The following is a 288,358-nucleotide window of genomic DNA, read 5'->3' on the forward strand; positions in this document are numbered from 1 at the left end:
GGGCTGGAGGTCCTGCTGCAGCGGAGAGGGGGCTGGCTCCATGAGCTTCTCGTGGCCCCGTGGTTCGGACACACGTGACAGTCTCCCCTCCTGGATCAGTCAGGGTTATTGGGATCTAAGCAACAGAAAGTGACTCTGGCTAATATCAGGAAGAATAAAGAAGGATTTGTGGAAGGAAATGGGGCTCCCAGAATCAAAAGCAGCAGTAAACGTCTCACACCCACCAGGACGGCAATGATCAAAAAGCCAGAATACAGCAGGTATGGTGAGGGTGTGGACAGCTACGGACCCTTGTGCGCTGCTGGTGGGAATGTAAAATGGTGCAGCCGCTGTGGAGGGGCCGTCAAAAAATTAAACATAGAATTGCCACTTGATCCAGTCCTTCCATCCTGGGTATATTCTCAAAAGAATCGAAAACAGGGACTTGAACAGATGTTTGTCCACCCGTGTTCACAGCAGCATTATTCACGACAGCCAAGAGGCGGACACGACGTAAATGTCCCTTGACGGATGACAGATAAACAAAACGTGGTCCAGCCACACGACGGAATGTTACTCAGTCTTGAAGAGGAAGGAAATCCCAACACAAGCTGCAGCGTGGAGGAACCTTAAAGACATTATGTAAGTGAAATAAGGCAGACACAAAAGGACAAAGACTGCGTGACTCCACTGATGTGGGGTATCGACAGTGGCCCAGTTCTCAGAGACAGGAAGTAGAACGGTGGGTGCAGGGGCTGGGGGGAGGGGGATGGGAATTAGTGTTTCATGGGGGCAGAGTTTCAGTTTGGGAAGATGGAAAGTTCTGTGGATGTATCGTGGTGACGGTTGCACAGCACCGTGAATGTACTTAATGCCACTGAACTGTGCACTTAAAAATGGTGAAAATTGGGCTTCCCTGGTGGTACAGTGATTAAGAATTCTCCTGCCAATGCAGGGGACACGGGTTCGAGCCCTGGTCCGGGAAGATCCCACATGCCGCAGAGCAACTAAGCCCGTGCGCCATAACTACTGAGCCTGCGCTCTAGAGCCCGTGAGCCACAACTACTGAAGCCCGCGTGCCACAACTACTGAAGCCCACGTGCCACAACTACTGAAGCCCATGTGCCTAGAGCCCGTGCTCTGCAACAAGAGAAGCCACCGCAATGAGAAGCCCACGCGCTGCAATGAATAGTAGCCCCTGCTCACTGCAACCAGAGAAAGCCCACACGCAGCAACGAAGACCCAACACAGCCAAAAATAAATAAATAAAATAAAATAAAAAATTAAAAAAACATTTAAAAAATGGTTAAAATGGTAAATCTCATGTTATGTATATTTTGCTACAATAAGAAAAATTAAACTGAAAACTACAAAGCGAAGGTGAAGAAGTCGGTGGCGGAAAGGGCAGGTGGGAGGCAGCTTGGGGGCGAGGGGAACAGGAGCGAGGCCAGGCTCTTCTTGGCTCTGAGGGAGAAGAGGCTCCAGCCGGCGTCCAGCCCTCGGATCACTCAGCTCAGCTCAGGGCTCAGCATCCCAGGGAGCGGGGGTCAGCTGGCTTGGTGAGGGTCTTGTGTCCATCCCTTGTTCAGGGGAAGGGGGCGCCTCCAATGACAGCCCTTCCAAGACAGCAGACGTGTGTCTGGCCTGGCTTGGGGGCTCCCAAAGTCACCTCGGAGTGCTGCCTCCGAGTAAGGTGGGACAGATGCTGGGCCTGCAGAAACGAGCAGGGCTGTGCCGGGAGAGGACGAGCAGTGCTTGGAAGCCTGCCGACCACCGCAGAGTCTGAGCCCGGGGACACCAGCTGGGGCTCCAGGGACATGTGCAAGGTCAGCTGCACGAGTTGCCTGGGAGCTGGAGCTGGGCGAGCTGCTGGTGGGACCTCCTACTTGGCCTCCTCTGCCCACTGTACGGAAACTGAGACACTTCTCCTCTGCTCACTCCGTGAGTGGGAATCGGGAGTTCCAGTCGGATAGACCCAACCTCATCCAACAATCAACCAGTCGCTTTGGGCAAACGAACTTTCCGAGTACCACACGGCCCTACTCCTTCCCAACCTGGCTGCTTGTGGTGCAGGAAATGGGATGGCGGCTGAGGGCAGGGGTCTGTGGGTGCACAGCAGCTCCATCCTCGCCACTCTCTGCTGGGAGTGGCTGCCCAGGAGCCCTCAGGACTGAGCACTACGGGTGAGGCTTCAGGTCCTGGTGGTCCCTCTTGCCTGGGCCCTGGGGTGCTTGCTCTCTGGCTGGCCCAGTCCCCCTTCCCAGCCCCTCTGTGTCTCCCCCGTGTGCTCCAAGTGACCCCTGGCCTCTTATCAACCACCACAGCCTCGGCTGCAGGATCCTCACCGCTTTGCGAGCTGGTCCCACAGACCGTCAGCTGCTTCCAGGCATGTGGGGTCGCTGCAACCCATCCAGGCCATAGAGGAGCTGCAGGGGCCAGGTTTCCCAGGTTGGCTGCGGGCAGCCTGGGAAGTGATCTTCTCCCAGAGTCTCAAATGTGAACTTGGACAGAAACCTCCCTGCTCCCAGTTTTCCTCTGGACCAATGTAGCATCCCTTTGGGCCAAAGTCTGGAGAGGGGGCATGGGGACACATGTGCTCCCCTCCTACCTCTCCTCTGCATTTCTCCACTTCCTGCCCTTGCCTGTCTACCTGGAACCTCCTCTAGTTTGCATGGGCGGGCAGGGCTGGGCTTCAGGCTTCCCACTTCCTCTCCATCAAGAGAACATGCAGGGATGGATTGGTAATGTCTGCCATGGACAAGGCAGTGAGGAGGCAGGTCTGTGTGCTACTCATTTGCCACCTGGGGCTTATCCACTTCAGGCTCTGAGACACGGCTGGCCATGTCTAGCAAATGTTCGGTGGGACCGAGGACCCCTGAGTGAGAAGCTGTCCACTGGGGAGAGGGCGTTGGGTGACTAGCCTGATGGAGAAACAAACCTCAGTGTCCCCTGGTGGAGATACCATTCTGAATTGGACAGTTACTTGAGTTTACCCTAGGCCTACCTCCTCAAAGGTTCACACCCACGTCCAGAGGACAGGGAGGATACGGTTGAAAACTGGAAGATTCCACTGGGATCTCTAACAGAATGAAACAAAAAGCGAGGAGATCCTGCTGAGCTTGGAGGGTAGAAAACTTGGAAAGTCCCACCCCAAAGCTCACCCTGATGACGCTTCTCCACCAGGTTTCAGGACTGTCTCCCTTCTGCTGGGAAGACGATCATCAATTTCTACATGTTCCTTTTGATGACTCTGCCCTGAGGATGTCCGTTTCAGCATTCTGGCTCCTCCAAGGGAGGACTAAGTGATATTGGTTTCTAGACGTGGCGTTCACTCCTGCCAGCAAAGTCATCCATCACTGTGTGCAAACGGCTTGCCTCCTAAAGGCCACATTATGAGAAGATGCCAATAAGCGTATTTACATTTGCCGTTGCTCCAACGGGGCAGCCACGCAGGAGCATCTGCTGAGTCTGGACTTTTGTCCACATCCCCATCTGCTTCTCCAGCCCTCTTCATCAGTTGTAGATTGAGTCCATCTTGGGTAAACAATTGTTGGTGGGTTGCTGGGCATTTTCTTTTCCTTTTAATTTTCTGTATCAGGTTTCATTAAAGCAAGGTGTGCCTGACCCTGTCAAATCCTATCAAAACAGGTCTCCCTGCTGCAGGAGGAAAACCATCAGCATAAATTATTGATTAATCTTCATTCAGACTAATCTATCAATGACTTTCTCCGGCTCGGTGGACCTGGGGAGCCGTTAGATATTTCAATGCAAACAACATTTGAAAGCTTCATTTCAAAGACGTCTGAGACTCATTCAATAGCAGTCAATTGCTTCAGCAGCAGTGGGGGGCTGCCCCTGAAATGCTGAAGTGCAATCATTCACTTTGGCCCCAGTTCGGCAGTGCCTGTGATGTGTCCTGTCTAGTCAGGGAGTTCCATCTGGTCCCTGCTCTAGGCAGGGGGCAGCTCACGGCTCAGTGGGGGGGAAGAAGGGGACAAAGATAGACACATGCACAGACCATGCAGATATAATTTGTGAGTGCTATGATAGGGGTATTATGGAGTAATATTGATAATCGCACAGAAACCTATTGTGATCACGTGGAGATCTAATGTTGAAACTGATTTGGGGAAGAGATCAGGAAGAGCTTTATGCAGATACATTTGAAAAGTGAATGAAACAGACAAAATATTTTAAAAACACAACTTATCAAAACTATCACAAGAAAAATACCTATCTATTAAAGAAATTAAATCCAAAATTAAAACTCTCTGACAAAGAAATTTCTATATGGCTTCACTGGTGAATTCTACTAAACATTTTTTTTTTTTTTTTTTGCGGTACGTGGGCCTCTCACTGTTGTGGCCTCTCCCGTTGCGGAGCACAGGCTCCGGACGCACAGGCCCAGCAGCCATGGCCCATGGGCCCAGCCACTCCGCGGCATGCGGGATCTTCCCGGACCGGGGCACGAACCCACGTCCCCTGCATCGGCAGGCGGACTCTCAACCACTGCGCCACCAGGGAAGCCCCCTCTACTAAACATTTAAGGAAGAAATAACCCCAGTTTTACACAAAATCTCCCAGAGAGTACAGAAAGAAGGGATACTTCCAAGTCATTTTATGAGGCTTCCATAACCTTAATACTAAATCCTGACAAGGACATTACAATGAAGGAATATTATGGATCAATTATTTTCAAGAAAATAGATGCAAAAATGCTTTACAAAATATTACCGTATCAAATAAAACAATATCAAAACCAAGTAGAATTTATTTTAGGAATGCAAGGTTGGCGTAACGTTCAAGAATCAATCATAATATAATAAAGGAAAAAAATACATGATCATCTTCATTGATGCTAAAAAATGATTTGATGGAATTCGATACCACCCACGAAAAGAAAGCTCTTAGCAAACTAGAAATAGAAGGGGACGTCCTTAACTTGATAAATGATATATATTAAAAATCTACAGCAAACAGCATACTTAATGGTAGATTACAGAAACTTCCACTTCCCCTAACCCCAATCCTGAGACTGGAAGTGAAACGAAGTTTCCCATTACTATCACTTTTATTCTACATTGTACTGGCAATTCTAACAAGGCAGTAAAGCAAGAAAAAAAAAATATATAAGGAGTGAAGGAAAAAAGTGCACACTTGTCATTAGTTATAGATGATATCACCATATACACTGAAATTCCAACAGAATTTACAACAAACTACCAGAATTCATAAGTGAATTTAGCAAGATTCTGGAAACGATGTCAGAATACTCACTTTCCTTATTCCAGAAACAAACAAAAAAGAAATGGAAAATAACATTTACAATAAAATAAAAAATAAAATACTGAGGAATCAATCTATGGAAAGACATACGAGACCTGCCACTATACTGAATAAAGCCTGTAGTTTATTTAACAGCGTTGTACTGAAGCCCATTTCCTGGTTTGGATATTGTAGTGTAATTATGTAAGATGTCACCATTGTGGGAATCTCGGGGGAAGGGTACACAGGACTCTCTCTGCTATTTCTGCAACTTCCCATGAGTCATCATGATTTCAAAATAAAAAGTCTTTAAAAAGTGTACACCCTTTGATTTAGTAATCCTGTCTTTGTGATTCCAGCCTAAGAAAAAATTAAAACGTACTCAAAGGTTTAAAGGATACTATATTTTTGTGCTAGGACTGCCATAACAAAGAACCACAGACTGGGTGGCTTTAATAACACAAATTCATTTTCTCACAGTTCTGGAGGCCGGAAGTCCAAGATCAAGGTGTGGGCAGGATTGGTACCTCCTGAGGCCTCTATCCTCGGCTTGCAGACGGCCACTTCCTTGCTGTGTCCTCCCATGGTCCTCCATCAGCCTGTGTTGTTTGTGTCCCAATCTCCCCTTTATAAGGACAGCACTTACATTGAATTAGAGCCCATCCATGTGACCTCATTTTACCTAATTACCTCTTTAAAGGCCCTGTCTCCAAATAACCACGTACTGAGGTATTGAGGGTTAGGATTTCAACACATGAATGTGGGGAGGGGGGGACATAATTCAGCCCACATTATCTTATCCAAGCATTGTCTCTAGTAATGAAAAACTGAAACAACCTATGTGTCTACTAATGGGGGATTGGTGGAGTGAACTGGGGGGCACGCATGTGATGGAACACTAGGTATTTGAAAAGACAGAAACGTATGCTTATTAATGTTTAAAGATGCTCACAAGACGCTCGTGAGTAAAAGAGCCAGTTACACTATGGCCTATAGTAGTACAACCTGATATGTGTTAAGAAAAAAATCTGTATCTGTATCTGGAAGGGTTTGCATCCCCACAGTAACTGTGCTGCTTTCTGAGTGTCATGCTTATGAGGAATTTTTATTTCTTCTTTGTGATATTTTCTATTTCTTGCCTTTAAAAATAATGAACATGTATTATTTACATAATAACTTTAAAAAAACTTATTAAAAAAGAACTTTATAACACGTTTTATTGCCCTGGGAATTCACTAGAGAAAATCACAAAGAGAAATTCCAACAACTAACAGTGTTCTTATTTGTAAGCAACAGAACTCGTTTCTAGCTGATTTAAGCAGAACAGGGATTCATTAGAAGGGTGCAGGGCTCACAGACTCTCCAGAAGAGGCTGAGGACCCAGCTCAGAGCCCCTGCAGCCAGGAGGGAAGAACCAAAGCCAACAGGATGGGTTAGTGAAGACGCCGCACTGCCGCTGGGCACAAGATGCCGTGGGGGCTCTGACTACCACTGCGCCCGGGGAGCCATCACCCGTCACCAGCACTGATTCTGCAAGGTCCTCACCGCTCGCCTCTGGTCAAGGTCGGGGTGGGTGCCACTGATGGGCTGAGTCTGGGGCACATCCGCCGCGGTCAGCTTTGACAGTGGAAGGGGGAGGCCTCTGCAGACCCGGGAAGGCATTTCAGGTGTTGGTGACCAAACAGAATGGCATCCTCGGCCCTTATGAACCAAGAACAGGGTCAGCAAACTATGGTCCGTGGGCCGAATCCAGCCCAAAGCCTGTTTTTGTATAGCTCGTGGCTAAGAATTGCTTTACATTTTTAAATACAGTAGTAAAAAAACAATTAAAAGAAAAATAGTATTTCTGGACATGTGACAATGTAATGAAGTATAATTTCAGTGTCTATAAAGTTTTATTGGCACACAGCCACATCACATATTGTCCATGGTTGCTTCTGCACGATGATGGCAACTTCAACAGGGACGAGCAAAGCTGTAAATATTTACGATCAGGCTCTTTACAGAAAGTTTGCTGACCCCTGACCCAGAATGATGATTGCCTCCAGCCACAACCATACCCTATTCACTGTTCTCATTAGTAAAGACCAAGGGATCTTTTGGGGCTCCATGTAAGGATGTAAGGCAGGATGTAAGACGGCTTCTCAGAGACGGGAGCCGGGTCCTCACGCTGTGCTGCTTTGAGCATGTCTCAGGTGTGTCTCCTGGTCTCTGCTTCTCATCCTGCATCTCATCAGAGCTCCTGCTACCCACCTGCTTCTTTACTGTCTTCTCTAGAGCTTTTCTCTGTAGCTCTGGGTTTTTGCTTTCTCGCAGTTTCTGATTCCTCATCGTCCCAGCGTGCTCCTGGCCCTTTCCAGGCCCTCGCTCCACCTCATGACCCTCTCTCCCTGCGTCATTCTCAGTTCGGCTCTCTGGTTGGTCCAGCCTATCTAGGCAAAGCTTCTTACACCAGGTCCCGTTGTGGGCCAGTGACCAGTAAGGGCCTAGCCACTCTTGGTCCCCTCAGCATGGCCGGGGCGGGGGAGCCATGAGATACACGGCATGGACACCTACAGCTGCCCACGCACAGGGAGATGTTTCCCTTTGAAGATGCTGGGGGGGTTGGCAGATACCACCATGTCCAAGGAAACCACAGGGTGATGCAAACCAGCGATGCGAATCCTGCACACGTTGTGATGCATTCAGAGGCATGGAGGAGGGCCGTGCAGGGCTGCTGAGAGGGTGCCAGGCACCCTTTCCATGTACTGGGCCATTTACTCCTCATATAACCTTGAGAGGGAGACCAGTGGGCTGGCCAAGCCTGTCTCCCTTTCCTCCCAGGCACATAGCTGGACGACATTTCCCAGCTTCCTTTGCAGTTTGGTGGAACCATGTGCTGAATTCAGGCCATGGAACATGCGTGGAAGTGATAGATGCCACTTCCAGGGCTGCCTCATAAAATCCTCCTGTGTCAACTCCCTGCTTTCTCTTTGCCAGGATCTGCCAGCTGGACATTGACACCAGGGCGACCTTGGAAGCTACATGTAGAAAATGACAGAGTGCCTTTAAGCCTGGGTCCCTGAGTCACTGTATGGAGCAGAGACCCTCCTGGTCTGGGTCCCTGAGTCACTGTTTGGAACAGAGCTCTTCCTGGCTGCTGACTGCACTTTTCACGAATGTAGTAGATTAAAGATGGTCACACATTCTGTGAACTTTTCCCATTGAAAGGAGGGGTCTATGTTCCCTCCCCTGAAATGAGTGGGCCTGCTAACTGCTTCAACCAACAGAACACAGTGGAAATGATACCATGTCTATTTCTGGCCCCAATCCTGTTTCTTGGAGCACAGGCTCTCGGGGCTGAGCTGCTGTGTGAAGAGGGTCTACCCTGCTGGAGAGACCCCAGGGAGAGGGAGAGGACCAGTAGAGGCCAGGCTTCTGGTGTCTATGCCAAGGCACCAGATGGCTGGCAAGTGAAGCCACCTTGAACCCTCCAGACAAGCTCAGCCACCAGTGATCTCAGTCAATGCCACATGGAACACAAACTCCCCCAGCCAAGCTTTGCCTGAATCCCTGGCCCCCGAAGTCATGAGGTTTAATAAAACGGTTGCTGTCGTAAGCCACAGTTTTCAAAGTATTTTTTTTTTTTAAATAAAGTGGTAGATAACTAGAACTATGAACGAGAAATAAATTTCTATTATATCACTGACGTTTTGGGGTTTGTGCGGGTGCTGGTGTTCCCTTAGCTAATCTGGGAGATGCTATTATTAGGCCCACATTCCAGGTGAGGCACAGGATGTCCTGCCCAAGCTGATGGATAGGTAGTAAGGGGCACAGCGAGGAAGCGGCTCCGGACCGGCTGATCTGGGCTGGCTCCGTTGGCCGACTCTGCTCCTGGCTGCTGGGTAGATCCAGGTCTGCTCTGTCCGTATTCATTCTGGGGCAGCTCTTTGCGAGGTGCGCCACCCGAGCACAAGAGGCAAGCCCTGCTGTGCGCGCACAACGCCAGCCACTGCTTGTGGTGAATCTGCTTATCTTCATGGGCCCAAGCCAGTCCCAAGGCCACGCCCAGGGTCAGGGGGTGGAGGAAGTGCACTTCGCCCACTGGGAGGCCACAGCAAGGGGTGAGGACACACTGCTGTAGGGAGGGGAGGAATCGGGACCAATGATTCAATGCATCCCAGGAGGCTGCAGTCCGGCTGGACGGAAGACGAGGAGGAGGCGACTTTAGGCTAAAGGTAAACTGCCTGGAGCTCCTATAGTCTTAATACTTTAGTCCTTGTGTGACAGCCTCAGCCCATCGTGGGTATTTTGTCCTCTGTCCACATTTTGACATTGAGAGCTCTTGTCCCCTGGGGGAGGTGAGCTGTGGGTCCTCTACCCGGTCCCTGGGGGCTCTGGACCACCCTTCTTCCCAAGCCCCTGGGCCGGGCAGCCCTCTTCTCCCCCTCGGCTTGTTCTGTCCCCCTGGCAGGTGTGAGCAGCCTTTGGTCACCGAAGATTTCCAGTCCTGCCAGACTGACCCTCCCCATCGCAGGCCCACTGGCCTGGGGGCAGATGAATGGTGCCCCCCCCCCGCGCCCCCCGCCCTCTCCCTGCACAGAGCAGAATCGATACAAACTAACCACGCGGCTGGCAGACTTGTCAGAGGGAGCCGGGCTCCACTGGGAGAGGCAGGCCTTAAAGATGAAGGTATTTTCAGCCAGAAATTTTATGGGAAGAAAGGCTGTGTCAGGCCTGAGAGGGCCTGTTGTTCATCGCGGCCAAGGCTCCTCTGGAAAGAGGGGAGAAGCCCCACGCAGGCTTGAAGAGCTCCTGCTGCTGGGGGTGGTGTCCCCTCCCAGAGCTTCTGAAGACCATGTGAAAGTGCTTGGTGACTAAGGGATTCGCAATTCCCGACCTCCAGCTTTCCTAAGCGTGAGAGTGAACCTTTCTGCTCAATAGCTGTGTTTTCTCTTTAGTGGGAGATGCTCCGAAGTGTCTGGGGCCCTTCTCTCATCCCAGCGTTGTAGAACCTTCTGGGTCCTGGCCCCCTTTGATGGAGGCTGTAGACCTTCCCCCCCATCTTGTGCAAGTTTGCCAATGAAGTCAACTTGCTTGTCATGGGGCCCTGGAACTGGGAGAGACCCCTGGGGTCCATGGATCCCCGATTCAGATGGCCTCCCTACTCTACGGGGCACTGGACACTGGGCTTCCCTACCTCTCTCCTAGGGTAGGGGGAAGGCAGGGCTTTTTGAATTACAGTTGTGGGACTCGGCCTCTGGTAGGAGGTGCTGGGTGAGCCAGGCTCTCAGTGATGGCAGCTCCTGTCCCAGTTTTCTGGACCAGCCTGCAGGTTTCCCACAGATGTTCACAACCCCAGCACCTCTTGCTCAAAATCCACCTGTCCTTCCAGGCTCATTTCAAACGCCACCACCTCCAGGAAGCCCTCCTTGATACCCAGGACCCTTTTCTCAATTCCCCATAGCCTTTGTCTGTTCTTTCCTGAGGGCCTTGTGACCCCCACTGGACTGCATGCATCTGGAGGGAAGGGCCCGAGCCCCAGAAGTGGCAAAGCTTTGGTGTGCACAGCTCTGGGGTGAAACCGTACCTCCTCTACCTTATAGCTTGTGACCTGGGGCAAGTCCCTTATCTGGGCAGTGAGACTGTGGGCAGGGGGAAGGTCCCCCTAGAGAGGGAAGGGGGAAGCTGGTGGGCAGCCGAGCCTGGGATCCTGCCCTGACCCAGGCTGGAGCTGAGCTTGGGAAGGAAGGACAGGTACAGCTTTGGGGTGCCTGCCCCCCACTTCTAGTTCCCCATGGATGGCGCTTCTGGTGATGACACCTCACTGGAAGTTGTCAGGCCCCGGTGACTCTGTGTCTCATTTCCTTCGCACCCTCGACCTGCGACCTCAGAGGTCGTATCGCTGCTCTCCCCCTCACCATCCCCCTCCCTGTATGAAAAATTCTGGCTTTTATTACAACTAATGATCTGGGGGCCAAAACAGATCTGGAATTTCACTTCCTGTTCCCCCCACTTTCTCTTCTTTAAGAAAACGGCACGTCCACACATCTCAAAAGCCTGGGTCCTCTGGCGTTTGGGATGGAGCCAGTCCCGAACTCACTGGAGCACTGTCCCAGCTCACTGCGTAAAATGAGGCTGATTTTGCCAAGGACAGACCTACCCTTTGCTTTCCCTCTGAAGGATGTTTCATTTTCAGCCTGGAAACCAAACATGGGGCTGGGCTAAGAATCCAAGTGCTTTGCTTTAAACGGATCCCAAATTACTGTCATGGCCACGACCAACAGTAACAACAGAACAACAGCGGCAGCTGACTTTTATCTAACGCGTTTGTTGAATCTGCACAAAATCGAGGTATCATTCGGGTCAAGGAGGCCTCCGACTGTGCTTGTTTGCCTCTCTCAAGAGGGAACTTACTACCGCGAGCCGCTGAGCTTGGAGGATTCCAGGCGCGTGTGCCCAGTGCCTGCCGGGGGTGCTGGCAGACGCGGCAACGCTTTTGCTTTCAGACAGCAGGGCTCCTGGTTGCAAGAGCTAAATGGACTTAGGCATCTCATACAGGAAAGCATGGGAATGGAGGGATGTCGGAAGCTTCCAGAATCAATGAGAACGGCAGGAGCCGAGGCTGGCGGCGCAGCCGGAACCACAGCTGGGCAGGCGGCTGCTGCTGCCGGCACCCGGGCTGGCACCAAGGCCACCGGATGGGCCCTGAACCGTTCCTGAATCTTTGCTCCGTTCTCCCAGAATCCGAAGCCTCCAACTGGTTGAGCCAGGCCCATGCCTGGCCCAGCAGTTAGTGGGGCGGGAGGTGGGGAAGAGGGGGCGGGAGGTGACAGGAAGAGCTGGCGTCCTTCTAGGACTCACATGCTGGGAACCCCGAGCAGGATGGGTGAACTCGGGCTCCCAGGCAACTACTGGGCTCACCACAGCCTAGGCCAGAGGGGCACCTCGGACCAAGTTTTACGTGACACCCTTCTCTCCAGACACAACTTCCTTCCATCACTAGAACAATACACACGCTGAAATAAGCAGCCGGTTATCTGGAGGGGCAGGAAAAGAGCCTGCAATGTGCTGCCTGCCCCGGCTGCCCTGGGGGTTTCGTCTCAGGATAGTTTCTCATGGTTTTGGCCTCATGTTTCCCAGTGGTCGCAGCAAACCCCACATCTTGGTACCAAGGAGGGCCTGAATGACTGCCTTTCGCTCCTTCTCAAGGTCTGGAACCAAGAGAGAAGATAAAGACCCATGTGCCATCTGTCCTAGAAGTCACCCTGGCAGGGAGGAGCCAGGATCCCAGCTTCACTGTCGAATGAAGCCGTGGCACAGGAAGAAAGGTGGAATCACCGGCTGGCCAACCTGTGGAAAGGGAAACCCAGAACACAATAAGCCCTTTCCCAGGAGGGAGCCGGGCGGTCAGACAGAGCACGGTGTCTGCTCCCCTCAATTTCATCTTTAAAATCCTACTACTCAGCCTGAGAGGCAGTGCGATGACGGTTATGAACTTGGGCCCTGCAGCCAGGAAGATGTCCGGCAGCATGCGAGCTGTGTGACCTTGGGCAAGTGACTTAACCTCTCTGAGCCTGCTGCCTCATCTGCAAAAGCACCTCAGGGTTCTGTTCTGATGGCAAAGTTGGATCACGCAGACAAAGGGCCTGTGGCGGACATGGAAAGGCGCTGCCCGTGTCATCTTCAGGAAGGACCTGCTGCCCAGCTGCTGCAGTGTGGTCACCAGAAGGGCCCGGCTCTCAGCTCCTTCAGGGGGGGCCTGGTCTGCAGAGACCTGCCTCTCCACCCCAGGCTGTGTTCTTGGGGACAGTCGGCATCCAGTGCCTGAGAGAGGCAGGCGTATAGGTCTGGCTGTTTGGGACCAGCGTGGGACCCTTGGAAAGACAGTGCTCGTCTGAGCTCCCCCTGGGCTAGCTGAGTCCTCACAGGGCCAGTGTCACCATTCCGCCACTCCCTCCGCCCAATCCTGCTTCTGCTCTCTCCCCTTCGCAGGTGCTGATGCTAATAAACATCTTGCATCCATCTCAGATCCTGCTTCCAGAACCCAAGCCACAGTCGGGCTTTGCACCACGCTAGGCACACGGTGAGCCTCCCTGAGTGTCCTATTGGTCCTGTTACATCATCACCACCACCACCACCACCATCAGCCGCATCATCATGCCTATCCCAACCCAAATATCAGGTTGAAAGACAAGCAGATACGTTCAAAATTGGGTGGAAATGAAAAACCAGTGGCCAGAACAAAGTGAAATGTCCAAAGAGCAGGCAGAAAGTCCTGTCTGGGAGAGGGGCTTGGAGCACCTGCCCTCAAAGTGGCGGAGACTCTCAAAGGCCCAGGAGCCAGCATTTAGAAATGCATGTAAATCGAGGTAAGAAAAAGAAAATCCAAAAAGTGATTTCAACAGGGGGTGCCGTCACTGGTCACATGCGTGGCTTCTGATGTTTTAACTTGGGGTGCTGGCCACGCCTGCAGACCGAGCTGTTCTAAGCCCAAATGCCAGCCGCCTGCCGGCACGCTTGCCTGTGTCACCGCCCATCCAAGTTCACGGGTGGCAGGTGACAATGTCTCATACTCCTCGGCATGTACAACTGCATGAATCAGGGCTTGGGGGAGTCGGAACTCGGACCAGAATATCTTGGTATTTAATAACAGCGAGAAAGGATGTGGATGGGGAAATCAAAGGACTTCGCCGCTAAATGCCTTAAAAAGCTATTTTAAGTGGGGCTGAGGTTTTAAGCAAATTCCACTCAGCCCTCCCATTAACCCCTTGAAATCGGTTGTGAAGGATTTTGCTCGGTGACGGTCAGAGAACCATCCGTGGAGCTGGAGGGCAGCGACGGCTCTGGCTGCACCTGGGGGAGAATTAGCTCAAGGCGGAGATGCTGGTCCCCTTGGGCCTCTCCAGGGAGCTGGGCAGCACCTGCCTGGGTCCACACGGACCACATCACTCAAGGCCACGCTCAGGAACAAACTCTTTGTCCCTGTCTGAATCCCTCCACGCCTGGTACCAGTCACCCGCCAGAGGAGCAAGCGGACAAATGGGGGACTTTACAGGGTGGACGCTCAGGCTAGAGTGAGAGGTGAGCTCAGGGCTCCCTCATTCAGTCAGTAAGTCTCCGGATGAGGCGCTGGGACACACAGGGACTCAGTCCCTGCCTTTCACTCCAGGGGGACACAGGACACTGCTGTGAGGTCCTGCACGAGGTGGGTTGGGGTGTCGCATATACGCGTTTTTGTGAGCCACTCGAAGGTGAGCTGAAGACATTCTAACCTGCTCCCCTCAATACGTCAGACTGTGTCTCCTAAGAACAGGATATATTCCATCATCAGCCCCCAGAAAACGGACGCTGATGCCATGTGATCTGCTGTGCAATCCCCACTCTGATTTCTCCAGCACCTGGGACCACATGTCAGGCCGCCCTGCCCAGCACCTGAGTATTGACTGCTCCCTTCCTTCACTCCACAAACGTTTACTGAGCGTTACTGTTTGCCAGGCCCTGTTCTAGGTGCAGGCGACGCAGAGTGAACAAGAGGATCCAGGTCCCTGCCCCTGGGGTGGGGGCACCCGCCAGTCGGGAGAGAAAGTCAGCAGGAAGCGAGCAGAGAGCAATTCTGGGGATTGACACGGGCAGTGGAGCACGTAAGCTGAGTGACAGGTGTGGAGGTGACTTCTGGGCTGGGATGTGGACGACAGGCAGGGACAGCCATGCCGCTCTGTCTCGGGGCTTCAGACCGCTCATTCATTCATTCACTCATTCACTGTCTAGGGAGTGAAGGCACCCCCGGTGCCCAGCGCTGCCCCAGGAGCTAGGGACGAGGGAGGTGTTTTCTCCCATGCCTGACCCGGGTCTGTGAGGGCAGACCACTTGGCTCTTAGCTCGCAGGTCTCCAGGTGGAAAGGAGGTGAACTCCGGGAGCTGCACTTAAGGAACTATCGTGAGGAGCTCCCTCTGACCTGGATGACGAGACCAGGACTTGGAGCTAATGCTGTGACGGGCTGAGACTTTTTTGCAGGGGGGAGTATGTCTGCATGTCCACTTGTGTCCAGAGGGCACAGTGTGATCATTTGAATATGTCCACAGAGTGTGTGGCATGTCCTCCGATGCTGGAGCCTAATTCCGCTTCCCTTAGTGACTCACTTCTAACAAAGAGAAAACAAGCGGAAGAGATGGCACGGGAGGCTAGGTCATAAGAGGCACTGCGGGTTCCTGCTTGCTCTCTCTCGGTCTCTTGCTCTGCGGTGGTTTGCCGCCATGCAGGCAGCACCCTTAAGAAGCCCTGTGGAGGTGCCCATCTGGCGAGGAACTGGGGCCCGAGTGGCATCTCAATCGCGGACGTGGTTTCTTTTAAGCTCATCTTCTTGATTATCCAAAACACCCGCAAAACAAGGGCAGGGCCAGATAGAGGCCAGTGGTGGGCAGGATGTGGAGAAATCCTCTGCTAGTGGCGAAATGTAAGCGGGGAACACGGTACCAGGTGAGGAAGAGAAGCGAGGACCCGGAGTTGGAAAATCAGTGGTCTGCTGTTACCTGAAGGCTTCATCAGCTGATCGATACCGTTTACAGGGCAGAGGGAGTTGCAGGAGTAGTGAGTCGACATGAAAAATGCACGAGGGGCCGGGGGCCTGGGAGGAGAGAATGAAAGACCCAGCCTGTTCTATGTGTCCAACACTGGCCAAGAGATTAAATCGGAGAGGAGGAGACGGGGCGCCGCGGGGCTGCTGCAACTCAGAACACGTGTGTGCAGCCACTTCATCTTCACGAGGCCAAGACATGCTAATTAAGTGGCTTTTCTTAACTAAAGATGGATTCCATAACCTTTAGCAGTGTTAAACACCAGCAGAAACCGAAATCGTGTGGGTCTCCAAAGAGGCAACAGGGGTGTTAACGATCTTGAGAAAGGCAGCCAACGTGCCACAGGAGAAGGAGAGCTCTCAGCACTGGCAGGGCCTTGGGTGTGGGTGTCGCTGTGACAAACACCACATTCAGGAACAAAAAACGGCAATGGGGGCTTCCCTGGTGGCGCAGTGGTTGGGAGTCTGCCTGCCGATGCTGGGGGCGCGGGCTCGTGCCCCGGTCCGGGAAGATCCCACATGCCGCGGAGCGGCTGGGCCCGTAAGCCATGGCCGCTGAGCCTGCGCGTCCGGAGCCTGTGCTCCGCGGTGGGAGAGGCCACAGCAGTGAGAGGCCCGCGTACCCCCCAAAAAAGAAGGATAACTAATAAGAACCTGCATAAAAAAATAAATGTAATTCTAAAATTAAAAAAAAAGAAAATTGATGACTAATAAGAACCTGCTGTATAAAAAAATAAATAAAATAAAATTCAAAAATTATTTAAAAAAAATGAAATTCTCGGGCTTCCTTGGTGGCACAGTGGTTGACAGTCCGCCTGCCGATGCAGGGGACGCGGGCTCGTGCCCCGGTCCGGGAAGATCCCACGTGCCGCGGAGCGGCTGGGCCCGTGAGCCATGGCCGCTGAGCCTGCGCGCCCGGAGCCTGCGCTCTGCAATGGGAGGGGCCACAACAGTGAGAGGCCCGCATACCCCCCCCAAAACAAAAACGAAAACGGCAATTAATTGGAACTCTCAATTAGCTCCCCAGTAAGGTGAGAGAGAAAGAGGAAAACAGGCTCCTACTGAGGATTGTTTTAAAAACCCAACTTCACCAGTTGTCCTTGTGCCCATAGGATCAAACTCAGCCGTAAGTGAAAGTACATCCAGAACAATGGTGCCTTAAACAAGACATTCTAGTCTCTTCTCCTACATAAAAGAAGAGCAGGGGTGGATGTCAAAGTTACCAGAGAGCCAGGCTTCTTCTATCCTGCTGCTGTGGCATCCTCAGCACGTGGCTTCTACCTCATGGTCCAGCTTGGCTGCCTGAGGCCAGCCATCATGTCCACACTTCCACCATCAGGAAGAAAGAAGGGGCAGAAAAGCCCTCCCTCCTCTCGTCCCCCACTTAAGAACCCCCTCCAGCAGCTGGACATCATCTGAGTCACATCTCAATGGCTATTTAACTGTAAAGGAGCTGGGATATGAAGTCTTTATTCCAGGCTCAAATTGGGAGCCTTATTAGGAAGGGAAGAATGGAAGTGTGGCTACTGGGGAAGGCAAACAGCAGACTCTGGCCATGTCCTGAAGTCAGAATACGTTCAGCCCGAATCAAAATGATGTCTCGCGTCAAAACAAGACATTGACCTTGAGTGCAATGCAAGAGAAGGGGAGATCGACAAAGGCGGAGCATAAGCCGTCCCCCCCCCCAACAGAAGGGGGAAAATGTAATGCGCCAGAATGTTAAAAGGACACGGAATTAGTCATGTAAACACTGACATTTAAGTCATGATGCTATTCATGCTGTATAGTACAGAAAAGGTAAACTTTATCCAGACAGAAAACAAAGCCTACCTGACCATATCCACGTATTCAGCTCTCCACCTGGCCCTCAGCACCCGATATTTTAGTCCCACTTAAGGCATGGCAAGGTCCTCAGTCTGGACCCCGGGCTTCATGGCATGAGAAAGATCTGCAGTTAATCTTCTTGATCCGCACAGTTAACCATGAAACAAGGCCATGAAAAAAGAAAATCCTAGGTTCCTAATATATATCTACTGACGTGCTTACAATCTATCAGGGTAACAGTCACACACTGATCAAAGATGTCCATGAACAAATAGAACGTTTCCCACGCAGTCAAGGCCAAGAAAGCCAGTAAGGGGGCGTGTTAGGACCGGATTAGGCTGTGAGGGATGGAAGACACGTGTAACTGTGGCTGAAACAGACGTTGACTTCTCTCTCTCCTCTAGGGCTGGGGGTGGCAGAGGGCTGGCATGGAGCCCTGCGGTGCATCTGTCCTAACTTGCTCTGCACAGCAGCCTCCTTGGTCCCAGAGGGCGGCTCCCCCTCCCATAGCATGAACGGGAACCAGAAGGGCGGCCCCCATTCTGGTTTTTAAACAAGTTCACACATTCTTGACACACCTCTTATCTAGAGGTGGGGATTAAGGAGGCCACTGGTGAGGGCTGAAAGGGGAGTGAGGAGAGAAGGGGACCCTTGTCAGGCAGTGGCGGGGAGTTGGGCGACGCTGTCCCTGTAGATCAAGTGCGAGCCAGGAAACCTGCCCAATGGACTCAACCATCCTCTTCAGGATACTTCCAGGCTACCTGTAAAAGAAGCTGCCTTGCTTCTGATGCGCTAAAAAGAAACTTCTCAGTTTTTAAACGTAAAGGAAATATAAAGGAGCCATAACTAGCTGGGTTTGAAAATAAAAGTGCTTCTCATTCCTAGCCTCTCCAGATGGCGGGGGCGGGGGTCAAAAAAAAAAAAAGAAAAATCTCAAATTAAAAAATGGCCTCTGGGCAAAGATCAAACCAGGAAGGCTTGTGCAATACCTCAGACACCTAGAGCAGGGCCACACACACAGTGCCAGTCTCCAATTTACTGCCTTTCAGCTGCAAATTCACCCTTCATTGCCTGATCTATACAGTGGATCTGGGCCCTTCGAATACTTCCTCTTTGCCTGCTGGCCCTATGTTAGGCACTGACCGCACACACTGCAGGAAAAGGGATCTTCCCCTTCCCCACCTGGCCCAAGCTATACAGGAGTGAGCTAGGTTCCTGCAGGGGGCCCTCCAGCTCCCGGTTCCAGCAGCTTCTCAACCCTCTCTGTTCAAGTTCCATGGAAACCAGTGGTACTTTTCTCTTAGCACCCCAGCAAGACATAATTGTGTGTCTTTGGCGGGGTTAGAGCACGTGCCCACCCCTGAACCAATCACAGTAGGACTGTGTGTGTATCTGATACTAAGATTGGCCAGGACTTCCTTCCCCTGGAGTGGGGGTGGGGAAGGGCAGACTGATGAGAGACGATCTAATTGAAGCACATGGACTGATGGCAGGCGTCAGGGGTTGGTTCCCCAGAGGCAAGGCGAGCTCCCGTTTTATCCCAAGAAGGGTGACACCACCATGGTGTCTGGATTCTTGTGGTCACGTGCTCCCCACGCACAAATGCGGCTCGTGGTAGGACAGCATCCCTGACAGGCACTTGGCTGCCTGGGGCACTCAGTCATCAGGCTGTGGCTTCTGAGAACCCACAGCCTCTATGCAGTGAGGTGCTGAACTTCGAGATGCTCAGGCCCAGGTACAAGGTTCAGCAATGAAACACCTTCAGTGTGGGCGACCGAACTAGACTCATCTTATCCCACTTGCCTCACATCATGCGTATGTATATCCTGAGAAAGGAGGCAGCTGGAGGGCCGCCCTTGTCCCTTGTCACCTTCAGCCCTTCCCCTGCAGTCCAGGTACGGCACTCCCTGACCTGAGCAGATGGCCTGGCCTGGCGTCCCTCACTGAGGCTGAAGACAGGCTAAACATGTCACAATTCACCCACTTACAGGTTGTCCAGGCCCCTGTGTGTCAGGCCCACGGCTAGGACTGGCTCACACAGTATTCAGTGTCTCTTGCTGGTATGATCTCCCAAACATCCTTCGGCTATGGCCCCTAAGTTCTAAAAAGTTTTATAACTACCTGCCTGCTTCCTAATTAGATCCCTAGTCTTTCATGCTCAGAAGTTTTCTTGAACTTTGCTGGTTTGCAAACTAATGGAAAGGAACAGGTAGGAGAGCAAATTAACTATGGCCTTTTGGCGATCATTAATACGACCAACTACCCTTTGGAAATGAAAGGCCAGTGTGTGTCAGCTTTAGGGGCATCGAGTGCAAAGTCAAATATCAAAAGGCCACGGCAAGAAAGGGACTCGATTCTAATCAAGGCAGGGAGATGCGGGGCCCGTTTCACAGAAATGCAGATAGGATCGGGAAACGGGGCGGTGTCCCGAGACCCTGACATTCTCTTCTGAGCACTTCCGCTTTCCAAATGGCATTTTAAATCTCTTGTGCTTAAAAGATGACCTTGATGCACAGCTGAGGCTGCTTCACAGAGGGGAAGCCCTCCCTTGGGGTTGCCGCCTACCCTCTGAATTCCTTGCTCTGAATATTTTCTTCAGAGCAAGCAAAGAGAGACCAAGGCCATGGCAGAAGATGGAACAGGCCCACCTGGGTGGCCACTGCCCCAGAACAAACTCACTGCGCCTGCAATGGATGTCCCTGACAAAGCTGTCTTCACTGTCGGGCCCTTTCTCGTTTGCCATGTGAACGGCATCCCTGGCGCCTAGCACCTGCACACAGTAGGTGCACAATAAATATTTGGTGTGATCGCTCACAGGACTTCTGCACTGGATGGCCAGAGTCACTGGCCCCATTCACAGATGAAGTACCCACACTCAGAGGGATCAAGGGGCGGCCCGCGGTCACCTACTTAGGAGCAGAGAAGACACCTGAGCCTGGCTTTCTTACTCCTTTCCACTTTCGGCAAATATTTATTAAGCACCTACTGTGTGCAAGGGGACAGGGCAGTGCCCTAGACAGACACGGTTCCTTCTTCATGGAGCGGACCCTCTTGTAGGGGGCGTGGACAAGATAAACAAACAACTAATGTCCAGTGTGGTGGGCACTCTGAACAGCAGAGGAAAGGGGCAGGGAGGCATGGAATGCCCACGCTTTTAGCGAACGGCCAGGAAGGCCTGTCTAATAAGGTTGCTCCTCCTGGGAAAACAAGAGAACAGCCTGAGCCGGCACTCTGTGTGCCCCCTTCTAACTGAAGTGAAAGATGACTCGGACTCAAGCTCAGGTAGGAACAGGAGAAACAGTAACCTCTACCGTCTAAAAAGAACTTACTGTCTGTGGCATTGTTTCCAGTGTATCTGTATGATGTGTGGGGTAAATGACGCTAGCAGCTATTATAAAAAGAACACCCCAAATCTCAGTGATGTAACACAATAAAAGCTTTAGAAGTTTACTTCTCTCACACAAAATCCACCGCAGAAGCTCCTGGCTGGGTGGCTCGCTGGGGCAGCTCGCCTCCAGGCAGTGACTCAGGGATTCAGAGTCCTTCCATCATCTAACCCTACTGTTGTCACGTGTCACTGCTGATGGTGCCTCAGAAAAGGAAGAGAGAGCATGGGGAATGCACATCTTCTTTTAGCTGCCTCTTCTGTTCATGTTCCACGGCCCCACTTAGATGCAAGGGGCCCAGGAAATTGTTTGGCTGGGTGTTTAAGAAGAGGAAATAGGTTGGGTGAGCATATGATTAATAACTGGAAAAATAAAAAAAGAGCAAACCATGGGGCTTTCTGGAGGCAGGATGTCTGGGCAGAGAACAACCCAGAGGCCAGGAGGGGGGAACATGTGGCGCTTCCTGAAAAGGATTCCACGTTGGAGGCTCTTTCCACGCCCCAGCCCGGTGCCCCTCCCCCTGCCATGTTTGAGGATGGTGTCCTCCCAGAGGGAGGTGACAGCAAGCATGAGGCTGGGGTGATGACAACCCCTGTCCTGAGCGTGGGCCCCCAGGAGCCTGTGGGGGAGGGACCCTAACCCTAACTCTGGGCGTCCTCGGGCACGTGGGGTCCTGCCTGGGAGGGAGGGGTGCTGAGTGCATCACGGGAAAGGGGTGGGCGATCTGCTGAGGCAGACAGCTCCTGCACCCGGCACATCTCTGTGCCCCCCCCCCTTCCCACAACAGAGCCATCAGTCTGCGGTCTGGGTGGCTCGGCAGTCTGGAGGGCGGCAGCTGTGATGGGGGTGGGCGTCACCCCCGGGAAGCTCTCCCATATTCACCTAGCAACCTCACACAGGCCTGGGTAAGTGCTAGGGACTCGGCCCCCAGCTGCCCATCTGACCGCAGGATGCTGCCCGACTGCCATCCCATGACAGGGAGGGCGAAAACCCCTGATATGAGATCACTCCTGGCAGAGGGGCTGTATCAGAGCACTGCTCTCCGGGGCCCAGGCTGAGCGGTGAACCAAGTCTGTCACTGCCAACGCTTTCTTTTAAGACGCTGTGCTGTAGCGGGATCTATTTCATTTTGACACTGCAGTTCAAGTGTTTTCCCGAGAAGAGTTTTGGGGAAGCGGAAATCACGTTGACTGGGGGAGTTCCGTTCTGGTCCTCACGCTGTCACTGACCTGCTGGGTGAGTGAGGAACAGGGTTGCAGGCCTTGGACGCCCTGAGTGACTGTCTAATAGGCTGAACGAGAAGGCAGCTAAGGTCCCTGCTGGGAGAGGGGGAGAGACAGAGACAGAGGCAGAGACAGAGAGAGATGGAAGGGTTGGGGGGACCTCCAGAGAGAGAGAGAGAGAGAGAGAGGGAGAGAGGGAGAGAGAAGGGTGGGGGAGGGAGGCAGGGAGGGGGGAGGGGGGAGGGAAGGGCGAGCAACAATGATCACTACAGCAAAACAACCATCTGAAACCCAGCAGGTTAGACTCAACACCAAAAGCACAACCCATGATCAAAAAATCTGATAAATTGGACCTCATCAAAACTGAATATATCTGCTTTGCAAAAGACCCCATTAGGAGGATGAAAAGACAAGTGACAGTTGGGAGAAAATATGTGCAAATCACATGCCTGCCAAGGATTCATACGTAGAATATATAAAGAACTCTCAGAGCTCAGCATTTAAAAACAATCTAATTAGAAAATGTGCAAAAGACATGCACAGACAGTGCACCTAAGACAATACCCAGATGGTACAGAAGCACATGAGAAGTTACTCAACATCATTAGCTACTGGAGGAATGCAAGTGAAAAACACAGTGAGGTGTCACTCCACACCTATCAGAATGGTCAAAATAAGAAACAGTGACACCACCAAAGGCTGGTAAAGACGTGGAGAAACCGGATTACTCATACACTGCCGGTGTCCATGTAATACGATACAGTTCGGCATTTCCTTTTAAAACTAAAGATGGACTTAATATATGACCCAGCAATTGTACTCATGGGCATATATATTCCACAGAAATGAAAACTTATTTTCATGCAGAAATTTGTACACGAGTGTCCACAGCGGCTTTACTGATAATGGCCACAAACTGGAAACAACCAAACGTCCTCCAGTGGATAAATGGTTAAACCAGGTGTGGAAACCACTGGAATATTACTCAGCAGCTAAAAGGAATGGATTACTGATACACACGGCAACTGGGATGAGCCTCAAGGAAATTATGCTGAGTGAAAAAAGCCAACCTCAAAAGGATACATACGGCAGGATTCCATGTATATAACATTCATGAAATAAAATCATTCTGGAGACGGAGAACAGCTTACGGGGTGGCCAGGGGTTAGGCATGGGGAAGGAGGCGTGAAAACGGTAGCATGAGGGAGTCTTGCAGGGAGGCTACGGCTAGATATCTTGATGGTGGTGGTGGTTCCGCGAAGCTACACACACGATAAAACTGCACGGAGCTGCACGCAGACACACAATCACACAGACACAGAAATGAGCGCACGTGTAGCTGGCGAAATCCAAGCAAGCTCTATGCATCATACCAATGTCAACTTCGTGGTTTGAACATTGTATTGATACTACAGTCGTGCAAGACGCTGACATTGGGGGAGGCCGGTGAAGGGTACATAGGACCCCCCTATACATGCCTTGGTAACTTCCTGTGAATCCATAATTATTTCAAAATAAAAACCTAAACATCCAGGAGAGATTCATTGCCTAAATTATGGTCATCAAAGCGTGGAAGGCCACCGCCACACAAAACCCAAGGATGGATGAGACAAGGAACACAAAACCCTCAGGGCAGCATCACTGCTCACGCTTCTGACACAGGAGGGCAGGCTGTTCGGCGGAGGCTGCTCCCTTCTCTTCCAGGACAAGGGTTTCCGCCGGACCCACAGGTGCCCAGTTGGAGACTGCACCCTCCCAGCAGCCCTTGCAGCCAGGTCTGCCATGGGACTAAGTTCTTGTTAATGAAGGTCAAGTGGAACGGATCCATGCCAGTGCTGGGTCTGGTCTTACAACACCTGTGCGTTTTTCCCTTTTTGTAAACTCAGAAGGTGCCTGTGACTCAGCTTCCACCATGCAGACCACGTCCTAGGTCACGTGGGTGAGACGATAGAGGGACAGGCTCCCTGAGTGACCGCGTGGAGGAGAGCAGCCCTGGGGTCTGAAGCACTCCCTTCCTCTGGGGCGCTGAAGTGGAAGACAAGTAAGTGTCTATACTCTTTAAGCCACTGTTTTGGGGCCTCTGTGTTGGAGTAACTTAGCCTTTGCTAAACGGAAAAAAGCAGGTTTCAAAACAGTACGCAGTACGATCTGCTTTTTTCAAAAAATATGCACGCGCCAACACGTCCACAGGAAGGTCTGGAAAGGTACACACCGAAGTGCTCTGGTCATTGTCTCTTGCTAGTGGGAATGACGGGTATTATCTTCTTTGCTTGTCCACATTACCTAATTTTCTATAAAAGGAACACATGTATTCCTTCTGGAATTAAGAAAGCGAGGCTGCGATCGAGATGACGGCCAAGAATTAGACAAGGGTGAGTAACGCGTTAAGTAGCGATCCACCCCACAGGTGGGGGGCTGGTGGAGCTTCCTGGCGGCCCAGGTTGGCTCTCAAGCTCATGGCCTCTTACTGTCCTCCACCCTCCCCTCATCGCCCCCCTCGTCCCCTGCCTTCCCTGTACCTTCTTGGCCAGAGGGACACTTCACTCTTTTGTCTCTATCAAGCTGGGGGACCCATGATGCAGATGAAGTGCACTGGTGGCAGGACCCACCTGTTCAGTTAGCACCGAGCCACCGCTCCCACCGTCCCCGAGGACAGCCAGTGTGCAGCTGGAATTTCAAACTCAATTAGCACAGAGACAGGCTGAAGCTGTTCTTGAGTAACTAATCATCTAAAAGCCGCCAACACGATGCTCTACCTGGGATGTGCCTGTGAACTTGAAGGTTTGTTTATCTCTTGGAGTACTAATGATAGGGAACAGCCAACCAGCAGTTTAAAATGCAACTTGGGAGTGATGTTTTGAGGTTCCTTCCATGAATTCAGGGAGCGGGGGTGGGGATGAGAATGGGGTAAGGATGGCAGAGATGGCGAGAAAAACCTGCCTGTCCTAGAAAGTGAAGCCCAATTATTCCCCGAGCAGACCAACTGGAGGACAGGTTTGTCCACGAACGCCCTGCACAGGCCCGTCTCTGAGGCACATATGGTGTGGCCTTGAATGAGCTCTGTCTGCGGTAGACCAGCCCTGCCGGCTGCACCCCAAGAAGCAGGTGGAGCGGAATTGGCCCACCCTTCCCTGTCGAAGGCAGGACAGTGGAAGCCCCACCGCTCAACTTCGGCACGCCAGTGGGGATGCAGACGCTGCGAGGCACCGACGAGCAAGGTGGGTCGTCAGATTTTGTCCTCTGTCTGCAGACCCGACGGCCCCAAGACACCTCCCGTCGAGTCGGCGGGGGTTCGGGACCTTGTGAGAATCCTGGCGGCTGAAGTCGCCATCCCTTCTCCTCCTCCCAGCTCGGGTGACCTTAAAAGGCTCTCGATATAGCATCAGGCCCACACTCTGACACTCTAAATGCGATGGAGAGCTTGCACATTAACACTGAAAGATCATCATTTTGTGCCTGCAGCTTTCCGTCAGGAGTGTGAAGTGTAAAAACATCACTCGATACCAAAAGGCCAATTCCCGATTTAGTGCGGGAAAAAAATCTGGACAACCTTTTACGGCCCTCCTCATTCCATTCTGTCAGTTCCTAACGGGCGCCCTGCTGATTAACAGGAACCTGGCCGGCAGAAAGTACGGGGTAGGTGCGTCGCTGCTTATCCTGGCAGGGAAGCGTCTGTAAGACAGAGGTTTCCAAGCTCGGGCCGAGTGCTTCTTGGGCAATTCTTGACACAAAACCCTCGGCAGAGCAGGGACTGGTTAGTCCCTTTGCTTCTGGGGAGGAAGCTGTGCTGTTGAGTAGCCATGGAGCTCGACGACGCGGGCAGCGGGATACCCAGGCCCTCCAGGCCTCGAGCACACAACAGAGAGAACAGTACGAACCCACCTGGGAGTAAAGCAGACAACATATGGAAAGCGCCTGGCACAGAGGAGATGCTGAGCTGTCAGGGTGGTAATTAAGTCACTAAAATACCTCGTCGTCCTGGCTGGGGCTCACCCGTGCACAGTCTCAGGAATGGGGGGCTGGCACACCCGTTGATGGCCATGCTCCTTTCTGTAAGGGGTACCAGAGGATGGTTCCAGACCCAGTGGCTATGCCCACAGCAGCATTAGGTCCCAGCTTCCCCCCAATCCACATCGTGGAACTGATCCCAACCCACCTCCAGCCTCTACTTTTGCCCATCTCAGGTCAACATGTTCTCTAGATTTGAACGGTTGACACACAAAGCCAGGCTCTCTCATGGGTGTCTGTTAGGCACCGAGTGTTCGGGGATCTGGTGAACAGGTCTCTCACCCTCTGGCCCCTCTCACCTTTCCAGAGCCCAGCCCCCTCCCTTTCAGCTTCCCCCACTTGGCACTGAAGAAGGAGAAGGTCAAAGGGGGGAACGCCCTAAAGGTTGACTAGCCTGACCCTTATATTTTTTCCCCTTTTAATGAGGGGAAGTTAAAAAAAAAAATAGAAGAGTAGCACACATCACCCACCTATCCAATGTCCAGCCTCAGTCATTGTCTGCTCATGGCCAATCATGTTTCGTCTACAAGCCCTCCGCCCCCTCCTACTCTCCTGCCTTGCCATCACTGGGCCATCAGCCGGGCGTCTTGCGGGAGAGGGGACGAGGTCTCATAGAGGACGAGCGACTTGTCTGAGTGCTACAGCTGAGAGTAGGCGGCCAGAGTTGAGGCCCTGGCCCAGGCACGCCCTTCGCACTTTTTGCTGTTGCTACACCACCTGTGCTCTCCTTTACTTGTTTATTTTTTATTGACGTATAGCTCATTTACGATGCTGCGTTAGCTTCTGGCGTGTGCTATTATTTAGTATTTTTCTCTAATGTCTCACTTTTTCGCCTAGGTGCCTTAGTTTAACATGGAAGCTCCTTATCATGCCTGTAAATGGGGAACAAGCATCAGTGGCCACAGAGAGTAGGTATCACTGAAAATGACGCAGAGAGGATAGGAATAATGTCACTCGGTCTAAGTAGAAACCACTGCCTGCCCACGGCTCTGAACTCAAGGTCTGCTCTCTCTCCATTGGAAACAGAGCTTGGCGGGGGGTGGAGGGATCTTTGGGACCAACGAGGACGCTCTCAGATTTGCTGCAAACACTTAAAAATCCAAATAGCTCTCTTACAATGTGGTGTACCGTTACCACAATCCCATCAATCATCAGAGGGCTGGTTTCCTCATATGTGAACCTCCCTGATGGGCACTGTCAGCCAGCTGGCAGTCAGGATGCACCTGTCATCAGCACATGCCCCAACTCACCTTGTCGTCACTTCACACGAGCTCTGAGTACCCATATGTCCTGCACAGGGTCAGCCTACTTGCCATTTAAATGCCATGCGACAAAATGTTATTATACACCCAATGTCCTCAATTCGGGATTTTCTTGCAACAAACAAGTGTCTTACAAGACCAAAGAAAGAAAGATACCCGCAAGTCAGTGCAGCTGTGTTATGCTCTGTTACCGGGAGCCCTGGGAAGGGATCGCCTGTCACATGTTAAGACAGTAAGACTTGAGGCAGGAGAGACTGCAACCCCCCTTGGAAGACATGAAAGGAATTTCAGGGCGATGAAAGGCTGGTGTGACTGATTCATGTGTCACACAGGATTAGCATTAAAGCGTGTGGCATTGTTTAACTGGCAGCACGCTTTTCTTAGGGGATCATGAAATAGGGGTGCATCTTACAAGTGATGGCATCTTAAATGTGATAAACCCTGGTATTTAATCTAAAATCACCCGCTGTGTGGAAGCGTTCCTGCGCTACACCACGCTGCCGCTCACACTACTGCCCCAAACTGGCCCCTGAAAGCACCGCCGCCTCCTAGAGAGACCAGTGGTTCTCAGACTCGGCCCGTATCAGCCACCTGCGGGGCTTGTTAACAACGAGGTTGCCAGACCCACCCCCAGAGTCACTGATTCAGCCGGCCCATGGTGGGGCCCGAGGATTTGTGTCCCTAATAAGCTCCCATGATGCCACAGCTACTGGACCATACTTGGAGTGGCACTGTTCTATTGCTTCCCCCATCACTAAACCCCCTTTATCCTCTGGGCCTTTTTAGCCTGGCAGGGGTAGGTGTGGAGGGCCTGGGTGGTACCAGAACCCAGGTGGGAGCCACCCATTCTTCTGGACACCTCGGAAGGCAGCATCTCTCCGGTACTGTTCACCACAAACAGGACATTACTTGTCACCTAGGCTGGGCTTGCGGAAAGCTCTGGGGACTCCCCTGTCCTTCTCAAGACCTTCAGCAGGTCAACACTTCTTCATATAAACAGGTTATGGCTTTAAATGTCAGGGGCGAGGCCCTGAATAAACTCAGCAGACTGGGCTGGAATCTGTTCACGGAAATATTTAGGACAAAACGGGACAAACAAGTCAGGCACACCTGTCCCGCCCGCTCACACGTGTTCTGGCTGGTAACACAGGAAGAGTCCTTTCCCGTTGGTATATGTATGTGTGAATGGTTTAGTAAAATGAAACATCTGTGCACTTTTTCCCTCAAAAAGAACAATCCATTTTTCAAGCCGCTGAAATGTCTTTGAAATGGAATATTTGCCAACACTCCCCTCTCTCCCGAAAGCAAGAAACAGGGAAATGTGTCCTCAAAAAGAATTATTTCAGGGCTTCCCTGGTGGCGCAGTGGTTGAGAGTCCGCCTGCCGATGCAGGGGACACGAGTTCGTGCCCCGGTCCGGGAAGATCCCACATGCCGCAGAGTGGCTGGGCCCGTGAGCCATGGCCGCTGAGCCTGGCCACAGTGAGAGGCCCGCGTACCGCAAAAAACAAAAAAAAAGAATTATTTCAAACGCAGACATTACTAAGTTATTTTTCCTTCAAAAGGCCCACCAGATCTGCTCACATGTTCACGGAACTGAACGTAAAAGGTACTTTAAGAAACTGGAGACAAAGCCTTGTCCTGGGTACAAAAGGTTTATTGCTTATAAAAATAAGTTATGGAACAAAACAAAAAACTGAGCATGACACAAAGGCTCATTCCAACTATAAAATGACTTAGAACATGGATCCAGGCGGGTCGATGGACTAGTACTGCGAACATACACGGGAGAACATGCTGCCTAACTTCCTTATAGTGAGTCCTGAGACGGTCCCTTTGCCTTCCACGCGCCAGCGCAGGTGAACAACAGTCCCATTAACAGAGACGGATCTGCTCTTCAGGAAGCTCGGCCTTAGCGCACGACATGCTGTTTTGCGGAAGCGAGCGGGTGGCGGTACTGCGATCCGGGCCGCAAAGACACGTCTGAGCCATCGCTGTGACTGAGGGCTTGTCTGGGAAGGTGCTGGATGGGGATCTACGGGCTGGCCCGGGGCCGGGGCAGGGTTACTGCCGGCAGGTGTCGTGGAAGGCTTCGAGGGTTCGGAAATCCCTCCAGGTCGGGGGAAGGCCGTCCTGCAGGAACTTCCCGCAGCGCTGGCACGGGGCCTGGAACAGCTTCATGTAGCTCCTTAACCAGGTCTAAAAAGAGAAGCGAGGAGAGAAACGACAGAAATGGGATCCGGGTGCTTCGGACGTCATCCTTCCTGTCAAGCCTAACCACCACCAGGACAGAGAGCCTGAGTTGGCTGTGACCCCCCAGAGGTGCCCTGGGATTCTACAGCAAGCTCTGTGCAGAACCCACAAGCTCACAGCACTGCTGATGCTCAGTCCCGGCGCCCTGGGCCCCTCCCAACCAAGGGGACTTTAAAATAGAAATCCCCACTCTCAGGCAGGCAGCACTCCCGGAGGAGCGGCCGTGAACCACGGCGCAGCCTCACGGCCCGGCGGGGGCACGACCACATTTCCTCTGAGTCCCGAACGTCAGCATTGATCCTCTCCTCGTTCACCACCCAGAGGTGGCCACAGACACGTGCGGAGAGAGGGTGAGTGGAGAGTTCCCCACTAAGGTCAACATGCCTTCCTTCTGCTCTGATTTCAGAGGTCACCACTCACTGTCACAGCGTGGCCCGACACACCTGGGGGGAGGGCAGGGACAACCTGGTACCACATAACGTAATCAATGGCAAGTACACACCGGAGGGTGCAGAGTGCAGAGGTCCTTCGGGCATCACACATGAGGATGAGACCCTCATAACTCAATGCTCAAACTCAAGGAGACTCACAACCGTACCAACCCAAGCCCACAGCAACAGGCCAGCGAGTGAGGCGAGCTCCCACTGCGACGGGGGTGTGCGAATCTTGTCATGTAACATCCTCCTGAATCAGGCAAGAGGAAACTGCTCTTCGGGGCGGTCGGCCGAGTGGACGGATACAAACGCTTCTGCTTCAGCACAGCTGCCTTCCTGGTGGCAGACCGTGGCCCACCCACCCTGTCCCCCTTCCAGAGGCTGGGGTTCAAGGTTTTGGCAATAAACATGAGGATGTCAGTGGATCACTCAGTCAAACTATTTATTCTTCCCAAACCCCAAAGTCAGTTACCAAAGGGGAACTGGGCATTACCACACGTCAGGTTAAAGAGCAAGTCTTTCGATCCATCCAGAAAGGAAGTACCCGTTAGAGACAGCCAACTGCAACAGTTCTCTCTACACGAGAGCGCCTGCACGACGGCTCCGCTGAGCCCCAGGTCTGCTTCTTCACCTCCCCAGCGTGTGGGCCCATCGATGAGCCAGGCTGTATTTTCTGAGAAATGAACTACAGGCTCCTAGAAGCGTAACCGCGGCAGCAAACGTGACGAGGTGGATCGGACGAGCAGAACTCCGCCTGGCTGTCGGCACTGAGCAGCGCCTGCTGACGGGCCCATTTGCTGAGTATGTTCTCTAACGGGCAGCCTTACCGGCCAGAGTTGAGATGGGGCAGCCTTACTGGCCGGAGTTGAGATGGGGCAGCCTTACCGGCCGGAGTTGAGATGGGGCAGCCTTACCGGCCAGAGTTGAGATGGGGCAGCCTTACCGGCTGGAGTCGAAATGCGGCAGCCTTACCGGCCGGAGTTGAAATGGGGCAGCCTTACTGGCCGGAGTTGAGATGGGAGCGTTAGCGGCAGGGAGAGACGGAGCCTAGCGACGTGAGAGCACGAAGCCCCGTCAGCGTGGTGCTGAAACAGCTGGCCACGTCTGCCAGGATACGGTGGGGCCAGTTGTTGGCCCTGCTGAGACGGACTGGAGGGCGTGTGATCAATCAATGAATTGGCTCCAGGGGTGGGAGCCGGGGGCAGAGGGGAGTCCTGACGTGCAGGACCGATCTCCAGCACGTGAATATTCTGGTTCAATGTCAAGTCACCGACGGCCGAACAACCAGCTCGAGAAATTCTGAACATTAAACGAGAGCTGGTGGGAGCCGACCCCAGCACACCGGGGGGATGGCTGTTTCTGGGTCACTCCCCATCCTGAGCTCTGACCTGGAAGTCTAAGGAGTAGGGGTCTTGGAGGAACGGTGTCACGGTACCTGCTCAGCGCCAAGCACAGGGCCTAGCACAGATCAGGAGCTCGATAAATACCTACTGACTAAATCAACATTGGAAACTGTGCTGGAAGGTCACTTCTGAAACCACCATGTGTTCGGCAATGATAGGAAACACCAGCTAATTAAGCAGGACATGGTTTCTCCTAGATCTCTTCCCAGTTGAAAGGAAGTATCATTTCCAAACTGGACCGTCTCCCCCCTGCGAGGCCCTTGCGAGCTAAAGACGGTCCAGCTACCTTCCGAGCTGCCTGTTCTCACTTAAGGAGCCAAGGCTCAAGGGGGAGATGTGACTCCTTAAGCCACTTACCATGAAGGATCGGACCACGACGTCGGGCATCTGGGGCAGCTGGTAGTGGAGCAGGGCGGTGGTGGCATGGTCCGTCACCTGGGAACCAAGGACAATGCCTGGGTTAGAGCTACTCGGAACCAGCACAGAGAAAACAAGATGAAGGTGCTCTTTTTATATGACGTCTCGTGGAGGAAAAGACATCTAATGAAATCTGAAGGTTGAAAATTAGTTAGCAAAGTTGGGGGCAGGGAAGGGAGGGGAGGAGCGTTGTAAGCAGACAGGACCCAGGTAGTCAGGCCCGGAAGCAAGCGAAGTGTGGAAACTTCCAGCAACTCCAGACAGGCTGCGGCACCTGAGAGAGGCGTGGCCAGAGGTCAGCGGAGAGGTAAAGAGATGGCAGATCACAGCCACTGCGTGGAACACCGCCTGGACGCAGAGGCTCGTTTCCAACTGTCCATATTCGACTTCCTCTTTACCCGGGAACAGTTTTCCTGCCGGCCTAACTGGGCTTTCTACTTCCTTTAATTCCCATTCTGGCTCATAATTTGTAGCCATACAAATTCTGTGACATACAGATTCTGTGACTGTGACCTTGATCATTTCTGATGATCTTTCCCTGAGGCCTCACAGATCCTGCTGTTACCTTTCTGAAAAGCCGTGTCACTCCCAGTGTGGTCCCGTCTGACCAGCTCCCTGGAAGCTGTGGTCTAGTGGGCCATACCCACTGACCCATAACTCCCCCAGCAGGGCCAAGGGCATGACGGCTTTAAGTTCACTAGAGGCATCTGGGGACCAGATAACAACGTGCACTAGGTTTAAGTCCCAGCTGTCTGCTGACCTGATCCAACTACTTAATCCCTCTGGGTCTCAGTGTCCCTCCTGAAAAGCAAAGGGTTCGTCTAAGATCCCCTGTAGTTCTGAAATATGATGACACCATGGATTGCTAAGGCCTGCCATCCATGACCGAATTAACAGATTATTCCTAATTTGATAGTTGTGCTCAAGCTCATGGTTTATTTCATTGTCTTCATTCGGGGGTCTTGCCATTACAAATGTTGTGGGCAAAGAGCAAAACGAAACAAAAAAACCCCGATAAAATGATTAACTTTGTGAACAAGAGTGAACACGGTGTGCTGACGGGCCTCAGCAGCAGTTAAGAAAACTGACCAGGTGGAAACCAGCAGGGCTGGTCCAGGTCCTGCACGGGGAGCTGCAAATGATCCAGAAATTAGTCCAGCTGTGTGTCCACACCCAAGGCCAGGGAGGCTACACCCTGAAGAGTGAGGATGCAGGCTCCCCAGTTCACCGAACCGCTAAGATGCGATTTCCCCTGGGATAAAATGGTCATGCACGTGAAGTGCCTACCCTCCAGCTGTGCCTCAGGCCCGCCTGCCCCCTCTCTTCTGCTCTCCCCGGCCCCCGGACTAGCCCTCTTTCCTTCTGGACTTTCATGGCCTGCCTGGCGGCTGGTGAACCCCGCTGGACGATCAGCTCTGTGCAGGCAGGGATCACGCTCGTCCAAGTTCATGCTGTGTCCCCAAGGCCTAGAACATCACCTGGCATCTAGCAGGTGCTCAATACATATTTGTTGAATAAAGAAATAAACTTAAAAGTGGCCACTCATCAAAGGCCACATACCGGAAACACCTGTACTGGCTTTCTTGCAAATACAGCAACGGTTCACATATCCAACATTGCTGAGAAATTCTTACCCAAATGACTTTCAAGATAAACGGCACTTATTCCTTCAAGTGCAAAGACTGTTTTTATTTTAAGCGTTTTTGACAGACAGCTTTCTAAAATGAGCAATGCTTAAAAAAAAAAAAAATAACAGTAGAATGATAACTTGGCAAAATGGCGGGTAGTGATTGGTGGGGTGAAATGAACGGCTCCAAAATGCAGCAAAGCAAACTGGGCCCCGATGATACCTGCTTAAAGCTTGGTTCTTACCCATCAAGATGCCTTGCTAAAAAAAAAAAACCCACACAAGTGCCATTTATAGGCTGATAAGACACTCCTTACAATCACATGTGCCGTTACAAAAGAAGCCAAGTTTCCGGAGAATTCCTTCTCCTGCCCCTACTGTTTATTTTACAAGCCTCTTAGAAGCCCCAGCCTGCATACAAGCCCGCAGAGCAGGTGTGCCGTGTGTCCGCTGTCCCGCAGCTGCGGGTGTGCTCCTTTCCCAAGATGCAGAGGCTCCACCTCCAGTCCCTGGATGAGTCTAGATCCGTCCATTCTGGCACCTCGGGCGCCTGGCCTGGGGCCCGAGTTCCCAAACACACGGATCACCCAGAGGCCACGTCCGAGGCCGGGAGGCTTTGTCTGCATGCTTTCTTTGCTTTTCTTTTTACAGTTTTAAGCACGGATGACCAACGTTTAAAATTCAGAAAATGTCCCTAACTTGGATCCTCGGCTTCTCAACACACTGGAAGATCTGGGGGCAGTAACAGTGCGCCTGCCTGATGGGCTGCTAATGAAGATTAAATCAGTCCAACCATATGATGGGCCCTGTGACTGTGACCTGGCCCTGCCCACTGGCCCCCACAGATCCAAGTGGCCACCATCAGCGGGAGATAAGGAGGGGCAGTGCCTCTGGGCAGGGCAGGTACCTGCAGTTCGCTCTGTGTGCCCAGTCTCACACCCAGCCCGCTTCCCTCGTGCTACCTGCCGGGCCCCTGTGGCCTGTGGATTTTAGGGCCTTTACCCAAACAGTGCCAAGCATCTCTGCCCCTCACCCTCCTGTTCGCTGGGTGCCTGGCGGGGCAAACCTGTGCTCATCTACCCCTCCCTTCCTTAGCTGGCCTCTGGACTTGACCTCTCCTGGCTGAGTTTTGATAACTGCACGGTGCTAAGCCAGGCAAGGCATCATGTTAATTACAGGGGCATCTAAGGCGCTCTTTCAGACCTGTTCCTCCTGTGTTTGTTTTCAGCAATGACCGGCCATCCACCCAGCAGCCTAAGCTGGAAAGCTGGGCTTTTCCTCCCACTTGTACTCAAGCAGCCTCTTGCATTATAGCTCATTTATCTGGAATCCCTCTACTTTTTCCCAGTCCACTGTCTAAGCTTCTGCCTCTTCCTGTCGGGATGACCAGAAGAGCCCCAACTGGTTTCCTCTGGCTGTGGCACCCAGAGGGGGTGTTCTGTGGCAAGGGGTCAAGTCTGTGGCTCTGGAGGTGTAAACTCTGGCTCCACCTCTTCCAGCAACGCCACCTTGGGCAAGTCACTTCATCTTTCTTAGCTGCAGTTTTCCCATCTGGAACAGCGGGATAATAACAAACATTACCCATCACCTGGGGTAATTGTGAGGATTAAATAAAATAACGTGTGCACGCTGTTCAGTAAATATTAGCGATTATTACCACTAAGCTATAAATCTAACTACGTCACTGCCCCACTGAAAACCCTTTCAGAGCATGTGAATGCACCCAGCGTAGAATCCAAAAGTGCAGACGTGCAGGACCTGGTCCGGCCTCCTCTCCCTTCCCCCTCCCACTTCTGAGAATGTTTCAGCTCCCTGTGCTCCACCTCCTCCCCTCCCTCCCCTCCCTCCTCCCCTCCCCTCCCTCCTCCCCTCCCCTCCTCCCTCCTCCCCTCCCCTCCCTCCTCCTCTCCCCCCTCTCTCCTCCCCTCACCTCCTTCCTCCCCTCCCCTCCCTCCTCCCCCCTCTCCCCTCCCCTCCCTGTGCTCCACCTCCTCCCCTCCCTCCTCCCCTCCCCTTCCCCTCCTCCCCTCCCTCCTCCTCTCCCCTCCCCCTGCTTGGCTCCTCTTCCTCTTTCTGGGCCTGGCCTAGATCCTTGTGCTTCCTGACCGGGTCATGTCCCTTTACTCAGACCTTGTCTTTCATAGCATTCCTGACAACTGAGCTTGTATAATTATTATTTTTTTTTGCAGTTTGGGTTTAGTGTCAGTTTCCCTAACTTGGCTGTGAACTCTGAGAGGCCGGACACCATGTCTGCCTAGTGCCTGACACAGAGGTTTTCGAGTCGTGTGTTGACTGAACAGATGATCCCTTCTGTCTCTGAGACGTCCAGGGAGACTGGCTCATGTGAGGTTTGGGGACGGAGACAAGGGCCTTAGTGGGGTGGAGAGTGGGAGACAGGAGCTAAGGACGCTGGACCCTGGTCTACCCTTACTCTGCTGGGAATCTTGACCTTCCATCTGCTGGGAGTTGCTGGGGTTCACTGGCCGGTTCTTCCCTCCTTCCTGGCACGGGGGAACTTTCTGGTCTCTCCTGGAGTTGGGCCACGGGGCTAGTTCTGACCGAAGCATCAGGAAGCGGAAGGGGCGTGTGCTACTTCCACAGGAGATGGTGAAGAGCAGATGTGGACCCTCCAAGACTCCCCTCCCCCTGCAGTGCTGGGAGCCACTCCCTCAGACGGTGCATCTGCAGGGCGGCAGAGCCTTCGTGAAGCGGAGCCCAGCCCTCCGACAGCTCGGGATGGGTGTATGGTGGGAGCAAGAAATAAACGTTTATTGTTTGAACAAGAAAAACTATGAGGTCTGTTTGTTACAGCAGCCTTCTCTCTCCTCTTCAGACCGAAATACTGTACCCTCCTTGGATTATTCATTTCCCGTCTAAAAGATGAGCCAAGGCCTTTGCCAGGTCCAAGGGTCCTGTAAGTGGCGGCACACACACATCCAAGCTGCGACCTAGGAAGCCTCCAGAACGGGGCCGCGCGACATGTGGTTCACGGACCAGTAGCAGCAGCAGCACCTAAGAACGTGCTGGAAATGTGAGTTCTTGGGCCCCAGTGTAGACCTGGAATTGGAATCTCTGGGTTGGGGCCCAGAAATCAAGCCGGCCTCCCCAGCTATTCTCAGCGATGCTAAAATGCAGAAAGATGCAACTGTTACTTGGCACCCAGATCCCCTGGGGGTCCTGCTACCGAGCAGCTGTGAATTACGCAGGTAGGTGTGGGGTGGAGCTGAGACGGGGCACTTCCAACAGACCCCAGGCCTGGCCCTGCTGCGGCGGAGGGGCCGCAGGCCGCTCAGGGGGCTGAGGATTCTGGGCCCTACAGGGAAAAGGCACTTCATTCTGGGGCACGACACAAAGGACTACAAACCCAAAGGAGGGCTTGTCTTTCTCAGGAGTCACAATGAACCACACTACCCAAACTTCATAATGAACCACACTACCCAAACTTCATAATGGCGCTGTGGAAGGAGGGGCTGGGCTGGTAGTGGTGAAGTATTTTCAAAATGAAATATTTTCACAGTGGGTGGCAGTGGACTGGGAGGGTTTTCCTTCCTTCTGAAAGGTGCTCTTTCAGGACTGCGGGGTAATTTTATTAACCTGTGGGGAGCCACATTAATGAGAGCTTACTGTAAGGTCCGATGGCCCGGGTGAAAGGAGGCCTGGGGGTAAGAGAAAACATCGACCAGTATGAGGTAGGAGAGGCATTGGGACATAACGACCTCACCTGTTCTGGGAATCAACAAGAGACTCTAACTTCCTTCCTGCCCAGAAAACAATGGGGCTGAGGGAAGGGAAAATGGGCTTACGCCCCACAACAGGCCAACCAACACCTGGCCCTGCTGTATCCTCACCAAATAAGGAATTACCCCCTCCCCTTGCAAGCCGCCTTCTGCTTTTACCCCAATAGAAATCCCCCTCATCCAGGACTGGGCGCGACTTCTCTGGCCCCTTTCTCTCGGACCAGTGCACCTCGCCCGGGAGCGCTCCCTCATAAAGCTCACTTGAAGCTTTCCTCTGTTTCGCGGTGCCGTTTGTTAAGATCCGACCTTACACGTATGACGTCTGTGTCCCGCTCATTCAATCCCCACAATAGCTGAGGCGGGTGCTCCCCTGCGTCCATTTTAGAGACGAGGAAATGGGGACTTACAGAGCTTGGGAAGATGCCCCGGGCCACACAGCTGGCGAGCGGCAATGGGTACGTGGGCCCAGACCCTGCAGGCCCCAGCCGACACCGCCTCCCTCCTAGACACCCTGGCCAGCTCTCCGGTTTGCTGATAAAGACACACGTCCCAGGGGCCCCGGTGTCATCTGCCCACCACCTCCCAGCCCAAAAGTCTAAGGCAAGCCAGAGGCCCACCGCCAGGCGCAGGTTAGACCTGCAAATGTGGCTGGTGGGTAACAGGCTTCTAAGAGCAGAAAAAACTGGATTAACTAGAAAACGTCCTTCTCCAGAAACGGCTGGAGTCGCGCACCAAAGCTCTGTTTTGGCATCTGGCTCCCAGGCAGGGCACGGACTCAGTTTGTACATTACTGGGCAGGCAATCTGGCCAAATTCAGCCTCTTTCTTCAAAAGGCCCAGTATATTCTCTTAATTGCCAAATGGTGGCAGCTTTTTCTAGTGCCGACATGATCGTTTAGTTTCTTCAACTTCCCATCACCAATTTTAATAGAAGGAAACAAAGCTAATTTGCTCTTACGTTTTCCCTCCCTCCCTCCCAAACTTCCCCGACTGGTTTTCAGGTTCCCGACTGGTTTTCAGGTTCCCGTGGCTGAACTCCAAAGCAGCAGGTAAGACATGGTTGTCAGATGTTGGAGAAATTCACCTGCAATGATCTTCCTTTTTGTCAAAGCATTCCACCTTCAATATTTTTTTGTTTCCCGCTTTTCAACAACAAAGTTGTTTTTTTTGCTCAGCATCCCAGATGTGGGGAAAAACAGGCCTGGGGCAACAACAAAAAATTGCTATTAACTAATTTAAATCGACTCTGGACCAGTCTGGCCGCGGTTCGGGTCCCATTGTGATGCCGAGCTAATGAGATTCCCCTGGGAGATGAAAGCCACCCTGTCTGGCGGCTGAGGCCACAGAAGGGCACTAATGCTCCCGAGAAAGGGAGGCCATTCATCCACCAGTGAGTGCTGGTTTGAAAAGAGCTCCGAAAAGATCAAAGCAGATGGCGAACCCAAGGAAAGAGGGAGGAGAAGACATGAAAGTAACAATCAGCCAGGGAGACAGGGGATGCGGCAAAGAGGAGTGGGGTGCGGGGGAGAGGCCGGGGGCAGAGACTGTGCTGAAACCAGCAAGGGCGGGAAGAGGACGCGCACGGAAAAACAGGGCGACTCCAAGGAGTACGCAGACACTGGGGACTTCGCCAAGAAATGTCCCGTTTCATCTCAAGGCAAAGAAAAACTGCAGATGCTCTGGCTTCGTCTGGGGTGGGCACCTCCTCCCCCTCAACCCCGTCCCGAGGCTGGACTGCAGGTGACTTATTTACTTAAAGGAGGGCGGCATTTCTATTGCTGCCAACACACCCACTTTGCTTTATGAACCTTACTTTCAGTTTTCTCCTCCACCAACCAGGGCTTACTGAAATTCCCTCTCCCCCAGGCTCAAAGAGGCAGAGAAAGAAGGTCTTCCAGCACCCAAACTGATGGGCAACCCAGCTCAGAAAGGGAGAAAGGAATCTTTCAAGAGACCTTGGAACAGCTGCCGGTCAACACACTGAAGAAGACGACTCCAGTCAAAACACGTCCCCAAAACTCCTCCACCATACTGTGTGCAAAGAGCTTCTGACGCCTAGAGGGTCCTTCGGAGGTCAGGAGTTATTTTAGCTGAACCCTAATGGAACCGCCTGCACTAACGGCAGGTTTCCAAGTCGACGTCTACTGAGCACCAGCTCTGAGCGAGGGCTGGTCTACACCACGCAGCCCAGTGAGGAGCCTGGGCTTTGGGGCCAGACTGCACAGATCTGCAGTCACTTAAGAGCTGGGTGACCCTGGACAACGATTAAATGGGTCAGTGCAGGGAAAGTGCTTGAACAGTGCTTGACAAATGGCAAACACCCACCAAATGGGAGTCATCCTATCTTTTCCTCACCATCCCCACAACCTTGTGATGGCACTACAAATGGAAGACAACTTCCACTCCAAGCGAGGGAGCAAAGTCACAGGGAGGTTAAGTGACCTGCCCAAGCCAAGCAGCAGAGCAGGGCCCTAGGCCTTCGGGGGACAGAGGCTGTGGGAGTGTGTGGGAAGGTGGCACATGAGGCCATCTCCTCCCTACTAGGGAACGGACCGCAAGACTCTTAGGGTAGAGGTGGGACTCAGTCCCAAGTCCGTTCGCTTACACCTCAGCTCTTACCACGTACACAGCTGTCACTCTGCCTCACTACCAAAAGCTTCTGCCCATCTTACTCAACCACCTACCCTGAACCCAGCACCTACCCTGAACAACTCCCGACACAGGACCCTCAAGAAGATCTCAAGACTGAATGAGTCTCCCTGCCTTGCAGAATGACAGGAGGAAACGGGGCAAATGAAAGCCGGCAGTGTTAAGTCAGGTGGGCAGGCATACTACTCAAGGAAAATCAAAAGTACAGCCTAAGGGGGGGGGGGGCTAAGAAAAGGGGGAAATCCCGCTGTTGTAGTGATGGCTTTGGCATACAGAGCCCACTCTTCTTCCCACCTGGGCCCTCCTTGAGCTGTGAGGGCAAAGAGAACGGCTTCAAGTCCAGCAAGACTATTTTCTGCTGAAGGTCAGCCCCTTAGAGCCTGGGTTTTATGGCGGCCAGACAGACTCTGTTCCTTATCCACAAGGGAAGAACAAAGGACAGAGTGGTGGTACACAGAGAGGATCAGTGAGACGCAGGGATGGGACCAAAACTCTCCTAATATATTATCATCCCCCAGCAGTTTCCTCTTTTAAAAAGCAACAATGTGTTGTATTTCTTGGTGGCCCAGGGACTGTCCTCGGGGATTCCTGAGTCCACTAAAGTTGTAGGCATCGTCCTGACTCTGTGCGGGCTTCCAGGCTGGAGGGGAGAGCTTGCAGTGCAGCAGAGGTGAGGCGTACAGACTCTGGAGGTGGGCTGCCGGGCACCACCCCCCAGCTTCTGGAAGGCTGTCTAGGCTGGGGGCCAGGACCTGTGCTGTTAAAAAGCTCCCCCGGGGGATTCTGATGTCAGCAGTGTTGGGGAACCACAGGTGAACGGGCCGCTGCAGGTCTCTGCCCACTTCCCACCACCAGGGGGCAGGACTGCAGCCACACAGCGCGGGGTGGGAGCTGAGCCTGGACACTGGCTCCAGGAGCTAGGTGGCGCTCTTCCCAATGCAACGGACTAACGGCACTGAGTACGTTATCTTACCTGCCAGCACGCAGCCCACGAAGCCCAAGCCCTCCCTGGCTGAGCTAGGAGAGCTGGGGCCTCTGCCTATTAAAAGTATGTCCCGCAAGGTTAATAAATAGGAAAAGTTAAGTACAAGTGTTTAGAAGTTGCTTATTTAAAAGAGAAGTCTGGTAGGGACCCAGATCTGGCTCTCCTCCAGTCGATACCTGCTTCCACATACTATGAAGAGGAGCTTCTCTCTGGCCTGTATTAATGTGAACAAAAGGGAAAGAAGACCCGGAGCCGTCGGGAGGCCGGGGTACAGTCCTAGGTTCATCACCAATTATCTGGGTGACCCTGGCCGCATCACTCCCCCCGCTGGCCCTTGGTAAAAGAGCACGAGGCTGCGATCACTGGGCGCCTCAAGGTCTAGGTTTTCAGTGGACACCACTGCAGGGCCTGCCTGCACGCCCCCCGCCCCCCCCGAGGGTACCTCAGTGCCGAGCTCCACCCTCAGGCCAACCAGCGTCAAGTGAAAGCCCTCTGTTCTTTTAAAAAGGACACGCTAATCCCAGCAGGGGGCAGGGGCACCAGGTTCCTGCCCCCCTCCACCTGCTGCCCTGACATGATGTCACGGGGTCCTCAATTTCTGGGCCAGTTACCAAGAGCTCAGAACCAGGGAGACGATCAGCACAGCACTATTCTTGGGAACCTCTTCCCATCTCGGTGGGTTTCAAAGAGACTCTGGAGCGCAAACTAACAGGCAGCAAAGCCAAACATTTGTTACTTAGTCGCACACATGCTGGTCCTGCAAGTCCAAGAAATATAAATAAACTTTCATCTGCTGGATATGCTTTAATGCTATACAAGGAGATCAATCCAAGAGTTTGGGGCTCTACTCCGGGGTTTGCCAAAGACAGACCCACCCTTGACGAGAGGGACACTAGGAATCTCTCCAAAGGAGAAAATTCTTTGTGGGTCTGGGAGTCAAAGATGTGAACCGAGTGTGTTAAATGTTTAAAGAGACAGCAACCCTGCCAGCAACGCTGCTCCCAGGATGTGCACTGGTTTTATGAAGAATATTTAAAACAGCCCCAGAAGTGCTCATTTCATAAAAAGAGGAACCATGGTTATTTCAAAATTGAAGGCTATGAAGCCAGTCCTGAAAGTGCTGGGGGCAATGGGGAGCAGTGCAGAGACTGGCTTCTAAAACTGGGAAAAGAGTCCAGGAGAGCGGAAGCATGGGGCTTTAGCTTTTATTATGCAGCTGGAGTCTCTAATCTGTGCCCTGGATTCGTGTGCCCCGGGTTCGGCAGGCTGAGAGGCCCAGGGAGGAAGCACCACGGTCCAGGGGGACCAGGGATTTACTTAAGACAGGATCAATACTTCCTTCTCTGCTGATGAAGGAGTCATTTGCATGGGCTCTGAAGGGCTTAAAACTGTCCACCGGAGCCTGGCAGTGCTGCTCGGGATGAGACGAGGGGCAGGGCTGTCTGGGTTGGAACTGGGGAGGGGGAGACAGACACTGCTGCTCCATCCTGCTTCAAGCCCCCTGTCACAGCTCTGAGATCCAGCTCTGTCTGAGAAGGATGATATCTCGTCTGTAAAGTGCAGAACATGGCCTGTGGCACAGAACAGGGCCTCCATAAAGGAGTTTCTGTTTGGTGTGAGGGGTTCCAACCCGACCCTCTTCAAAGTCCCAGCCAAGATGTCACTGATGCCCCAAAGGGAAGCCCCTCAACTCCCAGGAGCCTTGACAGCAGGCTGGGCGGATCCTCCAGAGGCAGCTGTGCCTCTCCCAGGTGTTAATGTGGGGTGCCAATTCCGTGAGGCAGATACTCTTATGATCTCTGTTTACAGATGAGGGAACTGAGGCAAGTGAGGCCACACCGAGAGCAGTGGTCAGCTGGGGTCTGAACACGGGACAGCCCAGCTCCCAGCCACTGCCAGAGCACTGGGGGGAACGCGACAGGAGGCCGGCCAGGACGGGGGAAGGGAGGGCGCTGGGTCTCACGGGGGGGCAGACAGACATGCTGCCAGGAAGGTGCCCTCAGCAGCGGGCGGCCTGTGGGGTGGTGGGAAGGGGCCCGGGAGGGCAGGAGGCCGGGCTTCCCAGAAGCGACTGCTGGGTTCTGACCCGGGGCACACGAGTCTCAGGCAAACCCCTCAGGAAGAAAGAAGCTGCGAGATGAAGGCAAGTGCTCTGCGCCTCCCTAATGGCAGAGAACCACAGACCGCTTCCCGCGGCGGGCGCGTGGGCGTTCCGGCTCCACTCTCACCGTCAAACTGGGGCATGGGCTCTTGGTCATCACCACCCTCAGCAGCGGTAGAGGGAGCCCTGCAGAGGGAAGGTGCTGGGGTATCATAAGGGGAAAACAAGTGATCAAATCTACCCCGGGTTTCGGAGCTTGTGAATCTTCAAACGCGACCCTTAGGAGACAAGGTGGTGATAAAGGCTCTTGAGCTGCAGCGTGAGTGGAGTGACCCCCCCGCCCTTCTCAGCTCCCAGGGACCTGGGCTAACCCTTCACAACGTCCCCTCCCCTCTTACTTCTGCGGACCCAGCCCGGTCAGTGTGGTCCGGCTCTCAGGTTAGGAAGGGGCTGCCCTCCGGGATAACCCTGGAACTGTCCGTCGCCTCTCCTGTCCCGAAGCTTGTCCACAGCCCAATGCTTGGCTCCTGCAGAGTTGCCACCCGTGCACGCCCCGCCCCGCCCCGCCCCGCCACTGAGACCACGGACGGGAACCTCTTTTCCTTCGTGAAGCTGCCCCCCGGCCCTGCCACCGTTCAAAGTTGCTCCCTCGGCTTTCTGATTGGGGCTGCCAAGACACACGTGTGAGGCAGCGACAGAACACACAGAAACAGGACGCCAAGGCCACCATATACGGTCCATCGTACGCAAGCTCTCCTCTTGGAGGAAGTTGGACAGCGTTTGAGAGAAAAGGGGACCACGAGAGCAACGGGATCCAGAAAAAGCAAAGGGCCCTCCTACGACATGCGACCCCCTTTTGGAGGCTGAGGGGGCCCCTCTAGGCGCGGGGGCCTCTGCCGACGGCCTAACCTGGGCAGGGCAACCGCCAAGGGCGAGGACAGAGATGTGGCCTGCAGCCTGTGGGCTCTCACCACAACCACAGCCTTCTCCGGGGCCTTATCCGTGCTGTTGGAAGAGGGGCTTCTGGAAGGAAATGGAAGTGAGCTGGGAGGAAGAAATCTGAGATGTTCTAGAGCATGAGATTGAGAAGAACTGAACGCCTGTTGACTGAGTCCCTCTGGTGACGTGCGACGCTAGAGCAGGTACAGACACTCAGCCACGTGGGGACAGCCCCCCTTCCCGGGGCTTGGAACGAGTAACAAGTTAGGTCTGCCGCATACTGTTTGGGCAGGCACTCAGTTTAAGCCAGGTACTCGGTGTCTCCAACATTTCAGAGAACTGGTCCTTCTAGGGCTCACGCAATCTTGTCTATTCACAAGCACCGGGTGGCCGCTTGATAAAGTCTGCCCCACAGAGGCCAGTGTTTGTATCGAAGCATGAACGAGGGAGCGAAAAAATGAACGAAGGAGCGAACACAGGGATGAAGAAGCAGTGGCGGCCTGCTCAGAACGTTATCCATCACCTGTCCACGGCTAAGCTCTGCACGGGACTGAAAGGCTTACTTTTGCCTCTGCTGCCTCTGGAATAATGACTGTGGACGAAGAACCGGACATCTGCGGCTATGACTTTTGTGCTTTGCCTCCAAGTGAAAGAGCTGCGACGCAGGTGCCAGTCCCTCCGACACCATCTCTCTCGTCCCCACCTGCCCACCTGGGGCTGCACACACACACTCCAGCTCTTTCTGGCCTCCCTGCCAAGATTTAACGCAGTAAAAGTAGCTGCAGAGTTGCTCTCGCTCTTCCTAAGTTACTGGATGAAAATGCCCACTGTTTTGAAGTTAGGAGGTTAAAGATCAAAACAGTGAGCGCCCCTGCAGAGTTTAAATGTCAGAAAAATACGAACACGCTTGAAACCGTTCCCGGCTCTTTGTGATTCTGCCCTTTCAGACGGTGCCCCCTATTCCGAAGTTCCATTCTCTGAGTCTGCTCTGCGGGAGGCTTGCCGGCTATAAAAAGCTCCTCCGCCCTAGGACCGAGTGCAGAGAGCCTCCGGGACACCGCGGTAAATGACGGGAGCCTGTCGGCAGCCGCGGCTCCACGGCCAGCTGTCCCCAGCCCTCCACCGCCGGGGAAGGGGGCTAATTGCTGACAGTCCCCATCACAGACAAAAGGCAGGTCGCGTTTAGCGTCATGCGGTAGGATCTGCCACGGGACCTCGTGTGCTTGTCTTTAACCTGGGGAGCCAGGCACAGCCCGAGGAGAATCTGACAGGCGCGTGTTTCCATCCTCTCAGCGCCTGGTGCTGTTTTCCAGAAATAAAAAGGCGAGTGTAAGCTTGGCTTGGCTCTGCGAGGCAGTGTCCCCTCCCACCCCCGGCTTTGTCACCTTGAGGGAGAGACCTGGGGGGGCTTCCCGCCTTCCCATCAGGTCTCTCTCTGCGGCGGCCACCGCTGCTAATTGTGGGCAGGAAAACACACACAACACACAGCAACTGAAACCGCATAATGAGCGCCAAGGAAAGGAAGCGCTGGGGCCCTACCTACAGCAGAGCAACGCGGGGAGACAGCTGCCCCCGCGCTGCTCACAGAGCCACGGTGGCTGCTAGTGTCCCCACCTCAGAGCTGGGGCTGGGGCGCAGTTCCGGCGTCTAACCACACGGTTAGGACACTTGGGAACTGTTTCCTGCCTGAGAAATGACCTCTTATCGGTGACCAAGGATCCTCCTTGACCTTGTACTTCCCCAATCACTTTTACTTCTGTTCCAGGTTGAGTCTTTCTGGGTCAGGTTGACAACTGAGCCTCCCCCAGCCGGGTTACTTGGGTGTAAGCAGGCTGATGACGGGCAGAAGGGAACGTTTACCACTGTGCTCTCGAGCAGTGTCTTTCCGGGAAATGCTACGAGCAACATCAATCAGGACACCTCAAATTTAAGTGGGTGGACAGGAAGAAAATAGAATTCTAAGCAAAAGCTGATACTAAAAAGCAGAGTTTGGAAATGTTGCCACCTAATCTTTTCTTTTGGCATTTTGAGTTTGAAATGTTAAACAGCATCCTGTCAACTGGACCAGGCCTTCAGAATCTGCAAGGAACACGGCGGTGCCAGCTTTGCTTTCAGTCTGGCTGTGGAATAGGGAGGGCGGCCCTCTGACCCACAACATGGCCTGAAACTAACACAATGAAATAAGCCCAGTGAGGTCACCCCCCATCGTGATTCCACGTTCCACATTCCTCAGCTTCTTTACCAACATCTTCTGCAAGAACAAGATCCCAAGTCCCTGTGAGGCAACGATGATTAGTTGGAAAGCTTTACTGATAAAGGATTAAACTGAATTCTGTACTACGTTATTTTCCAATATATTCCTTAATTTGACAGCAAATGGACAATGTTTCGGTAGGGACGAGCACGGACTCTGTAATCCACTAATTCTTACCTGCCCCTGAAAAAGGAAAAGAACCTCAACATTATCAGCCTTTTGTTCTCATCAGAAAGCACTACCTCCTGTCTCCAAATTATGGTTCTTTAATCTAGTACAGGTCAGTCTCAGAGGTCAAGTCCATTTAGTTAAAAAATAGGTGAGGGGAGGGATGACAAAGGAACCTCAGAAAGGGCTCTGCATAAATACGGATAACATGCCATTCACCAGTTGAGATAACATTCCCATCTCTACAAATTCATCCATTTTTACTGCTTCAGACATGTTACATAAACTATGAGGAGGGAACTGGCGGGTGCTCCTAAATCTCCCCAACTAACCAATATCAAATTTTAAACGCTGCTGCACTGCGCGTTTAAACACTGCTGCACTGTGAGTTTAAACACTGCTGCGCTGCGCATTTGTAATTTTAAACAAATATAAAGAGTGCTTGGCAGGTTATTTTTAGGGGCGGCAGAATAAAAATACAGCACTTTCTCTCCAAATCTAAGCTTCACCAAATCTGTGTTTCACACATTTTACAACTTCCTAATAAACTTTCTGCTTGCATTCAAAAATACTTAATACTACACAGAACATTAAAAACTATATTTGCCAAGGCAAGCCTGAATGGAAATTGGACATTGTTAAAATCCCAGGTTATGGGTCTGCGATGCCCGGGGCCTCCGAAGTCATTGCCCGCTTGTTGTGGAGCCAGAGAGTAACTCACTGAAATACCACAGAGGACACTAAGATAAACCAGGTTAAAAAAAAAACAAACCAAAACTGTGTTAACGTTCTTCACTGGGAAAGCGAAACAAGATGCAGATACGAGCAGTGCTCTTTCTCCTCAGAATGCTTTTCAGCCACAGCTGCTGGGGGAAAATAAGAGCTGTCAGCAGGGACAAAGTTAGCAACTAAGGCCGAGGCTTTATGCAAGCTGAACAGGTAAAGGCCTTGGCTATGGTCACCTAGATAAGAAGGCCAAGGTTAAAACATCGTTGCCTACACTAAAGCCCACACGTGACTACGCACTTTTTTTTTGGGTGGGGGCTGCGTTGGGTCTTCATTGCTGCGCGTGGGCTTTCTCTAGTTGCGGCGAGTGGGGGCTACTCTCCGTTGTGGTGCGCGGGCTTCTCATCGCGGTGGCTTCTCTTGCTGCGGAGCGCAGGCTTCAGTAGTTGTGGCTCGTGGGCTCAGTAGTTGTGGTGTGCAGGCTCTAGAGCGCAGCCTCAGCAGTTGTGGCGCACGGGCTTAGTTGCTCCGTGGCATGTGGGATCTTCCTGGACTAGGGCTCGAACCCATCTCCCTTGCACTGGCAGGCACACTCCCAACTACTGCACCACCAGTGAAGCCCGTGACCATGTACTTCTTTCCCTTAGGCTCTGGCCCAGGGAGGGAGGCTGTTTTTTCCTTTCTGCATCTAAGTTGCCCAGCTGGGTGAAGGACTGGGGCTGTCAGAAGAGCCAACACTATGATTCTCTTTTTGAAATGAATTTTAAGTTTCGGATTAGTTTCAGATTTACAGAAAAGTTGCAAACATGGTACACATAGCTCCCATATACCCCTCACCCGGTTGCCCCACTGTTAGCATCTTTCATTATTGGGTACGTTCATCACAACTAAGAAACCAGCGTTGATTACTTATTATTGACTCAAGTCCACACTTTATTTGGATTTCACCGGTTTTTCCATTAATATGTTCTTTCTGGTTCAGAATCTAACCCACGGTAGCACACTGCATTTAACTGTGATAAGATCATGACATTTTCATGCTTACGTAGGCTCCCTAAATGTGTGGCGTTACGCCTCAGACCGCTCCCCAACCCTGGACATCTGTCCTTTGCTTCCCCCTTTCACTGTAAAGGGGCCCAGGGAGCAACGCGAGTTGAGGTACATTAGACGCCAATAGAGGGCTGGTCCGTGATGCTCCTTTGATACAGAAGCCCAGTGCTCACTGCTTAATGCGGATGGGCTTTCCTTTTGGGTGATGACAACGTTTTGGAACTGGATAGAGGTGGTGGCTGCACAACAATGTGGAAGTCTAAGAGCTATGGAATTGTTCACTTTAAAATGGTTATGTTATATGAATTTCACCTCAACTGCAAAAAACCCACCACCCTATGCTAAGCTACCCGGCACACCCTGGACACAGTTTTTACTCAAGTGGGGATAACTCGGGCCCAGCTTTCAAAATCGCATCCTTCCTCCACACTAATCCCTCCACTGGCTTCTCACTGAACTGACAGTAAAATCCAAATTCTGCACCGGGACCTAAAGGCACCTGCAGGGCCGGCCCTGCCTCGCGTGCCTTCCCCGCCGCCCTCTGCCAGCTCCCATCGCACGGGTCCCAGCGGTGCTGGACCGTGCAAGTCCCTCCTCCACAGCAGCTTTCAGGGCTGCTGCTTCCACTGTCTGGGACCCTCTTCCCGTGGCCTTTCGCGTGGCTGGCTCCTTCTCCTGCTTCCCGACTCAGTTTAAATTTTGCTGCATAAAGCCCTCCTGAGACCACCCTGATGCGAAGGAGGTCCTCCTGTCCTCGACCACAGCCCCCGGTAATGACCTGGAGTTCTCTTATTGATTCTGCTTCCTTGTTTGTCTTGTTTCCCCTGTATTCCTAGCACCTAGCATAGTGCCTGCCCACGGCAAAGGGGCTCAATAAATAATCGCTGTTGAACGTGAGGAGGCAATGAGTGGATTTACAACCAACTCTTATTATTTGCACTGCTGGATGGAAGCGGACACAGAGGATGGAGAGCACAGAAGAAAGTGGCTGGTGCCCTGCAGGGGACCTGGCCTGAGGGCCATGGGAGAAGCTTTCAGAAGCCTCTTCAGAAGCCTTCAGAAGTATTGAGCTGGGCCAGGGAAGGGGCCCTTCCACCACTGGGAGCTGGGAAATGGACTTTCTCTGGTCACATTTCATTTTTTTCTGACATTTCCCAGAAAGTATTTCTTGGGGAAGCCCAACAGCTGAAAAAGATGCCACTGTAATACAGAGTGGGGGTGGGGTAGGGCCAGCCCTCATTGCTCAGCCCATCCTCACCCTTAAGGCACCTGTGTAGATTACAGGGCTGTGAGAAACTGAATTTAAAAACTGTGGGTTGAGTCTGAAGCAACTCAAAAGCCTCTAATTTTTTTTTAAAGGCATAATTTATATACAGTAAAATTTGCCCTTTGTGGGCATATAGTTCGTTCCATGAGTTTTGAAACATACTGTTGTGTCATCACCGTAATTAAGACACAATATTTTCATCACCCAAACATGTTCCCTTATAGCTCTTTGGGGACAATCTCCTTCCCTCACTCCTAACCCCTGGCAACCACTGATATGATTTCTGTCCCTAATGTTTTCTTTTCCAGAACATGACATAAATGGAATCATACAGTGAGCAGCCTTTTGTGTCTGGCTCTTCTCACTTTTTAAAAAGCCTCTGATTTAAGACCAATGTTTACACCTCGAAGTATTCATATTTCCCTTAGCGCCTCCTGAGGAAGAAGCAAAAAGTACAACTTACCTTCTGGAATACTTGATAGTTGGATTTGGACCATATATCGAGCTGTGGGGGGGAGAGATAAAATATCGGCATCAATTTTAGAATTCTGGACTCCAAGAAATGATATCGTAACTACTGTTATTAAGCTTGAAAAAAACACATGATTATAGAAAAACAGAATCTTGGGGTTGAAAGGATCCTAAATGTCGAGCCTGAACTTCCTCTTTATCAACCTGTGGTGATTTGAGAAGACGATACGAAGAGGTATAAGAAGTCAACCTGAGGCACTTGCTGCGTCCGCAGCCCCGTGAGCTGAGCCCCTCGTTCACTTCTCTAACTTTGACCCCTGCCACGGTTCTCTTGCGTCACCCAACATGCCAAGGTCAGTCCTGCCTCAGGACCTTTGCACCTGCTGTGCTCTTCGCCTGGACTGCTTTTCCCACAAACCCTTCCATGGCTCCTCCTTCACTTCCTTTGGCTCCAACATCACCTTGTCAGAGAGGCATCTCCCAGTTACTCTACAATATTCCCATACCTGTTGTCTTGCTTCTCTTTATTCTTTCAAAAATTAAAAATCTTCACAGCTCTTAAAACTAACTGAAGCTTTTACTTCTTTTGTTTACGTTGTCCTGGCACAGGACCTAGCATGTTACAGGCATGCGTGGAGGAAAACAGTGACATGTTACCTCCAGATAACTCGGAAGAAAACCTCAAAAGAAACATAGGAAGTTAATTCCCTACACTATCAATCTGGCTGAAGAAAACTGTTGGGCAGCGGGTCACATTTGGGAGGATAAGTCAGGTTTCTATCATGATCTTAGTGCCGCGGTTTAGCCCAGGGCTTAACAAATGTAGCATTTAAAGACTATTCAGACATTGTGGAAGGGATAAGAACAACTTTTTGTATCTTTTCGTTTCACCCAATCACTGCCAAGATGACAGCGAGAAGCCAAAGATTCTACATCTAAATTATTGGAAAAGTCACATCAATATCTGAAGCAATAGAGTTCTCTTTCCATTTTCAGCCCACAGCGGCTTCTTCTGCAGTTCTCTGCTGTTTATCCTTCCTGCCTGTTCACATCATACACAGGCTGACATAAACACAGGGCCATGGAAAAAGAGAAAAGGAAGAATCTGCATATAGAGTGAAAAGTTCGCTTTAATTTAAAAGAGAAAATTACATACATATAAAAAAACCTTCAGTATCTGCAAAATGTTTTAAATAAAAAAATCATCCAGAGAGAAATACGTACAGGGTTAGTTAAGAGATGGACTCTCTAGCCTGATTGTGGCTTCTGAAAACACACAGCGCTCACTCCAAGTGAGGGTGTTGCTCTTTTTGAAGGCGTTGAAATACATTATTCAGGACCCTAGGGACCAGTTCTGACCACCTGGGATAGAAGGACGCTAGACGACACGCCCTGCTTCCCAGGCGCACAGGGGTGAGAAAGGGATCCGATGACAGTGGCTTCCCCTTTTGCTGTGAAGGTGCAGCAGGCAGCCTGTACTTGATTTTCTGCTAGATTTAGGCCAAAGAAAGCCATTTAAGCAGGTGTTCTAGAGTTAGTGCCCTGCCTCTCCTCAGGGCCAGCAGGAAGAGTTCAGAGATTCATTTCAGGGAGCCGGGACTGATGCAAGTGAATGTTCACTAGCTGCAGCCTATTTGCTACAAAGGAGGGCGTGGCTACCAATTGTTTGCTGGCTGCAATATTCAAAAAGGAGCATTCTGGAAGCTACAAACTTTCAGTCCCATGAACGAGAAATTATACTGAACTACAGTGTCAGGGAAAAGAAACTAAGCATCCCCCAGTACTCTGGGCAAGCATTAGAAAGATCTTAAAATGGAAAAGCCAACCTTATGGTAACTGGGGCTGAATCTGCAGTCTTAGGAGCAGCCTGTGGGACTCTGGGGATTAGAATGAGTATTTTAGGGGTGGGAATGTGGTCTCTTTTCAGATAAAATGGAAACAAACCCCACAGACGACCAACTGCTTCAGCACAGATTCACCTGCTCTAAGGTTACACGTCAGACATCAAAGGTCCTCTTGATGCACAGGAAGAACTGGTGATAACAGTGACAGCTAAATTCACTCACCGAAATGAAAAATCCGAATGCCCCAAAATCAGCAGGCAAAGGAACGCTGACTACGATGCCCATCAGCATCTCCGGCACAGCCGGAGAGGGCGGATACCATCTGCAGATGACCACGTGTTCAGCCTGCGTCATCTTTCTAAAGTCTCCCAGCGATCGCACGAGAATGATAAAATTATTTCCAATTCACAGATGAGGAAACTGAGGCCCCAAGACGTTAAGCAGCTTGTCCAAAATCACATCGTTAACATGTGGTAGAGAATTCAAAACCAGGTGTGTCCCCAGAGGCCCAGCTCTTAACCTGGGAGGCAGATGGCCCTGTACCTAGAATTCAGAGGGAATGCTGACTCCCAGTGGCCCCTAAGCTGTCACAGCTCAAAGTGGTGGTGGGACAGTCTTGCAAAGCTCAAGGTGACAAACCTTTCAGGCCTGCTGACGTGACAAACATCGCCACTAGAATTCCTTCAGCAGCAGGTGAAAATCACGGCCGCTTATCAGAAAGTTATCAATTCTTCATTTCAAAAAATAGTACAATGAAACTATAAATTATCTAAAGTTAACACTTCCAAATAAAACCCAAGCCTCACAGGCACTTCAACGTCTAAAGCTTTTATTTATTAGTAGCTTCGTCTTGCAAGGTCAACAGGTGATGTGTCAGTAGGGGGAGGGTGCTATAAACCAGCCATGGTGATGGATTTCTCCATGGTCACCCAAGTTTTCAAAACCACAAACTTCTACTTGGTCATCTGCTTACGTCTGCCCACCCTCCCCTGGAGAATAAAAAAGTGAACAAGTTTTACAGGTCTGTTCTTCTTCAACTTTTCACTTTCAATCAGGACATGCACTTGTTACTAAAAAACTGCTGAAAGCACAATTTCAGGGCATCCTCTGCATATGAATTAAACCGGATTCCCCTTCCCCGATAAGTAACAAGAGGCCATTTTTCTGAAGGTTGTCTGAACAATTTCAAAGGCTATAACAAATCAAAATGTTCCCTGCATCTAATATCAAATGGGGCTGATGCCAACACTTATTAGAGGAATCAGATTCAAGCTTCTTCCCCCAACCGCCTCGACCCAAACACACACACACACAACTCTGAAGTGGGAAGAATGCGGGGATCAGAAATTACCCTGGAGGCAGCTCTGGCTGTCTTTGAAGGTTCCCTTTGATACCACCATTTCTTTTCCTCTCTTGTGCTAGGAGGCTAAAAGCGGCCTTTTTAAAATTGATATGGGATAATTAATGAAGCTATAGCATTAACATAACCTAAATCCCCTAATAAGATAAATTCAACCGAGACACTTATATTTTTTCAGCTAAGTCTGACTGGTGTGAAGTCAGGACAATGGCCAGGTATTCAACATGCTGAGTCATGGCTCTTTGCTCCTCCCTGATGACAATGAAGAGTAGGGTGGTAAGTCTTAACAGCATTTTTATATTTTGTTCGAGGAATCAGTCTGCTGGCGCTTGGCATCAAAAATACGCATCACAGGTAGAGACGCAGGATGATCAGGGTAGAGGCCGTGGCTGTTAGTGCAAAGTGAGGGACAGGCTTGCTGGGATTCTAATGGGGGGAAAACCTGCCAGAGCTGGAAATCGGGGTGGCGTGGGGCCACTCTTGTACCAACAGGGCTAAGAACCCTTTCAGAAGCTGGCTGCTTTCGGTTTGGAAGAAGACAGACACCTGCACAGGCAGGAGGAATTCGCAGTTCAGACCCCGAAGCCGAGGCGAGGCTTTCCCAGCCACACCTAGTGCATCAGGGCAGCGATCCACCCCCAGATCCACCCCCAGGCAAGCGCTTAGGCACCAGCTCAGCAAATGCAGGGCTGCACCTCTGCAACAGCAAAGCCGCAGGCAACGTGTTCTTAGACCACACCTCAGGCTCCGGAGGCTCCTTCCAAACCTGCATTTTGTTTGGGATGTGCCAGACGGGCCAACACGTTAATTGCACTAATGCTTGTGTGTATATAAATGTATAAGTTCACATATACCAGTATCAGTACTAAAAAGAGAACACTAATAATGGCTGCACAACTTTATTTTTATCATTTGTAAGGTACTCTGAAAAAAAGGGGTGCATCGAATTGGCTGGGCTTAGATTCTGGGCGAGCTTCTCTGACAAATGCGGTAAATGTGCCTTTAAAACAACAAGTGGGGACTTCCCTGGTGGCACAGTGGTTGGGACTCCGAGCTCCCAGTGCAGGGGGCCGGGGTTCGATCCCTGGTTAGGGAACTAGATCCCACATGCATGCCACAACTAAGGAGCCCAGGTTCCGCAACTAAGACCTAGCGCAACAAAATAAATAAATAAATATTTAAAAAAACAGCAACAACAAGAACAAGTGGACTCAGTCCTCCTAATCGTGCTCTTCCTGCTTTTAGGGTCCCTGCTTATCTCTAGGCCAATGTATGCAGCTGTGAAAGGAAGCAGGAGGTCTCCTGTACCACCTTTGCGATATGACTCAGAATTCAGGCTCCCAGACACACACTCACTTTCCTTCTGGTGAACAGAGAACCCACGCTAATCCCTCCTTAGGGAGCCACGACCCGTGTGCACCTGCGTGCTTCCTTTATTCTTTATTTACGACTTCACTCCCTGGTGCTCCGTCTAGTGCCCGTCTCTCATTTCTTTTTTTCTTCCGGCTCTCATTTCTGATTCTCCATTCTTCCATCCCACCTAAAGCATCGTCACATCCCCAGGAGGCTTCTTCATTACCCCCTCCCACACACTATTATTCTACTGTGTTTTAGGCACTGAGGTATATCCACAGGAGGGAGAGAGTCTCGGGACAGAGCCTGGACCCTCGAGGAGCCCCTGGCATATGGAGGTTTGGGACCTGACTCGGTGAGTGACTGTAGGCAAGTCATTTTACCATGCTGGGTCTCAGTTTCCTTGTCTGGAAGATGAGTCTAACAGTGGTACCTACGGTTCCATAACCACTGGAGGCAAGGTCTGTTTCGCACAATGTCTACCAGACCAAACATGGAGGACGCTAGAATATTCATTAACTGCAAGACAGACATGCAACAAATAATCAGGACGGACTGATCCTAGTGCTAGAGGAAGACTGTTCAAAATGCCACGGAGGTTCGAGTGGATGACGATCACTTGTACTGTGAGTAGAGGCAAACCCAGGCCTGCCATCTCCAGAGCCCGTGCTCACAGAAGAGGCCTCTGGGAAAACGGGGGCCGGATGAGAAGGGACAGAGCGCTCAGCCAGTGTAAAGCCAGTAAGCACGCCAGGTGGACGGGAGGGGGCAAGCGTCCCAGGTCAAGGGCACAGAGCACAGGTGCAAGCGTGGGCAAGAATCTGGCACGTTCTGGGAGCCACAAGTGGCACAAAAGGCTGGACAGTAAAAGACGAAATGTATGTAGAGAGTGACGGCAGATGAGGTCGCAAAGGCGGGCAGAGGCCAGACCACTGGGCATTTCCATGCCTTGCTAAGGGGTCTGGATTCTATTCTACAAGCCAGAGTTTTCGGAAGTGTGTTTTGCCTAACACCGGTGTCACAATATGCTCCAAGAATAAAGGAAGAAAAAAGATGGATGGTCAAATTAGCTGGGAAAAGACTGCATACGATGTGCCCCTCTTGGGCACAGGCACTTAGGCAAACTAAGTGCTTAAGAATTTCCACAGCAAAGAAAGAATCCTACTGAACTTTCTCTAACCCAGGGTTTCTCAAACTTTTTTGATCATGGATTGCTTTGTGCCTAACATCTACTAATATCCCACTTTGCTGCTTTGGGCAACGGGGACATGGCAGAAAGCAAGAAATCATCCCCTTGGCTATGTATTTCAGGAAGACAGCTCTGGAGGCCAGGTGAAGGAGAGACGGCGGAGGGAAGCAGGACTGCAGACTGGAAGTGAGGAGGCTGGTGCAGCGACTCAGCGGAGAGAGGAGAAGCGAGGAGTGAAGATGGATGGGAGGGGCCCAGCGGGAGGGATAAAGAGGGAGACTCGCCAGGACCCACTAACAGACTCCATATGGAGACAGCGGAAGGAAGGCCTGAGCAGTGAGGTTGTACAGTCACCCTGGAGAAGGACCAGCTGAGGGAAGCTGAGGTTGATTTTGGACAGGCTGAACTTGAGGTCCATCTGGGGAGGAGAGGTCTGACCTCGACACAAATCAGGAGTGATCCCTGTGCGGGGGACACATGCAACCACAGGGGTACATGTAAGAATGGCCAAGGGGCATGAGAGGAGGGGGAAGAGAACCCCCAGTAATCTGGGAGTCAAGGGGGTAGATGGGAGGAAAGGAACTACCCATAGCAGCTGAGGAGGAGTAATCAGAGAGAAATTCTAGAAGAATACACGTGAGACTATTTTCTAATTCCCTTGTTTTAAGTGCAGAATAAAAATAATACTAATCATTTATTGACTATTAACTAGGTGGCAAACCGCTTGTGTTATTTCGGACACTTTCGGTATGGGGCAGTTAAATAAATATCATGTTCAAGATTGACACTGATACTTCAAAACAGGTGAAACCTCCACTCCTGAGAATCTCCACGCAGAGTGTGCCTCACTGGCGCCCTGCATCTGGCGTCTCTTACAGCATGGTCATTATTAGTACCTAGCTTTTATGTATTTATTCTTTATATCCCCAAGTCACTTGTAAGTCCTTGGAGAGTAAGGGCGTGTTTCAAAGCAGGGGTGACTATAAAGTTGTAAATCTTGAACAGAGGCAACAAGAACCCTGTCTCTAGATGACCACTGACTCGGGCTCTTGGCGAGGGTCTCCACCGCCCCAGCCTCGCCTCTGCTGCTGCGAAGGAGTTTGGAATTTCTCGTCTAGAATCGCCATCTGAGTTTCTGAGTCACATACACAACAGATCACACTTGCCCCAATTATCTGTTTTATTCTCCACACTTGCTCCAAAGACACTTTGGTTTTTCCAAAAGGAAAAAGGAAAGCTTCCCTGGAGGACTGCTTTTCTCTCAATGGGGAGATGTATGAGAACTCTGCAGGGACCTGGGAGTAAGAGTAGCTTCCCATGGTGACAACACTCAAGTGGAATGTGGACATTCGAAATGCTGGGTTACTTGTTCAAAATACAAACCCACTTTACAATCCCAAAATACAGACCCACTTTATGCGTCACACCTTTTATATAACACACTCTTATGTGCTAAGCTACATTTGTCCCCTGTTTTGGGAGAACAGTCTATCCTCATTATAATGTGGCCGTTGGGTGGTAAGTGCTGGTACAAACAAACTTTTAAATTTTAACGGGATTCATGAAGAGAAGAGAAAGCTCCAGGGAGAGGTGAAGATGCAGGCTTAGTGTCAGGAAGTGACCAGGGTGTATCTGGGTGGGTATCTCTGGCAGAAGGCTCATTACGCTCTGGAAGCAAACACAAATGAAGGCTGTCGACTCCCATTAGCATCTTCTGGTGCTCTCTGCATCTCCATATGGAGAAGAGAAATTAGGGGTTCACGTGGGTGAACTTCGCATGAAACAAATCACTCATGGAAATAACTCATCTTTTTTCAATTACAGTATTCAATATGGACTGCTATGGATAACCAACTTCTGGGGGCTCCTTGCTAGTTTCAAGGAAAATGATCATTATCAGGTTGTGTGTCACATTAACTTGAATTTTCCTCATGGTTCTAGGAAAAGCAAAATGCTGAACCCTGGGCTATTGATGTGCTGTGCGACTAGGCAAAAAAAAAGAAAAAAGAAAAAGAAGGGAAAGAAAAGAAAGGAAGAAAGAAATCCATTTCCTCAGAAGACACATTTAATGAGGCAACTGGGGGTCTAAGGTGATAAATTAGAAATTCAACTAAGGGTAACAGGCTTAAAGGAAAAAGCAGAAGCTTGATGAAAAATGCAAGGGGAGAGAGAGAAATGTTTTTTGTAAAGTGTTCAGCTTCATACTGATACAGCTGTGATTGCTAGTGTTTAATGTCATTCATCTGGGACTCTATTACCTTTGTTCTGGGATACAGAAAATAAAGGAAAAAACCAAAGACTCCAGAATGCTTACCTTGCCATCCTCCGTGTGGACGTTTTCATTATACCCCTTTACTATCGTTCGATCAATGAACAGGCTCCGCATGACAACGATCACTTTCAACACCTTTCCCAAGGTCACCTGTCAAAACACACGTGTACAAGCAGGAATGCTTACATTGGAACATGCAAATCACATGAATTGGGCAAGACAATGAGAAGAAGAGAGGATCACCTCTCCTCCTGTTCCTGAGAGACACACCAGTGGACACTCGGAGGAAAGGCGCGGTGGTCGCGCCTTGTGCCAGCCTCCTAGGGCGTTTAAGGTGGCGCAGGTCCCAATTCATCTAACTACCCTGAATTTATTTATAATATTGGCTTAGAAACTCTCAGGATAATTTCCAAATGTTTACTATCTGCTGGATAAAGTAAGTTTCCCTTTTTTTTTTTTCCTGTCTTAAGATTACCTTCTTCAAAGACTATCCTACAATTCTGGCCTTCTAGGAGTTAGAGCACATTTGTTTTCATATTATGTCATGAGCCTATGTACACCCACAGACTATGTAGAGAGTACAGTAGAGGGATGAAAGGCAGGCACCAGATATCCCCTGGTTGAACTACCCATTTTTTTTTTAATATTTATTTGGCTGTGTGGGATCTTCGTTGCGGCACGAGGGATCTTTTTTAGTTGCGGCATGTGGGATCTAGTTCCCTGACCAGGGATCGAACCCAGGTCCCTTGCACTGGGGGCACGGAGTCTTAGCCACTGTACCACCAGGGAAATCCCTGGACTATCTATTTTTAACAGCTGGTAAAAAGTGGAGCAGTTCTGAAGGTAAACGAAAAGTAGCTGAATTTTATCTCCAAAAAGGAACATGATCCTGTAAATACATTTAAGTGCTTTTACTCTCTCAGAACCTAAGCACATGTTATAGATTAAAAACAAACAAACAAACAAAAAACCTAAAAAGAGTGCAGTTTCACACATGCCAGGGAAGAAGTGACCTGCTGGGCTTGCTGAAGAGGCTCGGCCTTCAGGATAGAAACGGCGCCTTCTTCTCTTTTCAGGGCTCACGAAACCCTTCTGATGCTTTGTCAAGCCTCCTCTTTCATTTCCTAGATGAGATCCTAAAAGCAGACTCAAAGGACCCAACCCAAGGCCCACTGTCTGGGTTGGTCCATGAGGCTCTGACAGCACAGAACTGGCTAAAAGGAGTCCTGCTGGGCTCAGACAAGAGTCTCTGCCCCAAGCAGCAACCCGAATCCTGCAACTCAAGCAGCAGGCCATTCTCGGGACGCCACCTTCAACCATCCTTTCCTTACAGTTCTTAACCTACTGTTCAAAACAACAACGGTCTTCTCTTCTTGATCAGTCCTGGGTGTCAGTGAACATTACTAATACCTAGCTCCTTCAATAACGTCTAGTGCTGAGTTGATCTCTATTTCTATATGCCCCAATTAGTACAGAATATAAACGGGGTAAGAAAAAGATATGACGTGCTTATTTACATTTAAGAGAGTGTTAAAAGCGCCTTATTTCTGGATAGTGCTTTTAAATATTGCTATACCATGTAACATTTAATAGGTCATTTCTTGCATAACTGGAAATCACTATTTAAGGATGCCAGTAAACCAGCAAGGTAGTTAACAGAAACTCTGTCTCTAGTTTACATGCAGTCTTGGAAGGAAGCAAGGGAGGGAGAGGAACCCAGTTACAGTTCCGGCAGTCATAAGCACCGAAATTAACAGCCCCTCGCTGGGTTACAGTGAAGGTCCAACATACCCCGTCCAACAGTGCCACCATTTTCTAACATATTTTAACTCTCTTTGCTAAAAAGCGTAGATAACTAAGCAATTGTTTCCTTAAAAGAAACAAAATCTAGCTGACTTTAACTGATAAATTCCCTTAGTAATTTCTCAAGCTTCTTAAAATGAAATTAAAAAAAAAAAAAAAACAGGGCTTCCCTGGTGGCACAGTGGTTGACAATCTGCCTGCCAATGTAGGGGACACGGGTTCGTTCGAGCTCTGGTCTGGGAAGATCCCACATGCTGTGGAGCAACTGGGCCCGTGAGCCACAACTACTGAGGCTGCGCGTCTGGAGCCTGTGCTCCACAACAAGAGAGGCCGCGATAGTGAGAGGCCCACGCACCGCGATGAAGAGTGGCCCCCGCTCGCCACAACTAGAAAAAGCCCTCACACAGAAACAAAGACCCAACACAGCCAAAAATAAATAAATAAATAGGAAAAAAAAAAAAACCACACTAAAGATACTAGAAATGTTATATTTAATTTTTTTTGTTTTTATAAGTGATTTTTGGTATTTTAAAGTTAACTAATAGTAAAACAGTTAATAAATGTTTATTATGGAACAATCTAAAACTAGAGAAAAAAGGAATAAAATAATTGTTTATAGATTTTCCGTCCAAAGCTAATCACCACGTTAACATTTTGGGGTGCTTCCTTTTAATCTTTTTACTATCAAAGATGCACGGTTTTTGAATTTTTCACGTTTATAACTGAAACTAAACATATAATTTCAAGTCAAAATTTTGTTTAAAATTACGAGGTAACCATCATTCCATATTGCTGTGTAGTCTTCAAAACTGGCATTACACGTGGCCTGGCATTCTATTGAGTGGCTATACTATAATTTCTTTAACCATTCACCTATTGCTGGACATTAGTTGCTTCCAAATTTTCCCTAATATTAATATTAGGCTGCAATGTGCCCTTTTGTTCACCAAATTTTTGCTGCATTTGGTATTACTTCCTGAGGATAGACTGGTAGAATTGTAATTACTGGGGCAAACAGTACAAATATTTTAAGGCTTTTAATACAATCTACCAGAAGGGTTAAGAACAGTATTGTCAGCACCCCACTCTTATCAGCAGTGGGTGTTATTAAATCAAAATAAAATCCACCCCCTCCCAGAAGTACCGACTTAATTACCTTCTTTAAACCTTTCATTATGGAAGACTTAAAAAAACATATACAGAAGTAAATGAAATAGTATAAAGAACCCCCATGGACCCATCCCAATGTCAACAGCTACAAGTCTCGGGCAGATCTTTGTTTTACCTATACCCTCACCTACTTTTCCCTTCCTGAATTATTTTGAAACAAATAACAGCCATGGTCTCGTTTTATCTGTAAATATTTCAGTCTGTATCTCTAAAAGATAAGGGCTCTGAAAACAAAAAAACATAGCCATGCTGCCACTCCACATCTAAAACAACAACAGGAATTCTCCAGTGTTATCAAACCTGCAGTTCGGTCAGTGTTCATTTCCAACAGTCTCATAAATGCCACATTAAAAAAAAAAAATTTGCTTGTATCAGGATCTGAGTATGGTCCACACAGTGGAACTGGCTGACCTATCTCATAAGTCTCTCCTAAACTAAAGGTATCCCTCTCTCTATCCCCTCTCCTCATGCTATTTGCTGAAGAAACTGGGTCATTTTTCTATAGAGTTTTCCACAGTCTGGATTTTGCAGATGGCGTCCCGGTGGTGTACATGTTACTCCTTACTCTGTACTTCCTGTAAATTGGTAACTAGATGAGATTCAGGCTTGATTTTTTTTTTTTTTTTTGGCAAGACTACTTCACAGGGGTGTCACAGACTACCGACAGGAGACATGTGAGGTCAGGGGTCTCAGTTTGTGATGCTGGCAGATGATGACCCATTAAATTCACCAGGGTTACAGACGGTTGTATTCCAATGAGATCAACAGCCTTCATTTATTAGCCGGAACACTTTTATAAAGAAAAACTTCCCCTATCTACTAACTGGTTACCCAGCGGTAGAATTTATTATATGTGTGAGAGAGGATAAATGCTCAATTCTTTCCATTTATTTACCAGCTTTCTTTTTTTAAACCTTTAATTTTATATTGGAGTATAGTTGATTGACAATGTTGTGTTACTTTCAGGTGTACAGCAAAGTGATTCAGTTATACACATACCAGTTTTCAAACAACGCACTGTTTCACTAGTTCACTTCCAATGTAGATGGCTTAGTTTTTTTCCCTTAACATTATTATAAACTCAAAGCGTGAAACATATTTGATATATTTTTGTCTGATGCCATTGTTCTTCTTACGGATGCTCGAATGTTCTGTCTGTGGCTGGTGGGCATCTACTTGAGGCTGAATCCTTTCGTCGTAACCCTAGTCTCTGTGGTGGCTTCCTTGCTGTCTGGTATATGATAGCCCAGGCCTGTCCTGTACGGTTCCCACCTGAGGTCATGAGTCAGCCATCTCCTCAAGCAGCTCTGGCTCTTTCCAGTGGGAAATGGTATTTCAAGACCGCAACCAGAGCAAGGGGCAAATCATTTTTTGATAGGTTAAATTTTTTGTCTTTCATGCTGTGAATCTGGATTAGGATAGTTTTTCCTTTCCCCCTTTTTTTCTTACCCTACATTCATTTATGTATTGAGGTTTAAGCGTTTCAACTTCTTTTCTAATAAAAAAATACGATACTCCGCAGTCATATGGCCCCCCCCTACTCCTGCCCCCCCAGTCATACTTCACACCTCTGCCCTCCACCCTCAGCCCGTCATGCCCCCCCACCCCTCCTGCCCGGTTTGCTCTGGAGTCCTGGGATAGGCTGGTTCTCCGTGCCCCGCCTCGTGCGCTGTGGCTTCACGCTATCAGGGAAGGCGCATGAGCCAGGCAGGCTCACCAAGAACACCCCTCCAGCTTGTGTCTATCCTGGGCTGTGCTAGTTTATGGACACTCAGTGCTATGAAGTCTGGCTCTGGTTTACTTTTGTTATCTCTTGAACCCGTCAAGGTCTGTGAAGTTTGTCAATTCTTATTTTTTATAGAGCCAGAAAGGACCCTGGTACTCAACTAGATTGAACATGCACAGAGTTATGGCTTTCTGAATTTCTAACATGGTCATAATGAAACTGCATACACAATTTTGAAGCTTAACACTTCGAGGCTTTGGAATCAGGTGCATTTGGAATCGGGTCTCGGCTCTGCTACTGGAAAGCTTGGCCCAGTTACTTACCTTCTGTGAACATCACTTTCCTCCAGCTAATGGAGATAATGACCGCGAGGAGTCAAGGAGACAAGGCGCCTGGTGAGGGGTGTGGCGCGGGGCCTGGTTCCCAGGGGCAGCTATTGCTACTCAGCCCAAAACCTTGTCTGGACTTCACAGAGGCGAAATGATTTGAAGCCAGCTAACATCAAAGCTGGAACCGGAAGGGCTGCTGCCTCCGGTCCAGTGAAATTGCCGCCTATGCTAATTTGCCTTTCTGCTGTCACACCTGGGGCTAAAGGGACACTGCAGAGAGTGGGTGACAGTTGTGCAGGCCCTGAAGTATGAACAAAAATGTGTTCCTGTTGAATGACTGCTGAGAGTCTGCGAGCCTGGGGTGCAGGCGGTGTGGGGAGGGCACGAAGCTGCCACGTAGGCTGATCTTGCGGACTCCCAGAAGAGGCCATTTACTGTGAAGGTCAAGCGCACTGGGACTCTGTGCCACACCTGTCCCTTACAGGCAGGGTGACCAAGGGCAAGTCGGGCCACCTCTCGTGCCTGCTCGCACAGCCGCAAGACGCGGAGGCGCCCGCTGAGGAATGAAGTGCGACGACGATCCGTGGGAGACACGCGGCCGCGGGCCATCAGCCTTCGTTCTCCTCAGAGGTGGTGCGGTGGAGAGGGTCCTGTGAGCCCTTCGAGCCCTGCCCTCAAGATGGAGCTTCACGTGTGCTCTTCCCAGCTCGCACGTCACCCTATAGTGATTCAGATCCTTATGTATCTGGACTGTGCCAGTTCCTAACGTATCTGGATGCAGCAGGTTGCAGTGACCTTGGAGTTTAGGTAGACTGATCCGGCGGTGCACCATATACAGACCACCAGCACCGTTCTACAAACTAGCCAATGCTGGCCATGGCCGGAGCAAAACGCCCAGAGACGGGACCACAGGTCGGTGTTTGGCAACTGCTACGGGATCCCACAAATAAAGCTAACGCATCTGGTACCGAAGTGGGCTTGCCGTTGTCAAGGTAACCCTTCTACACTGAGCAGGTCACTCACTACCTCTGTGTCTGTCCCCGTGTGTTCAGATGGCAAGTTGTGAAGAGTCTAGGGGTGCACTGTGCTTCCCCAACGGGGACCAAGGAGCGCTTGGAAAGGAAGCCGCTGGGCTGGACCACCCAGCCGGCCGTCACCCTTTCAGGAAGTGCCCTTAGAGATGCTGTCACAGCCCATCCCCTTGTGGGGGCTGCGTCAGCGGTCTTCTCTATCTGTTCTACGGCAGTCGCCTACCAAGCTGTATGGCATTGGGAGAATTTCTAGTTCACTACGGCGAGGCAAGTCGCAAAGTGGGAGGCAAGTGGAGGAGAATAGCAAACGTATTTCATTCTGCTCTGCTGCTGACTGCTATCCAACGCAAACGTGACAAATCTGGTAGTTGAGACGTTATTTACACTGGCAGACCAGGTGAGCTTGGAAGGTGGGAGAAGCTGACCGCTTGCAACCTCACTCCCCTGGGCTTGTGCAGGGAGAAGGCACCCTGAGCCTGAGCAATAGCTGTGTCTAGGATGCAGCGGAGGCGAGCTGACCAAAGGCTTATCTGCACGAGGAACCTGGACTGGACACAGCACCCCCTGGCCCGGCGTAAAGCACGTGTGTGGGAGGTGAAGTGGGGAGCACACTATCTGTCACTCAGACAAAGGCTGCATGGATGAGCTCTGCTTCTGGGGCAGGGATACAGTTAAAAAAAAAAAAAAAGAAGCCAACCATATATACACGTGTCCACAAATGTTATTTTCCAGGTACAAACAAGGTAAAAGTTTACTGTGTAGGTGTCCTTAAGGGGCCTGCTGTACTTGAAATGATGTTTTTCAAAGTGTAGTTAGAAAGGGGTGGGGAGTGAGGGAGAGAGGGGCAGACAGGCACCTATAGGAGGTTCAGGAACAGTTTCTCTTCAGTACAGAACCAAGAACCTTCCTCTCTGTACTAATGACAAAGAAAGATGAGGATAAAGTGGATGATCCCAGTAAGCACTTATTTATTGAATATATAAGCGTATGTGTTACGTGAAGCACTGGGCAAGGGCACTACTTCAGAGGATCATGTAACTTCAGAGCTGGCAAGTTTTAAAAAGTCATTTTCTCCAACTCCTCCATTTTCTAAGGGGTAAACTGAAGCCTAGAGAGGTTAAGAAGTATCAAATACGGCTCCTACCTTGAAGGAGGTGATACAACTGACATATGCCTGAACTAACTGGAGGGTGGTACACGGCGCTTTACCATATGGGGCTCACCGTGTACCTGAGAAGTTTTGGGGAGAAGAGTGCTGCGTCGCTGAGCTGTCGGAACAGGCTTGGTTGGGCGCCTGTCCGTTTTACCCCACGTTTTGAAAGGTGGAGTTGGCTGTATAGACGCGCACTCCCCAGACGATGTCCCATGAAACATTCCTCCAAGAGATGTTCTTAGATGTGACCTGGAAAACACGTTCCCCCAAGCTTTTCCCTGACGCCTGGGGGGTCTTCCCCCGAATAACGCGGACACCCCCTCGGCTCTATGACAAGGACTGGGGCGTGCCCACAGGGCTGTAGTTTCCTCCTCTACCTAAGAGCCCTGCAGTACAGCCCAGGCAGGTAGGTGTCTCAGTCTCACTCTGAATAGAAGGAAGCTGAGGTTTAGCACAGCTTCGAGGGCAAGGTCACTACTGTTCTGCACAGGGCCAGGCGCCTGCCTCTTGCTGTTTCCCCTTCTCATGCCCGGTCCGTGAGCCCGCAGCAGCGTCTCTAAATCACAAGACACGGCGACCACAGAGCCTTGGACCATCTAATCCTCAAACCGCCGGCCATACTTTCTGGAACTCTGGTAAGTGGCTCAAAACCGTGCTTCACAAGGCTCCTGGCTTCCCTCCCAAATGGCTTTATACTCACACTCTTGACCTCATCTATAAGATGCCACTAACACACTTGCTTTGTCTTTTTAGTGGTTTTTTTTTTTTTTTTAAGTGAGCGCTCTGAATTCTGCACAGCTGTTAGGTATGTGCAGCCCTGACAGAATCGTGCTGGGCGGAATTGTTCTCCTGACAGCAGGCCTCTCAGAGCTGCAGCAGCAAGGACTGGGGCCTAGAGGTTCAGAGGGAACCCGGCTGCTGCTTCTTTCTAGGAAAACTGTAAAACTGGAAATAGCCAAGAGAAAACGGAGACAGACCAACCCTGAAAGGCTGAAACGCTGGCCAAGCTGAGGGAGCGAAGATAAACTCGCTGTCATGGCTGGAAGAGGAGGTCACTGGTGCGAGGAGCTGGGCAGTAACCCAGTCGTAACAAGAAAATGGGCTGCGTGACTTGGAAACCAAGAGGTCAGACGGAGGGAGCATCAAAGATAAAACTGAAATTCCTCTACGCTGAAGGTCACCTGTTTTTTGCTCAATGGGGTGGCTCAGTTACGCCTCTGCTGATAAAATGCAATGCAACGTAGTGTGATACAAGAAAGAGAAAATCAAACTGGAAAGCGACTCCCATGGATGGGCTAGATTTGAGACGTGAAGTTGTTACAGCCTCAAGATGTGAATTATATCTTCCCTTTTGACAAAGACCTAAAGTACGGCAGATAAGCTGACTTCAGGTTCTGCTACCAACAAGTTAGAAAATCAACTTGCCAGCAAGGCAAGCAAGCACGGGAGTTACATGTAAGGACTCTGGGGGAAGCAAAGACCTGAGTTTAGATCTCAGCTCTGCCCCCTCCTGGCTCTGTGACTTGCGGCAAGTTACCTGGCCTATTAAGCCCCGGCTCTCTTGCCTGTAGGACCCAGCATAAGGCTGCTGTGGGGAGGAAATGACACCAGACTCGTGAAGGGCTTAGCACTGTGATTCAAACATGGCCAGTACGCTCTCGCCACCCGTGGTCATGCTGGGTGACTCCCTCCTTGTCCTTGTCATGGGGCACAGGCAGCATGGGGAGGGGGGGAGGGCCAGGGCTCGGGAGCCTGAGAGACCCAAGTTCAAATTCTGCCTCTGCCATGTACAAAGCAGCGTGGCTCTGGGGAAACCAACTCACGTGAGCTCTGGCTTCCTCGTCTCTAAGATGGAACCCTTTATAAGGACTGGGCAACCACTGCTATTAAGTGTCCAGGGGAGTCACTACTGTCACTTGCTACGTGGTAGCAACTGCTGTACCACTGCGGTAATCCTTTCTAACAGTTACGAAGGACGCTGCCTGATAAGATAGGTTCATTTTTCTTTAGGTGGCTTATGCCCTTGATGAGTACCTTTGCATCATTTCCTAAGGAGCCATCAGAGTTAACAATCTGGGCACTTCTGATCTTCCTGAACCCGTTCCTCTCTTCAAAAGTCACAACTGCCCTGGTGGGAGTGGAGTTTCATCAGAGAGGTCTTACTCATTCTCCAAATTCGTTTTCTTTTCTTTTCTTTATTTTTTTTTGCGGTATGTGGGCCTCTCACTGTTGTGGCCTCTCCCGTTGCGGAGCACAGCCTCCGGACGCGCGGGCTCAGCGGCCATGGCTCACGGGCCCAGCCGCTCCGCGGCATGTGGGATCTTCCCGGACCGGGGCACGAACCCGTGTCCCCTGCATCGGCAGGCGGACTCTCAACCACTGTGCCACCAGGGAAGCCCTCCAAGTTCGTTTTCACGACAGGGACGGATTAAGAAATAAGTTTCCATTTCATACGATAAATAACAACTTCCTCACAGCCATCCTCTCTCAGCTGGCTTCATGTTCCCCTCAACAACAACAAAATTCACACACAATGTAAAGAAGCAAAAAGACAACAGAGAAAAACTGTGCTTCCTGACCTTGGTTTCTGGCTACCTTACAGGGTTTCCCTTGCAGTGTCATGAAAAATCCCCCAAACCGTCAAAACAGAATTCAGTTCATTTTCATTTATAAAACATACATTCAAATATATAACATAAACCCCTCTGGGAAAAAGGAGAATACGACGCCTGTACAAAAATAGGGCATCGAGATTCCAAAAAGATGTTGGGAGAATGAAGTGGGATACGGGTTAGCTGACAAAAGGAGAAGCTGACTATTGTTTTCTCCAATATGCTGAAAACGTCAAGTTTCTACTAAGGGATGTGCTGCGGAATCCCCGTCAGCACACACACCCTTTACTTGTCCCCTGCCCTGAACACGGCAGCAAGGAAGCCACCGCACTCAACGTTCCCGTCTTGCAGGACATGCCTCCTGCCCGGAAAGCAGCTATTTTCTCTCCTGGGCAGAACCAGTTGGCCCAGGGGTAGGAACTGGGTCTGGTACAGAAGGTTCTCCCCATACCGGCTAGACCATGTAAACTGCCTCCTTCCAGAATCTGGCCTGGAGAACATGGAGAAGACTGGGAACCGAAAATAGCACTCCTCTGAGAGGGAGGCCATGTAGCGAGAGAGGGCGGAGGAATGAAGTGCTGGGGAAAGGAGGAGGGGAGACAGACGGACAGACGGATGCCCTGGAGCCTGGAGCTGCCTTGCGCTGCAGACGGCTTGCTTTCCGGTCCTCCCCCTCCGTCCACCCAGCAGGTACTTGTCAACGCATGTCATGTGCAGGCTAGGCGTCAGGTACACAGAGGTAAATGAAAGAGAGCTTCAGAGAGCTAACAGTCCCGGTGCAGGAGACAGGCAACAAATAAATATATAAATAAAAATGTATAATTTGCCAAGAGTTTTAAAGGAAATAAACAAAAAGGGAAGAGCTCAAAGAGAGATTATTTAGGCAATACCTATGTGCGAAAAAAATGACATTTAGATCAGATGATTCAATTATTCATTTGTTCATTGAATGCACTCCAGTATTTCTTGGACACTCACTATTGTACCAAGCAGCGGCCTAAGGACTAGAGATGGAGCAGTGAACAAAACATCTCAGAAGGGTGCATTCTTGTGGGGGGGGTGAGCAGACAATAGAGAAACAAAAATATATCATCTGTGTGGGGCTAGGAAGGCAATAAAGCTGGGTGAGGGGGTAGGTTCACATGCGGTAGAAACCTATTATGTAAGGTGAAGCCAGGCCATGCAGGGTGCTGAGGCAGCGGCCGGCCATGGGAGGAGCCTGGCAGAGGCCTGGGCGGGAAAGACCCGAGAAAGGAGGAGGAGGAGGCCGGTGGGGAGGGCAGGAGAGAGGCAGGCGCCGGGCAAGGGCAGGCTGGCGTGCTCGTGAAGGGCAGAGGCTCTGACAAGAGGTTAGCTGCATCCGGGGTGAAGTGGAAGCCGCTGCAGGGTTTTCAGCAGAGAAATGACAGGTTTGATGTGTGCTTTAAAGAAACATGTCCTTGGCTGCTTGGTGGAGAGATAAAGAGAAGAAACAGGGAGACCACGAGAGGACGATGACAGCTTCGACTGGGGCTGTGGCGGCAGAGGAGGTGAGACGCCAGTAGATTTCAGATAGAACGAAGATGGAATTGAAGACAGGATTTGCTGACAGATGGGCTGTGAAGTGAGAGAAAGGGGGGAACTAAGGCAGCTTGTAGGTTTCTGGCTTGAGCACCAATTAGATGGTTTTGCTATTTACTGAGATAAGATGGGGAAGCAAAGGGGTAAAACGGGGGCAGGGAAAATCACTTCTCTTTTATGAAGTCTAAGACACTTCTGAAATGTCTCAGTGGAGAGATGTTAAATGGGCAATTTGGAGACTGGGACTCACGGCTGAGGTCTGGGCTAGATAGTTCAAGTTTATGAATGATCTTCTCAGGCTCTCATTTTCAGGGCAGTCTGGGTGAATTCAGATGACCTGAAAGCTCACCCTAAACCCACACAACTGAGCAGCATCATCTGGGCTCTGAGGAGCTCAGGGGTGTTCTTCCCGGAAGAAGGTGGGTGTGTGGACTTAAACAGGAACCATCCCATCGACGGGCGATTCAAGTCCAGGTGAAGGTGATCCCCACATAGATCTGCCACTTGCCACCTGCATTAGACTGGGACCACGGTGCCCTCTGGCACATGTGACCCCATTACACCTCCACTTCTGTCGATACCCTGTTAGGCAGCGCTTGGCTTTTTAATATTTCGACTGTAGGATATGTGCCAAACTTGACCTTGATGTAGAAAATTTTAATTCAAATCAATACGTGGCCAAGGTCACTTTAAAATCCAATTAATATGAATGGGAAAATATGCCCCACAGTTCTGTGAGCTGAAAATGGAACACTTGCAAGTTAACAGCAACAAAAGACACAACCAAACAAGCCTGTCTGGGTCCTTCTGTGTTTGATAATGCAGCTAGCTGTGTCCTTAAATACAGGCAGGTCTCAGAACACCGAAAAACGTTACATGGTTTGGGCTTCAGTTTAGGGGAGCTTAAAATTAAACTGTAGGTTCTTTTGAAGAAAAACATAAAATGTACTGAAAACTGTGAATTCCTATAACCTGATTTTAAATAAATTAAACCCTGGACTTCAACTCACCCAGGAATCCCTAGAGAGATCTAAGGCTTTGATAGAGTTTGAATAGTGGCAATTTGCATTTATATAGAACACCTTCCCAAAACTGCTTGCAACGATAACCATAACATAAGGGGAAACTGAGGCAGATTTTTCCGAGACCTACTCCTACTAGCAAAGGCAACCAGGGCTACAGGTCGCTTCCTCCTCAGATTTACCACCTTTGCCCCCACACTTACTCCTTAGTGATTTTAGAGAATTGCTTACTCTACACCAAGAATCAGAGACTCATGCAACAAATGATGAGGACATTATGACGACTGGGTTCTTCCAGGTTGTTCTCTCCTCCTTCAGCTTCATCGCTATCCCATCTGGAATCCCGGCTTTCCTACCCCTAAACCAGGTTAGAATAGACTATAAATCAAGCATCCATCTAAAAAGATAAAACTGCTTTGTAACTTTGAGGAACGACTGCAAATTATGTAACATTGGAATGAAATATTAGGGATGCCAGTGAAATATCATGAACCTATTTCTCAAGTGATTTTATATTTGGATATTAAAAAAAAAAAAAAAAGGCTGCTGAAGGGATTGGAGCTGAGCTGTATGAGGAAAGGCCCACTTTGGGTGGCCTTTTCAGCGTCCCAGGGAATGCTCATGGATTTGAGGTGCAGATGTCCTGCAACCCAGGCTGAAAAGAAAGCTTCAACCTGAATGCTGTCGGCTAAGGTCACGAGACAGCCGTGTGAGGGCGTGTGTTCACCTCTCCAGACTGCACTGCGGCAGCAAATGAAAAGCAGCCCAAGTCTCTGCAGCTAAAGGACAAGCTGCTGCCTGGCATGATGTCTGCTCTGTCCTCCCCTCGTGGACTGGTTCAAAGGACCGTCTTGCACTCTCCTTCATTCAAAAATACTACAAACCAGCAGACTTCCCATCCATCCGTCCCTCTCCCCACCAAACGCCAGTTACCTCATCTGTTGCTAGCATGAATGCTCTTCACACACTCATTATTCTTTAATGATGCCTGTTTGTAAATAGCAAGATGGGAAGCAATTAAACCATGAGAGGCTAAATAAACACACATACTAATTAGGATCTTTACAAGAGATTTTTTTTTTCATGTATAGACTGGAATTTACCTTTCATTAATCTAACTTAATTGCAATCGTGCACCAATAAAGAGTCAACACAAATTAAGTGCTCTAAATAATCTCCCCATATTAAGGGTGAGCAAGCGATCCTTCCTTTGGGTACCAAGCCCTGCTCTGCAGAAGGAGAGAAAACAGCACCGCTAAGCATCAGGAGGAGGATTTCGGCAGTAAGACGGGCGTCACAGCACTGTCACGAGGCTGCGCTTCAGGTGCCTGAAGTTAAGGAGGTCAGGGTCATAGGTTCACACTGCAGCCTTCGCCCCTCATGAGTCGACTAGCTTTGCTCAGTTCGGAGGTAGCAGACATCACCCCTCAACATTTATCAGCTTTCTGTCACTGGTTCCAAGACAGAAAGAGTAAAGGTTTGGATCAATCAGTTCAAATCCATTCCCACCCCTAGAATAATAACGCCCAGAAACATTTGCTCTGTGGCAAGGCAGTACCCAGCAGAGATTTCTGCACGAAAGGGACGTCTGTTAAGTGCAGGAAAAGAAAAGTTCTGGTGTTTTGACCTTTGATTCTAGAAGGCGTGAAGGATTACATACATTTGGCAACTAAACTGAACTGAAGCAGAATACGATGGTGTAGCAACATTAGACGTCTTTTTTGCAAAGGCCTCGGAGTACCAACAATTTATTCATTCAACAAATATTGACTGAACCCCTCCAGGTAGCAGGCACTGGCTGGATCAGGCTCAGGAAACTACTTTAGGGAAAATGTCACTCGCTCCAGAACTCTTTTCACCTTTTACATATTGTATTTGTCCTTCCCTGATCACTGCTGCTAAGTCATGTATCATCTTCCTCTTTGTCAAGCACAGACATGCACGGACGCACAGACGCCCCAGCTTCCCTCCTGCTTCCTAACTGGGCCAGTGGTGCCACTAGCCTGGGGACTGCGACTCTGAAGAAAGCCAGGTCCTGAGAGGTCCAGAGGAGCAAGAGGGCTGAGGCAACTGCCCTGAGGACCTGGGACTCTACATTCAGCTACATGACCAAGACAGCCTCAACCAGATTCCCCAGTTCCTGATTTAAAAATAAATACTTGGGATATTCTCCACGACATTTCCCAAACTGTATTCCATGAGAAGGGGTCTGTGGCCAAATATGTCGGGGAAACTGTAGACATCAACCTCCTCTTGCAGATCCACAGTGTACGAGGGCATATTAAAGGCTCTGGAAAGGACTGCAGTGAAGGAACCTGCTTAACTAGCTTTGTTTAACCAGTGAGTGCTCCTGAAACTTACTGTGCACATCACCCTCCTTAAGAATTCGTGTTGCAAGAAGTCCACGTTGGGAAACACTGTTATATTACTACCAGAAAAGAAATACCCTGCCTATTCAGCCAGTCCCCAGCAGCCTGGATCCTGTTCCTCCAGTTTGATACTACACCTCAGCTCACTCCCTGCCTGCCTCCCTCCCTGCAGGTAGAAACAGCAAGGCATCGCAGACCCCAGAGCCTGGAACCCACAGGACCTGGGCTCACTGCGCACCAGACCAACAGAGTGTCCGATGATGGAAAACAGCTCCCTGACAGACTGTGGATAAAAATTTATCAACCCTAAGATGTTTAACTGCTCCCAGTTCAAGCACTTTCAAAGATTCACTCAAATTCATTTTTAGGGTTACATTATAAGTCTCTGAAAATCCTACTCTTGTAACAGCAGTACCGACAGCCCTCACTTAATCACTCTGGTAGATCATATTTAAAAACAAAATAGAGCTAAAAAAATTCATTCCATGTTAGTGAGCAGATGTCTAGCCCATTTGCAATTAATACGACCCACTTCCATACAATCAGACTGCTTAAAATTCCTGGAACAAGATGTAAAACTGAAGATGCAAATGTTCTGATTTTAATGAGAATGAATGGAAGCTATGAAACCCACTCTCCCTTTGAGGGTAGGTACAATCTACATGTAAGTCCCAACTGCACACTCAATTTATCAACAAAACAATCATCTGATAAAGCCTGTGTGAGAGAAGAAAGCAGAACTGGGAAAGTCAGGAGTGTATTTGGAAAGCATTTCCTACCAAGATTAAATGTTATCAAAGCCATCATCCTTTTAAGGAGCTTTCAAGAAAACTTGACTCATTTCAGTACATTTCCCCCAGTTACCTACACGTACTAGGAGATTCTTGTACTCCTTTGAGTCCATGAGATCTTGTCAGTGGACAGTGCAGAGGGTGACAGAAAAGACCATGACTTTGGTGCTTCCTGGATCACCCTTCAGATCCCAGCTCCATCACTTCACATGACCTTGAGCGAGTTAGTTACCCTTCTGAGCCTCAGTGTTCTGTCTATACGATGGTGATAACATCTTGTGTGGGTGTGAATATCAAATCAACAGGGGTGTATTAAAGACCCAAACAGAGTTCCAAGCACACGGCAGGCATGTGAAGTGGCAGCGATGATTAGAAATACTATATTCATGGTGGCAGGGGCATACTTGTCTAGGATCTAAAGACAAGTCTCAACTTTCACTTTTCTTTCTCCCTGCTTGGAAGGCCCTCCTGTTGGCTTACCGAAACCTTACCCCTTCCTCGATGGTCCAGTTTGGAAGTCTCTCCTGTGGTCTGTATTTTCACTAGGCAGCGGTGGGTTTCTCAAGGTGTGGACCCCACAACTCCATCTGGATCAGACACCCCACCCCTGGTCACCCTATTGGCTCTGGGCCGGAACTGACATTCCCAACAAGCACCAGAGCCTAGCCACTCTATGAACGCTGGGGAGACACCTAACTCGGGCGATGCTCGGTCGGCCTCTGTTGAATGAAACAGCAAAAACCAAGAACTTGAACTCTCACAGCACTTACTTGTGCCCCTTGTCTTCATTCATTTGTTCCATAGCTATGAAGGGAGTACCTCCTCTGTGCCAGGCACAGTTCTAAGCCTGGAAAGTTGACAAGGACCACGAAAGAACCGGACGACATATCTTCCTGGGGGAATGCACAGTTTCATGGGGCATTTGCTCCAGGAGGAGAGTAGAAGGGCAGGGGACAGGCACGAACACTTCTTTTATCTTTCGTGACTGGCACAAGCCCTGTGGAAACCAGACACTCAGAAACGATTTGATGACAACCATGAACAAAATCAGCAGGGTAAGTCTTCAAAGGCACAATAAAATTCTTAGAGATCTGGTAGCAGTTTGGAAACATCCAGAAATGACAAGGCACGCGTAACGCAGAAAGAACGTGTACTTGGGAGGCAAACTGACAGAGTTTAAACCTCAGCTTTGTTACTTATTTGCTATGTGCTTAGGGCAACTTATCCTGCCTCTCTCTGTGCCTTACCTACCTCAGAGGGCTGATGGGAGATTACACTGCAAACAGCACATATGTTCATTGAATAAATGTTTACGGGGCACTCAGCATGTGCTGGGCACTGTTCTAGGCACTGCGGATACAGCAGTGAACAAAACAAAGTCCCTGCCTTCAAAGAGCTCGCCTTGTGGAGGGTGGAAATTGACAGTAAGGTAATACGCAACGTGCCATATGGTGAAAATGCTATAAAGAAAAACAAAGCAGGGTAAGGGACAGAATGGCAAGGGGTGGGGTAGGGTGCTATTTTAAACAGTGCCATCAGGGGAGACCTAGAAGCTCTTAGGAAGCGAAGGAGAGAGCCAGGGGCAGAGGGCACAGTGGGTGCCAAGACCCCGAGGCCGGAGCAGGCCTGATGTGCTCTGGGAGCAGTGAGGAGGTCAGTGTGGCCGGAGTGGATTGAGTCAGGGGGCAGTGGTGGGAGATGGGGTCGGGGAGGAAGGGGACCGTGTAGGGTCTGACAGATCGTGGTAAAGATACCTCTAGGTGCGATGGGAAGCTGGTAGAGTCTTCTACGCAGAAGAGTGACATTTCAAAAGCAGTGCTCTAGCTGCAAAGTGATTACAGTGTGTGAAAGGCTACAGAGGTGCAAGGGTGGCAGGAGGCTGCCATCAGCCAGGTGAGAAGGGACAGCAGCTGGAACTGGGGTGTCGAGTGGAGTTGGTGAGACGTGAGTAGATTCTGGATGTATTTCTTTCCTTCTTTTTTTTTTTTGACTTTTTTTTTTTTTAATTGGAGTATAGCTGATTTACAGTGTTGTGCCGGTCTCTGCTGCACAGCAAAGTGACTCAGTTATACACATACAGACATTCTTTTTTATATTCTCTTCCCCTAGGATTCTGGATGTATTTCTAAGGAAGAACCCGCAGAATTTACCAATGGATTGGCTGTGAGAGAAAGGAGAGGCAGAGGCCACTCCAAGACTTCTGGTCTGGCAACAGGACGAATGGAGTCGTCATTTCCTAACATGGGGACCACTGCCCACGCGCAAGTGGCAACGTCAACCGGCACCTGGGCCTGAAGTCTGGGGAGAGACCTGGGTGAGGATGTAAACCTGGGCTTCAGCAGCAACTGTTTAAAACATATTTAAAATCCTGGGATGGATGAGATCACCTAGGGAGTACGGACAGAGAAGGGACCAGACCCAAGAACTGAGCTCGGGACACGCCAATGTTCTGGGAAGAGGAGGAGGAATCTATAGAGAAGACTGAGAAGGAACAGCCAGGGGAGTGGGGGAAGCTCCTGAATAAGTCGCAGCTAATATTATGAATGTTCACTTTAAGGCAAAACCCAACAAAGCCCCTACCTCAAAATTCTGTTTGACAATCCTCACGTCTCTGTAGTTGAACAAAATGGAGGAATAACGGACGCCCTATACGATAAGCATGATCACCGAGTAGTCACCTTACAAGCAGACACAGAGACAGTCACCATGAAATTTTAACTATGCATATTGAAAAACATAGTTCAAGAACGAGGAGAAAAAGGACGGTGGGAATTCTCATCTATGTTTAAGAAACAGGCCCCACATTATTGCAAAGGGTTTTTGAACAGAGACAAAGACATTTTTCTTATGTTCACCACGTTTATGATCAACAGTCAACATGGTTATTAAGCCATGAACAAGGCCCACACAATTTCATGATCTTCAACAAATGTCTAGCAGAAATCACTGCCATCCCCCCCCCCTCCACGCCCTGCCCCCATCCTGGCCGTCTGAGCTCACCAGCGGCTGGCCCGGCTCCAAGGATTAAGTAACCAGGTGATCTCCACAACAACCCCACGAGAGAGCTCCATTTTACACGGGGAGGAAATGACGCCACAGAGACATTCAGTGACGACCCAACATCACATGGCTAGAATCGGCCAAGCAAGGCACTGAACCCTAGCCGTCTGGCTCCAGGTCTGCTTAGGAGCTGGGTTGATTATGATGGTGATGAGAATGACGTCAATCACTACTCCTGTAACTACATACAGCACCACCAGTTAAATTAATTTTAATTAAAAGTCAATATAATTTACATAATTAATAACACTATAGACCACATTAGTATAAACTCATGCTCATCTTTTAATTCAATTGCCAACCGAAATGGATTGTGTATGTCACTTTTATCAGAATCGAGCAACTGTTTTGTCTCAATGCACAGACACAATGAAAAGATTAAATGGAGGAAAAATCAACTGCATAGATTGGGATTAGGGAACAAAGTAAAATACCAAGATAAACTGCTTTTAAAATCAGCTGAAGATTTAATGCAGCTCTGGAAAGTTTCGATTATTTGCACGCTTGGTCTATGCCGTGTAAATCTGGGCTAATGAGATTCAACTGCTGTGTATAAATCTGAAGCAGGACAACCCGACTGTCTAAAGAAAATAGCAGCTTGGACTCCTGTGTTAATAACTCTTCAGAACAAAGATTATGATTCGGGAAGAGTAACATCATTTTTGCTTCACATTATTGATTGCAGGGGGTATTGAGAGAAATGGCTCCATTTGGTCAAATCTAAGCTCTGAGACAAGTGCCAGGGCGTCAAAGAATCTACTGATCAGTATTACTGTTCTTCTAATAACAAGACCAACAATGACAATTTATTTATTTATAATTTTATTTATTTATTTATTTTTGGCTGCATTGGGTCTTTGCTGCTGCACGCAGGCTTCCTCTAGTTGCGGTGAGCGGGGGCTACTCTTTCTTGTGGTGCGCGGGCTTCTCGTTGCAGTGGCTTCTCTTGTTGCAGAGCACGGGCTCTACGCGCATGGGCTTCAGTAGTTGTGGCACATGGACTCAGTAGTTGTGGCTCGCAGGCTCTAGAGCACAGGCTCAGTAGTTGTGGCGCACGGGCTTAGTTGCTCCGCGGCATGTGGGAACTTCCCAGACCAGGGCTCGAACCCGTGTCCCCTGCATTGGCAGGTGGATTCTTAACCACTGTGCCACCAGGGAAGCCCAACAACAACAATTTACATTGTCTCTTTGCCTATGGAAATTATGAAGCACCAAGAGAACGCTTCTCCTTTGTAAAGTCCCCCGTGTCTAGTACCAAGGGCTACGCAGTGCTACGCACGGGGGTGGATCACCATAGATCCTCACAGGTACCTGGCCGGGTGGCGCACTTCCCCTTAGGCTCTTCATAAAGGTTTTGTGCACAGTGGTACATGATTATAGGTACTGTTAAATGCATCTTAAAGCAAAGTGATCCACTTAAGATCAGTCCAGCACACTGCTGCACTCTTTTTAACACAGGCATAAACAGGACTTCAGGAGCACAAAGGATGGAACTATCTCGGCCTGAAGAAGTAAGGGTGGGCTTCTTGAAAGGTAACATTAGACCCCAATCTCAAAGAAGGCGCAGCAGTTTTGCCAGAAGGGGCAGGAGCTGGACAAGGACACCACAGAGGGCAAAGCAGGCACAAAGCACAGAAGCAAACGGGCACGGAGTGTTTGGGGAATCTTGTGGTTTCTAAGGAGCCCCTGGAAACGAGGAGGTATTGAGGGTGGAGAGCCACTGGCATTTAGCATTCTGGGGTCAGGGATGCTAATCCTTCTGCAAGACACCACCAGCTCCATACAAGGAGAGACTGTCCCATTCAAAATGCCAGGAGTGCCTCCACTGAGAAACACGAGAGGGTACCCAGGTGGTGGTGGGAGGTAATAAGAGGGGAAGAGGTTGGAAAGGAAAACCGAGGCCGGGTTCTAAAGACCGCCCACATACACCTCCCTAAGGAGGAGGGCTTTACCCTGCAAGCAAAGGAGTAGGAGACTGGCTTGGGGAGACCTGTCCTTTGGAATGAGCACTAAGTATGGAAGATGGAATGGAGGCAGAGCGTCCAGAAACAAGGAGACCAGGGGATCAGCTAGGTGGCTGCAGCAAGAATTCCGGCAACAGAGGTGAGAGCAGGGGGAGGTGGGCGGGGCCCGACTGGGAGGCGGGAGGCGGGATGGGCAGCGCGTCGGGAAGAGCGTGCAGGCGGCGTTTTGTGTGTAGGGGGGGTGGGGCGGGCGGCTCACTGCGGAGCTTTCAATTCGGGGTCATCTTTCACACAGTGTTTGATCAATACAATTCTTGTATCTGCTACAAAAATGAAGATAAGTGATGGAGCAGAGAGCTACCAAATTGGGAGCAGGTATAAGACAAGAAGCCTGGAACTCAGGTACCCTGGAAACAGACCCAACACTTTCGCCATTGAATAGAACTGAATTAAGCCACACACACAAAAAAGATAGTTGTGGTTTTACTACTGCTTTTTAAGGTAACTGTGCATTTACTCAACCCCTTTTTCTGAATTCTGAAAACAGTTTTACCCCGCCTCAAAAAGGCAAGTACCACAGGTTTCCACCAGACATTAATTTCATAAATCAATTAATAATATTTAAAGCTAAAATCCAATGAAACTCCTTTGGAGTTCAAATAGCTTTCTCCAACATTTAAATTCACTATTATAAATGCTAGCCTAATGAAATATACCTGGTAGAGTTGGTGGAATGTGCTTCCCAAGTTTGGGGGGATAAACGCAATTGAGACGTGTTGAGGGAAACTAGAGGTCTGCATCATGGGCTTCCAAGGCACCATTAGAAATGACAGACCCCAGGAATTATTGGCATATTAGCATCGAGGGGGGTGGTGGGGGCGGTTCTGGGATGCCTAACTAGGTTATCCTTAAGTTAGACTCAAAAGTTTTAGGGAATCTGAGGGACACTATCAATTACCACTTAGCCCTAAACACACATTCATGTAACAAGTGTCCCACTGCCTCTGGGAGCAACTGTCTTGAACCAATAGGTAAATAAACTAAAGAAACAACATATACCTAGTAAATGGTATTTGTAAAAAAGGAAAGGGGGGAAGGAAGGGAAGGAGGGAGGGGGGAGAAACGAAGAGGGGAGGGGAGGGGAGGGGAGGGAAGGGGAGGGGAGGGGAGGGAAGGGGAGGGGAGGGGAGGGGAGGGGAGGGGAGGGGAGGGGAGGGGAGGGGAGGGGAGGGGGGAGGGGAGGGGAGGGAGGGGAGGGGAGGGGAGGGAGGGAAGGGGAGGGAAGGGGAGGGAAGGGGAGGGGAGGGGAGGGGAGGGGAGGGGAGGGGAGAGGAGGGGAGGGGAGGGGAGGGGAGGGGAGGGGAGGGGGAGGGGAGGGAGAAAAGTATAAACTACTCCTTGAAATTAGTTCTAAGGAAAAAAAATGCTTTTGTCAGAATATAAAAACGATGTAACTAAAAAAAAATTATTTATGCTTTAGTTGTCATTACACTGAAAAACACCTTTAATGACAAGCATTTGGGGTAAGCTGCCCCACTCCAGGACCCTCCTTCGCATGGCCATTCTCTTTAAGAGCAGTGTCTCTAGCACTGTGTTTTAACCTGGAAGCCACCAGAAATACAGGTGGAAATGAAGTACAGCTGTTAAAATATACTGATTATAAAACAAGAATATGAAGATTAGAGGCTGAATCAGCAAGTCACCAGAGAGCCTCCCTGAGAAAGGACTTAGAGCTCCATCAGGGTTTAAGACCAGTGTCCTTAACCTTCTCTGGGAATTAACCACCCCTTCTAATGGGAGCCACATACCCTCCCCTCAGAAAAAGGCACGTAAGTGTATCTACACACAGGGGTTCAGAGATTTCCTGAAGCCCATCCAGTACCTTCTAGGAGCTCACGGGCCAGCTTAAGATCCCTGGGATTACGACAAGAGCTAGTTTCAGAAAATTAAGTCAGAACAGGAGAGGGAACCCCACAAAAAATGCCATCTGTATGTCTGAATGGAACACCGTATCTACACACACTTAAAATCACAAGCCTTCAGAAGATAAAGCCAAGCATGACTTTGGTGTACACGTTCAGATGGAAGCGCTGCAAATATTTTGCCTAAGAAACCTCAGAATCCAGTGGGCCCTGAAAAATTACTGAGCCCGTGACCCCCTCTCTGCGTCCCTAGTGTAGTCTCCCCTTCTCGGTTTGCTCGGTCCCGAGTTCATCTCTGGCGCCGCAAGGGCTGGATACTCCAAGGGCAAGGAACACCCTGAGGAAGCAGGAACAACATGCTTCAGGGCTGGGAATGAATGAAGCGACATCTGGGCAGCTTCAAGTAATTTTTTGTTTTAATGGGTGAAAGCTTGAGCTCTCGAGTCACACAGACTGGGGCCTGAACTCTCACTTACTGTTGGGGTTATCTTTCCGCTGTGACCCTGATCCTCTGCAAGTCCCAGCTTATTAACCTGGAAACGGGATAAAGTCACCTACCTCCTGGGGTCCCGGGCAGAACTAGTGAGGCGGGTGTGTAAAGACCTGAGCTTGGTGTCTGGTACAGAGAGAGCACTGGCTAACAAAGACACTTACTGAGGAATCGGTAAGATCAGGCCCGTATTTCTGTTCCCAGTGAATTTTACACTTAAGAGGACAGTTTTTGTTTCATAAAACTTAATCCTAAGCATAATGCATGGTTACAATAAATCAAATAATATTTAAGTGTTTCAAGTAGAAAGTTAAAGAACTAACTCCTCTCCCCCTCCCCCGTGAGGTAACCACTACTCTACCACGAGGGTAAAGACAGCCCCTGTTTACAGATGAAGGTACAAACAGGTGCGTGTCCATTTCCCTCAAAGCCAGGACTGCACAGTCTCTACTCCAGGCTCACATCCCCTAATAGCTCATCTCAGTATTTTAGAAAATCTTTTAATTCAGTTTCTTTATATATACACACATCAATATGAATGAATATTATTCAACACATAATTACTGAGCACCTACTATGTTGCCAGGCACTGGTCTAGGGGTTTGGGACACATCAATGAACAAACAGACGAGATCTCACTCTTGTGGAGCTTACAGTCTTTCTGGAGGAGACAGATAAGAGACAATAAGCATAGAGAATTCCCTGGCGGTCCAGTGGTTAGGGCTCTGCGCTTTCACTGCCGAGGGCCTGGGTTCAGTTCCTGGTCATGGAACTGAGATCCCACAAGCTGTGAGACTCATGTAACAGACAAGAAAATCACGTACTATCTTAGAAAGTGAAAAGTACTATTTAAAAAAAATAAAGGACATTCAGGCAGATCCGGGGCAGGGGGTAGTTACACATACTGGTCAGGAGAGGTCTTACGGAGAAGGGATACAAGAGCAAACCTCGAAGGATATGAGGAATGAGGCCTGCAGACGTCTAAGGGCAAAGGCCCCAAAGCAGGAGGGGGGTCAGCAGGGATGGGAGACTGAAGGTGGAGTCACGGCAGACGAGAAGGACTGGGGCTTCGACCGGGGTGAAATGGGGAGCCGTTGCAGGTTCTGAGCAGAGAAGACACGCTTCTTGAGTTTTCCTTTAAAAGACTCTGGCTCTGTGTGCAGAGCAGACAGGGGATGGGGGGAGACCAGTCAGGAGACTGCTGTACTGACCCAGGTGAGAGGTGATGGAGGCGTGGACAGGGGTGGTGGCAGTGGAGGAGGTGGGGACAACGGTCACATTCTGGACCAGACATAATTTCATATAATGTAAAAATCTAAACATGCTCGCTTAAAAATGTTAACTTCTTATTTTGAAATAATTTTGCACGATTTCAGACTTACAGGCCCTATATGTTAGCATTACGCTGCATGAGCTTGGGCCTGGGTCCTTCCATCTGCCCTCTCTCCACACACACACACACACAGGTGTGCACACCCACACTCATACTGTCTATCATCAACCCTTCACCCATTAATTTTAGCATTCATTGGTGATTCTTGATTCTTATGTAAAACAATTATTACTATGGTGGCTGCCAAATTTTCTAATTCTTTCTGCATCTGTTAGTTCACATTCTACTGTAAGGAATGGTTTTCCCATAGCTATTTTTATGCTATACTGATACCTCCCATTTCTTTCTTTCTTCTTTTATTTATTTCAATCAGTATGGACACGTGGATTACGATGGTTTCTGTGGGCTGTAATCCATTACTATCACATTTATCTTGGTGCTCAGTGGTCCCAGGCTTGGCTGACAGGAGCCAAACTGGCTTCTGTGTCCACTGCACACACCCCCATCATTCGGTGAGCACTTCCCTTGCTTTGGCCTGAGAAGATGTTCCAGGTTCACCTTATACTTTCTCTGCCCGTGTTCTGGAACCAGCCGTTTCTCCAAGGAGCCTAGTTCTTGTTAGCGAGAATGATGTTTAAAAACAAAGATGGGGACAAGAGACGCACCCATTGTTCCTGGAGTCTCACTGCTTGTAGACCATCTCAGCAGATGGAGTTGGGACATGTGTGCACAGGGGTATGTGTACACACACTTGTATCTATTTCTATATCTATCTGCATATACATATCAAAAACAATTAGCTCACACTGACACTGCCAGTTGCACTCCAACACCAAGGGTTTATGCTAGCCTTTTCCTTCTTTTTGGTAATGTCCCTCTTCAAAAGGGAGAAATCTGGTTCCCGTTATCTGCAATTTATTTCCTTATTTCCTCAATCCTAGAATACATATAAAGTGGTTTCAGAACTGTTAACCCATACCTTCTATGAAAAACTGGCAAACTACCAAGAGGTTAAACATTTATTCACAGGTATAACAACCCTTAGCCCAAGGATCTAGAGTGACAATGCTGTGTTCAAAGGTTACTAGGGTTAGCTCTCCATCCCTTCCCCAAAGTGTGGTTACATTATTCATTTGAAATACAGTTAGGTTTATTTATTTCTGTTTGCATTCCTTTTTTAAAAAAAATCCACTCTAGTCGACTGTATTTATTTTTTGCATACATGAAACATTACCATGGTTCTAAAAATCAAAACTAAACAAAAAGATATTCTCAGAGACACATCCCCCTCCCTATACACATCCACCCTACCCTATTACCACCTACTTCCCTCTAACCAATTTCTTTGTTTCAGGTTTCATCTTTTCTGTGTGTTTCCTCTACAAATGAGAAGATGACAGATATTCTTTATCTCCTTTCTTACAAAAGAGGAAGCATATTAAGGATACCCTTACACTTTGGTTTTCTTCCCTTAACAATGTATCCTAGAAATCACTTCAAATGAGTCATAGAGGTCTTTCTCATTCTTTTTTAAAGATGAAAAAAAGCAGTGGTGTGGCTCCACTGTGTGGCTGTATCATAATTTATTCAATCACTCTCCTGTGCACAGGCACTGAGGTGATTTCCAGTATTCTGCAATTACAAACAAGCTGTAATTAATAATCTTGTGCATATGTATTTTCATACTGTTGGAGGTGTGTCTTCAGGGTAAATTCCTAGAAGTAGTACTGCTGGGTCAGAAGGTAAATGCATACAGAGCTTTGCCAGACGCTGCCCAAGTCCCTCCAAAATGGTCACGCCAATTTGCATTCCCACTAGCAATGTACGATGGTGGCTGTTTCCTTACAGGCTCACCAACAGAATGTGTTGTTATACTTTTTAATTTTTGCAAATCTGGTAGGTGAGAAATGGCACCTCGGTGCAGTTTTAATTTGCATTTCTCTAATTATGGGTATGGTTGAACATCTTTTCGTATGTTTAAGTACCACTTTTATATCTTTTCAGAGGGTTAATTGTCTGCCTCTTTTCCTCACTTTCTGTTCTATTTTTGGTCTTTTTACCCTTTTTAAGAGTTAAAAAATGATCTTAGGTATACTAGCCCTGTATCTGTGATACACGTTGCAAACATTTTCTCCCAGCGTGTCGGCTGCCTTCTTTCTGACTTTGTGATGTTTTTTTGCCACCTAAATTTTTTCCTTTTTGTGGTAGAGGCCCTGTTGATTTTAGATCCTACCTTTGTCACACGTAAACTTTTAAATGTAATTGAGTCTACTTCTAGTCTATTTTATTCTACTAGCCTATTTGTCCACCCACGAGCCAGCATCACACAGTTTGTTTTTTTTTTTTCCCACACAGTTTTAATTATAGAGGCTTTAGAGTATGTTTCAATGTCCGACAGGGCAAGATCCCCTGGTAGCTTTTCTTTTTTGGTTTCCTATCCTTTCTGCATGCTTCTTTTCCAAATGAACTTTAATATCAGCTAAAATGAAACCTTTTAATGAATGTATTATATTTGCTCACATTTACTGATAAGACTGATACATGTGGTCTCAACTTGGTCACATGATTGTACAGTTATTATGTGCATCATATTTCCAATGCTTCTTTCTCTAAGTGACGTTTTCTTTGCTTGCTCACTCGTTTACTGATTGATTAATTGTATTTAGGAAGGTTTATATTTTTGTCCTCACGCTTACCTTTGTACTTATACATTTTAATGCCCTCAGACTCCCATTTTCTTAGATACCATTTTAGCATTTTGTTCATCAATTTTTAATGGAATCCTTTAAATCTTACCTATTACATATATAAAAATCAATGAGCTCACTCTACTTTCATCTTTACCTATCCCTTCCCCCATTTTTTGTTTAGATTATTTTTACTGTTAGAATACATAACATTTATATATTATTACTTTACCCTCATCACCTTTGTTTTAGTCTTAGATCAGCAATTAAATACACTATATGCTCACGATGAGTCCTTAGGCTGAAGTCTCCCCACTCTTCTCTTTGTTGAATGAATCTCATTCTCCAGTAGACTCCTCAACATGGGCTAATGGGTAGAGAATTCTTGCATGTTTAAAATGGTTTTTCTCTGATACTTGAAAGACATATATACCTTTGATTCATACTTTCTTTGAAAATGCTGCTCCATCATTGCCTTGCTTTATATATTGTTTTTGAGACATCCAATGCCAGTCTAATTCTTTTGCCTTGTAAGTTATTTGATTTTTTTGCTTGGAAGCCTTGAGGATCTTTATCTTTATCTCTGAAGTCAGAGAGCATTATCAGAATACATCTTAGACGTGATTGTTGCTGGTCAATTTTCCCAAGTACCCAGTGAGATCTTTCAGTGTGCAAATTTAGACCTTTCATCTGTAGGAATTCTTCTCAGATTATAGTTTTACGTATTGGTTCTGTTCCATTATTTTGTTCTCCTTCTTCATGGCCTCCAATTATATACGTGTTGTCTCTTCTCTGTCTGTGCCTCACTTCAACCACTTTCTCTCTGAACCTTTCTACTTCTTTCTTCATCTGATTTTCACTCTCTTGGTTGTTTCTTAGCCTTTCTTCAGTGCCCTTTATTAAATGTCGTTTGAATCTATTTTTCCTTGAGCATCTTGAAATTTAGTCTTAATCTGAGATAATTTTATCATTTTTTCCTGAGTACAGTAAATCCTTTTCATTTCTTCATCTTTTTGCCAGTTTCTGTTTTTAATTTCTGAATTCCTGACTTAAGGATTTGTCTTTTCACCTCTCCAAATGCTTGAGGGTATTAAAATCAGTTTGGAGTGCTGTCTGTGTTAAATAGCTTTCTTCTGCTTTGTGGTTTTTGCTTCCTTGGTGGTGGGGTGTGTGTGTGTGGGGGGGGGATTTCTTTAGTTGAAGTGTTTATTCCTTCAATATTTTATTATGAAAAATTTCAAACACCTAAAAAGTTGAAAGAACTGTCGGGTGAACACCTGTATTCTCATGAGCTAGATTCTGTAACTGTTATCGTTTTGTTCTATTGCTTTATCACATATATATTCATCTATCTGTCCATTCATTCATCTTAGTTTTTGGAAGAGTTTGAAAGTTGCAGACATTAGTGTATTTCATCCCTAAACACGAAGGCAAGCACATCATTAAGCAGTTTAATGTTTGTTAAAAAAATGTTTTCTGAGGTAAAATTTGCCTCCAATAAAGTACATAAGTCTTTAGAATGTACCATTCTTGGAATTTTGGCAACTGCACACAACCATGTAAGCCACACCTCTGTCAAAATGCAGAACCCTTCCACCACCGCACAATGTTTCCTCATGCCCTTCCCAACCCACGCCTGCTCTAACCCTCCCAGGGGAAGTGCTGTTCTGATTTTTATTCCCCTTAGTTTTGGCTCATTCTAAAACATCATGTAATGCAATCATACCGTATGTACTCTTTCGTATGATGCATTTTTCCCTCAGCAAAGGTTAACAGTGGGTGTGCAAGTGATAGCTCATTAGGATTTGTTTGTTTTTTACTCACACATAATTCGGAGTCTGGGTGTTCTTGGTCTCTTAGCTATGTCTAACGTATGGTTTTTGTAGTTTTATTTGTTCTTGTTTTTCCATATTGTTTGGAAGATATGTGGAGAGACTTGAATTTAAATAACCATTCATAACATTTCTGAGTGTGAACATTTTCAAACATAAAGGAAGACAGACTGCTTAATAACCACCCAAATTTAAAAATTATCAAAATTTTGCCATACCTGCTTTATTTATCCCTCCATTTTCTTTGTTGAAGTATTTTTAAAGCAAACCTCATACATCATGTCGTTTGAGCTCTACATACTGAAGCATGTGCCTCTAAAAAACAGATCTTTTGTTTTATAACCATGAGAATGTTACTAATCCTAACAAAATTACCAACAATTCCTTGGTATCCTTTGAAATTTAGACCATGTACAGCTCCTCTGGATTGCTTCGAAAACATTCTTTTACAGTTGTTTTTTTGAATCAGGATCCAGACAAGGTCCACACGTCACATACTGCTGTTAAGCCTTTTAAGCACTCCATCCTCTCCATTTTCCCCACATTAAGTTAGTCGTCCTGTAGAATGTCCCATATTCCCTTGACTTTTACTTTTTGACTTTTTTTTTTTTTTTTCTGTGGGCCTCTCACTGTTGTGGCCTCTCCCGTTGCGGAGCACAGCCTCCGGACGCGCAGGCTCAGCGGCCATGGCTCACGGGCCCAGCCGCTCTGCGGCATGTGGGATCTTCCCGGACCGGGGCAGGAACCCATGTCCCCTGCATCGGCTGGCGGACTCTCAACCACTGCGCCACCAGGGAAGCCCTTGACCTTTTTTTTAAACCTCAAAGTTTTTAATCACTAATAAATCTCCATTCATATCATTGCCATTGCAACAAACATTTCTAGAACCACTTTTTGAAATTTAGTTTGATAAACTGTTCTGAATAGTCCTAGCAGTTAACATACTTCTTAAAGCAGCAGTTCTCAAACATTTCGGTCTCAGGACCTTTCTACACTCTTGAAAATTACTGAGGACCTCAAGCAACTTTTGTTTCTGTAGAATACATCTGTCAATATTTACCATATTAGAAATAAAACAGAAATGTTTAAAACACAAGACTACAGGAGCCAACAGGTGCCCACATGATGATGTCATCCCTCACGATGCAGCCTCTGGAAAACTCCACCATGAACTTGTGAACGAACAAAAGTGACAAAGGAAAGCGATGTCTGAGTATCACCATAAAAACAGTTTTGACTCTGTGGACCTCCTGAATGAGTCTCTGTAATCCCTTGTTGCCAAACCATAATTTGAGAACTGCTGTTGTAAAGAATGGGTCTGATTTTTGGAAATAAATGTCCTTTGGAACCAGGTTTGGTAAACCAACCTTTTATGTGTCAAAAGTGAAGCGGCACTATAAAAACTGACTTTTATTATAAATTTTATAAGATGGCATTTTTCCAAAAAAAGCACTTAACAAAGAATTCTGATCATATCCTGTGCTGTGACAAAAAATGGGTAGGCTATGTTAAAACATGGGTACAGCTTCGTAAAGTGATGGCTGTAGCATCACAGAATTTTAGCACTGGATGGTCTCAGGAAACTTCTGAAGGACAACTGAAGTTAGTTCTGGCTTTGTATGTTTGGGAAACACCTGTTTTAGTACTTCAGAACTGTTAGTGGGGTGTAAACTAGTGCAACTGTTTAGGAAAACATTTGGCATTTTCATGGGAAGTTGAATATTTGCGTGCCCTAAACCAGGGTTTCTCAACTTCGGCACTTTAATTTGGGGCTGGACAATCCTTTGAAGTGAGGACTGTCCTGCTCATTGCAGGATGTGTAGCAGCATCTCTGGTCTCTACCCACTAGATGCCAGTGATATCCCTCCCCCCACGTTGTGACGATTTAAAATGTTTCTAGACATCACCAAATGTCTCTTGGGAGGCAAAAGAATCACCCTTAGTCGAGAACCACTGCCCTAAACTAAGCATTCTTCTCCTGGGAGTCGCTCTAAGAAAAATCTTAGCCCATGGGTCCCAAGGAACACAAACAAGAATGTTCAAAGCAGGGCTTCCCTGGTGGCGCAGTGGTTGAGAGTCCGCCTGCCAATGCAGGGGACACGGGTTGAGAGTCCGCCTGCCAATGCAGGGGACACAGTTTCTGCATGACCTTTTATTTCTTTTCGTAGGTTCCATATATATGTGTTAGCCCCGGTCCAGGAAGATCCCACATGCCGCGGAGCGGCTGGGCCCGTGAGCCGTGGCCGCTGAGCCTGCGTGTCCGGAGCCCGTGCTCCGCAATGGGAGAGGCCACAACAGTGAGAGGCCCGTGTACCGGAAAAAGAAAAAAAAAAAGGAATGTTCAAGGCAGATTGTTCATGATTCAAAAATAAAAAAACATAAACAAATCAATGACCACTGATAGAAAAATGGATAACTAAATTAGGCTATATTCATATAATGGAATATTTCATATCAGCAAAATGAATAAGCTATTGTAGCTAAACCAACAATTTGAGTAAAATTTAGTTAAAAAAAAGAATGTTGAGTGAAAAAATTAAGTCCCTGAAGACAACATGTGATCCCTTTTAAAAATCCTTAAGATAAACAGGCACAATGAAAGAACACACTATACATATGTATCTAGGAATACATATATTCGTGTGAAGTCCTCCCTCAAGAAAGGAAAGAGAATGACCCATAAAGGGAGGGATAACAGTTCCTACAGGACAGCGGCCGGGGACACTCACAGGGTATAGGGTTGCAGATAATGTTCTAGCTCTCAGGCTGGGGGGTAGGTTCACAAATGTTCACTCTATTATTAAATAAATAAATACGAAAGGGCCGTGTCTGGATCAATGATGACATTGTGATCATCAAGCAAGGATTATGATCGATTTAACCTGAAGTCAAAATTAAAAAAATCAAATGCCCAGCCCTACCCACAGTCTGTGAGGCCCAGAGCCTGGTCCCTGCCTGTTCTGTTTCGGAAGTCTCACCTCCTCCCTCTCCTCCCTCGCTCCCTGCACTCCAGCCAGCCTAGCCTCCTGGGTGTGATCTGCACACAAACCGTCCTGGGCTCGGGTCTTTGATGCTGCGCTGCCTCTCATGGGCCCGGCTCCAGGCTCGCCTCACTTCCCGCAGGTCTCTGCTCACAGAGGGGTTCCCTGAGCCCCAGCTCCCCGCACCATGCCCTCCTCTCTCCAGCCCCTGTGCGGATCTGCCCCCGCCCCCTCCCCATCATATTATGCAACACCTGGCTGGTCTCCCGTCCATGAGTGCAACGCAGGCTCCATGAGTACACGGACTGTGGTCAAGGCTGAACAGCATCCAGCACTATGCCTTCCTCTCCTGGTGCTCAGTGTTTACTGAATAAATATATGAATGCTTTAGCAACCTAGCTCACAAAAGGGCCTGATGCTTGATCTGAGACGTATCAAAAAGGCCCACCTTCACTGGAACTCCAAGGGCACAATGGTTTAACATTATGCTTTTTGAAACGTGCTCCATAGATGACTCGAGACTCGGGTGGGAAATGTGGCATTGGGGCTCTACCCCAGAGCTGCTGGATCAGAATTTCTGGGCTGCCTGCCAGGAATATGCATTTTCCACAAACTACACTGGTGATTCTTGGGCCTACTAAAGTTTGAGAACTACTGAACCCAGCAGAGAAATCAAGGCCCAAAACAGTTAAGCACTTTAGCTGTTCAACAGTCTTCCTACCTCAGAGAGCTTGGGATGGAGTGAAATGAGATAATGTGTCTAAACGGTTTAAAACAGATGAGTCATTCAAAAACAAGGCATGAATACGTTAAAGAAACTGAGGGTTGGTAAAAAGTATATTAAAGAGATTGATAAATGAGATTTATCTGTTGTAAACCATATAACAATAAAGATTAATCTATAACGTATTAAGGTACGTTTCAAGTATGGCTGAAGCTTCATCTTTGTCTTCTTCTCTTACATTTTCATACCTAGTGGATCAGTAAAAAATTGTGGATTAATATTTTAAATGCCAAAAGAAGCCAGCTGCTTGTTCTACTCTGACTCAGTTAAGCTCTTACAATATTTTGACTGTTTGAAGAAAATTAATAATGGGATGTAAGGCGGTAGATTAACTGAAACTAAATATCAACACAGCTAGATTTATTTTTGGGTGACTGAGCTCATCTCTTCAAAGAACGGGAACAGAATTTACTTTATCATGAGTTATTAACTTACACAACCCCAAAACAGCCCCCGACCAGAGCGGAGAGAGCCAGCCGGAGTGTAGTTAAGGATTATGTAAGAGGCTGAAAGTTCAGGTTTCATATTAGCCAGGACTTGGCCTGTCCAGGCTCCAGTCGATGACCCAAGGCTCACAAAGGTGCCAGGAGAAGTTAAGGTGATAACCGCCCTGAGAGTTCTGGAAGCAGGCTAGTTTCCTCTCCCCTGAGTAGCAGGTCCCCATTGCAGCCATGGGGAGAAACCGGGACATCCAGAAGAGAAAGATGCTTTTCTGCGTCATTCGTGCATTCACTCAGCGAACACTGACTCAGCCCCGATCTGTCCTCCCTTCCCTCCTCCTGAGCCTGTGCTCCCTGTGTGTCCACAAGCAGGAAGCGGATACAATGCCTGGGCCTCCAGGTCAAGCACAGAGCCCAGGCCGGAGGTGACTGCTCCTACGTCTGATGGGCTCTGAAGCCCGATGTCTCCAGGCCAACAAGGAAAGGCAGGTTTAGCTTTCAGAGGAGCAAAATTGACCCCAAATCGCCTTAGAAGGTGCCAATTCGATAATATAGTCCTCATTGTTTCCTTTCCCCTCTACATTGTGAAGAAGCTGTTGGTGACAGGCTGAGGCTCCCAGGTACAGATCTTCATACATCTAAGGCACCCTGCTGCTCCCTGGCAGGGACTGCTTGGTGAGGGAGGAAACCAAAATGGGATCACCAAACCTGCCCTTTGTTCACAGAATGCTCTGGAGTTCAATGACTTTATGCCATTTTTCCATGTGTGTGCACAAAAAATCCAAAACCCCCTCTGTGCTCGCACACCAAAACCAGAAGAGATCTACAGTGACAACAAAATCAGTGGAACATGCTGACTGTGGACGCCAGGCCATGTTAACCAGAGCTGTTTCTGGACTCCTCTGTACACCAGTGTGGACACCAGGCCACTACATTTCACAATTCAAGTGACTCTTGGAAAAAGCTGTCCGGGGCTTCCCTGGTGGCACAGTAGTTAAGAATCTGCCTGCCAACGCAGGGGACAGGGGTTCGAGCCCTGGTCTGGGAAGATCCCACATGCCGTGGAGCAACTAAGCCCATGCGCCATGACCACTGAGCCTGCGCTCTAGAACCCACGAGCCACAACTACTGAGCCCGCATGCCACAACTACTGAAGCCTGTGTGCCTAGAGCCTGTGCTCCGCAACAAGAGAAGCCATCGCAATGAGAAGCCCACGCACCACAACGAAGAGTAGCCCCTGCTCGCCACAACTAGAGAAAGCCCGCGTGCAGCAACGAAGATCCAACACAGCCAAAAATAAAATAAATAAGTTTATTTTTTAAAAAAAAAAGAAAGGAAAAGCTGTCTGCTCCACTGCTCCCAACACTGCCCTTCCTCCACTGCCTCCGTGGCGTGGGCGAAAGCTTAAAAATATATCCTGGTACATGTGCAAGAATGACCACGCCACCATTATTTAAAAAGCAAAACCGGAAACAACCCAAACGCACAATGACAGGAGAAAGAATAAAGTGTGTACCGTCACGGAATGAACTATTACATAACCATGAAGATGATCAAATTATCAGATACAACTACCAACATGGCTACATCTTAGAGACAATCACACAATATGACACTGTTCTTATGAAGTTCAAAATTCAACAAAACTCAACGATACATTACTTAGGGATCCATGTGCATGTGGTAAATTCATACTTAAAAAACGAAGAGAAGGGGATGATTATCAGGGTGGTGGTGATTTTCGGGGGAGAGGCAAGGACTGGGGAGAAGCACACACTGCTTATCTTCTGCTTCTTAGACTGGGTAGTAAGCTCATGTGTTTATCACTACACTTTTAAACTGGCATACACATTACATATATTCCTTTGTATACATCAAATTACACAATTAAAAAAAAACAAGAAAAAATTACCCGCCTGGTGTCTGATCACCCAAATCTTACTCACCAGCGCTACGAAGTATAATCAGAGACGGGAGGAAGAAGCACCCCGGAGGCCTGGAAGCCGTGTCCTGGCTGCACGAGCCTGGAGAAACCACGACCTCCACCACCTCAGGTTCCTCACTTGTGAAATGAGAACCATCGGCGCTACCTACCTTGAGGGCCTCTACGAGGAGGCAAGGAGATGAGCGCTAGGTAGAGCACAAGGCTCCGCGTGGTTCAGGGGGCAGGGGCCATGTGCTCTGTCATACGGACTGCGTGCTCGGCCCTGCCTCTCTTCCCCTGAGGAATGACCGCCTCCACTCCACATTCTTCTCGGGGGCTGCCAAGGCAGGACCCACCCCCCCAGGGGGAGGGACAACTTCAGGTTAGGCCAGTGGGAGTGTTTCCCCTCAGATATATGAGCACAGGCGCAGGATGAAAGGATGAAAGGCAGCTGAGGTCAAATCACTTGGGCCACAGAGTCCAAAAGGGACCTTGTCGGGCTTCCCTGGTGGCACAGTGGTTGAGAGTCCACCTGCCGATGCGGGGGACGTGGGTTCGTGCCCCGGTCTGGGAAGATTCCACACGCCGCGGAGCGGCTGGGCCCGTGAGCCATGGCCGCTGAGCCTGCACGTCCGGAGCCTGTGCTCCGCAACGGGAGAGGCCCCAACAGTGAGAGGCCCGTGTACCGCAAAAAAAAAAAAAAAAAGGGACCTTGTCCTGCTCCTGACACCCCTGGAGTGGACCTGGTTTTTGTCCCTCCTGGCAGGGCAGCTCTATCTTCATGTCTGTGAGCATCCAGCATCATTAAAAAGCAAAACAAAGACAAAAACCAACCCTTTTCTTGCTTCAGTTCATCAGAGCAGGTTTCTGTCGCCTGCACTCACGGAAGCCTGGCTGACTCAGGAGGAAACGCTGCTTTATTACAAAGCACGGGTGCACTTCAGGCTTCGGCCAAGCAGGCAGAGGGAGGTGTCAGCAGAGACTGCCCACGCGCGTCCTGCTTCAGCGGCCTAGTTGGTCGGTCCCCCCATCAGTCTCACTTGCCTCCCAAAGCTTTCAGAGTGCACCACCTCCCAGATTCACACAATTCATTTCAGAAGGATCTCCAGAAAACAAGTTTCATTCCTGCCTGAACCTCGTGCAGTGGCACCCCACTGCCTACAGCACGGGTCTCACACTGTCTCCACCGGTCACAGGGCACAGGTGACTAGCGAGGGGACAAGGGGAGGTGGCAGCTGCAGGTCCCGCTCTTCGCCCAGGTGGAAATTCCCTTCGACCTCAGAGAAGATGTGTGTGGTGACAGCAAGTGGCCTAGGGATCTGCAGTCTAATAAAATACCATCTTTAAAAGTAAAAGCCATGATGTTAAAAGTATGATTATCCACCTGGCAATTTAATTCCGAATCAGATCACCCACTGCTCTTCCTATAAACAGACACCACCTTGTGTGAATTCCCATGTCACCTAAGGAAGATGACAGCTTGCTGGCCAGATGCACAGTGGTCTGAATTAGCCACTCGTGGCAGTGAAAACGGTGTGTATAAAAGCGAATCCTGTCCTTGATCGAGCCCCTAAACTCTCATCATCAGTCTATGAAAACAGAAGCTCAGTGAGAAAGCAGAGGAGGCTGACAGGTTGCTGTGAAATAAAAGCCCACTTTCTCAGGTGGAAGTAACTCTAATATCTTAGACCTGTTTGCCTAGAAGCCTGTTCTCCCTGCTCATTCCTGTCAATGCCAAATCCCTATACCTTCATCAGGAAACGGAGGCTCAATGACCCAGAAATAATTTGAGCAAACCTATCTCACGGTGGACACTTTCACTTTTATCTTCATTAACTCTTTGGTCCCTGTCAAGTATCCTGGAAGTGGGATTTATGTTTCAGCTGCTGGGTCTAGAGGATCTTAACATTTAGACAATTTGTACGTTTAACCGGGGCAGAAAATATTGCATGTTTTTCTAGACGTATACAAATTGTTTTCTTTTTCTAGCAAAAGAACACTGTGTTATCTCATTCGCTGTACTTTTTAACTGAAAGAATTTTAAAGAAAAGTAGCATGTTACCCAGATGAACGTCACTAATTTTGCCTCACATGTGAAATCCCGCCCAATTAACAATCCCACGTCTTTTCCTTTCTTAAGAGAAAAACACACATGCACACACAATAAGCCTGCTCTCTTCAGGTGAGTGGACTGAGTGAACAGTCACTCGTCCTGGGTGACTACCTATTTATAAGAGTTTACAATGGTAAAACGCTGAAGTCCGGGGACTTCACACCAGGCCCCAGAGCAGCAGTGCTAGTGAGACGTAAAAAAACACTCAGTCCTGAAGCTTGCCTTCCTGATGTCCATCAAAAAACATCACTCTTAACCAGTTCTCCTTTTCTGCAAAACATGGAGGCTCCTCAAAATCTGTGCTCGAGGAAGGGCTCTCCAAGCATGTGTATTAGTACCCAGAGCACCAGAAAAGCACCTCATCACTGCAGTCTCTGTGCCTTTCTAATTGCTACTATAATTTAGCATTTCTCTTCTACCGTATTTCCCAAACACACCTGTCTTTGGTGAATTTATGTGAATACAAACATCAGTGATGAGGTCAGGAGGCCAACTTGCTCAGAGCAAACCCACATCAGAAACAACAAAATCAGACTTCCCTGGTGGCCCAGTGGTTAAGAATCCACCTTCCAATGCAAGGGACGTGGGTTCGAGCCCTGGTCGGGGAACTAAGATCCCACATGCCGCAGGGTAACTAAGCCTGCATGCCGTAACTACTGAGCCCGCGCACCACAACTAGAGAGGAGCCTGCGTGCCGCAGCTAAGACCCGACACAGCCAAAAACAAACAAATGAATAAATATTGAAAAAAAAAAAAAAGAAAAAGAAAAAAGAAACAACAAAATCAGAAACCGTCAGTGATAAGCACTCAGACACTTTCTTCAAATACGGAATGGATTTTATAAATGATTTCCCACAGCAGGATCCAATAGGCGAGCATTCCTATTGTCTTTGGTACACTATAAGACAGGTTCACCAAAACACCATGAACTGACTCACAGGGGACAGGGTCTCACACTGTATTTCCTGTCTGGGTAACTCTTAGATGGGCTCTGCGATTTCATTCAAAAGCATGTAGAACGTACTACAGAATGCCGGTAAAGAGAAATAACGCTGTTCACCATCAAACTGGGATTTAATTTCCATTCTAGAGCTCCGACCACACAGAAACAGGTTAACCTGGAGGCCAATGTCCTTGCACGTGTCCCTACAAACAGGCCAGGCAGAACTTACGAGAAGCATGGCGGACGTCCCATTGGGTCTGGATAAGTGGATGGACATTTCAGGGAACATCCTGTCGATGCGGCTAATCACGTCGTCAACATACCTGAGAGGGAGAAAGACACACAGGTGTAAGAGCTGGAGCCCTAGTCACAGAAATACAAACCTACGGTACGCTTTCCTTCTCAGTTTAAGTTTTCATTAGTGAAATACGTTTTTAAGAAGGCAGATGGGATTTATAAGCCTTTTAAGGAAAAATACTACTCCCCAGCTCTCCCTCTTGCTTTTTAGTGATTTAGTGGCCACCCGTTTTAGTGATTTCTGTCGGTATCTACCTCTGTATCTCCACATGATGTGTTTTTAATGCCAGTTCTTGGGTTTTCATTTTAAGGTGTGACCTCGTGGCCTTCTTCTATAGACCAGAATTCAGTTCTGCCACCTTCCTGGCCACTGGGCTCCAATTACAGGGCCCCTCCCTCTGTCCTCCTGGTCTAGGGATGGAAGCAGCTTCCTGTTTTGCTCACCTCTGTCTGCCTTCCTGTTTCCTCTTTGGCTTCTCATCTCAATCACCTCAATAATCAAGTCTCTGGATTAAATTCCTTCTGTTTTAAATACCTGAAGTCATTCCTGTTTTTCTGGTTTGAGTCTAACTAATGCAAATGATCTCACCATTTTTGCTTAAATCAGTATTTCTTGTTTACATTCTAAAATATCTGCTATATATATTTTTTTAATAGCTGAGCTGCATAGTGGCTCGTGAGTATATTTATTTACTTGTACAGTTTTTTTGTTTCACTGGACTTTCACTTGATTCTTTTCCTGTGTACCTATGACGAGTTTTTCCCTTAAACTCTCTACCTGACTCTAAAACTTCTCTGACTACGGTCAAACATATCAGACATATCAGTTTCCATTTTTTTCTTGGAAACATCCCTCTGAAAGGCAGTCTTCTGTTCTTCTGGTCCAAATGGAAGCTGTACCTATTACGATTCAATGATCATTGAGACAACTGACATTAAGCACTTAGCATGGCATAAACTTAAGGCTTAAAATTTATAAATACTCTTACTGGTATATCATGGGCATCGTGGGCATAGTCTGCAAAACTGTCCTCTCTTAGCAGGAAGAATCCCTCCCACCCCCAATACCCCAGCGGAAGCTCACTGAGAAAACACCAACCCACAGCATCAACAGAGCTGGGTCTGGCTCAGATCCTTTGAGAATAAAATCACAGCAGCATTTGTGCTCACCGTCCAATCACACGGGCACAAAGGGGATGTAGGATACAGTAGCTGCGATGCAAAACTATCTGTTAAGGATTTTTACATTGGATTTCGTATCTGTTGGATACGACAAATTAAATTACATGTCCATTAGATCAGGGACATATAAAAGCTATGTTCTCTTGGGGGAAGAGGGAGATTCGCTCTCCACTCACAACATGAACAGAGTTTAGTTTGAAACCTGGGGCTCATGAGAGACAGCAGACAACACAATGCCAGTTGTTAAAAAGTGAACATCAACATATGAGCTATGGAAGTCAGTAATCTTGCTGATTAACTATCAGGTTTTCCCTAGGGAAGGTTATACGCAGTTTTAAACTTCAAGTTGAAAAAGGAAGGGGGAAAACTCTAGAAGGCCCAGTGGTGAGAAACAATGATAGGAAGACCAGAGCAGAGACAAGTGAGAAGGGGTGGAGGTGCGCTGAAGGCTACTTGCTCCTGCAGAAAAGGGGGCTGCCTGGGGGGAGACTGGGGTATTCTTCAAGTGTGCAAATGGCTTTTAAAACTCAGTACCGAAGAGCCATCTTCCATCTCAAGAAAGGACCACAAGGTGAGGATGTGGCATTAAAAAGCGAACTAGCTTAAAAAGAAAAGAGGTACTGCTTAAAGGCAAGGCTCCATTCTGTTGATTTTGAAAATGGTTTAGAAAACAATCTTTCCTGGATGGCTAAGAGCCAGACTGACTAAGACATCACGCATCATCTCCCGCGGTCCCTTCTAGATTTACAGCTTCACGATACACAACCTTAGCTCTAAGCTTAAACGCTACAAAAGAGGCAAAAAGATGAGGAAAGGAGGAAATTAACTCATTTTTCACAACTGCCTACTGTTTCTTGAGATGGTGGAAGACAGGTGGCAACATTCATGTCAAAAGTTCACACCAGGTCACTGGAGACATTTCTGCATTTACAGACTGCTTTGCTAACAACTCTACGTGTGCGATGTAAACCCAGTTACTTCAGACTCAGCAGGAAGCAGAAATCCACTCTCCTGTGTGGATGGAGGTCATTGCTAAGTACATGCTAACGGGGAGGGGGACAGTCAATGTCTTCTGAACGGATCCTCAATCAATAGCCATTATAGCTCTGGACAGTAGAATGCAAATGAATATGCAGAACTTGAGCACAAAGTTAACATCGTAATTTGCTCTCCCTTGTACCTTTCACCTTGAAGGTTCCGAAGTACTTTCTAGAAAACCTGTCTCTCTAGTAGGCTGGGAATTTAGGGGCATAGGTAGGTGAGGTGATGATTCCAGAAACCAAGTTCAGGGTGTAGATTTCCAGGACCCTATGCCAACTACTCGATTTGCTTGCTTTCAGCAGGGTCCAGCATTCTAAAAGGGCAGAGGCAACAAAAGCTCCCTGACATTTCTGGAATCCTCTGCATACGAGCTCTTTACTTGTAAAGGGAGGCAGTGGCAGGAGAAAAGAGCCCCAGAAGACATATCTGATGCGGACATGGGAAAGTAGAGAGGTCGGGGGCGGTATTTTTGGTTCCCTCCCCAGCCAGTGATCTCAGATAAAGCTCAGCAAAGCTCAATCCAAAGATTTTATTAAGCAAAAATGCGCTTCAAGGAGACGGTTCTTCATTCCCACACCTAACATAAAGGAGATGCAAATTTCCTTTTTACAGGTGACATTATGTATTTGCCAAAAAAGAGAAAGAAAGTCAGCTGCATCTTTCGCTGAGGAAAACGATGTCGGAATCCTAGAAGCAAAAAATCAAAACATTTCATTTTCAAATAGACCCAACCTTCAAAACGCAAATGCACCACTAGTGACTTGACAGAAATAAGGAAAGCTTGGAACGGCAAATTAAAAAGCTGGAGCCGAGATGACATTTTCTTTCTGCAGAGGGTGGGGGTTGGCATGGGAGGGGCTCCTGGCTTCCTCTGTGTGCCCCGCCAGCCCCGCCAGCACGTGCAGAGCTCAGAGCGCGGGCCCAGGACAGGTAGGAACAGCGCGCTCCCCTCCCACACGCCACCATATGCTGCACTCCGCTCTGCGGCAGGATCGAATGACTTTAATTTTTACCTTTGGAATATAGGCAAACAAGCACTAACACGGCAGTGGTGACTGGTTTACACTTGAGCAGACGCGGTGCAGAACGACATTAATTTCGTGCCAAATTGAGCAGTGAGTCACAATTTGCACATATCTGTCAACCTGTTAACAGGGTAATAACTTGGAAAGATTGCTGTTCCTATTTACATTACAGAGGCCTTTCGAAAACGGAGGGCTGCTTGGTTCTCCTCCTTGAAGCACTCAGCTGATCAGCTGGCTGGCTGGTCCAAGCACCAGGTTTTTAGAAACACAAACTCCTAGAAATCACAGGTTCAGATCAAGGTGGGATTCATAGTTTCAATATTTTCAGGTAGAAAATGAACTTTTAAGCAATTAGAGAATTCCATCTCCCTGTCACACTCCTCAGTTACAGTCAGACTCTCAATGGGTTCTGATCCAATTTCCCCAGTGCATCCGATGGCTCCTTCTCAGGCTTTCCAAAGGCTTCCTTAGTACCAAGCTTCAGTCTTAACTATTCCAACATCTCTGCTGATTCAGAAACAACCATGCCTTTCTCAGAATCCTAACATTTGTCTCTGAAGCCCTATAAACCTTGTTCTCTTCTGATTTTCTTCAAGTAGCTTGGCCTGCTCCTTTAAATGTCCTTAATCAGAGAATTAAAGAACACCGGGATCTCAGAGGTCCTCTTACTCAATGTCCCCGTCAATCTAGGGACTTAACAGCATCTCCAAGAGATGGTCTGCTTAAATAAACAACCCTGCAGCACACCTTATAAGACAGCCCCATGCACTGCTGGACCACCAGGCTGCTTCCAACCCACTGACCAGTATCTCCCTCCACCCAATTACTTCCTTCAGCCTTGTGAAATCACACACAAATATTTCCTCTGAAACCTAAAGGCTTTCTGCAAACATGTAAAAGACTATTGGCTTTCCGATTTATCAGTGTTTTTAAATCTTTCTTGGGTCACAGATCCCTTTCAGAATGCACTAAAAACTAAAATATATGCCTGCACAAAAATTTTGCATGTAATTTTCTGCAGTTTATAGGTCCCTTAAAGTCCATTCATGGACCCCAAGTTCAGAAAAACTGCTCTAGACTTGTTCTAGAATGAAGGTATCTGGTTTTCTTCTTTAGTCCTTTCTGGATGGAAAACTGTAGTTTTCAATAAAGCTATCTTCATTTTGGAAATATATATATATATTTTGCAGCCTAGAAGTGAACATAACTGAAGTGGTAGTACAGGGGGTACAATGGATCTGATAGTTTTGATCATCTTAAAATCATGCTTCCATGCTGGAGTCCAAGGTTAGTGTTTGTTTTTAAACTACTGTCTCTCACTGCTAATCTTTCCGACAAAGTCAAGGACCCACTTCCATGACCTTAGAGGTCACCTGAGAGTAAGCAACCCTTTCTGCCTTCTACAGCCACATCACCTGTGCTTTACAGAAGCTCCTTGCTTGTAAAAAGAGAGAGCTCCCCGCTTTCTGCATCACTGCTTAAGGCACAGCTCGGTGGTGAACTTAACCTCAAGTCCTTGGAGGGCCAACGAGGCCCCGAGGTCCAGCTGCTGCTCTGCTCTGGCCCCGCCTCCTCCCCCCACGTCCAGAGCAGGCTCGCACTACCTTGCACGCTGTGCTGTGCTGTGCACGTTCTACATTCTCCACCTGAAGGATTCCTCTCATAACTCCTCCCACCCCCATGCCCAGGTCAGCCCCGTGCATGCCTCAAGTCTTTGGGTTCCAGCTTAAACGACACTTCCTCAGGGGAACCTTCTCTGACACTCCCCCCGGCGCCCCCATCAGTCAGTGCGCCCTTCATCTCACCTCTTATGGCACTTTTTTTAAATAAATCTTTATTGGAGTATAACTGCTTCACAATACTGTGTTAGTTTCTGCTGTACAACAAAGTGAATCAGCCATAGGCATACACATGTCCCCATATCCCCTCCCTCTTGAGCCTCCCTCCCACCCTCCCTATCCCACCCCCTAGGTCATCACAAAGCACCGAGCTGATCTCCCTGTGCTATGCAGCTGCTTCCCACCAGCCAACTATTTTACATTTGGTAGTGTATATATGTTGATGCTACTCTCACTTTGCCCCAGCTTCCCCCTCCCACCCCATGCCCTCAAGTCTATTCTCTATGTCTATGTCTTTATTCCTGCCCTGCCACTAGGTTCATCAGGACCATTTTTTTTTAGATTCCGTATACATGCGTTAGCATACGGTATTTGTTTTTCTCTTTCTGACTTACTTCACTCTGTATGACAGACTCTAGGTCCATCCACCTCACTACAAATAACTCAGTTTCGTTTCTTTTTATGGCTGAGTAATATCCCATTGTATATATGTGCCACATCGTCTTTATCCAATCATCTGTCAGTGGACATTTAGGTTGCTTCCATGTCCTGGCTATTGTAGATAGTGCTGCAATGAACACTGTGGTACATGTCTCTTTTTGAATTATGGTTTTCTCAGGGTATATGTCCAGTAGTGGGATTGCTGGGTCATATGGTAGTTCTATTGTTACACTTTTTAATCCTCTCTGCGTCTCCCGTCCCAGTTGTAATTAAGCAATTTTTCCCAGTGATTACTTAAGGTCTATCTCCTCAACAGGTCTCTCCAGGGGACTGCATGACCGCCTTCTTCAAGGCTGAATCCCAGCAACTGGCCACGGTGCCTGGTACCCACCAGGCACTCCTTAAATATTTGCCGAAGGAGCAGACAGGACATTAAAAGTAAGCTATGCAGACGCCAGTTAGGCGGTTATGAAACAACAACAATGCAAAGTTCTCTTTAGCAGGTGAAGATGTGACGTGTTGAGTTCACTACATTAGCCATCAAAAGTCACTAACAACGGCAACCACAGAGCCCCTCAGAACACACCTCAAAGAAGGCAGCAGAGAGTCTTCAAAGTCTTAAAGCTTAATACGCAGCTACAAGATCCCTGCATCTGTTTTAGGAGAAGCTCGGTGCTTCTAAGAAGGAAGAGCGTTCTGAAGGCATGCATTGTGTTACTGACATGCCAGTTTTCAAATGCTGCTTTTAATGAACTAATTAATTCTGCAAAAACATTAGTACAAAGATGTGTGCTACCAAATCAGGATTACAATACCAAAATGATAACAAAACAGAATGTGGAAGACATTTCTAAAGATATCGGTTTTGCAAAACATTAGTTGTCTGCCCTACACTCTGAAATATATTGCAGAGTACCTGTTATTAAAGCCTTAAAATAACTTGCTGGACAGATGGCTTAGTTCTCTAAAGTCTGACCCCTCCTCAAAAGAAAAAAAAACAAAAAAACCCCAACAAACCTGGACTCTAGCCAGGGATCCCGTGTTAGCGAGACGTTTAGCAGCTCCGACCAGATTTAAATAGCATTTACCCCACACAGTGTGTACGATACATGCTGTTCATTTTCTCCACCCGTACAAAATCTGAAAGTTAGGAAATCATATATTAATAAACCACCTTTCTGGGGAAAGGGTAATGCCCAGCAGATAACAAAAAACCAAAAAAAAGGAGTAATTTGCACCATCTGAAAATAATTTAAGATTTTCCTCCACACCTGTCCAGAATGATGAGACCAAGAGGACTTTGCCAGTGGGTGGAAACAGAAGGGGGTTTGTTTAATTACTTCATGAGAATGAGACTGCCTGAAACTCCAACTATCAATCTCAATATGCTAAAGAAACAGGATTGGAAACTTAGGTCAAACTTGCTCACTTCCTCCACTTTGGCCAAATTTCTCAGGTTTGTAAAATATTTGTATCATCACGTAGGTCAGAGATGTTTAGTTATTCTCTAACTGTACGTAAAAAAGCAAGACTAGACGAGTGACAGACAGAAAGAGAAGCTAAGATTCCTCCACCGTCTCTCACCACACTCCCTCCCTTGCCACCTCTACCCAGCTAGCTAGCTACCTACTGTTATTCTCTTTCAAGAAAAGACACTCAAAACTTCAAAATCTCTTTATGGAAACTCAACACCTAAGCAGACATGGCTGTCAAGAGTAGGAAGACCTGCTTCCTCAGAGTGGAACTGTAGCCAGGCCACAGAAGTAGAAGGGGAGCTTTCCCCTCTTCTCTCCTGAGTAGCTTATGAACTTTGAACTACGTGAATGTGTGACCTGAACAAATCTGGGAGAACCACCTGGGCAAGCAAACAAAAGCCACCTCCATTTCCGTAAGTTGAAATAAACGCACAAACACTCACCATATACTGAAATACAGAAACTAACCTTCCTTCTTCCATTGGGTGTCAAGCAGCCCAGTAAGCCCTGGGTATGTATGAACTGGAACACATGGCAAATACCATCATAAAGACAGAATTCTTCTTATACACGATTTAGCATGATTTAGAGAGGTAAAGAATTCAGTCTGTAAACTACCCCTATTATCTATTGACAAATATTTATTGAGTGCCTATAGTTGTCAATAATTACTGTGTTCAGGGAATGATCTTAAGTACTAAGGATTAAAAATAAATAAATTGTATTAGCTGGCTCACAGCAGGCTTTCTCTGGAGGGACAGGTCCAGTCTGTGCTTTCTGCTGGAGAAGAGTCAGGTTGAGCAGGAAAGTAGGCCTTGCTTTCCAGTTTTCAAAGCACTTTTGTATCCTTTATCTCATTCGATCTCTCACTAACTCTGTAAAATAAGAAGGGCAAGTGCCAAACTCCTACTTCATAAATGACAGAAAAAAGGAGGTTAAGTGACCTGCCCGAGGTAACAGCACAGCTAAATGGCAGAGCCGGGCCCAGAACTGACGTCTCTGATCCCCATTCCAGGGCTTTCCTGCACATCACAGTGCTTTTATAGGTCTGTGAGGATTGCACGGAAAAAGCAGATTGCCTTTTTGTCATTCCCCGGGCTTTATGAGACAACTAAGAAAGTTTTGAGTAGCGTATTGACAAAATGGAATCAATGCATGATTTTCTCTCTTCCCAGTCGTTCAGTAAATATCCACTCGGTGCCTAACTGAGCCCAGGGACACAGTGATGCTCAGGTGGTCTCCACCCTCAGGGGGCTCACACTTCATTTGGTTACAAGCCATTTTCCTTCAAGATCACAGGCTTATTTCCAGGAAAAAACAGGACAACTAAGTTAAATTTCCTTCCATTCCCCAGTTGGGAGAAAATCAAAGCGCAAAGTTGGTAGGTTACAGGAAGGGGTGAAAGGTGAATACTTGTTTTGCATCTTACTTTACATTAATAACTAAAAGGTAGACGTTTTTCTCAACGTCTGTTCTTCTTGCATTAAAAATTTATTCAGGGGGACTTCCCTACAGTGGATAAGTGGCTAAGACTCTGCACTTCCAATGCAGGGGGTCTGGCTTTGATCCCTGGTCAGGGAACTAGATCCCACATGCGTGCCGCAACTAAGAGTTCGTATGCCACAACTAAAGAGCCCATGTGCCACAACTAAGGAGGCTGCCTGCTGCAACTAAGGAACCCTTGAGCTGCAACTAAGGAGGCTGCCTGCTGCAACTAAGAGCGGGTGCAACCAAATAAATAAATAAATACTTTAAAAAAATTTATTCAGATATTGGTGGGTCCTAGTTTTCCCTAAAATGCTGAAACAATGTATTAAGCTTGGGAAAGAATTCTGATTTCACTCCACATCTACCTCCTCTGCGAGCCCTTCCATGTTACAGAGAGGGGGAAAAAACCCAAACAAACAAAACACCCACATCGAACTTTCCAGCAAGACCAATTTACAATAGTTGTTAAATCAGTCACCTCTGTCGGATCTGCGAAAATGACCCTCAGAGCTCACAGCCCGCTCCCTTTCATGCTAGGTTCCTGTAACCACACTCTCCCCGCACCCCTCAGGGGAAGGGCCGGCCTGGGCTATTGCACTAGTCCCTGTGTTTTCCCACACCTGCCTGCACCTCTGGAAACAGGCCCTTTAGAAAAGACCTCCTCAAACTGGAGACCGCCTCTTTGCTGGAGACGCCCCCTGGAACTCTAAAAGGTTCCCCTCAAATAAATCCTATGACGTTCCAACCAACCTTGCAATTCTCCCGCTAGAACAAGAAATCGGAAAAATAAATTCAAAAATAGTTCAACTAATTGAGAACAGTAGTGACACGACTATTCTAAATTGGTAATGAAGTAAAACTTCACATACACTCTGCTTAGCACTTTAATTCAACATCATTCGTTTAACAAGTGTCTCCTGGAGTGTTTTAACTGTGGACGTGACTACTTTTGAAATTCATGGCTTTAAACAGAATAATGGGATCATAATGAAGTATCTGCCTCGCTGAGAAACTGTTACCCACTCTTCTCCTCCTCTCAGTGCCCCTTTCTCCGTAAAGGGGCCACGCCCCTCCACGCTGCAGGCACAAACCGTTCCTTCTCAGACCACTGCCAAGCGCTAGTTTGCTTTTCCCTCTAAGTTCACTGTCCAGTTCACATTTGCCCCAGACCAACAACTTCCAAAGTGTGACATGAAACTCACAGAGCGGCATGTGGGGTGGGGTTAGGTGATCTGTGGATGAACACTTTCAATGTACACAGAAAAGTATATAAGGAGCAAATAAAACCTGTGATCTCATAGATATTACTTCTTAGAAAGGGGTTAAGTTTTAAAAATGAGTTTATTTAAAGAAAAATATTACGCAAATAATAGAACAGCTGACCAAAGATTATGGCAAAAATCCTATAGGTGGTTGAAAATGACTGAGTGTAGAAACGCCCTTCAAATAAGGCAGGTAATTAAACAGCTTTGTTTCAAAAAGGTTTTGCTTGTCTTTGTAGATTGCGGGGTTTTTCCATTCTTAATGAATCTTCAGTTTTAGACCTTAAAAAAAAGAAAGTTTTCACCCATACATCTGGAGCTATTGAAAAGAGGAGCTATAGCTAAGCATCCTAGGAGGGGGTAGGTGTTTAGGTCAGCAATACTGCGAGGCCCGGGCTCTGGCTGATCCATCACCCTGGGAGCTGACTACACGAGAAAGCGCGTCTGGGAATCTGCTACGTGAGCACGGGACCAGGGCCTTCTTAACAGAAAATAAAATGGCTTCCACTCGGGCACCAGCATGCATGGCCACGGGCTCCAGAATTCCTTTTGCCACCCTCGAAGGAGTTAAAACTTGTACCAGAATAGATTTCTCCCAGTGGAGCCAAATCTAGGATTCTACCGGTGGCAGGTAAAAGATGCTTACGGCACCCTGAACAAACTCTCAGAGGGCACCCCCACAGGTTTATGGTGGCCTCATCAAACCGGGGCCGACTCAACATTTACCGTATTGCCGTAAGCTGAGAAATCTTGTGGCAGTCTTTCAAATCCTGGCACAAGCTTTTACACTGCACATCAGAGGAGAAATAAAGTTAATCAATCTGACCCTCTTGCTCACCCCGCTGCGTCCTGCCTACTTGTTCCTCTCCCACAGCACTCCCATCCCAAGGAAACTTTCCTCTGCCCAGGGAAAGGGGAAAACTTCAGAGGAACAAAGCCCATCATTTACAACAAGGAAGGTCATAAGAATGATTTGAAAAAACAAACAAACAAACAAAAAGCTTGGAAGGGTGACTTCATCCAGAAAATGTTCCTCAAAACAGTCGACAACAGGCCTCTCAGTAATGAACACAATAGAGAAAAATCACTGAAATCACGAGCAGATAATTTGGAAAATAAATAAATAAAATTGAGAAATTTCTAGCTAGACTGATCAAAGAAAAAGAAATAAGACACAACTTACCAATATCAGGAATGAACAAGAAAACATCACTCATTCTAGAGACATTAAAAGGATAATAAAAGAATATTACAAACAACTTTGTGCAAACAAATTCGACAAGTTAGATGAGATGAACAGTCTTTGAAAGATATAAATTATATAATTGATATAAGAAATAAAAATCTAAATTGCCCTCTTTTTTTATTCATTAAATTTGTTATCAAAAGTCTCCCCATACAGAAAACTCCAGGCCCGCATGGATTCACTGGTTAATTCTAACAAAACTTTAGGGAAGCGATAATACCAATCTTAAGGAAACGCTTTCAGGAAACAGAGGAAGAAGGAACATGCTCGACTGATTTGATGGGGCCAGAATACCCTCACACTGAAACCAGACAAAAGCACATTACAAACAGAGAAAACTACAGACTATATTCCTCATAAACAAAGACATAAAATCCCTTAACAAAGTATTAGCAAACAGAATCCAGCAATACATAAAAAAGACAATACGTCATGATCAAGAGTGACCTCTAGAAAGGCAAAGTTGAATTAACACTGAAAAATCACCCCATGTTGTGGTATATACATAAAATGGAATATCACTCGGCATAAAAGGGTGCATTTTGTGTAAATTATACTTCATTAAGGCTGATTTTTTAAAATGTTTAGAATATGTGTTGAATTCTCTGCACTACCGTCAAATATTAATGGGGTGAGAGTCAAATTAAGTCATTTTAGATAAGTCTTCAGGAGACAAGGAGAGAGACTGGATCCCCTGGGGACTCTAGGTGGTGAGAGCTTGGTTTGCTGCACTAAGCCTGTGTGAGTGTCAGGAAGACCATGTGCAACAATGCAGCCCTAAACCAGGCGAGGGGCAGGGGCAGCATGGCAGTCACAGTGCTCAAAGGCTCAGGTGCAAAGTTGGGTTTCATCATCATCACTGTCTTCTCATCAGAGCCTGGGACCAGTCCTTACAACTTCGGTGTAAATGGACATGAATCCATAGAAAGTACGAGAGGAGATGCAGCCTTCACATACCAAACATGCCCACAGCAGCAGAATTTCAGCAGGACAACCTCATACTGTGATGCTCTTTTGGCCTCCATATTTGCCCACCTGGATTATTAAGCATTTCACATGCGTTTAAATATAGAAAATATTTTGGATATGTTTAGACCTGTACATTACTACTAAAGCAAGATATTTCCCTGGGAACAATTTTTGGATACTTTCTTTTCAGATGGAAAGGGAACAACAAATATTTTAAGAAGGCAGTACTGTAGTTCAGATCGTAAGATCACGAGTCGCACTGGATGGGTTCAAGTTCTAGCTCTACTGAGTGAGGCAAATTACTGGTGCCACCATTTTCTCCATCACCCCATCTTAGCCCAAAGTGTGTAGGGCAGTGTGCGTAGCTGAGAGAATCCTGGATTAAGTGTAGAAAGATCTGGGCTCTATCCTGGTTCTCCTGCTCACTCACAGGGCCACAGCGGGCAAATCATCTAGCCCTTCCAGCTTTGGTTTCCTCTTCTTTGGACTAGATGATCTCTAAAGGTCCTTCCAGCTCTGGTCAGTTCAATATACACTCCCTGAGAGCTTACTATATGCACAAAGAAGCAATTATACAGTTTCTAAAGACTATCCATCTTCGAATGGTACATATGGTGATTATTCTAGAAAATTCAATCAGTCAGAACACCCCATTCCTTAACCTTTGTGAATAATTGAAATCTATTGTACTTTAGTAAAATTCATCAGTGTTTTAACAGCAAGACTATTTCAAGTATACAGTCCTGGCATAAAACACATTGCCTTTGTCACTCTCTAGTGGGGCCCATTGCTAGAAATGTCTGAAGAAACGTATAACTAGAAAGGATTCCTGCAACCAAGCCTTAGGACTAAAGATGAGTGTCTTAACAAGAACCCCAGGAAACAGCAATTCTGTAATCAAGGAAATTTACAGGAAGGATTCTACCCACTAGAGCTCACATGTGGATATTTCCCATGGCTGAGCAGAATGCTCCAGGGCTCGTGTAATTAACAGGCACACAAGGAATACAGCTTTCACCTGAGGATCTGAGAATAAAATAGACAAAATCAAATATTTGCCTGAATGCTAATGACTTTAGGAACAGAAGTCAGGAACGTAAGCATACAGGTCCTTCAATTCTTAAACTTCAGACACCCACTCTCGTAAACAGAAGATCTGTTACCACAAACAGATGCAGCCGTAACTCAGATCTGGTTATGTTATATCCATCACTCCACGTAATGCTCCAAATATCACCATATACACCTACCCTATGAAGGCTTTAACTCAGTTCTGACCCGTGAAGGGGCGTGTGTGTGCAGGTGTGCACGTGCATTGGGGACGCGGCTCATAGTGATGGAATGTCCGTTTCTCCTGCTCGGATCCCTCCGTTGTCCTCGACACGGAGGACTCAGTGAATCACCCTGTGAATGAGTCGACAACACAATGGTGTCCACATCAAACCCTTGGAATTGTGTTAATCCGGAGGATTACGTGTAAAAGGAGAGGGAATCATTCCATTTTGGTAAAAAAAGGTGTAGTACCAACGTGAATAATAACAAAGGGATGACAAATTGGAGGGTATGCTTAGAAGATGAACACACCAAGGAATCCTTTTTGGAAACAAGGTGTACAAAGACTTAACAACCAGGGGAGAGAGTCTGTCTCTAACAGAGAGGAGATGATACAGCTACTCCTGAAACGTGCAAATGGAAGTTGCTGAGTGAAGACAGATCAATTATTCTCGGTCGATGAGAATAATAAGAGAGAGTTCCAGCAGGGAACACCGAGGTTAAATATCAGGCACAACTTTACAAGTGGAAGCATCGCCAGCAGAGTCGAGAGGCTGCCAGGAGGCAAGGAAGTGGCCGCCTGTAGAGGCATTCAGGGTTAAACCTGACACCTGCCTAATTATGCCTGGAGTTATTCCTGCCACAGTTCAGGAGAACAGCGGAGGTGTGCCATCAGAGAGGTCTGTTCTGATCTAAGGGAGGATGAAAACAAGGAGGTTAAACTCCTGCTTTTCAACACTTTTAACCCTCTGGAATAAGTGAGGGTTTTGCCCACTGGGCAAAACTCTTGACATTTAAACCCATCACAAGCCTGTTAAAATGGCCTGCAATCTGCTGCAGCGGGCAAGAAATCAAGATAATGGCGACTTGTTTTGGAGAAAAGAAAGGCAGCCGTCTGGGAGGTGCTCTGGGTGATACACACCACACCCAGAGAACAGTATGTCCTCCCTGCCCGCAATGCTCTATGACATTTTTCAGTCCTAATTCAAAGCTTCCTTTGTTGAGTTCCAAACGGGCACATTATTTGTTGTTAAACAGTGTAAAGTGTTTAAGCTTCATTAGCACGACTCAGAAACTTTTCATCATTTTCAGGAAGGTTCTAAGGGCCTGCTGACAGCTCTGGGAAACACGACTTTTTTCAGATTTCCACTGTAAATGATGACTGACCACTGGCCTCTGCATTCCAAGGCCTAATGAAGGCAGCAGGGTACAGGGCAGAACTCGCACCTTCATTAACTAGCTGAGGGATCCCGTGCTGGGGAAATACCTAAGCTAGCAGAGCCCACACATGCCCACTGGGACCCAAACGCTCTCAGGCTAAAAGGCTTTTTGCTCACTCTCTGAGATGACAGCGCATACAGTGTCACTCCCAGCACTTCTTTCCTCCATGAGAAGGACTTTAGTGAATCTGCCATTTTTGGAAATACAGTCCAAGAGTTGACAGATTTAAGAATCATAATAATAGCCCCCCCAAAGAATCATATAATTCTGGAGCTGGAATGCAACTGGGAGGATGGCTATTCCAAATTCTTTACTCTTTGGAAGTGAAACTGGGGCACAGAGGCTGGCAGGCTTGGGTAAAGCCTTCTAGCTGGTTGTAGACCAAGCTGGGATTAGAATGCAGACCTTCTGAATCTCTTCCGGTCCTAGATATGTGGCTACTAATAAATGTTATGAACCAGTAAACTCTTCCAAAAGACAGATTTAAGAGCCTCTTAGAGTCACGTGTAAAAAAGTCGTCATTGTATTTTTCCACTGCAGTTTTTACAATATCCTTATCCACTCTCATTTTTCCAACAAACCATTCTGGTCATAGTTTAAATGTACTTGAAATTATGCCACATGGTTTGGAGAAATCTCCTCGATCTATTTTCAAGCACAGACTTTGGAGAAATAATGAGTTTGTGTTAAATGCACGCTTGGACGTACTCAACTCAATCTAGGCGGGATGCTACCCCATGCTCAGTATCTGCTTTAGTATTTTCTGAAAAACTTTTGGAAAAAAAAAAATAATCCAGTTACACGCATTTTCAGCACTACTCCCTTCAGTGAAGAGGTAAAGCTGGATGCAGAGTAGAGTAAAATGGTTTCATTTTATGTGGATTTCAAGTAATGGGCTAATGATTTTCATTCTGCAGATGTGGATGACACTTCAGCATTGATTCGAACACGCTGGATTCATCTATTTTGGTTTGTGAGGAAGTTTCTACTCTAAAGATAAAACTTCAAAAAACTGAACATATATTTCGAAAACCTGTGCTGCACTGGTCAGTAAAATATTGAAGCATCATGTCCAACGAGACCATTTTCAAGCCATACATCACTTTCTGTTTGGGTCCAACCCAACTGTTTGAAAGCTCATTTTTACAGTGTTCAGGGATAATAACAACCGTATCATTCACAGGAGCCATGTCCAGTCAATTTCTACAGAGAGTAAATGGAATTTTTCCAAATAGATCAAGTTTTAGTGGCGAGAACAAGGACCCCCTGGGGTTAGTATTTCTGAAACAAAATGGCCAGAAGTTAAGTTTAGATAATTTCAGGGTATATTTTTCACGTGTGACTGGCTCAAAATGGGAGGGCCGCCACCTTAAACATGACATTTTTTAAAGCCCCCAGAAGCAGCAAGCAGAAAAAGAAGATGGGAACAACCATGATCCCTGTGTCATGGCAAAAGGATTTCTGATACCAACAGCTGTAAGGGGCAGGACTCAGTCCCTGCAGCCTGGCCTCATTCGTCTACCACTACCGGACAATGGGCTCTTCCTCGTCAGCAAAGGTTTCAGAGGCCTCACGCCTATGTCTTTGGATGCCTGAATTTAATTTTATTCACTTTTATGACTATCTTTTTAAAACAGGCATATTTATTCCTAACAAGGAAACAAATTATTTTATTAACGTTATAGGCATCAACTCAAGCCCTTGTGCTTTATATTTAAAGTTGTTTTTTTTTCCGGTTTCTTTTCCTGTTATGTAAGCATTGGCTCCTGGCTGTTGTTAGTGTGTGTGCTGCATGTTTCCAAACGCGTTACCCTGACAACCCAAAGAAAATGGGCTCTGCAGGAGGGTCTTTGACAGTCTGGGGAAATGACAACAGCAACATCAGTGAGGCCCTCGCTCATGCTTCTTGGTTCTTGACTATGTAACAATTTGTTATGGGGGCCAGAAACTGAACAGTGACTAAGTGAGTGCGCCCCTATACGATGCTGGTGACCCACCTGGCATTAAGTCCCTCCAGTCTGACTGTGAGGCAATGGAGAAAGCAGCAGAGATGCTGAAAGGGGTGAACACATGGGCTCTGGGGAACTTGGGCAAGTAAGTAAACACTCTCAGCTTCAGTTTCCTCAACTAAAAAATGATGGTAATGGTTGCATTTAGCTCAGAAGGTTGTTAGGATTAAATAAGGTGTGAACTACTTAGAACAGTGCCTGAAACCGGGTAATTACTCAAAAAACAACAGCTGCCTGAGGTGGTGGTAGTGGCAGTGGTGGTGACGATGTACGACTGTGAGGCAGTATCCCGGCTCATCTGCGCCTTTGTTAATTCCTTCAATGCCAAGATGGTCAACGAAAATTTCATCCACTGAAGGCAAATCACTTTGGCCCCTTGTCAGGCCCACAAATAAAGCACCATGGGGATTTTTTTTTTTTTTTTTTTGCAGTACGCAGGCCTCTCACTGTTGTGGCCTCTCCCGTTGCGGAGCACAGGCTCCGGACGCGCAGGCTCAGTGGCCATGGCTCACGGGCCCAGCTGCTCCGCGGCATGTGGGATCTTCCTCGACCAGGGCATTAACCCGTGTCCCCTGCATCGGCAGGCAGACTCTCAACCACTGCGCCACCAGGGAAGCCCACCATGGGGATTTTTAATGATGTAAGAACAAGAGGAAGAAGAGGGGAGTTGGTGGTGGTGGTGGTGGTGGTGGTGGTGGGGAGATTGTGGTCTTGTGATGTTGGTACCTAACCCCTGTCCCAATCTCTCTTATTTAAACCTTGAACCAAGGATGTGCAATTCTTATAGATGGTGGACTGTTTTAGAAAGTGGACAGCATAAGGTTTAAGCACAAGCGATCAAACTGGTCTGCTCTGATGGAGTCCTTTCGACACAAGGATGTATTAACCATATTTCAAGCTTTCCCACAGCACTACGCTAATGCACGTTCAATGTTACATTCTAAAATACCTCAACCCCTCCAGCAATTCCATTCTCAGTTATTTTAAACTCACTGTATTTATGTGACTGTACCTTTCTCAGGAAAGGTTTTTTAAAAGTGAAAGTATATAAACTTAGAGATATCATGTATGCATTACGAATTTTATTTACCTCGATCTATATCATTTACAGGTATTTTCACTTAATGTAAAAAAGGTTTGGGAAGGTGAAAAAATTCAGATCCCTTAATTTTTTCTTTTGCAAATAAATTATTCATGAAGCTCTCTCCCTCATTCTCAAATGGTTAGGTTTAAACAACTGCTTAAAGTGCTGTTTTTAACTGAAGAACACATTATTCATAAAGCCTGCAGCCCAGGAAACACTTACTTGCTAACTGGTCATTTTCATCTGATCAATGACTTCACAGGGATGAAACAGACCACAGTGGAATATGCTTCCAGCACGAGGCCAGTGGCATTAAGAGCCTGCCTCTCATAAACAAAGCAAGTTGGTTAATGGTCATTTTATGGTCCACTTATTACCCTGAAAATCTATCACAGTGTGGCTTAGTCAACCTTATCTGAAACGATTTGGGGGTACTAAGCACAGTGGGAACCTTCCTGTAACAGGTCAATGGATCAATTTATTTATTTCCAATTTGTTCTTTTCAAGTTGAAAAACCACTGAAGACTTTGCAAGCAATCAGCTCAATAACCACGGGGCGAGGCCGTCACACTGGATCTGGTGGTCTCGGCCCTGCTCTGGCATCTACGGTTCCTGGGTCAGTGCTGTGGCTCACAGGCGGCCCCGGAGCCGAGTCCAGCAAAGACACAGAGCCTGGGTTTGTTTCCGTGGGGTCTACGTGTCCACCAAAATCTTGGGCTATCTTATGTTCAAAAGTATTGCCGGGACTTCCCTGGTGGTGCAGTGGTTAAGAATCTGCCTGCCAATGCAGGGGACATGGGTTCGAGCCCTGGTCCGGGAAGATCCCATGTGCCGCGGAGCAACTAAGCCCGTGCGCCACAACTACTGAGCCTGCGCTCTAGAGCCTGCGAGCCACAACTACTGAAGCCTGTGCACCTAGAGCCCGTGCTCCACAACAAGAGAAGCCAGCAAGATGAGAAGCCCGCGCACCGAAACGAAGAGTAGCCCCTGCTCGCCGCAACTAGAGAAAGCCTGGGTGAAGCAACGAAGTCTCAACGCAGCCAAAAGTAAATAAATAAATAAATTTATTAAAAAAAAAAAAAGTATCGCCGGGCTTCACTTTTTCTTAAACACAAACCCAAAGTTAAGAAACGTTCAAACAACAAAAAATAAAGGATTCCATTTAAATGACGTCTCGGCCACTCTCATTTTTCGATACGTATTCTCAAATTTCTCATAAAAAATGTCACTAATTTTAGATGTCACCACCCCTCCTCCCCCAAAAAACTGGGGGAATTCTCTTTTTAAATTACTGTCTTTCAAATATTAACGCTCCAGTGCAGAGCAACCAACATCAGCAAGACAGCGGGTGATAATCAGAGGTTCAGGAGTCTTTAATGATTCTTGGTGACCACGGGTATCTACAAGTGCGATATGGTTCTGTCACCTGAGATTAAGAGTGCATTCCTGCTAACCCCAAACTCAAGATTTTAAGGACCGGGCAGGTGGAAGTTTTCTTTTTGCTGAATTTCAAGTCACTTGCAATAGGGCTAAAAACTCAATGTTGTCCCTAACGTAAAGGAAGAACGACTTTTACAGTTTCTGAGGATTCTTTTGCTCTTCTAGTAGCATTTCCAGTGACATGGTTGAAAGTAAGAATTTGGAGTCTTTGTGTCAGTCACCGTACTGATGCCGGGCAACATCGAACCGCGGACAAGAACCTGGACTCTGGACAGTGACTGCCCTAGTTCAAATCCTCGCTCTGACTCTAACTAACTATGTGACCTTGGCTGAGTCACCTAACCTCTCTGTGCCTCAGTTTCCTCATGTGTTAAGGAAACATAACAGTACCAACCTCACAGGGATTTTGGAAGGATTAAATGGCTTAATAAATGCAGAGTCCTAAGACTAGAGAAAAGCATCCAGTAAGTACTATCTGAATGCTCGCTAGAACTTGACCTCTGTCACTCTTCACTAGCTGTGTGGCCCTCGTTCACTTTCTCGCATCCCAGTTTCTTCATCTGTAAAACAAGAACAATAATAGTATTTTCCTCAGAGCATGGCTAAGTAGCACTGCATGTAACGAGTGCCTGGCACAGGGTCTGGTACACAACACGTGCTCCATGTGCACAGTGACCACTGTCACTGTATCAGGAATCGAACACTTCTCACATTGCGTTCTACTCCATGCAAGAATCTTTGTGCTTGAATAAACAATATGCCGTAAGCTTACTCAAGATACAAACCCTGGGCCATTCCAATTTGTGGGTGTTAATTCAAAAATTTCAGAAATGCCTGGTACTATTTTTGGAACTGTACTTCACCAAGAAATCTCTCTTAAATGTATCCCCCAAGACACCAACTGCTGTGAATCAACAAAAAAAATGCTCAATGGCTACTTGCAAACGGATAATTGTCAAATTAAACCGAAGTGCATTTTTTTTTTAAAGGTATCACTTCTGCCTTCATTATCAGATTACATTTATAGCAGAGACTCCAACTCAGAAAACACTTGTGTCTGATGACTCTCATACTCAGGGGCTGGAATGGGTCTTAAGCTAACAGATATCTATCAGAGCTGAAAGATCTTCTGATGGATGGAAACCTAGTGGCATTAAGCAGTAGGCCCAAGGTCACGTAATTAGGCCCAAGGTCACGTAATTACTAAGGGCAGAGGTAGGGCAAGGATCTTGCTTTGCTTCTGGCTCCAAGGCCGTCTTTCTTCCCACTATATTAGAAGGCTCTCCAATGCAGACATTCTCTTTGTGAATTTAGAGTTTGCGCTGTCTTAGACGCCAGTTACTACTCTGGTGTCCACACACACGGTGCAGTGAGGGACTCCACAACAGCAAGACAGAGACTGAGATGTCAGTCCTCTTTGCTGGGACATGGTAAACCTAGATTTTACAATGTCTGATGATACTTAAGTCAGTATATGTGACATTACTATTTTAATCTCTTGGATTTTTTTAGTTTAAGCGGCTTTCAAAACATTTTAGAGAAATATTTTTCTTTTCCTTATTTTTCATGGTAATATAATTATAGTAAAAAGGGTGTAATATAATCATAGTAAAAAGGGTTAGAGCTTTTGGGGAAAGTTTCACAATTTATAGGGTGGCCAGAGGGGTGGGGCCTTCCGTGCCCTTGATTCACATCTACTGCCATGGGGCCGCCACCATTCTAGCCCAGTGGGGATTCAGGAGCGAGTAAGACAGCCCTGACCAACCACCAGAGAATGAAGAGAAGCTTCTGTTCAGGTGGCGATGGGCATCGTGCACGGAGCTCAAAGGGGGCGAGATGGCAGCGCGTGAGGGTGGCTGCGTCGAGGGCAGTCAGCAAGGCCTCCGAGGCAACATTTAATCAGACGGAGCCAGCATAACTGCTGGAATCTCTCTCAATCTCCTGGAAACTAGAGCAACTAGACGGCAACTAGTGAGAAGTGGATGAAACCTTCAGTAAAACTTGATTTTAACAATTCCCCACGAACCAAAGAATACAGGTGGGCAGGACTGCACAGGGTCAGCAGCTGGGAGGCTGGGCGGTGGGAGGGGAAAAGGGACAATTGATTGGCCCCAGGGCCACACCCCCCCAGGCCACCAGGAGACATCTCTTCCAAAAACAGGGGCCCTAACAGAGCGGGAGCCCTGAAACCTGGGGCTGGAACAGCTGGCAAATTGAGTGCGTCTTCTCACTGTCTGAGTGAGGAAGATCGCAGACGCCCACGAGGGCTCCGAGAGGGCTGATGGGTCAGCCCAGGCAGTAGAGCCGTCCAGCAAACACTCCACTCAGAAAGGCAGGTCCCTCACTCCTGAGGGCGTGTGCTGGGAGTGGTAATCCCATGAAGCAGGAGAGGAAGCCCTGAAGGGTAGGAGGGCGGGACGTCCAGAGCAAGTGCCCAGCAGCAAACACAGCACCTAAAGGCCGGGCCCCCAGCACCCTGGAAGGCCTGCGCGGCATGGAGCTCTGAGAGGCAGATGCCTGGGTCCTTTATGAGATGGGGAGGCCACCTGGGCCGCCACGCTCCCTCCACAGATCAGGGAAGTCCATTTCCCACCCCGGGACACAACAGAAATGCGACCCTGCCCCACTCAATACAAGAATAAAGAAGGTGCAATTGAACAGACCAGTAGTCCACACCATGAAAAAGTGACCACAAGCAGATAAAAACTGTAACCAATTATTTCACACGGAGCTAAAAGAAATTAAGAACACAACTAACTGATGGTTTGAAAAAACAGCACAAATCAGAAACAGAAGTTCTCAGAAGTGAGACGGCCTGACAACAAGAACTTATATAATGAGAACTAACAAAATTCAGGAAAATGTGAGAACTACTCTCTAGAAATCAGACCAAATTAAAAGAAACGTTAAGAGCAAAGAGCCATCACAGAAAGCACAGTAAGAGAAACGGAGGCGAGAGGAGACAAGTGAAGAGTAGGAGAATCAAATGTGCTGTGTGGACCTTGGTTGGATGCTGATAAAAAGCAAGCCAACTGGGCTTCCCTGGTGGCGCAGTGGTTGAGAGTCCGCCTGCCGATGCAGGGGACACGGGTTCGTGCCCTGGTCCGGGAGGATTCCACATGCCGTGGAGCGGCTGGGCCTGTGAGCCATGGCTGCTGAACCTGCGCGTCCGGAGCCTGTGCTCCGCAATGGGAGAGGCCGCAACAGTGAGAGGCCCGCAGACCGCAAAAAAAAAAGCAAGCCAACTGTAAAAGGACATTTTCAAGACAACTGGGGAAATGTGAATATGGGCTGAGTATTACATGATGTGAGGGAACTACTGTTAATTTTAAGTGTGATAATGACATTGTGATTATGAAGTGAATGACCTTATTTTGTAGAAACAAGTATTCAGGAGTAAAATGACATGATGTCAGAGATTTGCTTTCAAACCTTACAGCAGAAACAACTTTAAGAAAGCAAAAAGCAAAGAAAAAAGAAGATAAAGAAAATATGACCAAATATTGGTGATTTCGGATTTAGGGGAAACGTTAATTGGTGAGGGGTACCTTCCTGCTGCTTGATCAGGGGAGAGCAGAGGAGGCAGAAGGAACAGTGCTGAGGCTCAAGGCAGGAACTAGCTTGGAGAGTTCCAGGAACAGGGAAAAAGCCTGTAGCAGGTGCGGGGTGATGGGGGGTAGGTGTAGTGGGGAGGGAGGTCATAGGGGAGGTCAAGGGGGAAGTGGATAGAGCTGAAGCTATGGAACTAAGCAGGGGCCACATTATGTAGGCCTTTGTAGACCAGGAGGAGGAGTTTGGAATTTGTTCTTAATGTGATGGGAAGCCACTGCAAGGTCTAATCATTAGGGACAAAGTTGAATTTATGTTGGAAAAACACTGCTGTGTGTAGGGGCAAGAATGGAAGTAGGGAGACCAGTGAGAGGGGTTTGCAGGACTTCAGGTGTGAGATGGGAGCAGCTTGGACCTGGGCCACATTAGTGGTGATAGAAGGGTGGGATGTGACATGTAATTTAGAGATACCGCTAGCAGACTAGATTGGGGGGAAGGAAAAGTGGAGGTGAAGAAAAGAGACATTCACTCTTGGATTTTGGCCATCATAATGATCTGTCTAATTGCAATCTTTTCCCAGAAATGAGAAGAAAATTTCCCAGTTCTCTATGGTTATCTCTATACCGTGCTCTATGCAAAGGGCCCTCTTTCTCTAAAATAAAATTTCAAAAGCACTGTCAGATTTAAATCACCATCAGAAGTCTGATTTACACATGCCCTGGCTCAGGCCACTCCCTACACAGATAATGAAGCCATAAACACACAGACTATGCAGGTAAGTGACAGAGGAGAGTTTACTGCAAGGCCCACTACACTCTCAGTTAAAAAAAAAAAAAAAAATCCTACATTGGCAATTGCTATCTTCCCCCCAAGCATCTTAGCTCTTGTACAGGTACCTTCTAATTGGATTTGTTCCATCACAAACCTAAAGGTTTCAAATGTAAGAGGTTTGAACCATCGAATATTTATTTCAGATCCTTTTGGAGGAATGAATACTAAAATGATCTGTCCCTTCTCCTTACGTGGGAAATGAGGTCAAATTTCATATTCCATTTCTCATTGGAACAAGTCCTCACTACAAAATAGTGTCTTTAGGTTTACCGAAAACTGACAGTTTTAGCAGGCTATTCCTCTATCAAACGCTGATTTTCAGAGATGTTGTACTGTAAGCAGAGGGACAGACAGTCAAGCAGGGATGTCTATGTCGTCAAGGGACAAAGAACAGAAATATCTGCAAGGCAGCGAAGAACAAACGTTACTTCCAGCAAAAATCAGCTCCTCAAAAGCCAGGCCCTCCTCCTGAGGGCACCCAAGTCCAAGGTGACATGACGGGTCACCTGTGCGGTGAGTCCTCCCCAGCACCCAGCACTGGGCCTTGCGGACACGGGGGGCTCAGCAAACATCCACTGAAAGAACGAATGAGTGCTGCCTTTGATTCTAACGGTCCTTCTCTCCTGAACTCTCCAAGCCCCTGAGCTGGATGAAGAGAGGCTCAACTAGGGGCAATGCTCCAGAGGACACAGGTGGAGAAAACCCCTGGTGACATCACAGAAAGAACTGTCGTGCCACAAAAGCTACAGTCTGGATGCTGGGCAGCCTACCAAGCTTGCTCCGTTGGTCCTGTTCAGAAAATCAAGAACAAACTTAGCACCACCTGACAAAGGGAAGAAGTGGGAAACGTATAATGCAATCATGGTAAGTTTTTCAGGAGAAAGGTGGAGGAAATGGGTCACCTCCCAGCCACTGAGGGAAAAAAGAGGCACTGTGGGCATGAAGGTTAAGGCCAAGAGGCTGAGCTGGATACCAGCCTCGTTATCAAGTAGCAAGTGGGCCACAGTGTCTAAAATTTTCTAGGTCTTTATCAGGAAAAGAGTAAGCAGCTGCATTATTCCAAATAAAAAGTGGGGTCCTTAAGAACACAGACTTCATTTGTTTTGAAGCATTTAAAATGATACAGTTAAGCCTAAAGGTATGCAGGAAGGAAGATAAGGAATGTTCAAACACCATTTATCTAGTATCCACCTGTAAAGGAATTTTAAGAACAGCATGTCATATCATGTCATAATATAATCAATCAGCAAGCATTTAGAAACAAACTTCACAGCTTTAAAAAAAATTGAGAATGTTTTCCAAAGAAGACATACAGATGGCCAACAGGCACATGAAAAGATGCTCAACATCACCAATCATTAGGGAAATGCAAATCAAAACCATAACGAGATACCACCTCACACTTATCAGAATAATTATAAAAAAGACAACAAATAACAAGTGTTGGCAAGGATGTGGAGAAAAGGGAACCCTCATGTACTGTTGGTGGGGATGTAAATTGGTGCAGCCACTGTGGAAAACAGTGTAGCGGTTCCTCAAAAATCTAAAAATAGTCACCATAGGATCCAGCAATTCCACTCCTGGGTATTTAGCCAAAGAAAACAAAAAACACTAATTAGAAAAGATTTATGCACCCCTGTGTTCGCTCCAGCATTATTAACAATAGCCAAGATGTGGAAGCAACCTAACTGCCCATGAATAGATGAATGGATAAAAAGGATATGGTATGTATGTGTACACACACACACACACACACACACACACACACACACACACAGGAATATTAGTCATAAAAAAGAATGAAATCTTGCCATTTGTGACAACATGGATGGACCTAGAGGGTATTATGCTAAAAGAAATGTCAGACAGAGAAAGACAAATACTACATGACTTCACTTAAATGAAGAATCTAAAAAACAAATTAACAAATATAAAACAGAAACGAGTTACAGATACAGAAACAAACAGGCAGTTGCCAGAGGAAAGGGTGAGGGGAGAGGAAAGAGGTGGGGAGATTAAGGGGTACAAACTTGCAGCTGCAAAATAAATGAGTCACAGGTACGAAATGTGCAGTGTGGGGAATACAGTCAGTAAGTATGTCGTATCTTTGTATGATGACATACTGTAACTAGACTTACAGCGGTGATCATTTTGAAGTGTACAGAAACATCAAATCACGATGTTGTGTAACAGGAACTAACAGTCTTGTAGGTCAATTATACTTCAAAAACAAACAAACAAACTTGCAGAAAAAGAGACCAGATTTCTGATTATCAGAGGCAGGGGTGGGGGAAGGGAGAACTGGATGGTGGTCAAAAGGTACAAACTTCCAGTTATATAAGATAAATAAATACTAGGGATGTAATGTAAATACATTACATACTAGGGATGTAATGTAAATGTAAACATGGTCAATATAATGAACACTGCAGTACGTTATACAGGAAAGTTGTTAAGAGAGCAAAGCCTAAGAGCTCTCATCACAAGGAGTAACATTTTTTTCTATTTCTTTCATTTTGTATCTATATGAGATGCTGGATGTTCACTAAACTTATTGTGATAATCATTTCATGATGTATGTAAGTCAAATCATTATGTTGTACACCTTAAACGTACACAGTGCTGTACGTCAATTATATCTCAATAAAACTGGGAGAAAAAAAACCTGAGACTTTTTTTCCAAAACGGATTATGTACTCTTCTATATTGAAATGTATAGAAAGTCATTACTATTACAGAATTTATAAACAATTTAAAATATCAATAAAAAACTGCAAACACCCAAATGCCCAGAACAAGGAGATAATTGACATTAATCACAAACCACCGTCCTGTCACCGATTCCTATCTGGAAAAATCCTCAACTCTGTCAGTATACTTTCTTGCTTCAATAGTTATCTGTCCATTCCCTCTTTCTTCCTGGTAACCCAAACCCTAACTGTGTCAGATATCATCCTGCAGGGAAGGCAGCCTCAGCCCGAGCCACAGCCGGAGGGTGAATCCAGTTGAGGTAATTCTGGGTCCCTGGGCAATGACCTAGATGCCAAGGGGCATTTGAGTGATGTGCGACCTTTTGGCCAATGAGACTTGTGGGGAAATCAGCTGCAGGGCTTCTGGGAAAGGTTTCCTTTTTCTTAACAGGAGGCACCAGAATAGGCAGAAACACTTCCATCTGGCCTTTACCTTGTCAGGACCAAATGGGCTGCAGCCATCTTGCAACCGTGAAGGGGAGAAAGACTAAAGGCAAAGGTCAACATGCTGAGAAGAGCAGTCTGGAAAGATGATGCCCACGAGCTACTAAATGACTGTATTTCACTGGATTCTAAGATACATTCCTCCCCCACATTTAATCATCTCTCAAACCAGATGTCTTTTACAATCAATAGTATGTCATAGTTTAATTGGCAGAGATTTTTCTTTTTCAGTGGAACGTAAAATGAGGGTACCTCTTACAGCTGGTGACATCTTAGATTTGATTAAATATAGTACACCACAGCACACTCCCTATCTTTGAACTTCCTGTTATAATAAATTGTCTTGTAAATAAAATGTCCTGCTGTTTAAGTTAGTTATACTGGGGTTTCTGATACGTGTGGAGTAAGGTACCAGGCTTAACTGATATGCAGTCGTCCCTTGATATCCACAGGGGATTGGTTCAGGACACCCCCCTCAGATACCAGAATCTGAAGATGCTCAAGTCCCTTATATTTAGATAACGGTGCGGCATCTGCACATAACCTACTCACATCCTCCCGTATACTTTAAACCATCTCTAGATTACTTAATACCTAATACAATGTAAACGCTATGCATTCAATAAATAGTTGTAAATACAATGTAAATGCTTTGTTGCTTTTGGGAACTTGCTAGAATTTTTTTCCTCTGAATATTTTCGATCCGCAGTTGGTTGAATCTGCACATGCGGAGGGCCGACTATACAGATCAAACAGGAGTAACCTGGGGCTCCCACGTGATATGGAGTCCATCTACTGACTTCCATTCCCTTCCACCTGTACTACTACTAGGCTAGGTTGTCCATGACCCTAGTCAGTCAGGATGTGTGATTATATCTAACCATGCAGATAGGGTTTTTACAGTGAGAAGGGGCTTGGAGTTGCCAAATTTAATTATTTCATTTAAAAAATGAGAAAACTCAGGTCCAAAGGGAAGTGACCTGTCCAGAGATGTGGAGCCAGTCAATGGCAGAATTTGAGTCTTGACTGTGTGATCTGGGGTGTCCGGTACGCCCACTGGGGCCTCCTTGTGCCCACATGCCCAATGGTGTAGCACAGGAGAGAAAAATGGGTTAACAGGAGAGAATGGGTTAACTCAAGCAGCATAAATTCTCATCCAGTTCATCTCTCGGGCACTACTTTTGCACTGGGTACTTTCTCCCCGATTCAGCTGTGCTCCCATGATCACCCTCTATTTGTCCCTTCACTAGTCAGTGCATCTGAGATCACTTCCTCAGTGCTGGTTTTCTATGTATCTCCTCCATTTTCCATCAGTTCAGAAGCGCATCTACATTTTTTTTTTTTTTTTAAGAACAGCAAACCCAAAAGGTGCCGGGGAGAACTGCGTGATTCAGGCATAAAAACTTTGGTGAGAGTGGGTGATCAATGGAACCTAAGCGATTTTCTGCCTGATACACTTGGTTCTAAAGTTAACTCTCATCTATTTTCATGCTGACCTTTAAGCCAATGTAAAAAGCCATAAAAAGAAACTTAATTACTTTGCGGTCATTCGTAAAACTTGTTTTGGTTACTGTTATTTATTTTTTATCCTTTAATATGTGAGTTGGAGAAGGACTGCTGAATACTCAAGTAAGTTTGTATAGTATCGTGGAGCCAATATTTTTAAAAAGGAATGTATCTCCCATTTTATCACCGAATAAACAGCAGGTTAGCATCACACCTCCATTATGATAAGTTCCCCTAATTTTTAATATTGTAAGCAGTCACCCCTCTGTATTACAAAGAGTATATACAGGAATGTGGTTAGTGGGCTGTCCAGACCGTGTTACTTTTCCTTTAAGCTTGCTGGCCAACCCCATTGCTTATTAATTCCTCCAACAGACAGTGGGCAGGAGCAAAGACAAGTTCAGCTACATGCTAGTGTTGCCAGAAAAGAGGGCAGGAAAGACTGGGACACATGCGGATGGTCATGTCCCAGGTCTCAGGACCGCCAAGTGTGGGTTCTTGGCTTCGTGCAGGAAAGAATTCAAGGGCTAGCCATAGCAAAGTGAAAGCAGGTTTATTTAGAGAGAGATATATTCCATTGACAGAATGTGGTCAGTCTCAGAAAGTGAGAGCAGCCCCGAGAGAAACACACTCCACAGACAGTGTGAGCCATCTCAGAAGGCGAGAGGCCCCCCACATATAGGGGGGTTAGTTTTTATGGGCTGGGTAATTTCACAGGCTAAGGAGTGGGAGGATTATTCCAACTATTTTGGGGAAGGGGGAGGAGATTTCCAGGAATTGGGTCACTGCCCACTTTTTGACCTTTATGGTCAACCTCAGAACTGTCACAGCACCTGTGGGTGTGGCATTTAGCTGATGTGTTAATGAGCGTATAATGGAGCTCAAGGTCTAGTGGAAGTCGACTCGTCTGCCATCTTGGACCCAGTTGGTTCTAACCAGCTTATGTCATGTCCTATGGCTGTGTCCTTCTTTGAAAGGTTGTGCCTGGCTCCCTTCCTGTCTCACCAGAACACCAAGGAAAGAACTAACAGAGAAGAAAGGAGACTAAAACTAAAACCAATGGCTACAGGGAAGCACGAGTTTGATAAAACGTCCTGAGTTCTCATCCAGCTGCTGCTTCTAAATAAACAAGCTTCATAAAGTTTGAGCAAATATTATCTCTCTTGGTTTCAGTTTAAAAAGTAGCTGTGTCTAGAGTCATTCATTCTTTTAACCAACATTTACCACATCCTGTACTGTCAAAAGCACTGGGGGCACAAAGATGAACATGATACAAGCCCTGCCCTCAAAGAGTTCCTGGTCTAGAGAGGCAAAGAGAAACATCCACATGGAACACTGGACAAGATAAGGAATGACACAGACAAGAAACACATGGGCATGATGAGGATACAGATGTCTTTGGGATCAACTGGGTGTGAAACAGGAGGGAAGGGGGCAGGGTACAACCTTTAAAAGAACGACAGAGCCATAGGACGTGACATAAACTGGTTACAACCAACTAGGCCCAAGATGGCAGAGGAGACTTCCACCAGACCTTGAGCGGCAGTATACGCTCCCTGTAACACGTCAGCACGCTAAATGACACACCCAGAGGTGCCAGGACAGTTCCGAGTCTGACCATAAAAGTCAGAAAGTGGGCAGTGACCCAATTCCTGGAAATCCCCGCCCCTTCCCCAAAACAGCTGGAATACTCCTCTATTCATTAGCCTATGAAATTACCCATCCCTATAAAAACTGACAACCCCGGTACCCTGGGGCCTCTCTCGTCTCTTCTGAGATGGCCCACACTCTGTGGAGTGTGTTTCTCTCTAAATAAAGCCAGTTCTTACCTATCACTGTGTCTCTCACTGAATTCTTTCTGCGAGGAGACATCAAGAACACGAGCTTCATTAAGTCCTGAGAGCAGGTGTGTGATCTCAGTTAAAAGACCATGGGTTGGGGCCTCCCTGGTGGCGCAGTGGTTGGGAGTCCGCCTGCCGATGCAGGGGACAGGGGTTTGTGCCCTGGTCCGGGAGGATCCCACGTGCCGTGGAGCGGCTGGGCCCATGGGCCATGGCCGCTGAGCCTGCGCGTCCGGAGCCTATGCTCCGCAGCGGGAGAGGCCGCAACAGTGAGAGGCCCGTGTACCGCGGGGGGTGGGGTGGGGGGGGGAAGACCATGGGCTCAAGTCCCAATCTGAGTTTCATGGTTTCAGGTGCAAGGGACAGGAATTCACTAAAACTAAAGGAAAATGAGGGAGTTCATTGGCAGGACACCCAGATGTCTCTTGCAGACCCAAATAACAGGAAAGCTGCCAGTCTTCCAAGGGAGAAGGCCTAAGAACTGAGGGGATCTAGGCAGCATCTCTGTCTATCTCAGGACCAACAGCTATTCCACTCAGCAGGGTCTGTGATGGAGGACTGTGGGGTGTGAGGTCGGCAGCTTGTGTAGGAAGGGGTGTGAGGGCAGAGGAACTGGTGGAGACAGAAGGTTCTATACGGACCAGAGTGATATTACAGAGAGGAGTTAAAAGAGATCTTAGAACTACATTAGTCCAACTTCTCATAGTTAAAAGTGAAGAATCTGGGGTGAACCAAAGTCTTGTGGGCCCAAGTTCACCTGGCTAAATTGAGAGAGCCCAGAAAGGACCAGCCTCTGGTCTCTCACTAAGCCCAGGAATCCAACCCCACCCCTACTCTAAAATGCTATGATGCAAGAGATTCAGTTATTTCTCCATTATCCTAATCAGCTGCTGATAAGTTATGATATTAAAATCAAAGGCCAACGATTCTCAAAAGACATGAAGCCCTGAGGCTTGGTAAATACTCTGGAAAGCAGAGTCCAAATCCAAAGCGATGCTAGGGAGCCAGAAAGAAAAATGAACAGAATTCCTCAAGAAGCAGTTTAATAAAGATGGATGCATTGGGACTGACATATATACACTATTGATACTATGCATAAAATAGATAACTAATGAGAACACACTGCACAGCACAGGGAACTACTTAATGCTCCGTGGTGACCTAAATGGGAAGGAAATCCGAAAAGGAGGGGATATATGTATATGCACAGCTGATTCATTTTGCTGTACAGCAGAAACTGACACAACATTGTAAAGCAACTATACTCCAATAAAAATTAATTTAAATTTAAAAAAAAATCAAAGGCCAAGAGGAAAAAAAGAGAAAAATGAAACAGACATGGGTGGGGGGGAGATGGATTAGGTTATTTTATTACTGGGATGAGTGATAGGATTAATCGAATGCTAGTCCTGAAACCAAACAGTGAACAAATGTTATCACTAATCCAATCTTCCATTACTGATAGGCCGTGCCAATGGATTAAAACCAATCCTGCTGGGATAAACAAGGCAATCTAGGGAAGTGAGCAAAGAAGTATCTTCAAAGTCTCTTTTCTTCCTTGATAAGCTGAACTTTTGACTAATTTGCCTCATCACTTGCTTTTTAAAAATCTGTAAATATAAACTGTTTACAGTGATTATGGAAATAGCTACCAAAAGACATCCAACCAAATAACAAACACAGCAATAAACTAAACTGCTTCTGAATGTAATCTACAATGCTATTATCTAATCAGGAAAGACTAAAAAACAGATCATTATGTAAGAATGCTGTAATTATAAAAGAGGCCTCCCCCCCCCACCGCCCGTTTTGCTCTCCCAAACCCTGATCACAACACAGTTATTTCAAGATTCTACTTGCAGGAGCTCCATTTAAACAGGAGAAGCACTAATTGGGACTCTAGTAGCAGCTGTACTACTTTGATGTCAGTCGCAAGGATGAACTTGAGCAGAATTCTTTACAGCCCTGCCAAGCCAGAGTTAGGAAGGTTAACCCTTAGGCAGCTCGTTCATCCAGTCCTGGTTTCTGGAACCCTATTCAAAAGTTGCTTCTGCAGGAACACTCCACATGTGACACGTCCTGTGACTGGGGTCCCTGTGACTATCACAGAGCAGTCAAGTAGCAACTGAATAAGTCAGATAAGGAAGTGACGGCTCCAGAACCCAAGGCAGTCAGGTCAAAGCCTGGTTTCTGGAAACGGAAATGTATTGAAAGATGGAAAATTTGGTTTCCATTTGCCATGACTGCTTAGCCTTATACAGTCTCTCAGGGCCTTATTTTCCTTGAGTGTAAAAGTAAGTTGGTCTGTTACGGAGCTGGATGGTGCTAATGGCTGCACAACAATGTGACAGTACTTAATACCACTGAACTGTGCACTTACAAATGGTTAGGATGATAAATTTTAGATTATGTGAATTTTAACACAATTGAAAAGAAGAGAAAGATCCAAAGAAAGTAATTTGGTCCAGCTGATTGCTAAGGAGTATTCCAGCTCCTTAAAAACCCAAATTAGGGCAATGTGATTTATCCAGCCCACCCGCTACAGGCTCTCGGTGGTGCAGACCAACCTGCTCTTCTGGCCGGCCCCTGAAGAAGGCCTGTCCCCCCACTCTCTCTAGTGGGGGTTCTGGAATCCACTCCACCCCTCAGCTCCCCAGTAGCCGTGGGCTGCTCTAGGTCCATAGGAAGGACCTAAGCCATCTCAAAAATGAGTGTTCCTGACCAAAAATTTTAAACTTTAATTTAAAAATAATTAGAAAAACGGTGAATTGGTTATTATTGATGGATGCTAGAGAATCAACCCTACTTTGAAAACTGATGGATAAATTAAGCATTTACTCTGCCTGTCCTAAGTAAGTTGCATCACTGGATAACCAAGCAGTTGACTGAGGGGAGTGAGTCCTTATAGAAGCATTCCGGCGAGTAGATGAACAAAGGAGTGATAGTATTAATATACTGCATTGCCCAGAAAGTTTGTTCGGGTTTTTCTCTAACATCTTATGGAAAAACCTGAATGAACTTTTCGGCCAGCCCAATATTACCACTCTGCGCCCTAATGACTCTAGACACTGGCCATAAACAGCTGCTGGCATCATCAGAAAAGAGAGACAACTAGACATTCTGTGCCTCCTGATAGAAGGCAATAGCATTGATGAAGTAGCCTTGGCAAAACAAGCAAATCAAACATGACTGACCAAGCTTCTTGATCCAACTGCCAGTCTATACAGTACATACAGAGGATAGAGCCACATGATCAAGAAAACCTTGAGGATGCAATCAGCAAAACCCAGACCACAGGAAACTATAGGACAAACAACCTGGTCTCTTCAACAACAGCAACAAAATTGTGAGAGAAGAAAGAGAGAAAGGAAAGAAAGGAAGAAGAGAGAGACTGGAGAAAGAACTAGTTTGTGTATGCTCGAAATTCTCCATTAAAAAACTTAAAAAAAAATAAAACATTAACAAAATTATTGGGGAAGAATTGGTAGAGGACAGATAATTTTTAGGGCAGTGAAACTATTCCGTGTGACACTATGATAGCGGACACATGTAATTACACATTTGTCAAAACCCATAGAATGTACAACACCGAGAGTGAACTCTTTGTAAACTATGGACTTTGCATGATAATGACGTGTCAATGTAGTTTCTTCAATTCCAACAAATGTACCAGTCTGGAGGGTACACATCTGTACCAGGGTACACATCTGTACCAGTCTGGAGGGTACACATCTGGAAACACATCTGCTCGTGGCAGAGTCACTTATCCCAGAACATTCCTTACCTTCAGACAGGGTTCTTTGCACTAGACTGTGTTACCTACCTCCTTGCAGAGTAGCACCTGACCCCAGGAAGACAGATGGATGGACAAACGGACAGATACACGGATGGATGAATGGATAGATAGATCATAAAATCCACTCACCCACAGGATTCTATAGGATCTCTTTTTCCTTAGGCTGCTTGGTCTGCCCATACTGACATTTCAACTTTTTATTGAAAACATAGTAAAACTATATGGATCTCCAATTGAGAATCTCAGCTCAAACTGTAACTATTTCTCTTTCTTTTTTTTTCCCAAGGGAAAGATACTCATTTATTAATTTTTAAATTTTTTTTTACATTTTTGAGTTTTATTTATTTTTTTTATACAGCAGGTTCTTATTAGCCATCAATTTTATTTTATTTATTTTTTAAAATTAATTAATTTATTTTAATTTTTGGCTGGTTGGGTCTTCCTTGCTGCACGTGAGCTTTCTCTAGTTGGAGTGAGTGGGGGCTACTCTTCGTTGTGGTGTGCGGGTTTCTCACTGTGGTGGCTTTTCTTGTGCGGAGCACGGGCTCTAGGCATGCAGGCTTCAGTAGTTGTGGCACGCAGCCTCAGTAGTTGTGGCTCGCGGGCTCTAGAGTGCAGGCTCGGTAGTTGTGGTGCACGAGCTTAGTTGCTCCACGGCAAATGGGATCTTCCCGGACCAGGGCTCGAACCCATGTCCCCTGCATTGGCAGGCGGATTCTTAACCACTGCGCCACCAGGGTAGTCCCAGTCATCAATTTTATACACATCAGTGTATACATGTCAATCCCAGTCTCCCAATTCATCCCACCACCACCACCACCACCCCCGCCGCTTTCCCCCCTTGGTGTCCATACACTTGTTCTCTACATCTGTGTCTCAATTTCTGCCCTGCAAACCGGTCCATCTGTACCATTTTTCTAGGTTCCACATATATGCGTTAATATACGATATTTATTCAAACTGTAACTATTTCTTTAAATGACTTTTGGTCTTCAAATTGCCAAAAGTACAAATATATCACTAACAAGAAAATCACTGTTTCTTGCGGGGAGGATATATAAAACACCTTAACAAGTGGGTAGAGGGGAGGGGAGAGGAGAGAAATCGAGCTGCTGCCTAACGAGAGCCATAGCTATAAGCACTAAACTGCTTTAGAAATGAACCGGCCACCTAGTTCATTAAATATCAAATGCTGGACCAGGCAAAAATTTCCTCTCACTCAGGGCACACCTGATTTTGACCCCCAAACACAGGCTACTGTAATCAGCAGAAGGTTGCACCGATTAAGAGATTCTAGCATTCAGGAGAGCCGAAAACAGACTGGCAGCCACCAGTTCTTGTACACAGCAAGCTATTTCATGTGTCTGCACTTTGTCTTTCCATAAAACACATGGGACCTTAGGGCAAAAAGGTAAGGGGTACAAAATAATATATCACTCTTCACTTACCAAGAAGAATCTGACAGGAGACACTGCTGCTTCCCAATTAGTTCTTTAAAAAAATCAGTGCACAATATTCAATCGTTTTGTGAATTTTGCTCTTCTTGGAAACTCTCTCTTTAAAATGGGTTTTGACTATTTGGTGGGAAAGCTGTAGAGAAACATTAGCATGCCTAGTCCCATTTTTTCAAAGAGGCACAAGAGACGTTGAGCTTTAACTATTACTTCACTGCTGCTAAGGAGAGCCTTCTTAGTTCAGGGAATTCTGACACTTCTTGCAGGAGACAGCAGTCAGCAAAGACACAATTTAATTCCTTGTTAGTGGAAGAAACAGTTCAATGGAGCAGATTAGGAAATAAAACCCTGGAGGAAGAGCTTCAGTCACCTAAATTTTTTGACAGAATTTGCACATTTTAAAAGCAAGGATTAAATCCCAGGTTTTCACCAGAAATCAGCAGAGCTTTCTTTCTTTCTTTTTTTCATTCTATTATAAATGGAATTGTTTTCTTTATTTTGTTTTCTGCTTGTTAACTGCTGGTGTATAGAAATACAACTGGTTTTTGTGTATTGATCTTGTATCCTACAACTTTGCTGAATTTGTTTATTAGCTCTAATTGCTATTAACATGTGACCCCTGTGCTAGTCCACACACTTTCTTTCATCCCCATTTAATTGTTGAAGAGACGGAGTAGCTGGGACTTGCCCAAGGTTCTACTGCCTCTTCCAGCGGAGCTCCCGCCCAGCTTAGCGCTCCAGCTCACCCCCTTAACTGAAAAGGCTCTTTTCAGTGTACTAACAAAGTCCAGCAAGTACCCTCTGCGAAGCCTCCCGTCCGTCTCTTCCAACTTCCCAATCTCTACCTCCTATTTGCCTTCTTTTAACCATTATCACGAGCCCAGCTGGACTCCCACCCCAACCCTGGCCCTCAGCTCTAGCTGTCTGGTCGCAGAGATAACGCTCAATAAGTGAAACCCCAGGACCCTTTACCCCCAATCTCCTACCTGGAGCAGAGAACCACAGGGGGCATCCACCACCTCAGTTTCCCCCCAGCCCGTGGTAACCCTGGTCTCCAACGAGACAGCCCTGGTCTTAGGTGTCCCAGAGCTCTGCACACACGGCCCTGGCAAGATCACACCCTTTACCTGCAACACACCTTCCAGGAAAGCAGGCAAATTCAGAATGCAAACCAGGTTTATTTTAGGGGTTAGCCCCCCTCCCCCCGACTTGGAATCTGGTTTTCATGCTCACAGAAAGGCAGCCCTAAAGGTGGGACTCCCGGCTCCAGATCCAGAGAAGCTCCAGCCTAGCTTTCTTTATCAAGAGCTAAATCTGGACAAGGGGATCATTTCTCAGAGCAGCAGGGCTCCTACCTGCGACAAAGAACACCGCTGAAATTGTTACCCAAAATATAAATATGATTTCAGAGCTGTTGGTGAGGACTCACATTTTGTGACTATATGAAACTTAATTTCACACCTTGTATAAACGTTTGCTCATTCACAGCAATTGTTGCAAGTTCTAGGGGAAAAACCACTATTTGTTTTAGCTACATTACAATACATCACATGCTTCTGATTTCTGCACAGGGTGAGAGCTAAAGACATTTTCCCTCAAAGCTGGCGTAAGACGAGCGTAAGCTCCATGGAGTCTGGGCCCATGTGCTGAAATGAAACAAAAATACCGTCTCCGATAATGAAGAAGTCAAACACATAAGAAAATGCACAGATGATCCCAAATGCCTTTTTCTCTAGTTCGTTTATTTCAAAATGTGGCCCTTTGTGAGAAATGATCCTAACTGATGCGAGTGGCACAGCTCTTCCTTCATCAACTACTCCGAGGAGAAGCAATGACTAGTCCCAAAGGGGAGGACCAGAGGGGACTCGCAGGACTCACAGCCACCTGGGTGGTTGAGCTGGTTTGCAGCCACAATGGCAGGAAGGCAATTTACCATATGGACACAAACACAGAGCAAGGCTACAGCGTGAGGAAGGAGGGCTACAGTCAGCTGTGCGGGCCCAGAATCATCATGCTACCACCCAAAGGCAGCAAGGGGAGCTCGGGGACAGGGGTACACTGCCAGGCAAGGAATTAACACGCTTTCAGACAAAAACTGGCCTCAGATTTCCCACCAAATCTGATCACTGATCTGTCTTCTTCCGACTTTATTTTGAAGTGGCAGGGAAGGTGAGAAAAGGGATTCTCATCGGAAAGAAAGCACTTGGGGAAAAGAGCTTACTATGCTTAGACCAAGCCCCCCATCCCACTTAGATATGTATATGCTAGTGGCATTAGCAACAGTGGTAGCAGAGAGCATTTATTCTACACTTCGTATGTCCCTCCACGTGGAGTAGTCGGCTACATGGATGGCCCCCAACAGAACATGTCCTGGTATTTATGCCCTTGTGTTGGGCAGTCCCTTCTCCTTAAGTCTGGGATGATCTTGTGACTTGCTTTAGCCAAGAAAATGTGGCTGTACTTCAATATAACTCAGTCTCAATGCCTCAAGAATGCTACACTTTAGAAGGAAAATTTTAAGACGTGTATGCAAAATTTAGATATAAAAGCCAACTTGCCAACTTTCTCATTTCCTAATCATTCTGGAAAACTTTTCCCTCACTAAATAGGTACAGTTAATTGCCTGGGAAGAGTCTCCTTTTATGTCAGCAGTAGTTCTTATTTCAAAGGCTACCTGTAATGCTTTACAAAACTGGCTTTGACTTTGGTGTGAGACAAATATATGGAAGTTTATTACTACGTTAAACCTAGACTTCCCTTCCAGTAATTAACAATAAATATTTTTAGCACCTGAAAATGTGCATCTCAGACAGATATGTAAATATTTAGCGCCATCCTTTTGAGACTGTTTTCATTTTCAGTCATGCAGGCGTATGTAAGTGTTTTCATTAATAGCCTAATTATATCGAATATTTTCATTCTGCACAGTATTTTGCTTCTATATTTGAAATAATTGAATTCATCTGTACTAATGAATGTTCTAAATGGACATTTTAATAACTGAAATCAGCACATATTGTAACCCTCAGAACAATATATAAAACAAGGACGAATGTTTATATTACACCAAGGCAAAACTGCCCATGATCAGTAGCTTGGCTCAAGGTCACATTTCAGTTTAAATTCCTTGTGTTGCTCCAACTGATTCTGATCGGGGGAAGAGAGCTTACCACGCTGAGACCAGTTTTTTACCTCTAGTCTCACGAATAAGACCCAGCATCTTCACTTGCTGTTCAAGGCCCCGCTTGTCTTTACAACCTTATATTAATGCTCCCCATTCTTTTGTGTTCCTCTGACTGGAACTTTTGCCTCAGAGGCCTACACGGCTAAGCCTCCTGTCACATGTGCTCGAAGGTCTCCTTCTCAAGGAAGTCTCCCCTCACCATTCCTTTAAGGCAGCTCTCCCAGCTCTTCTAACATTCTATACATGACTTATTTATTATGGTTACTATCTTCCACACTCTCTCTGCTAGAAATGAGGACTCCACGAGGAAAGGGGCTCTGTTTTGTTCATGGAAATATTCTGAGCACCTAGAACCAGATATACATATATACACACATACATATACCAGACACTTAGTAGATATCTGTTTAATCAAGAATGACTTATCTGCCAGGCACTGTTCTGTTCTAGGCCCTGGGGCTACGGCAGTAAACAAGACAAACAGGGTCCCTCTTGCATAGAGACTTCAGCCAAATAATTTAAAAAAAACAAAAAAACAAGACAATAAACCAATAGAGGTCAGCAGACAGTGATGAGTACTACAAAGATAATTAAAAGGTAGTATGGTAGAGAGTAACTGGGGAAGCTACCTTAGACTGTAGTCAGGGAAGGCCTCTCTGAGGAGGTGATATCTCAGCTAAAAACTGAATAAGGAGATCTCTGACTCTTGCACATGCTTGTTTTACTTTCCATATCCCCGACCCGTTGTGGGCTAAGGCAAGTCACAGTCCCCTCCTTCTGCCCAGTCTCTGTTTCTCCTGGCACTTCCTGCCTTTATACAGTCAGTACTTTGGCCCCAGGTTTACCTGTTATGGCCTCACTGTGGACTGTACACTCTGTTGTTATGATGTTTCCCTCTACAGCCATTTACGCCGTGTGTCTTTTATTTTATTTAATTATTTTTTTGGCCGCGTTGGGTCTTCGTTGCTGCACGCGGGCTTTCTCTAGTTGCGATGCGTCGGGGCTACTCTTCATTGCGGTGCTCGGTCTTCTCATTGTGGTGGCTCCTCTTGTTGCGGAGCATGGGCTCTAGGTGTGTGGGCTTAGTTGCTCCGCAGCATATGGGATCGAACCCGTGTCCCCTGCATTGGCAGGCGGATTCTTAACCACTGCGCCACCAGGGACGTCCCACGCCATGTGTCTTGAACTCAACTTTCTGGCATTTCTATCACAAACTTAGTTTTCTCGTAGTTAGAAACGCAGGATCTGTTTTTGTCCAATACTCCTTGAATATTGTACATAGTAGGATTTTGGTTTGGGGGACAATCTGAGTCTTTTTACTTTAATAGGTATTTATTCTATTGGGATTTATTGACAGTATAGATGTGTAGTCTAAAACTGGTCATCTTATTTTATGGTTTTAGCTATTAACGCTTTGTTGTTGTTTTTATCTCTTGCTATATGGATTGTCTTTTCTGTTGCCTTGGGGGTTTATACTGCATCTTCTTTCTTTTTTTTTTTCCAAGTTCTTTCTAATTTTACATCATATACTTAAACCTCTATTTCTTGATGTTTAGACATATCTCCGGCTCCCAAATAAGATGAGAAAGTACGCCTACCCAAACTCAATTCTGTTTGCTCTATGAATGTTTCTACATGCCCATGTTTTATAACATTTACCTTCTCTTTTTATTCTTGACAATTATTTGGCCTTGACTATTTATTCTAAACGACAGATGGCTTTGCCATTATTCACCAGAATGTAAACGTCTATATTCCCTGTGCCTAGAACAGGGCTTGGTACACAACAGGCAGTCGATATACATTTGCTGAATGTATGAAGGGACACAGTTGATCCCTTGACTCAACAGGATTTTTGTCATTAAGTACGTATTTGAAGAAAGGTTCATGGGCCTTTCCTAGAGTTCATGCTTTATCCCTACCTCCTTTTTTTTTTTTTTTTTTTTTAAAGAACACTGCTAACACTGCTATTTTTCTATATAACAAAACTTGGCTGAATATAAAAATTCTTGGGTCAAACTTTCCACACAAATTTTGTGGTATGCTCCACGGTCTCCTGGCATTGAATGAATGCTGTGGAAAACAATCTGAGGCAACGATTCCTGTAAAGTGTGATACTTTCTTTGGTCACCAGCTTTTTCTTTTTTTTTGCAGTTCGCAGGCCTCTCACTGCTGTGGCCTCTCCTGTTGCGGAGCACGGGCTCCGGACGCGCAGGCTCAGCGGCCATGGCTCACGGGCCCAGCCGCTCTGCGGCATGTGGGATCTTCCCAGACCGGGGCACGAACCTGCGTCCCCTGCACCGGCAGGCGGACTCTCAACCACTGCGCCACCAGGGAAGCCCGGTCACCAGCTTTCAAGTAGGTTAAGACCCTTCCTTTGATTGACTGGTGCATCTTTTGTGGGTTTTAACTTCTTTTTTGTTTCTTGCATTAAGTTTTATGAGAAGAAGCCTGGTGCAGAGACCAAAAATCCAGGAAGTTTTTGAAACAAGGAATAAGCAAAGGTACAAAGGTGAGAGAGAGCAGAAGGATATGGGAATGAGCAACCGTGGATATGATGTTTCCCTAAACCAGCCCCGCAGAGAAATTCACTCAGTGTGGAAGTGGGGATGGCTGGGAAGATGGACCGGCAGGAGCTGGAGCTCTCTTCCTTCATTCTAAACAGGTTCTACCTTCAAGAAATCACTACCTCCCCAAATATCACACATGACAACGCACGAGATCAAAATGTTTTCCTGATGATAGTAAGTCAGTCTTTTAGGTATTTCAAAGGCATTCTTGCTTTCTTGCAAATTTACTCACAATTTTCTATTTCCTCTTGCTTTCTATTTACATTATCCCAACTGTCAGGGGGACAATATTTTGACACAATAGCGAGCAATTAAAATGCTACGGGCAGTCATGAAGAATTATGCGTGAAACTGGTCCTCTTCCTACTGGAACAAGTACCAGAAAACCTCATTCATCTGGATTCTACTGAGGCAGTGGGGAAAGCAGTCCACTGGGAATCAGGACGCAGGGGATTAGCTCTGGCTCCCATCCTAGTTGTATGTAAGTTACTGTCCCTCCCGAGGCCTCAGAGTTCCCAGTTAAGCAATGAGAGTATATGCCGAGGTCCTGGGCAGCAAAAAACTACTGGAAAAGGTCAGAGTTTGTGTCTCTTAAAACATGGACAGAATTGAGTTGACTTTTAGGTTTACAATTTGTTTTTTTTAAATATGAGCTGGGAAAATTATTTCTGTAAATACAACAGTCACAAAGTAAAATAAAATCGTGATATTAAAGGGATAAAATCATGAGCTCTTCCTCCTTTTTAAAAATTTGTCTAGCATAGTGATTACTCGTATTTTTTTATTTTAAAAAAATGACAGAGTAAATACTGAGAAGACATCCTTTGTCAGCCACTTAGATATGCTTGTTTACACAGGAATAGTTATTAATGTATCAACTGTGATTTGTCCATTAAAGAAGCCATTAACTTTGCAAACCTAGCTCTGAACGAGGATACGCAGAAGTGTGGGGAGATGGGAATGGTGCTGGATTTCTTCATATTCATTATCTCATTCAAACTTCGTAACAATTGCAAACGTTATCATCCCTATTTTGATAAATGATAACAAATGTTACCCTTATTTTGTGGGTGAAGAAACCAAGGCTATGGCAATTATATAAGCAGCAGGTGACTATAAGAAAAGAATATTTATAACACTTTGAAAATATTACATTATTCAGACTTCACTAATTAAGACTGAGCTTCCTCTTAGCAAAACCATGAAGCGACGCAACTGGTGTGGTTCTAATATTTTACCTGGAACTTCCCCCTCAGGACAAAAGCAGGAGCCCAGGATCTCCCTTGACCTTTCATCCCATAAAAACATGCCTGAAGAGGCCTCAGCAGTGGGTTCTGTGGCTGCAAGCCACACTCTGATGTTACTCCTTTGTAGGTAATGTGGTAAAATACAAAACACAAAATTCTACCGTCTTAACCGTTTCCAAGTATACAGTTCGGTGGCATTAACTACATTCACAATGTTGTGTAACCAACTTTGTTATTTTTAATTTAACTTTTTATTATGGAAATATTTGAACATATCCCAAAGTAGAGAGAACCATATAATAAACTCTCACATCAGCCAGCTCTAGCAATTATCCATCCTGTTTTATTTACCCACCCCCCCCATATAACCATACTTTTTAAAAAACTAAAATAGAATAACACAAATTCATTACCAATCCACCTACAATCTACTTCAGCATGATATGGCAGTACTTTAACACCTGCCACTAGGAAGCAACAGATTCACCTTTAAAGTGATTGAATTATGAGCACCCTGCTCAAAATACTTTGTTACTGACCACCTGCTAGCTAAAACCCACCTTCAGCCAGCACCCTCCCATGCCCCTGCTTTCACACAAACCAGGCAGTTCACGATCTTTTTTTTCTGGTCGTGCTGCATGGCTTGTGGGATCTTAGTTCCCCGGGGATTGAACCCGTGACCTCTGCAGTGACAGCGTGGAGTCTTAACCGCTGGACCGTCAGGGAATTCCAATTCATGATCTTTTCCCATCTCCGGTTTTCCTTAGACTGTCCGCCTCCAGTCCACCTAACGTTTCCTCCTCACACCTCCTCTGTTTAAGAAAGGCTCTGCTTCCTTCAAAGTCCAGCTCCAGTCCTCTCTGCAAAGGGTCAGGGCCCTAACGGTGCTCTCCTTCCCACAGGCGAGCCTACAGATACATTGTAATAAACACCTATGGCTCATCTCCAACAACGCAGTGATGCTCCACGGAGTCAGGCCCTCTGGAACCTTCCTGCTCTGATGGGCATCTTCTGTTTTATCCACGGGCCTCTTTCTGACCGATCCTGAGGCTCTTGACGTGGGGTCCTGAAATTGCATGCGCTGTTTGCCCGCAAGATTATAATTTCCATGAGACCAGGGATCTTGTCTGGTTAGGTATCCCAGATCCCTAGTGCCTAGAACAGCAACCAATTCCACCAATGTTTATTGAGCATCCTATACATTTTCCAAAGGTGGGGAGTGTCTCTTATTCCAAAAAAGGTCCGGAACCTCCAGCCTAGTCCTTTTGGATCCATGCCTTGGTCACACAGCCCACCGGGTCATTGGTTTAAGGGTCACTTAAGAGGGTGTGGTCTCGTTTCACCCTGAATTCCATGCTCTGCAGCCTGAAAGCCAGTCCTGCCTCAGGGTCCTAGGTTCTGACCAGATAGAGGACTTCCATTAGAGCAGGAGATCTGGCCAAATCTTACCTCCCGGATGACCTCCGCTCATAATAATCTCGCGAAGGACTGTCTATACAAATCGTCAGGGGCTGATATTCCCTGTCTCTGAACATAGTCTCACCCTTCAATCGGATTGCAAGCCCCTCACAGTCAAGGGCATGTAACACTGTGCAGTAATCAGACATAGGGTGGGAAATCCATAAACACTTGTGGTCAATTCATTAATCAATGCCACTGGCATTACAGGGGCAGGGAACAATGAGAAACGTGGAGGTATGCTAACGAGCAGAGAGAAGTGAGTCCTGTCTTTTAAATCGTAATACAGAGGCACTAAAAGAAGAGCCTGTTTTCCCTTCCAAGACAACTTGTGACAGTTTTTCATAACTGCTACTTGTACCCAAATATCTTTAAGGCAGACGCACAAAACAACAGACGCTTGCTATGTAAAAGAAGAGCTGCATTTCAAAAGCTGCAGGTGCCATCAGAGACCTAAGTCTGCACCTGTGGAGAGAGACCTACCCCCCCCCCCCCCCCCGAGACACCACCATTCAGAACTGACATTTTAGAGCAGAGCTGTTACTTCCACATCCTCTAAGCCAGCCAGGAACCCCTTAGAAAACAGACAGGAACAACCTAATTTTATTAGTTGCTACAGAAATCCAAAGCAATCTATTTTCTAACTCCCTATTGGAAGCAAGAAAAATACCTTTGACACTTAACCCTGCCCACCCCCCACAAAGATCTGAATCAAACTCAATAAGGGTAACAGGCAAATCTCCACTGAACTTTGTAAATGATCTGTCCTCTCACAAAGCCAAAGTATCAGCAATCTAACTTCCTGTTTTATGGCAACACACTTAACAAACATAAATTAATAATTTTCAAAATCAAAACGCAATAAAACATACAACACAAAATACATAAAACAGAATTTAATTTTTCTTTGAAGGTTCAGGAAGGAACTCAGATTTTTCAGTGTTTTGGATTAATTTAAATCAGGACATTTACTAAAAATGCCTATTAGTAGAGCTTTTTATAAGCTCCTTTGGTGACCTCTGTTATGATATTTTATTATTCTTCACTGCCCAATTCCTGTGATATTACCTGGAAAGAAAGCAATGTGCTCCCATGTATACTGTGTGTGTGTGTGTATGTGTGTGTGTGTGTGTGTGTACTCAACAGAAAAGATACAAGCCAACAGGAGACATAATTTTATCTGAGTTTTAAACTGATGAGAAAAACAGGAGAGGAAGGCCTTGTTACTGTTTCTATCACCATTAACAGGAATCTTTTTACTTTGTAGGACATGGCCGTGGAAGACGGCTATATGTAAACAAGGATAAAAATCTACAAAATTCCAATCTATCAACATTGTTTCTCTTTTGGTGCCATCTCTTAAAAGGAATGCACATACTCCTACAAAGGATAACTCTTCAGAGCCCACCTCCTCCACGAAGCCTTCTTCACTGCCCCTCACCAGAACTCCTGACCCGTAATATTCATTTGGTACGTACTACTATCATCTAAATAACAATATGCATAGTAAATAAGCAGCTAGCACTTAGTGAGTGGTACTATCCTATTGTCCCATTACTATTATCCCCATCAACCAATGAGAACACTAAGGGTGAGAGAGGTTAGTTAAGAAGCCCAGAGACACACAGAGAATAAATGGGAGACCTAGGGTTCAAACCCAAGCAGACTGACTCCCAAAGCTATTTTTTCAGCCTATACTTCCTTGTTTATTTTTCATATGCACTATGTTCTAAATCCCCTTGCCTGTAAATGTCTAAGAACAAGGGTTCTCTGTGTTCCTAGAGTCTACCACCATGCCTTACATAAGTTTGCTGATAGTACATAACACAGTAGTTTAATATCAGTTCGTATTCATTATAAAAAAAAAAAAAAAGTCCAGACTCTTCTTTTGCAAGCCCTTATTTACCATGTTGAAAGGTTACAGAGAATGCCGCGTTTTATTGTGCTTTGCTTCATTGAGCTTTGCAGATACTGCGATTTTTACAAATTGAAGGTTTGGCACAACCCTGCATTGTCAGATGATGGTTAACATTTTTTAGCAATAAAGTATTTTTAAATTAAGGTATGTAAACTGTTTTTTTAGACAGTGTTATTGCACATTTAATAGACTACACTATAGTGTAGACATAACTTTTTATTTTGTGTGTGTGTGTGTGGGCGCGGTACGCGGGCCTCTCACTGTTGTGGCCTCTCCCGTTGCGGAGCACAGGCTCCGGACGCGCAGGCCCAGCGGCCATGGCTCACGGGCCCAGCCACTGCGCGGCATGTGGGATCCTCCCGGACCGGGGCACGAACCCGCGTCCCCTGCATCGGCAGGCGGACTCTCAACCACTGAGCCACCAGGGAAGCCCTAGATATAACTTTTATATGCATTAGGAAACCAAAAAATACGTGTGACTTACTTTGTGATATTCGCTTTATTGGGGTGGTCTGGAACCAAACCCACCGTATCTCCAAGGTATGCCTGTACAAAAAATATTAATACTGGCGGTAGGGGATAGGAACTAAGACCAGCATTCTGGATCCTAGCCACACAGTAATAGTCTCATGGCTGAGAAAGATTACAGCAGACAGGAGACACACCTCTCAGATCCCCTTTGGGAAGGCCTGGCCGCCTGGCTGTGGGGAGTGCAGTCAGCAGGCAGCCTCCAGCTGCCAGCTCATTCAGGGTCAGTGTCAGCAAGCCACTTCTCTGTGTTAACACTAATTCCCAGAGACCTAAACCTTCCTCACGGTCTCCCTGTTAAGAGTTGGGGGGGACTTCCCTGGTGGTCCGGGGGTAAGACTCTGCACTCCCAATGCAGGGGGCCTGGGTTCGATCCCTGGTCGGGAACTATATCCTGCACGCATGTCGCAGCTGAGAGTCCACATGCTGCAACTAAAAGATGCCGCATGCCGCAACGAAGATACCACGTGCCGCAACTAAGACCCGGCGCAGCCAAAATAAATAAAGTAATTAATTAAAAAAGAAAAAAAAAAAGTGGGAGCCCATGGGGGTCAGGAAGCAGATGAAGCCCTAGCCGAGGCCCGGCTTATCGTGGGTCCACCCACGGGGTCTGCGGGCGCAGCTGGCGTGCGCCCTTGAGGCCAACGTACTTGGCAGTCGGCACAACCACCACTTCAGGTCCTTGGTCTGTGGGGTTAGACCATCCATAGTGGAGAAGGCCAAGTGGAAGTGTGATGCTGCCCTGCCCCACCCCACCACTGTCTCCCAGGCAAGACAGTAGTAGATCAAAGAGAATACTGCACCCCACGGCAATGGCAGAGATTAGTACCATCTTGAAGGATCTCAAGGATGCAGAGGAAGTGGTCTCCATCCTATCTGGACTGGTGTAATTTGCCAGTCTGACTCCTGCAGAAACCAGACAGATCCTGGAGGAAAACTGCAGACTACTGAGAGCTCAACCAGGAAGGTAGCCCTGATCACAGCCACTGTGTCAGATGCAACATCTTTTCTAGAGCAGGATAATACAGTCTCTGATCATACAAAGCCATTGGTTTAGTGAATGCATTTTTTATTCCAATCAAACGAGAAGATCAGAAACAGTTCATATTCCATGGGGGGGACAGTACACATTTACAGTCTTGCCTACGGGCAAACTTCTGCCCTCTGTCATAACACAGTAGGAAGAGCCCTGGATGTCTAGACATCCCTCTGACCGTCACAGGGATCCATGACATAACGACATGATACTGATCAAGTCAGATGAGCAGGAGGTGGCCAGGTCGTTGGAGGCATTGGTAAGATACATGCTATGTCTTCCCCATCCATAAAAATGTTTAGGGATCCGGAGGCCAGGTGCATGCCAGGACGTCTCACTGTAGAGAGACAGCCCTCTGCAGATTTCTCACACCCTACACATCTGCTGGGTATGCTGAGAATACAAGGCCCTGACCACTCTTTATCTGGGACATCTCTCAAGGTTGTGTTTGCAGTGAGCAGCCTTGAGGGATAAGGTAACATCTCCCTGCAAATAAAGAGCAAACTTGCTGACAGGCTGCTATAACGCGGTGGGTTTTCCAGACTCAGTGTCCCTTCCTGTGATGTAACCCACTGTGAGGGCAGGCATCCATCTAGGCCCACCCGAATCACCTCTTAAGGGATTCAGGAAACTAAGGAGACCCTGCTGACAGCCTGGCTACTCCTTTTCCTGGGACTTCTGTCAGCATCTATGTGACTGTGATAAGCTAGCCTTTTAGCTTGCAAAAAAGAAGCGGGGGGTGGGGAGGTAAAAACCTCAGACCTTCCACAGCTCTTGACACCTACATAGAGTAAAACATAATGATTGCATTCTGCATCTCTTATCACGAGGAAAAGAAGCACCATGTCTGGTGGGCCTCTTTGGGTGCTATCAGACCCACCAAGTCCTCAGGTTGCACAGGCCCAGCCACAATCAGCTCTGAGATGGAAGCAGGACACCCTGGACCGAGCATGAGGAGAACCAGAGGCCTTGGGCTCTAGGGCACCACCACGCTGTCTCAGCATCCCTCCCGCAGTTTGTGTCTGTCTGTATAGGGAATCCCATACGATCGACTGGAGGAGGAAGAAAAAGCCCAAGCCTGCTTCACAGACAGGCCGCCTTGGTATGTGCATACAAGCCAACAGTGCACGGCAGCTACGTTACAGACTCACTTGGGATGAGCGTAAAGGCCAGCAGTGAGGGAAAGGCCTCCCGACAGGTAAGGCTCAGAGCATTCGCAGCAAGGTGTCAACCTTGTGTGGAAAAACAAGTGGCACAGGTTAGACGATATATGGGCTCATGGGCAGTGATGAGTGGTCCAGTCAGATTGTCAAGGGCCTAGAAGGAAAGACTGGAAGGTCAGGACGAGAAAGTCTAAGGTGCAGACATGCATGAACACATGGGGGTGCGCTGAAGGGTAGAAGATCTTTGTATCACCCACCATGGAAGAGCACTGGATAATCAAGGGGAAAAAGTGACCTGACCAGTTAATATCAGTCAGCCTTGTCAGCATGACGGACCCATGAACAAAGTGGCCACAGTGGCAGGAATGGGCCCAACAGCACGGACTTGCACTTAGAAGAGTTGACATAGTTACTGATGCTAACAAATGTCCAAACTGCCGGCAACAGAGACCAATACTGAGCCGTACAGGAACAGTGGTGTGGCTGACCGAGAGCGTGACAGACAAGGACATGCAGCAACAGGTCCCTCTTCCAGGAAGACCCTGCTGCCTGCCTATGGGAGCGCGGTCAGCACTCGGCCTTCAGCGGTCAGCTCACCCAGGGACAGCCTCAGAGAGCCACCCCACTGCAGTCACGGCCTTCCTGGAGCCACGTGCGTCTGGTGACCAAGCAAGGCTGGCCGACGCAGGACAGCTCTTACAGGCCACGCTCGCTCCATAGACCTCCTGGGCTTTGTCAGACTGTATCACAGTTTACCGTCTTCCCCCTTCCTCTGACAGGTTTTGAGCCCTAATAAATATAGTGCACCCCAAACTCCATCTCAGCACCTGCTACCGAAAAACCTGACCTATGACAGAGGTGAATGCAAGGCACAGCGCTAACTTGTACGGCTCAGATGTGTGGGTTCTGGGGCCCCAGTGCCCGGGTCTGAACCCTAGTCCCGCCACCTCCCAGCTGGGAGACTCTGGACAAGGTTTAGGCAAGGAGAGTAGCAGTACCTCTCAGAGGACAAATGTAAGAATGAAACGGGTGCCTTTTGTTTTGGCTTTCATCACTAACCAGTCCTACGCTCTTTCTTCCCTCCCTGTAGATGCGGCTTTGGTCGGTGATCCCTCACCTCATTTCTTTGAACCCAGAGTCTATAAATCTGGGCTCATTTGTAGAACAGAAATATCTGTCCCTACTGGCTGATAAAGTATCGTTTCTCTGCCAAAAAGAAGTGCTAACAGGGCAGAGCTCCAGGGCCACAAGGAGCACTGAAGCAGAGAGCTGGAATTCGTAACACACAAATGCTGAAACCGCCCCCTTCTTCTTGCAAAGAACCAGAAGCAAGGGCTGTGTGGCCTCTGCTAGGCTCACACACAAGACTCAATAAGCAATCAGTGAAGTATCCCACGTGGGGAATCTCAGAACAGCAAACAGGGGTGATGATTCTATGATACCATCCAAAAGCATCACCTAAAAAATGATGCAATTTTTAAATATCCTGTTTCGGGGTGTTTTTTCCTCTCTCTCTTCCTCCTGCGCTGCCCCCCCCCCACCACCACCAAGTCAGGAGAAAGCGGGAGGATACCAGCAGGAGCAGAACAGTCAAGGGTCCAGTCCTGGCTCTGCTCCTAGTGAACCTCTGTGACTTCTTGGAGAGAAACACCTCCCCACCTGCACCCTCAGTTTCCTGCACGGTGAAATGATGGGAGGGAAGCAGCTGCCTCCTGGCTCTTCTGGGTCTGGGCTTTCATGACACTCTAGACACGTCCCTCAACAATATCAGAGGTTCCTTATGGGCAGGACAATGCCACATGCTGTCTAAATGTCTGTTGGATGAACTGTATTAAATTAATTGGTCTTAGGAGACTTTAAATATTTAAGTGCCCTTTGTTAAAAAAAAAAGTGCAAAAAAAAAAAATCTTTTAAAGGAGAGGAGAAGTTCATTTGTAAGAACCCATCCTAGCCCACCTCCGATCTGTGAAGTGAGGTTCTCTGCATGCCACACTTGGGGCCGAGGGGTGGGGGGTGGGGGGTGGGGGGGAGGGCGGGGCCTATTTGAACTGACAAGAGAATATGGCAGTTCCGGCCAAGAGAAGGAAAAGGAATTTGGTGCCCTTTATTTACTTAATTTCAGTTATTTTATTTTATGTTTCCCAAGGTGCCCAAGTCAACGGGAAAAAAAAATCTAAATCTATTTTGTTATATGTCAGATAGGAAAAGAACATCCTTCTAGAGCTACTGTGCTTGGGATTTATACTGGCTTAGTGATATGATAAAAATGAAATGAAATTTTATTTAAGACTGTGAGAGACTTACAAGGATATTTTCTTTGGGGCACTGAGATGTAAAGTAGGAGTAGATAAGTGGAAGGAAAAGGACCCTAGGAAACACTTCTGAGGCTGCAATAAGTGGGGCTAGGATTGGAGAGGGGACAAGTTATTAAATCTGTAGCTAAAACCCCCTAGGTTTCTTCTCTGGAGACATAAGTCCCAGCAAATCTAACTCTGTGTGTGGAGAACCGGGGCAGCTGTACAAAAAGAAAGTTCCCAGAGCCAAACGTTACATTCCTTCAAAAGATCTACCTGGGAATGTCTTTGCCTGAGCCCCCAGTACATCAGGGTGGGAGAGGTGGAGGGGGCATGAGGACGTTCTGCTCAACAATACATAATGGAGTCAGTCTGTGGGCAGGGCACACAGGGGAATCCCAAAAGGTGGTTCCATCCTATTATGAGTGTCTACCAATGCTTAGAGACTAGGATCTTCTGTAAGTTTGATCCCAAGACTGGCAAAGTGTCTTGCTGTGGTTATTAAACAGTAAAAAAAAAAAAAAAAAAACCAAAAAACTAAGTTTCCAGGGACAAAGATGAGAGGGGGAAGGGAGAACAACCACCTCAGAAAAAGAGCCAAAGACAGGAGCACTGGGTCTCAGGCCCGCTCTCACCGCAGTCTCCCAAGCCTTTTCACATCACGGCACCCACAGATGACATCTACAGGACACAGTGACACAAGGAACTGCTCAAAGCCCCAAGCAAGTCTCCTTGAGAGCTGAAGGGATCAGTATCCCTTCACTACTCCAGGAAGTGGGCTCTGGGAGAAGAGCCAGGTAGAGGAGTGAGAGGTGGGATAGAGTGGTCCCATTCAGCAGTTCCCACTTCTCAGAGTCTTGCCTCTGCCCCTTCCTTTTAGGGGTTAATGGGCAGTGGGCCTGTTTTTGGCTGCTCTAATATGAGCCACCAACATTATATTTAAGTCCGTTTACAGGGATTTTCAACTTTTCCGAGTCCACATCCTCCAAGGAGCCTTCCTGGTTCCCTTGGGTTGATTTCATATCCTTCTTTTGAACCCTAATGGCCTCTTTACTTGTCTCCCCAGGGCACTCTTAAGTTCTTTAAAAGAAGGTTTATTCATCACTGAATACCCAGCATCTAGCATTATGGACATTAGATTTTAATTTAAAATTAATACAAAGCAGGGCAGACTAAATAAATACCAATTAAAGATAAGGAATAGGGCTTCCCTGGTGGCGCAGTGGTTAAGAATCTGCCTGCCAAAGCAGGGGACACAGGTTCGAGCCCTGGTCCGGGAAGATTCCACATGCCACGGAGCAACTGAGTCCGTGCACCACAACTACTGAGACTGCGCTCTAGAGCCCGCGAGCCAAAACTACTGAGCCCATGCACCTAGAGCCCGTGCTCCACAACAGGAGAAGCCACCGCAATGACAAGCCCACGCACCACAACGAAAAGGAGCCCCCACGTGCCACAGCTAGAGAAAGCCCACACGCAGTGACGAAGACCCAACGTAGCCAAAAATAAATAAATTAATCAATTTTTTAAAAACCGATAAAGAATAGCAAGCGTCTAGACTCCAGCGGTTCAGAGACCAGCACCCCTACCAGAAAAATCACTACAAATCAAACTAAAAACCTATCCCCAGCACCAATCAACTCCAGACCCACAGCCATGACACAAGTACAGGAAAGAAGATGGACATGGTGAAGAAAAAGCGTGACACACTCAAGTAAAACCTGCAGTGTTTGATCACCAGGTGCACCAGTCCCCGATGACCATTTCCTCTGAATTCCTCACAGCAACTGGTAGAACGATGAGCACACAGTAGGTACTTGACAGATACTCACCAATATATAATAACTTATCTATGACAGGCTCTATATTAAGGCATTTTCAAAGCCACAAAGGAAAGGAAACCTACATTTCTCAAATTTTTGCACTTCACCCAAAGAAAATATACAGCTGGTAAATAAGCACATGAAAAGATGCTCAACATCATTATTCATTGAGGAAATGCACGTTAAAACCACAATGAGGGCTTCCCTGGTGGCGCAGTGGTTGACAGTCCGCCTGCCGATACAGGGGACACGGGTTCGTGCCCCGGTCCGGGGGGATCCCACATGCCACGGAGTGGCTGGGCCCGTGAGCCACGGACGCTGAGCCTGCGCGTCCAGAGCCTATGCTCCGCAACGGGAGAGGCCACAACGGTGAGAGGCCCGCGTACCGCAAAAAAAAAAAAAACCCACAACGAGATACCATTACATACCTATTAGAATGTCTAACATTAAAAACACTGACTACACCAAGTGTTAGTGAGGCTGTGGAGCAACTGGAACTCTCACACCCTGCTGGAAGGAATGTAAAATGCTACAATCACTTTGGAAAACAGTTCAGCAATTTCTTAAAAAGTTAAACACACACCTACCATATGACCTAGATATTGTACTCCTGTTTACCCAACAAAAATGAAAGCATATGTCCATACAAAGACTTGTACATGAACGTTTATACTGGTTTTATTTGCAATAGTCAAAAACTGGAAACAATGAAAGTGTCCAGCAACAGATAAATGAATAAACAAATTGTGGTATATCTGTTCAATGGAATACTATTCAGCAATAAAAAGAAACGATCTGATACGTGCAACACTATAGATGAATCTCATAATAATTATGCTGAGTAAAAAAGTCACATTGAAAAAAAGAATATACACTGTATGATTCCATTTATATAAACTTCTAGAAAATGCAAACTAATCTATAGCAACTAAAAGTAGCTCAGTGGTTGTCCGGGGACGAAGGTATGGGGTGAGCAAGTTTAGAAAGGGGCATGAGGAAATCTGGGGGGTGATGAATGTGTTGATTACCTTGGTTATGATAAGTAAGGTGATGGTTTCACAGGTATGTCAAAAACTATACACATTATACGTGTGCCATTTATTGCATTTTTTGTACATCCCAATAAAGCTGTTAAAAAAAGCTATAAAGAAAAATAAGACACATCAGATCAGCAATGAACTAAATTGTGTACTTCTGATTTACATAAATACATTTAAAAGCATCCAAAATGACAATGCAACATGCTTAGTTGTAGATACTAGTTTAACTAGAAGGACGAACCACTAATATAAAATAAAAATACATTGAAAGGAAAAAAAGTAAAGTACCACCAGACCGTCTTATTCTGCAGACCAAAGAGTCACAAAGTTAAATAAAGCTGGTCAGGGAAATAAGGTATTGACGACACCGGATACATCTGGGAGCTGATGAAGAGGCAACCAAGTTAGGATCCACCTTTTTCTGAGTTTTAAATCCCAGCAGGTTCTCATCAGTAGCCTTGAGCAAACAGGCTCTACCAAATTTTCCCCACAACAATTATTCCCCTCATGGTATAGACGTCCTGACAAGTGTTTTCCCAGATACCTCCATCCCTGGAGTGTTCCTTGCATCCCTCCTGGAGCAGGGGTCCTGAATTTCAGGGGCAAACAGGAACCACCCTGGGAGCTGTTTAAGAATATGGATGACTGGGCCTCTCCCCACAAAAAGCTCCCTATATGACTCTAATATGCAGCCGGGGCTGGGAATCACTGCTCTAAAGGCTCCCTCATCTCTGGAGAAGAGCTGGGCCGCCACATCCGGCTGGTTGGTCCCTTTACTTGGGAGCCCATTCTAGTCCACTACTACCCAGCTGTCAGAATGTCCCCAGAGGGACATCCCTGGTGGCGTAGTGATTACGAATCCGCCTGCCAATGCAGGGGACACAGATTCGAGCCCTGGTCTGGGAAGATCCCACATGCCGTGGAGCAACTAAACCCGTGCACCACAACTACTGAAGCCTGCGCGCCTAGAGCCCACGCTCCACAAGAAGCCACGGCAATGAGAAGCTTGCACACCGCGACGAAGAGTAGCCCCCGCTCACCGCAACTAGAGAAAGTCCGTGCACAGCAACGAAGACCCGATGCAGCCAAAAATAAATGTCCCCAGGGTGAGGACTGACCTTGAGAGCTCATCCTAAGAACCAGCAGACCTTGAGCTCAGAGCTTAATCTAGGTTGAGGAACTGCCTCCAGACAGAATGACAATGACCGGTTCTTTTACACGAAGCAAACTCGGGGAAGAGATAGACCTCAAGTCTGAGGAAGCTAGAAGTAAGTATAACCTGGGCTGAAAATAGGGGTTTTTAAAATTATTATTAAAAATTCCTGTGTATCTGCCATGAATGAGGACTGTCAGAGCGACCGGCACCACCGGATCAAAACCCATTCTCCCCGAAAAGACTCAAGCTAAGAGACAACGCCACTTCCTAACTCAGGCCTGTTCCCACACTACCGAGGTCACTGTACCTGTTAAAGCTTACAGAACAGTTTTCAGCACAGATAAACAGAGATACTGGCTCGGTGCTTCTTGACTATTATAACTCTAAGTAGGGACTTTCCGGGCCCAACTCCACAGGTTACTAATGGCCCACATGGCAGACAGAGAAAGAAAGAGAGCCACATGAAGAGACCACCAAAATTACCTTCCATTCCAAGAAAGATCAGAAAGATGAGAAAAAGAGAGTTTCACTTAAAACCAGCGTGGGTTGGGAGTGGCATAGTGTGAAATATTAACAGCCCTGAAGCTCTCTTTGTTATGCAAAAAGGGATTTTAAAAAAAGCTCCAGCTTCTGTCTGATGAGTGTACTACTCAAGCACCCATTTCTTTTCTTCCTTTGCCCAGGAATGGCTGGAGTGATGTAATTACCACACTAGACAGCTGTCTTCCTGGATAAAATCACCTTGTAAAGGAGAAATGCAACTAGAGGATGCAATGAAATACAACTTTTAAACTGATTTCGCAGGCTGCCACATTCGAATTGGTGCTTAATGCCAGCTTCTTTATTACAGTTTTCTATTTTATGCAATTTCTCTTTGATGCAGTATCTATGGGAGACATGGAGTCTTAAATTTTAGTCCACGTCACAGAGGGTCTGAGATAAATATAGGACAGATCAGCTGAGAAGCGAGGCCAGGACCAGAAGCAGACAATAAAGGGCTGAAGTGCCACCTGGCGGCGGGGCAAGGCTGGGCAGGGCGGCAGCGTCCTTCGCCAGCGCTTCCTCTGCGTGCCCTCCTCTGGTCTCCCTCCACCACCCCGGCAGAGTCTACCCACTCCCAAGACCTCTCCCATCACGCCTATACTGCTGACTGCCGAAACGCTACTTCTTCAACAACAATCCAAGCTCCAGACCCGTATTTCCAAAAAAACCATTTTGTTGTGAAATTGTAAAAAATATATTCCAAGGTAGATAAACAGTATAATGATCTCATCGACAGTATTACATTCTTATGATCCAGTTTCAACAATTAGCAACTCTTTTTATCATATCCCCCAACACTTTTGAGAAGTGGAAGGCTGGAGTATCTTAAAGCAAGTCGGGTCCATCATACCGTTTCGCCAAGGCTTATGGGCACCTCCCACGTGCTTCAAAGGGAACTCATTCTCTTTTCCGTTGGTTTGCAGACAGGAGTACTTCTACGCCTTTAGACTGCCAGCCTGATCAAGCATACGCCTAGCCTGTAGAGAGGGCTTGACAAATGCGTGCAGAGTGAACGCTACAAACATAAACACAGTCGTGCGAGCACGCACACGCACACAAGCACGCACATGTGCACCCACAGTAGCAAACTAGACGGCATGAAGCAGAGGTCCAGACGGAGGGTCTAGATGAGGAGACGGGATCCAGGACTTGCTACCGGCTTCCTGTCACGGGCCAGCACTTCTGAGAACGGGTGAACGCAAGGAAACCCTCTGGCGGAAGCAGGGGAGCACAGTGGTTCTCCTGTCCGTCTAAAGTATGGGTTTCAGCAGGCAGCTACTAGTTGAACCAAACACGCTTCTCTCGGGGGAGAGGCTCTTTTACAACACATATGCTAATGGAGCACAACGACACAGAGCATTTAAAACACAATGTCCCTATGTTTACTCTCCGTAGACAGACTTCTACATTAATATTTATGAGGGATTCCTCGTTTATTTCTCCCAGAGATTTTTCTCCTGCCCAAATAGAGGGGGTAAGAGATAAGTAACATGAACCAATTATCTTTTAAACAGCTACGAAGGACCACCGTATTTATCTGCATTCTGCTACTTGATTCATCTTCCCAACACACCACCTTCCGCACACCAGCCCCTGCTCGCGGCCCCGGGCCTGCTGCTCCCTGTGGCGCCGCTGCAAGGCCTCTGTCTGCCTTTATGGCCCTGCTGTTGCTGCCCCGGCCTGCAGATCCAATCACCCTCACTCAGCAGAGCCAGACCCACAACTGCAAATGCTCACCTGCGGCATTCCTGCACTGGGCTCCCAGCCATTTACACACCCAACGCTTACGCCTCCAACTCATCAAGAGGCGTGAGCAGTACAAACACACGTCCAGCACATCTTGTAAAGACACTCTCGCCTCATCCGCTTGGCGGGGGGGGGCGGGGGGGCCAGCACAGAGGGGAACTAGCCTCCAGGGCCGGTTCACTCAGCCGTCAGTATGTGAGCCAAGGCCAGGCCGGAAAGGGACACAGGGAACCCTGGTCCCCAAGGAGTTTCCAGGCTTAACAAAACACAAGGCAGACAGTGGCAAATGCCGTGGAAGGGTTACCAAAATAAAGCCGTACAGGAGTTCAGGGTTGAAGGTTTCTATCTGCCCAGTCACTGAACCACATTTTCCCTTCCCCAGTCAATGCCACAGACGGAGAAAGACACTTTCCTTCTCCACCCGCCAATAACACAAGCAATAAAAACATAAAAAAGGACATTTCAAGAACTATTACTGACTGCGTCTTCTCCGGGCCCTTGAATGGAAACTCTAAAGACCAGGAACAGGCAACAGTGGAGCCTGGATACAGAAGAAGACTATTCCACACCCTTGGCCTCAAATGCCTTCTGATTCGATTTCAAGGCAAATGGAAAACAAATGTGAACAGCAACAAAAAAGCAGAGGAAGAAAATGAAATGATGCTTGTGCAGTTAAACTTTTACAATCCAATTGGGTGAGGCCCCGGGCTCTTCCCTGTTCCCACGCTGAAGTTAAGGGTGCAGGCTGGCTGCACGAGCTCAGAATACCAGGTATCTGACCACCAAGGGTTTCTTTCTGTCACAGCGTCGAGATGGTCTGACAACATTTTATAGAGTTCTCACCCTTTTCCCAGCCACAATGATAAAAAACCTCAAAACAGCTAGGCATACCAGTTCCTACCAACCTTTTAACCTGTACAAGGAAAACTGGTTGAAACTAACAGGCTGAAAATTATTTTGTTGACGAAACAGAGGGATACAATGAATTACAGGATTGAAGAGCCATGTGCAGGTAACCCCTACCATATTAACACTCCTATCCAAACTCAGGACGCTGAATAGGTTTGGATAAATTTTTTTTTTTTTTTGATAAGACTGGTATCCCTCACTATTCCGGGACACAGCTCCAGTCTCATAGGAAAAAGGCAAAAGAAATACTGAGTCGGACAGCTTAAACATAACTGATGTTAATAAATGAGCTTCTGAAGTGTTGGTTATTGGTAACTGATCTCTTCCTTATTAATATGGTCCCGCAATGGAGAGGAAGATTCTTCCATGTTCTAGAATGCAAACAATGTTTTAATCTTTAATTATATTCTCAATTTCAACTCTTCTGGAGAATTATAGCCACCAAGGCCTAGGATTATTTCTTTATTACACAGCCTCTCAGTGGTATTTAATGAATATTGTTACTTAATACTTGCCAGTAGGGGAAAGGAGGATTTAGTGAATTTCTACTCAAGTTTTGATGACTTTTTGCGGAATGTGAGGAAACTTACAGCTGCAAAGGTGTTTCCTTTCGGGAACACTTGCTCTGCTCACCAGCCCAAGCGCAGAAGTCAGCCTGGGAAATCAGCATCCCTGGAAAAGGGGATTCAGGAAGCGATGCTGTGTATTTCTAAAGCTCACGGCAATGAACCGGTCTGCTTCTCATTCGTGGTGTATTCACTGTCGCTTTGCTCAGAGACAAACTAAACTCTAATAAAAAGAGATGCCAAACATTCTTGTTCAAGGCTCCTACCACCATCTAAGTTGAAGAATTGAATATAAACTTATCAACATACCACCAAATTCTGCCCTCAACCAAATATCAAGGTCCTCGGGAGGCAAAACAAAGCCCAAGTAATCAAGAAGAAAATTAGGTCCCTGCGAGGAAGCAGGTTCACAGCCACTATCAAACGACGTCTCTATCAAGGTTTCCGTAAGAGCATAGCTATTAAATACAGAAACTTGGAGTTTCATCTCTGTGTGGCTGAGGAAAAAAACTAGTAGAAAAGGTCTGGAAAATCAACAACAGAAGAGATAATGATGTAACAGCCAGGAAGCTACAGGAAGAGACTCTGGGTTTAGTGCGCTTCATCCTGGCAAATATTTGCCTTTCTTAGTTTAAACGTCAGTGACCACGGTAAGTGGAGCCCCCTCGTTCATCACTATCGCCAAGGACGGATTCATGTCACCGCTTTGCTCTCCGTGATTCCTGTAGGTTTCACGTTAAGCAAAAGACAACAGAAGCCTCCGCCTTTCGAGAACAGAAGCTGCATTTACCACACATTTTGGAGAGAATCCAATCATCTGTATAAGCACCATGTGTAATTTCAAGTCGATGATCTTCTTGGGAATTAGCGTGCAAGGCAGTGGCAGAAAATGAGCCTCTTTCAGTTAAACTCCCAGAACCAGATCAGTGGCCACCGTACCGAAGGCAATCTGTTGTTCAAACACGGGCCCCCCTAGGTGTGCGTGTGGTGTCATTATCCCTGTTACCTCCTGAATGGGCGGCCTTTCTCTCCAGCAACACTTGTCCCTGCACACAGTTTCTGTGTGTTGTTGTTACTCAAACCTGAGGTAGGTCATCCAAGAACAGGAGCATGAAGTGAAGACTCCCCACACTCTCGAAGGTATTAGACAATATTGAAACAGATGCCCAATGGTGAGGAAATGCCGCTGGCAGCCTCGGAAGAACACCAAGGAATCCTTTTCAGCAATAAAATGGAACGAAGCACTGACACACACACCATGAATGAATCTCCAGAACACCACATCGAGCAAAAGAAACCAGGAGGAAAGTATTCCGTTCGGCATGACTCTGCTTAGGGAACGGGGATAGAAATCGGGGCAGTTGTTGCCTGGGGTGCTTGAGAAACGGGAGGTCTGCGGTAAAGAGGAGAGAGGGGAGCGGGGAACTGGAAGGGGGAGGGGTGTTCTCCCAGGAGATAGTGGAACAAGCATGTCTACATTCTACCAGGAGTGGGCGCGGAGAAGGGGAACACTGATGGAGCAGGACAGAAACAGGAGACCCACGGAGAAATGGCTCGGAGCAGGTGAGAGGGGACTGGGCCTAGTGGACAAGCAGAAGGGCCGCTCTTGGCCGCGAGCGGGGACGGCGCGTCCCCAGTGACTAGCGAGAAGGCAGCCTACGAAAGGCCCTTAATTTCGTAGGCAGGACCTCTTCACAGACCATAACGTGATACAAAAGAAACTGCCTGGCCTGACAACTTCCGGGGCAGGGGGTTGGGAGGGAGGCAGGTAATACTTTTACAACTAACCTTTCTGTAAAACAATTTATGTTTTCTTTCCTGAAACCTAAATGAGATCTGTGTGTGCGGAAAATAAGAACACAGAAGAGTCTTTCACCTGCTGCCACTGAAAGCCGGCATTTCCTCAGGCCAAGGTGCTGAACAGGAGTCACAGGCCAGTCAGCTTGGCCTTACTGATTAAAACCAACATCCCACGTTGCCACAAAAGCACACTAAACAATACAGCATAGAGCTGAGACTGCTATCTAAGAGGGCACAAGTAAACGTGCTCCAGCTGACATAGAGTAAGTACACAGCGATCTCAGGATGCAACTCACAGATCGATCAAGTACGACATCCACTTCCCAGGCTGATCCCAATCCTACAAAGGTCAAAGGCTGACAATGTTTACCCTGCAACAGGGGACACAGCTCCTTTATGAAAACGATAGTGTCCGTCTGCAAAAGACTTAATATGAACGCTCGGGAATCACGGAAGTGAGGTCGCTTCACCAGTGCCCTCTGAACGCTAATAAGGGATCAAAGACCTTTCATCATGAACAACATCTTTGTCTCCTTACAAGCTTCTTTGGAGGGGGAGAAAGATATGAATCATTAATCCCACAAATCACTAATCCTCTGGGAATTCGGGGAGAATCTGAGTTTTCAAAGACTACTGCTATTAAAGCCAACCGCATTTAAAAAACAAACACATTAACGTGTGGTACAACTCTCCTGTGTTCTTGCCGCGCCTGTGGTCTCGGCGCACTCAGGCAGAGACAGTGGTTTTGTGGCAGTAGCTTCCGTGCCACCCAACTGCTGACACAAGCCAATGCAGAAACTCAACTGCTACCACACTAACAGACGCACAGAGTTCCAGGGGTGGGCGAGCGAGGGGCCCAGCCCCTGGTCCTTCACCGGCCTCCTCCACTGTTTAGAAATAAACCCTTTCCTGGTGAGCTGGGACGAAGTGAGAGAGTGGCATGGCCATATATACACTACCATGTGTAAAAGAGACAGCTAGTGGGAAGCAGCTGCATAGCACAGGGAGATCAGCTCCATGCTTTGCGACCACCTAGAGGGGTGGGATAGGGAGGGTGGGAGGGAGACGTAAGAGGGAGGGGATATGGGGATATACGTATGCATATAGTTGATTCACTTTGTTATACAGCAGAAACTACCACAACATTGTAAAGCAATTATACTCCAATAAAGATGTTAAAAAAGAAAAGAAAAAGGTCATTGGAGAATATAACACAGAAAAAAGAAAAAAAAAAGAAATAAACCCTTTCCTTAGAATCCTGTAAGGCCTATGCAAGAAAGCATCCAGCTCTCCATGAAGGAAAGCCTCTGTCCTTCACAGCTGGCAGTGGAGAAATCGGGTGAAGTTTGGCTGGGCCTCCCTGCGTGGGTCTCTCTCAGCATCCTGCCTGTGGCCTTCTCGGGCACGTTAGGACCACTTCCTTAGGACTCGGCACACTCGACTATGACTCCCTGCTACTTGTTTGTTCCTCTATTTCTACTCAGAGTGTCCTGAAAGCCGAAATTCTATCTTATTCATCTCCAAATCCCCAGCACGGAGCACAGAACCCACCACCTATAGGCCCCGAGTAAATATTTGCTGAATAAATAAGTCAATGGGGCTCACAGGCTCCGCCACTCTTCCCTCTGTGTAATGGCTCTCCTCATTGGCAACTGGGGCGCTTTTAAAATACGTCTGCAAATTCTTTTTCACTTTTAAATTTTCTAAATTTTTTGGCTGCGTCCCGCGGCTTACAGGATCTTCCTTCCCCGACCGGGGATTGAACCCGGGCCCCTGCAGTGAAAGCGCCGCGTCCTAACTACTGGACCGCCAGGGAATTCCCTGAAACGTGTCTGCAAATTCTGACACTCCTTCCTTCACAAGGGAGAAGCTCTTCCTGCCCCCCGCCGACCTTGAATGTCAGTCAGACGTAGTGAATCATTTCTAACACACTACAGGGTGGAATGGATGCCACATACCTCTGAGGCGAGGCCATAAAAAGGATAGGCTCTGCCTGGCTCGCCTTCTTCTAGATGGCTTGCTCTGGAAGAAGTCACCCCTAAGTCCAGAGGACACTCAGGCACCCTGTGGACAGGCCCACGTGGAGGGGACTGAGGTCTTCCACCGACAGCTGGCACCAACTTACCTGCCATGTCAGTGAGCCACCTTGGAAGTGACCTTTGAACCCTGGTCCAACTTGCAGATGACTGTGGTCCTGGCTGCCATCTGACTGCAATGTTACGAGAGGCTCTGAGCCAGAACCATGCAGCCAAGCCATTCCCAGGTAGGATCCACAGAAAATATGGGCGATTATGTTTACTGTAATTAAACCACTAAGTTTGGGGGCAACTTTTTACGTAGCAATAGATGACTACTGTAGCAACCCTGGAGGATTCGGGTGTTGTTTTATAAGGGAGTTTCAAGGGATTTCCATAATGACAAAGATAGTTTATGGTCATATCATACTTACAATAAAAATTCTGTAATGAGTCGTGTCCTACAGATAAAACCACAACATGGCTGATTAACAAGCAAATTTAAGTATTCCACAGGTCAAATTATACTACCTTAAAATCTAAGAACTACACTCAACAAACGTTGGGATGTGACACAGAACAATATTACAATTCTTCTTGAAGGTTGTTTTTTGTTTTTAAAAATTATATATTACATACGCATAGAAAAAAATCTAGAACAATATCCATCAAAACTTTAACAATAACTTTCTCAGGGTGATGGTATTATTATTTTTTCTTTCCTTTTTTAATACCTTTGGTCTTTTCAAAATGTACAATATGTATATATTACTAGTGTCCTATTTTTTAGTCTAAAAAATATATATATGATCCAATTAGGCCAGCAGCTATGAATTGCTGGTGTCTCTATTCTGGACATCTAACACTATAAGTGGCACATAGTAGGTGCTCAATAAAAGTGAACAGAATGTCCTTTAGCTGTAGATCCTGCCTACTGGATAGTCACTTTACAAAGGGATTCCAGGATAATGTGAGTCCACAAAGCTCAATGATGGGAAAAGGCAGCAGTCAATTTTCACAGGAAAGAGTCTACTAAGTAAAGGAAATCATTTCAACGTTGTATTCTTAGGACGCAGTAACCACTTTTCTCTTTGAAACTAAGTATTTTGAGTGATTTATTATAAATTTATAATGACAGTTGTGAACACCAGTTGTTTTCTTTTCTTTTCTTTTTTTTTGGCATGCGAACAGAGTCTGTTGATTGCCTTGGTGCTTAAAATAGTTTCTAAGTGTCCTCATAATAGCATGTCACCTGTAAACAGGTTTCAAGCCAATGCAAATTAACAAATGGTGAACAGATGGACTAAGAATTGACTTTTGTCAAGAGAGAGTTAGCAACAAACACTTTTGGCTCCAGTCTTGCGGGACCATTAGAAAGTCTTTCACTTCTCGCCAAGCATCTTGCCTCAGTAGACAATCCAAGCAGAGAAGATGACAAGTTACAAGGGCCCGTTAGACTTTTGAGAGCCGAAAGTTGAGATGTGCAGAACCACCAAATCAACACATGAGAAGCATGAGACAGAAGAAGCTTCCTGCCAAATGGTGAAAACTCTCTCTATCCTGCATCACTCAAAGAAACTGTCCCTGTAGTCTCTGGAAAGGATGGCACCTGTGCATGCAGCGGACAAAAAATAACCTGTTGGAGGCTGGCTGGTTATGTTCATCCCGTCCTGGAAGCAAACACTCCTCTGGACTGGAAATTTTAAAATGTAGTTTGTAACTGAGGATGTAAGCAAAAGAGGGTACAACAGGAGGGCGGGTTGGGCTGGGCAATGTGTTTAAAGACCAAGTGGAGCTTTGGGGAGTAGTGCCCCTTTTGGGGGAGTGTTCACGTGGATAGAAAAGCTACTGGCAAAGACTGGTGTGCTTCAATTTCTGACTCCACATCACTGACTGAGCCTTGGCCTTCATCTACTGGGGCTTCTAGTAAAGAACAACCCAACGGGTAGAATAATTGTGGCATACTCGAAGGAATACTACACAGCAACAAAAAAGAACAAGCAACCTGGATGAATCTAACAGATATTGTGTTGAGTGAAGACAGTTGATATAAAAGATTACATATTGTGTGATTCCATTTATATGAATTTCAAGAACAGGTAAAATCAATTGTTCAAGGAAGTCAGAATAGCTGTTAAAACTTAGGGAGGGAGGCGGCACTGGGAACACGAGAAGAACCCTCGTGGGGGTTCTGGAAGCGGTGGCCACGTGGCTTGATCTGGGTGGAGCTACACGGAGGTAGACACATGTGAACAACCAGTGATCTGTACACTTCACAGTGTCTGCTATCTCTCCTATTGGGAAAAGGAAGAGCACATATATTACTATTTTAAAAAAGCATCAGTGGGCCTAGCACTGATTCTAATCCCAGCTCTACCAGATTCCCTGGATGGCCTGCAGCTTATCAAAATGTGCTCCTCGGCTGTGTCATTTGTAAGATAAGGAGAACTGCCCTTATGCTCTGCCGACTCTGGGAATGTGACAAGGACACAAAGAATAAGCTCTGAGGCATCCTGAAGTCCTAGAGTCACACACAAACCGTGTAAACTATGAAGTGCATTATAACTGCTTCTTTTAAGACCTATGCAAAATAGATTACCTACATGTTTGGTTTCTAATCTTAACAGATACCTTTTTAAAAGAAAGAAATGACTTTGCAAAATCAAGTTTCCATTAGCTAAAAACAAGCACAGAGCAGACTTCCCCCAGGACAAAAGTACGTTTTTCAAACCCATCACTCACTGAGGCGGTAAGACAAGAGTCGTGGGTTGAGCCTTTGGTCTACGTTTAGCAGATACTCCCATCTGGTTAGCAGAACGTTTCAACGACTGTTGATTCAAAAGGCCAGATGCCAGACCTGCATGGTACTGCAACTGCAGAGAAAAACCAAACAAAAGGGGAAGAAAGATAACATTTGGTAAAAGCTAGACAAGGGGTATTACACTATCAAGACCTGATACATCTTACCGGCTCAGAACATTTTTAATAACTTCAAATACAGCTGCTAACATTTTGCTTCAAGGAATGTATTTATAAGGAGATAATCAGACAAATAGGAAAAGAAACATGAATAAGGTGTTCATCGTGGCATTACAAAATGATAGAGAACTGGAAACAATCTAAATAACCAACAATAACTGGGAAATTGGGTAAAATACATAGAGAACTTTAAAACACCATTTTGTTGAATTAAAAAAAAACCAAACAGGTTACACTGTAAACAGAGAGACACTTAAACACATGTTCTCTAAAATGTTAACAGTGTATTTCTAAATAGTAGAATTGGGATACTTTTTTACTTTATTTTTCACCGCTATTCATATATGCGTTATGTAAATGGTTTTAAAGCTTATGTCATTTTTTTACAAGAGGAGACAGTGGGCTTCCTTAAAGACAGATTAGTTCTGGGAACTCCTGCTGCCATCATGTCTTGCTTATAATAAAAAGCATATAACTCATGGTCCACTGCAGTAAACCAGGAGCACAACAGGCTTATCATAAACAGATTCAAACATACCGCTGGGCTGCTGTTTCCCGTGGTTAAGATACAAGTATCAATCACAAGAATAAACACGTGAATATATCTTACGATAACGTATACAAATGGATATAGCTTCACCGAACAGAACTGGTTGGAGAAGTTAATTCCACTCCATGTGCACGCAACTGGAACCATACAACTGGGGTAAGGAAGCAGGAGACTTTAAATGGGCTGACAGCCAGCATCCTTTGCTTTGTCCACGACAAACTGCTGAGCTTCGAGGTTACTTAGGACAGATCATCTTACTTTTCTAGACTTTGATTTCTCTATTGGAAGAGAGAAATAATACTGCCTAATTCTAAAACAAACAGGACTTTTCAAAAAATCTTCTTTATTGAGTTATAATTTACATAAAATAAAATGCACACATTTTAGGCGTACAGTGTGATGTTCTGACAACGTATACCTGGGACACTGCCACCCCAATCAAGATACAGAAAATCTCCATCCCTGCAGAAAGTTCCCTTGCGCCCCAATGCAGTCAATCTCCCTCGCCCCCAACTCCGATCATGACGATCTTTCAATTTAAAATACAACTCATCACTCTCACTCATTGCCAAATGAAGCTTATATCCAATTTGACATGTGACCGTGACTCCCATCCTCCTTTTTTAAATCCCATACTTTTGTATTTTAGACCTTAAGAGCTGTCATTCATCTCTATAATAAAATTATCCTTGAAAGGTATCCCAATTTTCAACAGATGTAAATAAAACATTCAGATGTGAAAATGCCAAGCTAAGAATTTGGACTGAGACCATTTACAACATCCAGTATGTTTCTTCCTCCCGTCTCACATTAAGCGAGGTCTTTCAAACATTTATTTAGAATTAACTAATATACAAATAGTAATTCATTCTGAAGCTCTGAATCAATTTCTTTTCAAAATGCTCTTCCAAGGCATAGATTTCCTTTGCAGAGTCAGCTACATTACAGCTCATGGTAATGAAACTGGTGACCACCATACAAAAGGGGCCGGGCCCTGGATGCAAAGGGTAATAACGTTCTGAAAACTAAATGGCCTCACCTAAAGCCACTGGGCTGCACACAAATACAGAGTGGAAGAAAACAAAACCAATTGAAATGATCTGCTTCTTGAAAGTGGCTATAAAAATGAAGCTATCCAGTGACCCAGTAACACTGAAGTGTCTGTGTTTGGAGCACCCATATTGCTTTTTAACAGGCTCTTGATTTCCTTGGTCGATTTGCTGGGGGAGCCCTATGGCTGCACAATACAAGACAAAGATACATCACATTGATAATAAGAACGGAGCTCTTCTCGGGGCGGAAAGGGGGGGCATAATTTGGCTCTAACAACTCATCGCAGACCAATGAATTTTGCTCAAATTTGTTTTTCTGCGACAGATTTCTTAAATGGGAAATCGATGGAAGCAAGGGACAGTACGAGTTTGAAAGACGATGTTTCAAAATGTCAGCTACTTGGGTTTCGATCTTCCCCACCAGAATCTGCAATGAGTGCAATATGCATGGAGCTTTACGGAATTAAAGGGAAAGACAGCTTGGCAGGGGTCCCCTCCTGGCTCAAGGAATCGTCTCTCCTTTTGGCTCTCCTTCTTCTGTGTATCTTACTGGGGTCCACGCAAGCTCAGCCACTCCAGCCCTGCTGACTCTTTTGAGTGGACGAGTCCTGCCAACCACGCAGAGCAGCACGGTGATTCTGCCCACCTGGCGTCATCTGCCCAAACAAACCAACCCAAAACAGCAGAAACGCATGCTAGCTGCTGTCTTTCAAAGGGTTCCTTTGAAACTTCTACCATCTTGGATGCTCTTAATGTACACCACACCCCTAAGAGCACAGGAAGATGGAAGGACTTTTCTTCCCCCAAAACGAAACCTGCCTTTGAAAGCTGACTCACAGTGATTAAGCAACATTTGTTCACCATATATACGCTTCTCGGTTTCCAGGATCACAGCTCCGACTGTCAAGATCTATAAGGAGCCCATTAAATATTTACCGAACCATCTTTATAATGGGAGAAAAGGTCAAAGTTAATAAAACTGACAGGCAGCTCCTGTCCAACTGGATTTATACATTATTTAAGCACTAAATACTCCATCCCATGAAACACAGTTTAGATTTGAAAAGACTCTTGGAAAATGTTCACTCAGACAATGGTTCTAGAACAGGAGAAGGGAGTTCAGAGCTAATCTACAAATTAACATTAAGAACATATCACTCCCCAAAATACTGCCATAAGTTTTCAGTTACAGGCTCTGTAATATTTTCTATAAAATATATATTTCAATAAACATATGTGGCTTGGGAGCAACTCTATTTCAAAAGGCAACTAACTTATCAAAGTTATAATGTGATTTTTCTATCCAAGATCATTTCTCCATTAATCAGCAAGAATAAAATGAAAGGGGGAGAGAAATAAAGACGTCCATTCTTTTAACTTCCACATCTCCCAGCTGTGGGGAATGGGAGTGTTCGTGTGGTCAGCTGCGGTGAGGGGGCTCTTCATTTACTGGTAAGTGGCTACTCCGCAGTAGCAGCTATTTCCATGTTCTCTGGATTTTGAGAACATTTCTCTCAGTTCCTACTTTGCTATCTATTAATGTCAAACTTCTATTTTCTATGACTAACCTCGGATTCTTCTGTCAGTTCTCAACCTAAAGCCCTTTCTAATCAATTATGTCTACTAATTAGCTCTAGGCCTGAGATATTTTCAGCAACTCATAATGATCTGAGGGAAACACCATTTTGAATTAGGAAAACCTTGACTTACTGCATATTTCTTAAAGTAATGCTGTTTTAGTAATATTAAACATGCTCAAGTGTTGAATGTTACCAGGTAGGGTCCTGGTAAACTCTAGTGTACAGACTAAGAGCCTCTGTAACAAGCATTCTCTTTGAAAATGTGCTACTGAGCTCTGCTACTAACAAGAGCTGTGCGGTCTTACACATCTCACTCCCCTCTCTGCAAAACATGCGTTCTGTTTTCTCCAAGGATCCACCTAGCTCTAAGGTTTGATTCCTCTAGGTTTCTAAAGAAGTTACATGGGTATTTGACTTCACCACAAAGTGTTGAAGTAATGTCCCTACAATTTCATACAACAGCAAACCCTTTTCCTCTGGATAGCCTAAGTCTTTACTGCTTTTCAAAAAGTCCAAATCCAATTAGCTTTAATATGCTTCAAATCACAAGTAACAAAATGTACTGGAAGGAGATGACATGAAAGGAAATTATTTTTAAAACTAGGACTCAAATGCAAAGTTTCTGACTTAAATCTCGGGTTCAGAAAATCAGATGAGCAATGACCCCTGCTTAGTCCTCCAACTCGTTTCGCGTCCTCCGTGTGTTCTGAATGCTCTACCTGCTCCAGATAGATAAAGGACGTGTTCTGCAGTGGACAGAAGTTTGAGAAGAAAATAGAAGGAAGTTCATCATACTGATTACATTCAATATACTAATTAAGCCAGTGGTGATCAATTAGGCCTAGTACTTAAAAGCTGTAGTGGTTCCTAGAACCTCCCAGGGGACCATGGTACAGCATCTATCCTACCCATGCCATATGGCCTGAATCCCACTTTAAGAAAACTGACATTCAAAAATCTCAAAATTTATAAGCCAGATCAATGAAGGTTCGATTCTTCCTACTCTGAAAACCATTGTTTTGTTTTCAAAGACTCATCAAAGGCTTCTTTAAGGGTGGGGGCAAGTTCAACAACAACGGCAGCAAGACTCCTCCAAACCTTAAGGCATTTCACTTTATTTCTAAAAATCACTTTACACAGAATTACACATACGTTTCTAAGAACACTAGGAAGACACATCGGTACTTCCAGTAACTAAACCCTTTGGATGAAGAATGAGCTAGAAGTAAGTCATAATAAATTCTGGCTGGCTTAGAGCAGGGCCACAGGAGGGGAAGAAGAGATGAAGGCTGGGGAGCCCCTGGGCCTCCTCCAGTCCCCCTCGGGCAGCTCCCTTCTCCCAGCAGAGCTCCTCTCTGTCACCGGGATTTGGCAGCAGGTAAAGTAGCCTGGTGTTCTTTCTTGGTCCAGGAGTGAAGCTGGCCACGAGGGAGACACATCTGGAGGACACAGCCTTGTTATTGATTAGCCTGCATTCTCTGCAACCTGCAGGGTAGCGCATGACGTACAGGTGATGCTAATGAATTTGTCAGCTTGTAAGTGGACTGGCAGATTGGTGAAACTGCCCTGGCCTGGCCTGTCACTGGAGCCAATCTGGAGAACAGAATGACTCCATCAGACAGTCCTCTTAAGGCTGGTCTCTTATAAAAGCAAACACACAGCTTTGCAGGTGCTCACTGTTGTGACAGAGCCCTGAAGGAATCCTTTCTCCCTCTTACTCTAATTGCTAAAAAAGCGGGCATGTCTGAACCTCTCCGCAGGCTTGAGTTCAGGAAAAGGCATCCATGGGGACTGCACTCGGATTACTTCAAATCATAGAATTCTCATGTCAGAGAGGAGTCTTAGTGAAGCCTCCCCTCCCCCCACCCCACCCCCACTTTACGGGAGAGGAGACTCTGACCTTAAAGAGGTCACACATATCACAAGAGGGGAAAAGGCCATTCAAGGTCCACCTTACGTATCTTCTTCCTGTGGTTTTAAGTGTGCTGCATCTTTCTAACCGGAGGACCCGGCGTATGTCATCTCTGCTTCGGCAATGACACACAGGTCTTCTTCTCGGGCAGGCGGGAACGAGCGCTAAGGGAGCGGGCGCAGAGCGTCACTGGCGTTCGCTGGCTCTTGTCTGCTCTGTTCGCTCTGACCTCTTGCAGGCGCTGAGATGTCACATGTTTTTCCCTCCTACTGACTCCAGTCATGTCTAAGGTGGGGAGTTTGGGGAAGTTCTAAATGCTATCATTTTAAGGTTTTAGTATCATCCGGCATCAAAAACTTTGGTGAAAAGAAACCAAGAAACCATAGAAACCTCAATATTGTCAGAAAACTTAAATTCTAGACTCGGCAGTAACACATCTGACCTTCCTAGCAGCCTTGATAGCGTTTGATGGGGCAACCGTGCTGGTGCTTCATGGGTTTTCATAAATTACCTTATTGTCCAGCAGAATCCACACGTCTATTATCTGTTTTTACTGAGGGATCATCTTTGAGAATTTGTGTCATACATCATGGTAGTAAGAGGAAGGGCACTATGCACGTGGGGCCACTTCCCCTGCACATCACTGACCATAACAACCAGAGCTGGTTGGCGTAAGTGTGCTGACAACCTTCCCAAGACGCAAGAGTGCATGCCAAGCTCACGGCCCCAGTCTAGGGACATTTGACACCGGGATCAGTTCATGCCACAAACACCTGGATCAAGCCACACGCCATGAAGCTGCCATGTGTGTATGTGGCGCTGGGAGGGTGGGGGAGGCTAAGGTGAGATTTTCATACAGTCATATTTCTCCTAAACCATTAAGCTTTCAACTAAAACCAATATTTGTGCAAAACTAGGAACACTTCGTCACCACTTCGAGTTGCAAAAACCTTTGCCCCTCATTATTAAAATGTGTTTTGTTTCCAGCTAATGAGAAAGAACCATGTATTACAATAAAGCTCTGTTTCTTCTTTGGAACATAATTCTAAGGAAAGAAAGAAGCAAGGTTGCCTGGTATTATCTGTGCCAAGGAAAACAACTACAGAAAAATACCATAAATCTAATTGTTTTGCTCAGGTTTTTATCTAAATATCGGATAATGATATTAGGTTCTTTTCTCATTTTATCTCCTACTGCTTCTTTCATATAGCCAATATGAAAAAGAAAGAAAGAAAAAACAACCTTAGATTTGAGCTTTTATGGGTATATTTTTTTTTTTTACTTGGGCAAAACAGCATCAATAAACCATAAGGAAGCGTCCAATTTATTTGCCTATTTGTTCTCTACTGGGAAGCCGGATTTCAGGCCTTTCAATTACCATGAAAGCAGGACACCAAGTCAGGGCTGTGCTTCTGCTCAACTGTGGCATCATTTCCATGCTAAACGCCATTTGGGTTTCTTTTTTCCTACATATGAGTCCTCAAATGTCCAAACTTCAAAACTGTCAAAGAAGTAAATAGAGAGCATGGATAGCAGTCTTCTTCTTTCTTAAATATCTGCAATGTTTAGAGTTGTTTAGAATTGTTCCTCTGGAGAGTTCCAAAACTCACACCTTTATTAATAGGCCTTTCTCCACAACTGCCCCTGTTTACACTACAGCTGCATGCATGTTGTCATACTTCAAGGATGTCAATCAGCTGGAACAGTTGTATCACTCATATATCTAAACAGATCCAACAAAAAGCAAACTGTGAATGTGGCTAAAAATGGAGGAAACAGCCATGGTAGGGACTATTTGTAGAGGCAGAGAGAAAGCACACAAAAGAAAGCGAAAAAGAGACCCTAACAGACAGACAAGGGTACACAAAAACTGGTGTTGCCCCATCTCCTGTTAACCACCCTGCCTTTCATACCAGGCTTTCAACCTGTTTGCCCTGCGTGGTCCTGGAGAGCAATGCACAGGGTCATAAAAAACATGTTGGGGGGCCACCGGGCCACTGAAGAAGGTGAAGGCAGGATATGCAAACAGGATCAAGGCAGAACCTGACGCTGCACTAATGAGAGCGTTCTAACAGGCTAGTAAACGATGGTGACAATGAGCAAACGTCCTCTGAAGAGGGACAACATGGGGGCAGTCCTGCTCACCTGCATTCGTATTAGAGGAAGCAGTCCATGCCAGATGGGCCACCATGTCCTTGTCTCCAACTAAGCCTGAACCACCCCAGAATCATTACCCATTTACACACTATACTATATCCAACAAAAACAAAATGTGTCCTTGACCTTTCTCTATCACTGACCAAAGACAGAAGTAGCAGGGAAGAATGACACGCCCCAGAATTAGCTTTATATTTCCACCAGAAATGCCAAATACTAGTTTTCTATTGCATACCTAGGGCCTGGATCCAAAGTCTAAAATGGAAGGCTAGAATGATGTCTAAGGTGCCTTCTAACACTGAAATTCTATGATGTTGTATTTCTCTATGAAAATGCAGTCTAAACTTGCATTGGTGAAATTTAAATATATTTTTGAAACGCAAACATTTTATCAGTCACCAGAAGTCTCTACTTAAGGCAGTTAAAGAAGGGAAAGGGCTCTTTGTGATGTCTGATGCTTGGCCGTTAGCTGAAATCTAGTGCAATGCTAGAGGTCTAGCGAGTAACAAATGTTTGTTGACACACACTACTTTGTTATTCCTCCCAAACATTCATAGGTGAGGCCTGGAGGAAGAATTGAATATTCCCATATAATAGGTGTGTCCCTGGATATTTCTTTCTTTTTCTTCCTCCCAAAGAAAACAGAGGTTTTTCAACTGAGAAATGAGTAAAATGACAACCACCGGACACTTCCATACCTCAATTCTAGACACTGAATTCTAAGCATTAGTCATTTGCTGACTTATCACTGAAAAGATTTCAGTCGAGAAACCAGTAAACATGATTTTTAAAAATTACCAATCTGACCAATTTAAAATTATGATTAGATTATTACAAACTTCTTTTATGGGTAGTAAAAATGATTCCTATGTGCTCATCGTCAGTCAGTTTAGATTTAGTTGGACAGTTTAACTCTCCCTTCTTCTAATGTCATGAAATGCGGAGCTCTGCTTTAAGCATCATTTTCATTACCATCAAAAGCAGCCCCCATCAGCTTCTTCTTCTTCCTTCCGTAAACATCATAAACATCGTCAGCTGGGAGCCAACTGGCTCCAAATCAGGGATCTGACCAGCCTCAGCCCCAGCCCTTGCTTACTCAGGAAATGAAGCAAGGAGGCAGGGAAGAGGGAAAGGCAGCACAGAGAAAACTCAGAAGGAAGAAGAATGGGAAACAGCCATACGATCACTGACTTTTCTGACTTTAAAAGATACGCAACTATGATGTCAGTCAGACAAGCTGAAAATAACAGGAGTGGAAGCAAAAGGCCAGCAGCTCAGGTCAGAGGCCTGTGAGAGCAGGAATCAGGAAATAGAAGAAAACGTTCAGGAAGACACTCTTCTTATTGATCATTTTTAACAACTGCCTTTTCCCTTCGGGAATAGGAGGAATAAAGCCTGGTGGCTTGGGGGCAGTAAGTCCAAGGAGGCAAGTGCTTTCCTTTGTGCTTTGGCAGCAAAGGCTGCAACTCCAGAGGCAGTGTGGTCCCCTGGGTACCAGGAGGACGAGCTTTGTAGTCAGACAGCCCCGAGTTCAAACCTCAGCTCAAGTACGAGTTATTCTGGGCATTTCTGGGTGTTTCCTCTTCCCTCTGAGCCTGTTTCTCCACCAGCCCAATATGGGAAAAAAAAACAACCAGATTTCTCTCGCAAGGACAAAGCTGTTCTCCTGTTGACGGAGCACACGCCCTAAGGCAGACTTCAAAAGTGCCTTTTCCTTATCTCACAACAACCCCAGGGAGAGAGGTACGCAGCCTCCTTTTACAGATGAAGAAACGGAAGGGCAGTCATAGAAATTAAGTGATACGGTACGTGCAGAAGATGTAAGCACAGGGCCCAGCGCCCGGGAAACAGACAGAGCTGGTCTTGTGATTATCAGAAGTGACTATGCCCCAAAATTCGCCTCTTCCAACAATGCCCAGAATGACCGAATTTTCACAAAACTGATTAAGAGTATATCACCTTTTAATCAAATACTGTCATCCTAAACATGTCAGATAATAAACTGGTAAGTGTAATGGGAAAAAGGAAAAAGTACGCCCCCATCCCCGCTGTTCTGAATGAGTTCGGTGTGCGGAGAAGGAGCCCCGACTTGGTTCCTCTTGTACAAATGAGGAAAAGGATCCATCACGCTGGTGATGCCTCACCCAGGACAACTGTACGGGGCCTAGGGAGACGCTGCAAGCGCTCACCACTACAGGCGGCCCAGAGGACCAGCTGGGAAGCCCCTTCTAGTACACCGTGGAGAGCAGTTCTTAAAGCTACGAACCACCTAAATGCCCAGAAACCTGGCTCAACCCTGATGCATTAAACAAGCAAGTTACAGAGTATTTCTTAGGCAGCTAACAAAGTATTCAGCACTGGAAGATCAAAGTCTCTCTCCAGACTCCCAGAGTACAGTCTTCCCTAGGTATCCACGGGGGACTGGTTCCAGAACCTGCCGTGGATACCAAACTCCGCAGATGCTCAAGTCCCTTATATAAATGGTGCAGTATTTGCATATAACCTACACACATCCTCCCGTATACTTTAAGCCATCTCTAGATTACTTATAATACCTAATACAATGTAAATGCCATGTAAATAAAAACAATGTAGATGCTATGTGCATAGCTGCCAGTGAGTGGCAAATTCAACTCTTGCTTTTTGGAGCTTTCTGGAATTCTCTTCCCAAATATTTTCGCTCTGCAGTTGGTTGAACCCGAGGATGCGGAACCCACGGATACAAAGAGCCGACTGTACTTGTTTCCTTCCTTATCGGACTGTTGAAGGTTTTTTTGTTGGTTTAAGTTCTGACTGTGAATGTCTGCACAGGATAAAACGGGTATGTTTTCGGTTTAAAATGAACAACAGGTCCGTGTGAAATTTCTACTGATCAACAGGACTGAGGTACGACTTCTACTGATCTTAATCTAATTGAGAGTGTAGGTATGTAGTCAACTACGTGGATATAAACCATGAGCCCTCTACTTAACCACCCGTGAGCTTGGGTGAGTTGTTCAACTTTCCAGAGCCTCAGTTCTCTTCTATTACTGGAGATAATACTGCTACTCGATACCACTAGAAACGATCTGGGGTTTCACGGAGCAAAACCACAGTCAGCTTCCTGGAGTTAGTGAGAATTAAGTACATGAAGGCACTGAGCAAAGTGGCTGGCACAAAGTACACACTCAAGAAATGTTAACTATGATTATTATCACTCAGCTGAGGCTGTTGAGCCATTAACAATTAGACTGAGTGTGAGAGGTGACTAAGCCAATAACTGGAAGGCCTTGCCTCTGATGAAAAAACCTTAGAGGAGATGGACCAGTGAAGAAAAACAGGCCTGTTTCTGGGTGGATCTGGGTGAGGGGAGTGCACAGAGTTTGGCAGGACCATAAGAGAGCTAAGCCCCTGACACAAAAAGGGCTGCTCTGATGTGCAAGTTACTTACTTCTATGATGCTTGGCAGCCCTACGCAAACCCCAAATTGTGCTGTAAAGAACAAGTCACGCATACAAAATGGGGACAGCGGGAGGCAGCTGGGAATGTCCAGGAAGGAACAGTGACAACACGTCTACCACCAGCCACGTCCATCCAGAGGTGAGAAGCAGCCTCCTTTTGGACCAGAGAAGGGAAGATAGTAGGCAACTGGTGCCACAGCCCATGCTTCCTTTTGTTACACAAATAAATACACCGCCTTTCCCCTTAAGCACCTGGCAGGTAGCAGCTGAGAAGAGCTGAAGCTAGTTCAAGCCAGTCCAGAAGTCTTTCTGAAGCCCCTTTTACAGGGCTGACCACTAGAGAACGGTTTTCTGTGTATCTGTCTTTGCCAGACTGTCTCGTACCATTTGACAAGCCCCACAGGCCTAGCAGAGGCTCTACAGGATGTTCCATAAATGTTTGCTGGGAATGGGATGGCTCGACAGATGCAGAGCACAGTGCTAGACACGGATGGATATAAAAAGAAATGTTCTCTGCTTTTAGAGGGTCAAGATCTGCACGCTCCGTAAGAGCAGCTAAGAGCACCACAGAGCTCCTCAGTCTTCACTGCTAGGTCCCCTTGTCTAGAACAACGCTCCGCATGACAGTAATAGCGACACGAGCCAATGTGTATATAGGACTCATTGTGAACTAACTAGGTGTTACTCTAATTCATTTAATTCAATCAAACTATACAACCATCCTATGAGGTAGGTACTATTATCTGTATTTTACAGATGAGGAAATTGAGCCACAGGTGGTAAGTGGCCTGCCCAAGGTCATGGAGCCCAGTAAGCGGCAGGGTCAGGCTTGGAATCTGGACAGCCTGGCCCCAAAGTCCCTGCTCTGTAACCACTACACTCCATGGCTTCTCCAGAACTTGGCATGTTCTCAGTAAGGATTTTTAATTTTATTTTTATTTCCTTTTTGCTTTTTTTTTTTTTTTAACAAACCCTTGTATTGAAGTATTTTTTAAAATAAATGAATACATGAATAACAAGCAGGGGACGGCTAGGGGAGATTTGAACTAAATGACAGAGTACAGTGGGAATCTGGACTCTGAACCACCTTCTCGCATAAGGTCCCTACAAAGTGGGAGGATGATGGGGCTCTACTGCCTCCCCTTCCTCCCCTTTCCTCATCTGTAAAATAGAGATAATAGTACCTACCGCATAGGGTGGTTGCATAGTTTGAATTAAATGAATTAGAATAACACCTAGTTCACAATGAGTCCTATATACACATTGGCTCGTGTTATTATTGTTATGTGGAGCATTGCTCTAGACAAGGGGAAAAGGCCCAGCTCAGCCTTTTCAGGGTGCAACGAGCAGTCACACCCAGTTAATGAGGGTTTGCTGTGAGGCTCCCTGGGAAGTAGAGAGAGCAGATGTGTCCCCAAGCAGTCCCCTTAGAAAACAGGAGCAAGCTCGTGCCATTCGGCCCACCGCTGCCCAGCTCACGGCCGCTCTGACTGCTGGCACTGGCCGCCTCTTCCAACTCCCTGCAACCAGCTGCTCCTGACTTGCCCTTGTTCTCTTCCAGGCCTCCGCCTGCTGCTATGTGAGTGGGCAAATTCGCACACACCACCTTTTCACCCAGTTAGTGCCTTCTCACACCTGAGAAGCAAAGGATGGACAAGAAGCTGGCATTACAGAGCCACAAGTTTTTTTTTTTTTGCAATATAAAAACGTGTAAAAAGTTTTGAAAGTCAAAAGCTTTCTCATCAATACAGGCGCCAAAACTCCTGTGGCAGCAAAAACGGACATGAACTGATGTGAGTCTATTTAAATCCTAATTTATCTCACGTAGTGTGAACAGTCGAACGTTTTGCTACACAATGTTTGATTACAGGGTACTGCCCCAGGCCCCGCTGGAGACATTCGTAGCATATGAACCACGCTACCTTTCAATAATCCAAAATACTCAAAATCCAAAACACAGTCGGACCCGAAAGCTCTGGATACGGAGCTGTGAAGCCGGGCCAGGCAGTGGCGAGCGGGCCGGCCAGCACGCACGACTTCTTGTCACGCGGGTCTCAACCTGAACTTCACCTTCGCAGAGAGCCTCCTCTGGCCACCCGCTCCAAAGGCGCCTCTGGGTACTCTCCGTCCCACCACAGAGCTTTACCTTAATCACCGCAGTAAACCCAGACAGGTATTTTATACGTATTGTTTGTTTCTTTGTTTAGTGTTTACATCCCCCGCTCTACCCCACCCCCAACACATACACTAGAATAAAAGCTCCGCTGAAACCCAGACGCTGGCTCTCTTCATCACCACTGCAGCTCCCACACTCAGAACAGTGCCTGCCACACAGCTGTAGCTCAATAAGTGCCTGATGAACGAATAAATAAGAAGACACTCAGTACAGGCACGGAGGCATCGCAGGAACGGTGCACAGCCAGACCCACACGCCCTGCCTACACAAATTAAAAATCCATAAAAATCCATATACTCCCAAGCAGTATGGATTTTCTCACACCCTCTGCGGACTTTACTTGGTAGACAGTCGGGGGGAGGGGAGTCACTGAGGATATTAGGCAGGGGAGTGGTACAATCAAAGGGTACTATAGCCTCATTCTTCAAAACAGCCCGAGATCCTCTGCCATCAGAATCACCTATAGAGTGCCCACCAAAAATGCAGATTCCAGGGCCCCACCTTAAATCTGCTGGATCAGAATTTCTACCAGGGAGCCCAGGAATGAACACTGTAAGAAGCAACCCAGGCAGCTCTCAGACACACTAAAGTCTGAATCCATTCATAGTATAATCTCAAAAACATCTGTTGACTCCCTGATTGAAGAAGTCAGTCTCTAGCTGGAACCCACCAAGAATACGCTACACAGGGAAACCTCAGACAAGTCACAATTAGCTAATCTAAGGACACAACACTAGTTGGCCCCCCACGTGGATTCAGGGTTTTAAACACAGATGCAATATGCTTCCAGCGTTGAGAAGCTTCCATCTTTCCAACTCCTATAAAAAAAAAAATCTGACTGTTTCATGCATATATTGTTGAAGACTGGTGGAGACAGCAGGATAGGGTCGCACAGTAGAGACTGAAAGAGCTTTTAGAATTCTGAGACCCTACTCCAGCTCTAACCTACACTTGATTAAGCAAATACAAAACCTGCATTGCAAGAGTCTTCAAATAGTTAAATTTTCAATCTTTATAAAAAAGAAAACCCATCAGATTTGATTGATAAGTGTACTTTTTAAAACTAAGAGTAAAAAAGTGAAGATTGGCAACATTTTTTGCCACATAATTTGCTTTCTTTGCCTTTTTCCACAGCACTGCACATAAATCAAAGAGATGCTGAAGAGGTCCATACATCACCAGCTGGCGTTCCAACACTATTTACCAAGTCTTTAACAGACGCAGGTCAGAGTATGGAAAACCATGACCAAGGAGGCTGCAATTAAAGGGAGAAAATTAACTCAAGAGAGTTAATTAAGTTTACAAGTAACTTTCCAATGAGCAAGTTATGATATTTAATAAGAACAGCCTCCGTGAAGCAGGGTTACAAACTATGCAGGGGGGCGGGAGGGGGGGTTGAGGAAGACAAGCCAACAGAATTTTCCAAACAAGAACGTATATTTGAACAAGCTGCCCTTCTATGATTAAGCACACAAATCTGGGAACAAGGCAGGGGAAATGATGTTTTAATAAGGTATGAGACAGCCTTGTGAGCTGCATTTTGCATTACCCTTGCAAAAAAGGGGGGAGGGGAGCCCAAAAGTTGCAGATCAAAGTGTACAGGCTACTGTGTGTGCGTGAGCTGCCGCTAAAGGTGGCGCAGAGGTCAAGCAAGGTGGATTTAAATGGGCTCGACTTCCCATACAGAAAGTGCAAAGATCCCTCAAAGGCAGCATGCTGAAATGGGTGGCTATGTCCTCATTTCCAAGGACAGGAAGAGATGTACAAGGCTTTACTTGTCTGCCTCCATCAGCTCAGCTCTACCGTAACAAAGTACTGGGAGGCTCAGTCACAGACACTTATTTCTCACACTTCTGGAGGCTGGGAAGTCCAAGATCCAGGTGCCAGCAGACCTGGTTCTCAGTGAGGGACTTCTTTCTAGCCTGCACAAGGCCACCATCTCACCATGTGCTCACACGACCTGTTCTTTGTGTGCTCACAAAGAGAAAGCGCTCTGGTCCCTCGGCCTCTTCTAGTAAGGATATCTAATCCCATTATGGGGGCCCTACTCTCATGACCTCATCTAATTTAATCACCTTAAAGGCCCCACCCCCTAATACAATCACAATGAGGTAACATTTGGGCTTCAACATATGACATTTGCGGGGGGGGGCGATATAAACATTCAGTGCATAAGATGGTCCATCTGTTCAAGATGGCACAGGCCTGGTGAGTGCCTGGCCAGGTGCTCCACCATTATTCCAAGACGCAGGGCTGTGTGCACTGGCAGCAGAGCCATGCTTAGTCCTGGGGACAGCATCCCTCCTCCCCCTCACTAGAGCACTGCTGGCCTTCCCCTGTCCCTGCACAAGGGCAGCGGCTCTAATTTTAATGGAGTCACTGCTTCTTTGAAAAGTTCAGCCTTTAACACTGCAATCACCCCCCACGTACTCTTGCCCTCAACTATCACTCCGGAAAAGCTAACTGCTGATGGCCAACGTAAGACGAAAGCTCCACCGAGAAAGAGGCTTTAAAACGGCCTGTAGGTAAAAGAGGGGGAAAAGGTCAGTCTTTCCTTCTCAAGAATTCAGTGTTTTATCATCTCGCTTTGCTGCTACACAATGAAGTATTAGCATCAGACAGATCCTCTTAGAAGGCATACTAGGGAACGAGAGACATAATACCCTATTGCAAATCAGCCAGGTGCAAGTGTCTGCACAAATTTCTTAGAGTCGTGCAATGAAAAAGAGACCTTTCATGGAAAATACGAGCCCATTACATCAAAATGTGCTTTTTAAAATACTCAGATGTTGGAAACCTATGTGTATAATAGAAGGCAAAATGTATCCGAAACTGGAGCCAGAGGTCTTCTTGTTGCACATGGTAGAATGAACAGTCATGTTCACTACACTCCCTCCCCAAACCACAAAAACTACAGCAAACACATACACAGGGGGTGTTAAGTCCCAAGGATAAAGAGAATAGGAGAGGAGACGACAACAGAAAAGAGGTCAACTAAACCGTAGACTATAGAAAGCACATGGGCCAGCACTACCTCAGCAGAGCGCAGTACTTGAAACCTACCCTGGCTGGCGGGAGGTGGGAGGGAGAGGGGAACAGGGTGAGGGAGGCTGGGAGGGTAGAATGAGTCAATAAAGAGCAAAGTGAACTAGACTCTAAGACTAAGGAAGTGGAGGCGCCCAGTATGGTGCAAGGCCAGTGGGGTGGGAATAAAAACAAGGAGTATCGGTTAAGTCTTTTGTAAACATAGATCCCTACTCCCATCAGAAGCCAGGAGAGGCTGACCTAGAGGGTCTCAGAGACAACTGAAAACAGGGGGACAAGTCTGCACTCTGAATGGCGAGACAGCCTCCCACCCCCAACCTTCACAACAATCGTGGTTCACTATATGGCTTGGCTGTGAACACCACCTCATAGTCATGATAGTATAAAAACTGAGTATCCGGGCTTCCCTGGTGGCGCAGTGGTTGAGAGTCCGCCTGCCGATGCAGGGGACACGGGTTCGTGCCCCGGTCCGGGAAGATCCCACATGCCGCGGAGCGGCTGGGCCCGTGAGCCATGGCCGCTGAGCCTGCACGTCCGGAGCCTGTGCTCCGCAACGGGAGAGGCCACAACAGTGAGAGGCCCACATACCGCAAAAAAAAAAAAAAAAAAAACCAACTGAGTATCAATTAGAGCAAATTGATGGGGAAAAGGTGGGATATGAGAGTTAAATCTGTCTTCCATCGTGGAGTCAAAAGATGACATCTAAAACAGCAGTCTAAGCAAGTTGTTAAGAAAGACTGTAGGCAAGTATCCAAAGAAACAACTAAAAGAGTTCAAAGGAGTTCCCTCCAGGGAGTGGCATGTGGTACAGTCAAAGGACGAATGCTTTTGTTATAAACCTTGTAGGATTACTTATTCACCTTTCTGTATGCCTTTGATGAAAATAAAAACTATAACAGAAAACAGAAAGTAGAGCTTCAAAGTTAAGCAGGTCCTGAAAATGTGAGCCCCTGCATACTACAAAATGTGCGTCATCACCTGGGGACTATTAGTTTACTACAGTAACAATTTTATTTCAAGTTTTACTGCAGCAGTTAAAGGTTTTTATAACAGCAGATGCCTTCCCTCCCACACATCAATTAATTTGCAAATTATCTCAGGTTGCAGATATAATGAGGTGCAGAGAGCTTCTTTCCACTGGTGAGCACTGCCATCAGAAGGTAGATGTGGTGGGCGAGGTGATAACTGTGATGTTAGCTGCAAGCCAGAGCAGCCTGGGCTCTGGAGGATGCTCCGCCATTAGCCCGCTAGCCCCGAGGACCCGTCCCTGGCCTCAAATCAAGAGAAAGAACATAACGGCAACCACCATGAAAGATGGAAAAACAGTGGAAAAATTCTAGAGACGCGCAAGGGAGTGAGAGACTGTCTCTGCCTCATGAAATAAAAGCATGGTTTTTATGCTCCTTTTTATAGCTTCTCATTCGGTGTTTACCAAGAAAGTAAACTTTTTGAAAAGAAAGGATGAGGCGCTCTCAGTTCAACTTTGGACTGTGGTTTGGCAAAACCACCTATCAAGCCCACACATTTGATTTCTTTTCTTTTCTTCTTTCTGAAAGAGCTGAACCGAAGTAACCAAAGTTGTTTCAAAACACAGGGTTGAAAATAGTTACACCGCTTCTGGCTCTGCCAAAGAACTGTTTCTTTTCTCACTTTCACTTAAATCTCTGTTTTTTTAATGACCCAAATGATAAGATGAACAAGAAGACACTTTATCGTTTTCACCTATGCAAATAACATTTTGTACGGAACAAGGCAGCAATTGTAGATCTTAACACCTGAGGGGCTGAGAGGGCTCATGAGGCAGAGCCCATCGGTAGGAATGGCAAACACCCCCATCACCAGGGTCCATTTCCCTGGTTCCACGTGCTCTAGGAAAGCCCTCGTTTCCACCCAGCCTCCCTCTTGGCATCTTGCCCCCCTCTCCCGAAGCCTTGAGTCAAGCCCCTTTCCTCATGGGCAGCGCCTGACACTGCAGCCCACGCTGAGCCGTCTTTCTGGTCTGTGATAAATTGTCTGAGTGTGAATAAGCATTTCAGAAGGCTTCCTGCTTTGAGAATTCACCTTTCCAACGAATTAAATAGGTGTCTACAGCAGCCTGACAGATAGCAGACACACATTTTCTCCCTCACAACTGGTCCTGTGCAGAAGTAAACTATCACGCAAATACTGTTCCTTCCCCACCAGCCGAAAGCAGTCTCAGGCACGGCGTTTGTTCCTCTAAACACGCCACTCTATTAAGAATGCCCGTCAGAGCCTCTGGAGTTTGAGGACAATAATTTTCTTTACACGCTTGTGAAAGCAATCCAAAGTTCCCCTGACATTTTCTGACCTGGCACTGTCTGTAAAGGGCACAGGTTAACAACGTTTAAGAAAAGATCACATACAATAATATATACATCATGAAGATTCCTGGGACATTGTGTGGTCCAGGACTTCAGATTCAATACCATTACCACCAAGAAAAGAAACAGCTCTTCCTTCCACTCGCACACCATGCTGCGCTCCAAAAGCACCATTAAAATGCCAACAAAGGCATTTTCGGATCTACAATCATCTGACATTTTTGCTAAGGAAATTCAAATTTGAAAAACTTTGGTAAATTTAGAGTCTTGTGAAGTACCACCCGCCTCCCCTTCCACTCCCCTAAAAAGGGCAAGAAGATTCATCATCAAAGGTTACCCCTCCCTCGAATGTCATCAGAGTGTGGCATTTCAGCACATACATTTGTGTACATAGATCTCCAACTGTTCTGAGATCTCCACCGTCGCTGGCATAACCGGATGAGTTAATAATGGAACGGCTGCCTTCCTCAACTCCTTTTCATTTGCTCTTCATTTCTGTTGGTGTAACTTAGACCCTCGGTGTTCTGTGCAAGTCTCTGGATTCTATTTGGCCTAAATGTAAGAGGAAGACACCTTCCTTCCTTCCCCTACCAGCCCCCCTCTCCCCACTCAAGAATCCAAGGACATTCATAACTTGGTGATTAAAAATACACCATTTTTATTTCAAAAATTCAATCATAACACATTCCCTTCTTTAAAAATTTTATAGCATCTACACTTTCAATTTGGGATTTCTCATTCATGCTAGGTGAGCCTCTTATGTTCTATATTAAATGCAAGGCATGTGTGATCGGTACTATTAATAATATAACAGTGCCAATCTCAGAAGCAGCAACACAGCACTGACACAGAGCCCCTCTGAAGAGGTGTGGAATCGTGAGTACCACGGCAATATTATTAAACACACGGGAATAAAGAATGCGCCTTACTGCCCCTCCCAGCTAAAGAATCAGGAGGAATTTTTCCTCTTTCCCAAAGGCATAACATATCATTAGCTCTCATAAATATAAACAGATCTGAAACAAAAACAAGGGATTACCTTTATTAGATTCAAGGAAGGAAGAAAGAGAAGGTGAGTTTTAAAGTATTCATGGACAAATCAAGATTATAAATTCATCAAAGTGTATCAGACTCAAGGATTTAAGGTCACTAAAGTCACCTTTTATGATTATGACAATAAAATAAACCCCAGTTCTCACTTCTTCAAGAACCAGTTTCCTAACAAAGCTTGCCCTTCACTTTGATATCATCACAGTGCTCTGTCCAAGGATGCAACTTGGGAAATGCTCTCTAGAGACGTCTGCAGAAGAATCCAAGGTATACCTCACTCCCAGGTCCGAAAGAAGGCTAAAAATGAACAAGTGGTGGAGAACAGCATCTCAAAGTGATAGCTTGGGTTTCTGACACGTTATCATGAAGACATTTAACAGCACCCTCCTTGTTTCCTCAGCAATCCCACGTACTGTTTAACTTAGGGATGGTTCCTCCCTTTGCATGCAGTGGATTCAGGCAGAGTTCCTAACTGGGCACTGTCTGTGGCCATCACCTTTCTCCTGTCTGGCTGTGAGCACAGGTCAACGAGAAAGAGACTCAAGGTAGGAGGACATTACATACAGGGTTTTGTTTCGTTTTTCATTTCATTCTTTTTTTTTTAATTCTTTACTGAAATATAGTTGACTTACAATGTCTTTATTATAAAACATCCGATTGTTGAGAGTAAAAAATGGGGACTGTCTGTGCTGAGACTTCAGCTCACAGGTATGTGAAGGTGGCCTAGTTCGTTCACAGCACGATAAATTCGCCAGAGCACGTGCACGCACACACACGTGTACACACATGCACACTTACCTCAAATGAGCAGCACAGAAACAGAAAAGACAAATCAAGACTCCTAGTCTACACAACTTCTGAAACAATAACAATAGCCTCTAAGTGTCTAGTGAGTGCCAGGCATTTAGTATTTACGACCCAATAAAGGAGAAGGTGTTCTCACGAACCTCACTTCACCTTTAAGGGAAGAAGCTTAGGGAAGTTAAGTTACTTGACCAAAGTCACACAGCTGACCTCAGGTCCAAATGAGCCCAACCCTGCAAGTTTAATGACTAAGCTATACTGCCTTGTCAAATAGAGTTTCACTCATTCAATAATGAATGATTAAAAAAAAATAATAGTGAATGATAGTTATAGATGTGTACTGCAAATCTAGTACGCCTGGCACAGCTCTAAGTACAATACTGGGAATAAAGCAACGAACAAAGCAGACTCCCATCCTCACGGAGAGTACGTTCCAGAGGGGCACGGGAAAGACAACGAACAAAAGGAATAAGGAAAACACGCAGGATGAGCAACGTCAGGAGCGGGGGAGCAGGTGGGGGCAGCGGGGGGGGGGGGGGGGATACAGTACTCAATAGGGTGGTCAAGGAAGGCCTCTCTGAGAAGGTGCCATTTGAGCCAAGACCTGAAGGTGCAAAGGCATCTTGAGGAACCCAAGGAAACTTTGGACAGAGGAGGAGACGCAAGCACGGTCTGTCTGGCACGCCCTGACGCTAAGAACCCCAGAGGGGAGCCTTTTTCGGGACAGCTGCAGGCTATACCTGCGCTGCTTCTCTCCCTCGGGCGCCCGTGGGTGGGTGAGCAGGTCTCCGGCCTCCCCGCCACCACACGTGATGGCTGACCGGGCTGGTGCTAAGCCCGGGCCTCCTCTCTCTCCAGCTCCATTCGCCGAAGTTCATTCCACACCAGGAGTGCTCGTCCTGACACTGCTTATTCCACATGCCCTCCCACGCCTGGCTACACACAGGTAAGAGTGTGGTAATGTACTTTTGTTTGCCCATTGCATTAACAAAGATCTAAAGACTGGATGAAATCGAGTGCGAGGCAGAAAACACGCACTTGGTCTCTGTTGGTGGAGAGTGTAAACCGGTACAACTACCCTGAACGGCAAGTGGACAGTATCTACCAAAAGGGTAAACGCAGTTCCCCTTACGCCAGAGACTCCTCTAGAAACATACTGGACATCTGGGCAAACACTAACACGCCAGGATATCTGCTGTGGCATGGACTAGAATAACCTCAATTATTATCATTAATAACCTAAATCCCCTCTATGGAGAGCTGGGCATGGCACCTCCACAGAGTAGGCTCGGAGCAGCTGTTTAAAAAAGAATGAGGTAAGAGTGGTGAGGATGAAATACTGGTCTTTCAAAAGAATACGTCTGTCAGGAATTGCAGCTGTCAATGAAGATCCCTTCGTTCTTAGGAGTAGAGGGTCAGGATACAGGATATCTACTCTCCAATGCTTTAGCAAAAAATATAATAATGACAGTACGCATAATAACAAAGATAAAGTAAATGTGGTTGAATCCAGTTAAAGAGTATACGGAGTTTAAGGCACTATTCTTCCTTATGACTTTTCTGAAAGCCGGAAATATTTTCAAAATAAAAAGTTTAAGAAAAGTGTCGAGACCATGGCCCATCATCGCTAGGGGAAAGCTCTACGACACGCAGACGACCGGGAGCCCCTTCAAGGAGCAGGCATCCAGGCCGGTACCCAAAGCAGGCTGAGAAGGGGCAGGGGCGGAAGACCCCTCTGTGGCAATAACTAGTCCAAAGCTTCAGTCGGTCAGTTACCACACAATCCCCTGACCCAGCCGGAGAGGCAATAACGCAAGTTCCGACACAGATGCTGGGTCAGGGGCCGTGCAGCCCACGCTCCCACCCACACATCTTCCCAGTCCAGCCCAGCGGGAGCTGACATTCTGACTGATGGCTGTGAAGGACCTGCAAACTCCTCAAAAGAAAAATAAAAGAATAAACAGGATGAAAATACATTTGTGTGCTGGGTTACTTAAAGTAGAAAAAGAGATATTTTGGAAACACCTGAAAAAGCCAGAGAACAAAAATAATATCTGGCTAGTTTTTTTTTTTTTTTTTTTTTTGGGTGCACCGGGTCTTAGCTGCAGCAGACGGGCTCCTTAGTTGTGGCACGCGAACTCTTAGTTGCTGCATGCACGTGGGATCTAGTTCCCTGACCAGGGATCGAACCCAGGCCCCCTGCATTGGGAGCACAGAGTCTTATCCACTGTGCCACCAGGGAAGTGCCCTGGACAGCATTTGATAAATAAGAGCACCTCATTTTCCTAAGCGTCCGGATGCACTCGGAATACAGGTCATTTGGTTTATCTGTTATTGTGTTTTAACTGTATTAGTAATTCATACATCGGGAATGCCAACATCCCCTGCTTATTAAGAATGAACATGTTGCAATAGTTTGGGTTTGAATCTTGGCTCTGCCCTTTAGGACCTGAATGATCTTAGGCAAGTGACTTAACCTCTTTTTACCCCAATTTCAAAAACATATAATACACATAATTTCATAGGGTTGTCTGTGAAAACTAAAACACACCATTCACCGCAGAAATATTACTGATTCTATTTCCAGGTACGGTGCTAGGTGCCAGGGATACAGCTTTGAGCCTCATGGAGCTTACAGCCTGTTAAGTATAGCTAGACATTAAATAGATAACCCCCGAAACTAAAAATTCACAAACCTTTGTGACAAATGACTCAACGAAAAGGCCCAGTGCTGAAAGCCTAGGCCAGGACATTCCCAGCAGAAGGAACAGCATGTGAAAAAGCAGAGGGAAGGGGGAGCTTGTGAAAGTGAAAGGCGAAAGTGCGTGTGAAATGTTGAATCGCAGTGCTGGGAGCAGGGGAAGCCCTCCACAAAGGGCGCGGTGCTAACGGAAGCCACCAGACAAGAAGCACACCCTGACCATCGCATGCACGTAGTACTCCATGTATCGTGGAGAATGGGAAGCTTGAGTCACAAAGCAAATAATCAGAGTTGCAATGAGTGTAATCTTAATTTACGGGCTCACTATATATGGGGTTGCTATATTCTGATCGCTTTCTGAAATGACTTTCTGACTGAGTGTTGCCTATGGAATGAAAGCGTGAACAGTAAGAGCTGTGTGAGGTTTTCAAGCCCACGGTTCAGTTCTGTACCTGGGCACCAGCTTGTTCAGCCACAAATCGCCCCAGGCACCTACACAAAATAAGAGTGAGGTAGGCTCTTAGAACAGTGGTTCTAGCAGTTGAAAGACTAGTTACCGGCACACAAAACAAACAGCGAGCCATCGAAATCCACGGAGCGGATGGCGATTCCTATTTCAGAATCTGAAGCTTGGGTGGCAGAGAGAGCCCATGGCTGTGCGATATGCAAACACATCCACAGCAACAATGGGCTCGAGCTGCCTTCGGTGGCCGAGAGCGAGCGGGAGCTGTCGGGCGGTGAGGGGAAAGGACGACGGGCTGGCCAAGAGGCTCCTGCGGACATCACAAAATGCCAACGGGCAAAACAGGCGGGGCTCTCCCCGAGCAGCTGGGCCCAGGCAGAAGAGGCGTGTTTCTTGCACACAAGCTTCGGCCAAAACAGAGAGCGTTCCCGCGCCAGAAGTAAGAGCAGCGTGCAGATCTCTGGATCCAGCAGGGATGTGTCACCTGTCTCCCCAATACCAGCTAAATCCCGCCTGGCCCACGGATGCCACAAGCTGGGTAGTGGGAGGACAGATGAGTGACGCAACCACTAAGGTGCAAAGAATCCGCAGAAGTTACAGTCGGGAGGATGCGGCCTTTCGTCTAGTGCGCGCTGCTACGTATTTAAGAAAAAACAAAAAAAGGCCCCAAGAGAAAGTGGCTTCACCAAGACGACACTTTCATCCATTTCTTTCACTCATTCAGTCGTTCGTTCAACAAATATTTATGCGCTGCTTCCTAAAATGTGCCAAGCATCTTCTAAGCCCTTGGCAAACATCAATGAAATAAACAAAGAATATGTCCTAGTAGAGAAAGACAGACAATAAGCCCTTTTCCTTCTTAAAGTAAAATATACGGTATGTTAGAAGATGAAACGCATTATGGTTTTAACACGTGCAGGCTAGGGAGGCTGGAAGCGAGGGTGCTGCAACGTTAAATGCGGTGCTTACTGAGAAGATGAATCTTGAGTAAAGATTTGAAGATGAGGATACAGACATGTGGCTATTCAGAGGAAGAACGGTCAGCCCAGAGGCCCTGAGGTGGAGATGGGAGCGCACCTCGGATGTCTCGGAATCAGGAAGGAGGCTACTGGCTGGAGCAGAGACAGCAAAGGAGAGAGGAGAAGCGCAGGGCTGGGAAGGGTGGTGGGCAGACCTCACGGGGTGTGGAAGGCCACCGAAAGCATGGTGGCCTTTACTCTGGGACAGATGGGAGCCACTGCAGGGCTTGAAGCAGAGGAGTGACATGCCTGGACTTTCCTCACTAAAGGACACCCTGACTGCTGGTCAAGACTAGGCTACAGAAGCAGGGAGAGTCACCAAGTCCAGGGCAGGCCCAGAACAAGAACATGAATGTCAACCCGGTTTAACAAAGGCTTCAGATTTAAGTGGTAATATTTTGGTCCTTTTACTTTCAACTTGGACTTCTAAATTGCAAAGAATGTCACAGACCAAAATAACTCCCCACAGGATAAAGAGTTAACGATTTTCAGATGGGAGAAGAACGTCTCAGGCTTCAAAAAAAAGTAAGAACACAAACAAAACTATTAGTAGATTTGATGTTCAAATGCTTTATCATCAAACCTGTCATTTACTGTATGAGTGCAATGTGTCAGGCGCTTTGCTGAGAGGCAGGAGGGCTCAGGGGCCGGCGGAGGGCACGGCTCTGGGGCCAGACTTCACCACCACCCCGCTGTGGATAGTAACTGTACACATGCCTTAGGGCTGCTGTGGGGATTAAACGTGTTAATTCAAGACAAAACCTCGCCCACTGCCTGGCACGTGCCAGCGCTCAATAAACGTCAGCCACTGTCATTACTAGCTGCCACAGTGCAGTCCGCGTATGGGCCCCAGGCCGCCACACTGAGGGAGGAGAAGGAGGCGGGGCCTCACGGTTGTGGACGCTGAGCTGAACCGCCCCCCCCAGGCTGTCTGATGTCAGAGGCCACGCCCGCCCGTGTCAGCTTGGGAGGGACTCCTTCAAGCGAGTCCACCTGGAGAGTGAATGAGGACACCACTGCCCAAGGATGAGGAAAAGAAGTCAGGGGGCGGGTGTCCACCGGAGCAGAATCACGCCCCGTGTGGGCCAGGGGACATTGACACACAACACTGGGTCCCACCTCGAGGCGGTTTCACAAGGGACACCCTTCACCTCTGTGACCACAGGTCCAACCCTTATAAAAGATATTACCTCTGGCCTCTCTTCTGGCTCTGAAATGTCATGGTTCTGTGTTTTGGATTTTTTTGTTTGCCTGTTTCCTAAGACCATAGAAGGGGGAGAAGTATCAATAAAAAAGCAGGACAATTTGATAAAGAGGAAACAGACAACACGTACTCCCCCCTCACAAACATCTTCTGATACGATGCATCTCACTCACAGTACCACACCGTTATCAACCATCCCAAGTCACTTTTCAAGATGTTGTCAGATAGAAATTGATTACTTGTGAGATTTCAGCTCGTCGTGCTCAGCATCCGTCCTGACACACGGGTCAATCGACACGAAACAAAACCAGGCCTTTCAGGCCGGCGGAGCCTCACTCTCTGCCCTGAGGCGGGGAACTGAATTATTAAACGATGAATGGCAAGCATCGCCACCTTCTTGCTTTACTTCCCTGTGAGAGAATACGTGAAACTACACGAGGTAAGAGGCTGCATGGCAGGTGACTTAAGAACAGTCATTTATAAAACACATACATATAACACGGGGGATGGAGTGGCGGGGCAATGAGGAAAGGGGCTGAGCGGGCCGAGGTGACTCCACACACAGAGAAGGTGTCACCTGACGGGAGCCTGCCCATGCGAATGTCACGAGAAAGCTATAAATAAGGCTGCAAATCTATACGCTGGGCAAAAGTGTGACGCGGCAAACAAATACTAAGGCAGCATGTTTACTTTTAGCCGTGTCCTGATGGGGACAATCGGCGGGCTTAACTACACCCAGACCTTTTAGCCCATTGAGATAAATCTGGATCAAGGACACGAAGGCCCCAATAAGAAGTATGAGAGGCGACAAAGTATTACACTTACTCAGCAGGTTTTCACTTCTTCCCGCCGGCAGGTCCCAGGCACGTGCACTCCACTCCACACTCACACACCAGCACACACTTCAGGATGTGCTAGGGAGGCTCCAGCAACATTTTAATTTTCCCCCTTCTTTTGCTAATTTCAGAGATAACGGATGCTTACCTTAGTCATTTCGCCTCGTGCTGAGACTGGCTGAGGGAAGGGATCTGCAGCCGTGCTCCAAGGAGCCAGGCTGCATCCGCGGCCAGGATCCAGGGCCACAGAGGTTCCAGCATGACTCCGGGGGGCGCCGCTCACGATTCATCAGTGGAGCAGTGCAAGGCAGGGACCGCATTACGCACGTGACCAAACCATGGGCAGCAAAGAAGGGTAAAAAGGAGGAAAGGGAAAGAACAAAATCGAGCTGAAGAAGAGGGGCAGAGAGGGGAAACACGAAAAGAACAAAAGGCAGGTCAAGAGAGGGCCGCCAGTGTCAGCATCCCTTAGTGCCTGACCTGGGTGAGGACGCAGAGGAGGAGACGCACTGACAGAGGGGAGAGGAGCGTGGTGCGGTGACGCGGAGGGCGCAGCACAGACACAGTCATGGGGGAGCCAGGCTCGAGTGGGTCGGACTGAGCACATAGACGTGTGTGCGTATTCTCCCTGTTCTCACATCCTCTGTCTTTCACCGTCAGCCTGGTGATTCAGAGGCGAGGAGCAATTGCATGGACACTAAGTTTTGGAAAGGACAAGGTACGGAAAGCGTAAGGGAGCGGCACTGAATGGACATTTAACTTCTGAGAATCCAGCCTTGTGCCGGCGAGTGGCTGTACAATGCCCACAGAGCTCATCCGCGCGCCCTCCCCGCCCGGGGCTGCGGGCTCCCCTCGTGGAGTTGGCCGGCCTGCAGTGCTCCTGTGTGTGTCGACAGAGCTCTAGTTGTGAGCTGAACCCCTGCTACTGAAAAATGTGCAGCCACAGGAGCTGTGGACCAAAAAAAAAAAAAATTATGTTTTTAAATTTTTAAATATTGTGTGGCTTAGAAACTTAGGACCGAAGTCCAAATTAGTACTGTGTGGCCAGAAAAGGGGGGCTGGGGGGGATTCAGTCTGAAGCAATTACGTGCAAGCACATGCATGGGGTCTGGCCTATGACGGCAGCTGCCACTGACTTTCTTCTTCTCAAGAATGCAAATGATTAAGATAGATTAAATACCTACTTTGCTTGAATACTCTTGATAATGAGTTTCTTTCCTTCTTTTAAGGGTGTTTGATGTTGGCAGCTGATGGATCTTGAGTTAAATTGTTTTAATTCAGAACAGCACCATCTGTTGTTAGGATCTGCCGGCTCAAGACAGGAGGCAAGACACCACCGCTGACAGCCAGCGAAGGTGAGAAGCAAATGGCGCAGATGTTGGCGTGGAGAGGTGGGTGGCAGGGTGGAGAGAGCACTGTGCGGGGAGTTCAGAGACTGCGATTCTTGCCTCACCTCGGCCTCTGAGTGCCCATGAGATCTGGGACTCGATTTCTTCTTCTACAAAACGGGAGACTGGCTTGAAGGTGGCGGTGACACTGGCATTCACGACTGGCAGCTACGATTCTTAGTGCGTGCTGTGTGCCTGGCACTGAGAGGAGAGCATTACACAAATGAACTCACCTATACCCTTTTGATACCTTGTTTAAACTCCTTATGCCCGAGAGTATGTGTACTAATGTTGTCCTCATTTCACAGCTGAGAAAATCGGACTCAGAGAGGTAAAGTCACTTGCCCAAGGTCACACAGCTAAGAGTGGGAAAGCCAAAATATGCGTCTGACTCCGGAGACTGCGCTTGTAACCAGGGTACCATGCTGCCCAGCAGCCACTTAAGAGCCTTCGAAGAGCCCTGGGATTCCTGCCCCTCCAGTATCCAGAGCCCAGTGGCCACAATCTGCCTTTGCTCTGAGTCCTCACTGAAGCAAAAGCCAAGATAAGAGCTAAGCAATTCTGCTCCTGGAATCTTAGATCTGGGAGTGGACTCGGCTGCACCCGGCAGTACTGCAAGACAGGTCTCATTTCACTGGGCTCCACTTTCAGTCCACATCTGTGACCCGAATATTGAAATGAGTTGTAAAAATTAACAAAACCTGAGCTAGATCCAGTGGAAAATCCCCAGCATTTGATTTTTGAAAGGCTCGCTAAGTATCTTCCAAGATATGCTTATTCACTTGGAACCATGGCACTGACTGTATAAAAGGGGTGATGGTGTTCCCATTAATCGTGTGGACATTACCTCGACCAAGCCTAGATATGGGAACAAGTTAGGGGGGCCATCAGGTTACTTTGTGAGGGGCAAGGTAAGTTTTCTAGTGACATCTGAAGTGGGCAAATATAAACTCTCAGTAATAAAAGCACTACCTCCAAACAACTTGGATGTACTCTTCAGAAATCTATACAATTAAAATTAGGAGATGAGGAGGACATCATACTCCCCAGAAAATGAGCAGATAGTACAGTGTTTCAAAAGAGAAAGGAAAAGTAACAGCCTACCAGAAGCTCAAGATTTAGGTGCTAGCATCACAGTTATTTTTACTGCCAGACTCTGGGCAACTCGTTTAACCTTTAAGGCTCCATTTTCCCAGCTACCATCTTAAAAAAGGGGGGGGGGGGGGGGCGGGGTAGTAGGTAAAAATGTCTGCCTTCAGGAAATAATAAACTCAAAATCGGGAACACTGCATGGTGGGGTGCACTGGGGGAGCTGGAGGAGGAGGGGCTCAAGCACCTGGGCAGGAACTGTCCCCTGGCTTGGTTTCTTAAACTAGGAGTAGGTACGTAAGTATTCACTTTCTTATTATTTATGCATTTCAGTATGAATAGCTTCATAGTTTACATATAAAATCTGGCATAATTTCAAAAAGAAAAAGCTCTTCTGATTGCCCTGATGTGGAGAGCAAATGGAAACATATTCTATCAGAAAACAGTAAACGATGACTTCGATTAAAATTTAAGTTAACAGATTTAAAAAGGAATTCTAACGGTCAGTGCCGTAATTTATGATTCAGGAAAAAGAGTCTTGGCGTGACGGAACCAACATTCGACAGCACAGTGGACAGATACCAATAAGATAAATGAGAAACCATCCAACCGAAAGAAGGGCCAAAGCATGAATGAGCAAAGTGCAAACGAAGACACACTAATACCACTTCCTCCTGGGGAGCTGGCAGAGCTCTTCTTCCGTTAATATCCGGTATTGACAAAAATCACGGGAAATGGCATCTGCACACACTGTGGTCCAGAGTGTCAGCTGGGACTTATTTTCTTCCTCATAATTGCTATAATTTCCAAATTTCTGTAATAAACCTGTAACTTTCATCATTTAAAATTAAGTTTTTAAGTGACTCATGAGTTTACCGAAAGGAAAAAAGAAAAAAAAGACAAAGGGTGGACAGAGAGGCAGGAGAAGGGAAGGAGGGAGAAGAAAGCAGGAAAGGGGAGCCTGAGGCTTGGCTCCAGGCTCGGCAGCTGCTGGCCTGGCACAGGTCACTAGTTCTCCAGGCTCAGTTTTCTCCTCCATGAAAGAGGGACAACAATGCATATGTCAGAGTCGCTTCTAGGCTGAGAAATAACGTGAAGCACCCAGCACGGTGTCTGAGAGTTTTACAGGTGCACAACGAATGCTCTTTTTATTATCACTCCTATTTCTCACGGCCGCCACTTCTTCAGGGGTCTTTCATCAGAAACCCTGGAGGGAGAAGGGGCTGGTGCCCACGAGGTCTGTCCTCAGGGGCGATGAGAGAGGCAGGAGGATGATGCAGGCTTCCCCCATCCCCAGGGTGGCTGGTCTATTGGCAGCCTGTCTGCCCAATGCACCACATTTTTAGTTTGCAAGCTAACGTTGTTTCTAATTATCTGCTTTGCAGTTGGATCTGCTGACCTCACATCTGAAGGACAATCCTGTATCTGCTTAAATGATCAAAAACAGTGCACATTTTACCCACAAAGTCCATGGTTGGAAAATTACCTGTAGAACTGAGTCAAAATGAAGACACTCATTTAATTTGTTTCGCTTCTGGTCAGTTTTCATTTAACAAGAAGCATGCCATTAACAAGGTAAAAATAAAATTTATTTAATCCAGTGGAAATGCATTAGAAACAGGGAAAGGTTTTAATCGAAAGTGTTAGCTCATGCCACACACCAAAAGTAATTTTAGATCGATTAGAGTTAAAAGTATGAAATCAAGTCACAGAAAAACATGGGAAAAACAAGATGTGACCATCTCACAACTACTTTCTTCGTTTAAAAGAGACATGAGACAAAAAGAAAAAGACCCAACAGATTTGACTAAATAAATACTTTAAAACTTCTGTGGGTTAAAGAAATATATAACAAAATCTAAGGCAAGCAAATTGGGAAGAATATATACAAAAGCAAAAAACCTTAATAGTAATAATGTTAAAGAAAAACAATGAAAAATATTTGCACAAAGTATGCCAAGATATGTGTTCAAGAATATTCCCTGCAGCATATTTTAAAGTATAAAATAACTAGGCAACCTGTCTATCAATATGAAAAAGTAAAATATAGTGGTTGTATCCACATAGTGGAAGAGCACATGTATGGTGTACATACATAGGATCTATACGATATATTACTGAATGAATTGTAAGATGTTTAGTAAGATCCACTTCTGTTGTTGATTACACACACACACAGGAAAAGGTCCTAGAGAACTATTCATCAAGCTGTTAATGGTGGTTATATCAAAAAAAGGAAAAAAAAAGTGGTTACATCTGAGTGGTAGGGACCCCACCCTAGCCCTTCACTTTTTACTTTTTAGACCTCTGTGCTTGTTTGTTTTACAACAAACAGATATTATCTTACAATTCCACAGAAAGCAATACCATGGCAGCCACTTCCAACCACTTGTCAATATCTATTCTCCTTTACTTTCTTAGAAACAGAAGCCCAAGCTTTTAAACAGGAGCCACTGCTGCCCAGCCAAAAGACTGTATTTCTCAGCAATCCTTGCATCTAGGTATAGCCAAGTGTCTAAGTTCTGACCAACAAACAAAATGTTCTGGCAGGTTCTGCGAAACCTTAAAAGCTCATGATGACTGCCCTCTGCTCTTTCTTCTTCCAGGTTGCTGCTGGGAAAGAGAATGTGATGATGGCTGGAGCTCCAGCAGCCATACTGGACAATTTGGGAATGAAAGTTATGCATGGCAAAGCAGTAAGATAAACGGAACCTTGGTCCCTGACAATACGGAGCTCCCGTTACCAACCCTGGAATATTTTGAAAGGACTATGGCATCTACAGCCAAACCTGATCCTGATATAAATACATTTATATGTCTAAACTTAGCAAATTAATAGGCAATGATCTGAATTGACAAATAAAGAGAAGAAAAGAAATACACCTAGGAAATAATATAGAGGTGAAAGTTCAATCTCACTACTAATTAAGGAAATAAACAAACACAGTAAACTGCTGTGGTTCACCTATCAACTAAGTAAAGATGGGAATATTTTTGTCTTATTCTGACAATTTTTTCCAATACTCATCTTTTCACACACTGAAATGGGCCAACTGGTATTGCCATGGATTGTCAAGTGGTATAGTCATTTTGGAAAGCCAGCTGGTAATATGTACCAAGAGTGTTTTTAAAAATCCATACTGCATATCAGACCCAGGTAAGAGTGAGCATTCTCCACCCTGCCTCTCCACTGACTGCAGCTATGAAACCTGCACAGCACGTATGGAGCCGTTATCTGAGGAGTCTGAGAAGTAAACAGTAGCAGATGAATTAAGAAAGAAGACCAGAAGGCAAAGTACCACTGAACCAGGGATGAGTGAACCACCTGTTTATCCTCTAGTATCCCCCAGCCTGAACTCAACGCTGCCCCAAACTGGAAGTATGCATCTCTAGTTCTGGCTCAAAGAGCGGGAAGAGGGTTACCTAGTTCAGAGAGAGTGGGCAAAATCGTCAGCTGTTGGGTTTTTTCTCCTCTCCATTCTCTCACGTCCCAGCTCCTCAGCAATTGTAGCAGTGGTAGTGACAACAGCATTAGCAGCTGCGATGGGAAACCAAAAGGGCCTAAAATTTTGAGGGGAGGTAAATTTCCTCTCCAATCAGAAGAGCTGTAGACCAAAGGGAGTGGAGGAACATGCCCCCACCCTTTTTATTCTCTCTCTGCCGTCCCATTACTTTGTCCCAAACGCAATAGTGAGAAACACATAGCAGGGCAGGGCAAATAAAGCCCCAGCTTTCTAGCCACGGACCAGAAAGGAGAGGCCCACAGAACCAGAAAGTAAGAGAGATGGCAGGAAAAGGCGTGCCTGGGGAAGCAAACTCCTAAAGTTGTTTATGAACTCCTGCACAAGCATGGGTTTGCCCCTGGAGAGCATAAAATACATTCTTACTTAACGACTCGACTACAGGATAGAGAATCACCAAGTCACAAACACTGAGTGGCATAAACATGAAACAGAATGGAATAGCCACAAAAAGCCTTTGAAAACAAAACACTGAAACCACAGCCCATTGAAGGCTGATCTGAACCTGCAGTCTAAAACCCAACAGGGTCGACTGCCTGCTAAAACAAAAACATCCATACTCGCCACAGAATTTAAACAGTTTCCTAACGTAATAATGAAAATGTCTAGGATACAATCCAACATTACTCGGCATATAAATGATGAGGAAAATTTCAATTCAAGTAGGTAAGGTAAACATACCACTACAAGATGACAGAGATGTTGGAATTTTCTGCCAAAGGCATTAAATGGCTATTATAAAAATGCTCCAACACGTAAGGGCAAACACTCTTGAAATGAATAGAAAACTAGAAAGTCTCAGCAAAGAAAGAGCAGATTCAAAGAAGAGCTAAATGGAATTTTCAGAAGTGAAGGACAGAAACACACACACACATATCTTAGACCACTTGGCACCTCTGCAGTAGTTCAACTGGTAACCTATAGTTTTATAATAAAGCCTGTCCAAATCCTGAAAAGTAAAAAAATCCATACCCTTTGACCCAATAAATCATACTTCAGGGGCTCTATTCTTAGAAAGTACTCCTAAGCAAAGATAAAACTTTGTGCATGAAGATGTTTATCCCATCAATATTTGTAACAGTGATAAACTAAATGTCCAATCTAATAGGGAAACAGTATGGGAAACTATGGTACATGTCCTCAATAGAAATATTATAGTTTTTAAATTTTAAATTTTCTGAATACTACAGAATAATGTTACAATATCATTAAAAAAAATTCTCGGGGTATAATGGGAAACGGGGTGGGGGTAGTTTTGATTGTATATGAAGAATGAATACAACAAAGCTAAACACAAAAACAGTTACCTAGGAAAAAAGACTAGAAGGAAAGAATATTAAAGTGTTAATGGTGCTAAACTAAGTAAAGGGATTATAGATGACTTTTTTTCTTCTTTCTGCTTCTCTGTTTTTCAGATTGGAAAAATAAGCACATATTACTTTGAAAATAATAATTAACTACTTCCTGCCTCCCCCGAAATTTTCCCTATCTTGCACTCTCAACATGATCTCTCAAGATACTAAGTCACATTACAGATTTTCCAACCAAAATTTTTCTCTCAGGATTGAAAAAAATGTTTCTTGAATGCAGGAATCTCAATTACTCTTGTTTCTAACCCTCCAGTCAAACACTTGGCAAGGAAAAATATTCCTACTGCTGATGGTTAATAAGTAATGTGAAAGTATTCAGAACTACTCAAATCGGAACAGTCCTCCTTATTAGGAAAAAAATTTTTAATATGACACATTTGCAAGAACACCATTCCGAAGTAGCTTGGTCTCTATGGACAATTACAGAATGTCAAGCTGTCACACAGACGCCATTAATAACTAAACTGTTCTTTTGATTCCTCCTAACTTAAAGGTCCCCACCTTGCAAACTGTCAAGGAGGCCCCTTCCCCTCCATCTGTTCTACTGTACCAGGCTTAACATGAAAGGCCAACAGCAGAACCCCTCTGGGCCCGTCATCCTGGCCCTTCAACCACATGGATAAGCCAGCCCACTCGGTGGCCGCGGTCTGTCCTTCATCCGACACCCTGGTTACGGGGGAGGGGAGCAGGGATTGGCAGCATGCTGGGGTCTCATCACTCACGTTACAATTTCCAGCAGCAAAGCAGACCATTCCTAAACCAGAGAAAATTAGCTGTGACTAATTTTCAGGCTAAAAAATGCACACTGGGTTTCTGCCCTTTAAGCATTGGTGTAACCGCTTAGTTAATTAGAGATGTGCTGTTAAAAGCAAACAGCACCAAAGGACAGCACAGGGTCAACTCTGGTATCTGGGCAATTTGGCATCTTCTTCAATCTCCTTGAAATGTGATTAAGCATAACCTTTAAGAGTAGTGAATCACCAATCAATTTTGGTGAAACAATCTTGCATGGGACACAAGAGCGTGCCCTGTAGAGGGAGGAACCTACCATGGCAGCAGGGCCTAACCATCTCACTGTGCAGAAAAAGTTACCAAGATTTATCTCAATTGATTTTACTTGCAAGGAAAACACATCATAAAACTGCAACCTCAGCTGGACACTAAAGGTCGGTCTTGGCTTCTTGAAGGATGAACTTGGTATCAATAGTTATTAGGACACATTCATACAAGATACACAGGAGAGATGGAAAGAAGATGCTGGTAATCCTACTTAACCCTGATGCGGCCCTAAATCAGGCTCTGCAGACTGTGGGAAAAATCAAGGAGAGACTTCAGTATTCCTGAGATGAGACTCTTTTTTTTTTTTTTTTTGCGGTACGCGGGCCTCTCACTGCTGCGGCCTCTCCCGTCGCGGAGCACGGGCTCCGGACGCGCAGGCTCAGCGGCCACGGCTCACGGGCCCAGCCGCTCCGCGGCATGTGGGATCTTCCCGGACCAGGGCACGAACCGGTGTCCCCTGCATCGGCAGGCGGACTCTCAACCACTGCGCCACCAGGGCAGCCCCTGAGATGAGATTCTGTGTGCATGTGCTCATCTTTGGAGCCAGAACAGCAGCAAAGTGGTGACTCTAGAGCCCCATGAAGGGAGACGTTGTGCAAGGGGCTGGAAGATCACCAGCGTCGATGCTTCCCTGCTCCTGCACTTCTCGGTGACAAGCGACTGAGACCCGGTCCAGTGTCCAGCAGAGAACTAGGCCGGCCCAATCAGGAAAATATACACAATCACAGAACGTTGGGACCTGGACAGGACTTTACAATCAGAAAGGGCTGAGAAAGAAACACAGCAATTCGAGCACTCAGCAGCTGATACTTAATTTCTGCTCCACCAACTGTCGACTGTCGACAAGGCTGGTTCCCAGAACCCCACATTACCCTAACCACACATTCAATCCTCGGGAAAAGTAGAAAAGTGAAAACACTGCCAGAAAGAAATGGAGGCAATCCAAAGAGAGCAAGAAAAGGTAAAATTTCTTCAAAAGAAACCAGAGTTGGGATGTGTGTGTGTACACACAGGTTTTACACGGTTTTAAAATAAAGTTATTCCTTTTTCTTAAACCTAACACCACAAAGTGTTCTTGAGCCCAAGAAACTGGAGGAATAAAATGTTTCTTACACTGTGGAACAGGCCTGATCATATTTATTACCAATTCAACAAACATCGGGGCATTACTTGTGATGTAATACAAATGGTACTTAACTACGAATCAGGAAACAAGGGGTCCAGTCACAAGCAGGTGACACGGGAAAGCACCCCAGAAGAGGTGAGGGCAGGTGGGCGTTTTGGGATAGGGAGGATCTGGGAAAAAGTGAGGAGCAAAGGATGTTTCAGAAGAGGCACAGTATCAGCAAAAGGGAAATGTGGAATCCAAGCTGACAGAAGACTGACTAGTCTGCCTACAGGAGGGTACACTTAGGGCGACAGACGGGAGAGGCAGCCAGGGTGGGCTGCGGTCGGAATGCCAGGCTAAGGAGGGCAGGGGTCACCATGGCTCACCACCCAGGACATCGCCGTGGCAGGAAGAAGGCAGGCCACAGGTGGCAATTTACAACCTGATTTTGGCTGCAAATGTCCAACAAGGGAAGTCACTGCAAGAGACAGGGTCCAGGCCGTGTCATACTCATGGGGAAGAGAACACTAGGAAGTCAATATAAATGACAGATGCGGAGTATCTTCCTTTGACAGTAAAAGATACTAACAGCAACAACTGTAGCAGAATGCCTTCAAAGGACTCTTGGGTTGGATTTCTCACCGTTTCTCTGTAGGCAAGTCTCTACCCGGTAGCTCCCTGCAAGAAGCCCCTGCCTCTCACACAGGCTTCCCCGCTCCCCACCTAAAGGAGCCCCACCCCCATCTGTTCCTAGCCTTTCATCCTGCTTTAGTGTGTCTTTAAAGCACTTCTTACTACCTGATGTTATTTACATCTTTTATTTGTACGCCCCCCACCCCTACCGAGAATGCAAGCTCCATAGGGCAAGGACCTGAAGACTTTTTTCACTGCTATACTGACAACACCTAAGCATACGGTAGGCATTCGATACATATTGGATGAATGACTGAAAAGACTCAGTGATGGCCTCAGTCAGCGTTTATCAATCATAACTTGTCCAAGGAAACCCTAGATTCAACACATACATACATATACACATATACATACATACACACACACCCCCATGCACATATACCTCACCCGACACACACACACTGCGGCCAGCACTCTAATCAATCTATCCTTTTCAACTGAAGTGTCAAGACAGTAGTTTTTATAATCAATCGTGAGATGCTTCCCAAATAATGTGTTCCCAGTAACAGTTAAAGTACATGAGACTGTCAATTATTTACTGATAAACAGATCAGATTCAAGGTTATCCCTCTAACATGTCTGCCACTCATTTGCATTTCAGTAAGCTTTCCTGAGTGAGAAAGAAAGGAGTAGAATTACAGCTGGCTGGTACATGGATTTCTAGAAGGATTAGCCCAAATGCCACATGTACTTCGTTCTAAAATCTGACAATGTTGGGGAGAAGAGAGGGCTTGTCTTAGCCACAGACTGACACCCTTTAACTGAGGGTCGATTTCTTTCTCATCCCATCATTATAATACTTTTCAAAGACCTATGCCATCTCTTGCCCACATCCCTGAGCCAGACATCAAGACTGTGGAAATACGCACAGTTAAATTAAAAGGAGGGTTATAGCACTGGTCTATATGGCCCAGAGTTCTTTCCAGCCTCTAGATCTGTGTCACCCAATATAGTGGCCACTGGCCACATGTGACTACTTAATTTAAATTTTATTAAAAAAAATTAAAAACGGAGTCCCTCAGTTTACACTAGCCACACTCCAAGTTACATGACAATAATACATGGTACATGTCAACAGTTACAGGAGTAACCTAGAGGATGTTTCCATCATCACAGAAAGTGCTATTGGGCCTTCTGAATTCCTAAAATGAGTATGTCACGTGCCAGACGAACTGCAGTGGAGGCGCCTGAAGCGCCCGAGCAGGCTCTTCCCTCGCCATCTTAACCGCGACGGGCATTCAGCTTATGATCAATTGTGCAAAAGAGGAACCATAAAATAAAACAAACTGTGGTCCAGGAAAAAGGGCAACAGGAGAGAGTAACAGGGCTACCACTCACTTTCTGACTTATTTCATCCAGCCCTAGCATTAGCTTGGCCGAGATACGCGCGCGCTGCACACAGCAAAGCTGTCACAAGCAGAGATGGATGTGGCCACACAGAAAAGGGACCGTGAGGGAGGAAACCAGCATCGGCGAGTACCCAGATCTCTTGACTCCAGGAGAGTTGCCTTAAGACAGTTTTATTCTTTTACATTTCCTTTAAAAGGGGTCAGCTATTTGTCTGCAAACTTCTGCTTCACAAGCAAAACCAAAACATCTTGGAGAAGGGCTGACGTTTAATCTGCAAACAGTCCCTTTTTTGAGGTTTCATAATGAAAGATTAATTCCACACAGTGGCTATCTAGTGGTCATGCACTGAGTGTGTTTTTTTTTTTGAAATATACAATGGCTCTCAGGTTAAAGCCTAATAACTCTGCGCGTAAGTAACATCTCAAAGGTAAGACTTCAATATACACGCAATGAGGAAAAAAAAAAAAATCTCTCCATAACAAAACCCAGTCAAACTTAGGAGCAGTGAGATTCTCCACACCACACTCCAGGTCAATCGAAATTACTGCTCCATCCTGTTCTTTATGAATCGGCCCCTTAATAATTCCATGGAAAGGTGGCTCAGAAACCTGTTAGTGAGCTAGGCTATAAAGAAAAACACAGTAAGGAAAAGAAAGTAATAGGGCGGGAGGTGCTAATTTCTTTACACTAAGCACCAAAGATCTGAATACAGACGGGGGCTTCTGGGGAAGTGGGGGAAATAGGCAGGTTGGTTAGAGGAAAATCTTTCCTTCTTATACACACGGACAAGGACACTCTAGTGAGTGCTTACTACATGCCAAACCCTACAGGGAGTAACCCATAGATATTATCTCAATCCTCACAATAACTCAATGAGGAGGACACTATTACCCCAATTTACATGCGAAAACTGAGGCACAGAGACATTAAGCAACATGGCAGAAGTCACACAGCCAGGAAATGGCAGAAGCAGGCTATGAACCCAGAAAGCCAGGTTCTAGAACGCAAGCTTGAAACTCTGGTGCCACAATCCCGATGTTACTGCTCTGCTTCCTCCTACTGTTCTCCTTTGTGTGCGTTATGTTCCAGGCAAACCAGTCGAGTCTCATTAGCAGAAGGTAGAGTTCACCAAAGTGTGTAAGATGGTGTCTACCAGCTGAGTCCTGGGCTGTTCCCAGGTGAACACTGTTTTTCACATTAGTAGCTCTGTATTACAATGTCTATTAGAAAACCCCTACATAATTAATCATTAAAGAAGTCACAAAGTTTCCTTTTCAAAGAAAATATATTAAGGAAAAAAGTTAATCTATTTAAAAGGTATCAAGTAATCAAAAGTAAAAATGATATGGGAAGAAGAAGGTGGTATGGTAATCTCATTTTTTCAGATTGGCAAGTTCAGAAACCTAGTTTTTTAGCACCTTAATTTTTTTTTTTTTTTAAACATTTGCTCACACTGCCCTTTCCACCTGGAATGTTCTTCCCATTTTCTTCCCCACCCTCCATGTCCGCCTGTCAAAAGCACAGACATCTTTCAGGGGCAGGTCAACACCACCCGCCACCCCCCCGCCCCCAGTCTTCTTCAGGGTGTACTGACCAGGGTCGTCTCCTCCAGAAGACCCTCAGAGGCCCCCTGAGCCTTCCCGGTGTGGTTATGGCCCTCTGCTCTGTACCCCGCGGATGTGTCCTGCTCACCGCTCACTGCACCGGAAGGCTTGCGAAGGCGGCCTGGTCTTCTCCAGGGCCCCACAGGGTCCAGCACACAAGGCCCTCCAGAAACACATCCTAAAGGATCATGCTGGGGCCGTGCAGAGCATTCTCAGGAGACGAGATCAGGTACTCCTCACTTCCGTCAACAAAGCAGAAAAGGCGCAAAAGAGCTATGTTCCAAATACTTCCTGAAACAGAAGACTCCAGCAGAAAGGTCGGGAGCCCAAGCTATAAAGAACTGGAGATTATTTTGTCACTAATGCTCGTCAAGTTTGACTGCAAGTCTGCGGGCCTAAACCAGGACTGAGCTTTCTGTAAGTCCTCCACAATGTGCCTCACCTTCTGTGAGAACTTTATAAACAAAATACAGTAATTAACCTTGGGACCACTGAAAACCACATGTACAACCAGACAAAATTAATATTTACAAGATCGAACAGGACAGCAAAGACGATTAAATCAACAAGGATCTAGATGTGGGTCAACTCAGACTCCAAACCACAAATGCAACCTGCTGCTAGGATGCCTTCCACTCACTCACAGCACTGCTAAGCTGCTTCCAGGACAGAATGCTAGGACGGGAAAGGCATGCGGACTAATATTACACCGATGGAGGGAGGACTCCTCATTACCCGCGCGTTCACTGGGTCAACAGAGCAGCCAGAACCACTAAATCCACAGAGAGTGCGAAAATCCCGTTTTAGTCAAGCCTCCATCACGACGCGATTGTAACGAGTAGTCCTGCTAAGACAAGGGGCTATTTATTGAGCCCTTATTATATGTCAGGCACCACTGTAAGTGCTGCAGGCACCTGAATTCACAGAAGCCACACAGCACCCCAGTGGGGAGGCTGCTACGCTCAGGCCCCCTTCGCAGATGAGGAAGCGCCGAGGGGCTCGTCACTCAGCCCCAGGACACCCAGGAGGGACTTGGCAGAGAGGCAGGGCTTGAAGCTGGCATCAGACAGAGCCCAAGTGCTCAATCATCGTGTCATATTCTGCGTATCTAGCTTTGCAGTTTTACCCTCAAACATAACTGACATAACATTTGCTCCCATTTCCACCACGATAATTATGGCATATTGTTTATTTTATGCCTTCATTAAGTAGGACAGATAATGGCCGTTTTTACAGCTCATTATTAGTCCTACAACGCACACTGCTCCTGTGAGAAACAAAGATTAATCTTCCTACATCTGCACGGACTCCTGGTTGGGGCCGTCACGACAGCGAAAAGGAGGAGCCGACCTCAACCTCATCAGCGGATGCCCTGGTAAACGCTCACATGGCGACCCATCCCCCGTCCCAGCGATTACATGAGAATTGCTAGGTGAAAACATCCCCAACTTCCAAGCAGGCATGAGCCATTTCAGAAAAGCAACTTTCTGACTTTCAGAGTAAGAGAGGAAGGCATAGCCATGGTCCCCGAGGACTCATGACGTGCAGAGGAAGCTTCTGACTGGCTCAGCATGACTCCTTCCTCTAAGACCTGTCCGCCCCAACTCCATGGGCACATTCATTGGACCAGAACAGTCAGCTGACTCCAGATTCCCTCATGGAAAGTGGAACTGCAAGGCTCTTCGTCCAGCCCCTACTGCTCACATCAACTGAGGTGATTGATGTAAACACCAAGGCCATGAAGCTGTCTTGCTCGACCGAGAGCACCCACCTGCAGACAAAAAAGCCTGATGGAGACACACAAAGAGCCAGGGACAAGGGACCATGAGTCCTAAAGTGCCGAGACAGGCAGAGGCGCTGCTCTGGTTCCTGACGTCTTTCTGGTTCTCAGCGCCATCCCCCTGGAAGCCCTGGCTCCATTTCCTGCCTGCTGGTCCCATAAAACACCCAATAAATGCCCCCCTTTTGCTTATTTTCCTTGAAATCAGATAAGCCTAGAAAAGGTAAACGTAAACATTAGCCTGGTCACGTGAGGTGACCCTCAGCCACCCCCATTAAGCAGGACCATTTAAAGCGCTGGGGCTTGTTTGGGCCTCATCCACCTCTAAGGGGAGAGAGGGGGGTGGGATCATGGAAGGAGCCCCGGGCTCGGCCATCTCAGCGTTCAGGCAAACCTGCCTTTGCACCAGCAAGCAAGCAGGGACCACCATGTTCAACTGGCCTGATCTGCAAGTCTCTGGGAGGTCCAAATGTGATCATGGATGGGACTCTGGGCTGTGCTCTGCTGTGAGCAATTTCTCCAGGAGTGCTAGGTGTGCCTTAAAGAGGGAACACAGAGCTGGGCACTTAAATATTCTCCTGCGTTTGTAGCCAGTTTCCTTCTGCCTGAATAATCAGGAATAACTTAGGTGGGACCTCAGTAAACTTCATTTTCTCTAGGATAAATATAAGCACGTGGCAAAGCCAATGGGAAGCCAGAATTTCAATTTCTCAGATATTAAATTAGCCAGTGACTAGAAAATTCTGCATATATCTGGGATTTTCTAGCAGGTGGTCCTAAACATTACTCATCAAAGTGAAAAGACTCCCTGAGTTTAGGACTCATAAGCCCCCTGACGGCAGAAAACCAAGTTTATCTTTCTTCAAGATGCTGAATAATCGATGTCCCCCTCCACTTTCTCAGCCCCTCCTTGACAACAAGGATGAAGTTGTCACCCCTATGGCCTCCAGTGAGGCAACAAATACAATGGAATATTCTGTGTTCAAGGGAAAAAATATGAAAAGTGACAATCCTATTTTTTTAACGTTAAGAATTTTATGAGACTTAGCCACCAGCTTAAAAGTAAAATCTTAATATATCAGGCTGAATGAAATATGTTGATCATATGAGCTCATTCGAAAGTCACACATAAAAAGCATGATACAATATGCATTATAAGGATTCCGGTCCCCTCTTCCTACTGCATAGAGAGGCAAAGTGCATTACTTTTTTTTTTAGCAACTGGAAGGTCATGTAAAGGACACTGACAAAAACGTCCGGGCCCTCCAAATCCACATCTCTACAACGTCAGTGAAAATGCATCAAAAGCTAAGGATTTTGCAACCAGCCCCATTATCAATATACCATATTTCATTTATCCTAAAACCTTCTGAAATCAAGATACACCTGAAAATTATCTCTGGCAGCGCTCTTTCTCGTGTTTTCTCGGTGCGTCTTACAATCAATGGCATCTCACGGTCAATAAAACAGAAGCTATTTGGGGAAGGCGCCACCCCTCACAATTCACACCACCTTCCCAGCCCTGAAAAGCACTAACAAACCCACAAACTCTAGCCGCATTCTGGAAATCCCGCTTTATCTGAAAGGATGAAGCAACAGCAGTGGCTAGATGTCCTCACTACATGAGAGAGAAATGAAACGTAACTCCCATGCAAGGATCAGAGAGAACAGCTCTCCACAAGTCAAACAAGACCTCTGGGATCAGAAGCCAAACAAGTGTTTTTCCTTTCTTAAAAGCTTCTAACTAGAGTATTCACTTTGGAGAGAGGCTCCTATCTCAGGGAGGGTAGGAGGGGAAAGAATCACCCTCAGAATGACTTCAGTGAAGAGCTTACAGACCAGCACGGGGCTCGGTTCAAGGGAGACAAGCTTCAATTTTAAACAGTAATTTGTGCATAATTATCCTCACAGGTTGATACAAGATAGTTAGATTAAATAAATTAATCAAAGTACAAATTGTGCTGGCAAGCTCCAGCGTCTGGCTTCTCCTAAGGCCAACCTGCCAGCAGCACCAGGGCTGCGTTTCACAGCCCCCAAATCAGAGCTGGCAGGTGACGGGGGCAGGAGAGAGGCAGTCACACTCCCAAGCAGGGGAGCCAAGGTGACAATCAGAGGGGCGGGCAGAGGGAGGGCTCCGCTGAGCTGTAACAGTGGAAGCCTTAAACACAAGATCCATTACAGCCCGAACACCCACAGCCATTTACACATCACGGTTGGAAATAAATCCTCGGGAAAGCAAATTTCAAGGGGAAGCAGCCATTAATACGCCTTGCCCAAAGCCCAGCTCAAGTCAGATCTCTTGTCTGCCAAGAGGTGTGACCGGGACGCTCTCTTTCTCTCACCGGACCCCCTCACTTGGAAGTCAGGTTATTATCAATATATTAGGATCAATGCTAATCTATTTCATTAGCATACTCCTAAGAACTAACATTTATTGAGCCCTGGGCGAAGTTCTTTACTTAATGCTGGTAACCCAAGGAGGTAAGAACTATTATGATTCCCATTTAAAAGATGTGGAAACTGAGACTCAAGGACCAAGGGACCTGCCCAAGGTCACCCAGTGAACAAACCACAGAGCCTGGGATCAATCTAGATACATAGCTACACTGTCAGGGGAGGAGAGGAGGTTCAAGGTAGAAAAAATATTATCAAAGGAACGAAAACTGTTTCCATTTCTTTGTAAAAGATTAATTGATTTGCATAAACATGATCCCATGTGTAGAGATTCGTGGTAGAATTAGTAAGCGGGTCCCTGCTATGAGGTGAAGTAGCAGCGACCCACAATCTGGCAGAAACACAAACCCCTGGCCACCGGCACATAGACACAGCCCAAAGAAGCTGGGTCAAAGGAACAAGGGAAGTGTTGACAGAAAAGTTGTAAAACACCGCCTTGATCTTTTCGGCTGTCAGCTCCATCTATACCCATCAAGCCAACTGATAAACATCTTTCTTTGCAGTTGGTGGGAGAACAAGCACACAGGGACAGCATCCGTTGCTGCCCTCCGACTGGGACCCCTGCACAGTCCCATTCAATGGCCACGTCTCTCTGGAAACTTCATCAGAGTGTCACCCTTTCTGAGCTTCTCTGCAGGAAACCCTTTGCACTCTCCACCCGTCACACTCCATTACTCAGCTTCCAAATTCAACTTTCAAACAAACTGTCTCAAACATCTCCTATTTTCTTTCAGAGGAAGGCATGCACGAGCTTTGCCTTTGTGTCCTGTCACCCCAAGCTCCAGATAATACAGTCACCCCTCATCTACAAAGGACTGATACAAGACTCTCTCTGCAACACTGAAAGATACTTTAGGAAAGAAAGCACAGGCAGGAGGAGAGGGACCACGGGAAGGAGGGACAAGGAATGGGCAAAGCCGTGAGGGATGGAGGCTGAACCTGGACTCGGGGAAGAAGTCCTCAAATCACAAAGTGAGCCAAGGCTAAAAGGACTGAAGGCGCCTGGTTCACAGCACACTCCTGCAGCCGTGCCCCACAAGGTTCTAGGGCTTGGCTTCGGGAGGGTCTGTCCAGCCCACCGCAGTCAGAGCTGGAGGTGAGGTTGTAGACATAAAAATAACAATACTCCTGGGGACTTCCCCGGTGGTCCAGTGAGTAAGACTCTGCACTCCCAATGAAGGGGGACTGGGTTCGACCTCTGGTCGGGAAACTAGATCCTGCATGCATGCTGCAACTAAGAGTCCACGTGCCGCAACGAAGATCCCTCGTGCCACAACTAAGACCTGGAGCAGCCTAAATAAATTTTTAAAAAATAAATTAAAAAATAACAATGCTCCTAGACCTCTTGATGTTTGTTACAAGACTGTGCTTTTTATACTTACGCTGGTAGTAGGTTGCAAATGAAGTTTGATGTGGCAGACTTTTAAACTATATGGTTTTAGCTTGAATATTCTATACTTTTTTTAAATTTTTTTATAAATTTATTTATTTATTTATTTTTGGCTGCATTCGGTCTTCGTTGCTGCACACGGGCTTTCTCTAGTTGCGGCGAGTGGGGGCTACTCTTCGTTGTGGTGTGCAGGCTTCTCACTGCAGTGGCTTCTCGTGCTGCGGAGCATGGGCTCTAGGCGCACGGACTTCAGTAGTTGTGGCACGTGGGCTTCAATAGTTGTGGCTCGTGGGCTCCAGAGCGCAGGCTCAGTAGTTGTGGCGCACGGGCTTAGCTGCTCCGCAGCATGTGGTATCTTCCCGGACCTGGGATCGAACTCGTGTCCCCTGCATTGACAGGCGGATTCTTAATCAATGAGCCGCCAGGAAAGTCCCTGAATATTCTATAATAAGCTTTTATAAAGTATAACATGCTAAATCACTACAAAATTTGTTGTACTGTAAGAAGGGTGTAAATAGTTTATTAATAAAATGCTTTGTATGCAAATTTAAAAGAAAAAGAAAAAACCAATACTCCTCTCTCTGTGGCAGTGGTGCTTGAACTTGTGGGGGCCACAGACCCCTGAAAGGATCTTGATGAAAGCTGAGGATTATTCTCCTGAAAACTGGACCTACATACATTCAGGACCCAACAGAAGTTTGACCGCAGACCCCAAATTAAGGACTCTTAACTTTTGTGAGCTACTTTTTGACGACATATATTTTATCAAACAAAAACAGGCAAGCAGCAATCAGGGTGGGAGGGACTGGACAACCGACAGGCACAGAATATATATAATTCAATGCCCCCTCCAATCAAATGCTTAAATTATTTCTATGACATCTCGGCCACATGCCAGCAGAGGCCGCAGGAATGGATGAGTACTGTTGTGACGACCAAGATCAGAGATCATTTCTACGGTCCTGAAGCTTTGGGGAGCTAAGTTATGTTTTAGCAACTCAAATTTAAAGATAACAACAACAAAACCCTGAAAATATGACATAATACAGCTAAATTAGGGAATTACAATTCACATAAGAAATTCTCCTTTGCCAGCCCACATATATATATTTAAAATGAGATTACAGACAATGACCTTTGTGACTATAAAAATGCTTGGGGCCACAGATCTCATAGACAGTAAACTTCTGGAAGTTTCTATCCAAAGATTTTACGTAAAAGAAGAGCCATTTTCTAACAACCCCCCCGTTATAAAGACACCACCATGTTCTCCAAACAGAAAGCAATTGCCCTGCATCTGTGCCACTGAGACAGCAAAGGCACACTAGAGAATAAAAGGATCTGAAGTCAGATGATCCGTGCCTCTTCCCGGGCACTTACAACCCGCTGGCCTGGGGCAGGTCTCTTAACTTTTAGGAATCTGAGCTCCCCCTTCAGTAAAATAAGGCTAAGACGCAGAGTTATTATGATGATGAGGACAGTGACAAGAATGATGGTAACTAACACATACCAGCCCTCTTCTGAGCCCCTGCATACACTAAGCTTTTGATCTTCACAACAGCCCTGAGGGAGGAAACTGTCATCAACCTCATTTTACAGATCAGAGAACAGGAGTAAGTTGCCCACGGTCACAAGTAGTAAAGAGAAGAAGCAGAACTTGAACCCAGGCAGGCAATCTGGTTCCAGAGCTCCTGCTTTTATCGCCACGCTACACAGCCTCTCCGGCTGGATGATGTGATGAACGCTTCCACACTTTAGAGACTGTAAAGTGCTGAAACAGGGACTTCCCTGGTGGCCCAGTGGTTAGGACTCCACACTTCTACTGCCGAGGGCCTGGGTTCGATCCCTAGTTGGAGAACTAAGATCCTGCAAGCCGCGCAGCACAGCCAAAAAAATAAAGTGCTGAAATACAATATAAGACACTTCTGCAACGTTCACTGTCTCCTTTCTTTGCCCTTTTCATATCTGCCTCAAAATAAGATAATCTGCCTTCTGTTTGTATCCCCAAACTAGTTTAAAAAAAAAGACAAAAAAACCCTTAATATTCATTATCCTTCAGTAAGTCAGGCCGTGAGTGGAATGCACAAACCAAATAAAGACATCTCAGCAGCTGTGCACTGAGGAAATACCGCAGCTAAGAGTCACCTCCTACCCAAACATCAAGAAAAGTAGGACCTGGAACCCTACAGCCCCACCTCCCCCCTCAAAAACACGTCACTGGAATTTTAATATTGACTTCAAAGACAAGGAAGCTACTTAGTTAACTCAGTGTTTTGTTGGTTTGTCTTCTTCTGTTGGGCCTCGCTAGACATTGGAAATACCCTGGTGAACAGGCGGGCAGCGTCCCTGTCCCCTGCCCCAGCTATCGGTACTTAGTCTATCGCGAATCACACCACGATGTGGGCAAGGGGGGCTGCAGGAGTACGGGGGGTTACCTCACCCTGACTTGGGGAGTTGGAAAAGACTCTCCCGAGTATGTGACCATAAACAAATATGGAAAAATAAAGTGAGAGAATATTAGCCAAACAAAAAGAGGGGTGGGGCCCGTTGAAATAGGCCACTTCAACAGCATGAGGGCAGGAGGGCATGCAGGCTGAGTGCAGAGCTGGGGTACCATGTGAGCCAGACCGTTACCAGCTACATTACAGAGTCTGTCTTCATCCTGAACGCAAGAAGAAATCATCACCATATTTTAAGCAGGAGACTTGTGAGATCAAACTTGCACATTTAAAGGTCACTGATGCTATGTGGGGAGAGATAGGAGGTGGTGAGACAGGGAGGCCAGTTAGGAGACTTCTGCAAATGTCCTGGCTATGAGAGAAGATGCCCTGAAGGAGGGTGGGAGTATTCGCTCATCCATTTAGCAACCAACACTTACTAAGCGCACACCAAGCACTAGAAACCATGGTTCGACCCCAGTGCTGGAGGTGTAAGGGTCCAGCGCAGCTGACATGCAGAGGGAGTGAAATCCAGGAGGCAGGGATGCTGCCTGATTGATCTTGCTGGTTGTCCTTAACCCACCCCAGAGCCAGTGTTTCCAGCACTCCCCTGGCCATCAGCTCCCAAGGCCCCACCTCCCTATGAGGCTGGCCTTATCTGACGAGTGGGAGTAGAAGGTGGAGGTACAGTGGTTGGGAACTGCCCTCCAGACCCCACCGGGGTGCAGATATTGTCAACGTGCCTTTAGGATCAACCACTAACTGGAGGCTTACGAGAGCCCTTTCCCATCTTGTGACTCATCAGAATAAAGCAACTCCACCCTCTGCAAGCCAAAAGCTCTGAAAACCTTCCTCAAAAGCCATACGTGCCCATCACTCTGTGACTGAGAAGGACAACACTTCACAATTCGGAGGACGTCTCAACAGGAAAGGCAACGTTCCCCACAAGACATCTTAACTAGGAAATTACCACACTCCGGTTCTATAAGCTGAGGCCCCCGAGCACGGCATTTGGGCCGAGGATTCCAATGAGCTGCCAGCAGGATAATGTGGTGACGCTCTCTGAGCTACTGTGAAAATGCATTAAAATCTCAATGTTTGAGCTCATCCAAGCAATTAAAATGAACACGGACTGCTCTGTTTTAGACTGGGAAAAACAAGGATAGGAGACCGTTGGCCTCTATAATCCTCTGAGGCTTCTCGGAACATTTTAAAAGCATTTAGATAGCACCTTTGCTATCCAAACCAAGCTGACGGTAATCTAGTTAACCAGCAACATCTCCACTGGCTCAAATTAAGTGCTACGGGGGAGAGGGCATGGCGGACGGGAACTTGCAGCGCTGAAAGGAAACGCGTACCCACCAAAGGCTTCCTCTGTGCTGGCCCCGCGCTAAGAGCATCACCTGCCCAGAAAAATAAGTGTCTTCACAAGCATTTTTCAAGTGAAGAGGACGAAATCTGGAGAGGAACTGTATAACATACGGAAACCATCGCAGTGATTTTTCACAGGAAAGAAAATACAATTCCACGTGATCACTAAACAAAACTCTTCAACGGTTGCCTCATCATTTTCTGCTAAGAAACAGAGGTCGAGAATTTATTTTATCTTGAAACTCGGGTGGTTCAAATTCTCATCACAAACACCACAGATGATGTAGGATTTTGAATCAACTCATTCTCTGGGAAACATACTGAATTATCAAGTGTGATTTTAAATAGAGAGCTAGACAAATGATTGGATGGACGGCCAGGCAGGTGGCCAGGCAATAGGAGAGGACACAGCGCAGGCAGCCGGCCCCAGCTCGCCCCTGGTGAGACACTGAAGTCAGTGCACAGGGCCAATCTTACCCACGGGCAAAATCAGCCTTCAGGGCTCCAGGTATTTAAATGAAATTTAAACAGACCCATTCGCTGGGACTTCCCTGGCGGTCCAGTGGTTAGGACGTGGCGCTTTCACTGCCAGGGCCCGGGTTCAATCCCTGGTCGGGGAATTAAAATCCCACAAGCCCCATGGTGAGGCCAAAAAAAATAAAAATGAAAATAAACAGACCCATTGACAAATAAGAGAGAATAACAAATGTGCAGCACCCTTTGCAGTCACTAATCCATATCAAAAGAAGCACGTGGAGAGTTCTTTTAGGACAGAAACAGTCCAACTGGGTCAGGTCTCATGTCAACGGTGGCAAGAAAGTCAGTACCCTGACTGATTGATGGTTTTTTTGGTCTTTGGACACAAATATAAGATAGATATTTAGTGTTCTCTTAAAATCAATGAAAACCCCTTAAAACAAGCACAACCTGGGACTTCCCTGGTGGCGCAGTGGTTAAGAATCCGCCTGCCAACGCAGGGGACACGGGTTTGAGCCCAGGTCCGGGAAGACCCCACATGAGGTGGTGCAACTAAGCCCATGCGCCACAACTACTGAGCCTGCGCTCTAGAGCCCGTGAGCCACAACTGCTGAGCCTGCGCTCTACAGCCCACGAGCCACAACTGCTGAGCCTGCGCTCTAGAGCCCACGAGCCACAACTACTGAGCCTGCGCTCTAGAGCCCGTGAGCCACAACTACTGAGCCTGCGCTCTAGAGCCCGTGAGCCACAACTGCTGAGCCTGCGCTCTAGAGCCCGTGAGCCACAACTGCTGAGCCTGCGCTCTAGAGCCCGTGAGCCACAACTACTGAGCCTGCGCTCTAGAGCCCGTGCGCCACAACTACTGAGCCTGCGCTCTAGAGCCCACGCTCCACAAGAGAAGACACCGCAACGAGAAGCCCGTGCACCGTGACGAAGAGTAGCCCCCGCTCGCCACATCTAGAGAAAGCCTGTGAGCAGCAATGAAGACCCAACACAGCCAAAAATAAATAAAAATTAAAAATAAATTTATTTAAAAAGAAAAGAAAAACAAGCACGACCTTAGGCTACAGCAGAATATGGGCAAACTGGTGACATGCCAAGGGCAAACAAACCAGAAAAGTGTATATTACAGCAATAGATTTGCATTTGCGTTAAGCACAAGACAGAATTAAAATCCACCAAACTATAAAAACAGGATGATATTTAAGATGTCAGGAGTGCAAGACAAAATTTCCTTTATGTTCAGGCCCTGTTCTAGATAAGTTACAGGTGTCAATTAAGTCACCCAGACCCTATCAGTTATGCTCCTTTCTGACAGTAAAGACAGGTAAACTGAGGCACAGAAAGGCCACTGATTAAAGGGGAAAAAAGACCAATAGTGGAGTCAGGAATTACTGTTAAAATCATGTGCTTTGGGCATGTGCTGATCAAGTTCGAGAACTGGATATATGCTGAGTTCCAGGAAGATGGGAACTGATCAGTTTCCTTCACTGAGTCTAGAACAGTGCCTGAAACATAGTAGATGCCCAATAAACACGTGTTCAATAGACGGATTAGATACTTCCTAGCAAACAGCACGCTACTCAAAAGCAGCTTGGAAATTAATATGATTGAGCATTTTACACCGAGTGCAACCACTTTCTCACGTATGAATGCATGCACACACTCAAAACCTGCAGACTCTCTCGCTTCCAAATCTACTGTGTATGGTCATCGGAAGAGCGCCGAGCCCAAATGCTCAGTGGCGGCAACTACTAATAAGTGATCGATAATTCAAGAAGCCTACTGACTGAAAATCATGATGGTACGACGTAACCCTCCAACCCTAAAACACACAGAAACATACAAACGGGGAAAAAATAAGAGCAACCGGCATCCCATGAACCCACTGGAGGACTAAGTACAATTCCTGTTAAAAAGGGGAAAAAAGTGGGCAGGGGGCTTATCTTTACACAGTCATCCCTGGGGACCCCACCCATGCCAGGAAGGGGATAAGAGGCTCCAAGGCAGTACCTTTCTTTTCATGACATGCCCAGCAAATATGCCAGTTAGTTGCTAAGATCCCAACTTCTCATATCATACTTATCACATCAGAGCTTAAAGCAGATGAGGGTACCTGCCTCTCTGAATCTGCGGGGCCTGGGGCTGCTCTGCTCATGGAGGTCAAGGCAATTGCCCTGAGCCACATCCATGCCTGGGCTGGGCCCCCGCGCAGTCTTGGTCTGCGCACAGACTGCAGCTGTCAATGGGTCACACCCACCGCCATGGTTCCCTCTGATACAGCATGTGGACTGACCACTGCTCCTGCTTCACTGACAGGGGGATCAGCAGACGCAAAACCACAGGTAAATGGCAATATTTTAATGGGCTTCAACAGTGGAAGAAACCTCTCTGCTTGCCTGGACATCCGGATGACATTCCCTTTTCAGGCTACCGAACACTGCGGGTCCCAGTTAGAGGGCTGGCGGTGTGGCCCTTGGACAAGTCGCTCTCTCTATAAAAGGAGGGGCGCTGCCCCACCTGATCGTGGAGGTCCCCTTGTGATCTAACACTTGGCCAGAGGGGGCACAGTGCCTGGAGTCTGTTTGGAAATATGGGGAGGTTGGGGGGGGGGGGCTCAATTACGAGTGTCTACTGTGTCCCTGACGGGAGGCCTTCAAAGTGACACCAGAGCCCCAACCCTCGAGGAGAGGGGACGGACCTGGAGGGCGAGCAGCTGCGGCAGTGCGATCAGTGCAGCTGCTGAAAGCCTGTGGGGCAAACACAGACCAGATCAGCTCTGCCTGGTCACTCTGGAGGCTCCTCTGCAGCAGCGCTTTAATCTCTGGGCTCCTCCCAGAGGAACCGGGCTGCGTCTAGCGGAGCAGCCACAAACGAAACTAGAGATTTCAGAAAGAGCCTCCAATCCACAGGGTTGAGGCAAGTCTGACGGTGCAACAAGGTACTGACTTGCCAGAACCTACGAGATGAGTATACTGTCCCCGGGGGGAGTGAGGGTCTTGGGAGTTTCGGTCACTTGGTCAAGTCAGCGAGGAAAAGCAGCAGGCTGAGCAGGGCCCCGGCCCAGGGAGCGCGGCAACCAGCTCCGGAGAGGCTGCGGGAGCCTGCCAAACACACACGTGACTGCTGCAGAAGAAGGGGAGTGCTGACGGCACAGGCACAGGACCCGAGGGCGGAGCTCCCGAGCCCAGCCCAGAGGTCCCTAAGATTAGGGCATGGCCCAGAGAAGGGATAAAGCCTCTAGGCGCTCCCTTCCACACCTCCTCCCTTTCAGTTGCCCCACACCCAACAACAACACAAAGCTGCAGAAGGTCAAGGGCAAGTAAATAGCAGCCGGACTCAGAAGGGAGAAAACTCAAACTGGTCATCATCTAAAAAGGAAAGAGGAAGAGATTTACAGGCTTCAATTTACTAGGAAATAGCTACCTGCAGTAACAACTATTTACTAAAGGCCACTATACATCCTACCCTGAAACAGAAACCTTATAAACAGTTTCTAATTAGACATTCGGACCAGTCCGATGAGACTGGTATTATGTCCATTTTCTAGTCCAGCAGGCTGAGGCTCAAAGGTGTTAGCTAACACCCAAAGTCTAAGTCCTAACACAGGACAGGGCTTACCCTTGTGGGGATAACGAACAGGCAGAGGAGGATAAAAGCTGTCACAGGTGTAAACACAGGGGCACCTGATCTGGGTACATCTCAGAAGACTTCCCAGAGGAAGTCTAAGACCTAAATGACTAAGACTTTTCCAAAGAAAGGAGGGAGAAGGAAGAAGAGCGTGTGCAGAGACCCTGAGATCAGAAGATTCTGGGGAACCGCAATGCATTTTGCAGACAAGAAGTGGCAAAAATAAGAGCAGGGAAAGTGGGAAGAAAGGAAGCTGAACGCTGAAGGATTCCCGATAAAATGACATGATGTCGGGCACTGCTTTCAAATACTCCAGTCCTCACCCCTGACCCCCAGAAAAGAGAGTAGGGGGATGTGGAAATCAATGAAATAAGAGTGGCAAATTATTCTTAATTGTTGAAGCTGAGTAGACAATGGCTCATTAGATAAGTCTCTTACTTTTGTGTAATTTGAAACTTTCCACAATAAAAAGTTTGGGGTTTTTTTTCCCCCAGAAAGAAAGGAAGGAAGGAAGGAAGGAAGGAAGGGTGGGGGCTAGAGAAGGGAGCTGGTGCCAGGCCATGAGGCCCTGCGCCTGGACTGCTAATGGTAAAGGTCATCTGCCAGGCTCTGCGCTGCACACTCAAGGGAGCATTCACGTAATCCTCACAGCCACCCTAAGACGCAGGACTGTTCGTGCCATTTTGCAGATGAGGAAACTGAGGCTAAGAAGTCTGGCCAAAGGTCTGTCTGCTTCTGGACACAGGCCCCTGGGTGCAATAACTAAAATGCCTCCCAATGCCAGCCGGGAGCTGGAATTGATCCTAAGGGAGATGGAGGAAACCACTGAGGAGCAACCAATCAGGTGTCTTCTTTGTCCAGGTCCCTGGGAACTGCCGAGCGGAAAATGGCTGCAGTGGGTGGGAAGGGGCAGGAAGCCAGAGGAGAGGCAGTAGCATTGCCCCAAGCAATAAGGGGGCCCTGGGCTCAGACGGCGGAAGTCAAGGTGGGGAGGAAAGACTAAGCGGTTTTGGAGAGGCGGCATCAGTAGATCTTGGTCAGCAGGTGTGAGGGTCCAGGCACCCCACCACGAGGAGCAGGTCTGGGGGCGGGGGCAGGGTTTCCGTTCTGGGTTCCTTCTACCCGAGAAGCCTGTGAGTCCCACGTGCAGATGTCCAGCGGGCACTCTGACACGGGTCAGGATCTCAGGCGAGCTTCTAGGCTGGCTGGAGTGCGGTGTCATCCGTGCACGGCTGGCAAGTGAAGCGGCAAAACAGATGGGCTGCCCAGAGCAGGCGTGGACCACAGGAGAGAAGCGCTAGTTCTCTCTCAGCTCTTTCCCAGCCCACACCCGCCATGAGGAAAAGAAGACAAGCAAAAGGGGAGGCGTAACATCATATTCTTTCTGCACTTGTAATGGTACACGTCCTTCCCCACCGTCAATGTGCAACTCACCAGGAACAACAATGATATGGGACAATTTCCTGTCTACTAAACATTCCTGCAAGAGAAGAGAAAGTGCCTTTTCAGGCTCTGGTTACAATGTACACTAAGCTTTGGGCAAACCGCACAAACCCAATCAGCCCAGAAAAGGCTGCTATAAAACAGCCAAAGAGGGACTCAGGCTGAGTTCCCCTCACCCCCAGCCCCGGACAGAGTGACTCCTGCAGGGCACGTGTGACACACAGCCAGCAGCCTCTGCAGCCTGCCCAGGGTAGCTTCTCAACAGAGTTCCTGCTCCTTTAGAGAAAAAGAAGGAGGGAATCACACATCTGATTCCAGGCCACAACAAAGTGACAATTTTCAGAAACCACAACTAATAAGTAGAACATAAAGATATGGAATTAGGCCAAAGCCTTGGGGTGGAACCCACTTAGAACTATGGGGGCATCAGGTGATTTTCATGACGGCTTATACTCGGTGTGTTACAGGAGGCTACTGCTGTCTAGAGAACCTCTGAAAGGTAATCTTCCCCTAAGGGCCTCTAGGGCTGCTGCTCTATCCTGGTCTGTTCTGAGATGCTCTGTAGCGTACACAACAGTTGTGCTTAAGAAACGTTACTGGACAAGAATTACTCTCCTCTGCTCCCCGGGTTACACTTTCATTTCCAAAACAATGGAAATGCATAAATGATTCCACTGCTCCTTCCCAAGTGACAGCCAAAAGGGACTCGAGAAATCTTCAGTCCAGCTCTTCATTCTACCAACACGGAAGCTAGAACTCAGAGGAACAAAGCCACGGGCACAAGGGCACACAGCCGGATAGCAGACAGCCAAAACCAAATCCCAGCCTCTCGAGACCTCTGTCCAGTGCTCTCATGACTACCGCTGCCTCGATAAAGCTTGACCAATAGTATTAAAAGGAGTAAGAAGCAGCACTAACACCACTGCACGCTCACTACACACTGGGCACTGCTCTGGGTACCTCAGGTGTATTACACTCTTCAGTCCTCACAACAGCCCTATAAGGCAGAAGTGTTATTATCTACTTTTGACTGATGAAGAGGCTGAGACAGAGGGAGGGTATGGAACTCACCCCAACTCACGAAGCCAGGGAGTCAAACCCAACAGAGTCCGACTCCAGAGCCCTGCCTGTAATGAGCATCCAATTTACAAAATGGATACAATCCAAGCATTTATTTTTACACGGGCCTGTGTGTGCGAACATTTTCCTAAAGAAACAACACTAGAAATCCCAGACTAGCCTATGATGTTTTCCCCACCAGGTAAGAGGACTACAGACCAATGGGAACTCTGAGCTTGCACAGAGTGAGAGGATTCCTCCTCAGCTTGCACAGATGGTCTGCCCTGGGCAAGACAGAGCCCCTCTCACCAACTTCTCTGCCATCCCCTCCTTCCTCATTTCTTCCCAGGCCCCTCACCCTGTCTTCAACATCCCTCAAGTCCCACATCCCATCCAAACCCCTGGCTGCATATCAAAAGGTTACCAAAAGGTTAGCTATCCTCCTCACCAAACCCCCAAACCTCCAGGGTTTATGAGGAAAGAGCCCCCTCCACTAATTCATACTAATGTGTGAATTGTTGATATCTATGCCCAGGCTTCCTCAGGGGGAAAAGGTGCTGATTACCTAAAAGAATCTAATTTGTAGAACTTCAGAAGAATATACTAAAGTCAAGCTTGGGAGGCTGTGTGATACAGCGGAAGTCACTGGAAGACAGGCCCGCACTGCCTGGGAGTCTGTCCTCGCCACTTTGTTAAGATAATAATACCAGCCCCTAGAGAGTATTTACTCTGTGCCAGGTAAGTGCTATACTTATATTACCTCATTTAGTCTCAACGTATTTTTCTGTGGTGGGTACAACTATCGTCCCCACTTTAAAGAATAGAAAACTGAGGCACAGACAGGGAAGCTTCATCGTTGTCAGGTAGCAGAGCTGGGATGTGAACCAAAGTGGTCTAGCGCTGAAGCCTATGCTCTTAACCACTGAGCAATACTGCCACTCCATAAACAAACACACACATACGCTTAGTGTGCCGGGAATTATAACTACCATTTAATACACACTTATGACATGTGAGTTGTTCTAAGGCACTTCGTACACATTATTTCATTTAATATTCCCTGTAACACTATGATACATATACTTGTATTACCCCCATTTTACAGACGAGGAAACGAATGCTTTAAACAAGTTTTTCACGTGTTCAAGGCACAGCGTAAGTGCAGAGCTGGATCGTATCTCAGGCAGCCTAACTCCAGAACTTACAGTTAAGGCTTGACATTTCTGACTGTACCTTCCTTTACTTCTGAATCCAACAGTACCTAGAAACCCCGGAGATTGGTTTTGTTTGGTTCTTTTTCCTGTTTGGTTGTGTTACTCTTTGTTCTTTTCATAATGGCTCACACAGTATCAGGGCTTTGGGTGGGGAGGGAGGAGAAGGGTGCAGCGTTCAAGGCCAACTAGGGCAGCCACTATTGCAATCAAACTCACTCTGCTGGTAAGTTCATGCTGAGTGACAGGGAGCCAGGAAGGTTAGATTTAGGTGGAAGAACACCTCTAAGAATGGTACCTGCACCTCTGCTAATAATAACAATGCAGAACAGTGCGTGGTTCACAGCCACGATGATTAAGGCTTTGGGGGGCCTTTAAGTGATTTTCTTTCCTCATTATGTTCTGAATGAATCCATATTCCCTGAGTGAGCCGGGGGTGAGTCTGGTGATAAGGAAAACACTAGGAACAGAAATTAGTTATTGATAACACACCAAGTGGGATAATCCCTAAGAGGCTGATGGGGTTGACTCGCCTCTTCCCAGTTTTCGCATTTCTGCAAAACAACAGCTGCCGCAGAACACCTGACATCAGGTGCTGTCGCTCAAATCAGGCTGACTCAGTCAACTCCGGACGACTTCTACCACGTCCTACCCGCTCCTGAGCACTGGCTGCCAACCCGCCTCTCTCAGGAAGGGAACACCAGGTGACAGGCAACACAGACGAAACTTCCAACCTCAGCCCTCAAAGAGCTTATCATCAGTTCACCAACTGACCTCACCTTTCCTTCCAAATTACGCTTCTGGAATCTGGCCCTGGCCTCCAGCACAGGACCTGAGAATTTTCTCTCATCTACCAGTAGCACAACTAAATTTCTCAGTAATGGCCCAAACACAAGCAAGCAAACCACACAAGGGGCCGTAAACTAAAAATTCAACAGAAAACCCTTTTTACTTATTCTTTCATTCATTCAGTGAATTTTAATTGACTGTGCACCGAGTACCAGGAGCCCTGCTAGGCGCTGGGGACTCCCCCCTGGGAACGAGAGGGACACAGTCTCTCTCCGCAGGGACCTAAAAGAGGACGGGGCCCCTAAGGGAAAAGGCTCCGTGTTGCAGTTTTAACCAATCCTACCCATTAGCTCCATGATGCCAAAACGTCAAGAGCACCTTCAAGGCTGGACATGAGGGACATGAATGTTATAGCAACTTAAAGCCACTGAGTAACTAGATTCTGATAAGAACAGCTCGGGAAGGTAGAGTGGAGCAAATGCCTTCAGCCTTTCCAACTGAATACCCTTGGAATCGAAATTTGCTCTTTCTCTAATAAAAGTGGAAAATTAAGCACGCAAAAACAAAGAAAAGGCAGCGCCAGCCCCTTCCTCAGGGCCCATTTCCCAACCCAGGGAGAAAGCGACACTTCTGGGGTCTTTGCTGCTTGAGACATCACCAGGAAAAGGCTGAAGTCTTCGCCCCCTTTTCAGGCAAATACACAAGCAGGCTCCTGCCATAAACAAATGCAGAAAGTCAAAGCCGGAAATCAAAGCCTGGAGACAGGACACTGGAAACCTTCGGACAGGGGCCTTGAGAATAGTTCAGCCTAACTCTCAGCATATCTGAACGTAATAAGAACAGTCCAGAACAGCGCCTGACCCCAAGTCATGATGATTAAGGCTTTGGGGGGCATTTAAGTGATTCTCTTTCCTCATTATGTTCACATTCACTATCTTACAGCAAGGACCGCGTTGACGTCAATTATTTTTTGCCGTCGTCGAGAGCTTGTCATCTCTCTACAGAACAATACTCTATAGGTGCACGAGAGTTGAAAGCTAAATTCTTTCCCCAATTCAGCACGGGAAAAGTGCTGCTCCCAGCAATTTGACATCATTTCATTAGATTAGATTAATTTTTATTTTTTTAGGTTAATTTTTAAATGTGTTATCCTAACAATTATGCCAACTACCATGTAATTAACATTCTGACTGACTTTACAAAAATTACATAATCCCCTAAAGAAAATAATTAGTAAGCGTGAATGAGACTTCTCTGGCCAATGGCACATAAAATAGAAAGTTCATCACATAATGGGTGGTATCAAAGCCTTTCCCACACTTCCTTCAATTCTTAGCCAACAGTGCAGAAAGCTGACATTGGCAAGTTACCCTAAACGTCACCTAACATATTAATGCACTTTCCGGTTTAAACTTGTCGAGGGCAAAACGAAGAATGATGAAAGCTTTTGCCATTAAAAAGCTCTTTTCATTTGTAAGAGAGGCATGATAAACACATATCATTGCTGCTTCCATATCCCCAGCTGGAAATAAGAATACTGGCTTGTTTCTTGGGGCTACTTCTTGAGTTTATTAAAGAAATGTACATAAGGCATCCTTACCCTTGTTTTCCTCTTTCCTTTCAAGGTTTGAAGTACAGTATTTGTATAATAGATCTTAAATCCCTTCCAGAGTAAGGTAAGGTATAAATAAGCAATAGTCAAATAGGACACTATCTACCATAACAGAAATAAAAAACGTTTCCCCTGTAGCCCACCTCTGAATAATTGGCAGGGGCTGCCTAGCCCCAGGACAGAGTTGTGAGCCCAGAGGTGGCCTTAGCAGGAAAGAATACAGAGGGTGGTTAGTGATGTCTGCCCTGGACAAGAGTGACAGTTTCAGGACCATGTCCCATGTATTTGCCATCTCCATCCTTCAGTAAACCACTAAAAATGAGTAAAATGTGATACCAGTTTATGAATAAAATATAACATATGAATTGCTCCTGTGATGAAGGTTAAAAGGGGGAGAAATGTTTGCTATAGTCAAAACCTTAAGCCAAACCTGATGAAAGCATCAAGTTTTAGAGGAAAGAACACTGACCTACATCAGGAAAGGCAAATTCTAGTCTAGCTATGAAGCCATGAGTAGGTTGGTTCACTTGGCCTTGGTCTGCTTGGCTATAAAATAAGGGGGTAAGCTAAACATCTCTTAAACATTCTCTTTATTTTGCCAGTTAATGTTTTAAGACTCCAAAATCCCCTCTCTGCTGGGGCACTTGGAAGCTGGCGGAACAGCAGTTACTTCAGAGGCACGCAGCAGGCCAGGACATGACTGAACCCCTACACCACTCACACTGCTCATATGGGACCTAAAATCTGTGATACATTTCTACATCTAGTTTTAAGCTGTAGCATCTCCAGGACAAGAATTTCCACATACATAATATTTCTTTTCCTTAACACATCCTCTTTTCCACCTGAGGGCAAGGGTGGGGGGCAGGGACAGGGTCTTCTATTTTTATACTCTAATAAATTCAGCAAACAATTAAAAGTACCTTCATTCAAAAGTTAAGAGTCATCACTTCAAGTTAAAACCAGTCGCTTCCACTGAGTCCCACGCACTCATGGTTTCGAGATCAGCCGAAATCTTCCCACCAATGAAGTGTCCATCCCTCAAGCCTATTCCAAGAACGTTACCCACATGATACATGAACACAGCTTCCACGTCCAAACGCCAAAAAGGAAGACTTTCTACCAGGAGTCCAACCAGAAATAAGTCACCTACAGATCAGATCCCACCCAATCACCAGGTAAACTCACATTAGGATGTCCAAGCGTGCCCCTGGGGAAATAAGGATGCTCAAACAGAAAACCCTGAGAGGGCAGGGCTATCTGCGTAGGGCCAGAACAGTCTCATGTCTGGCCCTGGCAACTGCAACAGACATCTCTAATTTCTTGTCTGCCCTGCGTCCTCTCCTGCCTCTATCTAATTCCAAGCAGCCCCCATTCCTGTGCTTTAGCTGATCTGCACTGGGCAGAGAATCCCACCCCCTGAACTCAATGAGCTGTCTGGGTAGGTAGGGGCCACCTACCAAACAGGGCCAGAATCCGTTTTCAGGGTCTGGTGTGGACACCTGGAGATCACCTGGTAGAAGGACCACGCAAACCTACAGCTGCCAGTGCGTCTTTTCCACCACTGGGAGATATCAGGCCAACACTGGGAAGCAGGCGTAGACAGGGCAGGAGAGTGACAGATCCCCATACCGCCTGGGCACCCTGATCCTCGAGACTGAAGCGGGTCTCTGTCAACAGCAGCCCAGAGCTTGGAGGACAAGCCTTATAGGTTAAATGCACGCATCCCAGGTTCAAGGTTCCACTGCAAACCGAAGAATGTTAAATCCTCTTCCAGACAAATTCAAAGGAAAAATTCTACACACTGGAAACACTGTCAAGGCTCACCTGTCACTTAAGACCTGAGAGGGAAAAGAACCACAGGAAAGAGGAAAAGGATGACGGATAACTGGAGGGGGCAGAGCAGTTCACAATCAGTAACTGTAAGAACTATTATCTCCAGGGAGGTAGCAGTCTAATGAGGAAAGCTTCCCAAAATGTTCCAAACATATATTCTAGCTTTCTCTCAGCAGCAACAAAACAAAACACAACACAATAACCCACAGCGCCCGAACAAGAGGAACTTGTTAGTAAACAGACTGTTTCCAGGCTTCTGAGCCTAATTGCTCCTGTTATTTTTACACTGCAGCTTACTTTTCCTTTACAGCCGTCCTAAGGTCTACGCCACGGGCCTGCCTACTGCAGGAAACCATGAATAGCAAATTCCAGGGAGAGCGTTTAGAACAATCTCCCTCAGACGGGTGTAGAGTAATTAGAGCAAAGAGAGCATTAGGAGGTTATTTATTTTATACATAGTATACACACTACTACGTATAAAATAAATAACCAGCAAGGACCTACTGCTGGTTATCTATTTTATAGCACAGGGAACTATACTCAATAGTTTGTAATAACATGTAAGGGAGAGAATCTGAAGAAGAATACACACACACACACACACACACACACACATATACGTATCACTGAATCGCTGTGCTGTACACCTGAAACTAACACGATACTGTAAATCAACTATACTTCAATTAAAAAAAAAAAAGATGAAGAAAAAAAAAGAGAGATGGGGACTTCTCTGGTGGTCCGGTGGTTAAGACTCCGCGCTTGGGTTCGATCCCTAGTTGGGGAACTAAGATCTCGCAGGCCGCGTGGCACGGTGCGGGGGGCGGGGAGAGAGAGACAGTAATCTACCAAACTCTAGTGATGCTCTTCCATCAACAATGGGGAGGACAGGCCAAGCAACATAAACCATGTGAGTGGCTGCACACTGAGACCAGCAGTCCTTCACCTTCTGGGGGTCAGGGACCCCTCTGAGAATCTGATGAAAGCTAGGAAGTCCTCCCCAGAAAAACACACACACACACAACATTCTGCATGTGATTTCATGGGGTTCATAAAAGCCGCTCCCTACACCCAGCAACCAGGTTAAATGCACCTGACTCTGAACAATCCTCAAAGACTTCAGAGGGGAGTCTGAAACTTCCAACTCTGTAACCCGATGCTGAATCAGAACAAAAAAGGAAAGAAAAACCCTCTCTGCCTTTACGAAATGCAAGAGAACTTGCTTTTTCCTATGTTAGCTCCATGTCTGACATGTCCCCCTCACCTTGTTTGACCACTTATATGCCTGAAGGAGCTGACTGTAGAGCGGGGTTTTGTCCTGCACGGGATCCAGACTCAACAGCCCGCTGTTATGGAGAGGATGGTTCTCAGAAGGCTTGCCGACCAAGTTGCTCAGCCGTTCCAGCTCACTGAAAAGTAAACAGATACAGCAAATAAACCCGGGTCCACTGCAACTCCAGTGCTAAGCCAACCACACTGGTCAACGGCTGTTCTTCAAACCGCCCATCAAAGGTCCCTTAAGAAGAAATACTTTCTGAAAGGTTAAGAAGACTAGGGCCACTTGAGACAACCCCTAACTAGGGGCTGATCTTGTTTTGCAACTGAGCTCTCTGGCGCCATGCTAAAGGAGAACAAGGGTTAAGAGCGATGAAATCAGTAAGCCTCCTAAAATCAGCCTTGAACAACTCGAATCATTCTCTGAGGGGGTGTGGGGGGAGAGGACACTTTCTGGAATTTTGAAACGCAATATAACACTGCTTCTCACTAAGAGTTTTCAGACCCACGTACAGATCAGTACCTTTGGTAGAACAGCAAGTACCTGAATAAATGATGATTATTTACCATTCACACAGAGATAGATTTGTACGTGGTGCTTCACAGATGTTAAAACTTAACAAAACAAAGAAGAGGGCTTCCCTGGTGGCGCAGTGGTTGAGAGTCCGCCTGCCGAAGCAGGGGATGCGGGTTCGTGCCCCGGTCTGGGAGGATCCCACATGCCGCGGAGCAGTTGGGCCCGTGAGCCATGGCCGCTGAGCCTGCACGTCCGGAGCCTGCGCTCCGCAACGGGAGAGGCCACAACGGTGAGAGGCCCGCGTACCACAAAAAAAAAAAAAAAAAAAAAACCAAAGAAGAGATAAAATAAACAAACGGAATGGGAAGACACCACCAAGGGGCTGTGTCAAAGAAACATGCTTCAGTCTAGCAAAATAAAAACCTCTAGAGCAGCTTGGGAAAGGGAGCCAACAGCAAAAGCACGTTCCAGGGCTTCCCTGGTGGCGCAGTGGTTGAGAGTCCGCCTGCCGATGCAGGGGACATGGGTTCATGCCCCGGTCTGGGAAGATCCCACACGCCGCAGAGCGGCTGGGCCCCATGAGCCATGGCCACTGAGCCTGCGCGTCCGGAGCCTGTGCTCCGCAACGGGAGGGGCCACAGCGATGAGAGGCCCGCGTCCCGCAAAAAAAAATAAATAAATAAAGCACATTCCAGAAGCACGCCAGTCTGACGGGCCAGTCTCAAAGTGTCAACAAAGGCTTTGTAGGGACAGCTGCTCATGCCACGTTCATTCTGGAATCTTCAGCCACCTTCTTCTTGGTACTGCTGTCTAAAGATTTAAGAAGGCAAAGGGGTGATGTCAACATTCTTAAGCTTTCTACAATGGTGAAGGGTTACAACATCCTGTATATTACCAAGGGAAGCCAATCGAAGAGGAGACGGACGAGAGGAAAGAACCACCAGCGCATCCCCTCAAGCAGGGAAAGTATTAACGGGCACTGCACCAGAGAACAGCAAGTGGGTGTGGGAGTTGAGGAGGGGTGTGTGACTTCCTGGCTTTCCCCCAAAACAAGAATGGCAGCTACTTAGAAGAAAATAAATAAATAAATAAAAAGAGGCTCCCATCATTTGGTCGCCACCTCCTCTTCCATCCTACCTCCTCCTTCCATCTGGTTACTAAGGAGACCAAGTTGAGACGGGAAAAAAACAAAACAGAACAAAAAAACCCAGCCACTCCAGAAATTATAGGATGACTAGCTCACCCAATGCCTTCCCCTGCTAAGGTCAGTTCTGAGAGGCAAAAGGCAAAAAATCCTGCAATTCTAACCCTCCTGGAAAGGACTGACTCTCATAAGCAGGGGAAGGCAAGTCCAGGACCTAACCAATTAAAAAGGGCCTACTACGTGCCAGGCATTTTACAAACATCCTCTCACTTAATTTCACTTACAAAGTAGAAGAAGGTGACTTGTAAGAAAGAAATATACAATCCTTAACCCTAAAAGACCACAAATTAATATTTGTTGGGGGCCGGGGGGAGGTGTAAGCAGAAGTGATTAAGCTGGTTAAGGCCGAGATTAGGTCTCTCTAGAGACAGAAACTTAAGAGGAACAGTGAGAGTGGGAGTGAAAGTACTGATCAGGTGGTTTCGGAAGGGGTAGGGGAAGAAAGAACAAAGCCTATTTTGTCGTGTTTGGGGGTGGGTTAGAGTGGAACTGATGAATTCCAGGTTCAGGGACGAAAACCTGGGGCCAATCAGATGGGGTGCACTTGGCTTTGGGGCAGCGCTGAGCAGGTCCTGTTTGGTACTATTTTATCAGACATGGTGGGGCCCAGCGGGCCCACAGGTGAGAACCCTGCCGAGCTGAGATGAGGAGTGGAAGTTCCTGGGGAGAGCACGTCCCCCAGTGAGAAATGGAAGGACCACTGAGGAGGTCCAGGGCGGAGGGAGACAGCCAGGACCTGGAGGCCAAGAGAAGGGAGACGAGAAAGCGGGGGTGGAGGATGAGGTGGCCCTGAGGGGCAGGTAGAGGCTTGGAGAGGAGGGAGGGGGAGCAAGAGAGCAAGGAAAATGGACAGCAGCCCCTGACTGAGAAGACTCGCGCGGGGTCGGGACAGGGTGGGAGGTCCCCGGCCCCTTCAGCCGGTACCTACTTGAGGTCCCGGTTGACCGAATGCAAGTTGTCCTGGAAGTGCGCAATGAAGGCCTTCTCCCGGCCCTCCAGCGTCTCCTTGTTGCGCATGCCATCCTTCAGGCAGTCGAATACCCTGCTCACGCTGGAGCGCAGCGCCTGGATGGCACTGATGGCCTGGGCAAAGGCTTCCAGGTTCACGCCGACACTTAACACGTCCGCCATGTTGCCGCCGCCACAGCGGGCCCTCCAAAACCAGCGAGCAAAAAGCCGCGCTCGCTGATGACGCACACCCTCGAAGGACTCTGGGAAATGTAGTTCTCGCGGGGCGGGGCGGCCCAGGTGATTCCTCAGAGCCCTATCCCAGAGAGGGTTTCCACTTTAAACATGCGTGGGCAGGAAAGTGATCCCCTGGATCTGGGGCAGTCGAGCTGCACGCTCGGCTTTCCTAATGGTGACAAGGAAATACAGAAAGTTCCCTCACTTCCCCAAACTTGCACTCTTGGGAGTCATATGGAAAAGAATTGCTCAGAGCGTTAAGGTGTCCGTGGTGTAAAGGGTTGAAAAAAATGCTTCCAAATTCGTAAATCAGTAGGGGAGAAGGGAAATTTCTTCCCTACAGTAGAATGCCAACTAATAAATGTAGAAGAAACGATGGAAAGAAAATTACCATTTGGCAACCGTTAGATTAATAACTGATTCAGATAGGAATTGAAGGATGCTAGTGGGTGAACGTGTGAGGAGTAATAGCATAGTTACATAGTCTCAACGTATCATTCCACAAGAAATTTGCTAATTAAGAAGGGAAAAATAATGATCCAGCAATTTCAGTTCCAGTTGCATACTTAAAAGAAGGAAAAGCAGGGTCTGGAACAGATATTTGTATACCCACGTTCATAGCAGCATTATCTACAAGAACCAAAATGTGGAAGCAACCCAAATGTCCATCGTGGGATGAATTCACAAACAACATGCAACATATACATACAAGGGAATATTTATTCACCCTTAAAAAGGAAGGAAATTCTGGGACTTCCCTGTTGGTCCAGGGGTTGACTCCGTCGGCACTCCCAATGCCGGGCACCAGGGTTTGATCCCTGGTCAGGGAACTAGATCCCGCATGCCACAACTAAAGATCCCACATGCCACAGCGAAGATCCAGCACAGCCAAATAAATAAATATTTTTAAAAAACAAGGAAGGAAATTCTGACACATGCTACAACATGTGTGAACCTTAAAGACATTATACTAAGTGAAATAAGTCGGACAGAAAAGGATAAATACTGTGTGATTTCACTTATATGAGGTCCCTAGAAGAGTCAAATTCATAGAAACAGAGAGCAGAATGGTGGATGCCAGGCTCCATGTGAGTGGGGATGGGGAATCAGTGTTTAAAGGGAACAGAGTTTCAATTGGGGAAGACGAAAAAGTTCCATGGATGGTGGTGGCGGTAGCAAAGCAGTGTGAATGCACTTAATGCTACAGAACTGAACACTTAAAATGGTTAAAATGGTAATTTATGTTATGTATATTTTACCATGAAAGAATTTAATTCAGTAATGTAAAGGTAATAGGTAATAGTGACTTCATAGTGGAGAAAACTGGCTGACACTACCCTTAAAAGAGATCAAGGTCAACGTCACCAGTGTAGGACAAACCACCCCCTGATATGATCCACTGAGGAGAGCACAACATGACTTCTGTGATATTCCTGCCAAAAATGCAAAACCTGAGTCTGATCAGGACATCTGACAAACTCAAAGACATTGGACAAAATAACTGACATCTGAAAGAGAAAAACAAATACTGTATGCCAACACATATATATGGAATATAAAAAAAATGGTTCTGATGAACCTAGGGGCAGGGCAGGAATAAAGACGCAGATGTAGAGAATGGACTTGAGGACACAGGGAGGGGGAAGGGTAAGCTGGGACGAAGTGAGAGAGTAGCATTGACATATATACACTACCAAACGTAAAATAGATAGCTAGTGGGAAACAGCTGCATAGCACAGGGAGGTCAGCTCAGTGCTTTGTGACCACCTAGAGGTGTGGGATAGGGAGGGTGGAAGGGAGACGCAAGAGAGAGGAGATATGGGGATATATGTATACGTATAGCTGATTCACTTTGTTATAAAGCAGAAACTAACACAACATTGTAAAGCAATTATACTCCAATAAAGTTGTTAAAAAAAATCACAGGTGAGTGAAAGAGCTTAACAACCGAGTGAATGGCTTCCATGTTTCCTTGAGAAACCAAGAGTGTAATCCGTTAGATATTCTCCAGAATAATGAATTGGCATGGTCAGCTCTCTCAGTTAACACCTCTAAAACCCGTCAAATAAATTTGTGCTTGTCTCTAAAAAAAAAAACCAAAAAAACTGACATCTGACAAACTCAAAGACGTTAGACAAAATAACTATTGACCTATACTTTCTCACAAAACACTTGTGTCACAAAAGACCGAGAAGGATGGAGGAGCAGCCCCAAATTAAAGGAGACTAAAGAAGGCATCCCATGGAGCTTCCCTGGTGGCGCAGTGGTTGAGAGTCTGCCTGCTGATGCAGGGGACGCGGGTTTGTGCCCCGGTCCGGGAGGATCCCACGTGCCGCGGAGTGGCTGGGCCCGTGAGCCATGGCCGCTGAGCCTCCGCGTCTGGAGCCGGTGCTCTGCAACGGGAGAGGCCACAATGGTGAGAGGCCCATGTACCACAAAAAAAAAAAAAAAAATGCATCCTATAATCTGGGATTTTCTTTTGCTGACCCGATTGAGACAATTGGTGAAATCTGAATAAGTTTTGTAAATTAGTTCATAGTATTTTATAGGTGATGATGTCATGATTTTGTTCATCGTATTGTGGTTATGGAAGAGGATATCCTTGTTTGGGGGGAAGTATACCCTGAAGGGCATAAAGGAGCATTGTTATGTCTGCATAAAAAAGAAAATAGTATGGATATGTTTATTTAGAGAGAGAAGGATAAAGCAAATGTGGTAAAATACTAACAGTTGTGGAAACTGGATGAGGAGTATACAGAAATTATTTGTACTATTCTTGCAATTGTAAGTCTGAAATTCTTTCAAAATATTTTGTTTTCAGTGGCCATCGATAAGGGGCATGGAAGGTGTAAACACGATCTAGGTGGCAAGAAAAGCCTTCAGTTCTACCAGGCTATGCGGACCAGGATTTTAAAATTCTGTAGTTTATCTCAAGCCCACTTCCTTAATCATTCTGCCACTCTTCTCCAACCTCACTCCCCTCACACCCCCTCAATTAAAATTCTCTAGCTCTGGAACACTAAAGATAAATTCTGCTCAAACACTGGGCTCTGATGTTGCTCTCCATGAGTATTTAAATTTAAATACCATTAAAATGAATTAGTAGTCCCATAAGAAAGAAAGGTGTTTTATTGTCTTGGGTTTATAGAGTTGCTTTCATTTTCTGACATATACCTCACTTTTCTAGTGTGGCCATTTACAGTGTTTCCTAAGGAGAAAGGGTAGAGATAGCAGGAAACTTCTAGGTGTGGAATTTTAAACAAGTCACTGAGCCTCACTGAGCCTCAGTTTTCCCATCTGTAAAATAGGTCTAGTAATAATACCTTTTCTTATAAAATAGCTTTGGGATTTATAACACCTTGCAGGCAAAGCTTTTGAAATATTGTTCAGTATATAATAATCACTCAGAAGATCATAGCTGTTAGGAGGATGTGCTGAGAAAGTTTCTGATGGGGCTGTGACATGTGCTCCCATCCCCCACTTGAAGATTCTTTGCACAGAATCAAGAAAGGATTAGCAAGAGATCTATTCAAATTATCTCTAATGACATGACCCTGTTGCCAAGAGCTTGTCAGTAAACTGTGTGCTATAATTCACTATTTTTTTTTTTGCGGTACGCGGGCCTTTCACTGTTGTGGCCTCTCCCGTTACAGAGCACAGACTCCAGACGCGCAGCCTCAGCGGCCATGGCTCACGGGCCCAGCTACTCCGCGGCATGTGAGACTTTCCCGGACCAGGGCTCGAACCTGTGTCCCCTGCATCGGCAGGCGGACTCTCAACCGCTGCGCCACCAGGGAAGCCCTATAATTCACTATTTTTAATGGCCTTTTCTTATCTCCTTTGTAGTGTAGGGGGATTGTTTTTATTTTTTTACGGTTTCTGTAGAAAATATTTTTTAACTTTTCAAAAGTAAAGTATCCGTGTCTGTTGGCTTGTTTTGGTTGTGGCTTCAGTTCATTCATTCTTTCTAGGGGAAGAGTAGAGAAGGCTAACTCCATTATCGTTTTTACTCACCTGAGGCTTAGAGAGTGTGATTCCTGCTGTATATTTTGTCCCGGGGGTGGGGGGGGGTGGGGGGGTGGGAACTGTACCAGTCTATTTCTGCCCACACCCATGTGTATCTATAAACACGAAGTTTTGCATACAATTTCAGGGGGTTCACAGCCCCCACTAAAGCCCAAGCATGAACCTCTGGTTAGAATCATGCTCTAAGGCAGACACCATGGGAGGATGGCTGGCAGCTAACTTGTAACCATCAGGTCTCCAATGCCTTGGGCACAATAGATGTTCGCTCTGTGAAAGCAGTGAGTTAACCCAATATGTTATATTTGCTTCTTAGATCCTCTCTCCAAATTATTTCATCTCTTTGTGTACTCAGATACCACCTCTCCTTCCTGCTCAGCCTTCCTCCTATCACCCACCCCGACACACACACATACAGACAATTAGATTTTCCTTTGTCTTATTCTCTGATTCAGTGGTTTAGACTCTGATTTGCGCAATAAAGTACAAATACGCTCTGCTCCCACCGTCATTAGTTTTCAGGGTTTCTCTTGGGCTCTGCTCTTCTGGGAAACTCAGAAATTGATCAGGGGAAATATACATTTCCCCTGAACCTAGTAAGGAGTCTTTCATCACGTCAAGAAAAAAACTTTTCATTATGGAAAGGAATGGACAGAGTTTCTCTAAGGTGTTGTAAATTCTTGAGAATGTTGGCACATATATGCTTGCATCTGTGTGTGTTCGTGGGATAAAAATTACTTCAAAGGAGTTCATTTTGAGACATATCAGACTTTAATTATTATGATCTTATGTTTGGGTAAAAGGCAGCACCCTGCTACGAATACCTTCCAGAACGAACAAGCCATTAGCTTGGTGCTAGCAGCTCAGGCGTATTAGAATGAGCAATCAGGATTAAAGTTGTTAAATTAAAGTTGGATTTAATTAAAATATGCTGCAACTCCCATCATATTCAGAGAGCATGTGTTAAGCATTCAGACTGAGAAAGCACCTTCATCAATTAATAATTATTAAGGATTCACTAGACGCAGAACACTGCATTGGACGGTTGGGCAGAATGTCACCAGATAGATTTAAAACCAACTTTTCCTTGGATAAGCCACAGCGGAACTGAGCCACCTGTCGTAGTCAATGTGGCACAAGGCCTAAGACCTTGGGGGTGGCCCTGAGGATTACACTGAGGCAGCACACGGTGCTGGGGACACGGTAGGCATTCCAGTTAGTCGTTCAACAAATACAGATAATGAATGTGCTCGACATTTTGCTAAACACCTGGGGAGCCAATGATAAAACCAGGCCCAGCCTAGCCTGATAAATATCACTGAAGATATCTTGAAGTAGATAATGTGTTCTTCCCCATTCATCTGTTTAAGGCTCAGGGCATCAGTCATTTTTAAATTGCTTAGAACCAGGTTTACTATAATTAATTTAAGCAAGTTTGGTAAAGAATCCTCTTTTGGTCTCTTCTGAACCTACCCTCACTCCTGTTTCCCTCTTTTTTCCTGCTTCTCATGATTTTGACACAGTGATGATGAGGATGGTAACAGGGATGATGGTGACCAAAGTGGTCCCAAGGACAAAGAGGATTCCTGGAGGTCAGGAAATCAGCCCAGGCTCGGCCCCACTGGGGTCTCTCAGTTAACCCTTCTGAACCTTAGTTCTTGCATCTAGAGAATAAGGAAGTGGGATGGCCCCCAGAGCTAGCCATCAGACGTGTAAGATTAGAGGAACTTTTTATTAATTCAAGAGAGGGGAAAGGGAGAGAATCATTTGCCTTTAATGCCAATCACAAGCACCGCACCAGGGTTCCTGCACTCCCAACGCATTCATTTACCTGGAGACATCCACTGAGTGAAAGCATTAAATAAGGATCCAAATAGAGCACATTCCTGTCCCCATGGCGTTCGCTCACAGCCTAGCAGGGGAGACAGTCACAAACGGGACATGAAAAGCAGTGAGGTTCACATGTGGGGTAAGAGACCTGAATGGAGAATTTTGGAGGCCTTAGAGAGGGTGGCCACAGCGTCCTCCTGCAGAAGGGAGGCCTGGACGAAGCCTGCCGAGGTGACTAGGGGCTATTCAGGTGCAGTTGGGGTGGGGGAGGAGTAGAGGTAAGAGAGTTCAATAGACAGTTCTAAGTGGAGGTGTGATGTGTGGAGATTAGATCCGTGTTTGAAAGTCCATTCTCTAGCTGCAGAAGTGGTCAAGCCTAGAGGCAGAGAGACTAGGAAGCCAGGGGGACCTGCACCTGCAGAGCAGACAACAAAGGACCACACGCGAGCCATACTCTTCCCATCTCAGGAAGCCAGGAGGTATTTTAAATATTTTAGTAAATTATTGATTGCCCATTCAGATGCTCACTTAATCAACAACGAGCGTGTTGTTAGGGACCTCCGCTTTCTGCCATGTTCGTACGTAATTAAGTACAAAACATCTCGGGAATGGACCCTTTTACCAACACATTAGGCTGAATCAAAGTGGAACAGAACACAAGTTGTTTGCGCGGGCTTGACCGCAGCCCATTTGAGGGAGGAATTGCCTTCTGATTCCATTACTGTGTTATGTGGATGGTGCATTTTAATTAAGAGGAACCATGGACGGCCAGCACCAGAAGCTACCAACCCTGGAACCCTCACCCAGAACCTGGGGGCAGATGCCGAGCTTGTGGGCTCCCAGGGGAAGCCAAGACGTGGGACAGCCGCAGCAGCGCGAGGATCTTTGTCTCAGAAGCTCTCGTTCAGCACCCCTCCTCCCCGTCACATGCCCTTCCAGCTCCATGTCCCCTCCTCCAGCTCTCGGTAAGCCTCAGGAAAGACAACACAAAGAAGGCAGATCAGATTCCCGACAAAGAAACGATCCATTCACCTTGGCGATGAAGTCTTATTTTTTTTTAATGTGTTGCTTTATTTTTCCTAATTACAAATACACGCTTCCTTTTGAAATCTTGGAAGGTGTAGACAAAGCCTACATCAGAAGATAAAGTTATGCATGTTTCCACCTCTCCACATACTGGCTATCCACACTTATACATTATTTTACAAAACTGGAAGCTTACTATTTTCTGACCTCCACTTTTTATAATAGAGCCTAAGTACCTTTCCCTATCATAAAATAGTCTTCGAAAACATTTTATTTATTGCAAGGATTCCATTCGATGGTTTACAGAATTTCTTGAATCCCCTATTGTTGACCATCTAGGCTTTTCTACCTTAAACAATACAGCAGTGGACATCCTAACTTGTAAATTTTTGTGTGTAAAGTGAACCCATTCCTTGCAGTTGATGTCTGTTCACCATTTGGCTGCAAATTACTTTCCCTGTTTGGGGATAAGAGGTGTAGAGGAGAACCAGGAGACCAGTTTCCACCTCCTTGGTATCACCAGTCCATTCTTAGAAGGCAGTGGACAGGGGGCAGAGGTAGAGGGAGCACAGGTCTGGGAGGACAGACAGACACATGTTCAGGTCCCAGCTGTACCACTTAGGAGTGATCCCATGAGAGAAGTGTTTGGCTGCAGCTAACAATAACAGAAAAAGCTAAAGGTAGTTTAAAGAGAGGAGGGCTTATTGGTCTCACGTGGTAAGTGGTCTAGAGGTACCTATGGGCTGATGTAGTGACTCATCAGGGACCCACACCCTTTCATCTCTCTGCCCCAGCACCCTCAGCCTCGTTTCTGTCACTTCTTGGTTGCAAGACAACTGGGTCCCAGCTCTGCCTTACAGGCGGGAAGAAGGAGGAAGGAGCAGAAGCGGCAGCAGCAGACTTGCGCTCACACCTCGTTGGCCAGAATGATGTCACATGGCTACCTTTACCTGCAAAGGAGGCTGGAAAATCAAGTTTTATCTTTCTTTTCCAGCACTGCTGTCCAATAGACACATAATGTGAGCCACATATTTTCTACTAGTCATAGTAAAAAAAGGTAGAGAGCCTCACACCTACTCGGATGGCTACTATTTTAAAAAAGAATGAAAGAAAATAAATTTTGCCAAGGATTTGGAGAAACTGGAACACTTGTATGCTGTTGGTGGGAAGGTAAAGTGGTGCAGTATGGAAAACAGTACGAAGGTTCCTCAAAAAATTAAAAATAGAACTGCTATATTATCTAGCAGTTCCACTCTGAGTATACATTCAAAAGAATCAAAAATAGGGTCTTGATATTTGTACACCCATGTTCATAGCAGCACTATTCACAATAGCCAAATGGTGGAAATAACCCAAATGTCCACCAATAGATGAATGGATAAGCAAAACATGGTATGTACATACAATGGACTATTATTCAGCCTTTAAAAGGAAGGAAATTCTGACACATGTCACAACATAGATGAACCCTGAAGACATTATGATAGTGAAATAAACCAGTCACAAAAAGATAAATACTGTATGATTTCTCTCATATGAGGTACCTAAAATAATTGAATTCATAGAGACAGAAAGTAGAATAGTGGTTGCCCTGGGCTGGGGATAGAGGAAAATGGGGGGTTGTTGTTTGATGGGGACCAAGTTTCAGTTTTGCAAGATGGAAAGAGTCCTGGAGATTCATTGCACAACAATGTGAATGTACTTAACGCTACTGAACTGTACACTTAAAAATGGTCAAATGGTCAGCTTTATGTTATATGTATCTTACCACGATTGAAAAAACTAAGGACAAACCAGGTGAAATTTCAACAATAGATTTTACTTAACCCAATATATCCAAGATACGATCATTTTAATATAAACATCACTAATGAGATCGTTTACATACTTTTTTGCCTACTAAATCTTTGAAATTCTTTGCGTGTAGCTAGTGGCTATACTATTGAACAGCACAGCCCTAGAATAAAGGCAGGCCAGGGAGAATCATGAGTGGGAAACAGAGGTTGGGTCAGCCAGCTTGACCCTTGGTCAGGTTAATTAATCTCCCTGAGCTGGGGGATGGGACACGGGTGGTGTTCCGTGTGACTGATGCAAGAATTATGTTGGTTAATATGTGGAAAGCCCCCAGGAAACTGTCGGGCACAAAATAGCTGCTGCTGTAAATAGTAGTCATTGCTATTCATGTTTTCACGTATCCATGGAGAATGGAGATAACAATTAAAAAGGACATTATGCGAACTGTTTCTTTAAAAGTTTGTAAGGCAGTAAGGGAAATTTGAACATATTTTGTGGGGTTTTTTTAAGGGTCATCTTTTAGAGGGACACACTGAGCTACTTCTGGATAAGACGATATAATATACGAGCTTTGCTTCTCAATAATATGGGGGGACAGAGGTAAGTGAGGGAAAGGGTGAGAGAAGATTGACTGTTAGCTGATAATTGTTGAAGCTGGTGATGCGTTTGTGGGTTTCATTATATTGTTTGATATTTTTCCATAATGAAAAGTTTGTTTTCTTAGGGATATCATGTGAATATTGAACATGCCTTGAGTTTTTCAGAGTCTAGGTCTTTTTTTTTTTTTTTTTTTTAAGGATTTGTTGGTTCTGTTGACAGCCTGGTAGACATCAGTGGTCTAAGTGGCTTCTTGGGCACCAAAAGCAGTCAGCACACTGTCCACTGTGACGGTCGTTGCTGGAAAGGAAGAAGAAAGCATGGTATGGCCCACAATCATTTTACTCCTCCTGTATAATTTCCCCAAGAAAGAGACTTCCATTTTCTCTCCACCCAAAATGTGACGGCTTGTGTTATCTGCGCTGAGTTGAAGGCTGTTTACGTGGTATTTGACTCTATTCAACGACTTGATTTTCAGGCGGGTTTTTGTGTTTTCTTTCCATAATTGAAAATATGTAAGAGCTAACTACAGTAATCACTTTTATTAAGTGTTCAGTTACTGAAAGGCAAAGAACTTTTTAAAAAATAACAGCTTCATTGAGATAGAATTCACATACCTTAAAATTCACTTTTTAAAGGTTTTTTTTTTTTAGCATAGTCACAAAGTTGTACAACCATCGCCACTATCTAATTCCAGAACACTTTCTGCTCCCCTTAGTCCCTGGAAACCACTCATTATTTTCTGTCTCTGTGCACTTGCCTACTCTGCAAATTTCATAGAAAGGGAATCGTATGATATATGGTCTTTTGTGTCTGGCTTTTTCACTCATAGTGTTTTCAAGGCTTGCCTATGTTGTAGCATTTATCAGTACTTCATTCTTTTGTGGCAGAAGGGAATAGATATGTCACCTTTTGTTTATCCATTAAACAGTCGATGGACATTTGGGTTGTTTCCACTTTTTCTGGCTATTATGAAAATATTTCTGTGTACAAGTTATTGTGTAGGTATATGTTTTCAGTTCTCTTGGATATTTACCTACGAGTAGAATTGCTGGGTCAAATGTTAACTCTTTTTCAATTTTTGAGAAACTGCCAGGGTTTTCCGTAGTGTCTGCACCATTCTACATTCTCCACGTCCTCACCAACACTTTTCGATGTCTGCCTTGTTGCTTATGCCCACCCTAGTAGGTGTGAACTGAAATCTCATCGTGGTTTTGATTTGCGTTTCCCTGATGATTAATGACGTTGAACATCTTTTCTCATGCTTATTGGCCATTTGTATATCTTCTTTGGAGAACTGTCTATTCAAATCCTTCATCCATTTTTAACTTTGTCTTTTTATGGTTGTGTTTTAAAAGGGCTTTTCAAATTAATTCTGAATAATACCTGACATTGTAGTGAGCATAACTGAGCACATAGTAAAAGTTCTTTGAGATATTCATCATACTACACCTCACCCAAACTGCTAACCAGCACCCCAATCTGTACTAGATATGACAAGCTTTCATTATGAATAGCTACCATAACCAAAATATCTCCAAACCCTTTCCATGAAAGAGAACAGAGGGAGGAGGAGGATGCCATTCGTTTTCATACCTTGTGTTTCCCGGGCAATTGCTGGCATCTGGCTGAGTGATAGCTCTCTGGGTACTGCTCTTAACAGGAGAGATATGAATGCAAGTCAGCTAAAATTCAAACTGCTATTAAGATCAAGGCCATATGAATGGTGACCACCAAGTCTGAAAAGAACTTATAGAAGGGAGAGTCACTTTATCTGGGAGGCAGAAAGGGCTCACGTAGGATGTAACGTTCAAGCTAATCCAGCTATTCTCAAGTCTGTCTGAAGGATATTCTGGGATTGATATCCATAGATTGATATCCACATCTTGATTCTCAAACATTTATTCAATAAATATTGATTAATCAAATATTATAAGCCCAGGGGATTCAGCAGGGTACACGGTGAGATACAGTCCCTGCCTTACAGAGCCTACATTCTAGTGAAGGGAAGCAGATGGTAAAAAAGAATAGCTATATCTATAATATGTCACGTAGTGAGAACGGTTCAGAGGGAAAATAAAGCAGGATGAATGGACAGAGAAATGAGGAGGCAGCCGTTCTTATATGTTGGTCTGATAAGGAGAGCTTTGAGTGGTAACTGGTGTGAGGTTAGGGATTGAGCTGGGTGGATACCTGTGGGAAGGGCATCCCTGCAGAAGAGAAAGCAAAGGAGAATTCACAGGAGACAAGATCACATGCAAACATCTACCGTGGAACAAAATAGCTCTTGGGCCACACATCAATGTTACGTTGATGCATTCCATCAGGTCTTTGTTGGAGTCATCTCGCTCATCTCACTTTAATTCTGGCGAGTTTGTTGTCATGTTGTTTGCTGGTGGAAGATGAGAGGGAACCAGTAGGAGCAGAAGGTCTGGGGGGTCTTCTGACTGAGTGGTGTGGTCTTTAGGCCTTTCCCTTTGAGAACCTCTGCACTGATGAGAATCTGGTTTTCAGCAAAGTCCATACCTCCGAACAGACCATACCTAGAAGCTGTGGAAGGAATAGAAGTTTGGGGATTCAAATGAAATAAACAAAATATTGGCCAAATCTGGCTTCACAGAGGTTCAAGACATCTTCTCCTTTGTCTCCTTTGTCCTCTCCCCTATGGACAGGTTCCTAAAAAATTATGATATTTCTTACTGGAGAGAACCTACCCAAGTCGCGTCCTCTTCTTTCCATAAAGGAGCTGGATGTGCTTCATTTGTAGCAGAGAAGATGAGAACAGGAAGAAGGTCGTGATGGTGACCCTCAACTTACCTTTGTGTCAACCATGGGGAAGACTCCTGTGTAATCTAGTGGCAATAATGAGAACCAGTTGTAGGGAGGAAGATCTCAACCTAACATTGCAAAGGACTTCCTAGAATCAGGAAGGCAGTGAGTCCAATGACTAAAGGTATTCAAGTAGAAAATAAATGGGCATTTATCTGGAGTCTATGCCGGGGATTCCGACACTGGTTGGTAGGGTAGACCAGAACCCCCTTAGAGCTAAGAGTCTATAATCACATTGTACTGTCTTTCTTCTAGGTAAAAATCAAGACCATTCATGAATGGGAACCCCATGGAACAACTTGAAGGTCATTTACAGTGCACTCTAAGTGTTTTTCCTCGAGTTACATGCTGTTAAGGGGGCTTTAATTAAGCTTTCCCCGCCGGGCACAACCAGGCTGTTTGTGGTGAGTGCAATATGCCGTCCCAGAATATGTCAAACTTCATTTGCAAATTATCAGACTGCTGTTTTTTTCCCAGAGCCAATCTGCAGAGTAATACGTTCAATAACTTTTGCTCTTTTCACTCTCAAAGATAGGTCTCTTTTTGGAGTCGATAGCGCAATAAATGCGGAATCTGGTGCAAATTCCAATGGAAAGAAAAGATATTGTTATTTAAAGGCCAAATAACGGCTTAAAATTAGAGTTGTGAAGGCATTGAAAAACACCAGACTTCCCAGATGGCTTGGAGATAATTCACTGTGCACTCAGTCCGTTCACACGCTAAAAAAAATACTTTTGACTCTGTTTCTCCTCAGATTGAAAGTTGGTGCCTGCATTAAACATATGTGCTTCTCTCTTTAAATTTAGCTCTGAGTCATGTTGTATTACATTAGGAATTCAGCAGGCAGGCACTTGGAAAATGTACATCAATGCGTTTATTTTTAAATTAGACAAAAATAAAAATATATGTTTAAATATATTAGGCTGTATTTTTGCCCAGTTTCAAAATGGTTGTTCTCAAGAACAGATTAGATAAAAACAATAATAACGATGATGACACTCTGATTCTGGAATGCTGCCCATTCCCAAGGATCCCAGAGCAACTTGACAAATCCTATAGCTCCTCGCCCCCAGCCCAGCTAAGCACGGGATTCGTCATTGAAACCTCCGCCTCCATCAGGGACCAGGCAGCTCCCTTAACAGCTGCAGGGCGGCCTAATTAAGATGCTCCTTCCCCCAGAGTGTCGGGTTGCTGGGCAGAAGTCAGCTAGGGGTAGGGACGGTCAGAGGGGCAGAGGCGGACAGTCTGTGGGGACATCTTTAGCTTAGAGGATACACTGCTGGACTATTGGGCACAGAAGGACAATGCTGGGTTCAAATCCTGCCCTGTCCCTCCTAATCCATGCATCCTTGGAAAAGTGATGGGATGGGGCCTCAGGTGGGTCTCGGCTTCCTCATCTGTGAAATGGAGAATGGTGCCCATTTAGGGGTTGCTGTGAGGACTGCTGAATAGAATTCATTGAATTAATTTAGTCATTCACACAGAACAAATGTATTAAGATCTATGGGACAAAGTGGTGAATAAAATGAACGGACCCACAGTCCCAGCCCTCATGATGCCTATGGTCTTACTGGGTAGAGAGACACTTAAGGAATAATCATAGCCATCACTATTTAATCAGAATTATGATGAACACAAGAGGAGAGTTTGCAACGTGGGACCCATCCTGATCTGAAGGCTCAGGAGAGCTCCAGCAAAGAAGTTAAAGAATGCAAACTGTTGGGTGGTGCCCAGGCACGTAGTAGGTCCTTTTTAGTCCTTTGTATGGGTTTCCTACGGCTGCTGTAACAACTGAAAAGTTAGTGACAGAAAACAACACACATTTATTCTCTTACAGTTCTGGAGGTCATAGGTCCTGAATGGTTCTCACCTGGCTAAAATCATGGTCCCCGCAGGGCTGTGTTCTTTTTGGAAACCTGAGATAGGAATCCGTTACCTTGCCACTTCCAGCTTCTAGAGGCCCCCTGCATTCCTTGACGTGGTCCCTTCCTTCATCTTTAAAGCACATCACTCCGACCTCTGCTTCCATCTCCACATCTCCCTTTTCTGACTTTGACCCCCACCTCTGCCTCCCTTTTATAGGGACCTTATGATTATACTGGGCCCAACTGAATAATCCTGGGTATTCTCTCTGTCTCAAAATCCCTAACTTAATCATCATGGCAAAGTCCCTTTTGCCATATAAGATAACACACTGACAGGTTTCAGGGATTGGGTTGGGGGGAGGTTATTCTGTCTACCACAATTCATGAAGTTTAACATCCAAAAATAAGACTAAAAGAACAGAGAGAATAGAGGGGAGGAAGTTATTAAAAAAAAAAACTATGCACAGCAGTTTCCCAGAGCTATATGCTTCCAGATTTAAAGAGCCTTCAGAGCGCCTAGCACAGAAGCATATCAAAAGCTCCAAAGAGAGAATGTCGTACTCAAAGGATCAGTGATCAGGCACTGAACTTTTTAACACCATCACTGGAAATTAGAAGATACAGTGCAGAACCTTCATAATCCTGAAGGAAAATAAATTCCCAGCCCAGAATTTATGAATAATTTTATCAATTAAGTCTAAATGTGGACAAAATACATTTCAGATGTACTAGGTCTCAACAAATTTTCCTCTCATGTACCCTTTCTCAGGAAGCTACTAGAGGATGTGCCCCATCAAAATGAAAGCGTAGGGCTTCCCTGGTGGTGCAGTGGTTGAGAGTCCGCCTGCCGATGCAGGGGACACGGGCTCTGTGCCCCGGTCCGGGAAGATCCCACATGCTGCGGAGCGGCTGGGCCCGTGAGCCATGGCCACTGAGCCTGCGCATCTGGAGCCTGTGCTCCGCAACGGGAGAGGCCACAGCAGTGAGAGGCCCGCGTACAGAACAAAAAAAAAAAGAAAGCGGAAACCAAGAAAGTAGAAAACAGAGAATCTAGGAAAGAGCAGATGTAACACAGGAGAAAGGCAAAGCTTACCCCAGACGACCCACAGGTGTGCCTTGGCTCACAGGTGTGCATCAGGTTCAGCACAGAAATCAGGCCCAGGGTGTAGGGCTCAAAGCAAAACATGGAATTTATAGGTTCCTGAGGTTTTTATTATATCAACAAGAATTTTATAGTTATGATGTAGTTTGGAGATATAGTTAGCTACATAGAAAACTAAGCGACCAGAAAAATTACTAACTCTGAGAAACACAAAATTGTACAAAAATGTAATCATAGTACATTGTGTGGTCTTGGCAAACAATATTTACATAAAGCATAGGACAGTAAGCACTGCATATTGATTTAACTAGAATCTATGAGATTGAGAAGATGAGTAGAGGGGAAGTATGAGAGAGGTGGGGACGGTGAGAGAGGGAGAGAGAGAAAGGGAGAGAGCGTGTGTAAGAGAGCTAAATCCTCATTTTCTCTAGTGGAAGTCAATTAGAAGTTGCCTACAGCTGAAAACTCGAGGCAGCTAAAAGAGTTGAAGGTGGCTGCCTCTGGGGAAAAGATCAGGGTCAGCAAGGGGGACCAGTTTAAAAAATAAGCCTTATAGGTCTTTTTGACTTTATAAACTATGTCCATGTATTAAAGTGATCTTCAATAAACTTTAAGAACATTTTTAAAGGAGAGAGATGGGAAGAATGCTCCCTGTAAAAGGCGGCAGGTGGTGGGTTCTGGGAAATGTAGCCCCTCTGTCAGTTTCAGGTTTTCTCTGATTTCAGCCTCATTAAATGGTGGGAGGGAGATGATTTCAGTAAAGGACATTACATCTGTAGGAGGTCCGGCTAGGTCACAAAGCCCCCTGCCCTCCCCAGCAATCACAGTGGCTGCTGCCAGGAGAGCAAGCGGGGTGGCGGACAGGGCCCTGTGAGGTGCAGGCAGCTGTCACTGCCTGGAATCCTCCCAGCAGGCCTGGTGGCCCCGGTGGAGGGGTCAGCTTGGGAGTGACAACGCTTCCTGGGATAGACCCGGGTGGGGAGGCAGAGAGGAGGACTGGAGAGAGACTGGGGAGATGGGGTGGGGGGATGGGGCTCTTTCTTGCATTCCACTCCTGACTCTCACTGGGAATGTGAATATAATTCAGCTTGCTCCGGCAGCCCAGCCAGGGCCAGTCTCCATCCTCTGCTATGCTCACCTCTCTGTTCCACCTGAGACGAAGGAAAGGGGGCAGCCCTGGCATGGGGACTTACCTGGGGAGCAGAAGGAAATGTTGCCCTCCATCAACAAGGAGGTGTCTGGCTCCTAACGGGGCTACTCCTGAGATCTGAGCAAGACCCCGGGCTGCACAGGCTCTGACACTCTGGTGGTGAAGAGTTTAAAGAACATGGTCGGGCTTCCCTGGTGGCGCAGTGGTTGAGAGTCCGCCTGCCGATGCAGGGGGCCCGGGTTCGTGCCCCGGTCCGGGAAGATCCCACATGCTGCGGAGCGGCTGGGCCCGTGAGCCATGGCCGCTGGGCCTGCGCGTCCGGAGCCTGTGCTCCGCAGCGGCAGAAACCACAACAGTGAGAGGCCCGCGTACCGCAAAAAAAAAAAAAAAAAAGAGTTTAAAGAACATGGTCACTTCTAGTTCAGGGATGGGAGAATGGCAAGTGACTCTTGTTGGTTTCCTCTACCTCTCTTTTAAAATGTGATTATGATCACCATCGAATTATGCTGGGACCTCAAAAGCAAAGCACATTTAAGATGTGCTGTCAAAACATTGGAGCCCAGACTTCCAGGGCCTGACATCCTGAAAGGGAGATGGAAAACCAGTCTGGAGGCCCTTGAACAGTGGACTTCTCCCTCTTGAGCCCAGGGAAAAACAAGCTTAGCCCCCAAATTCTCCACGGAACTGAAACCCATGTTTTACGCAACTGACTAGCCTGGCTGATTAGTAACAGATATTTAAAAGGTGTGTATAGTGGAAGGGTGGGTTGTCTGGGGTCAAGTGAGTTTGGAAAATGCTACGTTAAACAAAGGAAGTGGGCAGGGATGCTAAATAGTTTAATATTCATTGTAAATATCCAAAGAAGGTTGTTCCTTTTGACAGTTGCACCTGTTTCCAAGAAGCATCCCATAGGGTTAGAATTCCATGGAAGATGCTTTGGAAAACACCGGCCAAGCATCTGGAGCACCTGAGGGCTTGGGAATCCTGAGCCCTCATCTGCAATGTGCTTGGTCAGAACACACATTCATGTTCTTCTCTGTTCCCCAACCCCCCACTCCGTGAGGCTACCCTGAAATGTTTGCAGGCGGGACTCTACCTTTTTCTCATGCACCAGCCATGTAGTGCCTGGTTTTCATACAAGACATCTTTGTTTTTAATTGATTTCTTTAGACACGGAGAAGAGCCTTGGGAAGTAGAACCTTAGGGGACCTGATTCTTCTGGTTCTTTCCTGAATTCTTGGATCTCTTTTCAACCCCCTCCCCCCCAAAAAAATTATCATGAGAATTTTTAGGCCACACCACCCTGAGAATCAGAATTGTTTAGTTTCATGCCTTAGGGCCGAGAAATACATATTTGCTAATAAAAGTCCTCATGCAACAGTTTCAGAAAGGGCCCCTTTATACCTTTTTCAAAGTCAGAGTACCATAGGTCTACTTGCAACAGAGTCTTCTCGTGCAGTATTTGTTTCAAGGCCATGGAAGGATACAGGTGACAAAGATAATCTCATGAATATCCCTTGGTTCATACTCTCCGAGGCCACTGACTTTGCACATCTGAGCCTGGTGAGCCATTAACCCTCTCTTCCTTCCTTCCTTCATTCATCTGTCCAACATATATTTAATTAAGCACCAGCTCTTGAGTCAGGCACTGAACGAGATGCCTGGATACGGTGAGCAAGACAGATGTGACCTCCGCCCCGGTGGAGTTGACAATCCAACTTCATAACTGATATTAAATATTTCCCGTGGGGCCACCATGTGTGGTTGTGCAGGGTGTTCACTGCACAAGGGTTCCAGGCCAAAGGGGAAAGTGGAAGCTGAAATCTACCCCTCAGTCCACTCACGAAGTCGATACAGTTTGGCGCTGCATCTATCTGGAGGGGCCCTTTTTCTGATTTGCACAGAGGTGCCGCTGTGTAGCTCAGCAGCAACTCTGACTTCCTGTAAGGTTATAGGGATTAGAGACCTGTAAGTAGCCTCGTGTCAACGATTTCTGGGTTTATTATTAGGGTCTTTAAGCCCCAATGTTGAGCTGAGTGGTTGTTAGTCCCACATTACAAACAGCAGGCTTGCACTAGCTCATCTGAGTAGTGAGAAAGAGAAGAGCGGACTTTGACCAATTCTATTAGAATGGGTGTCAATTATTTCCCGAAACAAGGTCTGTGTCCTCTAGCTATCCTTTGAGAAACTGGGGCATTCAGCCTTAACCACTCGGATTTGTAAATAAAAAGTTCCCCTTCCCGCACTGTCTGATCCATCCTGAATAGCACAGGTGTGTGTGGGGGCGGGGCCGGGGGCGGGGAGATCAGCAGAAGCGCACAAATTCCACCTGGCAATTTTTACCGCTTAAATTCAATGTTTTCTCATTCTGGGTGGGGGGAATACTCTTTTTTTTTTTTTTTTTTTTTTTGCGGTACGCGGGCCTCTCACTGTTGCGGCCTCTCCCGTTGCGGAGCACAGGCTCCGGACGCGCAGGCTCAGCGGCCATGGCTCACGGGCCCAGCCGCTCGGCGGCATGTGGGATCTTCCCGGACTGGGGCACGAACCCGTGTCCCCTGCATCGGCAGGCGGACTCTCAACCACTGCGCCACCAGGGAAGCCCGGGAATACTCTTTAAAAGCTGAATGGCAGCATTTGAGAAAGTGTTGAAGACAGAACGGGGGAAATGTGATCAATCTTTCTGATTTCCAAAGTGTGTTCTATGTTTGAGAGGGAGATCATTTTTGTGTGTGAGTTTCCTGGTTCAGTGCTTCCCAATTTTTAATGTGCAAATGAATCACCTTGATACTTCCTAAAACTCAAGTCATGATTCAGCAGGTGCCTTTCTAACAAGTGCCCAAGTAATGTGGATCCTGCTGGTCCACATACGTCGCAAAGCCCTTGCATTCCACGTGCTCTGGCATTGGAGACACCGGAGTTAGTGCCGTGCTCTGCCATGTACTCGCTGTGTGACCTAAGTGAGTTAATTACCTTCACTGAGCCTTCGCTTTTTCCTCTGTAAAACAGACAGATGAATACCCACTCCTTAACCTTCTTGTTAGGATCACATGAGATGACAGACACATGGACAGCAGCGTGATGTCTGGCACGTTGGAGGCACTCAATCAATGTGGGCATTATTTTCCCTCTGCCTTTTAGAAAAGGAATATCGGAAGAAGGGAGAAAACTTAGGAAAACAAAACCTCAGTTGTCACGGTCACCTGGTCTTTGTCACAGAGTCTAAGCCACAGGGGCTCAGAACCTGTGTTTCTAGTCTCAGTCTCCCCGAGGGCTGCGCCTGTGCGTGGCACCTAGTTGCTGAATGAATAAGGCACTTCCGTCAATAATAGTAGCTGTAGGTGGCAGTGGAGCCCACTTCCCCCCTATGGTGGCAAAATTAGAATATGTGGGAGGTGGGGGTAGAAACTAGATGAGAAATCTCTCTCTGAGGCTCTGATACCTCCCCCAAGGGACATCCCTTCTTCCCATTGAGGAATCAATAGTCCAAAGGAGCCTCCAGAAAACGTAATTTTGCCCTCTCTAAAATCGTGCATTGCTCGGTACTGTTCTTTCATGTGAGTCCCCAGAGAGGAAAAGAACTGCAAGGGTGGCTTAGGAGGCTTTATCAGCTGTGCTGGGATGGAGAGTCTCCCTCCTGGGATCCCCAGCCTTGGAGACCTCATAGTTCCTTAATCTCCTCCCTGGGGTTTTAGCATGGAACTCTTTGTAGGGTTGGCAGGTCTTTGGCTAAAGACTTTGGCTAAAGTTGCACTGTCAACTTTGCAACTTGCTCTCACCAGTGTGTCTCACGGCTGCTCTGCCCCTGCCCCTGCCCAACCAGAGAGGTCTTGGCATCCTTCTGCCCAGGCATGAAAGTTCCAAGCCTTTGCCCCCCTCTCCAGGCCAGATTGAGCTGTCTCAACCTCGCCTTTCATTTTCTTTCTCTGTGGGTATAATTGTGTTGACAGCTACGAGGAACCAAATGTTTCCCTACATGGTTTAGAAGTGTGCGGCCCATGAGGTTCCTTTTCATTTTGTTGTTTTCACCAGGACTGCAATGAGCACAGCTGTCAGGAGGAAAACCTCAAAACATTTTGGGGAAATAGCAAACTTAGCATCCCAGCAATGTGTTACCATTAGACTAATGAATCAATCAGGCAGTCAAATCACATTTACTGCCTGAGAAGAATGTGCCTCGCTCTGAGCAGGTGTAGTTCAGGATGCCAAAGCCAGGGCCCCCTCTAGTACAGCCCAGCAGCAAATGAAGCCCAAACCCAAGCTAGAGCTGGGAGGAAATGGGGGGCAAACAAGGTGGGACACATGTCAGTTGACCGGTAGGCAAATTACCAAAAGCTGTGTTTAAGAGCTGAGAACTGGGAATTAGAAAGACAGCAAAGGTGGCAAGAGAAACAAACACACCATCTCCCTGAATCCATCAAACTACATCTCTCTCCAGTAGGACTGGATTAGATTTATTTTTTGTCTTAAAGGGATTTACATTTACCTGTTAAAACAACTTCGAAAATAAAGAAGTGCATGAAAAAGAAAATTGTTCACAATCCCACTTTTGACTGGATATACCATTTGTATATATCCTATTAATATATGTTTACTAGCTTGTGTGGTTCAGAAGAACCTTGAACAATTGTTAAATGAATACATCCCTGCTCCTCTTTACCCTAGAGCAGCTTCCTGAAGCCGTCCACGTGAGAAGCAGTCCAATTGCCAACCAACATCTACAATTCTGAGCAACACGCTCATGACCCTTAAGGCTCGTATTAGAATTTGCTCTTTGTTTCTTACGTCCGCAGTATCTTAGTATGTGTGGTATGTCATCAAGTCATCAAGTCCTGATTGTTCCACCATCAAAATGTATTTCATATCCAACCACCTGTCACCACCTCCTCTGATGCTTCCCGTGTCACAATTATCTCTCATCTGGAATGTTGCTTTATCTTCCTCTCTGGTCTCTTTGTTTCCCATTTTTGCCTTCCTATGTTTCATTCTTCTCACAGAAGCCAAAAGCATCTTTTGGGATTGACATATACACACTACTATATATAAAATAGATAACTAATAAGGACCTACTGTATAGCACGGGAAACTCTACTCAGTACTCTGTAGTGACCTATATGGAAAAAGAATCTTAAAAAGAGTGGGTATATGTATATGCATAACTGATTCATTTTGCTGTACACCTGAAACTAACACAGCATTGTGAATCAACTATACTCCAATAAAAATTTTCTTAAAAACCTGTGAATCAGGTTATGTCATCCCCTTCTTGTAACTCTCCTGTGACTTCTCATTGCATTTAGAATGAAATCTAAACTCAGTGCTCTGCCCAAGAGGACCCCAGCCAACCTTCCCACCTTACCTCTTACCACCCTCTCCCAGGCTCACTCCATTCCAGCCCTGCTGGTCTTCTTGTTGTTCCCTGGATGTGCCAAGTTCATTCCCCACCACAGGACCTTTAGATATGCTCATCCGTCTCCCAGGAATGATTTTCCCACAGATCTTTGTATAACTGAAGGCTTTCCTCCGTGAAGACATTCTCTAACCACTCTTTCTTTAAGGGGAGAAAAAAAAAAGCTAACTCTCCAAGCCTATTTTCTTTCTTTTTTAAAAAATATGATAGTTACTATGAAATTACTGTTAAAGTACACAGTCACTCTCAGAGAACCTTAAGCTGCAGACTTCCAGAATCTGAGAATCATAAAATTTTGGAACCTAAATTTCACAGTCATGGGATCTTCATTATGTCAAAGCTGAGAGTTGAAGATTTCAGAAATTGTCCATTCTAAGAAATTCACTGTATAGATGGAGAAACTGGTCCCCCTGGGATTGAATGACTTGCTCAAGGTCCAACAGCTAAGGGGAGAACTAGGATAGAACCAGGTCTTTGAACTTCGAAGCAGTGCTATGCCTCTGTACCAGTGGTTTTCAAACTGGGTTTCCCAAGGCACCAGAGTTCCCCAGAAGTAACATGAAGGTTATGCCTCAAGGGTAGAGGTAAGAAAAGGGATGGTCAGAGAGTAGATTCTCAGGCCCTCTTCAACTGAAAGAGTTCTACTTTTATCCCATTTATATTGAGAATTGAGTAGTTGTCTTTCTATTTTTTTTTTAATTTTTTTTTCCAAGGAGGAATTTGAACTTTATTCTATGGATGTGTTTTAAAAAGAGAAGCAACCTGATTAGATTTGAGATAAGGATACATTAGACAGCAGTCCTGAGAATCCTTGCAAATTCTCCTGGGGAGGAGGGGAGGGGACTTTGGGAGATAGTAGAGTAGATTTGCCCAAAGCATAGACGCTGGTGATCCAACAAGACCCCCACTAAGATCGGGAGATTGGAGATTTAAAACAAATTTTTAGGGTTTTTTTGAAATAACTATAGATTTACAGGAAAGTTGTTTTTTAAGAAGAGTTTTGTGTTCTTTTTTGCTCCCGCCAAAGTTTCAAAAACCTCTGTGCTATACACTATGCTCAATAAATAATCATGAGAGGCAACAAACAAATAAAGAAAACAAAACCCCAAAAACAAAACCCCACACACAATCACAGTGGTACAAATGAGATCTTTAGAGGTATTGGTTAGCAAACCCCAGGTTGATACAAACATTCTAACTACATTTTCCTGCAGGCAGTTGTGGTGGATGCAGAGCGGTTAGGACGAGATCTGTCTACAACAAAACACAGTCTAAAAATCTGCATCTGAGCTCACTTCTCAAATATAGCCTGGCAATTTCAGGTTCTGGACACAGAGAGGAAGAGAAAAGACTGTCCTAAAATGTACTTCTGGCATCATATCAGGAGCCACATGTATTTACAAAGAAGGCATACACTCCTTTGTGACAATAACATGCCTGGAGGATTGGATCCCAGTCCTGATTAAGTCCTTCAGCGACAAGGAAAATCTCTCCATTGATCACGACTGAAACTCCCAGTTACCACCCTCCAAAATGCATGTTTCCCATTCTAGTGAGGCTACACCCCCAAAATTCAAAAAAAAGTAACCAGGGCAGGATTCAGAAAGTAGCAATCAACAAGAATAAAAGGATTCACAACTGGTTGTGAAAAGGCATTTGTCCAGGTCTGCAATGTCAATGTTAAAAAGTGGTAGAATTTTCATAGATAAGCTTCTTCCACTCTAGGACACTTTGTGAACAGGGAATAGGGCACCCAAAGAGTACACTCTTCCAGTTCCCTAACTTTCTCTTTGTGTCCTCCACCCTCTAGTAGGTTGATTAGAAAGACACATAAACACATAAAATGTGTTTGTAAAGCACCTTGGTCCCCACGATGGGAAATCTCACTTCCACTTTGCTCGGGTCCAGATTTGATTTCACTGCAGTTCAGCATTTCTGCGACAGCTGAAAGATTAAAGATAAGAGATATTACCTATGAAAGCTAAGAGCAGAAGTAATTCTCAAGAGTGACAAGCTCCTGCTTATAGAGGTCTCTTTGTTTCTAGTGGGTTTTCAACCCTGTGCAACTCTGTTCCCTTACTTTGCTTTTCTGTTTCTGGTTGTTTGTTTTTCACACCCATTCAACTCAAGAGTCATGAAAAGCCTTGACTCACAAGACAGCAACAATACATTATTTTTTAGCGTGCTTTATTTTCTTCATGGCTGGCGTGACTTTATAACTTATTATCCAAATGACACTATGAGAGTGAAAGGGGGTCATAATTAATAAATGGTCTATATTGTGTACTTTCGGTTTCTGTCACTAGAGCATCCGAACTCCCTGAGGGCAGACTGTCCGGTTGCCGACGGTGTTATCAGCACCACGGACAGCGGCCCGTATAGGGCACGCAGGGAGTGGGCGGCAAGGCGGTGGACTTGCTACATGAACAACTGGGAAAAGAATATTCCAAGTGGAAAGTCTAGCTTATGTAAAAACCGTGAGAAGAGAGTAAGACTACAGCTTGTTAGAAAAGCTGCAAGAATACCAGCATGGCTGCTGTGGGGAAGGCGGCTGGGAACGTGAGGAGGGATAACGCGCGCGTCCAGGGCCTCCTGGGGGTCGAGACTTTACCTCAAGGGATGTGGAAAGCCACTGAAGTTTATTCTATGGATGTGTTTAAGGGGAGCGGTGACTGAGTCACTTTTCTGGGTCCATCCATATTGAATGGGATCTATATACTTCAGGGTATTTTTTGCTTTACTTTTTTTTTTTTTTTTTTTGGCGGTACGCGGGCCTCTCACTGTTGTGGCCTCTCCCATTGCGGAGCACAGGCTCCGGACGCGCAGGCTCAGCGGCCATGGCTCACGGGCCCAGCCGCTCCGCGGCATGTGGGATCTTCGCGGACTGGGGCACGAACCCGTGTCCCCCGCATCGGCAGGTGGACTCTCAACCACTGCGCCACCAGGGAAGCCCTGCTTTACTTTTTAATGGACAATACTTTCACATCGTTCAAAATTTGGAAGGATTCACTGAAAAGTCTCTTTGCCCTCTTTTTTTCCTGGAGTCAACCGTTGTTATTAATTTCTTTGAAGTCTTGTGCCTGTAAAAGTGTATATAGGGCTTCCCTGGTGGCGCAGTGGTTGGGGGTCCGCCTGCCGGTGCGGGGGACACGGGTTCGTGCCCCGGTACGGGAGGATCCCACATGCCGCGGAGTGGCTGGGCCCGTGAGCCATGGCTGCTGGGCCTGCGCGTCCGGAGCCTGTGCTCCGCAGCAGGAGGGGCTGCGACGGTGAGAGGCCCACGTACCGCAAAAAAAAAAAAAAAAAAAAAAAAAAAGTGTATATATATATATATATATATATATATTGCTTATATATATATGATGTATATTCATGTATATTTTTCCATCCTTTTGTTTAAAAAATAATGAAAGCATACTTTACACACTCTTCTGCATGTAGATTTTTTCATGTGATACAATGTATCTGGGAGATCTTCCTCATCAGTTGTAGATTTTAGTTTAGCATTCAAGGCATCTCATCTCTCTAAAACTGTTTCCTGCTATTTCTCATAATCCATCCTTTTGTGTGAGACCAGTTAATGTCTTTCATCTAAATCTTTAGATCATTCTTTTCTAAACTGTGTTTCATGTTTACTGACATTCTTTTCCCCACCCCACCTCCAAATGAGTTTGGGAAATGCCAGGTTCAACAAGGATAAGTAAGGTTTTGTATTTTTGTTTGTTTGGTTGTTTTACTGAAGAACTTCTCTGAACTTCAATGGACTTTAATGTCCATGCAGACTCTCACAGAGGGGGTGTGGTGTGCAGCATTTCCCACCTGTCCTGGATTTTGAAACTCTTTCCCCAAGCATTTCAGGGAACTGAGGGGAGCTAATGAAAAGGCATTGAAAATGCTGTCTCAGACAGTATACATCTCCCGTGGGCCCTACTAGATAAAGACTGACTAGTTCCTGCTATCCAACTCCCCTCCTTTTATGCTTGATGCTGACCAGTACTTTTCTCTTAATAGTTTCTCTCCAGACAGGTTAGAGCACAATCGATTGGGTTACCACTTTCTAAGTCAGTCCTGATGCTATACCCTAGTCACACATTTGAGTGTTTCCAAGTCAGCAAGGCATTCACAGACTATTTCTCCAAGAGCATACATGTCTAAGTTTATATGTTCCATGCTGATTCTTACCAGATCCATGTTGAATGAGGGTCTTCAGCTCCAAACTTGGGGCACCTCACCCCAGCTTCCTAAGGACTAACTAAGGCCAGAGGGCTTTGCACTCCACCTCCGGTGTGCTCTCTACTACCCCACAGAGCCTCCCCAGTCCCTGTTCCCATACTTGATTGTGAAGGATATTTTATTGGACACCAGTCTCCTCTCTCCAGCATAACTGAAAAGCCTTTCAAGTCAGAAACTTTGTTTTCTTCTTCTTTGCATGTTCTATATCAACATCCCTCCTGTACAGTGCCAGGCACACTGGAGTTGATTAATATTTAATTTTTTTTTACAATAGCTTTATGGGAGAGGACTATAGCTATGTCTATAGCTTCTCTCTCCGCTCAGAGAATAAAAGATGTATTGCTCAATGACAGCTCTGCAAACTAGTGTTCACGTGACCTGGCAGGCAGCAGGTACTCAGCAAAAGCAGATGGACACAGTCTGCCCATCTATTTGAATAGTCACAGAACCAAGGATTATAAAGGCTGGGGGGTGTTTCAGAGGCCATTGAATCTGTCTCCCCTCACTTTATTTAAAAGGAAGCCGCCAAAGCGGGTCAGAGCTTACCCAAGTCCACACAGAGCTGAGACTCAAGTCCAGGTCTGCTGCCCTGCCCTGGCTGTCTGTCACTGGCAATGCTTGCCTTGTTGGTAAAGTGGTGTAGATGCCCACCTTGTAGGACTACTGCGAGGCCCACTCAGCTGATAGGGTGCATGTAGAGTTCTTAGTGCCTGGTGCTACTGCTTCCACTCAATGTGTGGTGGTCATTATTGCTAAGCAAATGTCCTTCCACCCAATACCTTGTAAGCTTGAAAGAGTAAAGCTGATCTGCATTTCTAATGACTATCAGTGCCCAGTAGGCCCAGCAAGCACTTGACGATGATAACCCAGCAATCTGATGGCTCATGAAACTTCCATCTTATAGCCCTGTCCTCTTCCTAAGGACCAGAAGGTTGACTCTGAGGGAAAACTGGTTTCCTACATGACTTTTTTAGACAAGACTCTAAACTTCCCTCTGCCTCAATCTCCCCTGTTGGCTCACTGAGCTTGGCCAAAGGAGGAAGTTGCAGCAAAGCCTTGATTGATGGATTCATTAGGGCTTGGAAAAGATCTCTAGTCCTTAGAGCGAAGCACTGTTATTTAAAGAACACTGATGGAAGAGTGGAGTTAGGTATTCAAATCGCCCTCGGAGGACTGACAAGGCAGCCAGTCATTGTAGGGCATTCAGAGAGCTAATTCCTTGCTTCAGTATTTAAGGTCTTCGAAAAAGCTACATCCATCTTCCATGAAGAAAAGAAAAGATGTACTTGCTTCTTCCTGCTATCTAGAGATTATTTAGTGCTCTGATATTGACACTGCTTCTGTAGAAAGATTTAAAGATAAAAGTGCAATGTATTCAAGTGCTGATCATTTTTCATTGTCACTTAGTGACAGTACAGCCTGGAGTCAATCGCTGCAAATTTATCTTTTGTGATATCGATTGCGTGCCTGTGTGCCTAAGCTGTTGGCAAATACCTGGCTTCATCAATGAGGGCACGCTGCAAGTGATGTGGGGGAAGGTATGGGCAAGAGAGAGGGGGCCCAGTGGGGACCCCGCCCCTAGCTTTCTGCTGTACCGGGGTCTGGATGGGCACCGCCAAGAAGGTCCTGGAGTAGGAGAGCCAGAACAGATTGACCAATAAATGCCTGTTTAATCATCGCGTGAAGTCCCTGAGGTGCAAAGGACAAAAAGGTCCAGAATGATTTGTGTCCTGACGTGTATTAAAAGTGTGCAGGGCTGGATTTTTAGGCTTCTTTGAAATTTGTCTCTCTTCCCTAAAGTGGTAAACAGCTTCCCAGTTTGGGAGGCAACTGAGCTCTAGCCAAAACCCACTTTTCTTCATAATGACAGCGATATCATTTACAGAGCACCTGCTATGTGCCAGGACCCTCACTGGAAGCTTCCCTGCATCCTTCTTACAAAGAGCAACCCTGCAGTGTGGGTGGGGGACTGCAGAAGTTGGAAGAGGTTGGTGGTCATTATCATGCATCTTACAGAGAAGGCTGAATCTGAAGAAGTTACAAGACTTGCCGCAGACCATCTGCCTTTCTCTCCTCAATCATTTTCGTCTGTCTTATCTCCCGGGCCATCTTTCCTTTGAAGCTTTGCCCCAAATCCCACCTAGTCTCCCTAATAGGAGTGGTTCTCACCAGACCACAAGCCCTCAATTAAAAAATAAATGACAATAGAATATAATTGAAGAAGAAAAAGAAAGAAAAGCATTGGGTTAGAGTTAGGAATGTAGTGTTCTAGACCTGACTCTGCCACTAGCTTATATGGTGACCTTGCTACTTAGCTACTGTGGACTCAGATTCCTCCTTGTAAAATGGAAATTAAATGATAGATTTCCTGTTGCACAGGGTTGATATGAAAGTGTACTGAGATAAAAGCATCAAGTGCTATTGCTAATTCACTAGTGTAATAAATATTTCCAGAGGCAGGACTAAAGTTGGGACACCCACTTGGTTCTGTGCAGATTATGTTTTCTAAGGCAGTGGAGAGCTCCCAGCTTTAGGGTTTGAATCCCTCTGCCACCTCTTGCTTATTGTGTGATCCCAGGCAAATCATTTAACCTCCCTGACCCTCAGTCTCTTTATCTGAACTATTGAGATAGTTGTTCCTGCTTCATAGGGCAGTTATGGGGACAGGAGATCACTTATGTAAAGATTCTCAGGAGGGGGTGCCCAGCCCAATGGGACACGTGTTGAAAACACAGCAGATACCAGAGGCACTCAAATGGCTTTCATATCCAGGGTCTCTGCTGTCTGCCCACCCTTGCCTCGCTGCCTGCTGGCTTCCAAGTGCGCTTCCCCAAACTCCCCATATCTCTAGCCATCATGGGCTTAAGCACTTCAGGTCCCATTAGAGACCACAGACCCATCCAGAAAAGGTCTACTTGAGCTCTACTTCAGGATGGCTGAAGCATCCTTTTGTAAATGCCGGGAGTTTCTTTCTTTCTTTTCTGTAATTTAAGGCCAATTTTAATAGATTTATAAAAGTCATATATACAAAACACGTTAAACTAACCACTGTAGCCATATACTTTTTACACTGCATCATGTATCTCCTAAACTGGAACACAGCAGCCGTAAACTGAGGTCTGTCCCCCACTATCGGTGCTGTTAACGGGGAATGCCGGGAATTTCTAAGAAGGATGAGCTCTCACTGTCCTTGATAGGTAGTCTACATCACCTGTTTCTAAATTTCATCAATCATGCCTCCTCCAACCCAGCTAAATCATTCCTGCCTCCTCCCCATGACTCTAAACTTTTCAATGCTGGTCCCCTCGTTTTGTCTGACATCCGTTCTGATGCTTCTAAGACAACCAGGAAATGGGGACCTCATCCCTGTCCCGCCCCAGCCATGGACAGCCTGAGTTTTGGAAACCGGAGAGTCCATAGAGATTATTGAGAGTCCAGCCCTCTTATTTTACAGATGGAGAAACTGAGGCCCAGGGAAGCGATGATCTCAGTAAAGTAACAAGATCAATGTTTTCAAGACAGTTTGGCCTTCTGGATATAAATACATATACAATTAAAATGAATAAGCCCTAGGACTTCATTGGATAAGATAATGCACATCAGTGTCATGGTTAAGGTCAGGTGAGTAGGGCTATTAGCTTAGTCACAGTGTAATACTGTTTACTGAGCACTTCCTGCTGGTCAGGAAAAGGACTTCCAAGGCAGGTGATTTAACTCATGCAATTCTCACAGCAATCCGAGGAGGTGGGTGCTCTTACCCCCACTTCCCTACTGAGAAGACTGAGGCTCAGAAAGGTTACATAACTTCTCCGTGGTCACACAGCAAACTAGAGGCAGAGCTGGGTTTCAAATCCAGGTCTTTCTAACTCAAAGCCCATCACTTCAATCTTGATGACATTTGAGATTGGAAGTCACAAGAGTGGCAATAAAGCATGAAGAGGCTCGAATTCCAAAGATGGGAGAAGAAAGGGCGAAGAGCTATCTTTGGGGAGCAAGGAACTAGGCATAGCAGTTTGTAGAGTTGTCTCTTCTGCACTGGGAGCATCCTGGGCACGAGGATGGGGCTTATTCATCTTTGTATTGGAGCCTGGCACACAGAAGGTGCTCAATAAATGTTTGGTGAATAATAAATGAAAAGTGTGGAAAATAACTTTACCGAAGGGAAGACTGGGGGGAAAAAAGTACCATACAGAAAAACATATTATAGTCCAATGTATATGTGTCACCAATATTACACACCGGGAGAATGAGAGTGTGTTGTCATGACCCCAGACAGACACAAAGTATAGACAACCGGCCAAGATGCTACCTCAAGCTGCTCATACAATGCCAGTGCTGCAATTGTCTTGTGCATAGTGATAAGGTCATAAGAGTTACATTTACTGAATTCTTACCAAGGGTCAGGCCCAGCACTGAGCCCTTTAAACAAATTGTTTCATTTAAGCCTCACATCAGCTCCCAACAGGTAGGTGCTGTTGCTAGTCCCACTTTACAGAGTAGAAAACTGAGTTTCAGAGAGGTTAGGTGATTTGCCCAAGGTCACACAGCTAGTAAGAGGTGAAGCTTGAACTTGAAACCTAATCTGCTAATTTCAAAGGTCTGTTAACTCAAAATTAACCAGTTAAATGGAAGTTATTGTCTGATTGTCCTTGTCATTGAATTGCAGACTTGAGACCCAAACAGCCATCAGCCTGGGAGCCAACACTTGAAAAATATTGTCCTAGCGTCAGTGTATCAGAACTTGACAATGATCTACATCTTACCTTCTGGTTCTTGTTATTCATCTTCATCTTTCCAGATCCCTCTCCCCAACTCTTTAATCACTGCTTGTCACCTGCTGATCTCCTGGAGTTTTTTTTTTTTTCCTTTTTTTTTTGGAGGGGGGAGGGGTGGGAGGATTTGCGCAATCATCTGGAGGATATCTTCCTAGAAAAGAAGATAATCACAACACCACCCTCTTCTAGATTCCTTTAGAGGCAGGTGGTCACTGAAGCACCAGTATTACGTTCACTAGAGTCTAGGTTCTGGGAAGACAGGGCCCATGTCCGTTTGGATGCTGGCAGTGTAGTGGATGCCCACAAAATATTTGTTGAACAAATGAATTTAATGTCTCCATTGAGCAGAAATGGTACTAACATCTCCAAGCTGGGTCAGATGCCTTCTGCAGTGCATCAACCTCCTTGATTTCCAGGTCTCTGGGAAACATTTCCAGCTTCCAGAGCTGTAATTTTTTCTTTCATCCAGAAAACCACACAGGGCTGTCTGCTGGGTCAGCCTGACTGGCCTGACTCCACTGGCCTTCCAGGGGCCAGACTTTCCTGGTCTACAGTGCCCTCCCAGAGGATGAAGCTCCTGGGAAATGTATATCTAGTTTCCATGGAATCAGGATGACCTCAGAAAGGAAATTCCCTACTGCCCTGTAAGGACACTTTCCTAAGCAGAGGTTCTGGAGTCTGAGTGACCTGTGTGGCCCAGGATGGAGTCTTTGGAGTCTATGAAACTCTGGGGGAGCAGGGGGCATGGGGATCCCACTATCAGCATGCATGTCTTCTTTGGAATGTCCTTCCTAATCTTGACCATTTTCCCCCACTTTGCACTTCAGCTAAGGTTGTTCTCTGCCTGAACCTCTTCCAGCATTATTTTTGCATTGTTCTTCTCTCCAGGGAATATCCCGTTTTAGACCTTCCTCACAATTGAATTTGTCTTTCTCCCTCTGAGCCAAATCTTATTTTGTTATTTTCCATTGATATCTTTAACCCCCTCTGAGGCATCTGCATCACTTCTCTGCCCTTCTGGGTGATAGTACCACCTCTCAATTAAGGACCTTCTGCAAATTGCATTAGCATGCTGTTTACTCCATTTTCCAGATCATTATTAAAGATGTTTAAGAAGAGCGAAACAAACAGCAGTTCCACACACCTTCAGCAAAGCTGTGCTCTATCATTTATCTTTGGTTTGTCCGTGTGCATAGTTCCATTTCCAAAGTAATGCTCTTCTCCATCCTGTGTTGAATTTATTTCGTAAGGAAAGTCTCATGACATATTATGGTAAACATTTTACTAAAATTGAATCTGATAGCTGCCCCCTGTATGTGTGGTGCCAGCAGAAGGATGAGTTAGCTCGAGGACCTGCTTGTTTTCAGTAGAAACATTGCCAGGGAACCCATGGTCTTTGGGACGCTAGCTGAGTTTCCACGAATCTCTCTATCACCTGGTCAACCAGCCGAGACCTTGTATTAAATACCTACTGGATTCTGACTTCCACTGTGCTGGGATGAGATAACGTGGAAGAAGTGACCTTTGTCCTCAAGAATCTTACAGTTCAACTGAGCAGAGAGAACATTCATACACACATGTACCCACCACACAGAGAGCCGTGAACAGGTCTGGGTTCTGATGAAAGCAGCATACGATCAGGTACAGGCTGCATTTAAAAATACTTGAGTGTGGCATGTGTTTTTAAACCTTAACTTCTTTTGTTTTGTTTTGTTTTTTGCGGTACACGGGCCTCTCACTGTTGTGGCCTCTCCCGTTGCGGAGCACAGGCTCCGGACGCACAGGCTCAGCGGCCATGGCTCACGGGCCCAGCCGCTCCGCGGCATGTTGGATCTTCCCGGACTGGGGCACGAACCCGTGTCCCCTGCATCGGCAGGCAGACTCTCAACCATTGCGCCACCAGGGAAGCCCCAAACCTTAACTTTTTATTATGGGAAATTTAAACATGCACGAAACGCAGAACGAGTATGAGTCCACAGGCACTCATCATTCAGTTTCAACAGTTACAACATTTTACCGTTCTTTTTTTCTTTAATATATTTATTTATTTATTTATGGCTGCGTTGGGTCTTCGTTGCTGCGCGTGGGCTTTCTCTAGTTGCAGCGAGTGCGAGCTACTCTTCGTTGCGGTGCGCAGGCTTCTCACTGCAGTGGCTTCTCTTGTTGCGGAGGATGGGCTCTAGGCTCCCGGGCTTCAGTAGTTACAGCACGCAGGCTCAGTAGTTGTGGCTCGCGGGCTCTAGAGCGCAGGCTCAGTAGTTGTGGCGCATGGCCTTAGTTGCTACACGGCATGTGGGATCTTCCCGGACCAGGTCTTGAACCCGTGTTCCCTGAATTGGCAGGCAGATTCTTAACCACTAGCGCCACCCGGGAAGTCCCCATTTTACCATTCTTATCCCATCTCCTTGCCTCTCCTTTTTGCTTTTTTTTTGGGGGGGGAGGGCACTTTAAAGCAAATCTCAGACATCATATCATTAACATCAGTAATGACTTCAGAATATACCTCTAACCAATAAGGACTTAAAAAGAAAAATAACCATAATACCATTATCATATCCAACACAATTCAACTATACTCCAATACAAAATAAAAAATTTTTAATTTTTAAACAATAGCTTGTGCAGGTATGTTCATGTAGGTATTTGTAAAATTCGATATGCAACATAAAATGTAATAAATTTGGCTGTGAATTTAATTTCAATAAACCATAAATATATGAAGCATATTTCAAAAAAGGATAATTCCTTATGACAGATCATCTAATACTTGGTTTCCTTGTTCAATTCTTCCCCTTGATGTCTAAAAAATGTCTTTTTACAGTTGGTTCATATGAATCAGGACCTAAATAAGGACCACATGATGTATTTGGTGGACATGCCTCTTAATCTACAACATACCCTTTTCTAAAATTAATTAATTAATTAATTAATTAATTTTAATTTATTTTTTATTTTTGGCTGCGTTGGGGCTTCGTTGATGCGCACGGGCTTCCTCTAGTTGCAGCAAGCAGGGGCTGCTCTTCGTTGTGGTGCGAGGGCTTCTCATTGCAGTGGCTTCTCTTGCTGCGGAACACGGTCTTTAGGTGCGTGGCCTTCAGTAGTTGCAGCACGCGGGCTCAGTAGCTGTGACGCACGGGCTAAGTTTCTCCGCGGCATGTGGGATCTTCCCGGACCGGGGCTCGAACCTGTGTCCCATGCATTGGCAGGAAGATTCTTAACCACTGCGCCATCAGGGAAGTCCTGGGATTCTTTTGTATGGCAAATTGTTCCTCTGCAGATGAAAAAAATATATACATTGCATTGGCCAAAAGGTTCGTTCAGGTTTTTCCATAACATCTTATGGAAAAACCTGAACGAACATTTTGGCCAACCCAATATTATTCAGCTTAGCAACAATTACAAAATATATTTATAGAAATCTATAGTAAACATCTATTAACCCAAGTGTGCTATGTCTGGGAAGGGCCCTGAAGGGAAGGGAAGCACAAGAGAACAAGAGCCACACTTCCCTGGTGGTGTGGTGGTTACGAATCTGTCTGCCAATGCAGGGGACACAGGTTCGAGCCCTGGTCCGGGAAGATCCCACATGCCTCAGAGCAACTAAGTGCATGTGCCACAACTACTGAGCCTGCGCTCTAGAGCCCGCGAGCCACAACTACTGAGCCCATGTGCCACAACTACTGAAGCCTGTGCACCTAGAGCCCGTGCTCCGCAACAAGAGAAGCCACCGCAATGAGAAGGTCATGCACCGCAACAAAGAGTAGCCCCTGCTCGCTGCAACTAGAGAAAGCCTGTGCGCATCAACGAAGACCCAACGCAGTCAAAATAAATAAATTAATAAATTAAAAATTTATTTAAAAAAAAAGAGAGAACAAGAGGACTAGAAGTATAAGGAAATCCCAGCCAGCGTTAGAGAAGCTGAGAAGGCCCAGAGTGGGTGGTGGGTGGCTACAAGAAAAGATGGCTGAAAATGCGTCTCCACCAGCCCTAAACTCCTCTGTGTTTAAGGCTCCACGGATCGCTGGGGTGAGAGGGAAGCAAGGCCTGGCGTGTGACACCCAGCCAAGATGGAACGGCTCAATCTGACACGATCCGTATGAGAGTTCTGCCTCCATTTGGAGCAAAGGCTTCAACTTTTGAGCCCAAGTCTCCTCCCCAGGGACCTGGCTTGACAACTCTCATCTCAAGGGTCACTGTGCACGTGAAGCTAAAGGACAGCGGTGTCTGCTGCTCGGCCGGGGCTCCGTGGAGAGAGCTGTGTCGTGCGCCTGGCGGGGCTCAGCTCAGTCTGTAGCTCACCGGGCAGATGACCTGTTCTCTCTGCCTGACAGCAGGTCATCGCCTGGGGAAACTATCAAATTGATCGGCTCTGGTAACAGGTTGATCGGGTGTGGGGATGGGGGCGCGGTATGAAACATTCGACTGAGTGGGAAAAGGGAGCAGTTCGTTCTGAGTCCTGCGGGGAGGTGGCCTTATGGTTGCGTTCCAAGTTTGGGTGAGTGATTTGAGAACAACTTCCCTGTCTTTTCTGAGATATTTGTACCACATTCAGATCATCTTGCACTTCTGGTCTCAGGTTTATCCTGTATAATGTTCCCAAAATACTAAGTAGGTTAGGTAATTCCTCCAGGGCCCTCGGATGCTCTGCCCCGATGTGCTGACGGTGCATTTGTTTACCCAGAGGGAACCAGGTGAGGAGAGAGCCTGGGCCCCTCCTTCCCGGGAGTACCTCTCAGAATCTGTGTAGCTTGTCCACACGCAGCATTGCAGGGTTCCATTCACTCAACCTTAAGACAGGGGAGAAGGACCTCAGCTTGCCCCTCTCGCCCCTCCCTCCCCTGCCGCCCCTCCACAAAGGGATTTGGAGGGAAAAGTTGAAATCCTCCGTAAATGATTTGGGCCTATCACAAGAGAGCGGCAAAAGAGATACGAGCTGCTATGGGCATCATCTCAATATTGATCAGGGCTTACAGTGCTTAATTCTTTACTGTTATCAAGTCTCTCTTAACTCCCAGCAGTCTTCAGTCCTTGTTCATTTCAGCTTTCTGTCGAAACAAGGTCAGCGTGGCAGCTGTTGGGGCACTGGGGGCCGTATCTCATCTCCCTCCTCTTATATTAGTAGACGCTCTGTCCCGCCACTCTTCCCTTTTCCATGGCCAGCCCCCAGCAGATGGTATGGTTTCAGGAGACCACCAGAGACACGACAAAGCTTTTCTAAGTCCATTAGAAATCCATTATTTAGGGCAGCTGCCCCTACTTCCTCCCCATTCCCTCTCCCCTGACCACTAAGATCTCATATCAGGAAACTCGATGTTTGGTTTCCTGAGGGAAAAAGCCTGTCTGCATCCAGAAAGTGACACCACGTGCCATCCGATGTCAGAATGAAGGTCTTCCTGTTTGGACGCCTGGGAGCAAAATAGTTGTTTGCACTCGGCACCATCTCAATTCCAAACTCACCTGCCGGTGGACTTGAGAGCGCGCCAAGTCCTGGCAGGGAAAGAAAGCGGGAAACGGAGCGATGTCTGAGTCCTTCAAAGCCGGCGATTCAGACAGAACTCTACTGCTAGTGATTTCAGCCATCGGCTAACTTCGTTTCAAAGAGCAGATCTCAACAGTCTACGCTTCTCTCCACAAGCCCCCAAAATAAAGCCGGCCGATCATGAAGAGTTGCCCCTCCCCTGTTTCTTGTTCTCAAAGCTGACTTGAGTTTCTTTCTGAACACGAGGATTTCCTCCACCCCCTGCCAGGGACCCCCTTGTCCCTGAAATGTGAAAAAGAAAGCAGCAACAGAGAGCTGATGTCTTCGCAATGAACGAAAACAGCGACGGGCAGCCTGGCCCGCTGCCTCGCTGAAGATCTGCCACCGTACACGCTCCTTCTCTCAAAGCAAGGCTCACAAAGTGCTCATTCCAGCTTCTCCAATCACATCGTCATTGTATTAATAACTTAGCCCTAGGGTGGGGTTGTCTCTGCCGGCGAGTGGCTTTGGGGCTTCAAGGTATCAACATACTCACGCTCCCAATTTATCAGCCTGGCTGATAGAGCATCAGAGCTTTCTAGGGAGGTGTCGGGGAGGGGGACCTGGAATAACCTCCGTTCCTCCGCTGAATGGAATCCCTGAGACGGGAAACACAGTCCAGCCTGTCCTGCATCGCTGACCTTCCTAGAACATTTGTGAGAAGACTTTAGCTTAGACTTTGGAGTCAGTTAGACACTGCCCCACTCCCACCCCCGCCCCCCAGCCAGGGATCAAGGGCAAAGGGCGGATGGCTGGTATAGCAAACCTGATGATTTGGATTTGTGAAATCTGGTACGGGGACCCCCAGTGGAGTCTCCTTATGGTTTATTTCACTGCCTGCCAACATGTGGGACGCATGGCCCTGGTGGTGAGTGGAAGAGCGTCAGTGGAGTCGAGCCTGATGTTGGGTAATGTGAAATCACAGTAAGAATTACTCTCTTTCCCGTTCTTCTTCAAACGTCACGTTGCTTAAAGGGAAATCTGTGACTCTGGGGCTCCTGAATCTTTCACGCCTCCCTAATACCTGCTAATCTCCCTCCTTAACAAGGAGACCTGTCCCCAGGCTCCCCGGCCTACGATGGGAACAGTACCTCCTGAAACTGACAGCCTTGTTGGGTTTTTGTTGTATTTATTTTTATAGTTACCTTATGTTTGCAGCCAGTTGTACTGATTTCCCATTTAGCATTGTGATATAAAGTTTCTATTTAAGGCAAATATTATTAGGTTAAACATTAGATGATTCAAAATTTAAATTTTGGGCACAAACCCATGCCCCCTGCATCAGCAGGCAGACTCTCAACCACTGTGCCACCAGGGAAGCCCTGTGAGCCTTGCTTTGAGAGAAGGAGCGTGTACCGTGGCAGAATGCTTGGAGTTTAGGGAACCTGGCTCTGTTTGAGTTGTTATGGGAGATAAGGCCCTGAAAACTGCCCCCAGAGTGGTGCTGGGAGAAGGAATGGGGGCTGGGGCAGGCAGGACTGCTCTGGGAAGCCAGAGATCACTGCTTCTCTCTTGTGGTCATTTTCTCCTCCTTTCCCTCCCCTCCCATCACAGGTGTGGGGGGTTGTACTAAAGAGACCCCTCCTCCCATTCCCCTGGTGTCAAAAACTCCCTTTCCTTCAGGGAACTATAATGATTGGTCCATGAGTGGTCATGCGACTCAAGCCAGACCAATAGAAGTCCTTCCCTGAAAGTTTTCATACTGAATCTAGGGGGGAAAGTCCTCATTTCCCTACAATTCTTTGGTAAGGAATTATAAGGCTGTGGCTGCCCTATAGCTGCTCTTTCTGAGAGGATGGTGTTCATCCACAGAGAAGAGTTGAGATGGGAGACAGAGAGACAGAAATAGAAATCCTTGATTCTGTTCAAGTCCCTGGATCTAGGGAACCCTTCCACCAACCCCTCTATTTTTGTTGACTGCTGACCTAAAGCAATGCATGCCTTTTATGCTTAAGATGGTTTGGGGTACATTTCTCTCATTTACCTCTAAGAGAGCCCTGACTAATTAAGCACATGAAAAGCTGCTTGACATTATTAGTCATCAGGGGATTGCAAATCAGAACCCCAGTGAGATACTCTACACCCACTAAGATGGCTAGAATCAAAAAGACAGAAAACAGCAAGTGTTGACAAGGATGTGGAGAAGTCAGAACACTCACACATGGCGGCCACTTTGGAAAACAGTCTGGCAGATCCCCAAAGGGTGAAACATAGAGCTACCATTTGATCTAACAATCCCCCTCCCAGGTATATATTTGTTGTGTCCACACGAAAACATGTACGTGCATGTTCACAGCAGTATTATTCATAATAGTCAAAAGGTAGAAACAACCCAAAGGTCCATTGGCTATTGAGTGGATCAACAGAATGTGCTCTATGTCTGTTCAGTAGAATGTTTTTAGGCAATGAAAAGGAGCGAAATACTGATACGTGCCGCCACAGAGATGAACCTGGAAAACCCTATGCTGAGTGAAAGAAGCCCGCCGCCAAAAACCTCACATGTTGTAGGATTCCATTTATAGGAAATGTCCGGAATAGGCAAATCTCTAGAGACAGAAAGTAGATTAGTTGCTACCTAGGGCAGGGGCTGGGGGTCGGGGTGACTGTGGGAGGTGACTGGGGAGGGATGGTGACAGCTAAGGGGAGAAGGATTTCTTCTTAAGGCAATGAAAATGTTCTACAATTGATTGTGCTGATAGATGAACAACTTGTGAATACACTAAGAAGTCATTGAATTGTATAATTTAAGTGGATGAATTGTATAGTATGTTAATTATATCTCAATAAAGCTGTTTTTTTAATAAAAGGACCCCTGAGTAATATAGTGGTTATGGGTTGAAAGAAGACTTGGGAGAAGAGTGCAACTTGGGAGTTTATGAAATCTGTGCAAACACCTCTCTCTGCATCAGGCTCTGCCCCAGGCATTGCTTGAACCCACCCCAGCTCCGCCACAGCTAGTTGAACCATCTCCATTGCCTCTGCCAGCTGTGGGTCCTGGACCTAATGCAGGACCTCAGAGGCCGCAGCAACAGGGGATGGGACCTGATGGCTGTCACCCTTTTGATCTGGGTCTTTTATTTTGCATAGAATTTAAATATGCAGATCAGGAGGAAGGGAAGGAAGGGCATTCTGGGCGGGGGTCAGGAGTAGTGGGGAGGTGGGGAGAACAGCCCAAGCACAGGCAGAGAGGTGGGAACTTGTGGCTCAGGTACCAGGAATGACAGGTGGCTGAGTTTGGAGTAAGGGGTCTATGGGATAGGGGAAGGAGGAAACCTCAGGGGCAGGGAAGCCACTTTTCTTTCGAGCTCCCCTGTGACATTCGTCTCATGATGGTCCTCAGTAAAAACTCACTGATCGGAGTTCCCTGGTGGCACAGTGATTAAGAATCCGCCTGCCAATACAGGGGACATGGGTTCGATCCCTGGTCCGGGAAGATCCCACATGCCGCGGAGCAACTAAGCCCGTGAGCCGCAACTACAGAGCCTGTGCTCTAGAGCCCGCGAGCCACAACTACTGAGCCCACGTGCCACAACTACTGAAGCCCACGTGCCTGGAGCCCGTGCTCCGCGACAAGAGAAGCCACCGCAATGAGAAGCCCGCGCACTGCAACAAAGAGTAGCCCCCGCTCACCACAACTAGCGAAAGCCCATGTGCAGCAACAAAGACCCAACGCAGCCAAAAATAAATAAATAAATTTATAGCAAACAAACAAACAAAAAGACTCACTGATCCATCATCTCTCTGGGTCTAAATTTAACTCTGTCTGACCAAGACTGGAATTGTATCCAGGTGTCTCACCACTCCTTCTTTGTGTCCACCTAAGGAAGCAGGATTCATCCTCCCCATGGCTGTGCCTGTATGATGCCAACGCGTGGGCTGATGTGGTCCACCTGGCCCAAAACAGCGTTTGGGAAAACAGAGTCAGACTAGCTGCCTCACTAACTAATAATAATAATAACTAATAGCTGACGTTTGCTGGTTTCATAATGTGCCTCACACACACACATGCCTTATCTCACTGAATCCTCGTACCAGCCTAGGAGGTGGGTCATATCCCCATTTTATAAATGAGGAAAACGAGGCACAGAGAATCTAAATGCCAGTTGTTAATGGGTTAATTAATATATTAATTTAAACCATCTGCTTGGTGGTCCCCTTGTAGGCAGTTTAAATGAAATGTAGGTATATTGCGTCACTTCTTATAGAACATGGATGACAGAGAGTAGGAAATAAGAACAGCTCACCAGTTTCGGGCCAGGCAGTACTCTGAGTGCTTTGCATGAATTATCTGTGGGGAGTTCTTTCCAAAGGGCTGTGAGGTGTTTTTTCTCACCCACGCTTTGCAAGTGAAACACAATTCAAGCAATTTCAGTGACTTGGCTAAGGTCACTAGTAAGTGGCAGAACGGGGACCAAACCCAGGGCCCCGTGACTCCAAGTCCCACCGCCCTGCCCATCCAGCCTGAGCGCATGGAGCTCTGTGGTACAGGGGTGCCCGTTGCTGAGGTCAGTCACGAGTCCCACGGCCCCTGCACTGCCCGTGGCGCCCTACCCTGGGCCCAGCCTTTCCTGAGGTCTCCAGGTCTCTCGGCATTTTCCTCCAGGCCGACTCAGCACAGAGCAGAACTCTGCCGGTAGGACGGCCACTCCTGAACCCTGGCGTAAGTTGGGGCCTGGCTTCCCGTGTGAGGCAAGGCTGGGGTGGAGCAAAGGAAGCAGGAGATGGGAACTTCTCAGCTTCCCGACCTAGAAGTGGGGATATTTAGGTTACTTCAAGAGCAAAGGAGAAGTCCGGGAAAGATCTTATTAATGGGGAAAGTGCTAGAAAAAGGTCAGGCTAGAGATGGGTATGGTTAATAAAGCCATAGCGACTTCCCTGGCAGTTCAGTGGTTAAGACTCCGTGCTTCCAATACAGGGGGCACGGGTGCGACCCCTGGTCAGGGAACTAAGATCCCACATGCTGTGTGGCACGGCCAAAAAATAAAATAAAGCATTGCAGTAATAAAGATTAAAAAACATTAAAAACAAATAATTTCATATACTGTATTTCCTTTAACCAGCTGCTCACAAACTCTTCAGAAACCCGGATTCCAGCCCTGAATGAGTGAGATTTAGGAGCAGAAGGCTGAGTGCGCGAACGTTTGTGCCAGGCTCTGTGCAAAATGCCTTTGGACGCTCAACCTTCCTTCCCAGCAGCCCTGGAAGTGAGGAGGGCTGTCCTCATTCTCAGGTGAGGGCAGAGGCTTAGAGAGGGGAGGGAAGTAGCCAGGGGTTATGCGCATAAGGAAGGGGAGCTCTGCTCACAGCCAGGAATCTGACAACACACCTGCCCTCCTGCCTGATCTTTGTAACAGCAGGTAATGACATGGTCCCCCAATCAAAACTATGCAAGAAGTTGTACACTGAGCAGTCTGGCTTTTCCCCACCATCCTTCCCCTACCTCCCCTCCACTGTTGGCAAGCATTTTATGACCTTCTTATTTATCCTCTGGGTTCTATCTGCAAGCACAAGCAAATATATGTAATATATCTGTCTCTCTCTGCCCTGAACTGCCCTGTAAGAAATTGGATGACTCTGACGCTGCCATGCTGAAGAGACCCATGGCAGGCGTGCAGAGGGACAGGTCCCCCAGCTACCCCAGCTGTTTGAGACAGACGTGTGAGTGGGCGAGCCTCTGGAAGATTCCAGCTCCAGCCACTGTCTAACTGCAACCCTGTCTGGGACCCCAAGCAGGAACTGCCTAGCTGAGCCCAGTCAGGTCCCAACTGTGAGAGACTACAGTCCCGTTTTCATGCTGTTTAAGCCACTAAGGTATGCAATAGTTTTGTTACACAGAGTCAGAAAACATGGGTCAAGGATGCAGTTGGTAATTTGGGCTGGAAGTATAGCAGGGAGATCAGAGGTCTGTTGGCAGGAATCTTGGTTCCAGGTGTCCCATGGCTACGGCTGATTGGAGCTGGGATTGTGAGGAAGACGATGCTTTTCTTTTTTATTGGAGTGTATCGTTGATTGACAATGTCGTGTCAGTTTCTGCTTATACAGAAACTGACAGTTTATACATACGGTTTATAAACTATTTATACAGTTTATACATATACATATATTCACTCTTTTTTAGATCCTTTTCCCATATAGGTCATTACAGAGTATTGAGTAGATTTCCCTGTGCTATACAGCAAGTTCTTATTAGTTATCTATTTTAGAAGCAGTAGTTCATATATGTCAATCCCAATCTCCCAATTTATCCCTCCCCTCCTTCTCCCCTGGTAACCATAGGATTGTTTTCTACAACTGTGACACTATTTCTGTTTTGTAAATAAGTTCATTTGTATCATTTTTTTAGATTCCTCATATAAGTGATATCATATGATATTTGTCTTTCTCTGTCTGACTTACCTCACTCAGTATGCAACCTAAACGTCCATCAACAGAGGAATGGATAAAGATGTGGTACATATATACAATGGAATATTACTCAGCCATAAAAAAGAATGAAATAATGTCATTTGCAGCAACATGGATGGACCTAGAGGAAGAGGATTTTTATGGCGGCAGCTTGGGCGCCCCCCACCTTTACTCCATGCCCCCTCCCTCCCCACCACTAGGACCCCCTCTGCTACTCCATAGCGTCCACCCTTTGTCAACCTCATGAATCAAGTCTGCTTTGGGAGAATAATCTGCATCGCGTCAGTGTTTTTCCTTCTAGGGCTGTGAGCTAAACCTAAACCTTAAACCTGAGTTCTTCTTGTGAAAGGAAAGATTTTACTCCATGGTAAAAGGATTGAAGAAATCATTAAGCAGGGAGAGGAGGAGTGTCAGGGGACAAGGATGGGGTCAGCACTGCACTGGAGTTGGCTCACCACGGCTGATTATTCAATTTTCAGGAGTTTTGTGAGCTGGTTGCTAAACACAGCCATTATTAAAAATAGAATTACAGGGCTTCCCTGGTGGCGCTGTGTTTGAGAGTCCGCCTGCCGATGCAGGGGACACGGGTTCATGCCCCGGTCTGGGAGGATCCCACATGCTGCGGAGCGGCTGGGCCCATAAGCCATGGCCGCTGAGCCTGCGCGTCCGGAGCCTGTGCTCTGCAATGGGAGAGGCCACAACAGTGAGAGGCCCGCATACCGAAAAAAAAAAAAAAAAGAATTACATAAACTTATAATTCAATAAATAATATTAAAAGCAAAGGTAATAAGTACCCAAAACTCATCCCTTCCTAATTTTTTAACACAGTTTTCAATTGCCTGTGCCCTTGATCGTATTTACATCTATTGTGTGTGTGGTGGAAATACTGCATAAGGATGGCCGCCCAGCATCTCTTCCTGACCCCATGGTCAACAGCATCACGTTGGCAGTGTGAAACCAGCCACTGTGGGAATATTTACACCATGGAAATTGGCCAACACGACAAATCAGAGCTTTGTTTTTCCTCCTTGAGAACAAGTTGTAAAACCACTTTGATTCTGGGGAAATGATTTGGAGACAGGATTGAGATAGGGTCAGACCAGATTGACCCGCCCCCCAGCCAGATGTCTCATAGAGTTGCATCTGGCAGCACGTGGTTTCACATGATGTAATGAGAAGACACACGTGTTGTTCTCTCCAAGGCCTGCAGAGCCGGTTGTCCCCTTCTCCACATTTTGTTTAGTGTAATGATATGTTCCTCTGGCTTGTGTGAACAGTCTCAGGCTGTGGGTTCAGGCCCTCTCCCCGCCCATTGCAGGTACAGATGCCCTGTGGCCCTCACTGAGCCACACACATCCAGGAAGTAGGGGACAGAAAAGAGGTGAAGTCAAAGGACCTCTCAACCATTGGCTCCCTTGACCCTCTCATTTAGACCTTTAATCTTCACTTTCCCATCTCCCCTCATCACTACTGGGGCAACTCAACACAACAAAACCCACACCTATTCTTTATTCAAAACTATTTTTATTGAGGTGAAATCCATATAACATAAAATTAACCATTTCAAAGTTTCATTCATTGGCATTTAGTACATTCACGATGTTATGCAATGACCACCCTATCTTGTTCTAAAACATTTCCATCACCCCAAAGTAGAACCCCTCACCCATTACGCAGTCCCTCCCCCAGCCCCTGGCAACTGCTAATCTGTGTTCTGCGTCTATGAACCTGTCTCCTCTGGCTATCTCGTAAAAGTGGAATCAGACAATATTTGTCATTTGGTGGCTGGCCTTTTTCACTTAGCGTATGTTTTCAAAGTTCATCCATGTTGTAGCATGTTACCGGTACTTTGTTTCTTTTTATGGCTAAATAATATTCCATTGTATGGATAGACCACATTTGTTTAACTGTTTATTGTCCGTTGATGGACGTTATTTCCACCTTTTGGTTATTGTGGATAGTGCTGCTGTGTACATGTACTTGTTTTTGTATCTGTTTTCAATTGCTTTGGGTCTATACCTAGGAGTGGAATTGCTGGGTCATATGGTAATTCCATGTTTAAGTTTTTGAGGAATCACTGGTGCCCACACCTATTCTTGCCTAGTGATATTGAGAGCAGAGAATTCCTTGAGTGGACGCATCAATCATCACATCCCCAGGGTCACACAGATCTGGGTCCTGCCACTTACTCGTGTGGAACGCTGAGCTCCTCTTTAACTCTGTCTGATACCATGTAAAATGGGAATGATAATGGAACTTACCTCTTAGGGAGGTAGAGAGCATTCGGTGAGTTAATACACGTCTTCTTCACCCAGTGCCCGGCCCACAAGGAGCCCTCCGTTAATGGTCGTGGTTCTCACGGTAATGCCAATAACTGTGGCTGAAACGTAGAACGACACAGCTGGGAGAACATTGGAGACCATCTCATCCAATGGGACACAAAAGCCCGGGGGCATTCATCCTATGTGTCAGCTCTGGTACAGGTCTTACTAGCCTCCTTTCCTAGTGGCCTTGACCCTGGTGCGGTTCTGACCAGAAAGAGATGGTGGGGGCTGCTGAGAATGCCTCCCTCCTCTGCCAACTCCAGGAGCCCATTCAGGGGTAAGCCGGCCCCCACCAGCTGCCCTCACCCTCCGCCGCCCTCACCCTCCGCCTGCTGATCCAGCTCGGCCCTGGTAGCAGCACCAGGAGAGGCAGCTAAATTGGGGGGTGGCTGAACTAACCGACCCGCAGAACCCTGAGGTCACAGGAAGAATCAGAGAGCGGCCACCCCCTCTCCTGCTGGGTCACATCTCAACTGAATGTTGACTCCCAAGGACAGCATCTAGAAGCCCGGCTCTGGAGTCCTGGGGGATGGAGCTTGGCCCCCAGGTAGCGAGGCCCTGGGCCAGTCCAGAGACCTCCAGGTCTGTTTCCACCTCTCCGAAATGGGATGATAATGGGACCAAGTCCATCGTGTTTGGAAGGTTCAGTCCTCAGTGCCTTCACATCAACTCACAATCCACATAACACAATAAGCACGCTGCCCAGGCAGAGCAAGTGCCCAGTTAGTGGTGGTTTTAGTCAGTTAGTACTAGCTTGGAAGATTGCAGGCACCACTAGTGATAATATAGAAAAGTGAGAGGGAAGGTCATGTTAATAGACCTGGAAGGGGAAAGTCACCTGTGCCAGGAGACAGAGGCCTGGAACCTTATAGCCACGTGACCTCAGGCAAATCCTTTCCCTCATGGGTCTCAGTGCCCTCATCTGTGAAATGGAAGGGAAGGGCCCTGGGGATATCTCCGAGGTCCCTTCCAGCGCTGGGATGTGAAGATCCCAGGACGGGCTCCCACAGATGCTCTGGTGTCCCCAGATCCCCCAGGGGCAGCTGGCTCACCACCTCAGCCCACCCCACAGGCTGTGACTCGCCCGCCCCCAGGCTCTCCTCCCTGCTGGAGACAGTGTTCCTTCCCAGAGAAGGGTCCAAACAGCTCTCCTGCCACTTGTTCCTCGCTGATGGGGGAGCAGTCTTTGTGGAGGGGCTTTTAAACCTTCCTGGTTGCAGCCAGTATAGATTAGCCTCGCTCCTTAGTGGGATTCTTCTGCGCTCACCGCCCGCGTCCCCTGCTCCTTCCCCCATTACTCTGGGCCTTCCTCTCTGTGGCTGGCGGGCTGGGGGCCTGGGGGCCCTGAGCCCCTGCCTGTGAAGAAGGACGGCTGATTTCTGAGCTCCCTGTCTGCGGGTGTTGGCTCAAGTCCTCCGGGCCCTCTCCCAAGCCAGCTAAGCCTCGCCCCCCAGGAAAGACCCTGCGGCGTCTTTCCTCCCTCCTAGGTCCCTGCAAGCATGTGTGGGTGGACTTCCCACAGCACCGGAGCCTGCCTTCTTGTTCTTGCCAAAGAACCCCCAAATGTCACTTGTGAATGTTCTCCCACCTCACTCCTGGGTTTCCTCATCTTTGGGTAATGATGGTGGCTTTCAGGCCGGTCTGTTGCTATGGAATTCAAACTTATGACAGCTTGGTACCGTTTTGTTACCCATCAGCCTTTGGTTCCCCTGACTTCCTTTACAGTCAACTCAATAAAAATGTCACCTCACCCTCCTCTTTTTAGTATTTATATTTCAGATCGATGTGAGGCCCGAAGCCTGTCAATTGCCCTCTGATGAGCTGCAAAAAGGTGCTGAAAACGGCTAGTGGACCCAGGGAAGTCACTGGTAAAATGAATCAAGTCTTTTTCACACATGGCAGCGTCCTTTTTTTTTTTCCATTGAAGTATAGGTGTTTACAATGTTGTGTTAGTTCCTGATGTATAGCAAAATGATTCCGATATCTATATATTATATATATAATGTATATGTATATTCTTTTTCAGATTCTTTGCCATTATAGGTTTGCTATTACAATGTATTGTATATAGTCCCCTGTGCTATACGGTAGGACCTTGTTGTTTATCTATTTTATATATAGTATCAATAGTTTGTATCTGCTAATCCCCAACTCCTAATTTAACCCTCCCCACCCCCTTTCTTTTACAAAACAGAAACTCACAGACATAGAAAACAAGCTTACGGTTACCAAAGGGGAAAAGAAGGGCAACATCTTTTATTTCTACAATTGCGATGTCTGCCTCTGTTACCTTCCTGCGGCGTGAGGGGACTGCGTGTCCACTCCTTGGCGCTCTGAATCCTGCCAATTTGTACCGGGTTGTCACAAGCACTCACAGCAGCCTCGCGGGAAAACTCAGCCTGAGGAGCAGTGCAGAAACGGCTCCTGGGTCATATGTATATGTATAACTGATCCACTTTGTTATAAAGCAGAAACTAACACACAATTGTAAAGCAATTATACTCCAATAAAGATGTAAAAAAAAGAAAGAAACAGCTCCTGGGTGGGTGCCCGGTTCCTGGCACACAAAGGAAGCTGAAATCGCCTGCTCCTGGCTCTTCTGGGATGAGAACGTGCTTTTGCTGGGGCATGTGCTCCTGATGGCCAATCGATACACAAGTTAGGAGATCAACTGCCCTCGGTTTAGGTTTCCAATAGCCCCCTCCTCAGGCCATCAATAAAGCGGGAAAGATGGTCATCTCTAACATGGTACTGGCCCCAGGGCTGCTTCCACGGATGCCAGAACACCCCCCCGAGGCCCGGAAGGGAAGACGACTGTCTGAAGGCTGGACTTAGGCATCCACACGGGGACAACGAGACGGGCCATAAACACGCAGCTCGGAGACCGGGAGCTCAGTCCTGCTCTCGTCCCCGTCCTCTGGATGGTGAGGCAATGGGGATAAAAAGGACGACAGTCGAGGCTTTTGAAGCCGGGAGAAAAGTGTCACAAAGACATGGCAAAGGGGGCGGAGTGGGGTCAGGGAAGAGATTGTGTTTGTTTGTTTGTTGTTTTTTTATTTGTTTTGTTTTGGCTACGCCATGCGGCACGTGGGATCTTAGTTGACCGACCAGGGATCGAACCCATGCCCCCTGCAGTGGAAGCGTGGAGTCCTAACCACTGGACCGCAAGGGAATTCCTTCGTGTTTTTAAATTAGGAAGCAACAGACCATAATGACTAAGAGCATAGACTTTGGAGCTGGACAGGCCTGAATTCCAGGTCTGGTTTCTCTACCTCTTCACTGTGTGATTTTGGGCAAATGACTTAACATCTCTGGGCCATTGATTTCCTTACCTGTAAATGGAGGGTAATAATAATGCCTGATGGGCTGGTGGGAGGTTAAACAGCATAATACAGGCAGAGTCTGGCCACCCGTCTGAGCTAGAGAAAGTGCTCGGTCCTTTTGAGTTGGTGCAGAATTTGACCCTTGCTCTGTGCCAGGCACTTTGAAGCCCTTTTCTGTACATTAACTCATTGGATCCTCAATAATGGGGTAGCTAGCCAGGCGTCACAATAGTTTCTAGAACATTTCTTGCAAAATCTGAGAACTTGACTGGTATCCATGCCAGGTTTAGAGCCATTTCTCTCTTTTTTTCTTGTGCTATTAAAATTTTAATTTATTTTTTAAATTGAGAATGACTTTAATAGCAAATACAAAACACCATGCCAAGTTGAGACAGAGAGATCCTGGAAAAAAGGATAATGCATTAGATTCGGGCACTTTTATTTCCTCTTTTAATTGAAGTATAGTTGACTTACAGTGTTGTGTTAGATTCAGGTTACAGCAAAGTGATTCCGTTATACATATATACATATATATATTCTTTTTCAGATTCTTTTCAATGATAGGTTATTACAAGATACTGAATATAGTTCTCTGTGCTGTATAGTAAAATCCCTCTTAGAGAGGGATGGGGAGGGGCTATGATTAGAAATGCCGGGGCAGGGGACCGAGGGCCACCTGAAGGAGGCAGAGCGCGCGCAGCTCGTGTCTTCTTGCCTGGCTGCTCACACACGCGTTTTCTTTTCTAGCCTCTTCTTTTGTTTGTTTCCTGAGGTGAAATTCACATAATATAAATGAACCATTTTAAAGTGAACAGTTCAACGGCATTTAGCCCCTTCAGGGTGTTGTGAGACCACCTCCTCTGTCTAGTTCCAAAGCATTTTCATCACCCCCAGGTGAAACCCCGTCCCCGTGAGCAGTCATTCCCAACTTCTCCTCCCCCAGCCCCCAGCAGCCACCATCTGCTTTGTCTCTGCGGATTTGCCTGTTCTGGACGCTGCGTATAAATGGGATCAGACAGGATGTGGCCTTTCGCCTCTGTGGCTCCTTGCACTTCGCATAACGATTCTGAGGTTCATCTGTGTTGTACAATGTATCAGTACTTTATTCATCTTTGCAGCTGAATAATATTCCATGGTAGAGATCGACCCCCTTTTGTTTATCCACCATCCATTGACGGACACTTGGCTCGCTTCCACGTTTTGCTGGTTGTAAATTGCGCTGCTGTGAAGGTGGGCAGGCAACGCACGTACTCCCACTCTGTGCTACTCTGATCTGCAATTCTCAAACCTGTTCGCTTCTCTCTTTCTGCCCTTGCACAGGCCTGTCCATCCCTCTCCCCTCTCTACTGACTCCTACCCACACTGCAGGGCTCAGTTTCATGCCGCTTCCTCCAGGAAGCCACCCTGCTGCACTTGGGCTGGCTGGTGGTCTCCTATACCACCCGGCCATCTCCAGGCAAGCCCTTCTGCACATGGTGGTTATTGCTGGAGCAGCCGTCTTCCCCGATGGGAATGTGGCTCTGTGATGGCTCTGATCGTCATTGCATCCTCAGAGCCTATTAAAGTACTGGGTGCGTAGTAAGTATTCCTAAAATGTTTGTTGAATGAATACGTGACCATCATCTCTGCAATTGCCAGGTCTTTTGTGGCAGCCTCGTGGATTGTCTGACCTGGGAGCAATTGCCAGATGGCAGGCTGGAGTGGAGCTCCTTGTGGGGAGGGGAGCTGCCACCTCCAGTTACTATTCCCAATGGCCCCTTGGGAGACTTGTTGATTAAAAATGTAGTATGAAAATGGGAGCAAAGCTGCCATTAAAAATGATCAGAATCCTGCTCATTATTCTATTTGGAACGATGCTATTAATATTAATGACCCTTAAAAATACTTCATATACAGGCACTTTCCCCTCCTGCAATGCGGTCTTGTTCCTACGCAGACTCTCCAAAGCTTAGGTTCTTCCCCCAGCTCATCCCCTCTGGGGAGGGGGGCGCACCAGGACAGAGTTCCTACCACTCACTCATTCAGGGACTGTCACCATTATTCTCCCCACCCCCAGCCACCCATGCGGGCAACTCAGCAAGTGCTGTCCCCCACCCCCTACCCCGCCCGGGAAGCAGGGAATATGGGCCTTTTTACAGTTTTATTTTGTAGTTAAGCGCCATGGTGGTTTCTGGGAGGGGGAGGGCAAGGTCTGGCGCTGGGGGAGAAGGCTAAGCTTTCCCTAATCAGAGGGCAGCCGAGAGATGACACAGACGGAATGAAAAGGGCCGCTTCAGTAGAGGAAATGAAAGGAAATCATTCACGGGAGGGCAGAGTGAAATGCCCTGTGGGGCGGCCTCCTCTGGAGCCCATCCGCTCCGTGGCAGCTTCAGCTGGGGGACACCGGACCACAGCCCGAGAAGCCTCCAATTAAAAATATTAACCCCGACGCCAGGGGTCCGACCCAGGGCCTGGTCACGGGGGCAGCAGCGGCTCTGCTGTTTGAGGAAGACTTGGGGGGCAGCAAGAAATTGGGGGAGGAAGTGGTGAGAACTCAGTCTTACTGGTCGTTTTGCCTGTCCTGGTGGGAGCAAACCATTCTTGGCACTTGGTGCCTGTTTCCTGCCCTTGTGGCGTATCGACCATCCACCTGCCCCTTAGGGACCCCTACTTCTGAGGCCAAAGGCATGGCCTCGACCCCACTGAAAACTCCCCAGCGTGGGGAGCCTGCCCACCGTGCTCACTGGTGGAGCATGGACCCTGCATACAGCAGGTGCTCCGTAAACACTTTCTGAATGATAATGATATGACATCATCACTGGTTACTTGGCCCTAATTCATGATCAGCAAAATCCCCAGCTGTCTTTGGAAATGATCGAGGGGAGGGGCGGAGAGCATTTAAGCATCTTTATGCATCTTGGGTGTGTTTCTTAGGCTTACATTTCTTAATAAATGTATTTATGGCAGGAATTTAGCAGGCATTTTTTTTCTCCAGGTCCAAGACGTGTTAATCACTTTTTTTTCCCCTCTCAATAGAATTGACATTTATTGGGCACTGGGCACGCACCCGGGCCTGTTCTGAGGGCTTTACTTAACCCTCACACACCTGGGAGGCAAGCATGAAGGCAGCCTTACCCCACAGCTAGTTAAGCGCAACTTCATCAGTATGTCCCAAAGAACAGGCACTTGCCCCCTCTTCCCCACGCGCAGACCTGCACATACACACGCGCACACGCACATGCACACCTGCACCTACACAGCTTCATGGTCATGTTTAGTAATTGGCTAATATAAAAAGCTTCTACAAAGCATCACATGTTACAAGAATCCCTCACTTCACCCCACAGGTACATTCCTCACCTTGTGTCCTTGATCAGGGAACTGAGGCTCAGAGAGGTTAAGGAACTTCCTGAAGTCTCACAGCTAGAAACCAGCAGACTATAGGATATGGTGTTTGTTTAAATGCAAATGTGTTTGAAACCCAGCCCAGCGGGCTCTCCTTCTGATTTGCTGTCATGTGACCTGCCCCCTGCCCTTCTCTGGCAGCAGGCTGGTGCTCTCCGCACCTCCCTTGCCTGGAGCACCACATGCTGCCCCTGGCACCGTCTGGTGGCACAGGTCGGCGGCACACTCCGCACCTTGTCAGATGGCTGCACTCTCTCTAGATGATCAGGCCAGGCTTCCCCAGCCTACTGGTCTGTCTTCAGTCCTCTTTAATTAAACAGCAGCTCTCCCTGGAAAGCAATTGAATTATCCGATTATGCGCTCCTAACCTGATTGCTATGGTTCACGCAGGGGACTTGGAGACTCCGGTGTGGGTGGGGTGCCAGAGGACCCCCTCCCATTCCCACCTCCCTCCCCTGCCCCACCCTACCCTACTTACCCAGGGCCGGGTCTGTGGTTGGTCGGGTATTGTCCCAAATAGTGACCAATCTGGGACCCCACGGCTATGTCTCCCAGGGCCTCCGCTGCCATTAAACTCTCCCGAGTGGCTGCTTCTCCAATGCCAATGGCTGCGAAGGACCGCCCCCAATCCCCCTCAACACTTAACCTCTCGGTTCTCTCTGTGGCCCCTACAATATTAAGCTCCTGGATCTGCTGATCCGTTTGTGTAGTACTCATCCTCAAGCTTTCTAGTAGGCATCTCCTGTGTGCAGGCACCCGGCCAGCAACTGGGCATGGGAGACAGAATCTGCTCTCACCTGGCCACAGTCCCCGGGCGTGGCCTTCACCCCGAGCAACCAAGGTGGGCACTGCCAGGTTCACCCCGCCTCTGCCAGGGCGCAGCTCAGATCTCCACCCAGAGGGGTGTTCAAGATGTCATTGTGAAAATAAATAATAACTATTCAGATACAATTCTAATGCTGTGTGCAGATGTAGTAATAACTCTGTATTGAGTGAGCTTCCTATAGGTAGCAAGTGCTAGGTTCTTTATAATTAAATGCGGCTGTTGCTGTATTTTGCTTTTGAATTTGAAAGTATTTCAAACCTACACAAGAATAGTAAAATTAGTCCCTGTATACCCTTTGCCTAAGTCCACCAACTGTTAACTTTTTGCCCTGTGTGCTTTATGGCTTTTTCTCTCTCTCCCCACGCGAACATACATGATCCTCATAGCCGCTATTGTTGGTGTTTTGCTGAATCATTTGAGATGAAGTTGCGGACATCTCACGCCTTCACCAGCAATTGTATGAAGCTTGTGTATCCTAAGAACAGGGACATTTCTCTTTCTTTCTTTCTTTTTTTTTTTTTACATATTTTAAAATTTATGGAGGTCAAATTCATATAATGTAAAATTAACCATTTTAAAGAGAACAATTCGGTGACATTTAGTACATTAACGATGCTGTGCAACCACCGCCTCTACCTAGTTCTAGAACATTTCCATCCTTCCAAGATGAAACTCTATAACCATTAAGCAATGTCTCCCAACCCTCTTCCCCCGTCCCGGGCAACCACCCATCTTTCTTCTGAGGGACACTCTCTTTAAACAGCCTCAGGATGGTGATCAGATTCAGGAGTTTAATATTGATAGAATACTGCTTCCCTACATACAGCCCAGGTGCACATTTTGCTAATTTTCCCAATACTGTTATTTTCAGCAATTTTATTTTTTCCCTTGACCCAGGATCCAGTCCAAGAATCCACACCACATCAAGTTGTTCTGTCTAATCTTTCGGTCCCTTTAGAGCAGTTCCTCTGCCCTTAAAAAAAGAAAAAATATATATATATATATTATTTTTTGAGGAAAATATTTAGATTTACAGAAAAGTTGCAAAGACAGTACAGAGCGTTCTCTATACCCTCCACCTAGTTTCCCATCATGTTATCAGCTCATATAACCAAGATACATTTATCAATACTAAGAAATTAACATTGGCACAGCACTATTTTTTTAATATATTTTTTAAAATTTAATTAAATTAATTTATTTTTGGCTGCGTTGGGTCTTGTTTGCTGCGTGCAGGCTTTCTCTAGTTGTGGCGAGCAGGGACTACTCTTCATTGTGGTGCGCACGCTTCTCATTGCAGTGGCTTCTCTTGTTGCAGAGTATGGGCTCTAGGCGCATGGGCTTCAGTAGTTGTGGCATGTGGGTTCAGTAGTTGTGGCTTATGGGCTCTAGAGCACAGGCTCAGTAGTTGTGGCACACGGGCTTAGTTGCTCTGCGGCATGTGGGATCTTCCCGGACCAGGGCTTGAACCCGTGTCCCCTGCGCTGGCAGGCGGATCCTTAACCACTACACCACCAGGGAAGCTCCTGGCCCAGCATTGTTAACTGAGTGTCAGACTTGGGATTTCACCTGTTTTTCCACTAATGTCTTTTTCCTCTTCTATGATCCAACTTTGCACTTAGCCGTAGCCGTTTTTTTTGTTCTTCTAGAGGCTGACCAATGTTAATTAGGTCCTTCACGTGCCCATGTCATTTTATCTATTTATTTTATAATTATTATTATTATTTTTTTGGCCATGCGGCTTGCAGGATTTTTGTTCCCCGACCAGGGATTGAACCCGGGCCCTCGGCAGTGAGAGCGTGGGGTCCTAACCACTGGACCGCCAGGGAATTCCCGTGTGCCTGTGTCATTTTAAACAACTCTACGATGTAGGTGTGTTATCGCCGTTCTAGAGAGGAGAGAAAACTGAGATCAGAGGTGACGCGACTCATCCAAGGTCACTCAGTAAATGAGGCAGGATTCAAACCCCATCAGTCTGGCTCAGGCTTGCTCTCCTTCATCCACATGATGACTGCCACACACACACACACACACTCACACAGACACACACATCACACACACACACACGTAGAGACGTGGCTTTATGAATTTATTGAGCAACTGGGTAGTGCAAAATTTTTTCACAAAGCATCAAATGTTTAAAGAATCCTCGCTTTCCCCAACAGGTCCATTCCTGAAAAGTTAACTGTAGTTCTCTAGAAGAATTCACTAGAAAGTAGGTTTTTATTGATGGCTTGCTAAGTGCTTTGCATGTGTTTCTTCATTGGATCAGTACAGAATCCTTGGTGGGTTGTGTTGTTACACCCATTTTGTAGATGTGAAAATTGAACCACAGAGAGGGGAATGGGCTCGCTCCAGGTCAAACAACAAGGTCTTAGATGAGCTGGGATTCAAACTCAGTTCTTTTTGTCCCCACTGCCCCATCCATAACCACCAGGCTCGACTTGCTTTTAGGTCTAAAAGGCCCCCACCGTTCTGCATCGTAGCCCAGGGGCCCTCAGGAGCGTTGGGTGGAATGGCCAGAGAGGCTCTGGGATCTGGCCAAGCAAGGCTGCCCACTCTCCTGTCCCTGGGGCTCCAGCGTCTCCTGAAGCTGTTCAGCTGGTTCCTTTTGTCATCACACAAATATGCTAATCCTGGGGCCCCACTTTAATAATGGGTCCAGCTGGTAGGAGCTTTTCTTTCAGGGAAGTGCGAACGCTGTTGCCATGGAATGCAGCCTTATACCCAGGGAGCAGGCATTACCGGGAGCAGAAGCCGCTCTGGGTTGTTTTTCCCTTTATCCAAATCTCATTTCTCTCCGTGTGTTTCACCGCAGATCTTCATTTCAGTCCTCATGGAAAACTGGCGCACGAATGATGGTTTGAGTCAAGGCTCTCAGGGCTTCGTCTTCCCCGCTCTCCATATGTTTACACGCCACCCCTTCTGGGACAGGAGGCGGGGATGCGATGGTTATTTTTCCCACCCTGTGTGAAAATAGCAGGCAAGCAGTGAGTAGAACGGGATTGGTCCAACAAGCCACACATCGACTCCTCTTTCTCAACAGGACAGCCGTCCCCAGACTGCTCCTCCGCCACCCTTAGCTCCTGCTAAAACTTGGTTTAAAAAGTCTCTTACCACAGAGGACAGACTTGTGGTTGCCAAGGGGCGGGGGTAGGGGAGGGAAGGATTGGGAGTGCGGGATTAACAGATGCAAACGATTACGTACAGGATGCATAAACAAGATGATCCTATTGTAGAGCACAGGAAACTATATTCAATATCCTGTGAAAAACCATAATGGAAAACAATATGAAAAAGAATATATACATATGTATAACTGAATCCCTTTGCTGTACAGCAGAAATTAACACAGCATTGTAAATCAGCTACACTTCAATAAAATTTTTTAAAAATTTTTTAATAAAATAATTTTTTTAAAGTCTCTAACGAGAAAGACACGCTGGGGACCTCCGTAGTGTTTGGCTTGGTGTGTAGACACGTGAGCGCTCCTCTCCAGTCACACTGTGCACTGGGGCCTCTTGCTCTGGCTTCGGAATCAGTTGTCCTGGAGTCCACTTCCCACTAGCTGGGTGATCTTGGGCCAGTGACTTAACTGCTCTGAACCTCAGTTTTCTCCTTTGTAAACACGGAGGAACAAACGGTTACAGCACAAGGCAGTGGGTATCAGGGTGATGGTTATAAAGCACACCCCTGGCACCAACCAGCTGCTTGGCGATGGGAGCTGGTAATAGCATCTCTTTTTCTTTCTATTACGACTCCCTCCTCCCTCCCTTGACAAAGCTGGTGGGGCTGTGAGGGTGGGGAGGTAGGGGACAGAATAAAGGACTCAGATGAGTCATAAGTGGTCTCTGCCTTCAAGTGCTTCACAGCCTAGTCCAGGACGTGGGCCGTATGTCCAAATAGCTACGACGTTAAGTCAGATCGTGACCATGATACTCACGGTCAGTGTTTGCTGAGCGCTCACAATGCGTATGGTTTTAAGGTGTGCTTTGTGCGTGATCAATTCTAATCTCTCTAATTCCTGTGTGGGAGGGGCTATTCCTATTCCCATCGTGCAGATAAGGAGACTGAGGTCCAAAACCACGCAGGGTAGGGGTAGGGGCTGAGATTCCAAGCCAGCCACCTGCAGTGTCTTAGTGTCGTCGCCACACTGTGCCATCTCCCCAGAGGAGCAGTCCAGGGACCTCCAGGTCAGGAGCTGACATTAGTTTCCAGGCCAAAGGCCGAGCCTCGGTGCCAGGCTCTGAAGCCACGTGGGACTTGCTGGACACCTAGGAATGCAGAGGGCCCAGGCTTGGGCTCAAACCCATTTAAGTGCCTACTATTTTGTTCCCAATGGAAGACAGACCTGGGCAGGGAACATCTCAGGTGTGTCGGGGAAACAGCCTGGCTCCCCCTGACTGAGGCAAGGAGGGGATGGTGGAGGTGAGCCGGGCTAACCTCTAAGTGTCATTTTTAAGCCTTACCTTCTAGACAATGAGAAGCTGAGTGTAGCCAGGTGTGGAGTAAAAGGGGGAAGAAAGGGGCATGGGGGTGACCGATAGGTGTCGGGAATCAAACCATCTTCTGAAGGTCTTGGGAGATCTTAAGCACTGACTGATCGGAGGCGTCCTCAAACTGTTCTTTTTCACCTGCCCAACTAAAACATAAGCTCGCTGAGGTCAAGTGGAGGGTCATATCTCTTGGGTGCTCATGGAGCCAGCAGGGTCACCAATGTCCAAAGATTAGATGCTGCTTGGTGGTGCCAATCCCTCCTGCCGTGCACCAGCTGGCCCTGGGTCTCTGATTGCTTTCCTTTCTTCCTCCTCCTCTCGTGCACAGGAAATCACGAGGACGGCCGGGACACAGGATGAAGAAAACCCAGGCCGGTGGGGTGGGGACAGGGCTGGGGGTGGGGGGTACTACCCGACATGGGCCAAGTGCGGCCGCGTTTTCTCTTCTCTGCGACAGGAGTTCTTGGCGCCCCTTGATCTGCCGTGGGATTTCCAGACAGGGTGGGAGATGCACTGTTTTGATTAGTAGTGATGCCAAGTCATACACACACAGACCTCTCCACCTCTTCTCAGGATGCTGAGAAGATCTTTCAGAGTTGTGATCGCCTCCAAGTCTACACGTATACATGGCGAGAGCGGACAGTGGAGGCAATTCTATTCGGGAGAGAGAGAGAAAGTGGCAGGGAGAAAGATGGGCTGGGGGTGCGGGAGAGGAGAGAGAGGAGGGAGGGAGAGGAAGCAAGTGTGTGCACTAGCAAGAACTAGAAGGAAATTTCATTTTCAATATTCCAATTAGCAACTATACTGATCCTATTAATCGACGAGTTCCTCAGCTTCACCCGCGTGCACAGGAGTCATCACACTCCTCACTTGCTGCTCGTCTATTGAGGCGGCAAACGTTTATTGAGCACCTACTCTGCGCTAGGCACTGGGAGGTCTGTTGACTTGGACGGGAAAGCATTCCCAAGTGGAGCTTGTAGTCCAGTGGGGGTGTGGGGGGAGGGGGACCAGTAACAATACAGTGTGGGAGGGCTCCCTAGGAGTGGAAGCGAAGGCTCTAGCGGGAGCTGCGGGGCCCTGGATGCCCCATCATCGTCCTGTATCTGCCTCCCAACACGTCCAAGGTCATTCCCCAGACAAGACACACGGAACAGCCTCAGAGGGTACTTGGATGAACAGCCATCACTTCTTAACACCTGCTAGGGGTCAGCCCTTGGCATAACAACCCTTTCAATGCTGCATAGTTGCTATACTTTTCTCCTGTTCAGAGATGAGGGGACTCAGGTGATGTTTCTCACAGGGAAGCTAAAGGATGGCAGAATGGGGACTTAAACTTGTTCGCTCCCAAGGTCTTATCCCTTTCAGACCTCTTTCCATCAGCACCTGCTGCCTTGGACAGCCCCAGGTAGGTAGAGTCTTCTTGAGGAAGGGCAGGTGGGAAAGAAGAGGGAGGGAGAGGGAAGTCTGGAGTCAAGAACGTCTAACATCTTGTGATGCTGAAACTCAAGAGCCCCCTGACTCAGCAGGATATAAATAACCCCGGCTCGTCCCTGGAGGGCGACTCGGCCAGGGTTGAGAACAACAGAGTTGTATCTACCCGCCCTGCTGCCCGTGGCACCCCATACCCCACCTGTCCTCAACTTGTCTCTCCCCATACCTGTCTGGAAGCTTCCTAGAGCAGATGCTGGTCTGTATCTCTAGCCCCCATACAGGGCTCAGCATACAGTAGGCGTGCAACAAATAACTGTGGAGTGAGTGAATGGATGGCTGGACGGGTAAATAAACTGACCCCCAAATTTCCCAGAGCATCACTACTAGTTCCTTTCCCTACTTTAATCGTCCAATTGCACCTAATACGTGTTCAATAAATGCAATTTGCTCGGTTCATGTTTAAAATCGCCCTCAATTAGAAGCATTTCCCAAGCATCTATTTGTGTCTGGTACAGTTCTGGGCTCTCCATGGGGGAGGCACAAAGGCTCATCCCCACACTCAGGGGATGAAAAAGGAGAACTACGTGAGGTCCGCCCTGCCTGACCCCTCTCCCAGACAGACATGATGAAACCATCACCAGGCAGCCATAACTAATCAATCACACCACTGTGTCCTGATGCCCTGGGATCTCGCTCAACACAGCCCTCCAGATGGTCAACATTGCCCACTGGAATTGGCCCCTTCTCTCTGCCCCCCTACACTTCTCCATCCTGGAGTCTACCTGAGAGAGAGCACACAGGGCAACCAGAGGAACACTCCCTCTCTATAAGCAGAAGCCCGTGTTCGCTCTGGTTCTAAAATGCGGAGTGGTGGGTGGGCTTGGCTGGGGAGAGGTTTTTGGTGACAGGAGAACACAGGCTCTGAGAGGCCACTGCAACTCTGTGGGTGGGTGCTGCGCTCCAAGGCGTCCATGGGACCAGAAATCACCTTCCTGCCCTGCTGTGGGGAGACCCCAAAGTGGCCAATCCAACGAACTGGACCCTGAGGGCTGCCACCCCTAGAGGACCCTGGAGGACTGGGGGGAACCACGGCACCCCAAACTCTGGGCTCTGTGTGTATGTGGGGACGTGTGTGATCAGCAGTGGGCATGAGAATAGTAGACCACCTGTGAGCCAATCAATGCAGGTGCCAGGTGCGTGCAGGAATGCAGGTAGCTGCTGCGTTGTGGGGGGGGGGGAGGGTGTCTAGAGGGTTCCAAGGAAGGGTCCTGGGTGGGCCGGGAAGCGGGTGGTGGGAGTTCCTCCAGGGCTCAGGACAGGTAAATGCACGAAACATTTCAATGTTTCAACAATCGGCACCCAGTTGAACAGAAGCAGGCCCTGCGTGGGGATGCCTCATGCTAAGAGGGTCTTTCTGGAAACGGTCCTGTCACATCTGGCCAAGGAGTTCCTGTCTGTGCCCAAGACCCCGCAGGCACAGAGTAGCTGCCCAGCACATGTTGGCCCTTTAGCTGCAAAAGCAGGCCTCCACGCCGTGTGCTACAAAGGCATTTCTGGAGCCATCTCAGGCCCCTTTACCTGCCGCCACCTCTGCATCCCCCGTGGCCATGCTTGGGTCTCACCTGTGCGTGCATGAGGCGTGTTAAGTCAGGCTTCTAACAAGCCTGCTCCTGACGCATGTCTCCCCTCTCCTTAGGGACTTGTCACTCTGTTGATCGTTCAGGGAAACATTTGTAGTGGGAGAGCTCAGACTCCTGAGTAGGGAGGCTGGCGGTTCATCTGAAAATGTTAGGGCTGGAAGGACCCTAGGGCATCACCAGCTCACCCCCCGTCACTTGACAGTGAAGATCCTGAGGCCTAGAGAGGGGGACCCAGGGCTCAGTCAGGGTCCCCAAAAGATCCTGGGGGACAGAACTGCAGAGAGAATCTCCCCAGTGCCCAGTCAAGGGCACTGACTGTGGGGTCAGGCGGGTCTGGGTTTGAATCCCAGTGCACCATTGGAGCAAGATGTTTACCTCTCTGAGCCTCAATTTCCCCATATGGAAGGTGGAGGCAGATAAGAGCGCCTCCCCCAGTCTGGCACATGGTCTGTTATCAGCCACTGGAGATTTCTTTAAGAAACCCCAGCAGGCTCCCAACTCTGGCCAGCAGCAGTGGCTGTAACCTAAGGACCAACAGTGGGCCTGGGGGGTAAAGGGGAGGGGCTTGGAAGACAGGGGGTCACGCCTCCAGCTTTGCTGTAGACCGTGATTTAAGCTGGCCTCAGAGGATGAACTCAGCTGGATTGGGGCATGGGGGTACATCACCCAATTTGACTTGAAATTATACTCCCTCTGGCTTCTGGCGTCCCCCTAGCTTAGCTGTCTCATGAGTTCAAAGCCAAAGGTGGCATCTCCCCTCTGAGGCAGCGCGAGTGCCTCCTGTCCCTGGAGGATCAAAGGGCTTCTCTAGGGGAAGGGAGGGCCTCTAGTGTCAAGGGTCAACTGATTCCTGGCAGCCTGGTCACACTCGGGGTTCACCACACCCCTCTGAGCTCCCCGCAACCATGATTTCATTATTTTTTTTAAAAAATTCTTATTTGAAGATCTAATAGGCTTTATCCAACAATTTATGAATCAGGCAGCATCCCATCCAGCAGGTAGGAAAGTGCTCCCCCTGTGGCTTCATGCTGAAATCCTCACAACAGCCCTGTGAGGTGGGTACCATTATTATCTCTGAACCCTGCCCGTGAGCATCACTTTCTGCAAATGCAGCCTAAGCCCCTCACACGGGGTCTGGACTGTGCCTGGTGTGGTGACGGGGGTGCACCACGGCTTGCTCAGCACCCACCCCACGGACGCCTGGCTCAGGACCTTGTAGGCCCCCGTAGACACTTCCACAGCAGCCAAAGTTGCTTGGTGGCCAGAACTCTGCAGAGGGGTCCCTGCTGAGACGCAGGGCAGTGGCCGGGAAAGGGGTGAGCCTTGACGAGCCACAGAACTGCCCCGTCAGCAAATTCGGTTTCGGGAATTAGCAGGGTCAAGATGAAAGGAAATCTGATACAGAGCTTTTGTCTTTCCAGATTAAAAAGAAAAAAAAAACTTCTGGGCATCCTCCATGGGTTGGGATGTTAGAAGCCATGTCCTTCCGACCATCAGATGGATGGTGGGTCAGGAGAGCAGGTGGCTAACCTTCCCAGCCCTGCACGCTCTGCACTTACCGACCGATGGTGGAAAATGAGTGGGGTGGGACCAGGATGCATCCCCGCGTGAAGACAAAGCCTCATGACGGCCCTGCGGAGCTGAGGAACCTCTCTGGGAATGGGGGCAGCAAGGGTTAAGCGTGGCCATCCTAGAGGTCACGGGTGACAGCCGGCAAAGTC

At 46.9% G+C, this 288,358-nt stretch overlaps 1 protein-coding gene and 3 long non-coding RNA genes across 8 annotated transcripts; 2 read left to right on the forward strand and 2 right to left on the reverse strand.

The window, feature by feature from the left end:
• Positions 1-22,530: 22,530 nt before the first annotated feature.
• On the forward strand, positions 22,531-27,020 carry LOC117201047 (uncharacterized). Of its 2 annotated transcripts, XR_004482937.2 has the most exons (3): positions 22,531-24,605; positions 24,796-25,014; positions 25,212-27,020. It is a non-coding gene; the product is annotated as an uncharacterized LOC117201047 (long non-coding RNA). The 2 variants fall into 2 exon arrangements; XR_007478090.1 differs by lacking the exon at positions 22,531-24,605 and having other exon boundaries at positions 24,650-25,014.
• A 2,121-nt stretch (positions 27,021-29,141) lies between these two features.
• Positions 29,142-226,658, reverse strand: MED27 (mediator complex subunit 27). Of its 4 annotated transcripts, XM_004269073.2 has the most exons (8): positions 226,403-226,658; positions 223,743-223,887; positions 161,239-161,369; positions 96,269-96,362; positions 58,043-58,150; positions 49,975-50,016; positions 31,950-32,027; positions 29,142-29,701 (listed from the first exon to the last, which is right to left on the reverse strand). In XM_004269073.2, the coding sequence occupies exons 1-8, from the start codon at positions 226,603-226,605 to the stop codon at positions 29,567-29,569; spliced, it is 936 nt and encodes a 311-aa protein (XP_004269121.1). In that variant the 5' UTR covers positions 226,606-226,658; the 3' UTR covers positions 29,142-29,566. The 4 variants fall into 4 exon arrangements, 3 of the variants coding, with proteins under 3 accessions (XP_004269121.1, XP_012388251.1, XP_033282797.1); XM_012532797.3 differs by lacking the exons at positions 29,142-29,701; positions 31,950-32,027; positions 49,975-50,016; positions 58,043-58,150 and adding an exon at positions 90,655-90,807 and having other exon boundaries at positions 226,403-226,626; XR_004482933.2 differs by lacking the exons at positions 29,142-29,701; positions 31,950-32,027; positions 49,975-50,016; positions 58,043-58,150 and adding an exon at positions 102,881-103,003 and having other exon boundaries at positions 96,273-96,362; positions 226,403-226,626.
• Positions 38,531-39,443, reverse strand: LOC125964823 (uncharacterized). Its single transcript, XR_007478089.1, has 2 exons — positions 39,328-39,443; positions 38,531-38,573 (listed from the first exon to the last, which is right to left on the reverse strand). It is a non-coding gene; the product is annotated as an uncharacterized LOC125964823 (long non-coding RNA).
• LOC125964822 (uncharacterized) lies at positions 68,954-79,701 on the forward strand. Its single transcript, XR_007478088.1, has 4 exons — positions 68,954-69,353; positions 72,342-74,621; positions 75,676-78,729; positions 78,928-79,701. It is a non-coding gene; the product is annotated as an uncharacterized LOC125964822 (long non-coding RNA).
• Positions 226,659-288,358: the final 61,700 nt, after the last annotated feature.

Source organism: Orcinus orca, chromosome 6 (assembly GCF_937001465.1).
Source record: "Orcinus orca chromosome 6, mOrcOrc1.1, whole genome shotgun sequence".
NCBI lineage: Eukaryota > Metazoa > Chordata > Mammalia > Artiodactyla > Delphinidae > Orcinus > Orcinus orca.

Bases quoted from the DNA above. Each gene is read 5' to 3' on its own strand.
- MED27 (XM_004269073.2), bottom strand. From the start codon at position 226,605: ATGGCGGACGTGTTAAGTGTCGGCGTGAACCTGGAAGCCTTTGCCCAG. The intron at 96,363-161,238 runs GTGAGTGATGGG...TCTCCCTCTCAG, and splicing joins ACTCTTGTCTTACCGCCTCA to GTATGTTGACGACGTGATTA. The intron at 32,028-49,974 runs GTAAGTTGTACT...CTTGGTTCCCAG, and splicing joins ACTATCAAGTATTCCAGAAG to GTGACGGACCATGCCACCAC.